The sequence below is a fragment of the Pararge aegeria genome, chromosome 3, assembly GCF_905163445.1.
Source record: "Pararge aegeria chromosome 3, ilParAegt1.1, whole genome shotgun sequence".
Lineage (NCBI taxonomy): Eukaryota > Metazoa > Arthropoda > Insecta > Lepidoptera > Nymphalidae > Pararge > Pararge aegeria.
In genome coordinates this window covers 5768521-5981424 of record NC_053182.1, presented here as the reverse complement: position 1 = coordinate 5981424, position 212904 = coordinate 5768521, and the positions used below count along the sequence as shown (strand labels likewise).

The following is a 212904-nucleotide window of genomic DNA, read 5'->3' as shown; positions in this document are numbered from 1 at the left end:
ATGTGAGATTGCAGTCAAGGGCTAACTTGTACGTAATACTCTTGCGTACAAACATACAGACTTGACGTGTCAAAAGAGCCTTTAGAGTAAGCCTATTTAATAGAAATGAATTTCGTTTATTTTTAATTTTATAAAAAAAACCAGTGATGTTGACAAGATAAAAAAAGTTTATTTATTTGCCTTAGTTGGAGGCTTACTACTAATACGGAATATATATTTACTCTTAAATAAATGTAAAAGTAGTCAGGATGCAGCCGACACGCTAAGTTGAGGGCTAGAAGGCTAAGATAATAGTGTCAATTCTGTTTACACCAATCTTCATATTTGCCTAAATTGATCTTGGATTGCCTGATTGGTCTAAGAATAGTTTAAGAGAAGGAGAGTTAGGTTTCTCGGGGAACATTAAGAGTAGGAGTGTTACATCTAAGTACAAAGATCTATCAATTTAGTTAAGTATAGAGATTCGTGTACAACAGAATTAACACCAATGTCAATATTGGTCATGTTTAAACAGTTAGTATCTATTATTAGTAGTTATTCAATATCTCTTTACAAAAAGGGAAACATAGCCGGAAACAGATTTTTTTTTCGAGTTTCAGGTAATTCTTTTGATATAAGGTACTAGCATAGTAAAAGCCGAGTAAACAGCACCTACTAATTTTAGAAAACCCAAATAGATAGTTATAAGAATCTAGTCAAATAACTCTTTTTAAAACTATAATATTTGATTTTAAATTAGCTCCTACTTTTAAATATAATAGAAGTAGTTTGCTTGAAACGTTGGTGCCTATTTTTATATTTACTTGTAAGTCAAATGTTTTAATCTAAAAATAAGCGGCCATTTTTATGTTGTAAAATTGTCACACAATAGTAATAACGAAGAAAATTTTAATATGTAGAGATACTTTAGCTTCCAAGTATAAGTTTAATATGCAATAACGTATAAATGTAGACTAAAGGTGAATTCAAATAAAAATAATCATTCTTGCAATGCATCGTTATGGTATGATTCATAAAATATAACTAATTTGAATGCACCTCATAAGTCAATATCCTAGATGACTATAGTATAATATGTGCGATAAATAGCTTTGTTGTTATTTTTTTTAATATAACAGAGCCTGTGTTTATCGAGATTAATTGAATAATTGAGTTTGAGAGTGAATTAATTTAATTTAGTATGTTTATCGAGATTAATGAATTAATTAGTTAAAGCATTGTTTCGATGGAATCTTAACTAAGCTTATTAAGTTTTGGCTCTTATACCGAGCAAGTTGTTTCGTTATTTTGGAAGCATCAATAGAATGTCAATGGAGCTACTGTATAGATGTCTAACTTCAATTTAGAGCACATTTATATTTTGGCATTTTTGTGGTCCTTCGATCTGGATAATAATAATGATAAAATAAAACAGCTTGTTTAAACTAGATTGTCTCAACCAGTATACAATGTACCTATTATAATGAAAGATCTATCTTTTTATATTAAATAATCCCAGAATTTAATAATATTAAATTGATGAAAGTGGATTAAAATTCGGTATTTTGTAAAACGTAATTTGGTACCCATAATGTGAATTTCCATATTCCTACAAAATAATTGCTAAAGGCTACAGTTACATTATGTACAAAAAGAAGATGTGCTCGAATAAATTGAAAATGTTGTTAACTCAGTTAAATTGTCAGATCTAAAAATACTGCAATCCTTTTCCAAAGTGAAGTGTTGTGAGATGGAGGGCACTACCTTTATATTTGTCAATTTAGGTAGTCTACAGATTATTGTATGACAGAGTTGGTATAACATATTTCATTATAGAATTATTTGTTTTAAGGTCAATGCTTTGACCATTCCTATTCTGTATATTTCCAATTTATATCCCGTCCGAGAGCTGTATACTGGTTTTTAAAAATTCGATTATGTATAAAAGGATTTCTTTTATTTGAAGCAAAAATACTTCTACAGCCGATATTTTAATAATAAACATATCAAAAAACTTGATACTGGTATCCATAAATCCAAAACAGCAGCGTCAGGTGGAACAAATATAAAAAAGGAATCGAGTTAAAACGATTTTCAGAGTATAAAACTCATATTGATACTCGGGCACTCGTTAAAAGAAATAATTCAATGTGAGCAATTCCATTAAGTTGGAAAGTAGTTTAAAAATAATAGATGCACAATTATTAAAATTAACACAATTATCTTACCTCGAGCCATAGTTAATTAAAATAAAGCAAATCGCGTGAATTTTTTTATCGCGTAGTTTTAGTACCAGTGTCAACTTTTTTTAAATCAACTAATTATGACTTTTATAAATTAACTTTATGAAAATAATCGCTTGGGAAAAATTATGGCTTTCGCCCTTTATAAGTTATTATTCTTGTATACATTTTTTCACAACTTTCATTCTAAAACAAACATAAGTGAACAATATTACAGAATAGGGCCAAGGAAATTAAATTATTAAGAGTAGGTTTAACCATTAATTGTTGCACAAATTTTACGACCTTTAATTCTATTTAGTATCTTACATTTTGAAATGTAATTAAGTATACCTACCTATGTACCTAATGGCAAAAAGGGACGAATTATAGTAGATAATAGAAGTCAAGTGTGTAAGTGCTATGCAACGAAAAACCTATCATAAAAATAAAAATAAGATTACCCAGTAGTTACCATTTATGCTTCATTTATTGAATTGTAAGCATCTAAACCCACGAGCTGGGTTAATTACAAAGCCCCGAGGGCAGTCCGGGGCTTTAGAAAAAAATACGTTCGTTCGTTTTTCTGACCGATCCTTGTAATTTTTTTTATGCACTATGACTTATTTTGGACCGTTCGTTTTTAGTTGAAGACGTGAGGTACATAATGGTCTATTTTTCTTTTTTTTTTTTCTAATCCTTTTATTTATTGATTATTTTTAAGGGATTTTTTTTACTTATAATCTTTAATTAAAATTTTGTTCCCATGTATTTCTTTACGATCCGGAAAGGACAATGTCCATAGGGCAACTAGTACTATAAAGAATAATGGGTTCTGTGATGTTTATTGTTTTATACGAAAATACGTTTTAAAAAAAATCCTGCAATGCACCTTGGACTGCCACCGTTACTTGGACACCAGTACTTCAAATCTATAAAATAAGGGTGGTTTTCATAAATGCTTCAATGAGACTGAAGTAACTCAGTTAGATTAGTGCTTATATATAGCATAGCTTAGTATTTATATTTTTTAACTCACAAAATACGATATTCAAGCGCACTGTTAATTATTTTGTTTATTTAAAAATTAGATTTAAGGAAGTTTGTTAAAATAAAGCTCCGTAAATGTTTCAATGTTTTTCATTTATTACTGATTCTATCCGTGGGTATAAAAGCGGCAGTCTTTATACTTAAAACTAATTAATAACTTTACATTAAAATCAAAATATTACTATAAATCGTTCTTACAATATTTAAGATCACATTTTAAATTCAAGCTATAAAAGCGACAGAGTTCATTTTAAAAATCCAGATTCATTTCAACAATTGTTTTCTTCTGTCTTGTCTTAAACGTATTTTACACCTTTCCACAGCGAGTTTCCTTCTATGATACATTTACATCCACATCCAGCAGGACACGTGTCATGTTCGGCGAACCTGAAATATTTTTTTTACTATCACTATCATCTCAGCATATTAAATTCCTACTGCTGGTCACACGCGTTCTTTCTTATCGAAGAGGGAATAATAGCTTATTCTACGGCGTTACTTATGACACGTTGATGATTAAACCGGGACCGGGGTAGTCTGTACATCAATTGCAGGCATCGAAAGACAGGGTGTTCTACGCTTAAACTTTTATTATTTAAAATACTAGTTGTGTCTTAATTATTTAGATGCTGTTTTCCCAGAAAAAAATAATTTAAATCCACATTGTCTAACTAAATAAAATCTAAAACTTCTTCGAAACCACCGCAGCGAGGTAGAGTTCCTAAGATGCTGGCAGAATTGCCCCTATGGATGGCCAATCTAATTCTTTGGCCAAGGTAACTGCCGGCTTTAGCTAAGATCACCGGTAGACTCTTTAACCCTTTTTGTTTACATAGGTTATTTTAGGTTGTTTTTGTAGATATTGGTGGGTACAACTACATTCTTGTTTGAAATAACCACCATCATTATTTTCAATCAATTACCGACCCACTGCAGGGCACGGTCTCCTCTCGGAATGAGAATGGTTTAGGCCGTAGACCTTTACGCTGGCCAATTGCGGATTTGTACACACGCTTTTAAGAATACATGTGGAGATCGCTTAGGCATGAAGTTTTCCTCACGATATTTTTGCCATTAAAATAAAGAGATATTTAATTAATCTTAAAATGCACATAACTCTAAACAGATAGACAAGTTATGTCAGACTCTTTACTTTTGAAGCAGTTAGGCTGTGGAACGAGTTGGAGTGGTAGTGGTGGTAGACCGCCTTTAAAGTGGAAACCTGCCTGATCTAGGAGTTTTATGTAAGTAGTTATTTCGTTTCTTTGCTACACGCTTTTTTTTTAATTTTTTTATAGAGGTTTTAGGTGAGGAAGTATAATTTATATTACTTTTAAGCTATCTATTCATACATATATTTTTTGGCCACACTCTCACTCGTTTTTCTAGCACGTAAGAAGGTTAGCTGGTAGAAAATGCTTTAACATTAAATCCGCCGTTTGTAGGCCGATTTATGGTTGGTGGGAAACCAAAGAGAAAAAACAAAGATAGAAGTGCGCCTGCTCGAACTCAGTTCCCCTTTAATTGAAGCTGAATACCCACTAGGCAACCACTGCTTCTGTCAAACTGTAAACTATCATATTTCAGACCTTAAAGTACTTACCACGCGAGCATATGTTGCGCGTGCGCAGCGTGTGAACAGAGTGCGCAGGCCACGGCGAGTCCGCGCACTCCGCGCCCACACACCGCGCAGCGCAGCGCGAGCCGTCGGCAAGAAGCGCACGCCGCGCCGCGCACTGTGCGCCCGCACCACGCGCACTCCCAAGCCGCCTCACCCACGCCGTCGCCCGCTGGAATCGCGTCGAACTTGCATCGAACTAGTTTCATTACCTATTGCGATAAAAATGTCATATGTTTAATTCATCATCATCAAAAAGATCTTAATTCCTCTCTCGTATCGTATCGTGACAATGGAGGCGCTGTGACCGTTATAAAGATTTAAGTCAAAGTCAAAAATATATATATAATATTGAATATATATATACAAATAATATATATATATATTCAAGTGGCACATAGGTGGAACTTTTCATGCGTACATTACATGGGTAGTGAGATGATGGCGATAACTATATTCGTAAACTTAAAACTAAAGCTACGAGGGCTCCAAACGCGTCCGGGTCTAAAGAAGAAGCCCACAACAAACGAGATATACATAAGCGAGAGGTGATGCGAAGCGGTGATGCCTAGAGGGTAAAGATCCGGCTTCCCTTTCGCGGAGACCGAGTTCGAGCCCAAAATCTATGATCTTTAGCTATGAAACAAGGAATGACTACAGCTCCAATTTGCCATATTGCCGTCACGAGTGCGTCCTTGATACCCGGCTAGCGTTTTCGCTAGAAATAATTTTTTTAAATATAATTTGCAATTTATATCGACAAAGCCTTTAATTTCTGCAAAAATAAGATATTTTTTGGATACTACCGAACATAACAGGACAGTTTTTCAAAATCAGTCATCGTGCCTATTAAAATAAAACCTATATAATGGCTTAGGCGTGTCAATAACGTTATATAATATGAGTATACAAAATGCCTAAGGGCTTACCTCAGTTCTTTTGTATAAAAGTTGCCATCTGTGCAACACGTCCGCGTAAGCTCGTTTGAAGCAGTGGTAAAGGTGGACAGTCGCTTCGTCTATAGCACAAGCGGAGGACGGCTCGGACTTGGTCGCACTGTATTCAGTATTTAAGTTTTCCGCCTCGGAGCAAGAGTTGCTACGGAGTATGACGGGCAGGGTCCAACCGTCGGCACTGATTTCGCTGTACTGGGTTATTGTGTTGTACGGTGAAGTGTTATTGCCATTTCCCTGTAAATCAATCATCATCACTTTTCTGTAACACTGTTGGACTAAAGGCCTCTTCTTACGGGAGTGTGGCCATAATCACTACGCTGTGCAGACGGGTTGGCGATCGCAGCAGATGGTCATAGTAACACAAAATATTCCCTTAGACGCATCGTACGACACTTGAGGTAGGGTGGTGTCTACCGTCACCACACGGCACATCAATAATCTATACTAATATTATAAAGAGGAAATATTTTTTTGTTTGTTTATTTAAGCCTATTGGATAAAAGACTCCGAAAGTTTGGACAGATTTTAAGCCAAAAGAAAGCTAAACTGTCACGAAGTGACATAGGCTATAATAATTTATTTCTAATAAAATTGGAGATCCTTAAAATTGCAATAATGTAACCCGAAGTAGCAAACTTTTGCCGATGAAATTCATTAAAATACTATTGATAACTAGCTGCCTAAAAACAAAAACAAACACGGACAAAGTCACGGGCAACCAGTAATATTAGAAATGCGAAAATGTTTATGCTTAGTTTACACCATTACTAAGCAATCATATTATTATTCGTGTTACAGAGCGCTCAAAAGTTAGGATTCCAGTTGACTTACTGTTTCCCAGTAATGTAACTAGATGTCGTTCTTTCGATTCCATACAAATAGTAATTAACTTTCACGCGGACTTATATGTAATCGTAGGTAGAACTTCCACCCTCCCGCGGTAGGCGTGTAGAAAATCATAACATTATACCGTAAACGAAAAAAAATTACTAGAAACAAAGTAACTTTTCTGTATGATTTTTCAGTTTCGGTTTAAAATCAATTTTCTAACTAGTTCTAAACGTTCAAGAGATGTTTTGACATGCTGCGAGGCCTAATTAAATGTTCGAGAGAAAGTAATTCAAATCAAGGTCAGCCAAGGCTAACTTTATGTTCTGTGCTGGTAGTAGTAACGTAAGAATATTAAGCATATACATTATTCTTGAGTAAATATATTTCACTTACATAACTGGATGTACTAATGATAGATTGAGAACCGGAATTGCTTGTATCATTGAAGACTGAAAACGCGCAGGTTAACATGGCCGCCATTTGCAGATCCGATGATTTTGCATAGTGTGATATTCTGAAACCAACAAAATAAAATAAACTCAGCTTGCACAAAAGGCCTGCAAGATAGGTGGCGGTGCTTCAATCACGTCGGTGTCACCAATGTAATTTTTTGTGATGCACTAGATTTTAACAATGGTAAGATCTTCCTCCAGCTGGCGTTGTGTGCTCGAGGCCCAATCATTCATTGGGAGTTATCGTCGTCATTTGGAAAAAAATCGATAGCGCGATATAGGATCCAGTGGCGCCATCTAGCCAGCTAACGTGAAAACCACCAGAACGTTAAGAAATACTCACAAAGCTTGTACAAGGTTGCAGCAGAGCGGGTGGCTGGTCCAAGCCATGCTCTCTTCACTGGATATGAAGTGGTCAACTGGCCGCGCGGCCAGCGACTTAGCCACTAACGCAGCCAGCCCCCACGCGTGGGATAGCTCTCCTTCGCCTTCCTCTGACGACACCTTCGCATTTCTCTCGCACATATCTATCGAAAAAAATTCACGAATGCTTGATTAGCAATGTATTTTTCTATAAAAAAAAGGCCAGCGCCATCTTGTAAAAATACTGTTTCCCAGTATTGCAACTAGATGGCGCTTTTTCGATTCCATACAAATTGTAGATAACTTTCACACGACCGAATAGATAGAAAATCTTACAAAGCACTCAGATAAAGAAAAATTTAACGTTTTTGTCCAAGAGAAAAGTCTTTTTCTCCTTTACACAATTAGTGCCAGAGTTAACATTCTTCAACTCTTCTCACTGGCTTTGCCTAAGATGATTTGCTCTTTCGGTGCCAATTATGTCCAAGCCAAACTTAACTGGATTAGCAGGGGCATCTATAATGGAAGTATGCCTATAGTATATAGTATTTTGTAAACTGCCAAAATATTGCTAGACAGGAGCAACGAGACAGTATTTTTTGAACAGCTAGAAATTAAAAATGAATATGCTGTGACGTTGTGTAACCACCTGCCTGACCTCTAAGGAGTAACTACATCCTCCGGTTCGTTACAATGGGAATCAAAAACCATAAAGTTTAAACCATTAAGCCATGGTGTTTGTAGGAAAATGAGCTAAATTATGAAAAGCGCTGTAGCTTTAATAATTAAGACGTTCTATATTGCCGAAAATCAAACATGATTCTAGTCATGGAGCAGTGTGTAAACACTTCACTATTCCAGATCTTGCCATAGCTATGTTTCTGACTGAATGTGAATGAGGTATATTATAGCAAGTTATGAAAGGTAGAATTTGGCTGCCTCACGGTATTTTAATAATGCATAAATACAAACTATTTATATAAACTATTTTCTTAGGCTAAGTTTACTAACAGTTAAATTTGTATTATACTGACCATTTATGATCCAAGTCGGTCGAAATAAATGAATTTTATTTATAAATAATTTTTATTAGTAAACTTACCGACAGGGGTTTCAGCGTTGATATAGTACTTCTCGGCCAGAGTTCTATTGAGCGGGAAGAGACTTGAAGCGGCATACAATACTACGCGAGGTGGCGTGCAACCTGATATGCTTCCGCGGCTACGCATACTGCCCGCTCGGCGACTTTGCGCTTTCTATACCAACAACAATTTGGGCACTCATACAAATAAACCTGGAATAATGTCGGTATAGTTATTCAGTGTTTTGGCACGCTCTGTTAATTGAGGTGTGGCAAAACTCTTAAATAACTATTTCGTCGCTATTCCACCTGTATTTCTAAGGCCGTTAAACTTTCAAGATTGTGGAATAATTAATGAATACATTTCAGTTGTGAATTACACAAAAGTACAGATTTTTTTGTTGAAGCGATGACAATCCAGTTAATAGGAGCTCAACTTCACTTTTGGGGGGGAGTTCGAATCCCAGCCTGCACCTCTAACTTCTTTAAGTTATGTGCGTTTTAAGCAATTAAATATCACTTGCTTCAACGGTGAAGGAAAACATCGTGAGAAAACCTGCATGCCTCAGAGTTCTCAATAATGTTCTCAAAGGCGTGTGGAGTCTACCAATCCGGACTGAGCCAACGTAGTGGACTACGACCTTAGCCCCTTCTCATTGCGGGAGGAGACTCGTGGCCTGTATTAAGCAAGTGATATAAAATAATTACAAACGCACATAACTCCCAAAGAAGTCACGAAAAGGAGGCAGAAGTCCTTTATATTCCATTAGAATTTAGCCCTTGACTGCAATCTCACCTGGTAGTAAGTGATGATGCAGTCTAAGATGGTAGCGGGCTAACCTGTTAGGGAGGTATGGTAGTCCCTAATCGGTTTCAACGCGACATCGTACGGGAACACTAAATCGCTGGGGTGGTAACTAGCCACGGCCAAAGTTCCTACCAGACCTGACCAGAGAAAAATCAGAAATTATAAATTCCCACATTGGCCCTGCCGGGAATCAAACCCGGGACCTCCTCAAATTTACAGCGCTCACCGCAGAGCCAGGGAGGTTGTCAAAGTTGAGCATTGCTTAAAATAACAGGAAGGAGGTTCGCCTCTTTTGTATTGTGGCCGACGACCAGATTTGACTCTGACAAGAATGTTACAAGGCAAGCATATAATTTATTAAATTATCTAAACTAGTTTAACAAGTCCACTCACCCATCGATCCTGAAAGTAGAAAGTCGTGATGGAATTCGAAGCGTGCCTGTGGTGTAGTTGAGGGAACCCAGAAGCGTTTGTAGGCGATGGCGTAGTGGTAGCGTGAGGTGATACGGAAGTGTAGCCCGTTCCAAACAAAGCCGGCGTCAAAGATAAAGAAGACATTGATCGCGGAGTTCCTGTCTCGTGTTTCAGGGATAACCGTCTAGCGTTTGAGGGTCGATTGAAAACTACCAATGTACTAACTCCACACCACTTCGCACCGCAAGTTCTTGGGAATGGTATGCACGAATCGCCAGCATTTTCGCTCTCTGACTGACTTCGTTGGCTTGACTTCATCGAATCTGAGTCTTCACTGGATTTTACTGGAATCTAAAAAAAATTGTTGACCTGAGGTCTAATGGCCTATTTACCTGTGTTAGCTATAGAGGTATTTGTAATTGTGATTTATAGGAGAAAGAATTTTTTTATAGTAGGGGAATACGATTATCAATTAGTATAATAGGTAAGTATATGGATTCCCTTAGTCGTCACGTACGACACCCGCAGGAAGTGGAGGGGTGGTGACAACTATATTCTGTTCCTAACTCATGTTAACTCATCGTTACATCGTTATTTCATTAGACAATAGTGTTCAGTGCTGTTTAATAGTGCTATATTAATTTTAAACATTCCCATTATATACATATTACATAAATAAACGACGACAATGCACACATCGCCATCTAGCCCCAATGTAAACGTAGCTTGTGTTAGGGGTACTTAGATGACTGTTTAATATTTTTTTAATGAATAATATACATAAATACTTATAATATACAGATAAACACCCAGACACTGACAAACATTCATGTTCAACACACAAACATTTTCCAGTTGTGAGAATCGAACCCACGGCCTTGTACTCAGAAAGCAGGGTCGCTGCCCACTGCGCCACTCGGCCGTCTCCACTCGATTATATACCCTGACAAGGGATATAATTAACGTGCCCACCTGCTATATCACTGGAACATGGAGTAGGAGAAGTTTAGCCCCTTATTATTTGGATATTATTTCCACTTTTGCGCCAGTGCTCTGAGAGTTGATAAAGCTGTGGGAGAAGATAAATTTATAACCTTTCCCCGGGGATATAATTGTCAGCAGACAATTGCCCATGTTAGCCGTGCTGTTAGTTTTAACCAAGCTATTTTCTCTAAGTAATTAAAATTGTTTAGAAAATACCTCATCTATAGATGTCGCCAACGTTTTCAAGCAATGTAACAAACATCTATGACCTTCTTTTTTCTTGCGATTGGCTGTTCTATTTATTGCTTGTAAAATTTTGATGGTTGTAGCACCATCTACATTAGTCCCGGACAACCAAGAAAACTTAGGTATAGTTTGTTCAGTAACATTTCTCGGAAAGGTCACTTGAAGGTTGGCAGTGTAACCATTGCGTTCTGAATGTATCTGACACGTCCTGGTCTCAATATTCATATCAGTCACTTCTATGTTTGCCATCTCGCGTATAGATTCGAACTCTTCATCTATTGAGGTAGTTGTTTTGTGGACAATTTTATTCTGGAAGTTAGTTAATTTTTTATCAATGAATTGTTTTTTTATATCAATAATTATAATTATGAGTAATATTATAATAATGCAGGTATACAGAAAAATACCATACCATTTGAATTTCATGCCCTTTTGAATCACATACTGAAAGGTCATTCATTGAGCTTACAGTTGATGCGTAACTAGCTGTGAAAATAATAAACATTGATTCAAGACGGGATTGGCGTCCCCTTTTGTTAGGGACTGGCATGTTCGCAATGTAGACTTTTTCTCGAATTTGCGCTCGCTTGGCGATGATTTCAGTCTATAACGTTGTAGGGTTATATTTGGTAAGAAATTACAGATACTTTGTTTTTTTTTAATATTTTATCTGTCTATCAATTCCTGTACCGCGGCCGCAAAATCCTGAAAAAGTCCAAATGGCGGACAATACTTATGCTACTTTTGCACCATGCCCTGCATACATTTAATTTATTAAGATTTATTACTTTAGTTAAATTAAACATAAAATTACTTTTGACTGTGGTGAATGTTTGAGTGGTTACACTTTAGGTTTTTTTAAGTATGTTTCAATAAAAAGAGGTTTCCACTGCTTCGTCTCCTAAGTTTCCCATACAAACTTTCATCATCTATTCACAAAATATCCAAACCCACCATGTCGCGTTGGTGAGCAAGCTGAAGTAATAGCAGGCTCTATCACTCCAGCTTGCTCACCTCAAAAGGATTGTAGTGTGATGTAAATTGCCTATAAACCGTTCACAAGAATTATTGCACTTTCAAATGAAAAAAGATTTTTAAAATCAGTCTGGTTAGTGCCAATGTACACTGAACCCAATGAACACTCTTTTGCTTTATCTTTAATTTACATAGATAAAAGTTTCAATATCTTTTAACTTACTATCACTGTTATTGTCATCATTTTCTATGTCATCGGGTAGATAGTGTGAACACATTTTAAGTAACGACGGATGCATTGTCCATAGCCTGAGTGTTTGATCCCGTCCCCACGTCACCAGCTGGTAATTTGAAGGCAACGTGTTTGGTCTCCATACCATTGTTTGGACTGTATCCGTGTGCCCCACTAATCTGTGGGTTAATGTGCCACCAATCCAAATACCTATTACACCAGCTTGTTCTACTCTAGGCAATCCTCCCCAACCTACTCCAATAGTAAGAAGTCCACTGCCAAAAGGAGTATAGATTGCCCTCCACACAGGGAAATTTGTCATTATTACATTCTCAGGTTTTCTAGCACTGTGGATATCAAAATACTTAATACTCCCATCATGACTAGATGTTACCAGCTGATATTCATGGTGTGGACTCCAGTCAACACCATGTATCTTACAAAGGTGGGCAGAAATATAGTGGAGAGGGGCAGAATTTTTGCGGTAGTCCCAAATCTTTATATCACCATCATGTGCTGTTGCCACTAAATGGGATGCTACTTTGTTCCACTGTACCTGAGACGCCCCAGCTGGAAATGAATTACAAATTATTCAACAGATTCATCATTCTTCACAATGTAAAGTGTAATCCTGGCAACTATATACTTTGCCAATGAACAGTTTTTTGTTTTCCATTTTTATTTAAAATTCAGTCAATACTTACTAATTTGTTTCAATTAAGTCACATTTATTCTATTAAAGTATTAAAGGGGAAATCCTGAGGTTTGACTTATTTTTTGCAGTGAAACTAATTTCTCTGCATTAACTACTAACATCTATTATCTTCTAAAATAAGCCTTACCTACAGCTGATAGGGAGACCACTGGTTTTCTTGTATCTCTCAGATCCCACAAGTATGTAAATGTGTCTATGGAGCATGTGGCTATTAAGTTGTGGTCCTGTCGATGGAAGTGTGTGTCACTCACTACTCTGGTATGACCACGCAGGGAACAAATACACATCAAGTCATTGCCTGCTCTCCACTCATAAACGTCCACATGTTGATTGCTCTGTAAAGAAGAGAGAGTTATGTTTATGCAATATTTATACTCTTTTTTTACATTGTTGATTAATTTTATAACAGGACTAGTACATGTGATACTTAAACAGTTATTTTTTTAGTGTATTATGGTACTATGGTTTTGATTATTACAATTATTTTCATTTAGCACAATTTTACTTCTCCAGCCAGTTGGAGATGCATGCAACATGTACAATTCCTACAGTGAATTTGTAAACACTATATTTATGTGCCCCTAGTGACTTTATGCCACTATAATATAATTATTTACAGCTGTAAATTATATAATTACATGTCATTGTCATGAAAGTCAAACACTGTTTATGTAATTTCTAAATTTAACTAAATTTAGGGGTAACAGTGATATCTAGCCCTCTTTGTGGGCAGAGTTTGCTTCTATAACTTATCGTAGTTATTAGCGCTGTAAGTAGTGAAATATTGCTGTTTAGGAAAACAACTTTGAGCAAACCTACATGGCTGAAGTTTACAGTCTAAATCCTTCACATTCTGAATCATCAGTGCAGGGAAGTGGGTCGGAATTTTGTTAATAAAGGTGATGATGAAATTATTCATAATGCTCATTCATTTGACATGTAGTGTTTAAGGATAAGATAATTTATTAAAGACCTAAAGCCTAATATCTTACGGCAATCGCACATAGCTTTTGGCCCGGATAAGTTTGACACCATTCTGCACCAGCGGCGTCGTATTTACTGTGCCGCGGGTACTTTTTCACGATTTCTGTGGGAACGTCGTCGACGCCAATGTGTTTTATTGCGAGCCATCTACGACCTGCTAGTAGTACGTTGTTGCCGGAGTAATCCACGGACATAGCAGTGGCCTGCAACTCCCTATACTCCCATTTCATAATCTCCGAACTCCAGTGAACGGTCATCTTGGAAATGTAACTTTAAACTGACATTACACAAAAGGATTTTAATTTTAGATTAATTTATTGTGCAACTTATTATTAAAAAAAACTAAAACGACACATTAATCATCTAGATCTAGGTACTAATGTGGGGATCAAACAATAAACAAAACAAATTTAAGGTTGACACTTGGGATGACTCAGGCTGTCGTGAGTCTTCTGTCACTTGATTTGCTAGATGACAGAAACGTCAAGAATGTGTAAGGGCTGTGCGAAAAGATATCGATCTATTTTTATTTCATAATTTGAAGGTTACTATGAAAACTTAAAAAAACTTAAAGTAGGAAAAAGCCAATAATGTCAATCATTGATTAATTATTGCACCTGAACGCTCGATAAAATTTTGAGCGTATGAGACAGTATTATTACGCGATGTTATGCAAGAACTTGTAATATTGATCGCTAATTTTGTGGTTTATGGAATGTTATTTAATTATTAATAAGTGGCTACGAAAAATTTCTTTCCGTAAATGATGTAAATTCTGTTCTTAGAACAATTTCCTATTGGCATCGCTTTTTTCGATTAATTTGAAAAAAATAAGATTGGTAGATTATTCACCGTCGCTTCGTCTCAACCAATGGATGCCACCAGCTGACTCTTATTTAAAACAATGCCTTGACCTTGTGCTATCTCATTAATGAAATTATCGCGAATCGCTTCGTGAAAAATTTAAACAAATAGGTATTCTTACAGTAGCTTCGCAATACATTTATATTAATATAGTCTTTGTGAGGCAAAATATTTCTCTTTATAAATCAAAAGCTGAAATTAACAATCGACTTACCAGAAACGGTCATAAATTAGTGATATCTGCATATCGTCTGCGAAAGGTGCAGAACTCCTTTGTGGGGTTGAGTATACGCTTTTACAACATGATTCCTAAGGAAATTCTTGACCTACCAATGCATACATTTAAAAAATGTGTAAAAACGCATCTAGTACAGCGAGGTTACTATACATTTGATGAATTCCTCAATGACAAGGTAGAATGGAAGCAGCCAGCCTCGCTCTCATCTCCCGCAAGATAGCAAAATGATTGTAAATGTTGATGTTGGAAAAGAGCAACTACTGAGTTTTTTGCCGGCTCTTCTCGGTAGAATCTGCTTTCCGAACCGGTGATAGAGTCACACAAACATGCATACTTGACGTTTCAAAAGTGCTTATAAAGTAGGCCTACTTGAAAAAAAAAAAATTTGAATTTGAATTTGAATGACTGCTAGAAAGCTGTCATGGCCAGGCGTAATAATCGGTCCATACGAAATGTTACGGTAGCGCGACGTAGCGCCTGGGCAGTGTCGCTGCAGCATATATGGTATGCCACGCGGCACTGCAGCCAACGATTGTTACCTACGTTCGAGACGAGTGGGAATGGTCTAAGGGTTGCGACAATGGCCTGCTCTAACGTTAATTTTACAAGATAATATAACTTGCTAGAAGTTGCTAATAAGAGAATCATGTGGCTCCGCAACGAGCCATGTGCAGCACTGTCATTGAAATTCATAAAAACACTTTGTATTAATCGCGATTAGATATTCTCACCTTAATTTGTTATTTAATATCTACTTTCGCTATCTTTTACCTTTACATTAGTTTCCTTTAGTTACATGTATTATTTCAATTAAGGTTTTTCAATTCAGTAATTACATTTTTAAGTTATATATATGCTTATAAAAAGCATTTAATGTTTTTGTGTAAGTTGCCATTGGTAAAAAATAATGATTTTGAAATCCTCGAAGATCATTGGTCTCCAGATGAGTGCCCAGTCTAGTGTCAAGTATTATAAATGCGAAAATGTGTCAGTTTAAGTTTTTTTCTTGCCGCTGCACAAATCTTAATTATTTTGGCACAGAGTTAGCAAGCATCCCGGGGAGGGACTGAACTTTTTTAACTCAAAAATCGGAAAGTTTCGCAAAGGATTTGTTAAACTAACTTTCGTTACTTATGGACGGCGTAGCAGCTCAACCAATCTTGACATAATATTGTGTAGGGAACGCTTAACCGTCATAGGATACATTTTTGTCTGGGAGAAACATAGGCATTTGCAGTATTTAAAAAAAGACAGAATGTTTTTGTCGCAGGTTCGGGCTATTCGTACGGGATTTTTATGCCTGCTTTCTTGACTTTAAAAAGGCTTTTGATCTGGTAAGTTACGATACACTGTTCCAGAAAATGAAAAATACAAGAAAGAACTTGCCGGGATCCTCTAATATTGGAATCGAATTGAGGTTAATGTCGTGCGATGGGCTTTAACTTATTTACAATCATAAAGTCTTGTTTGGGGTACAATAAGGCGGATTGACTTCCCCTAAGCTTTTCGACCTTTATGTAAATGCATTAATTAGAATCACTCATTCTCACTCATGTCGGTTAATTGAACGAATGAAAACTGTTATTGAATGGAGAAAATTTTGCAAAAAAGCAAATACAATCGAGTGATAAGGAAGAAGGTACAATTAGGCGGTCATAGAGATTGTATTCGGTCGGATTGTTATATTGACGGAATATGTTTCAACAACATTAGTTACGATGACATAGTGTTACTGTTATTTTTAACATAATAATCTAGAGAGCGTGCCTAATAGCGGATCAAGAAAGTACGTACCAAATCTTGGCCTGATATTGGCCGAGTATATTGATAAATTGGACCCAGGATCTCACGATCCTTTGTTGAACATGCCAACTACTAGACCAACGAGGGAATTGAGTTGACTTGTTTTATCTATAAGTAGGTAATATCACAATTAATTACAACTAGGTACATAAAAATATATTATTCGGGTATACCCATCTACTTACTAAGTAGATAACTCGCAGTCTTTTGTTTTCAAACTTCACGTCGATGGATCATAATAAGAGACTTTCATTATCTTATTATAACGTATCTTGGTAACAAACTTTCAAAATGAGAGTTGCTAAGCAGATAAATTATCAAGTGAGTTGTTTTTAAAATTGTGTGATTTAAAGACGATACCTATTTGGTGATGTGTTTTTGTTTTTTATTCTGTCGGTAGTAGATAGGTACCATCTTAGTAGCACCTATTTTTTTCACAGAATTTTTATTGTTTTTTTTTATAACGATGTTATTAAATAGGTGCCATATGAATAAGAGGCAGCATGCAAAAAATGTCCGAAGGGTACCTACTTATAAGTATACTATTTATGTCCGATATAATATTTATTTTAGGTAGGCACCCGCGACATTATCCGCGTTACATTTACACATAAAAACTTTATCCTTCGTTCTTGCAGGTTGTTTTAAAACACTTTAACTATCCGCTTGATTAATTGAAGAACGATGTCTAAGGAAAGAGCTAGATCATATTACACAGATTACACAGATCGATCACAGAAGTCAACAAATATTTTTTTTATCATCATCATCATCATCAATTTACTAATGGCCCACTTCAGGGAATGGGCCTAGGCCGTTTTCCACTACCCTGGCCATGTGCTGATTGCTAAACTTCACACGCCCTTGAGAACATTATAGAGAACTCTCAGGCATATAGGTGTGATCGAGAGACTGAGTGATTTTCAAATGCTTATATTATAAACCCACATAACTTTAAAAAGTTAGGTATGCCAAGACGTGCCAAGGACTGAACTCGGTCGCCACGAAAGTAAAGCCGAAGCCTTCCTCACTAGGCTATCGCCAAATTAGTGGTCACTAAACCCATAAAGTGCCCCAATTCGCAGCCCAGCGGGTCATCAAACCATGTGTGCAAATCTGGTACGCAAAGAATCCGTTAGCGACTATCCGCTAGTCATACAATGTTGGTGATCTCGCGAGTTTTATCAAGTAAAAGTTCACACTAATAACAACAAAATAAAGATTACCTTAACTTATCGAACCGACGTCTTACACGTGTCGGTGTTATTAAAATACAAAATTTTGCCGAAGACTATGTCTGTCTCTAATCGGTTTATACGCGACATACGATGTCGCATATAAACCGATTGGGCGCTCAACCGCTTAGCTGTACGTCTCTTTTGGTATAATGTTAACTATCCACGGCCGAGACGTACCACAAGACAACCGGAGGTGTCAGAAAGTAACGGTGATAGCCCAGTAAGAGCTCAATCCTCCCTTCCGGACTGACCAAATTAGATGCCCGGTACGAAACACTAACTTTTTGGGGTTATGTTTTAATTTATAAAATTAAATATCACTTGCTTTAATAAGGGTAAAGGAAAAACATCGTCAGAAAACCTGCATGCCTGTGAGTTGTCCACAATGTTCTCAAAAGCGTGTGAAGTGTACAAATCTGCACTTGGCCATCGTGGTGGACTACAGCCTAAACCCTTTTCATTGTGAGAACAGACCTGTGCCCTGTAGTGGGGTCTGTTGTACAATGGCGACGAAGGAACAAGATTGTGAAGTTCGTGAGCACACCTATCGAAGTATATCGTGTAAAACCGATAAACAGACAGCGTTTCGGCGACCAAACTTCCAAATACGAAAGTCGCTGCGTGCGTGTGTCGACGCGTTGACCACGCGGTGTCCATGCGTCTTCAATTCAAAAAATACTCCATGCAAAGAGTTCACTTGAAATCTTTAATTTAAATGGTTTTAAATGGTTTTGGGTTATAACAGACAACAAGGTTATATGTATTCGGATTTAACCTGGGTGGTCTGTTGCGTTTTCTAGTAAATACTAGACTAGTAATAATTAGCGATATTCAATATACCATGACAAACTTAATGAACTATTTATATTCAGCAGATGAATTCGACATATGAGTACCTACTATTTAGTTTACGTATTTTCCAAATATTCTGCACCGTGCTCTAAACAAAGTTGCATTCGTTTAAATCAAATTTGAAAACACTTGCAATTCATGTCTTTATCATCATCATCGGTGTTCATCCTTGGTGCGCAGGGTTCGGGCTAGTTCCAGCGGCCTTCTCAGGGCACTCGCCGGCACTTGATTGTCAGTACCTGTGCCGCGGGTGTCATATAAACTATTTCCTTAGGCTAAGTTTACTAATATTTAACTTTGTATTTCACTAACCATTTATGATCCAAGTCAGTCCAAATAAATGACTTTTATTTTTATTTATTTAGACTTAAAAGCCATCTCTTTTTCGGCACTAGAAAATCTTTCCTTATATTTTTTGATTCACTAATGGGAAAAAAAACATAGTTTCCTATGTTTTTAACATTGTTTCCTATTTCATATTGGTAACTACTAACTGTCCTGAGTAGACCCATGTCTTTTATTTTTGATGATTCTATTGAAAGATCCATGTTTTGTCCCAAGTTTGATCCATGATTCGAAGTGGATCAAACTTGGGACAAAATTAGTAATGATTACTGAAATATGTCTTGATTACCGCTTTTAAAGAGTAGATGAATTTCGGACATTACAGGGTTAGTAAGTATGTCAGCTACCTTGGCCGCCTCATTTTCTTTGAGCCTGTACTGATAAGGAAAGTTTTAGAAGAACAAAAAGTACTTGGAACAAGTTTCCTTGATTCATTTGTTGCATTGGGCAATGGAACAAATGAATCAAGGAAACCTTAGAATCATTGGTCAGGGGACAAGAACGGAGCATGTTGAATATAAGAGTAAAATGCTGCTATACCTAAGGAAGAAAACAAAGAAATAAGGAGGCTGCGTAGCTATAAGGACGAGTCCTCTTTAACTGTATCTGAGATAGAGCCGGCTGACAGACATTTTTTTTTATTCCACTACATTTAATGATACAGTCCAAGATGGTAGTTGGGTAACCTGTTTGAAGTCTGGCACTCCTATCGGTTTGAACGCGGCATCGTACCGGACCGCTTAATCGCTTAGCGGCACGTCCAGACCAGACCAGAGAAGTCGGAAATAGCGATTTCTTAAATTGCCCCGGGAATCGAACCCGGGAACCCCGCCTCAAAGACCATCGCTCAACACTTGCGCCAGGGAGGTGTTTGAAAAGGACCGACAGACATAGAGGCTAAGTAATCGGGTCCCGTGGGCACTCTTCGGGTCCCGTTGGAACCCTTCGTACCTACCCTAAAAAGTAATAATAAAGCAAATCTTTTAAAATTATTTTTTTATTTAATATAAAAATAGGAACTTCTCGTACACATTATACTTAATCATAGGCACAAGTGTATACAGCTACATAATGCACAAATTTAATGATTAAGACAAGACAAAACAAAACTAATGGTAAGATAAATCTAAATCGCCCATTAACACATAACCAGTAATACTGTTTACATCAAACTGATTTGTATTAACAACAAATCCAATATAAATAAATGCGTAATTTATAACATAAGCTAATTAAAAAAATGGGTATGTACCCGGTAATACTAGTCAAAAATCTTCCGACCTGACGACAGTTGAAAGCTATCTGTTTTGCTACACTGCCCTCTTAGGTCAATCTTATAATATAAACAAGTATTTAATTTACAACAAACAAATTAATGTGAAAGTTAAAAGAGATATCTCGCCTAGCAACCATATAATAATTAAGTATTGGACATATTTATCTTTAGGTGGTCCGCAAAGCAAAATGTGCATGGAAAATATATTTTCAACAAATCTTGCCGTCTAGAACACATAAACCTAGTATATGCACTGGCGTTCGTTTATATAAATAAAAATAAAAATACGTACCACAGTAACAATATTTTTGTTTAAAAAAAACTAATTTCATTTCCATGAAAATGCAAAGTTTGCGTTCAAACGACTTAGTACATATTGCTGGTCATTAAACCCTGGTATTTAAACTTAATCAAAAATATATTGAATTTTTATAGAATAAAATTTACGTTTCCTGACTGACTAAAAACTAAAAATAAATAGTGTTTTTATGACTTTTTGCAAGTGCGTAAAATATGTTTGTCTCAAAAACACGCTGTTCTGGTATCAATTATAAATATTTTTTGATTGAAGAAATTCTTCTTTATCTTCGATAGTTATCGGTTCAATATTAACCGTAGAATCAAGGAAAAGTCTTAACAGAGTAAAAACCATACAGCATCCACAACAATTACCTACTATCAACATTGTAAAGGTAATTTATTATATGATATTACGGATTACCTTATTTAGATATGAAAAGCGTATTTAATTAAAGTTGGAATTAAATATTCCCTCCCTAGTTTCAAGGACTTAGTTACAAATCCTTTGAAGTAAGAATGAGGAATGGCTGTTTGTTCCAAAAATTGGGTTAAAATTGTGCTCATTCCGGGATATCGCTGAGGCGTATTCCACCAGGCCTTCGGTACATGCGTTCGTGCATGGGCAGTTCCCCCACTAGGAAACGCTCGAGGGCTTTGGTAGCCGAACTGGAGTGACCCGAGCTGCGAAAAGCGGTGCTGGCGTCGCGACCCGCGTACTCCAGCATTATTTCATCACCACCTGGGTGCTGTGAAAGAAATACTTTATTAGACGTTGAAGGAAAGATTTGTCAGAAAAGCTTATTGCCTGGGCATTGAGAATGTATGGAATCATTGATCGCAATTGTTCTTATTGAGTGAATTTATGACACCCTGGTAGTATAGTTTTTGCAACAACTACTGTTGTTGAACATGGATAGATTAAACTAAGATTCTATTTTAGGGGGTTTGACTAATTGTTCCCAGCAGGTCGTATAGCCTGAAGATTATGATAATCAATGCGATAATGATGGCATCAATGTTTAATTCTTTGGTCTTGGGGGTGTTTGGAAACTTAAAGATAAGTTTATATCTAGTTACCAACTGAATATTATTGACCGTAGAGTTCGAAGACACCATTTCAGCTTAGTAAACAGTAGGTAAGTATAACGTTATTTGCAAAATATATTGATAACTATTTAAAAGCGGTCAAGGTTCAATATTGGCTTCGTTTCGTTATTACATTAAGAACATAATGGGTTAATTGCTTTATGACCTACCTCATCTAGGAATGTAGTAAAGTCGTAAACGCGGTCGTAGATGACTGCCCAACAGTCGTTGCGGGTGTCATGCAGGGAGACTTCCGCTAAGGTTATCACGCGATTCTTCGCTTCTGGAGTTCCTGGTTCAATCCTTGTAGACCAAGTATTCTTAGTGTCCACTGACCAGGGGTTCACAAAACGTAACGCGGCCATGGTCAGTGCCACCAGGTCTATGTCATTAGTATCCTGGTTCACCGGCAGTGTCGCCGGCAGGCTTCTTTCAGGCGGTGTCTGAACTGTAGCCATCTTTAATGTTAGCTTCTTTCCAATAGCTTTTTATCAAGTAATTGAAATCACTGGGAAGTGAGCTCTATCAAATTGAGGGATGCCAAAAACTGTAAATAAAGAAAATATTTTGTTACTGATTGTGATGCGATATATTAAGCTTATTAATTATGAGAATTAAGACTTCATACTCTTTGACTCGTTTTAACCAACCAAAATCATCTGAAGCATAGATTGCTGACACTTGAGATCCCGTTCTAAACTTGATGCTAGTTTATTAATACGAGCCTTAGTGTAATTACGTCCCACTTTCAAATATGAGATGGAATGTTAAACATTTTTGACTACATTGATTCGAATATTTCTTGCCTACTTGATTAACTAGGGAAGAAACACCGAGTGGTAAATTATTAGTGGAGTTACTTCTTTAAGATTATTGAATAATAACAGTAATAATTAACAAAGTTGAAAATTTCAGGATATAAATGTGTAAGATGATTTATTACTTATCTTTATTTATGGGAGTCTATACTCATCTCATTAACTCATTCTGTCATATTATGATCTTTATGAGTAGGCATGAGAACTTGAGAACTTTATCAAGACCACACCAGAGCTTATCACATCCCATTGACGTATATGTGTTACCGAAATGATAATTTGGTCACAAGTAACTGACCTTTCCGTTTGGCTTTTACAACGTGGTGTAATAATTAATAGATAAGGAAATTTGAAAAATCAATTTTTTTTGAATAGTTAACCAATAATATAAGGCCCCGGTGATGCAGTGATTTTTGTGACAAATTTGAAAGGAACTTTATTAAGATTATTAGATCATCATCATCATCATCATCTCAACCAATTGACGTCCACTGCTGGACATAGGTCTTTTGTAGGGAGTTCCACAATGCACGGTCCTGGGCCGCTTGCCTCCAACGGCTCCCAGCTACTCGCCTGATGTCATCTGTCCACCTCGTTTGGGGCCGACCTACGCTGCGTTTACCGGTGCGGGGTCGCCATTCCAGCACCTTAAGACCCCAACGTCCATCGGTTCTCCGAGCTATGTGCCCCGCCCATTGCCACTTCAGCTTCGCAACTCGCTGAGCTATGTCGGTAACTCTAGTTCTTCTACGAATCTCCTCATTTCTGATTTGATCACGTAGAGACACTCCTAACATAGCTCTCTCCATCGCCCGCTGAGTGACTCTGAGCCTTCTTATGAGGCCCATAGTTAGCGACCATGTCTCTGATCCGTAAGTCATCACTGGCAACACGCACTGTTCGAAGACTTTAGTCTTCAGGCACTGAGGGATTTTGGACGAGAAGATGTCACGAAGTTTCCCGAACGCTGCCCATCCGAGTTGGATTCGGCGGTTTACCTCTTTCTCGAAATTGGACCTACCTAACTGGATCGTGTGTCCTAGGTATATATACTCGTCTACAATTTCGAGTGCAGAGCTCCCAACAATTATTGGGTGGAGCGGAACATGAGCGTTAGACATAATTTTCGTCTTGCTCATGTTCATACGAAGGCCCACCTGTTGAGAAACTCTGCTGAGGTCATTGAGCATCGCATTAAGGTCTTCCAGAGTCTCTGCCATTATGACTACATCGTCGGCAAACCGAAGTTGAGTGATGTACTCGCCGTTAATGTTGATGCCAAGCCCGTTCCAATCCAGAAGCTTAAAAACGTCCTCCAACGCAGCGGTAAACAGCTTCGGGGAGATAACATCTCCCTGTCGCACTCCTCGCTGCAGTTGGATCGGTTTCGTAGTCTGGTCCTGTATACGGACTGACATAGTGGCGTTTTTGTACAAACACTTCAAAACTTCGATGTACCGGTAGTCAATTCGGCATCTCTGCAGTGACCTTAACACAGCCCAGGTTTCCACCGAATCAAAGGCTTTCTCATAGTCCACAAACGCTAAGCAAAGTGGCCGGTTATACTCTTGAGTCTTCTGTATAACCTGCCGCAGCGTATGTATGTGGTCTATGGTACTGAAGCCCTTTCGGAAACCGGCTTGTTCAGGAGGCTGGAAGTCGTCGAACCTATTCGCGAGACGATTCGTAATGACTCTTGAGAACAACTTGTAGACATGGCTCAACAGCGAGATAGGTCTGTAGTTCTTCAGCAAGGTATTATCACCTTTTTTGAAGAACAGAACAACCACGCTCCTGTGCCATGCCTCTGGCGTTGTGCCTTGATGAATGACGGAATTGAACAACCGCTGAAGGACTTTAAGTATCGGTTTTCCACCCGCTTTCAGGAGTTCTGCTGTGATTCCGTCATCACCCGGTGCCTTGTTGTTCTTAAGTTGTTTGAGAGCCATACTAATCTCGTAAAGGCTGACGTCCGGGATATCTTCAGTGAAGTGTCGGGTCAATTTGGCTCTAGGGTCTTTAGCCAAACTTTCAACAGGCTTTTGTGTTGAGGTGTATAACTGTCCATAGAATTTCTCAACCTCACTCAGGATCTCTGGTTTAGAAGAAATGAGACTACCATTGTCAGTCTTCAGGCGAGTCAACAGGCTCTGTCCGATAGACAGATCTCTTGCGAACACTTTCGAGCCTTTGTTGCGCTCAATGGCGACTTTAATTTTCTCAGTGTTAAAGTGTCGCAAGTCTTTCGTCTGCAACTTCGAGATCTGTCTATTAATACGCCGATATTCAGACGCATCTTTTGAAGACTGTAGTCTCATTTCTTGTCTCTTCTCCATAAGCCCGAGTGTATGGGCTGAGAACTTTTTGGTTCTATGTTTACGGTGGGTCTTAAAGAACTTGGACCCAACCGTATGGACAGTTTCCACAAGCCTGTTGTTAAGATCGTCCACAGAATCGCAGTCCAGGCAATCAAACCGGTTTTGCAGCTCCAGTTGAAAGCTCTCGGGGTTTTTGATATGAGCACGAGTAGGCCGGAGCGTAGACTTTACCAGTCTGACCCTTTCCAGCTTTACATTTATATTCAATGTGCCTCTTACCATACGGTGATCGCTCCCGGTTTTCACCCTGTTGATCACAGAGACATCATTGAATATATGCCGTTTGGTCGACATGATAAAGTCGATCTCATTTCTCGTCGAACCATCGGGGCTCAGCCAGGTCCATTTCCTGTGCGGCCGCTTTTCGAAGAAGGAGTTCATCATAAAGAGGCCCTCCTTCTCCATAAATTCGGCCAGCATTTGGCCCCGTTCGTTCCGTTGCCCATATCCAAATTGCCCCACTCTCAGCTCTGCACCGCTTCGCTTGCCCAGCCTCGCGTTGAAATCCCCCATCACAACACTGTAGTAGGTTTTCGAGGCATGTATGGCTTTCGAAATATCCTCATACAATGCCTCTACTTCCTCGTCGGAGTGCGCAGTTGTGGGAGCGTAGACCTGTATAACCTTCAGGGAATACCGTTTGGTTATTCTGAGTACAAGGTACGCTACCCTGCTCGACACGCTTTCGACTCGAACAATGTTGTTGACAAGGGATTTGTGGACGATGAATCCGACACCACCTTGGGACTGTTGTTCGCCCTCCCGGTAGTAGAACAAGTTGCCGGATTTTAGGATTATCGTGTCCTCCCCCTCTCTACGGACTTCAGATAAACCCATGATACTCCAGCGCAACTTGCTCACTGCTTCTTCCAGCTCGACTAACTTCTCATCGGTCCTCAACGTGCGTGCGTTATACGTTGCCAGGTCCAGTCGTCGGGTTTGGCAGCGGAATCTCTTCCGGAGATTCTTGACACCCCTTGCCCCGCCGTTACCATAACCGCTGCCAGAGCCAGGAATAGCGGGGCTGCCGGGGACTAGGGGCTGTGGCTTTCTTTTCTCCATTCATACAAAGATTTGCCCGGTAATGACCACGCTGGGCAGGCGGGTTGGTCATCGCAGGGCTAGACTGATCGCACCGGCGTCGCTGCTGCCCGGCACCGGTCTGTGCCATTTATTCAGTCTAGCCAATTTGAAGTAGTTATACCGCCACTTGTCGGTCGCCAGAGCCTCGTCGGTTAGTCGGCAGGGTGCACCACGTGCAGGTGAGGTTGGCATTTTGGGAGGCTGACTGGTACTAGCCTCCCCCTTACACCCCCTTGAGATTATTAGATAAAGTGCATTAATAAGGAAAACAATTTGATTAATAAGCTTCTTTTCCGGAAAGGTGATAATTTTATAATTTAAAATCCACAATAGCCAATTATATATTATCATGTTTATTAGGATGTATATAAGAGAGGCACATAGATATCAACTAAATATGAAAACAATAATATTTACCTTCTCGTAATTTCAAAAGGTCCGGAAAGCTCGGGTTATCTTTGCTGGTGCTCGAAACGCGGGGAATGACTGTCACACCAATTGTCACTGTGCCACCACTGTTCGTATTTGAGATTAGTATTCACGTCAACAAAATGCATGGGATCGTAGATCATTGCCACGAACTATTACAGACTATTCATTTATCAGGTGTAATTTGTGAATGAGGCAATGTGCTACCGCGCGGGTGTTATATACTGGGTGCGCACGCGTCCGTCGCGGCTTGCCGCTTGATTTAGGGCTGTCAACGACTCCTATTGTTTTATTACTTTAAACCATCGGTTATTGTTTGTTTAGCTGAGGGTGTAAAGTACATACAAACTATATCAATTTCTAGGTGATTTTTCGAGTCCCCAACGACGGAGCAACAGATACCCTTTTGTACTTAATACAAGTAGAATTAGTTTTAAAATAAATTTGTTGTTGTTCTTTGTAAAGAACATACACTTAGCTGTATTATTATAGAATTCTTCAACAAAAAAATAGCCTCGTCGAATGGTGATCAAGATTCTGGGCAAATTTAATTTTTAGCAGATTCATTACATGATGACGGTGAGACCAGCTGCAACGCAGTTTTCAACATCTACTAACATTTCATGCAGATTTCCTTCGGTAATTTAAACTTGGCACCTACTGTCAAATTTCACAGCGTTTACTCAAATGCATGTCTATTTTTTATTTTACGTTTCTTTCTAAATACAGTAAGTATTGGAATGTGTTATAGCAAAAAACATGAATTAAATAAATTAGTTTAAAAATTGTTGAATTTTATTATCTCTAAAGAGCTATTAAATCAATTACTTCATAAATGATATTAATATTTTACGGTAAATGATAATGATCAATTACCTAATAATCTTTTCTTATAAAATATCTGTTATATGAAACATGAGTTATCAAAATACACCATATTGATTTTCCAACATAAAATGTTACTACTGTAACTATTTCAAGTGGTGTGACAACCCTAATTCAGTCTGATGTAACACGGTCTTATCTTGCGCTCGTGCGCCCGCGCTTCCGAAAGGCTGACACGCGGTGGTGTTTGGTGGTGTTCTATGAACATTCCGATGGCTTTTTCGCAGTTTTAGTGGAAATTGTCATCATTGTCATGCCAGGTATTTAGTAACATTTCTGACAGTTGCAAACCGATGGCGACTGGTCATCTCTATACAAATTACGATTAGGTACAACTGTCATTGACAAATTAAGCGATTTGTACGAAGACGACCGGTTAGTTCAGTTATGAAATCACTAAAATTATTAGCCATAGTGCTGGGCATAGGAAAGATGAGAGTTAAAGAGCATAGGCCCACTAAGTAGTTCCAACGCAGGTTGGAGAGCTTTTAAATAATTTTTTTGGCTTTTGTTTTTAAGCCAGTGATTAGGTACATAGTTCTTATATATACTATTATGCTATACTTTTCTTTTTTAGATAAATTTCAGTAAATTGTATAGAAACGACAAACCTTTCCTTCGGCAGGGATCCACATCGATGTTTATTTAGTATTTTTCGGAGGAATGTGCGTTTTAAACAATTTTAACAAATATTTATTAAGCTGCTAACTGTTCTAAGTTAAGGAAAACATCGTGAGGAAACCTGCATGTGATGGGAGTTTTCCATCATCTCAAAGACAAACGCATTTCTACCAAAGTCTACCAATCCAGTAATCTTGGCCAGCGGGGTGGACATTCAGAAGTCTACCAATCCACACTTGGCCAGCGAGGTGGACTATGACGAAACCAATTCTCATTCAGAGTCACGCACTCTATAGTGGGGCTGTAATGGTTTGATCCACAAACGACATCGAATGAAATGGAGCAGTGGATCAAACTATGAATAGGAGTTGGAATGTGAAGGAAATCATGAGTACGAAATATACGAGCGTGGAATTAAAACGGTTAAAAAATGTACTCCGTTCAGCTATGGATAAGAAAACCGTCTCCGAGCTTTAGTTAAGCATACGACAAACAAGATCGATAAATGCGAATTTTGCTTCGCCCTTTCCCCCTAAATTCTCCATTATCAGCTTATTTATCAGTAAACTTACGCAAGGCTGTTATTTTGTTGTTGGTCGTATCGTAACAAATAAAGCGAATGTTTTGTTCGTTGGGAACAATCGAGCATCATACGAGGCGACGATGACGCAGGGCGGTGAATAAACTCACTGATCTCGGTGATACCATGTGACATTTATTTACTACAATTTCGTTTGGAGGCGTGTATCGTTACATTTTAATATGCCTCTTCTTCAAAGGGTTCTTGCATACTTGAGGGTGGTGATACTTGATGGTTGAAACCCCCTTTAACATAAAATATATTTCGTTGGCTAAATTCGGCGGTTTTATTTAAAATAACTGGGACCGAACGCGTAGCGTGCTCTTTGAGGCACGGGCAATTAGATAACTTAAGCCTAGCTACTGAAATCCTTTTGCCTGAAAACACAATATTTATTGGCTCAATCCCAGGACCTTGCAATCCTTAGAAACATGGAAGCTATAAAATAACATGTGACGTGAACAATGAATTAAATCGGCCATAACATACATTTTATACTTAACGACTTGAGTCGGTTTTTAATAGCGTTACCTCAATTTAATCGGTTTTGTATTTTTTTTTACTCAAATCTTATTAATCAAAGATTTTAATTATTAGGGAGCTGACGAAAGATGTTTTGGCAGTTGCGTTTTTTTTTCTATAGGTAAATACGCAATTCACTATTGTTTTTCGTAGAAAAATATTTTGCGACAAGAATGATGCAACATTCCCATAGGTTTACCTACGCGCTCAATTTGTTATCGATACATCGTGTTTTGTAGGAATTTTCTGTATTATATATCATCATTATGATCATCATGCTGTGTGGTGACGCCAGATCAGAATATATTTGTCACCTACCCTTCTCTTTCCGCAGGTGTTTTGTATTGGGCAACTAAGAAAATATAACGGAGAAATGTCAGCAGCAGGACTGTGGTTTTTCAACAATCTATTGCGATCACTAACATATCAGCACAGTTGTAATTATTGGCAAACCCTCACTGTGTGGGTCACTTAGTCTAGCAGTGGGCTCCAATAGGTTTTTTTTTTTATCCTTTATTTATTTGGGACTTTTATCCAACACGGATATGCCAGCCCCATCATCCTTTAAGTAACTAGGTAACAAAAAAACTTAATTAGTGGTAGGTGGTAGAATCACTACAAACAGACAGACTTGACGTTTCAAAAGTGCTTATATTAGGCCTACTTGAAATAAATGAATTTTGAATTTGAATTTGAATTTGAATTTGAATTATTATATTAATACCTACTATAAGAGAAATGTAACAGATACAATCTGGTATTGCTGCCTACGCAAAAATATCTCAACAACAGACTCCAATAGGTTGTTAATGAATGAATATCATCTTAACCAGCCCCAGCAGGGCACGGACATGCTACTAATGCCCATTTTCACTTAACCTAGGTATTGCCTAAATCGGATGATTTAGGCTATGTCTACAGAAAAGGCGTTTAACCAATTCTCACTCTACCTTGTTTGTCGTTAGAAAACAGGAATATGTAGACTGACTAAGCAGTTTTAAAAGACTATAGTGTTATCTCAGTAACGGAGTAGAACCTTCACATAGGCACATAAATATATTATTATGAATGAATGAATGAATAAATACACTTTTATTGTACACCAAAGAAAAAAAAGTAGTTACAAAGATATAAATACATATCAAGAGAGTACAATTTGGTGGCCTTATCGCTACATAGCGATTTCTTCCAGGCAACCTTAACCTTACTTATTATTACTGCAAAGTGCAGTAAGATTATTAAGTGACATTTCAAAACAACTTTATTGATATCGTCAACTACGCGAATAGATTTAATGTGATCTCTTGATATCAAAATATTATTTATTGGTTGCTATTTGCTACGTCAAATATTCGTGACATCTTGGAAAACATGCTTATGGAATAATTATTGCCGTCAGAATTGTTTTTATGATGATAATCAAGCGATAATATATTTTGTTTTATTCTACGTCATCATATGGCATGAGTAGGTAGATAGGAATCGTCAATGAAATTTTCCCCAAAATCGGACGTTAACCTTGATCTTGACCCTTGGCAATTTGATTCATGACGATGTAATGATAAAGGTATAGTACCTAGACGAAATACCAACAGTTATGTTTACTTATGATAAACTAGCTGTGACCCTCGACGTGTTTCGCGTTCGCTTCGGCTTTTTTAATCCGTTTATTTTCCCGTGGCAATAGTTTCTTTCTCTAGTATTCCAACTGGCTCTTTGCAAAATTAGGCATCGTCTTTCTTTAATGGCACGCCTTGTATATGTTATAAAGGCTATATTTTAATACCTACCGCAATTTTCCGTGTTAGAAAGTATCGTCACTCCACATTCTACAGAATGAAGCTACTTATATTTTGAGTACTGGATAGAAGCATAACTTTAGAGTTACAAAACATTGTAAAGCTTTGTAAAGCTTTAATTCAGATGTTTATAGCTTTTTTGCCCTGGGTAGGCATTTGACCGATTTTTTATAGAAATAATTGACACACTGTCACAAAAAGCAATACTACCGTTCATTAACCCAGGGATGGCAGTTTTTTACACGCTTTATATTAGCTTCACTTGTATGTTTGTATGTTTGTAAACGACTTCTTTGGACGCTGGTCAGATTTCGTTCAAACTTTGTAGACATATCGAGGACCGATGACAATACACTAATTTGATAAGATTATTCCATTTTTTAATTTGTAAAATAAGATTTTTGTTCATTTATATAATTTTCAGCTATAGTCACTAAGGCAGGTATGATGTGCAGGTACGCTTTTATAAATAAACTAAACTAAAAGGTAGAAATTAGTTTAGTTTTTATAAACCAAGCGTGTTTTTTAGTTTGTTTGAACTATTATATTTTATTTCAACAATTTTTTTGCATAATAAAGGAAACACACACAGGAACACTTACATTAATATAAATTATATGCAAAAGGCGGCCTTATCACTAAAAGTTATCTCTTCAAGGCTACCCTAACTATTGGAACAAGGCAATGAGAGACGGGAAATCGCAATTCTATAGAAAAAAAATATATATTAAATACATAAATAATAAAATAAAATAATAAATGTAATAAAATAATATATTTATTAATATTTATATAAATATAGTATATATCCATAAATACACATACATATACATATAATATTGACATGTTTATAGTGACAAATAGTGCCTCCTTACACGACTTTTAAAAATCGCAAGGGATTAATATTTATAGTTAATTATAGTCCATAGAATATATGGACCAAGCGGATACTCCACCCGATGGATAAGTGGAAAAACATCGTCTCATTTGAGAGGAGACCCGTGTCCTGTAGTGCAAATTCATCGTGGATGATGGTGCAAATTCTGTTCCACACACACATCTCTACACAAACTAAACTAAACACATGACATGCCTTTAAAAAATAGTGCTATCCTTGTCCTTGGCATACCGTGTGAAAGGGAAGCCACCCAATTTTAAAACTATGGTACCTACGCACACGTTCGCACGCATACATATATATGATATACGTTAAAATCAAGTCAAGTCAATGCGAATGGGGTTGTCAATTTTTTCTGGATAACATTTACGTGAAAACTAAAAAAATGTTGATGGAAATTATAATTATATCTTAAAGTCTAATAGTTTGTCGAATGATCAAAGGTATCACACCTTTTATAAGAATCGTCCTAGTGAATCCAGATTATTGTAGATACTACTCCGCTTATATTATATATAAAATAATACTTATATAATGACGTCATGCAAATGTAGTCCATTTTTTCTTATAAGTTTTTTTAAAGAAAACAATCTTTTCATTACTATTTAGTCAAAAATATGTTTAAAAAAAAAAATTAAGTCGTCATTCGTATACGGTTAAAATATTTTTATTTTTTGTTCCTTTCTCGAAAGAAGGACAAACCTACAACCAGACTTTCGCATTTTTATAACAACAAGTTCATGTTTCTTATTTTAAAGACTTTATTTTAGATTATTTCATTAATGATTAAGGTGATTCCTAGAGAAAACGACGATTGATGTCTAGCGACGTGAGGCGCCGTCTAAAGTTACGACACTGACACTTTACTTCGCACTGTAAAGTTCAGTTGATTCGTAAACTGACAGTTGACAGATGAAAAAAACATAAATTTGGTTTTTTTAATAACCTTAAATCTATACGAAACATCAAAACCACCAACCAATATTGATAGACAAGAAAGGTTATACGAGTTGCCTAGTTTAAATTGATTGGGGAAAGGTAAATTTATACCTAGGAATCTTCTTTGATTAGGCATTACTTACTTAGGCATTGGCTTATCCGTCGTTAGCGAAAACAGGTATTAGATTCATAAGTTAAAAATTTGATGATTGATATTTGAATTAGGACGCAGTGTGAAAGCGGTGGTTTGGCTTAGCCTTAATTTCCAATATATTCGAATTTGAAACATAAATATTCATAAATTGAAAATCTAAGAATATGTATATATTTCAGATTTCTTATATATTTGAATTTGAGGCAAAAATATTATGAGGAAAATGTGTGATATGTTAAGCGTGTTATATAGCTAGGTATATTGCAGATGATAAGAGGCGTAATTGTGTGATTGATATTACATAATATATTATTAATTAATGCAGGTCGGCCTTCGGACGGATGGCTTATCTACAAGTATCTCCTTAATGTTGGTAATTATTTTGAAATGTTTACTTGTATTGTATTTATGAAGAACATAAAGTTATTACCGCTTGATCAATGTAAATATACCTTCACCCGTGGGCCATGACTCTCACCAGAGCTTGCCAAATATATTAAGCTAGCGCTTCATAGATAAATAAATAAATATAGGTACTACGACAATACATACATCGCCATCTAGCCCCAAAATAGGCGTAGCTTGTGCTATGGGTACTAAGATGACTGATGAATATTTTTTATGAATAATATACATTAATACTTATAATATAAAGATAAGCACCCAGCACTGAGAAACATTAATGTTCATCATACAAACTTTTTCCAGTTGTGGGAATCGAGCCCGTAGGCTTGGACTCAGAAAGCACTGTCGCTGCCCACTGCGCCAATCGGCCGTCCACAATAGATGCAATGGCGAAGATATTATGTAATCTTGCACTCCACAGACTCCACCCCATGACTTTGCCTCTTTTGGTCTTCTTGTTAGTACATTAACTACGGATCACGAGGGCCTAGACGGGCTTTTGCTATGGATAGCACGTTTAGCTTTCGACCACAATGGATATACTCACGCTTTATAAATTTCAACCTCCTTTAGGGTTACCTATTATGTACAGCTCGCCGACAGACGGATGAACGTACGGACAGCGGAGTCATAGAGAGCCGTTGGTACCCTTTGGGTACGTTTGAAGTATACCTTCAGGTCATTCATCTAGGTTTGAAGGTTCAAGGGTACCATTCTGAATACTAATAATTTTAATAATTTAAGGTCATTGCCAAATATTCCTGGCGAAATGTTCAGTACCTTAGTTTAAAAAAATATTTTATCGATATATCCAATATAACTTCCAAGACACAGTAATAAAATGAGAAATATTAAAAAAAATATTATAGTAGGTATCATATTTTTTTTCATATTTCTCAATAAAATAAAAATAATATTATAAAGTCTCAAAGAAGGTTGATTTTGAACTGTATAGGTGTGTGGGTGAGGGACGTGCATAAGAAGTACGTAAACGTTTACCTAAGTGCGTTTCGACACCTATACATTTCGGAAACGCGTCCTTAATATAAACACTATTCATCATACCTCACACATATTTTATCATCAACTCTTTATCGGCCCATTTCAGGGCGCATGGGCTCGGAGGCAATGAGCGTTAAGCCCTTAGTCGACCACGCTGACCTAGTGCGGATTGGTGGACTTCAGTGGAATCTGCAATCTGGACCGGTGGAACAAACACAAAAAAACATAGTCTTTTTAAAAGAGCCAGTTAAGGCCTTTTTTATTCCTCGAAAAGTTTGCACTTGACCTCAATCTTACCAGTTGGTAAGTAATCATCAGTCTAAGATGGTAACCGGCTCATTTTTTAGTGACATGGCAGTTATATTAAATTCATACCCGATAAATCGCTTGACGTCAGTCGTCACGCCTTCACGGTATGGTGGTAGCAAACTAAGCTTTACACTAGAACAGACCAGAGGAAAATCAGAAATAAAAAAATCCAAAGCCCTTGCTGGGTATTAAACCCGGGACAGGACATAAAAAAAATTGGGGTAAAACGAATAGGCCATAGATCGCACCTGCAATGCACTATTGCACTTCATAGTAATTAATGAATGAGTGAATGAATAAACTTTTATTGTACACCAAATAAAAACCTAGTTACAGATATATAAACACATTAAAGCAAGAGGGTACAAATTGGCGGCCTTATACACATCCGCTACATAGCAATCTCTTCCAGGCAACCAAAGGCGGCAAAGAAAACAACCATAGATGTGAGGTAATAAGACAAATAGATATCTAAATATAATATCAAAAAAGATACATAAATATAAACTATAAATAAATATTTAAAATGCTCATATTGAACAAATAAAAGAACATCATTAACAATGCTTGACCTACAGTGGGTAAAGTAATGAATGTAAGTGGCAGTTTTTTTTTAATATAATAAATTATTAATTTTATTATTATTTTACTATATGAAAAACTCATCCATCTTGTTTTGTATCTATAATATTTGATATATGTGTAATTTGGCATCAGCAGCGATTCTATCAAAGTTCTACGACCCGCGCAACGTGATAACTGAATAACTTGACCCTATCGAGATATTAAGCTTGCCGTTCCACTTCCACTCCGATCGCACGCGATCGCTATCGAAAACTGGATGACAAACAAAATTCTCATTAAGAATTGCGTATTATAGTAATGAACGAAACGATAATATTGTTTAACTAGCTGCCGGCTGCGATTTCGTCTTAGTTTTATTCGGTTTTCCAAAAGTCCGATACGGTAAGATTGTTTTTCCCGTTATTAGTCCCGTTATCATAATATGTCCATCTTGAGGATGAAAGTCATGCAAAATTTTAGCAATATCTCGTTTCATACTCGTTTATTTACCATGCTACTACCAGCTTTATATCTCTATCTATCTATCTTGTAGTAGGGCCCTCTTCGGCAGATGCACTTCGACGCTCCAGGATCTTTTGTACTCGCCCTTGAATTCCCCGTACCCTAAATAGCATCAAATACCCACTCTAAGAGTTTGATTGAAGCACAATAATCCTCTGGTTGTCGATAGGCCACTCCCAAAAGGTCTAATTACTTTCTAGCCAATCTGTCGCATTCACAATGCAAATTCTCCATAGACTCAACGTCCTCGTTGCAGGCACTCACTACATGTAGGGTCATCGATAATGCTCATTTTGAACAGCATGGACCCTATGCCAAAGTGTCCTGTTACGGCCGCTACGGCGTATCCTGCCTGTCTCCTACTCAGTTTGCTAACCTTATTTGGAAAACCAGCTTCAATTGCCCCCAAGAATTTCTTGGATTGCCTTACCTTCTATTTTGTCCCATTCTGTCGCAGATTTTTTGTTGGCATTTGTTGATAGCGCCAGCCCTTGCGAGTTAGGTCGTCAGTTAGCTTATTGCCCTGTATTCCTGCATGGCCTGTTATCCAGATAAGCCTGATTATGTTCCATTTTTCGAGACTATTCCTATAAAACGCCGTAACGCGACCACGCCACGCTACGAGAGCGGAACACAGCATTGCCACAATGCTGCTTAGCGGCACGGTACGATGGGAAGTTCTTTTAACCCGTTATAGTACTGGAAGTAAAACCGCTTAATAATACTTTCTATACTTCGGGTAAGCGGAGTTCGAAGTTATGTGCGTTTTAAGCAATTAAAATATAACTTGCTTTAATGAAGAAGGAAACATCGTGAGGAAACCTGCATGCCTGAGAGTTCTCCATAATATTCTCAAAGGTGTGTGAAGTCCATCAATCCGCACTGGACCAGCGTGGTAGACTACGGTTTTCACCCCTTAGGGAGGAGATCCGTGCTCTGTATGTAGTGGGCCGGTAATGGGTTGATACCGGTAATGCAGGTAATGGTATGATGAAGGTACCAATAATGATTTGGGGTTTTACTTAACTTACACCATCTTAACCAAACTTTCACATAGGACATTATGTTAACCGAATAAAGATGGCAGTTCGGAGTAGTTAATGAAATGACCATAAGGTTAAAGCGTGACTAAATAACTTTTACTAAAGACTAGATACATCCTGTATTGTGGGCACACAATGTGATAATAACTGAATCAAACTGGCTAGAACCTGATAAGACGATCTTATTAATTGGTTACTCCGGCATAATTTAATGAACCAACTTATAGTTTTTATATTTGTTTATAGCATTATTATTGATAATTTAGGTTCTCATGTAATAAAACTAGAGTGCATTGCCAAATTGCAAAATAAAACTAAATAAAACAGTTGATTAATAGATAGATTACAAAAGCACAAGTAAAACTTACTACAAGTGCTCTAACTAAGAAAACGTTGTATTATTTATTTTGTTAAAATATTCAACCGATCAATGAAAAATACTAGGTATAGGGATGCCTATATGAAAGGAATTTTTGCATTTATTATAGCCGATAGACTGCTGGACATAAGTTATTGTAAAGATTTCCCCATTCTTGTAGGTATTCCACTCAGATCTTGTGCCGCACGTGCCCGCCGAAACCCTGCAACTTACCTGACGCCTGTAAACCTAGTTGTTTTTTTTTTTATATAAAATTTTTTCACTTGTGTAAAATTAAATTAACATGGATACTGGAGAGACAGTGACAGAGACAGGAACATTTATTACGAGAAGGGTTGGAAGGCTACAGTACTTTTTCTTTACAAGAAACTTAAATTTTATACTACTCTACGAACTATTAACTGTTTCCAAATATACAAAAATTGAATACAAGATATCGCTCGGTTCGGTCAGTAGGTCGGTCCGTAAAGCAATCAGAAGGATTTAAAGCAATAAGAGGAGATCGCTTTTGCTCATATAAACTATTTTTTCTTTTTGTATTTTAGTTTCGTGAATACAATAAAGAATTTTAGAAAACAAAGAAACAAGTTTCCTTGGACATCGTTGATACAGGATGTCAACAAAGTATTAAATGGCTCAATTGCTAAGCAACTCGCTTACCGACTCTATTTACATTGTTACATTGTGTTACTAAATCACATCTCAGTAGTTGGTATAAACCGGTTAATCCAGAGGTTCGCAGAACAAAATCATTATCGACAGTAATAATTCTAGTTTTGAGAAACTCTTATGTAGTTAGGTAACGTTAAAGTTGATAGAGATCGATAAATCATTAGCATACACTTCGTTCCATATACTCGTATATACCAGTCAATAATAAACAAACAATTACAGAAACTAGGCTGATGCAACCTTGAGCATCTATCGCGTGTAGCGATCTAGCAGTATATGTAGCTCGTAGATCTCATATTATATCTTGTTAATAAACCGGCATGCATCGGGGTTTGCCTGTTTAACACGTGAGCGGTTTATAACGTTCAACGTTGCGAGGCGTGCCGAGCGTGCACCGACCTTTAGGCTATATAATATGTCGCTCATTCATGATCAGCCATAAATACAAAAATTGCATCTTCCCAACTTCCTCGTTCTTTTTATACGAAAACCGCCTTGTTGGTCTGGTCTATTGGTTGTATGTTTGAAGGCTTTGCTTCGTCGTCGAGAGCCTTTTAAATAAACGTGGAAGATCGTCGAAATAGTTGCACAGTGTTTTGTTACGCTTTGGCATCTGAAGTATATAGGAACAGTGTGTATAATTTTCCTTACTTAAAATTATACATTGACGGCGATAGAGACATCCCAAATGTTTTGTAAGACGACGAATTGCAAAGCATTAGCGGGGAAAATATTTTGGCTGACTGTGTGGTTAGTAACAATATGCTCAACCCAGCACGTTTGATGGAAAACTAGGCCCTGTATGAAAGAAACTTGGCTGATGCAAGAATTCGCATTTATAACTGATACCCTGTAGAGAGCCCAGCGTAATGGACTATTGTGAAATGCATTAAAAACCGTTTTTATATGATGAGGATAGAGTACTTCACAGGTACTGCTCACTTACAAGATTTATGCTGACTGCTGTTATCCTATACAAACAATTATTATTAGTATATAAAGCAAAAGAGTTTTGTTTTTTTGTTTACTTGAATGCGATGATCTCAAGAACTACTGGTCCGATTTGAAAAATTATTTCGGCGTTGGATAACCCATTTTTCTAGTAAGGCTATAAGCGATATATCATTACGCTAAGAACAATAAGAACATAGACCCAAAGACGAATGTTTCATAATCGAAGCTTTTTTTTCTTTTGAGAGCTTCCTCTGCGTGCACTGCGTAAATGGTTAAAGTTTCGATAACATCATATATGAGGTAGTTGTTTCCCTTTTAAAGTTCTAAAAAATGTTATACAGCATATGTATATCTTTTAAGGCTGACTTATACGCGGAGGAAGTCGCGGGGGACCGCTAGTAAATAAATAAAATCATATATATATTAACTCTACATACAATTTGGTAATATAAATTATATGTGTAAATAATCACTGTTACTTAAACTATGTAAAGACTTAACAATATAACGTACGCGTGGTGTTTGTATGTGTGTTCGTTTCAATAATTTCTATTAAACTCGTTTGGTAAGAAATTAGGCGTGTGAAATAGAAATTTGGCTGATGCAAGAACTCGCGTTTATAACTTATACCGTGTAGTATAGAGGCATGGGTGTCGAATGTGAATAACGGCGCGCGCAAGCTACTAACCGACATGTATGTAGACATGTAAACATTTCTAATAGTGCTAGTGGCCTTCTAATTTACATTTTAATTATATATTTCATTATTTATATCCAGTACGTCCAAATTTCTACTTCAATTGTATTTTAATTATCACCTACAACTAGTAAGATTGCAGTCAAGGGCTAACTTGTAAGAGAATAAGTAAAAAAAATTAATTCAGGCATTTCCAAATTTTACGTCTATACATACTTTACAGGGGAACTGGTACGTACTGTAACTTGATGTCTATTCAGTAATGATAAACATAGACCGTACTATGCCCTCATGTGATCTTTTTTTAGAATATATTTTAATAGTATTTTATTTATTTTATTATTTTTATTTTGTTGTGTATACCTGTAACTTACAGGCTGTAAGTGATAACTGTACTCGGACAATATACTATAATCTAAAATGATTAATGATAATACAGTGTATCGTTGGTATATCTAATGAAATAAATAAATAAATAATAGAATTTAGAAAATTCATTCAATTAAATAAAAATGTTTATATTATATTTTTATTTAATTGAATAAATTTTAAAGGCGACTCCAATCGACGGTATGGCCATAATTAACATCTTGGTCTGATGGTTGGTGATCGCAGTTCAGTTTTGGAGTAGTAGCATAGAAGCCGCTGCTGCCTATCCTCCGTTATATAACCTGAGTCGCCTCGTACGACACGCGCGGAAAGAGAATTGCTTAGGTAGATACAGCTGTACTCACTACTCTGCTATTTTGCTTAAACCTAGAAAATACGCTTACTCGGCTTTCTTGGCGTGTGAAATAGAAACGAGGCTGATGCAACCGCGAGCATCTATAACATGCCCATAAGCCACCTGCGCGGTATGTGAGCGCGTGCCAATACAATAATAGGGTTTTCAATACGCAGCTCTGTTCTTGCTCTTATAGTTTTTTTCTATCTTGCCATTTTACTTAGCCTGGTCCGTATACAGGGTTAATCGATTCAAAATTTCATGAATCAATTATTAAAAAGTGTAAAAGAACTACATATAATAAAAACCAAATCCTTATACCGTGTTGTGGCGGCAGATCAGAATACAGTTGTCATTTCCCGCTGGTATCGTACGAGACTACTAATGGATCGGAGAACGGGCTTCTTTGTGCTACTACTACCGCGATCACCAGCCCGATGTTGTAGGAAGAGGCCTTTAGTCTAGCAGTGGGCGGCTAATAATGTAAATGTCCGTTTGTTTGCATATTACCTTATTAGGTAGCATTAATTGTAGTAATAAAATAATAAGTAATGTGATTCTATTTCTCTAAAGTTTATAATAATTTAAATTCAAATTCAAAACGTTGGTAAAACTAAGTTGCCAACCCTAGCCACCTAGCGTGGTTTTCTGGACTTTAATCGTCTGCGGGGGTCTTCATTCATACCTTACTTGCTTTGTTAGATGACATCCGTTAGGAAACTGTTGCGTCAGACAGTTTGTTTAACATTCATTAAGCGCATGTTACATAATTTATACGGTACTATTATAATATAATAAGGTTTTTTTCAAATGCACTTTTATTTACTAAACACAATAGGCTGTTTGTTCATAGATCTTTGCCTGTCCCGTAAATCAAAGAACAACATTAATTAGGATATTAGAATTTGTTATTCTTACCTTTCTCACGATATTGCTGATTGGGTCACCACGCCATGTTATAATAAAACTAAAAGACCGCCATGTTTGTTTTTGTTTTGACAATTTCTATCACGCCCTATTTTCAACCCTATTCGGGGATATGGAATAATGGCATTATAGAGACGATTTACACTAAGAAGTTTACACAAGTTACATGTTACTTCTTGGATAAGGCGTGTGGAAGCGGGCCGTGGAGTCGCTCATCAAAAGGAAAGAGCTATGTTGGGAGTATCTCTAAGTTATCGAATCAGAAATGAGGAGATCCGTAGAATAACCAGAGTTAGCGACATTTCTCAGTGGAAATGGGCGGGGCACATAGCTCGGAGAACCAAGGTGCTGGAATAGCGACCCTGCACTGGTAAACGCAGCGTGGGTCGGCCAACGAGGTCGGTCCCCAACGAGGTGGACTGACTACATCAAACGAGTCGCTGGGAACCGCTGGAAACAAGCTGCCCGGACCGTGGATTTTGGAACTCCCTACAAAAGACCTATGTAGTGGACTTCAATCGGTTGAAGTGATTATGATGACGAAACACCTGCATTGCATTTGCAATTCGGCAGATTAGTTTAAATGAATTACGTCTTGTAGACCTCTTGTAAGATGAGCAAAAGTATAGGTAGGTACTTACGCGTAATTTAACTATCTTAAGTTTCTTGTCCAGTATGTACGGAAAGTTACATTACTAATTATCTACATTGTACAGGAAACTCAAAAGAGTTAAATGCATAATATACATATTCTTACATAAGGGCGACTCTAGGGTCAGGGCATCGTAAATTGACTTATTAATAATTATTTATAACAGTAGTAGTACATTTCCAAGTTCTGGTATCCATTCTCATGGTGCCCATATTATTTGTTTTTACTTATATCTGTATATAAGTAAAAACAAATAATATGGGCTAAAAATAAAAATACGTATAGGTATTTTTAGCGGTTTGAAAATTACTACGTGACCGTGGTTCGGACCTACATTCATGCTATAAATAAATTTGACTTTATTCGATTCCTTTACAGTAAGTGAATTAAAAATAGACTTTTGGTATTGAAAGGGCTAAACACGAAGGTTGTTGATTATTTAAAAATATAACTTCATTATGGTAGATTTCGATTCATAAACACCTAGGTTTTGAGGTTTGATAACCAAACGCAAATAAAAAGAATTTTTCGTCAAAATTTGGATCCCAAATTGTATCCACATCATATGTTATTTCAACTTATTTAGTATCTACTGTTATCGTGTGTTATATTGCCTTAAGTGTAAATACCAGCATAGCCCACTAGTATCATAATGTACTATACACTTGATTTATTAAAGTTTAGGTGTGTAACCCTTCTAGGATCAGTGCACCGTAAATATTATTTACTTAATAGGTAAGTACGGCCTATTTTCATCGTATTTTCTCGTAACTATAAGCAAAAATCTATTATCGCATTATGTATAAGTATTATTATTTATTAAATATATGTGTGGAGAATAAAAATATTAAACCGGCTATAAAATCACTACTTGGCCGTGGTTTGTATTTACACGCGTAGTACTATAAATAAACAATACCTACATAACATTGCATTTAATTAAAATAAGTACGAGAATTTAAAATAAACTGTTGAAAGGGCACTGACAGCCTTTTTTGGATTATCTAAAAATAAACTTCTGTATAAAGGTAGATTTTGATTAACGCTACGAATACGTTGAATAGTTTCTTCTGCTCAAACTATATTATTGAAAGTACGTGTCCTGTTTGATACTTAAACATCTCAACAGATAATTTAATACCTATCACCATCCGCAGCCTATGGGAGAGTACTTCGGGGAGATAACGTCCTCATAACAACAGTATTCGCTGCAATTGGCTTCGTAGTCGGGTTCTGTAAACGGACTGACATTGTGGCACCGGTAGTGAATTTGCCATGACTTCAGTGATCTCAACACAGCCCAGGTTTCCACCCAATCTAAAGGTTTATCATAGTCCACAAACGCTAAGCAAAGTGGCCGGTTAAACTCTTCGGTCTTCTGTATAACCGGCCGCAGCATTTTTATGTGGTCCATTGTACTAAAGCCCTTTAGGAAACAGGCTTGTTTGGGATTCTGTAATTCGTCGAACCTATTAGCGAGACAAGCGAGACACTCGTAACATGGCTCAGCAGCGAGAAGGGATCAGCAGTTTCATGGATATAGCTTGTTAAATGGCAGACTTTCATACAATCTTTAAAACCCTATTTAAGCCCATTAGGGTTAAATTTTCAAAGAATCCTTTCTTAGTGCGCGGTTACGTCATTATAGAAACTTACTGTCGAAATTTAAAATTTCTAACTCCGGTGTAGGTTGTATGTTGATGTCAGGAATTTAAGTCGATCTCTGAATGAATACCCATTCAATGCCTGAGAATCTTCCGATATCAATCGCTGGTATGAATATAGATTCGCGTTTTACTCTGAAGCACATAAAAAATACCAGCAACAATAATATTTTGATCCCATACATACATTTTTGTAAGGCTATCGCCGCGATTCGATTCTCTTCGTCATCCATTCCACTACTTATCACTAAAATATTTACGGGACGGGAATGAATAAATTAAATATTCATTTGCAATGACAGGTTACAAATTCCACTGTAATATTTTAACTATTGTTTTGTTTTATTATATTATACTAGCTGTTGCCCGCGACTTCGTCTGCGTTTGTTTTTGTTTTTCGAAAGACATGTGGCATTCGATTTAGGTGTAATTCTACTGAAATTTTTAAGACTTTAAAAAAAACAATTCACATAATAAACAATATTTAAAAAGAACTGTCTAATCAATCTCAGCTCCTCCTAACACTTACAAAGAATAGTAATCGTTAAAGGAAAAATTCAAATCGCATTATGTATTAGTTGATTCATATGCTAAAGGTAACAAGAACATTTCTGACAGCTTTTATTTAGTCCTAGCACTGAGGGCCTCATAAATGTGACAGCACTTTATGTATTTAGGATAGCTAAGCCTTAAATGACGGGTTGGCTGCCGTCCGCTGAGGAGTACTGTCCTCTATCTCCAATCATATTCATTAGATCTACTCGAAATTTGGGCGAAATTAAACAGACATTATAACATCTAAAGTACAAAAGTAATTATTTAAATCGGTTATTATTTGACGGCGTTATGGTGTAAAATCGTCAAACTCGTCCCCTCTCCCAAAAGACCTGAGCTTAATTCTGGGATAAAAAGCATCCTATATACATTCACATTTATAATATTAGTAGGGTAGGGATAGGGATAGGCATAATTTTAATTTGTAAAATAATAATTAACACCCAAGTATTGTGGTTGCTGAATATAATTTTTTCTACTTACAACATTTTGATTAGGCTTTGAAAACCGCATCAGATATACAGACATGAGGACAGCGGAAAGCAACTTTTTAGTCGCTTTCCGGCCCGCTGTCTGTTCTATGAAGAGAAGAGATTTTTAATATCAGCTTTTATTAGGTATGTCGTTGGTTTTCTTACCAATTGTGTTTATTCTATATGTCCATTTTCGTTCAGTCAAAGTTAAACATGCGATGTTGGCAATGCAGCACAGCGATCAAGGAGTAAACAAACATAATAGTAATATTATGTTTGTATCTTGTACTAGGGACGGTAGTTTGTACACCCGAATTTTAAAGCAACCCTGGAAATTTGATAATAATTTTAATTAAGTACCTAAGTAAAACAAGTAAAAAAATTTGCAGAGTAATGACACTTTTGGACAATTCTTAGAAAAAACAGATAACTTTCATGTTTATTGTGCCGTTATCAAAACAATCACTATCATCGTAGCGAGTAATTTATTTTTTAATAAAAATATGAACGGCTTATCACATTTTATATGCTCGGTTTATTGTCAAAATATCTTCAACAGCGATATTTGAATAAATTAGCTTTTGATTTTAAACAGAAATCTGAAAGTTGTTGATTGGCTTGTGCCGGGGTTATTCTTTGCTTCTTTCTAATAGTTTGACGGACTAAGCAGATGGCCCACCTGATGGTAAGTGTAACTGGAAAAGTATTTCCTAAAAACGTGTCACGAACAACTATTCATTTTCTATACGACATTTTTAAGATTATTTTTCTCTCATACTTATGATGAAAAATAAAACGAATGTTTCATTAAAACCTTACTTTTAAAATTTATTTGCAAACAGCCAAGAGATTGCGGTAGAAACTGTGCGGTGATTCTGTTAGTGGTCCTGTACGAAGGGCAAAAATCTCTCGAGTGCTTCCTGGCCAAAACAAGTAAAGAATAAAAAAGATCTTGCGCATGATATATTTTTGAAACCACATATATTGCGCAAGAAAAAAAATCATGAACAAGGGGCGAATCATTGCTAAGCGTTCTCTGCCAGTTAACCTTGGATCATGCATAAAATTCATAGTAAGCGCAAAAAATACAAGAAAAAACAATTAAAATAACTTACATATAAAATAAATTGTATTTTGATATTTTTTTGAGTTGTAAAAGGAAAATCGCAGCTTACATCTACCTGTTCAATATTAAGGAGGACTTAGGAGAGGTAAGGAACGTCATGTAAGATGGCGCCGCAGCGATCATGGCGCCGAGCCCTAACGTTCCCTCTGACGCAGATACTGAACGGACATGTTTGTTTTTGGTATCTATAGATCGCGTTGCATAGGTCTAGAACAATCAAATTACCACATCTACAAGGACTGACTCGAGGACACAGTGCAGCAACCTTGGGGGAGTGCCTAGACTGAAGGGGGCATGATCTGACTAATGCAGAAGTTGGTAGCTTCCCGTACCTATAACAGGATTCAATAGTTCGGAGCGAGAATGCATGGAATGTCTGTCTTATTTTGCGAAATGGAAACAATACCTAATTTGGTAGTTGAGCTGGTTGACCCAGAACTGGTCCGGGTAAGTACTGCCACCATGCTTATTTTCGCCGCCAAGCAGCATTGCTGTTATAACGGTTTTACAGGCACACGAGGCTTAAATCCCCCTCTATATGTGTTGTTCTGTCTTCTGAGTTTAAAATTTCAATTTTCATATAAAAATACGTTAAAAGAATACGCAACCCTATTTAACAGCAGTGACTTGAAATCACATTTTCACGTGCATGTGTGTGCGTGTGAGCGTCAATACGATTTGTTGGTTTATTATGTATAATCGTTTTACAAGCTTTTAATTAGCTTGCCAAGTGGGGTTCAAATCTTACAAATGAAATTTCTATTCTAAATACAATATGTCGAATCTATTATTTTTTATGCCGGGTGCATAATTATTTGCTGAGAAGAATATGAAAAGCTTGTTTTATTATAAAATTTATTTATTTATTTTTAATCGTTTTATGTCTATTTCTGTTGCCAATTCTGCTTCCTTAAGGTTTGCTTAAAAACGCTTTTAGATGTATTTTATGAATACCGTCACCCCTAACCATTGGATTTTCATCCAATCTTTCAATCATCGTTTCATCCTTTTAGGGGTAGATTATGTAAAAACCTTTAGCGGTTAACAGTATCTTAAAAGGAACCTTCAAAATGTTTTGTCTGAACTTTGAAAAACATCGGACTCGCATGCATACTTCCAACCGCCATTTGATCACATTACTGGAGGATATATGTGTGTGTGTGAACTGCTTTACCCACTTACCTAAAAATATGTTATATTTACTGTAGTGTATGCTAAACTACAGCTCGTGAAAACTCTGAAATAATTGGGATATAAGATAAAAAACAAAAGAATTACATTATCTAGATAACAATATATTTTGTTGTCAACTGCAAACTTAACAATAGACTACAACAGAGATGTTACAACGTAATATCAGCACGAAGTATAAGTAAGTAATTATAGGATTTAAATTATTGTAAATTGTACCAACCAACGATAAGTGCACATAATGGTAGTATGTATTATCGAATCATGGGCGAATTCACACAGATATGACGTCAGTTGCTGACATAGCGCGGACGGCTGTCGTTCCATTTAAATTACATCCACATTTTTAATAAATAAGATATTTTAAAACCCATCAATTCATATTGTTAGCCCGCTTCACATTGAAACGTACAATTGAAGATTTTAAAATGTGTCTTGTTACATGATTGCGTTAATAAGAGTGTAATGTTTTCAGGGAACATATACTTGGTTATGTATATACCTAATTTTATTTATTCCACCATAGCTTCTTAATGTCTTTACCGATTTCTTACATCATCCCAAGTGATACAGCTGTTATAATGCTAAAATAGGTGTTCGGAAATCATGTTTTTTTCTAAGTACGTACTTGTTGATATTTATTTTGTATGAAATGCGAATAGGACGTAAAGACATCCGTGCCATGTCCACGACGGACGTATGGCTTGCGCCTTACTTTACCAATATTATTATGAAACTAGCTAAAATTAGGATCACACCGTCGCGCAATGAAGGCAAAATTAAAACAAATAAAAATGGACGGCATAGAACATTTAGGAATATCACATTACGTATAAAAAATGCAACTATTTCAAAAATCTCAATGTACATGCTATCACAAAAATGTCTTCTATAATATTGCAGATTTAGTAGAGAGCACTTATTAGATAAATAACTTTATCTAATAAGTGTTGTAAGCTGGTTATCACGGTGTCGGTGCTTTATATATTTTTCGTCCTGACTTTAATTATTGTACTAACGCATACACTTGAATCATACTAAGTTTTCAATACATTTGTAAATAAAACTTAGCCAAATTTGAATGCGATTTTGTTATACTACGGATTGGTACGCTGAAAAGAAAAATATCACCGCATAGTCTTTGTAGGCAGAGTGAGAGTCAAATACAGTCTGAATGAAAGACGTGTGCATCGTTCATTACACCGACTCTTTTATCGCACTCGCTTGTGGCTTGCGTACATTATACAGACTCCAGTGTATCGTAATGCATCCATAATATCGATTAGTACAGTTATGCGTAGACTAACGTAATAGTGTAGTTTTAATGTTTACACGAGTGATACAGAAGCCAAATTCCTAGCAAATGTTTTGAAAGAGTTAGTATGTTACACATTATAATCGATTAAGTTATTCTATCATAACTAACTCGCGTGTGCTTTTAATTACATTACACAATTGATTATAAGATGTATAAGTGCGAAACCGAATTTTGACGAGGGAGCAACAATAACATCACAATTAAATTATTTCTTGAATACATATAAAGTTTATATTTAAGATGTTAAACAATAAACAGATTTTGATTTTACAACAGTTAATAAACAAGAATAAGGGTATTTAACACAAAATAAACCAGTAAAATACCTAAGTATGAAATGTCTAACCAACCTCAAGTGGCCTAGAAATGAAAGAAGGAAGAAAGATACTAACACTAGTTGAATGATAAGAAATGATGCCATTTGCCTTCTATCAAATTAACTTTATTTCTTAGATTACCATCAGTTGTTGTGTGATTCTTTTTATTATCAAATATATCAAATGGCCCACTGGTGATTGGCTAGACCATTTCAAATATGAAACATTATCCATTTTAGTTCAAATTAGTACCATATAGTTATAGCTAGATATAAAATATGAAGTGAAATAACAATAGTTTTGTGTTATAACAAAGCTTACAAAGCTGTCTATATAAGTTGAAACAATTTATAAAGTCCTATGAATTAGCTAATCAGTTGTTAGATAATGTATGACAAATAGGTTTTTTCACTTAATCGAATTCACTTTGGACAAGGTTGCCTTGCCTTCTGCTCTGTTGTATGTCATTACAATAGAGCAGTAAACATTTTTGTAGTTTTGTGCTTAATAGTCTTTCGTTTATTAATTAATTTATTTTTGTATTGATTTAATTGATTAAAGCAAATTATATATTAATTAGCATTATTATATTATATATTATGTAGCAATGTTCGGTTTTAATACATCGGCTGTTAACTATCCATGTTTTTGTTTCCAAATTGAAGCATCGTTTTAAATAATTACAATGTTCATTGTTGTAAGTTATAAACTATTATTAAACAAAAATAGAAGAGGTCCTGAGACGCTGCTTTACCGGACTCTATATATTATTTCCACTATCACTTATGACAATTGACAAAATAGATATAGACCTGATAAAATGTAAATAGAGAAGTAGGTAGGTACTGATTTCTCAAAATCCTAATGGGGATTGTGTACATTCCAATTATATAAGCGTATTTAATATTTTATGTAAGATGAACTTAGAAAACTGTTAGGCATGTTACAGATAAATTAACGACTTACGAGAGCACCGTTTATGTATTCATGACAATCTGCCTAAACCGTGATTGTCTATTTAAGGCATGAAAAAAACCACGTGCATGCAATGCACCTATAAAACTATTTTTTAACTTATAAAATAAATAATTTAACTCACATAACGTATCTACTTCTAAATTAAGGCCCGGATTCCCTGTGGGATTCAAATCTAATAATTGGATATTATTGCATTTTGTCTACGACACAAATTAATGTGATAAAGAAACAAGGCCTCAGATAGATTTGTAAGCTGTATGGATTTTTTGACTGTTCTGATTTATGAACCTGTCAGGAAATATCCACAGGTTGCTATTTGAACTGTTCCGCTGCGCAGCGAGAATGCGCATCGTAACACATGGTAGAGAAAAAACCAGTTTACTCCTCTTTTGGCAAATATACCTGGAGCATTGAAATCTCACATATAACTGTACATATAAATAGGTACCTATACCTGATGCGCAGCAAAATCGGAACAATTTCATCAGCATCTTTAATACGTTATTATAATGTGCACGCATTGGCATTATACTGTTTTTAATATATTAAAAAAAAATTATAAATAATGTAGGTCATGTTAATTATACTACAAACGGTACTAATATTCATTAATTTAACTATAACGAACCTTCACTGTAAATTACCTGAGGGACTGTACGCTTTGGCACTAACTTCATGAAATATAATATCTTTTTACAATACATTCAAATATATTTACAACTTAAGGTTACATTATATTATGTATTTAATATTTACAATACTTTAAATGCATTTCAGATAAAACAATTTTTAAAAGGTTCGGTTATAATATATTACACGATAAGTATTAATTTGTGAACGTATAAGTAACGGTGAATATATCTACAGAGCCGATGCGCTGTAGGTACAGATTCAAAAGCATTAGCAAACACTGACATCTATCTATAGGTACGTCACCAATATATTTAAAATCACTTTTAATATCCAAGTAAATATTCATAAAAGAAAATTTCCAATCCATACACTACAACTAGAAAATTTATAATTTTGTAGGTATTCGTAGTTATTATCTTTCCATAGAATGAAATTCACAGCAGTGCAATATTACTGGGACAGGTCCGTCGGGAATAATTTGTAGCCGTTAAAAGTCGTGATATCTCTCGCTTTGGTCATAAATAATATATTTAAAAAATTGTATATGTTTATTTCTTATAACAAAAAGGCAACCACAGACATTCTTTTCGTAAATTCCAAAGCAGTTTTAAATGATAACAATCCTCACAGGTAAGGAAAGATTCTAAAGGCAGGTCTACGTATTTTATATCGGAAAATGGCCAAAAAATATAATTAATTCTTAACTATTGTATTAAATGAATATCTCCGGTACAATATTTGTGGTAGTGAGTGGATTGGGAATGTCTTGTCGGTTAATACATTTCTTTTGATTACGTTTAGGTATATGAAAAGCATCTAAAGATCACTTTTTGAATTGCGTTTTCATTTGTGACGATCTACTATAATATAAAAGTCAATTTAATTTGTAACTAACATCTAACATAAAATTGATTACAATGCACACATTCACTTAATTCTACGTATCCCGTTAATAAGAGTGGGCTAAAATCCCTCTCCGCCACAATTTTCTTAACTCACCGCTTAACTACCAATGGAATGAGATGTTTAACGCACTTTTACTCGTATGTGCAACTCTTTAAGCAAGCTGCACAAAACTGATAGACATTCGAGACTCGAGTGTTTCTTTAAAATTCCTCAAAAAAAAAGTAACCAACTTACGTTGATAATGACTGTACAAATGTAAGTAGTATTAAATTCCCGTAAATAAATGTTGATAGGTTTTTCAAATGCTGTTTATCTAAAATCGCATGTAAGTAAGGACAGCTTGCTTAAGAGTGCGTTGCGTGCTGCAAGCTCTGCTCTACTGATGACAAGGATGATGGGCCCCTAGGGCGTTCCTCTAGTGAGTACCTTCGGTACAACGACCTGTGATGAGATGAACCGAATGCTTACCGCGAGGCTGAACCAACTATCTTACCCAAGGCTGAACCAAATGATTCGTCTCCAGAACCGAGGCTGGATCGATTGCAACGTTGATGGCACATGGATGACGCAAGTGACATGAAAATGCGCCAATTGTAAGCTCTAGACGAACTCTACTGAAACTACTAGATGGAAATACGATTCAAGAACCGATGTGTTGTGAAACGTTGTGCCCATAGCATCAATGCCAATCTATACGAAATTAGCACTGTGTATGATATACTCTTCTGTTATAATTCGTTCTATTTAGTTTGTAGTACTGTATCAAATGTGCTTATTTGTAATTTTTTTACTTGTGACTTATTCGAAATTGAAATTATTTTTAGTATTTTAATTATAATCTTTAAAAGTTAGGAGATTTCTTATAAAATTCAGTCACAGACTACCGGTAAAATTGGTAACTCTACATTCTAGAAAAGAATTTCAAAAATTTTGATACTATTCATAAAATCCCGGTGAAAAAAAGTGGGACTTTTTATTACGAGAACCGTTAATTTTCTTGGGCAGTGTACTTGGGATAAATTTTTCAAGTTTCTGCGTTTCTTGTTTATATTATTGTTGCAAGATTTTAATATTATTAAAATATGCCTCCCCTGTGCCATTAATTTCGTATAGCCTACTTAAGGATACCTGCGTTTTTTTCTCATTTCAGTCCGTTGCAACGTCAGGACAGGAATAGTTGAATGTTTTAAAGTACATCATCTATTTTATTGACGTTTTATCTCTGTAGAGCGTACGTTTCATCGACTGTTTCGCAAGACGCGCGAAACCGTTTAGCAACAAAGCTGGACACTGTTGCTTGTGTTTTAGCGATCCGCGAAAAGCTTTTAGCGCCGATTGGACGTTCAGAAGAGCATGTGACAGCGCAGGTTGGAGTTGGCTATTCCGTGGTGTGCGCGGTGAGGTCGACCTCCGACATCGCGTTGCCCAGCGCGGTCGGAGGGTCGCTGGCGGGGAGGGAAAGTAGATGTTAGGCCTCCAAGAAAATAAGGGCCGTCGGCTTTGGCTCCAGGTTGGACTTCTTTGCTTCGACGACTAAAAATTCTATCTCCTGCAATGAAAAATAATGTCTTTGTTTTAAATATTCATTTATACTTAATACTTATATTTATAAACTTCTTAAAGCTTCTTTTTGCTAATCTATAGGACCCTTTTCAGGTTTTGATTTATCCTGCATTTGATAGCCCGATTCAGAGTACGGCTCTTTTCTAAGAATGAGAAGGCTCTAGGTTGTAGTCCACCACACTAGCCCAGTGCGGATTGTTAGACTTCACGTGTCCTTGAAAACATTGTGGACAACTCGCAGATACGCAGATTGCATCACGATGTCTGCCTTCACCGCTGAAGCGATTGATATTTAAATGATTCAAAAAAGGAGGCTAAATAAGGAGTACATATAACATATCACCACAATCCTAAATCAACATTTTTTATTGTTTGTAATAGTCCGAAAAAAGTTATGAGGAAGTAAAAGTTGAAAAAGTTTCCTTGGGAATTGGAAAATACGGGAAAAACTGGAAGTGATTTACTAGCTCACGACCATAACTCACGACTCGAACGATCGGTATGCGTAATTCTTTTTGTTTGGTTCGTTATGCTCCCGGGGTGGAAATAAATCGATTGAAAGTTTGAGCAGATATATCGTAAAAAAATTGAGAAATTCTGATGAAAAATCTGGAATAATTAATTGGGATTTGGGACCAATTCTGTTAGGTCTGAGTGTGTAATTATAAAAGTAATTTTAAAAGTTACGGAGTATTAGGAATTGACATTTTAGATTTAGTGATTAAATATCACTTGCTTTATCGGCAAAGGAAAGCATCGTGAGCAAACCTTCATGCCTGATAGTTCTCCATACTGTTCTCAAAGGCGTGTACAGTCTACAAATCTGCACTTTGTCAACGCAATGGACTACGGCCTTAACTCTTCTTATTTTAAGACCTGAGCATTGTAGTGGGCCCGGTTATAGTTTGACGAAGATAATGATTAATTTTCATAGCACAGTAGTGAACCGCCTGTAAATAATTGCTGAGCAATCACGACTTTGAACAGTTTCAACATACGTACCGGTTTATCTCTTTGCGCAAAGGATTCTGCAATAAGCCGAGCGACTTCTTGATGTTGCATCCCTTCTACTCGATTTCCATCCACCGCCAAAATTAGTTGGCCTACTTCTAAACCCCCTGCTTCAAACGCTGACCCATGTTCCTGAAAAAAAAATATGTAATAACTATAATGATTACCTTCTTTAACTTAATTAAAACAAACATACAGTTTAGCCTCTGGTTAATCGTCAGTGCAAACCCTATTTGTAACTACCCTGATCAAAAATCCTACACATTGTAATACTCATATTACAGATTAAAAAAAATTGTTGGGATCGGTAGGAACCTATTGCCTTTTGACATAAGATGTGAACGCCACTGTAAGAACAACCCGGGATATTTAGTAATTTTTCTGACAATTGGTATACCGTGGCGACCTATCAGTTCAGTTATAGTCGTTGCCAAATGATTTATTATGTATGAAGATGAACCGGTTGTTAAGTCTTTAAAAAATAACTGAATTATTCCGCAAGTCGCAAATATGTTTAAGATATTTTGAAATATTAATTTTGAATTTCAACCAAAGCAAGTATTTTCTATGTAAAGTTTAGCAATCGCTGCACACATTTTTCAACAAACACAATTAAAAATCAGGCATAAGGAATGTTTCCCACACATCGATTAAATGCATAACTTACGTGGATGTTAATAATTCTTGGCAAGGGGTGTTTAGTATTGGCGCCGCCTTCTATCGCGATGCCAAGGATAGGCTTGGTCTTCTTCACCGTAATATGCAGGTTGCCATGATGATCGGGCACGACTCTCGCTGCTCTGCCTTCGTCCATCTGCGCTTCGCCATGTTGTAGTCGCTGCATGGACTGGTGCCTGCGGATCCCACCTCGATCCTCAAGTAATGCACCACCTTCTTCTTTCATGTCGAAGCTACGCGATAACTTGTGGGCCATGTCCTGTCGATATGACTGTACTTAAAACGTTCCTAAACTGACAACCGAATGGCAAATAATAATTGGATTTGATCTTTGTAAACTATCTTATCCAAAGGTAAAAATTTCAAGCTTTTTCTATTATAAAATTAAGTAAGTATAGCATTATTAATTATTAATTCTATTGCCCCAATGCTAGGCATAGGTCTTCTCTATCGTAGGGGGAGAGGTTTGCGAGTTCAGAGCTTAGATCCACCTGGCTGCTTCAATGGGGGTTGGCGGACTTAAGTAACGAACTCAAACTCAAATGTAACAATTAGTATCAGGGATAAATGACAACAACCGACGCCGAACGTGCGTCCTAGGCAAGACAAAATCCAAATTCTGATCATCAGAGTCATTCATCCTGTTACCATGATGTTACTGATTTGGGTCTAAGATGCTTAAGAGTAATTGGCTGATTTTTGCTGTCCAAACTAGGCCTTAACATCTATATAATCCCTTAGGGCTTATTAATGAAAATAAAGGCCTAGTGTCTATATACCACATCCACACTAATATTGAATACAGTATACTACGCTAACAACAGCAAGTTTGGATCAGCCTCTACAGTTGAGTGCTCTAATTGAGGACAAGTGTAGCTGGGCGGCAAAGGGGAGTTCGCGACAACAGAGTTAATAGCAGATACTTGGCATAAATCAGGACTCACATGAGTACATCCTTGTGCCTCTCAGTTACTATGTCTGTGATCTGTACGTCAAATGTATCAAGAAGCTGTAAGTGACATGTGAGCTGGAGGCTTGGAAACATGCGTTTCGATCACTCGGTGGCGTGGTACAAAGGTATATTTTACAAGTGTATGTTCGTAATGAGAAGTTATTAACCCAATTGGTGGACCTACGCAGCGAATCCAGAACATTAAAATTATATACTTATAAACTTAGATAAGAAATATAAATAAAAATACGAAGCTCGCTTATATGCGACATTTCAAAATTAATCGTTATGAAACATGTATATAATTTTTTCTGCCACCATGCACCATGTTTAACCGACTTCAAAAAAGGAGGAGGGTTGTGAACTCGCCATTTAATTTTTTTCGTTATCTCCCCGGCTGTTGATAATTATTGTACTGTTTTAATTTGCAAGAGTGTAAAGTCTATTTCTATTTATTAAGTATTTTCTCTCAACGGACAAAGTAATCATCACAGTTTAAAATTTCACACTTTACTTTTACTTAAAAACACTTTCTGCAATAATATAACATTGAAGTCGGTTTCGAAAATAACATATGTTCAAAATAATAAAATTCGAACTGCAAACATACCGTCATCGTTATCAGATTTATAATGTTACTTGCATCTAAAAAAAAATCTATTTCCTATCAATCGCACTCTAATAATGAACTTTTTCTAAATTATTCATGCAGCATGTTAGCTTTACCCATTCAAGACATTATAGGTATAGGACTCTACAGGCGAATGAAATAACCGAATCAATTAAAATGTGCGTCACTACTCTGAGTTTTTGATGAACAAACAAACAAAACAAAACTTGACACAAATTGTAAATTAAACATTGAAATGGAGTGCAACGATAAAAAAAGTGAAAACATATAAGGTAATATTAAACTTTCTAACACCAAGCATCGTTCCGTTTGAAGCGAGAATTTTGAATAGAAGAACTTTAATTTTGAACATCGTGCAAAAGAAAGAGTTGTCATTGTGCTAGGACAGTTTGCCGATTGTCGTCGGCGGGAGGCCGGGCAACTTACTAGAGGTCGTCCCCAGTACCATGATTTTACTTTCTGCGTCCAGCCACCGAGTGATGAGCGCAGACCGTCGAGATAGCCGCACTGAAACATCACACTCACTCAGCGCTTGAACCTCACTCCGTCAGAGATCCAGAGCGCAACACTTACGCCTGATTCGACCCAACCCACGCCTAGTACTTGCGTATTCAATGCCCACATTGACGGAGACTGCTAAAACTATCCATCAACTAGATACAACAAGTTCACCTCCTAATTAAATGCAGGATCGAAAAAGGGGGACTAGCAAATATTGACTAAATTGTAATGTTTCTGTATGAGATTACCATTCATGAAATATTTTTACTTATTAGGTAATTATTAACACACGCATACAACCCAAGATTATGCACACTTAGCAAGAACTACTTCTAAATTAGATTATCAAACTGCTGGCCAAGCTTATAGATAGGATAATGTAAATTAGTTATATAATATTAAATCTAAGAATATATATAGAATTAATAAGTATTTTAACTGAACGTATTTGTTGTCGTGTTACATACCTGATCCTGTGATTTAGAAGATGCATGAAACAAATAACAAACAATAGGTTACCTCTATGTCATCTTGGACAATATGGGATGTGTTATTAGGTCTCAAGCATTACTGCTATAGTATATAAACAGTATTTTAGAAGCAAGTAATAAAATAAAATACAAAATCACAGAAATAATTTTTTCCGCACCGCCCTCGATATAAGATCAACAAGCGTATAAGATCAACTCGTTTTATCATATCTTAGAAAGAACTCAGTAGGTGATACCCAATTTTCTGCGTCGATGTTTAATACATATAAACTCTTTACCGTTGTATAGGTATGTGTTCTTAATGTTTTGGATTTAACGAACTACCTATTTTATTTCGATTTAGGTGGGAATTTGTCATAAGCACGGTGGTAAAAAAAGTATAAATTACATTTATGGGTACTTATTCGTTTTCATACCTATTTTAAATAGTTTTGTTTTTGTATGCATTAACAACGACTATATTATCAAGGATTTGCTACACTAAATTCGATAAAATTCGAGTATTTTTTTCAGTTGCACAAAATATTTCATTAGTCGCCTCTTTAGGGACCTATAAGTCGAAACAGATTGTTATTTTTTTAATGCTTTTTGCAATGTTGCCTACTGACATAAGATATATTTCTACATAGGTATAATTTTAAATCCGTCATAGCATTTGCTAACATCTTGGTGCAACAATTTTTAGCCTATTGTGTTTTGCCGTCGCCGGATTTTCACCAACTGCGCCCGTTTCATTTGTGATAATTCTTAAGACAATGTATTTTTATATTATGTGTAATAGCCTAGTTATCATAAAATATACACAGTGAAAACTATAGCATGAGCTGTTATAGAATATTTAACATTTAATGGGGTCACGGATTTCTGTATGATATAAAAATACAAAAGTTTCTTTAAAAAATAGCAAGAAACCATATCTGTTTCATAGAAGTTTATTTTTAACCTCTTCAATTGTACTATGAAAATTAGCAATCCTGTTGCTATGAGCTTCGAGTTGAAAAGAGGATCATCAGTATCAACAATAATTAACGACTGTACATTTTCGTGTTCGCACAATTACGAAGACTTTCGATGTGAAGAGATACGAGGATTTTTTTCTTGCGATATCGGCAGATGAATTACAGGTAATTTTATACTAAGTACCTACATGTTTATAAGAAGTACCTACATGTTTATAAGTACTAGGTATTCTACTGTTCTGTGTTACTTATCAGAGTGTTCTGTTATATATATATCTTCCTTTAAAACAAAACCGTGACTAGGGCAGCAGATGGATGTGTCTGCGATAAAGTGTATCCATACTATTATTACGAATGTGGAAGTGAGCCTGTTTGTTTATTTGTTTGTTACGTATAATGCTAATTAGGCACCAATCTTGATGAAATTTGGCACTTGCAGCTTTTCATTCTAGAGGTGGTCATTTCTATCCCGGGAAATGCAAAGTTTGCCGCAAGATTGCGAAAAATCCAAAAAAAAAACAAGATTCAAGTCGCGGGCTAGTTTTGAGTTGGGATTAAGAAACGATATTTTGATGTTCATTCCTAAAGATAATTTTTGAATTGAAAGTTTGTATTTAGATTCGATTCTTTTTTTAACGCATAACCATTAATTAGCATTTAGTTCAAACACAATGCGTTCCAGATTTTTTTTTTAAATCAATCCTTGCATTAGCTGAATGTAATGTAAAGGAGATTAGCCCATAGAAATTTCACGCGATGAGCTATCAATAAAATCGCCCAGTAAAAACTAAAAGGATGAAAATACAAAATAAGACAATTACTCTTCAGGATTGGCTCAATATCTCGCTTATCCATTATTTATCGTTATAGACCTATTACGTTAAGATTTATCTAATTAGCAACACTTACTGAAAATCCAAAACTTTAGTTTCTAATGTTATTTCCTTTTATTAAAAATCGCACTTTGCGATAGGAAAAACAACGCTTGGACATTTGCAATATAGCGCCCAGCTGCAACTGTGAGGCTTTTGCGTTGAGTTTTTTAGTTGAGTCTCAAACTATATGAATTTAACAGTTTATTTATAGAAAACGATCCCGATAGCTGAATCACAATGGCACCGCTGGCTATCGTAGCCTGTATCCTCGCAGGACAAGGCGTGCCTCGTTAGAGCCTCTATAAACAAGGTGATCCTATCGGCTGAAGACATGGCGCGATACGGTGTCGCTCTGCCATAGTGCTAGCTGTAATTCCTATTTTATTTCCACAGAACAGTACGTTATCTCAGAGGTAACTTACGAACTGATAGGTTTTTATTTCTATACATAAATTATTTAATAATGATCGGCAGGGTTATTACGTATCTTATGTGGTTAATATTCCGACAACAACTACGAAGCGTTTTCAATCCACGTTTCAGATCTATTGTACCATTAAGATGTCGAACACTCATTGGCATTATTTAGCATTTACGTGCAACCTTAGAGCCTTCAAAGCAAGAGTGAAAAGGCATTTTTAAGCAACCGTGGCCCTAAACCTCGTAACTGATTGTATCAGACAGTCCTCAAGCGCGAACCTATTAAGTATTAAAACAGGATTTATCCACCTCTACACTATCCACATACATGCTAAACACGAAAGACGATTCCAAGTACTACTTTAGTTTAGTACCCGAGCTACTATGGGCTTGCGCCATCCAGATCTCCATACCATATAGAAATGACTCTTGTCGAATGCCAATAATATCTTCGTATTCATATATATTCGTTGAAAGCAAATAATATTTAAAGTTGTACAACTCATAAATTACTGTCTGTGAGTTTGTAACTTGTAACTTTTTTACGTAGGAAGAGTTGAATCGACATTGATAATTGATACTTAGACAGTTTTTATATTGGATACGGTGATGGGCCTTTTATCGATCGCGGGAGAGTATTTTACTTCTTGAATAAGAACTGAACACATGCCAGTCGCTATGGGTAAGAAAATTAAATATATATATATATATATATTTGTGTATTTGTGCATTACCAATAATTAGGTCGTCTTATCCAACATATGTTGGAGACTTTCCATCAAGTAAATCACCATCATTATTAAACCAGTAATGGCCCACTATAGGGCAAAATGTCACTTGCTTCAACGGTGAAGGAAAACATCGTGAGGAAACCTTCACGTCTGACAGTTCTCCACAATATTCTCACGGGTCTCCTCCTTATGATGAGTTTCGGCCGTAGTCCACGCTGGCAAAGTGCGGATTGCTAGTGTTCACACTCCTTTGAGAACATTGGAGGACTTTCAGGCGAGCAGTTCTCACGATGTTTTCCTTCACCGTTAAAACAAGTGATATTTAATTGCTTAAAAGTGAAATGAAGCCTGAAGAATTGCTGAAAGGTGAGAGGTTCGTGCCGGATATGGAACTCGGTTCCCCCGAATGGAAAGCCGAAGTCCTTACCATAAGGGCATCACCGCTATTTTACTAGGCTATCCCCGCCTCAAGTACAGTCGGGTAGACATTTGAAATTCATAAAACTTGTACGGCTTGTGCAACCATTTAATTCTGTATTCTGACACACTTCCCAGGGTCCTTTCGAAGTTCAAGTTGCGCTTAATAAGGAGAGCGCTAACTCGGGATGTAACGGTTATTCGCAACCATTTTGCCAGATGTGCCTTTAAGGATGTGGTGGAAGTGCTAAAAAGTATCGATATATGTATCGTTTGGATATTTTATAATTCTATCGACATTAAACACAACACACACAAAGCAATCTAAATATATATATCGTTTTATCGGTAATTTAAAGGAAAATTGTGTATTTTAGTGTAAGCAAACTAGAAGACAAGTGGCACACGTATGTCGAATTTTTTTTTACTCCTCAGAATACTAATTAATGTAGCGGTGATTACGTGTTCCTCTTAGGATAATATTGTTTTTGATATTTTTTTAAGAAGCCCTGTCAGAAGGGTGTAGTATTTTTGTTTTGTTCTATACTTTGTCTTATTTAGTTCAGACATATGCGAACGAACTAATGGTTTTTTTACATTACAAAGTTATTTAGTTAGTAATATAACGAAAAAAAATGCAGGTTTTAAAGCGGCTACCACACAGAAACACATATATGAACGCCTACTTAATGCTCATAGTCTTTTGTATTTTGTAGAAGGTATAGATAATAGAGCTGTTGAGGATAATGGACACTTTTGGCAAGCAATGCATACTTAATTGTTCATAACACTATGTAATTGCTTCCTATGGCTAACGGCGGACTAAAATAATGAGCGGCAAAGTTATATCTACGCGCTATACTGGTGTGAAAAGCTGCAATGCATTTATGAAGATACATAGATTGCTAGTATCTTTTAGCACGTTTTAGAAAATATAGTTAGAAAGATACTTAATTTTTTTGTAATGCGTAAGTAACGCATGATTTTTAATTAATTAAAAATAGTTATCGGGCTATAAAAAATATATGACTTTGCATAGACTTAGGCATAGAATAAACAAAGTGGCACCGAATCGGTGGTGCTAAGCGTTAAAAGAGCACCAAGCGTGTTCACGAGTTAACCTTGTACTGCTGCCTGCTGCTTATTACAGTAGCCTATGTACAAGATTTGCCCGCTCGCAATCGAGGAGTCGTTTTCGAGTACGGAAATACATGAACATCGGAGTAAGATGTTTCTTATTTGCACAAAGTTAAAGCTGAAATTCTCTACCTCTGGACACGGAACGTTGTTCCGCATGACAGTTCATTTTATATCGATGCTAGCAGGCAGGCTACTACGCGTAGATGTAATACGCGTAATTTGACTTTACAATTAATTAATGTTAATTAGTAATAGAACAATAATTATTTATTGTAAAGTCAACTTCTTCTGAGAAGGCTCCGGTTTCGGAGCGAAACGTGCGTAGAGGGTGCATTGTCGAAGATCTGTTTGGTTTGGAAAATAAAGATTGAAGAAATTATAAATATATAACACCATACAGATTCTCCTACTTTTCGCGGAGTAAATTAAGATTAATTTTCATAATTAGTTCAAATTTTGAATTGAAAGGAACTTATAATAAAAAGGTGGAAGGTGGAATAGGTGATAGAACTTATTACTTATTATTAATAATGCCTTCAGTATTCTAAGGACTCTAGCGTGCAAGACAATTGGAATTGTCTAGAAGTCAAACGGATTACTTTTGGATTGCGTAGGATCTGGTCAAATGGAAGTAGCTGATACTGGGCATCGAGCTAGAGGAGGGAGAGGTTTCACTTTAAGTAAGCCAAGAATAGGTGATTTATAAAATGCAGAAGTTTTTAACCAATAGGCTTGGACATAAAGATGAGATGAATGGATCGGGATGCACTTCGATGTATAAAAGAGTGCGCCTAAGAAACAGCCTAAGTTAAAAACACTGAACATTTCGGTCAAAAGACTTCCATAAACTTTTGCCTGAAGTGAGAAAGGATGGAAAGAAAAACCAATACCGGAAAGAGATTCTTTTCTTATCAGTGCGTAGTTGTAATGAGGAAATGAAATGCTATATAGTTCTTACGAACTGATACAATGTCTCGATTATGCAAGGCAATAATGAATACTGAATAAAACCAAGTATAGTTTTTAGTTCAAATGTGATATGATATAATGGATATGAAACATGTTTAAACTGTTGTATCAGATTCGGTAGGTGTAGCAATATAACTTTAATTACAGTCAATAGAATAAGAACAAGAGAGATCAATATCCAAAGTAATGCATTGAAAGTAGACTTTTTCTGCTATAAGCTCTTGCGAAACATCAAGCCTGTGTTTGTAGCAATACTACCAATAAATTTAATAAGGTATAGTAATGACCCAGAACCGTTTGAAACAATACATGTAACTAAAGTACATATAAAATATTGATTCAGAACATTTTGAATTAATGTCGCGTAAGTGATTGATGTCTGTGAAATAAATTCCAGTACCAATTATTAGTAAAAGGAAACAAAAATTCAGTCTTTAACATAAAAAAAGTCACCTGAATAGAATTTTGTATAGAATTTTATGTGATTCGAGTTTAATATTCCGCGTAACTAACTAACGTTTCGCTGTATGTAACTATAAACGACAACAATATAACCTATTATTTTTAGATATCGATGAAAATAATGACATATTTTAAAAAGGACGTGCTTTCCTAATCCTAAGGTTGCATGGCAAGGATCGCTACTAAGCGACAAGGCCGCCTTTTGTAGCGTACTTATATCCCTTTACTTCTAATATTCATTTGGTACATAATGTGTTAATTATAATATTGTGTAGAAACAATATATTCAAAGAATTGTTGGGAACAGTGTGCCACAAAGGACCATCTTTTTTTTAGTAAAATCTGCCCTATGAATATCTAAATATACAAATATCTAAATATATTGAAGCCAAAAGTTTCAATTACAGGCTTTTCAAGATTTCATTTCCCTTTATAAGTGTATCTCACACAAAATGTACCCAATGTGTAGTAAAAGTGTATTTGGTCGCGTGGTAAGTATTTGAATTGGAAACCGAAAACCATAATGGAAAAAGGAAAGCATTCAATAAAATGAGATTGAAGAATACCTTCAAATAAAAGGAACTAAATGTTGTTGGCACGACTGCTTCTATTTTTATATTGCAGAAGTTTGTTAGCGTATCGAAAAAGCATTAGTGCGAGGAAGAACGTTAGTGTATTAAAAAGATGATTTTTATATTGGCAGATGTTGAGTCGACGATTTCAGGTAGTTTAGTAAAACTAAACTATTCCTATTCGAACTTAATATTAAAAAGTCAATCAATAGTTTTTTTTTACAAAATCTTTCGGCTGGTCATTAAAAATCCTTCTTTTTAACCGACTTATATAAAAAGAGTTTCTCAATTTGGGTGTATTTTAAATTATAATTTTTTTAATGTTTGTTAGCTCAGAACTCCGTCATTTATAAAGCTTTTTGACAAAATAGTTTTCTGTTTGAGACGGTATACTTCCAATGTGGTCTTATTTTTATCAGCTTAAGATCTGTGGAAGGGATCCTGGAGAAATTAAGAATATTATAGGGACGCCTATAGCTATTTGAGTATTTTTTAAAGTAACTTGAGCATTTTCTATTGAAAAGCGTCATTTGGCACCACCACACTATGTGAAAGTGATGGTAAACACCACGGATGGCCACCGGAACTACACAATAAAAAGTATTACACTGGTTGCGTTTCCATTATGGTATAAATATGGTAAGCAATTTATGCTCGTCACAATAAAGGAGCTGATTGTGAAGTGTCGAGAGAGCTCCTTAAGCATTACCGCTCTGTCTTCGGAAAAAAAAAATATAGAAGGTTATAAGCAGTCGACATTCGACTATTATAACTTAGATGTGAATGAAAACCTTCCTAGTAAAAAGCGTAGTTTTTTTTTTTAAAGTACTTACTTTGTTATACAACTAAAAATTATGAAATAAATATTTTCTACAACATTTTAAAGTCGGTGCCAACTAAAATATTTTCTTTTACGCGTTCACTAATATCGGACATTTATACAGTAAAACAAGAATTAAATATTTAGGTTAATTTTATCCGTGGGGCTCATGAAAAACGTTAAACATAAATAAAAATAGTGTTTATAATATTTAAGGTTAATAATATCTAAGGTTTTAGGCCACATTCCACCACGCTGGCCCATTATAGCCTTTGAGAACAGCGTAGGTATAATATACGAGATCTTAAATAAGCGTAGTCTAAAACTATGAAGTAAACATAAAAGTTCATAGTCGTATACTTGGATGGTTTTACCAAACAATAATAAAAGCATTATCGTTGCCTATCGTAATATCACAACTTGTTAAACCGTTATTCGAGAGATAACCTCCGAACAGAAGATACGTGAGTTGGCTCTGTTCAAATACACGTTATCAAACCACAATTCGTAGTCAATTATGATGATATTACAATATTTTATCTTTGTGCTGAATCACAATCTGACATTCCCGTTATATTCTACAAAGTCAGTCAAACTTTGCTGTAGCTACTTAAATATTACTCGCACTTAAGTAGGACCTATAAACATTTTTACTTAACTTTAGATTTTTATTTTTCGGTTCGCTTTAGAATTTAAGTGTATGTATTATTATGTAGTTATTCGTATGTATGTATTTTAAAATTTGTACCACCAGCAGTCTATTCTCCTTTTCTTTTTTCCTAATTCAAAGGTGGGCAGAGATCGCTATAAAGCGATAAAGCCGCCTCTTGTATTCTACTTCTTTCTTTATGTTTCTGTTTTTATTATATTTTTGTATATATTAATGTTGTGGTTATATTTTGTATTATTTTTTGATTTCATATAGGTACAACAGTTATGTAAGCAGTGAAGGAGAAAATAGCTTACCTTTGGGGACTGGTTGCGTGCTTTTTACCTAATTTTACCTTTAGATTACTTTTATTACATTTTTCTCGTTTATCTAGAAGTTAGCATTTTCGACTACGGATCACACGAGGTCCTAAGTTCGATTCCTGAGTCGGGCTACAGACGATATTAGAATATCCAATCAATAGAAAAGTAAAGTATGACATGGATTGATTTCGAATGTTTCGTTTATTAATAAATACTAATAAAACATTAATAAAAAAAACCTCTTCTTATCTTTGAAACTTTGCACGCGTTCTTTACGTTGCTTTTAAAGTACGTTTAAATCCCCAAGTGTAAAATGTTTTATTCATGTCACTTAAAAGAGTCCACTGAGTGGCTTTGGATGGGCAATCTCTACATATTTCAAAAGCTTGGTGATACCTCCGTGCTACCTGCTTTATTTTATAAGGATATAAATGTAGGCTCTTTACTGAGTTCATAAAACAGGACGCTATTTATTACTGGCCTGTTATTTCAGTGCATTAATTTAAGGTGACATATCTCTATCTTCATTAAATAGAAGGTACAACAAACTAATTCGATAAGTGTGTTTTCTTTGAAAAGGTAAAGGGTTCCAATAGTCGTGCTTAGTCTCATTTAAATTTGGTGAGAATCTGATGAAGATCTTTGCAGACGGAGGATAAGTACTGTCGACGGCAGCAAATCAATAACAATTAGTTTAATTTTTATCATTTAACTAATTGTGATTGAGGAAAATGGCTAAATGGTTTTCTATTTAATTAAAATGCTTTGGTCAGTTTATATAAAAACTGGCTATTGGTGATTTAAATTTTCAGGAGGTCTATAAGCACTTTTAAAAATGTCAAGTCTGTCTCTCTGTATTAAAACACATAACTTTTCTAAGTTATGTGGGTTTTAAGCAATTAAAATATCACTTGCTTGACAATGAAAATATCGCAGGCGTTCGCGATCGAAAAACATCGGTGCGTGCCGTGCGGCGTGGCGTGTGAAGTTCACCAATCTGTAGTGGGACGGTACCTAATGGGTTGATATGATACCCTGGTATGATTGAATTAGAAAAACCCATGCAAACTTTCGCATTTATAATATTAGTATGATTCAGATCATATTATTTATTTATTTATTAGAATAGAACAGAATTTATTCGCGAACGCCTTTATCTTTATGTAGCCACTAGAAACATGTAGAGCATATTGCGCAAATAGGCAATTACCACAGATTAATTTAGATTAACCACATGCCTAACAGAGATTTAGAAATATAGCACATATATATATATTTCGAACGCCTCGTTGGGCTAGGTAGGCAGCATATTCAAGTGTGGATATATATTCAAATCGATTCACAGATCACGCGATAAATTGTGAGGTAAGTATTAGATTTTCTGACAAGATATTCTCAGTGCTAGTGACCCCACCCCTTCAATCACTAAAGAAATTGGTCAAGGAATGATATTATAAGCATATTGAAGTTATACTTCTTTAGCGGCGTTAGGAAAAAATCAATGGAGTGAAATTATACGATGTAACGAAATGCGCGCTCACATGGTTACACGATTTTAACTGGATGAGGGGAATACATCGTCTGCCAGCTGTCTATTTAGTTTTTCGAATATAAACGTTATGAAAGCTAAATCTATATATATCTATATATATATATAGATAAAAAAGGTAGAAATATCAATCAAGAGCGTAAAATTTGTCGGGATAAAAATAAATTGCTGAGAGATAAAATATAAATTGAACTAGAATGGCTATTGTTCTTTATCAAAGTGAAAACTGCTATTGGTTGAAAAATAATAATGACATAGGTACTTAAAGGTAGAGGCTATAATTCAGATTCACTTTTACTCACCACCGAACTACCTACGCTTCACTAACCCATATAAATAGCGACTATAAATGGACCACTTTCTTTTAAGTGAAATCGTTAGGTACTTATAATTAATTATTGATCAAGTTAAATATTACGAAAACCATTACATTGTAAAGTTATATGCATTTTAAGCTAAAAAATACTTTAACTGTGATGTTTTCAAAAGGCGTTTGACGTCACTAATCATGTAAAGCAGACACCTTTTTTGTTGGTAGAACTACATCGAAGATATTAATAGTTTAAGTTCTTTCAACCTCATTTAGCAGCACCTGACACAGATAACAATTACTAATAAAAAGACACAGTTGAAACTGTTTGAACTGTGCTTTTTGGTTAGTTTATGTGTCATTTTATCATATTAGGTAGGATGGATTCATGTCAAAAACGCTGCCCAATAAATGTGCTTAAGACACATCAAGTGCTTGTTATCAAGTTACACATTTCCGGTTTATCGAGTTTTCGACAGATGTGTCCGTGGGAAAAGTCGGTCCACCTTAAAGATTTAAGAGTGCTCACAGACCCGCTAGTAATTGGGAGAAGTCTTTCTACTTTGTTTTATTACCTACTCATCAAAGAATACCGTAACACCGAAATATGTTTAAGCGTATAACGGTTACCGTAAATGATATTTAAGACAAGCACTGGCGCGTGGTACTTTTATGAAATTTAATCTAAATTCAACACAAGTCCTTCATGCTCATGAATTGGTTATCTTCTTTTGTATAGTATAGATAACATAATTATATTAAACACTAGCTTTATCCCGCGTTTGCACCGGTTTTCAATAAATGAAAAAACTATAAAGCCTAAGGATGCAAGCTTGACATACACCCCAATGGTGAAATTTTATTTTTTCTCAATATTATAGGAATTAAAAAAATATCGATAAAAAATAACCGACATTGTAAAACAACTATAAAACAAGATATATAATATTTTCTACAATATTTTTTATTCGGTGCCAAGTAAAATGCCTTTTAAAAAATAGAAAGTATCTTGTAATTTTCTACATTTTACTTGGCAAAATGTAGAAAATGAGACTTCCTCTGAAGTATGACGTACCAAACAAAAAAAGAATCATTAAAATCGGTGTATAATTGGTAGAGTAATCGCAAAAAAACAGATAGTCGAATTGAGAACTCCTCCATTTTCTTAAGTCGGTTGAAAATACATTGAGGCACTTTAGAATTCGGTATCGATATGAATCCGAAAATATGAGCACTCCATGTAATGACATTCCTAGCTGGACAACATCAAGTTGGTGCAAGGATAATGTAAACCTATAAAAAAAGATAGAGATACAAACTTAATAACTCTCACTCTTCACTTCTTCGTTCATTTATGTAAACGCAATATAATATCCTTGTTGCTAAAGTTCACTCAATATTATGCGGCTTGCTGAGTGACATACTGCGTGAAAGTTAGGTTATGTAAACAGTGCAGCCGCAGTAACTAAATATCAACGTATTACTAAGTAGCTATATCTGGGCTAAACAGCTAGGTTTCGTAAAGCTCGCTGACTCACACCTCCGGCGTATTGGCCCCAGATTTACATTTTATTATTGACAACTAGCAGGATCAGCCTTATTACAAATCACAACTGATGGCTGATGGAAAAAGATGCACAGAACTTACTAACATGTAATAAATTGGAACGCTTTATTGCTTGGTAGTATGAGTTTGATTGTACATTATATAAAATATAATTTATTTCTAGCTTCTGATCACGCATAGTACCCAACGCAGCTAACTATTTATATACGCAGTCATTGTTTGTTTCATACATATAAAACTTTTTTTTTGTTAAGAACGCTACTTATTCGCCACTTTTTTTTTATTTATATCTTTAATTTAAATTAAAGATTAATTTTGTTGAAAATTAAATATTTGCTATATATACTTATATACTATTTATAAATATATACTTTTCAATTAACTGAACAAGGCAGAGATGATCTAATCTCTATGGGAAAGTAAATGGGCTTATGTGACCCGCTATTTTTAAAAAATAATAAAAAAATCTTCCTAATTCAGAACGGGGTTTAGAAATTTTTGTTTGTTCGATTTAGCAGAGAATAGTTCTGATCTGAATATAAACAATGGTGTTAATACGGTTGTTCGCTTTCGAAATAAAATTGAGAGATGATAAAAGAGTGATACTCTTTTGAGCACAAAAAAAAATTGGAATAGCAAAGCACGATTGACGAAATAGTCAATTTATTTTTCATTTTGAAGATTATTTCGTGTACAATCAAATAAGTATTAAATCTATAAAGTTATTCGTGGTGTGTTGGCATTTGTGAAGAAATATGGGCAATCACATAGTGCATGTAAGTACGCACCCGGAAACCATGGCTAAACATCATAAACATACTTTTACAACAATAAACGCGAATTTATTGACTTCCTCTTTCTGATAAAGTTTACCTACTTACTCCTTTGTGTTTGTCAGTTTCCTATTTACCTTATAAACTTTTTTGGAACTATGTCCTTGTTGTCATATTATGTTAAAATGATAACTTTGTACCAACTACATTTTGTGACGTAAATTTTTAACTATCTTCAAATAACTGTGGTTAAGATTGTTTTAAGATAAGAATGGACCCAAGAGAGAGATTTAACGTCTACGATAAACTGTTTTCGAGCCAGGGCTTTGTTTATTATCAAGAAATTGATATTATAGCTAATTGTGTACGAAATCCATTTCTTGACGTTTTGATACAGCTATTCGTGCGACTACTGCCAATTTTTGCGTTAAAAATTATGGATAAGAGTGTGTTACGATAAGAATGTGCCTAAGGGATAATAAGGACAAAATATAAACTGCTTTTGAACCAGAGCCTTGAATATTATCTATAGCATAGAAATTATACATTTCGTATCTTAAATGTTGACACCTCTTTACACAACTATACGTTTACTTTACCAAAATAGAGGTTAAACAGAAAGAAATTAGTAGGTAGGTACACAGCTGAGCATTTGTCAAAATTATTACGATACGATTTTGTCCCAAGCCCAAAAAAGATTAACCATAAACAGGTGAAAGTATAAACGCAATGATGACTGTTGAACAACCTATAGCCATTATTTATACGTTAAAGGTTTCATTGAACTTAAGAAGGATACATAAAAAGGTTATGGTGTAGTGTGTAAGTGGGTGGTCATAATTTTACACATGACTTACATCTGTTGTGTGTAGCGTACATTCACAGGCAACGCTTGGTTAGTCAGGAGAGAGGCCAGGTAAACTTGATTCGCACAGTCAGCCTCGTTCCGTTGAAGTTGATGATGCTAAGTTAAACTAGTCAGTAGTCTTGCATCGGTCAGCGCACGGTACGCACGTATCTCAATCACGTGCAACAACCAACTTGTTTACAAATAAAAGCCAGTGTAAACTCTAAGGAGTATAGCTGAGACAGGTGAGTGAGGCATATTGAGGTTAAGGTTTTGTCCATTGTTTATCCGCTCCTGAACAATCAGCGTTAGGTAGGATGTAAACAGTGTCAACTTTTGTTTTTTAATACCTGCACGTTGTATGGATCTATGCTAAATTAAACGTGTTTTTATTGTTAAAGGTGTTAATATACGTGTTTTATATCTGTATAATGCCATCTGTACTTGTTTTAGTTGTATTTGAGTTCTTTCGTTCCTTTTAACTTTGTGGTAACATTACGTTAATGAGATTCATCCCATATAAGCGATCAGAACCATGTTTGTTGGTGGCCGGTTTTTTGTGGTCCGTGAACAAAAAACTAATGTCGGTACGCTAAAATATCTCGTTAAACTAGTCTTCATTCCCGCAAAATTATGATTGCATGATATTAATTAATTAATTTCTCTTGGTGTCTCGCCATACATCACTCATGAGTCAAGCAACCGCCTTGAAGCATTTTAATGAAGGGGTATTTCTTTCTGATTGTAAACGTAAATTGTCGTGTACGTTAATTAGCCTATTTACCTGCTTTACACGCTTGATTGTATTTTGAGCTTAAGTGTAGGTCAATTTTAAATCACGACAATCGTGTTGAGTTTTATTAAATGTTTACCTACTTATGAAGGCTACTTAACCGTCAATTCGAAGGTTTTTACTTTTATATTAAAATAATGGTTATCTGCCGGTCCTGCCAAATATAATTTTGAATTTCATACAAGATACCTAGGTACTTTATTTTTAAGGACTATACAAGACAATTTAAATGACTCCTACTCCAAAAATATCGGTTTATCATGCAACTTTTTTCACTCTATTTCATCCAATTAGTCTTCAATGGTTTTCTGGGATTAAATTGGCCTCGAACATCCTTGTATATTTTTCTACTCTCCTGTACATGCCCCGTTGGTTCAGCTATTTCAAACATAGTTTAAAAAGATAATCATAAAAAGATAATCAAACAAAGAATTAGGTTTCGTTTTTGTTATCGCTCCCGTAATCATATGAGCTTATTATTAGGCAGTTATCTCGAAATCACAGACAGCCATTTCAATTGTACCTTTTTATTTTTATAGATATAACCTTTTCTACTAATTCGCATGTGTTTTTTCATAAACACTTTTTGAGTTAAGTAAAAAGCGACAAAATGAAAAATCATCGTAGATAATACAAACATGTCAATTACATTATTACACAGCGTTACAATTGTAATCACCTAGCTGATAATATCTCAAGTTCTGTTTCGTGGTGCATTAACGACAACAGCATGGTCATGATCTGGCTTGATGACGGTCTCACGTGCATTGAGGTTAATGTTACATTGTAAATTATTCCTTATGTAGGCAAGTCTTGGCTGACAAGCTTCAGCATGTTGGCCCTTCGGAGAAAGTGCCGTTTTACCATTCATTTCTTTATTTTGTTATCAGCTTGTTAAACCTAAAATTACTTTAGAAAAAACGTGATTTTTATCAAATGTTGTTATGTAAAATAATACGTTTTACTTGTCTTACCACTTCTTTCAACTTATATTGATTTTCCATGTCGTAGGTTAAATGCTTAACGTAAACCTCCTTTGCGTGGGCTAAATGGAAGACAATGTATTCGGCAAATAACTAATTTTCTCCTGCGTTCAATGCTTTTAACAACAAATATTGTTCGAAGGATATTTTTCACGCCAAATTTATCACTTTTAGGCAAATAATTATGGCTAAATAAGTATTAAAGTTTTTTAAAGTTTGTATTTTTTTATTTTGATTTTGTTGAGTAATTTTCGCTTGGTAGTTAATCCCTAAGAAATTTGTGGTTAATGTTACCGTTTTTGTATAAGTAAGTTGTGGGAACTTCATTGGTTTATGCGATAACAAAAATACGATATTACTCTTACGTGTACCTAATGTTTGTTTCCCTTGAAAAACTAATAAATAAAAAGCTAATGAATGCTCTTATAATGTGTCTTGATCGTCTTAGATCGCCTCTTCTAACGAAGTTTGGCCTGGCAACCTGAACTTTGAAACTGAAAAGTGTCAGTGTTTTTTTTGAACTACTGGCCCAGGTTCTTTAGCCAGGATGAAATTCTCCTTCCCACTCCCCTTTTTCGCTAGAAAATCAGTTGCAGAAGACCACACTAGTGCCATGGAGGATATAACCTGGATAGTCCAACTTTCTTTTCTTGGCAGTAAACAGAATCTCCCGTTTTTCCAAACGCGCTGCAATCCTGACATTTTTAACTTTGTCTCTCCATAATAATTCTTAGATTTCAGTTACCAAAATATTAGAAACGACCGAAAGATGCTATATTGTTGTGCGTATGTCACAAGTTTTAAATAGTTAAACGATTTATTATCTACATTAAAGTCGGCTTCATCAGCAACATTATCATAGTAGTTCTACTACACTGGGGCAAGGCTTGGTGATTCAAATGTCTTTATCGGACACAAAGCTATTCAGTCGCCACAGTTCAGAAATTTTTCCCCAATGTTGTGTTGTCCTCGATACCAAACTCGTCAAATCAAGCTTTGTATCGTTCCGTGTTGTGACGGCAGCCGGCGACTAAGAGAATATAACGGAGAATGGGCCTCCTTTACTACCCTTACTCCTGTGTCGAAGCATCAAAAGCCACTCCACTATAGTCTAGTTTCTCGAACAGGCGGTTAGTCACTTCACTCCATTTAGCAGCTGACAGTAATTATTTTACCTCTAAATTCCTAAACGTTTACCATCAAATTGAGAAAATGGGAAAAGTTTGTGAACTAGCAACATTCCACGGGTGTAAAGTGAGACGTGCGCAGGGCGTTTTTACTGTTTTTGAACACAATACACTGCATGCAATAATGGCTGAATGCACTGGCGTGCACTGGGTTTCTTACCAGGGTATGCATACAGCCGGAAAATTGCATAAAATGGCCAATATCGTCCTCCTGTACCAGTTATATATAAACTTTAGGGTAGGCAGTGCTTTTGTGCAAGTATGAAGTGCACGCCACTGGCTGAATGATGGTTCTGTATGTTCTTAATTCTGCACTACCATCTAACTGCGATCTGCCCAGCGTGATGATTATTGGGAAACTGGTGATGAAAATTGCAGAGGCTTTAATGCAGCAATTGACTATAATAAGCCTTTTAATATTATGTATGAGTAAGATCTGGTTAGAAAAGTTACTAAGGCTGATTCAGGCAGCACATTAGTCTGGTCTCGAAAATGATCTTACATTCTCATCATCATCAGAATAATGCCCCACTGTCACCGATCTTTCACCACCATCACCTATCTGTCTCTTAGTATGAAGATTAAATACTAGACACATTGCTTTTTAACAATTTGGCCGGCCTAAGAAAAGAGCTCCGACTTTAAGGTAAAAGGGTTATTTATTATTCTCTCTCTCGAATTGCGCTTCTTAGCCAAAATAAATTACTGAACTGAATACTACAAAAGTGATTACTGATTAGTATAAATGTATAGCAAATTGTGGAATAGTTTAAGCCAATCAGATAACATCGTGATAGTCACGTTGTCTCTAATCGTAGTAGCCTTAAAAGCTTAGCGTGCCCTCTTAGGTACGGATGAATCTAATCTCTAAATATCGCCTTTAGCTGTTTTTGACTAGCTCGTTGGTATATTCGACTAAGGAACACGAGGTTCTGGGTTCCATTCCTAGATCCAAAATGTTTGGTATTGAGACGGCTTATTGTGATAGGGGGTTAAAGGCCATATCATGACTTTTTTATAAATTCATTAATTGAAAGGAGATGTATTTTGGGGCTAACTTGTAGTGGAATAAATAAATGAAAAAAAAATTTTTTTTATTTACCCCATCTCCTTTGGGTTTTTGAGTTGGTAGAAATCAAACATGAGTATTGATGGGATGAAGCAACAATTCATTTTTGACATAATGACCACGCCTGAGTAACGCAATACCCATTGTATAAGCCAATCGATATTGTTACATCCGTAAACCTATACAGCCTGTCAAAATGTTGAGGAAAGGTAGGTACTATCAGAGGTAATCGAAACCAGTTTTTACGCGACTTCCATCTGATAATCTTCATCGTTCGAGTTCCCCGCTCATTAATGTCCCACAGCTGGGCACGCCGCAAGAGCCTCTTCTCATGTAGATTAGAGATTTGAGCCCAACAATCCATTTGTGAACCATCAAGCTGCTCACATTTGGGTTGACGGGCTTTTTATACTATCACATAGTGATCAGGGACAAACAGTAGGTACCTATTATATGTGTTATTTTCTACGAGGAACTAAACGTTAATTTTGTTGATCTAACTTTTCTTGTTCTAAGTTAGGAGTTAAGTTAAAATACTCGTAGATAGATTCGCAGATATTTCACAATAGATCCATGAACCAAGATTAAATCCTATATAGTAACTCTACAATGTAAACAAAGAGCTTTTAGATCGCAACCTGTAATAGCGGGAATCAAAAAAAATTACAAAGTATCACAAGGTGGTACGTGTTTTTATGTTCACGTTGAACTTTTTGCATGTTTTTTACGCTAAAACCTCACCACATACTATTATCCTGAAAATCTGCTAAAATTTATGGATGGATCTGAACAACCCGCTAACCTTTTTAATATAGGCACCTAAAAATCGTTTAAGGACTTAAAAAGCTATTTTTAAAGTGTGTGACATGCGGCTCAAATTAACTGAAAGTAGATAATTGCTTAATACCTCATTTATTGGTTGTAGGTCTAGCTAACCGCCTATGTTCCTAACATTGCTTTTAATAAAAATGTTAAAATCGACCTGATGGTTGTCAACGGCATTATATCGGAAGGAAGCGACGTCAGACTATACAACAGTGTGCTTTTAACAGGCTTACAAACATGATCTATAAATTAAACAATCTTTTTGTTTAAGAAATTGCTGTAGGTACTTTCCGTAAGTTTATGCAGGAGTTAGGTAGATAGGTAGGTACTTATTTGGCTTAAAATTAATCTTGACTTTAAACAAGGCAAATTTCATTAAAATAACTATGGCAAACAGAAACTTAACTGTAACTAAAATCAGACAATAAATTTCGAAGTTACAAAATTTATGTTTAGATATAAAAGGCATTAAAATATTTCTGAAGTTTGATGTAACCTACTCAGGATACGTTTTCCTTTAAACCAATTCTTATTGTTACCTACTAATTGGTTGGTCGTTTTTCCATACGAATCATTGGCGCCGATTTTGATATATTATACACATGTTTAAACAAAACTATTTTGACAACACTATAAATAGTGCTATCCTTTTCCATCCGAAAAATTGTGAAAAGGACAGCAGTGCATTCAAAACCCTCTATTTAGTTAAGTTCCGAAAATTGTGTACAGAGTGATACCATAAAAAAACCGATGTAACACTTTACAGACCGTTTAGAGTTTTGCATCTATGTAACGAACACAATTAATATAGAACTATGATATGTTAACATAACTATAATAGTATAATATCTGAATTGGTAGCTACGTATATTATAAAGTAAATTATTATGGTCGCCTACCAATACTGACGCAACTGTGCATTTGTCTATATTGTGTTACGAGGCAATTTAGTTCGGTGTACTCTATCGGCGGTTAAGAAACCTCGAACGTGTTTTATATCCACTCGTACCACAGCGATTAGCCAAAGTGCTGAGAAAAGTGAACTAATGCCCGCGATGTATCAAAGATATCGTGCAAAATCAATTTGTGAACGGGTTCCTTTCGGAAGATCTCAGAATTAGCATAGGTGCTTTACAGTTAGGATTCGCATTACGCAATAGGTATATTGATGATTTACAACCGACTAACTGACGAATTTATTTTATTCGTGCGAAATTAAGACTCAAAAGTATCCTGCTACCAGATTAAGATTAAGATATCTAAATATCATGTTTCATTAAAAAAAAAAATTCTATAGCGGAAATGTAAGCCGAAGGATGGAGTAATAGTATCTCGGTCAAGATCTAGACCGAAATACTATTACTCCATTTTCATATTTATATGAAACTCTCCAACCCAAAAAACTAAACGTAAAAATGATTGCACTGTTGTTGCATAAAATATGGAACAAACAGCTACACACTTTTATCAAGTAAAGGTTTGTTTTATTATCGTCCAAGCATCAGATTATAATACCTATCCTCTTTTAAGCTATTTACTACTCATTACTATTGAGATACAGTTTGTGCATCATAACTCTCATCACAGTATTTATATAAGCTATAGTAAACTGTGCTCTCAGGGTCTATAAGTTAGTACCTACAAAGGCACCTCTCTCTCTCTCTTTTTCTTTCTTAAAAAAGAGGTTTAGTCTTCAACTGATCCACTTTTTTTACTTATACAGTCCTTGTCACGAAAATTACAAGGTATGCGAGTGATTTGCTTATTCGTTATAGTTAAAATAATAACAAAAAATAAACGTCAAACAAGAAGAACTCTAGTTTATAACCACACAGACTTAAGTAAGGGGTCAACGCTCAGCGGTAATTTTTATAAGAATATTAATTAGTAAACGTCTTAATTTAACTAATTATTTCCCCCTTACAAAAGTAACTGGGCCGTCGGTTATTGGAGTTTATACGACAATTTCCAAACTCCCAGTCGTTCAATTTTTTTCACTTTTTTGTTTATTGCGGAAAATTCGATATTACAGATGCTGCTGAGATATTATTAGGATACACCCAATTTCTTATAATTATTTTTTTCATTGGTAAGAATGAACATTTATACCTAGATCTGTAATTAGTTGATCTTTAAACTGTTAAAGCTTAAATTAAGAGACTTATTCCAACGGTGGTAATGTATTATTTGATATATTATACAATGTAAAGACAGTACTAAGAAAAAAAACTTACTATGGCGATTACTATACAAATATTATAAAGAGGAAAGATTTTATGGTTTTTTGTTCGTTCGGCTCCAAAAGTACTGAACTGATTTTAACCATTTCTTTGTCAGAAGAAAGCTGAACTATAATAGTGGAACATAGGCTATAATTTGTTTTCAATAGAATTAGAGATCCTTAAGCAAAATTTTGCTTATAAAATTCATTACTTGGTGTTCGCTGAGAAAACTATTGATGATACATAAAAGTATGTTCTAAATAATTAAAGTTATTATTATAATCTAAATAAAAGGAGGGAGTATATATAACTATCATAGTTAAGTCGCAATAGCAGCTTTTGTGTTCTTAGGTTTTATTAAATCGCCGGTGGAAACAAAAGTGGATTACATTAGTATCTACTGCGATACTAATGTAATCCACTTTTGTTTCCATTCCATCTATTTATTTTATTTTTATTAAAATAAATAGTTTTGTCATCCAAGGTATTTATTTAGCAGTTATCGGGAGTTTAAAAGTTAAAGAACCTAAAAATATTTTTCTACGGCTTAATTATATGCCACTCATCTCCCAAATAAACTGTTCCTGTTGATTTAAAAACAAAAACAAACGCGGACGAAGTCGCGGGCAACAGCTAATTCTAAATAAAACCACTGGATAAAGTCAATATAAAAACAGAGTTAGGCAAAATGTCAATTAAACAGAAACACGACACTATAGGTAGACTGGCAAATACTAAGGCCGTGCTCCAATAGAGACGATATTGACCGCGATATTAGATCCTCGGGCGACATAAGCGTAACAAGATATTGGGATATTTGAATCTTTAGTTATAATTTACTACAACATAATACTACATTTAATTTTTAATAACACAAATATTATCACATGTAGGATATTGCTCCGTGATTTAAATTTAAGATTCGTAATTTTACGGTTAAAATCTTTTGAGGGATAATAAATAATTAAGTATTTTTTCCAAAGATGAACATGAACAACTTATACTTCTTTGATGATTTAGGTCGCAATTTTTAATAGTGGTATCCCTAACGCTTAGCTTGGAGTCTAGACAGATGGTTGGTATTACACAAATTGCAGTTTTGGTGTGGTATTCACAACTGCATCGAAAGTTTGAAACGGCAAACAATTCGGTAACGTGGGTTTAATAAGAATGCCAAATTAATATGTTTTCATTTATGACTACAGATACTCGTAAATGAGTTGTAAGACTTTACGACTCACTTTTCTATTACTTATTACAATTTTTAGGTAAATTAGCTATACAAATAACGGGCAAGCATGAAAAAAAAAGTACTGCGTCGGAATATGGTATCGATTAGAATCTATTTGTGAACGATTTTCTGTGGATCTTTCCAATTTGAGTAGGAACTTGTCTCTCGTATATGGCTAAGGCTTAGTTGTAGTCAAAGCGATGCTGTATGATTTAGATAAGTTACTTCAAAGCTTCGAACATGGCATGGTGTCCATGTCCATGTCCAACTAAACGAAATCGTATAAGATTTAGTTCTATCTTCCAATAGACCGCGAAGCATCGAAGAGGTCTGTTACGTATTTCATATACCTTTGGCATGTACGTTCTGCTTTTTCATGTCTATTGATGAACCGAAAATTCTGTAATATGGATAGTCACCGTCGGCAAAATTCGCACTTCAGTTAATGGCCACGAGGATCATTTGTATGTACGTTTTACAAGATACGTTATGGGTCGCTGTATGACTAGGGCCAACTAGCGAAACCTAAACAAGCTAGTTTAAGCGTTCGTTATCATGATGATCCTTGTAACCACCATCGCCATTTAGTGTCATAATACCATGCCACAAAATACCGATTAGAGAGTAAACTGCTGTAAGTCATTTAGCACACTGCCATCTTAAGAAAATCGTAGTTAAACAGCAGCCACTGAATGCAGTAACTAGTACTTACTAATCCGTTTTTTTACTTTTTTTAATTCTAATACAAATTGACTGCAATCTCACCTGGTGGCAGCACGTCTTTGTCAGTATGGTGTTATCTAGCCACGTTCAAAGCCTCCGAACAGACCAGACCAGAGAAAATTCAGAAGTTATAAATTCCCAAATTGCCCCTGCTTGGAATCGAACCCGTGACCTCCTACTTAAATTCACAGCTCTCACCGTTGCGTCAGGGAGGTCGTCGAAAATTCATACAAAATTAGCGATGAATATACCTACTACAAGTTTAAAAACAAGCAACGTTGGCAATCTTTCTGAAAAGTTAACGAATAAGGATGAAGAATCGCTGTCAAACTTTAACTTTTATTAGAAAAAATATATATATCCTCATTCTTCACGTGGCGAAGATGCTTTATATCGCACACGACGTGTCATCTGCGATACCGCTAGCCAAACAGAGCGGCCGTTCACTGTCACAGCTGTATGTATGTTTATGCTATCCTAAGTTCACAATATAATGATATGTAAACCAAACAACCATTATTGCGGGACTATGAATCGAATCTCATCGGTGAAAGTCATATTGTAGCTATTCTAGGCTTTTTACAACACTATAAATACTTGAAACTCGTCATAAATATTGCGGTTTAAATTTACGATACCAATATTTACAATGTATTACAATTACCCAGATAAAACACAAATATAATATTATTATAATATAATATACATAATTTAAAAATGGTAGATGAAAAAAGTTAAATAAGAAGGTAACTCTTAGTATAGATAATTTGATCATGTACAATCCACTTGTATCTTCTGGTACATCTTTAAATGTAAGTTAGAATAAGAAAGACTAGTAGAAAAGTAGTTCTGGAATTTCTACTGTAAAACTTCTTCGGATTGTTTTCATATATAACCTCCGCTTGTAATCGTATATTATATCAAAACCAGCGATATTTCCAGCATATTTCTTTCCTATGCTTCTCTATCACGCCTTAGAGGTTACACCTAAAAAAATTGTTTTATTCTTTTCATACTATATCCCCTTCCACATAATTAGCCCTTTATATTTATGAGGTCAAAAGTTTAATTGGACAGCTCGAGTAGAAAGCGTCTAAAAAGTGCCGTAAGTGGCGTAAGCGCGAAAAATGCATAATCAGGAAATATAAGGCTACAGCGGGGGGATTACATAGCAAACGAACAGTAGCAGAAGCGATCTATTTGTAGATACTCGAGTTACAAATAGATCGCTTTAAGAAAGCTTGACACTCCCTCTCCCGTGACGGGATCTGAGTGTGAGCGTGACATTGTTTCTGCCATTCAACGACAATAGGCCCCTGTTATTTTTTTCTGACAAAATTCTTGTCAAAATTATGTTCTTCAAATAACCCTTGTTAAAGTAACTTTTGAAAAAATATAATAGAATATACCTACAGTATTATAAAAACAATAAATTACCCCTTTAGATTTTCATAAAAATAGTTAGTATTTAAATAGTTTTCCATCCAGACATTTTCAATATCCCCTGGAGATAGGAAATTGGTGTAGTTCACTCCTTAGGAGAACATGTTAAGGCATGATAGGTCGATGTTCCAATTCCCACGCTCGCATAGTCCAGCTGATGCTGAATAGGTAAATGTAAAATAAAAATGTGAACTGTGTAATACAATTTAAATATATTTATTTGGCATGATACCCTCGAATTGGTAAACCTTTTTCGTTTAGCAAAAAAGTGTGTGTGCATAGCAAGTTTGTGACAAATAAGTATTTTGAATTTATGTTTTAAATCAAAAAATAAAAATAAGAAAAATTTCAAATTTAATCCTTTAGATTAAATTTGTTTACAAACGTGGTAGACGTGATAAGAATTTAATAAAAAAAATACCATCATTTTATGATATTTACAACGCAAGGAAAAAAATATGCTGTGCGTCTACGTAGAGACTGCATCTTTGGCCTCTGTAGGCTCGTGTTAAACTGGAGAGCGTTCATTATCACAGGAACGACGCAATTATCGCGACAAGTGGCCCCTTCGTGTTATTTTGTTTAAGTCTTAGTGCTCTTAGGGCACAACGACTAATAATCGGCGAGTAAAAGTCAAGCAAAAATTATTTTGCGCACGAAATATGAATAAGTATAGTCTTTATTGCTGATAAGTAAGAAAACGTTTATTAATGCGCATTTTTTTTTGTGAACTTCTATGCAACTGTAAATATTTATAATATTAAAAATAACGAATATATTTGTATAATTTATATATAATTAACTATTGAAATATAATAAAAACGTCGAATATAATGTTATGTGAATAAAGGAGATGGTTATTTATCTCTAGATGAGGAGGTCCAATTTATTTACACAAGGAAGTGTGTGAAACTCTTTTTTGTTTCTATATAAAAATATGTAATATACGGATAGATTATATAGAATACTTTGTCTAAATACCATACGTTTGTCCGTCACTAAAATATATATATCTTGTAGTGAGGTTCAAACTTAACTCAATCGCAGTACTTATCATAACAAACAAGTCTGGTAGTGTGCAATGAAATAGCGTATCTTATATATCTTGGATTTTGAGCCTTAAAACGCTGAAATAAGATTCAAATTAAGAGCAAGTGTGAAGACAAAAAAAAGGTAATTTTCCGTAATTCAGTTTATCTCCGCACTCACTTAATGCAGGATCGGTGCTGGAAAATTTATGCAATTAACTACATTGCCGGCGCATCTGTTTTGAGAATTTCAGGCGAGTGATTGTTGCAAAAGGAAATAATAAAAACAAAATCAATTTATCAGGATTTATAAATAGAAACAAACGTGCATGGGCACTTGGATTACGGCGATCGTGAAAACATCGTTAAAGCTTAAACAATAACTATAAAACTTAAAAGAAACGCGATTTTTGATTGTTATTAATTAATCATGTAGCTTATTATAATTTTAATCTATATTTCGTAACACGGCAACCTCGGAACACAATTGAGGTCCTGGGAATGACAATAAAATTAAATGCCAAGGTTAAATTAAAAAAAAAACAATTCAACCGGTTTTTGATTAAAATTTTAATCGCAGCAATAGTTTATGATGGTTTACCTCGCAGTGCGGTGACCCCGGAACAGTTAGGGCCCTGGGAACGACGATCAAGCTTTTAGTAGGTCTATCGTGAGTGTGCCCGTGTTGACCAATCAAATTATTCTTGGTATTGGTTTAATTCTTCCATTAATGTTTGTTTGAAAGCTTTTTATTAAACATTGAATTATTTATGTCACCTTGTGGTTATTTTCCGGTAAAACTTATTAAATAATATAATTGATTTTTTAATAGTGTGACACAAGAGCGATGTAAAATACCTTAACTAAATTAGGGTATTTATCATTTTACAAAAACAATATTTTATTACACAGCGAAACAATATGACTTTATGGTGAAAATAATACTACTATTGCTACTGCAGTTTTCTTAAAGGGGGTAAAAAGATAAGACTTTTGATAACTATTTATGAAATTAATAAGTATTTTTAATAAGTTTAAGTTTTCAAGATATAATCTGTCGTTCTTAACAAAACAAAAAAAAAAACTACTTGACTATATTTTGTACTAAATCTTTAACCGCTGTATATGATTCAGTAATACTGATGACCTGTAAATAAGATTAATAGTTTTTCTAAAGAAATCCTAGAAAAATTTAAAAATGCTAAAATCAATTGAAATCGAATTCGGTCATATCACGCTATTAAATCGTTTTACTATTAAGATTAATGTTAACCGTTTCTCTTAGTAGTGAAAATTTCAGAAAATTGTCACATTACTCTATGCGTGCACTGATAGCGATTAAATAAAACTCAATAATTATATTACAATGAAACAGCAGTAGAAGCAATTAAACAAACCTCATTTATTATTATTTTTAAAATGAAACTGCAGTAGAACTTGACGTATAAATATTATACTTAAATTCAGATTATTTAACTGCGCCACTTGCAACAGTAGCGTGTTACGTTCCACGAAAACATATTATTATGCGACAGCGACATTGCAATTACAAATTCTAGTTTTCTTTCTAACAAGTGACGGCCGAGAAAACGAGATACATAGTAGGTATTACGTGACGTAAAATATCTGTACTGAATAGCATTCAGTATATTCTGTATCTAATACCTATTGCTCGCGTACTTTGTCCGCGTTTATCAAGATTTTTTACAAATCCCGTGGGAACCGTTTGTTATCCTGGAATAGAAAGTAGCCTATGTTACTCCGTCCTTTCAACTAAATCTATACCCAAAATCAAGTTTATTGGTTGCTTAGTTGGGCCGTGAATAAACAAACACATTTTCGCATTTATAATATCAGTTGGATTAAAATGTAAGAGTTAGGTATAAAAGAAGAATAATACGAAAGCTTGTGATCTGTATCTTTTTTTTTTTTTTTGCTCTTATCCTTAATATATCATATTGGGACAGCACAATATGTTTTTTTGTCACTATTATGTTAGGTCACTATTTCCTTTTACCCTACAATATTATTAAGTAACTAGCTGATGTCCGCGACTTCGTCCGTTTTTGCTTTGAAAGTATCCCGTAGGAAAAATTCATTTGAGATATAATTTACGTATAGATAAGAAAAGTTTATTTTATTATGAAACATATATTGACAACATAACAAAAGGACAATGGAGAAGCACCTACTCTTATGACAAAATATAATATACAATATTAAATTTTTTATGATGTGTACTGTATAATATTCCCGAGAGTAAGCCGTGAGCTTACGGGCCATTATATCGGGGGAGTTATGGCAATAGAGACAAGAATCTATATGATAAAGCGATATTCGGGATCGAGCAGCCATTTTTCAATTACTTAGGTATAGAATAAAAACACTGCTTTTGCAACGAAGATCCAATTTGTTTGGTCGCACGGCTTGGCACGGGCCTTCTTCCTATAGATTAAACAATTCATTGCATGAATTAATTTAAGATATAATGAATAATAAATATTTAAAAAAAGTTAAAATTGTTGTGAAATAAATTGGCTTCTGCGATTCGATAAATCGGCAAGGCTGTTCTTCCTATATACGTAATTATACTAAAACTATTATACGAATACTTACGTATACGTATTTAAGTTATGAAATATTGGAAATCAGAAATCATAATTACAATATCTTCTATGAAACAAAACTTTTTATGAATTAATGCCTTCGGTTAATGGAGTATCTTTGTTGCTCGTTAAAAATAATAAATCCACGAGAATTTGTAATCTCTGTTCTTTCCCAGGCTGCTCAAACAGTTGGGTGAAAGTTGAAAGGAGCTTTAATTGGAAGGAACTCGTAATGTCACGTAGCAGCAATGAACGCCATTAGAAAGGTCCTGCCGAAGTATAGGTACCTAATATAGAATATACTTATTGTTATCCGATAATTTTGTAACTCATTTACGTATGGGAAGGTAGGTAAGAAAGGTTAAGTTATGTTACATTTTTCTATTATTTCGAGGTCCATCTAACATCATAGGAGTAGTTAGAATTTTGGGGCTCAGTCTTATGTTAGAATTGGGGTTTAGGATTTAGGTTTTTTATGGTTTTAAATAACATTTATTACTCAAGTTCCGCTCGAATGGACCTTTCGCAGGCACAAAGCGTTCTAATTTTATTTTACATTATTGTTAGGCGATGGTGACCATCTGAATTAAAACAAGCGAGGGTTTCAAACGTGTCGTCAACAAGAAGCTTACCCACAAACTTAAGCGGGTATTCCTTATGTTATCACCATCTCGCAGTATCACTTTTAAAACGAATTCGATGGTATAAGCTAGTCATACGTAAGCTTTTTTCATTTTATTATAATAATTTATGTTATAATGGGTCTATTCAAACAATATCTTATGAAAAATTTGGACTTCATTGCTGAAATATACGATATTTAAACTTTATTATGTTAGTAACTGGTTATTTCCTGAAAGTGTTCTGGGTGAGATTACATTATACTAATAACTGAAGGGCGAAATGTGCAAGTCATGGGTTTAATCAGATATAAGTCGTGTCACATAAAACAACGCGGGCGTTCTTAGGCATCAGCGATAACTATTTAGGTTTTTTTTTTACAATTAAATGTGAATTATTGTGCTATAGCTTTTTATTATCGTGGCTTATTTTATTAATTTTTCACTTTGGGGCCTCCATCTCTTCTCGTTTGAGAGAGATGGCTTGATTTAGAGTGTAGACCCGCACCACCACGCTGCCCTGAAAGGAGTTGGCGATTTGACGATTTTTGATTTAAAACGGCAATCGAACCCTGAATATTTCATCCCTAGGGAGGCCTATACTAATATATTGTTCTATTAATAATATAAATAAAATTATATTTATAATTAAAGAATTATATGTAAAAGATACATCAGTTTAATTTTTATTGCACTAAATAAATATTTGTTTCAACACTATCAACATATTACCAACCCTATAGATACGAACACGGTTCTTCTCTGAGAGTGAAAAGGGCTAAGGTCAGCAAGCAGGATATATGTGGGTGGTGTAATTCTCACGGCTTTGAGATCATATAGAATTCTGAGACATGCCGGTTTACTTACGATGCATTCATTCACCATTAAAGAAAGTGATTAAAACGCACATAACTTTGAAAATTTAGAGGATCGTGCCTGGGATCGACCTCGGTACTCCCAAAATTGAGGCCGAAGTCAACACTTTAGTTGGACTCCTCTCTGTGTATACGTTTAAATTGTACACTACCCCGATTGACGCTTATTTTACGTGACACTGCTTATAACAGTTTGTAATTTCTATTGCATTACATTAGGTACACCCTGTGCCATGCCTTTGTAACGTTACGAATTATAACAGCCTACATGGATATCAAAGATCAACTGCATACCTTACTCGTGTAAGATTTTTTGGGAGCAGTTTTAAACATTTTGAGTGACAGAGTAATTTCTGTTTTAATGATTTTATTATTCACAAAATGATAATTTCGTTTAGTAAAAGAAACTTCATTTATACACATTTACGTCAGAATCGATTCAACTTTTTTTATGCTTAACCGAAATCCTGTATGAAAACCGATCGTTCCACACAACAGTTGACAGTAGATCAATTAATTAATGAGAACACTCGAAAAGTAACAGGAATCAATAGGTGCCATAAACGTAGACTAAATAGATTTTCTTTCTTATGTTAGCATATTTCTTTACTATGATGGAAATGTGGACGAAGAACACGCTACAACTTCCGGTGGGTATACCTATGCTCATCTCAGCGAGAAATCCCGGACTAACATTTTGTAAAAACAAAAGGAAATGCGGTGAGGCCTGTGTTTCTGGCTTCTGCCAAATATAAAGAGCATGGTCTAATTATAACATAAACTGCTCCCATACTATTCCGTTATGCCGATTAAGACTTAAGTCGGTTTAAGACAGAATGTTGTAATTGGAGGAAAACGACTCAAAGTAAAGTCTGTTGTCTTGTTTTTTGCCTGTCTTATAATTGAAACAATATTTTCTTTACATTTAGGTAATAGGTTTATTTTAAATTTTCAAAAGAAAATAATAAAAACACCCAAAGAAACTCTCATTTTATTTTTATTTATCTACCTAATATTATATAAAAAAATATAAAAGAATGATTACTTTATAAGACAAGGTAGAAAAAATGGAATGTACACCAACGTAAACTGAACAAGTTTGGCCTTACCTTTGACATAACATTCAAACCAATTCAATTTGTGTCCAGAACTTGTACATATTTGGTGTCACGAAAAAACACTACCGTCATAAACAAGTTGAAACAAATGCTCGTTGTTGTAATACCAATTATTTTTCATTATTTACATTTTTTTTTTTATCTATAATAAATAATAATAATAAATATACTACGACAATACTCATATATAATTTCACTCAAATAATCGCCTGCGCGTTGCGCTGAAGTAAAAATGGACAGCAGCTTTCTCTGTGCTACTACTACCACGCTACGACCCGTCTGACCAGGGTGGTGATTATGGGCAAACCCTTCCCTTGGGAGAGGCCTTTAGTCCAGCAGTCGACTATTATAGGCTTTTGATGATGACGAATCGCCTGCGAATTATACATAATATTGTTTCTTTTAATTTAATTTCGTTTCGGTTAATAAAGTGGCAGTTCGTGCTATAATTTTCTACTCTTTGGCGATGTAGTACCAATATCTCTTTGAGAAAATGATCGCCTGCGTACACTGCACTCACAATCTGTATCTGTTTAAAGTTGAATTAAATTACGCCTCTTTGGAATCTCTTTGGTTTCCTCAATGGTAAACCAGCGGAGGAAATCGTTTTCAAGTGCAAACTCTTCATCGTAAACAAAGTCATCACGTAATTCCAAGTATTCATAGCTTTCTTATACAGGAATCTATAGATTTGACAAAAGGTCTAATCTTCACATAGCTCAACTTCCCGATCATATAATTGGATCGTGTGAAGCACATTACAATGCTGAAGTGATGGTGGATGATATGCTTGTCATTTCCATATTTGATGATACATAATACATATCGTATTTAGCTCGTGCTTTCACAAAACCATGGGAAATATATGCATGATTTTAACTTGATAATGAAACTTAATAATTAAAGGTATCAATAATTCTATAATCAACACCCTGGAACTAAAAACTTTGAAGATTTAGACTTTATTTTATGTGAAACTTTAAAAATAAAGGAAAGAAAGGCTAAGTTTCATTTGTAGGTCATGAGCAGTTCAACAAATAAATATCGATATGCAAACAAATTGTCTAAATCAAATTACTACTACCTAATCAAGGGAATTTTGGGAATAAATATTGATCTCGCTTGCACAAAGCCATATTAGCCATTATAGATCCAGTTCTTAAATCTACTCTACTTTAATTCCTTTATATGTTACTAGCTGTTGCCCGCGACTTCGTCTGCGTCTGATTTTGTTTTTTAAAGTTTTCGGTATCGCTAAGCCTTAAATGTGGGGTTTGCTGCTGTCCGCTGAGGAGTTCTGTCCTCTATCTCCAACCAGCTTAATGTCGGGATAAAAAATATCCTATAATACTTCTAACACTACCAAGATATGTGTACAAAGTTTCATGAGAATCGGTTAAGTGATTTTTGCGTGAAAGCGTGAAAGGTTAACAAACAAACTTACATTGACATTTATAATATTAGTAGGGATACGGATAGGGATAGGGATAAGGATAGGGATATACATGTACCTAATTTGTATTTTTTTTATATTTTATGTAATATGTGTATTTTAACTTTGTATCATAAATTTATTATATGGAAACATGTGTATATAAATATGCATGCATTTACTTTTTATGCCTTCATTTGCCTGGAACAGATCGCTATGTAGCAATAAGGCCGCTAATAGAGCAAATTTTAGCAAAAGGTAGAAACTTGATACCTGTAACTCCATATTTGAATCCGTATTTGAATTTTTAGTATATTTCTTAATGGATTTCGTATTATTAACTCGTATATGTTGTTGTACACAATCTGGCGACATATTTAGTATTTTTAGTCTTACAACGGAATTCTATGGTTACACCATAGTCGTTACCTACATACCAAGGCCTACAATTTTATTAATATAAAAGAATTTTAATGTAAAGAGTTAACGATATGCCCCCATTATTCTTAGTTTGCACAAAAAAACAATGGGAAAATGTGTAACAAAAGCTATTTAATTCACACAGGCCATTGATGAATGTCAATTTTATGCAATAAAATAATGTCGTACCATAATAATTATTATCATTTAAACGTGAGTTTTATTATTATTTGTATGTTTGATAAACAAGCTCCATATTTGATTATGTATTTAAATATTACCTTTAAAATTATTAATTAGTAAGAAAATCGTTGTAGAGCTTTTTGGCCCAGATATTACCTAATCCCGTATTGAGAAATATCGCACTCGACGGGGCAAGACAGCTCCAGCGCGAGGGCAGTTTTTTAAATACCTATTCATCAAATTTGTCAAACCATCGTCTTAATATTTCAGGCATAATGTTATTCTTCTTGACTTACTTTGTTTAATTTTTATCATATAATTCACGACCCTATCAATATTAAACATTTGTTTGCATTGGGCTAATTATAAAGTCATCAGCCATACTGAGTGATCAGTGTAATCAAACACATTTACATGATGAAACATCGTCCGCAGTCAGCTGGATTGGACTCAATACAAGAATAAGGAGGTTATTTGTGACCCTGAGTCACGCACGGCCGCTAGAGCTAGAGTCCACTATTTTTTTCTTTTTATCAGACGCTCCTGATACATACGAGTACTAGTTATAACCTGCTCGAAATCGGCCAATTAATTTTATATTTCGAATGCGGATCACGTGTGATAACGACTAAGACACCGGGAGGTATCTTAGCATCGTTCGAGTCCATGTAGTAGACTGAAGTAAAGCAGCCGTATTTATATCAAAATACCCACCAATTCAATGTTTTAACTAAATATTAATTATTAGCGTATTTGTAAAAAACATTATCAATTTTATAAAATATCTGGCAAATATGAATTTATAGTTATCTAAAGATTAATTATTTACCCACTTTATAAATTCACTGTACCTAACACGGGGTTCTGGGTTTCCCGAATCAAACCAAAAAGTTATTTTAATAATTTATTTGCCAAGAAATTGACCCAGAGGTTGTATCCAGCAGTCACATTACGCATATTAACGTATCTTGATCCGTAGTCGAACTTGCTGGGAACTAGCCCCACTTCATAGCACAAGTCAAACTAATTACATAAGAAATGGGTATACAATTTTATAAATCCTATTAATGACATTTTATATCCATTAAGTATATCTGGACTTTTTAATTATAATTAAATCACAGAGTTGAGAGAATAAAATAAATTAAGCTATATTATTAAAAATCTGAAATAATTTTTAGAGTGAAGTCTTGAAAGAGAAAAAAATCACTCGTTGATGACATTCTTGTTTTTAAAGTGAGGGCTGGTATGACACGTCAAACAGATCCCAAAACATTCAGTAGCATGGTAACCGAAGCGTCCGGAAACAACAAAACCAGTACGTATCGTTGCACTCTCCCACAAACAACCCGCTTTCTCGCGATTACGACATTATCTCCTAACCAGAATAATTTTAACTTCACATCCTGTACGCCATGCAACTTGAAACATAAAATTTTATTGTATAGCCACTTAGCGAACTGTTCCTACAGATAGAGGCGTTATGCATATATTTCATATACAAATAAGTAATGTTAATTTAGTTATTTCGGTATTCGGTTGTATTTCTTAAACCATCCCCTAGCCCCAGCTTTCTAGATTTCGCTGCTATAATATCTTGTTTTATTTTAGGTGTGCAAAATCAGCACTTTACCCTTTTCCAATTCTCTTATTAAAATTTAAGGATGAAAAGTGATGCAAATCGTCTTATTAGTATACCTATATGTATTTTTGTCCTGGATACTTTTTTTTCAGTTCACACACTTCTCTTTTCTAATCACTCTTTTTACGGTAATGTCTTCTCCTTTAGCCTACTAAAGTGTAAGAAGTTAAATGTAGGTGTTTACTTTAACTGTTTATTTATACAAGGAGTATTTTACTAAGTATTTTAGGCAGAAAAATGCTTAAACAAAATAGTAGAAATACAAAGTTAATTTTCACTATTTCCTAGAATTTCTGAGACATCATAATATTGCTATCTAACTACATACTTGATTTAACTTAGTGTTAAAGTTTGAATGATTCAAACCACGTACAATTCATACGACAACTGCTTACCGGTCCGGAAATAAAACAATGAACATAAACCATTGTAAGAAGTTTAATAATAGTCGTTCATTTTAATTCATACAACTGCAACTAGAAGTCTTATTAATATTTTATTACCCGCAGCATAAAATCGTAAAACTTGTGAACATGCCAATTTCACAGTTGTTCTTTTAGTTTGAGAAGTGGGTAAATCTTATTTAGCGGTTTTTTTGTATAATGGTGAACAGGACTTTTATGAAAAATGTCTATTTTTATGATAAAACATTTCTGTGTGACAAACATGAATATTTTTCAGTGTACGGGTATTTATCTATATATATTATAGCTATTTATGTGCATTATTCATAAAAATATTCATCATATATTTTACTTTGGAGCATATTTATTTATTTAAAACACTGACGAGTCGAGATAACTGTCCTTATTAATATTTAAAATGAACGCTTCATTAGCCTGTGATAGTAATTGCGTACATTTCTTCATAGAAGAAACTACTATTTTAATAACACATATTTTAACAAAGCTGAAATAAGGATTTGGTATATTTCTTAAACAAGAGCGACATAACAATAATGATTGAATGAATAAATGAATAAAAATGGTAGTTAAAGCCCCTAATTGACGGCCGACTGGCGCAGTGGGCAGCGACCCTGCTTTCTGAGCCCAAGGCCGTGGGTACTATTCCCACAACTGGAAAATGTTTTTCAGGGTCTGGGTGTTCATCTGTATATTATAAGTATTTATGTTTATTATAATTATAAATCTTCATCAGCTATCTTAGTACCCACAACACAAGCTACGCTTACATTGGGGCTAGATGGCGATGTGTATATTGTCGAAGTATATAAATAAATAAATAAATAAATAATGGATTTATCACGAAGTCATACAGTTATACCTTGCGGCTTGCTGGCAGATTAGTACAAGGTTCTATATCTGAACAGTATTTTCTTTGTCTTTTATTTCACTACAATTAAGTCCTTGACAGCAATCTCAAGTAACTACCACCATGTTCATTTCTGCCGCTCAGCAGCATTGTTGCAATGGTGTGTCCCGGTCTGAACGGCGTGGGTGCCGGTGTAAATACAGGCACATGAGGCTTAGCATGATGGACACAGGGTGGCTCCTTGTGAGGGCACCTTGAAGGTGCAGGATGTGTTCCTTGCATGCTCTGCGAAGTGTTGCGCGGTTTACAGTCAATGGTATTTTACTTACTTTCACTTGGTCCTTCAATTATTACTATAAAAACACCAAGAAATACTTAAATAAAAATACACCTGAAATCAATAGGTAGCATAAGAGTCTAAGTAATATCGATGCCAAAATTGCCAAATTGCGTATTTCGAAAGCGTCAAATGGAATAATGGCTGTACGTTTAGCCACACTTTCGCCGGAGAAAGTCAATCGTGCATTAAACATCTTTGTTTTAGCGCTTCAGATGCCAGAGCGGTGATAAATTAAGTACTATTAATCTCTTACTGCTTACACATAATACTGGAAATGTAGGCAGATTATCAACACGCGATAACACCAACTAAGTATTCATTACAAGAACAGGCAACATCATAATTTATTATGACTGTTTTAATGATCATTTATTTCTAAGTTTATTTACCTAAAGTATTTTGAACATAAAGCTATTTGCTTATTTTTTTTATAATCAAATATCTAACATCGTTGTACGGTTGCAAACAATTGTTATTTGTAAGTTTAGTTCTGGGAGGGAGACTTCGCATTTCAAAGTCGGTTAGTGGCCCATAGACAAAAAGGTGCCGTCAAGAGATTTAGATGTACGATGCTGCGTAGAAATGGATTAGGGTTTGTTTCTTTTTACAGGAATATTAAAACCCCAAATTTAAAATCCAACGTCGCAATTAGATTTGTCTGCATGTCATAATATCCTGGAAATTGCTTAAGACAATAAATTACAATTGTATTAATTTAACGTTTTGTTTAACCTAAATAAAGCGACAAGATCTTTAAAACATTGGCGTCGACATTCGCCCATGTTTCATTGTTGAGCCAATAAACCGATTTGTTGCAGTGGCATTGGTGCCCACGCTTGTTTTGTCGGAGCAGGCGCCTGCGTTACGGAACTGACTTTTATATAGACAAGTACTTAATCGGTATGTCGCAACTTTTCGCTGACCATCATTGTGCCTTACTCAACAGATTGCTTATACAAATTAAGCCTGTTGCATTAGAACTGTATAATCAGATACAATAAAAAACTCTCAATTGGTATCGCTTTATAAGATTGCACACACATTACCTATGTAATGTGCAATGTATAAAACGTAATATCCGCCTACTTTATAAACAAACGTGAATACTAAAATTTTAAATTCTAAGGCCAAGTTAAATATATAAAATAATCAAAAGGAAAGAGTGGAACTTCCCATCGGTCATTATATTAAAAAAAAAATAAAAATATCTCTTTCTTTGCAGATTTTGTGATCAGTCTGTACTTCCGAAGAAAACGAGAATGGAGAGCTGGTTGGACGATGTCAAACGAGTGCGCATTCCTCGGCCAAAATTCGAACGCAAGTACCCTGCAGAACCACCGAAAGACTATCTCGAGGACTGCGCTGATCTCAGTGGCAAAGGAAGGCACCATCATGATAATAAGGATCTGGCAAAGGCTACTGAGGATCTCAGACGAACATTACAGGAGAAACTATGACCGCAAAACCGCCTTATACTTTAGTTTTACTTCGCCTTATTTATCTTTATCTAAGATAAGGTATGACTAACCTGGAAGAGAATCAAATAATTTTATTAATAAGAAAAGCGTATTTATTAAATGCTTGGTATCTTTAAACCAAATCTCAAGGTATACGCAATGACTTGCGATAAAAATGTAGTCTCGTTATTTGGTCATCTTCAATTCGGTTTATTGTCTTGTAATTTTATTTTATTGGTCAAATAACGAAATCGTTGGAGTTAAAATGGTCAGTTAAGTTTAATTTTAAAATTTTCGATAGCCAGACTGTAGTTTAATTCGTTGTACATCCCGTTTTGAATGGTGAAAAAGAAAGGAATGATGAAACCTTAGTGATAAGTCTTTACCTAATATTTACCATTAAGTATTGTTAGACTTAGGTGAGAACTAATACGTAATTATAGCATAAGCAGTCAAGGCTAATTTAGCGCTGATACAGTAATAAAAAACTCAAAATAAACAAACTGAATGTTGTCAAAATATTGTTTTTGCAAATAAATGTTTGACAATCTATTAAGTTCTGCCTCTTCGAATTGTATTTCAATGTGATATTTGTAATGTTTATTAAATAGAATTACTTAAACTGTCGTTTATTTTTGATGAACATCTATAAAGATGAGTTAAACATGTATAGATAACTTAACAGGAAAGAGGGGTGAATTTCCGGGTGAGTTTAACTATTCAAATTAAATGTAAATGTCCATTGTTCATTTATCTACTACTCAAACCTTTAGGTACGTATGTTTATATTTGGTTTTATATTTTGTTCCGTTAAACAATACGTACTACATAGTACCTACTTAGTATAGCGCTAAACTGGCCTTCGTTATTAAATTATAATTAGTGTGTAAGACTGATTTATTAGGTGAATTATAGGAACTAATTTAATAAACGTCTTTCATTAAAAGGAAGTGTTCTCCGGTTTTTATTTTAATTCTTTCTTTCCTTCCCCTTTGTACGTGTCTCTTGTGTCGAGGCCTTTGTCTTGAGGAAAAGGTCCGCAATATAGATGTTTCCGGATGATAATTCAGCGAACAAAGATTTACCAGTTGGGTGGAGTTCATCTGCAGAATTAGGAATTCTAACGGCGAACAAATATTAAGTGAGCATCCAATTAGGTATTAAGCGAATAATGGGATCAACCAAGATCAAACAAAGTTAATGGAATGGAAAACAGGGATGAACATAAAAAGAAAACATTTATCTTTAAATGTTTTATTAGTAACCCTGTGTGTTTATGTTGCAATACCAAGCTCGCAGACTCATTGACCGATTTGAATGCGATTTTGACTTCTATCGTTATCATCCCACAGATCTCTTCTGTTATAGGAAAAGTGTTTTAGACCCAGACCCACATTTAGGCAAATTGCCTTATTGACGCTTGTTTTTTTTTTCAAAAAAGCTTTTAATGTGGCTGTCATATTTTATAATTACAGTCCATTCAGTTATTAAACAACGAATACCTTAGTGCATTAGTCAATGGTCTTTTATAGGGTAAAAGAATTTGAAAACAAGAAACGCTAGCTCAGTCATTTTATTTTCTTCTATTCCATTTCAATGTATCTTCTTGAATGCAATCTATCCCGTGAAGTGAGTGAATTTTTAGTTTAAAATAACAGCTGGCTAAACTGTTCAATTATAGTTTTGTTAAAAAAATTGATAAGCGGTGATAGCCTAGTGGTTAAGGCTTCGGCTTCCCTTTTGATCGTAACGAGATCGATCCCCGGCGCAAACCTTTAACGGTGTAAGAAAACATCGTGAGGAAACCTGAAAGCCTGGGGAGCCTCTTCATAACATTCTCAAAGACGTGTGAGGTCTACCAATCCACACTTGGCCAGCGTGGTCGACTACGGCCTAAACCCTTCTCGTTCTCAGAGGAGACCCGTACACTATAGTGAGTTGTTATGGGTTCATAACTATGATAATAACGAAAATATTTATAGTACGAGTTGTGAAGAAGAGCTCACGGAGTATCGAAGGGTGTGACTGACTGAGGGTATGCATACAGCGGGAAAATTGCATAAAACGGCAAAAATCCTCCTATATAAAATGCTATACGAGCTTAATCTAATTTTAGGGTAGGCAGTGATTTTGTACGTGTATGAAGTGCACGCCACTAACTGACAGAATTGGTGTGACGATCCGCACTGGAATGAGCAGCGTTGGTACTTAGTATAACCCATCATTACAACCCAGGTGACAGATGACATTAAACGAGTCTCAGGAAGTCGCTGGACATATGTCTTTTGTTTAGAATTGGACACCATCGGTTCAATTGATGATGATTATGATAAAAATATTTATGAAATCAAAAATCGCAGATCAGTATTGGAACTCACCGCCAAAACCTCTTAACTCTAATTACCGTATTTGGTGCGGTTAAAATATTGGTCTGAATCACTGCACAGCGAAATACGTAATCCCTTTTTTATTTCAAGGTCTGATGTTGGTCAGTTTACAGAAAAGTGAACGTTTGACATCTGAACCTACCTACACTCTGTTCCATTACGGAATGAGAAAAATACAAAATGGCGAAGACATTTCTGTACGTACAAACGTTTGATAAATCCGAGAGGGATATAGAGCAGAGATTATTGCCCACCACAAACAGCTATTTAGGTTTTTTCTCGTCTTCTTCTTGTGCTTTTGTTCCTCATTTTATTTGACCTTTTGTTTCGAAAACAGCGATAATGACAATAACCAATTTGGTTAGCACTTCATTTGTCTGTAGGGTGGCTAATAAACTGTTGCACGTACCCACACTAGAATAATCTCAAGAAGGTATTTTTTTTTAAATCAAAATATTTAAATGATGGATCAAAGAGTAACAGGAAACGGAAAGGACATCAAATACGTAACTTTATTTTATCACCATCGTCATCCTTATTCCTTAGCCCATAAACGTCTCTCATAGCTGGTTAAATGCTTGTCGGTGGGATTTTACAATTATTATCACATCGTGTTAGTGATAATAACTGCATCAGAATCAACCTAGCTGTTGTAGAAAAATGATCTATTGCAGCGCCTCCAAGCGGTCCATTACCGTGAGTACATATGTCTAAATATTTGCTATGAAGCGATATTTACGTTCCTATGTAATGCAAAAATCAATAACGTCGATATAATAAAAACTTTTGTCAGTTACAGTAATCGTATATACGTAACTCGCACGTAAACCGTACGTAAACGCATATTTGAAATATACGGTATAGGTACGGTATATTGGTTTTTTTTTAATCAAATTCTGATGCTGATAGGAAGATGAATTAGGTAATAGTCATTTACAAAAACTGGAGCTCGCGAAACGAGAGTGAATGTGTTAGACAGTTGGCTTTCCGCCAACGTATTCAGTTATGTGTGCTCCACCGCACGAAAATTATTAAATGGTGAATTATATTCTCTACGTCTCTTGCAATAAGAACTATATTTAAACTAAATCCACGAAAAACGTCGAACCTACATAGAGAAATGTCCAAGAGATCGCGCTCAATTCAATCTCGCATCATATTTTTCTCTTGATGGTTTTAAGACGTGACATTCGGTAACCTAGATATTCGTATTCCTGGTGGGATACTGTGCCAACAAGCATCAAAAAAGCGGATTCACATGATGATTATAAAGACACTGATAAAATCCATGCGAAAGTCTGTCTGCCTGTTTATTTGTTTGTTTGTATGTTCAGCTGAATCACTGCATCGATCTTGATAACGCATAGCTTGTATCCTGGAGATGGACACAGGATACTTTTGGATTAGTCTTTTGTTACCTATATGCATGGCTTCACAGTTGGCCATTTTTGGCATCCTTTATATATATATAAACTTATACTTTTTATAAACTTATACTTTTTATATAAACTTATACTTATTACTTTTTATAGTGGGACATCCGAAGATTTAAAAAAATGGAATAGAAAGTGTAGACGAAATTGCGGTGAATTTGTATAAAGAAGCAATATTTATTTATTTATTTATTTATTATAAAACATATATAACTAAATATGTATTTAAATATGATTAGATATAAATTTACCAATCAATTTGTTAATCATTAAGTTGTCTATAATAGTTTAAATCTACTTAGATTAACAATTTGTTAGCAATACCATTTTATACTAGGTTATAACAGTGAGATGAAACTTTCTCTACAAAACCTGGAATAGTGGGACAGAATATTTACAAAACAATGAAAACACTCTTTCAAGCAGACTTCGCTGTAATATTTCCTATCCACGTAGTTCACTTTGATAACGCGAGCGTCCTTCCTACCAATTATAATTATTAGTGTTATAATAATACCAATAGGCCTACTTAAATACCGACAAGGAACTTTTAATTTGATCCTAGATTGGTGGACTACGGCGTTAACCCTTTCTCATTGTGGGCGGGAGGAGACTCGTGCCCTGTAATGAGCCGGTAATGGGTGATGATGATGATGTAGAATTTTTATTCTTAGTGGAATTTCCGCCATGTTGATTTAGTATTATTTTTATGACTTGAACCTTCTTCGACTGGACAAAGTTCAGTTATTTAAAGCCAGATAGAGATACGAAAAATAAAAATAAGACAGTTAAAACTATAACTCCCGCGTAGTTTCGGTAAGTATGAAATCAGTTTACATAATTCAATATAATGTAAATCAATTTGTTATCCAGCGACAACTAACATCTCCCGTGGCCTTTGCAGTGTTTTGTCATACTTCAACTAATAACAAGCACTTTTCAAATATCAGTGGAAAAACACGGCTCAAACTATTCTGACGTTATGCCCTCAATGTATAAAACAAGCAAGGATAGTATGCATTATTGTTAAAATTGCATTGTATGCGACCCTAAACCTGATATGAGATAGACGGGGCCACATTTCTGTGCTTCCGAAATATTTTATGCATACATTATGAAATGAATGCGGAAAATATTTTAGGGTAAGCGACAGGAATCACTGTGTATTTTAATACTAAATGTATACCCACAACTGTAAAATAAAACTTAAGAGTCGTTTTTATTACTTTATAATTCACCATCGCGCAACGGGTTGAAAAAATATTTTGGCCTCATTTTAATTTTCTAGGGTTGACAAAGTACTTTGTTTAAAATGATATCTCCACTGTCTTGGTCAAAAGCCAAAAAACAATCGAACAAACAAAAAAAACAAACGTTTTTTTACTCACATAACTCACTTTACAACTGAACTTACTTTTCACGTTAATTAAATAAATACAAACAATCTGAAAACCGTACGTAACGTAACGTAGTGATTTCAAAGTTTACCTTTAATATATGACAAAGTTTGTCGTCGTTGTAGCCATGCGCATAAGAATAGTAGTCAGGGGCATCAATGTTCTATAAGGGAGAGCGAAAAATAGCTCCATACAAATTGTATGTATTTACGAAACTAAACTACGTGATTCAGTACTGTCTGATTTTTGTGACGCCACTCGGCCAACTAATCATAGTAGTGGTGCCGATTTCCTTGGTATGAGTAAATACAGGTAGCTGACCGGCTTTATCCTACTACTACTCGTTCTAAGAAGGGCATTAATAATTTTCCTTATTACTACCGAAACACTGAAGTAAAACGTTCCTGTCAGGATTTACGTGACTAGGAGACCGCAAAACCCTGACCCTAATTTATATGGAAACAATCTCATAAAATAAAACTAAATTAGAGTATCAACATCAATTTCAACATCAGACACAATAAAATATTTTCCATTTCTAAAAAAAAAAAGGATCGAAATCTGAAAATTAAGTTATTTCTTTTTATTCGTTGACAATTAAACGCTTGACTGAAATCAAACCTGAGCTCGTTTCCCTTCCACCGTTTTAGTACACCAGAGCAAAACACCGAGCGGGTTTCCACCCCTATATTTTCGCCTATCCAACGAACTGGCACAAAGCACATTTTGTCTTTTTCCTTATACGAATTGGGGTTTCAGAGCACCCTTCCGAGGCTGGTTTTCCCGTTCGTCTTACAAACTGGGTATTTAATGTCGTAACTATAAACATATATACCTATATTCACTTTTGTAAAGTCTAATGACACCCGCATTCACAGTAAATGCGTCCCAAATTCGGCGACAATATTGTTTTTATGAGGTGAGATTGTAATTGACTTGCGAGACTATGATTAATAAAGGAAGGTACTTACAGCGTCGTCGTAATGCTGTGTGTGTAGTGCGGTTGTGCTGCCCTCTCTCGAGTTACATGGCGATGAATGCCTTCTGGAGCGGCCTTCCTCCTCGTACTCCTAGTTACAGAAGAAACAATCAACAAACATATAATAACATCTCGAAGAATATATTGTTCCTGCGGCTGCCTAAGAATATAAGTTTCAACAATATTTTTAATCCCTATAGATACAAAAGTAATTCGTCAGTTTGCGAGCATTTAACGAAACACAATAAATTATGATAAAATCAAAAAAATATTACGATTAATGCTTGTAAACAGATATCGGTTGTTACCTTTATGAAAAAAAAGACGATATTTACTATTAAATTACAAAATATTAGGCGTTTTAATAGAGCAATTGCTAAGTTCATTCTCGGTTTCACAAAAATATATTCTTTACCATATTGGTTCTAGAACTACAATAAACAAACAGACTTAAATTGTCAAAAAACCGAAAAATAGGCTTACGTTATATAAAAGATACCTATTTGTATTGGGTAAATTGTAACCTTAACATCATACTAAGAAATGAAAATAATGACACGTAAGTTTCTTATATTATTTAAAATTATTTTGTTGAATAATTACTTATTTCAATATTACAAATACTTAACAGTCATCATTCATGCAGACAAACACAAAGAAAATTGATCACATGCGAGTAAAGAATAAGCACTAAACAATAAACCAGTTTTCTTACTAACTAATCCCTGAATACTAAAAGACAGCCTAGAAGTACATAAACCTACGTTTTATTTGAAGCGTTTGTAACACTGAGCTCTATTACCATAAATAATAAAGGTCCACGGTAAATAATAACAAATCGTCGTATTAAAAACATTAAAAAGGTAGGTACGTTGTAGAATCACAAAAAGACACGTTGTATTTGACGTGTTAAATAGCATAGGAAGGAGTATAAGTGGAAATATCAATTGTTATTACTTTAGTGGGTAGTTGATACTATAAAACACTAACAACTTTTTCTACTACTAGCCCTTGACAGTAATCACAACAGATGTGGGCGAAAGTGATTATGCAGTCGTAGAAGCATAGGCGTGCATAGAGGGTATGCACAGGGTATGAAGATGATATGAAATGAAAAAAATCTCCAGTATGTGTTATAAATACATAAGGGTAGGCTTTTAATTACTCTTTCAATGCCTATCCTTAAGTTTTTTACAACCCGCACTGAAAATTTTCTTCATTTTATATCTCTGCATACTCTGTGCATACCCTCTATGCACGCCACTGCGTAGAAGATATAAAGCACACCAGCTAAGGTTATGATTAGTTATATTGGACCAATAGGCTAAGCTCGGTGTCTACGCGACTTCGTACCGCAACGCTAAATCAATTTGAGGCGCGGCTTGTCCTTAGATGACTTAGCAATGGCCTAAGCCACCAGACCAGACCGGAGAAACTTCAGAAAATAATTAATTAACTTACCTATTCTTAAAAATAATAATTAGTACTTACTTACGATTTTAGTACCTAAATAAAAACACTAAATATGTATTTTAGTATAACCACACTTTGTAATTTTAAACATTTATCCATTGTAATTTCAGACAATTATCAAGAATCTCTACAATTTAACTTCAAAGAATTAACGTTTAAAAATAACCATAGACTCATTCTGACTAAATTTTCTTACATTATATTTTGCAAAGCTACATTTCTGGGCGTAGGTTCAAACTCCAATGGTTATTTTCTAGAACAAAGATGTAGTTACGGTATGTCTAAGATAGCTTTACAAAGCCACAAATCTTGTGCAAGGTTGATTCCAAAGGTACACAAAGGTGTGAAGTTGCGAGGGACCGCGATCAGACTGAACAGAGGGGGATGATCAAGTCTCGGTGGTGCAATTGATTTTTGCATCTATTTTTGAACGGCTTGTTTTAAGCTAGCTTCAAAGATTGTCATGCTAATTTCAGCCGATACTTTTACATATCTTAACTTATATCTTTAAACGAGCAATTCTTGTATATATATAATTGGAATCTCGGAATCGGCTCCAACGATTTTCATAAAATTTAGTATACAGCGGGTTTCGGGGGCGATAAATCGATCTAGCTAGGATCATTTTTAGAAAATGTCATTTTATTTGTGTTTTCCGCTAATAGATTTGGTGCAGACGAAGTTGGGTCAGCTAGTTTATATAGTTTTAACAGTTAAGTCATTAGCGTATGAATAGGCAAGTACAAATCCCTCCGGAGTGCAATTGATTTTGTTTCTATTAATTTGAACAGCTTGGTTCGTCTAGTTTCAAATATTCGTCTGTACTTTCGGCGTGCCTGGAGGTGATTAATTGTCAGGCCATTTTAGTACAAATCAGAGAAGGGTCTGCCACGGCGGGCGCTGCTAGCTGGGTCGCAGATGTGTGAGAAAGCGTTCTTTTTGCCCATCCACCGACTGGTTTGGACGCAGTGGGGTATATATGGTATTCATGAGGGTTTCTCCAAGAAAAAAAGGGTCTTGTCACATTCTGACATCTAAAAGACTTACTTCCTTCCAACTTTAAAAACGATAATAAATCAAAAGTTTATAAGTAAGGGGGTAACAGTATAGCTGTTATTAGTGTACGAAGTACAAATCGCGGGTCTCATGGAAACGGGCTAACATCCTCTAAATGTTCCAATGCTGGGCACAAAAGACTAGAATTTCGAGCTTTTTTTTTTTTTTTTTTTTCGGATTGTGTGTAGCTGATTAACCCTAATGATTTTAACAGCGTAACGCGGGCTTGTTGGCGAGCCTCGGAATGGGGCTCTGCCAGGAAGAGTTTGAACCCTAGGGCTCGAAGAAGCGAAGGGATCGTCGGCCTGAGGGCGCCTCATGTGAGGCCGAACCTCGGCTCAGGCGACGATTGGAGTGGGGGTTACGGACGGTGATTAATCCGCACGCTTCCGAGAACGTGGTGCGAGCCCACGTCCGGTTGACGTTAGAAGTCGGGGACCTCGTCTTCGCCGGCGAAGACGCTGTGCATAGGTTGATTGTGTGTTCTGATAGGGAGCATTGTCAGTAGTAATCTGATCGTCAGGGTCGTGAAGGATATGTTTAGGCCTCCTCTTGTTGAGAGTGGCGCTAAGGTTGGGTGAGTAAAAAGAAGCCGCAACTATGAGAGGGTTGGGATGTCGGATAGACTTCTCAAAGTAGATTTTCGAGAGTTTTTTAAAGTATTGAGCAATAGTGGGGAGTTTGAGATCTCTATGGAGATCGACGTTGCGTACGAACCAGGGGCACCCAGTAGCGTTGCGCATGAAGCGGTTTTGGAGAGTCTGGAATCTCTTATATGCGGAGGGAGGGCGAAACGCGAAGGCGACGCTCGCATATGACATGATGGGGCGGACACAGGTTTTATAGAGTGTCACTTTATGACGAAGTGACAACTTGCTACGTCTGTTTAACATGGGGTAGAGTCTACCGAGAACGAAGGCAGCCTTGTTACGGGCTGCGCTAATGTGATCTGCGAAGTTAAAGCGACTGTCAAAAGTTACACCCAAGTACTTGGCTGTCTTTTGCCACGGTATAGGACGGTTGAATAAGTTAAGGTCCCTTTTGTCCCTGAGGTCAGGGCGGGCTCGTCCAGTGAAAAGCACTGCTGTGCTTTTATCCGGATTCACCTCTATCCTCCATTGGCGAAACCAAGCGCCTAAGCGCTCGATGGCCTTTTGGAGGCGGGATATGATGCGAGGTATGGTTCGGTATGTTGTATAGAGGGCGGTGTCATCCGCAAATTGGGCTAGCTCTACGTAGGGGCTCTTTGGTATGTCGCTAGTGTAAAGCGCGTATAGGAGGGGTGATAGAACAGAGCCCTGAGGGACTCCGGCTCGTATGGGTCTGGTAGATGACAGAGTGCCATCTATCCGGTAACGGAAGGTGCGATCGCTCAGGTAGTCTCTTAGCAGTTGCAAGATTCTGTCTGGGATGCCCTGGTCGTGAAGCTTATATATTAAGCCCGCATGCCAAACCTTGTCGAAAGCTTTGGCTACGTCGAAGAATACTGCTCCTGTGAGCAGCGGGTATCTTTTTTCAAAGAGACCTCTGGATATGTGCTCCGTCAGGCGGTGCACTTGGTGGATGCTAGAGTGTTTGGCCCGAAAGCCGAATTGCTCGTCGTTGAGAAGCTTTTTTGCTTCTACGATGGCTTTGAGTCGGGCCAGTATAATTCTCTCATAAACCTTTGCTAAGGAGTTGAGTAGACTAATCGGGCGGTAGCTGGTAGGGAGATTGGCGGGTTTGCCAGGTTTGCGTATACCTATAACTATTGCCTCTTTCCACTCCTTGGGGAAAGAGCATCCTGCCAGAAGGGCGTTGAATATTAGTACCAGTAGGTAAAATAGTTGTGGGGGGAGGCATTTTAATGCTTTATTGGTGATGTTGTCGGGACCGGGTGCTTTCTTTGAGTGCAGCTTGTTGACAATCGCTTGGACCTCGTCGACGGAGGTGGGAGCTATAGGGTCGCTGTCGGGAGACGGGATACCAAGGCTACCAAGTTTACTATTGACTAGCCTAACATGGTCGGGATCTATAGACACATTGCTCGGAGTGCATTGGGATTCTATTGTGTCTGCGAGGCATTCGGCCTTATCCGAATCTTCGAAGGCGGGTGGGAGATTTGGGCGTAAGAGCGGAGGGGTGGCTGAGATTTGGTCGGCTTTGAGAGCTCTCGCTAGGCCATAGAATTTCGAGCGTAGACGTTTCACGTTATTCCATGTTGGTTGTCGTGCTTATCCAATTGATCGTAGTTTCACACACCTTACCCATTTAACCACACCCTAAAAAAAACGTGTACCCACCTAGTAATAAAAATGGTATTTTAAAAACATAATAAAAAACGCTTCCTGGTGGCTAAATATATTAAATCAGCTATAAAAACTATGCCCAAAAATATGCCGTTTTTAAGCTATTGTTTTTTTATGTTTATTGACGAGCGCTTGGCTGCAATCACACCTGATGGTAAGCGATGATGCAGCCTAAGGTGGAGCGCGCATGCCTAGAAGATGCATATTCACTCTTGATTTGCATTCTTGTACTCATATTGTAGGCACTGGGGAAAACGGAAGCTGGAAGGGCATTCCAGATCCTAGCGCGCGATCCTAGGTGGAGCGCTTCGTACGCGTCCGCGGGATGCAGATCCCTACGTATATCGACCACGTAGGGATCTGCATCCCTACGTGGTCGATATACGGTGTATTACGGTGCCTCGCGGTTCGATGGTAAAAGGCGAGGGGGGAAGTACGCAGGTTAAGTTAAGTTAAGTTAAGTTTGACCAGAAGGGTCAAACTTAATGTACCATCGCTAAAGTGGGTTTGACAAATAGAAGTATTTATATAAATAACAGATGTACGCACAGAATACAGAACCAACTCTGTATTCTTAGATTGTATAACTGAATTTCCTACATCAGCGCCCATTTCAGCTTAGACACTATTGAAAAAAATTGTATTGCAACGTTATTAGTATTCCAATCCGTCCATTCATTTGACTGTGTTGTCTACAGACAGACGGACAAAACGGTCAAACTGCAAATTGCTGCAATGGCTGTCTGAGGAATATAATTATTATGAGTTGGAGCTAGGTTTCCATACAATTATATCCCCATCTATTCCCTGCCCTAAGATTTGAAACAATATTAATAATATTATTACAAACATCTTGATTACGTACATCTATACTTATAATAATCTTGGAATAAAATATCATAGAATATCATATATATGAGTTTTATATTCACATTTTATAATAACATAGAGCCAGGGCGTTTTACCATGTGGATTTTCTATTTGAAAAACAAAGAAATTTAAGATTCTCTAAAAGAGACTTCTATCCACCCTGTCTCGAGGTCAATTAACTTGCATATTAACCAGCGCCTGGCATTGGATCCATTCATGCATAATGTTCAAAAAAACATGAATGGTTTTTAGCTTGTCCGACACATAAAAGCAACATCAATGCAACTGTAGGGTGAAATACGATTTGTCATTTTTGTCAACATCGAATCGAATTTAACTGGATCGTTTTAGTAATGTAGGTTCGCATCGAGAGTTAAAAGATATAATAGGAAAGATGACTAATTTTGATAAAATGGCGTGTTTTGTTGGGAAGTGTCTAGTAATATCCTGCCAACAATTGTAGTGGCATAAAAAAAAATTAAAATGTACTTTATCACAGACCCATTTAATATTGGACCTAATCCATTCTATATGGTCTAATTGTACTTATTGTTTTCGTCATATTGTGTATGTATTTGGCGATGACAACGAAACGCACGTTCCCACAGGTATAATTCCAGGATGATTAATTTCAATAAGCAAATATTATTTGCATAGTAAAATATAAATTGTATATTTGTTACTACAATTAATGAATGCATAGTATTTATTGAACGAAGTTTATTTTATTGCTATAATAAAACGTTGAATAAAAGTTTCCGAAGCTCATAAAAATGTTACCGTAAAAAAATATTACGGACTTGATGTTTCCCGCTTATTTTTAGGGTTTTTTTTTATTGCACGGAACCGTTTGTTTTTTAAAGCAAAGCTAAATAATGTAAGCAAGCAATCTATCTAGATTCAAAATATACAACAATCAACATTTTGTATAGGTATGAAATGTGTATAAACGATTCATTTAGTGCCAATGATATAGCCAGCCTAGTCTTACATGAATAAAGAATTGTGGAATTTTTTTTTTTTTCTCATGAAAATGGATCCCATTTGCAATACCGGGATAATAAATCTCTTAAAAATGTCTCATGATAACTTCTATGCAAGATATCTTCATGCCAAATTTTATCAAGATCGGTTGGACCAAACAAAGATAACAAATAAACAAACAGACTCACTTTTGCATCTATAATATAATAGGATCCTTACTAATATTATAAATGCGAAAGTGTGTTTGTATGTTTGTCCTTCCTTCACGCCCTAACTGAGCAACCAATAAACTTGATTTTCGGCTAAAACTTAGTTGAAGGTACGGAGAGTAATGGAAAGTAAAGTTTGTTTCCCTGAAATAATAGGCTTCTTATTATTTCAGGGAAACAAACAGTGCCCAAGGATTTTGTAAAAAACCGTAATTAACGCTATATAAGAACGCGGGCAACAGCTAGTTACATATGTATAGTATAATACATACAGCTATCTTAGCTATAGCTATAAACTAAATATTACAGTTCTGAGACGCGCCTGACAACTTTTATTTTATAAAATCGAGGTACATATCCTCACTGAAAATCTACGGAATATGTTCACCGTGCACTCTTCAAACTACCGTAAAATCAACTTATTTTTTTCATTTTATATTTTAGAAACGGAAAAGCAGTCATAAGCGAGCTACTGTAGCTCCAGCTGAGTACGTAGGTACTCAGCTACAGAGTAGCTCGATAGCGCTTAGTTCATAATTATTCAATAATTATACTTTTGTTTAATTTTTATGAAATACTAATTTGTTTGAAAGAATATGATTTAATATATTTAAAAGGAATTAAGCACACGTAAAAACAGATATATAAAAGGCAAAAACCAGGAAAATCTAGGAAACTATATCTAAAAAGTTAAATTTTACTAAAGTATAACAGTTAAGTTTTTAGATAATACTAAAGAATTTATACCTAATAAATTGCGCGCCGCGATAGGTGTAGGCTTAAGAAAAAAAATCGTTCAGTTTACGATTTGAGATTTACATTTTCAACCAATGTTTGTTATAACAAAATTCCTTTTTCGCATAAAAAGGATATTGTTTCTGATACAGGTGTAGTACTACTACACAGCATCTAAAAGAAGGTTCCAAACTTACAATCTTGTTAAAAATATAAAAATTTAAAAATAAACTTATATTTTTATTTTTAATATGTATTGATGATGTCCACGATCGTTGGGCTAAGATTAATATCAAAACTTTTTATATCCACAGAACATGGAAGTACCTCCGCAGTTATATAATAAAGACGCGACGGAACAGTGACACACTCCCTTATCCCCTCGTGTGTATTTTTTCATTTCGCGCCGTCGTGTAAAATATATCACTCGGGATTAATCTGTAGGGCGTTTGTTTCAGTTTGTTACGGGACGTTAAAATATACAATTGGTCACGAACATGAACATTGGTTAAAGGTAAATCGTACTTATTGTGTTCAATTGTTCTTTCAACGAAGACTAAAAATAGCCAATGGTTTTTAGAACAAAACTAAAGGAATTTTTCTGAGCAACTTATTAACTTTAAGTACAAATAAAGAATACAGATATCGAACTGCTCCTTCATCGTCCTCGCTTATGCGTAAGACAAGTAAGAACCTCAGAGACGAAAAACAGTTGTAAGCTGACATATCAAAAGATTGCTAATTATTAATTTTATCGAGACTCCCATACAGTATTCGTAAGCACTAATTTTGCGTATTCACTGTGTATTCACATGATCTGGTTATTGTAATTTCTACGATTTAAACTAGTTCGTGTCCTCACTCCTCACTAATAAATATATCTGGACAAATGTTTTCAAATTTGAAAATCAAACAAACACATGAAAAAGTAAACACAATATAGTACAGAATGCAGATAAAGTCTATAAGTAGCAATAGTAAATAATTAATTTAATATCACTGCAATTAAGCAACTAAATTACATTATTACTAATCCCGATACCTACGTACGTATGACAAACTTTCTAAATATCAATTAAAACCTCCTCGTAGTTAATTACTTTACAAGATAAACTTCATGCGTAAGTACGAGTATGATAAAAAAGACTTTAATAAACTTTGGATTACAAGAGCAAATATAATGATGATTATGTGATTCAATAAGTGCCGACGCAATCGACTTCAAAACAACAATAAGATCCAACAAAAGTACTCTGTAATTTATTATTGCTAATAACTTTCTTCAGGGGCTGTAAGTTAATTTGATGTTTTTAATTGTTTAGTCAACAAGTTGGCCGTGGTTTAATCAATAAATATATTTTAATTAAACGAAAGTTAAACGATCAGTTCATTCAAAGTTTTTCATAAAACTAAAACAAAGCTGAATGACAATGAGAAAGAGCAATCAACGCGATACACTTGTGGTACACCAAGTGCCGACGCAATCAACTTCAAAACAATAAGAACTAACACAATTCCTACTGCGGAAGGTAGAATTGCTAATTATTTTTATAAGGAGTTGTAAATATTTTCATGAATCCCTAATTTGATAAGTAAATAAAGAGAGGCACTGGCAGTGAAAATTAGGTACCTTAGCCATGGCATGAATGTCCAAGGGTATGTAGTCGTGAAAAACAACGCGCCGCCTACGTCGCGACATCACGTCCAACCGGCCGACCGGCGTCTCGTAAACTGACTTCGCTCCCCCTATACACGCGAACTTTGGCGCACCCTTTTTCCCGCGCACATTTCATTTCACTTTACAGTGGAATAGGAGAAAACTGTAGCATTATCACCAATGGTTTTGATTTCCCCATTTCCTGTAATATTGCGTCGGAAATCTATTACCGGATACAATTTGAAAAATGCATTTCGGTCGTAGCAAATCACAGGAAATTGCAGCATGCTATTGGCCCGGATTTAATCGGAAGCGTAATTGAAATTAATGAAACGTTTTACGTTGTGTTTTAAGGCATCTCATCGTCAACGTATAAAGGTCCGACAGCTGGGCATATGCCTCTTCTCTCATTGGAGATAATGTTCTAGAGCTTTTCAGTTACCAAACTGCTCCAGTGTGGATTACCGGGTTAGTAGTTGGTGTTTCTCAATATAACCATTAAAATAAGATGAATATGAAACAAATGTACCCATCTACGAGTATGTTTAAAGATCAAATGACCGTTGACTGGTCTTTCGTTAAATATAATTTTTAATTTAGTTTTTAACCAGACACTGACTTTAACCTAAATGTAAGTGTAAACCAAATTATAGAAGAACGATTGATCAATTCAAACGTTGGTAACTCTTTCATATACCAGGAAAAAACTTTTAAAAGATATTAAATTAACTGTGAAATAAATGTAAATACCTCGGAATGGATAAAGTTTTATCAACTCTCCGAGCATTAAAGCAAATAATATACGTGTAATAATAAACGAGGGTAAACTTCTTCTATACCCGGTTGGCATGCTTTGGCAGGTAGAGACGTATATTTTATCGCAGGCGATATAATCGGGGTATTTATATTTTTTTCTCTCTTGCCTATGATAGCAGGCCGTATTTAATTCTCTATCGAAACCAGGCTAGGTCAAAGAGTAACATTTTAAATATGCGGTTATAATAAAGGCTTGAACAAATAATAGAGTCTTTACAGTTCCTCTAAATGTGGTCTAAAATAACTTCAAGGCAAGAGTGAACGGGCGCATTCAATCATATTAACTTCATAACCTACATAAGAACTTTCCAACAGCTCATTCAAACGCTTACGAATACTATGAAATCTCCCAGGGAATTCCTTGTGTAGCTTTAAAAGATAATTGAAAGCAGCTTTCATGTTCACGGTTGACCGTGATCTCATCAAGCCAAGCCAGAGAAAATCTCTCTTAGTTGACGTTATATAAATTATAACAATTATGATAATAAACATAACAACAAAAGCTGATTAGTTATAGCAGCAAGTTCATTATACTTGATTGAGCTAACAATGTAGGTATGTTCATTGATTCTAACAAATAAATACGTTGTTTCTATTATTATTTACTTCTTTGTATGATTAGATCATTTTTAATTATTTAGCTTAAACAAGTACGTAAATTGAATCAGTTAAGAATATGCCTTAGTTAAGTAACAATAATAGGAGCAATACAGTTGCCCAGTCCATTGAATTATGATAAACAATCATTATCATCTTATTTGATGTATCTATGTTCTTGTTAGGCTCGTATGGAATCAAGATGCTTGATCACAACAATCACTATCTTTTTAGGAATAACCAATTTTTGTGTAGTAACATTGCAAAAGTCAAAACATCACAATAAGTACGGTAGGAAGCAGGTAACAGACTAACATACACTATGTTGAAGATTTTAAAAACCCAGGTTTTTTAAATTTTAAATTTTAATAGGTTACCGGCTTCCGCAGTTTACAATATTCTACTAGTCAAGCCCTTACATTTGATACCCATAGTAAGAGAGTTGTGAAAAATATGTAATTTGCCATTTCGCGGCGGCTGCCATCTAGGACCGTAATCCATTAGCTAAGAACACTCCCGAGTATTTGAAACACACACACACACAAACTCACAACATCCATAAGTACCGGCCCACTACAGTAGACTAATAAATATACTATTTTATATCTCCTCCCAATATGAGAAGATATAAAATAATATACTTATTAGTCTGTAATAGCTGCAGTATTTTTTTGGCTATTACCGCTTTGATAACTACAGCTTTATATAATAATATGTGGGTAAAAAAATACGGGAGCATTAGCAATAAAAACACTCCAGTCATGTCGAGAGTCTTAAATACCTACTAATTTGTTGTTATATTTTTCAGTCTGCATTGTTCTAATATTTTAATTTCAGCCTCCACCATGGTTGTTTAGAAAGCTGCTTTTCAAATATGAAAACAATGAATTTACCTATTCAAATATTCGATCGCTCAAAACACGCCCTTCCTTTATCTGTTATCCGGATAACCGTTAAATAAGAGAGAGAGGTACGCCCGTATACATCTTAATGATATCAAGGCTAACGTCGCGTAATACGACTCTCTTGGAGTTCTTGGACTAATAATATAAGTTTTAATACTACCAGTACGTAAAGTTAGTAAGTAACTTTGCTCAATCCCCGAGGCTAAAAGGCAATTACATAATAGTAATGGAAAAATTACGATGTTTCACTATAGTGCAGATATTGTGAATAAATTCATGTTTTTATATTTTTTTTTGAACGCAACTTATTCTATTTTTCTCCATACGTGGATGAGAATGAGAAAAATGAGAAATTGTGATTTTTTAAAGCTTCCAATTCTATTTAATATGTAGCTTATCAGAAACATCATCATCATTTGAGTACTTTTTTTCTAGTTACACATGGTATTGATCAAACTCGAAGTGTGCTGTTGTAGAATAATATAGAGTGTGTCTTTTAACATGCTTCAAATTTAGGATAATGTCTGAAAATGTGAGCATCAAGCAGCAAATTTACTCCAATGTTTCGTTTGATATATTAATTATCTTCAATCAAGTGGAAAATGGATTTTGCTTGGAATTCAAGAAATGCCGAAACATAAATAATTTATAAATATTTTTTTAAATGCAGGGTGCATTTAAAAAAATGTATAATTGAAATAGACTCATTAATAATGGCTGCGATGGAAGCCTTCATGAGGGCATGAGAAAAGTAAACGAGGGAGCCGGTCCCCTTCTGTGAATTAATAATAGAAGGCAGAAGGAAGAAGAAGAAAGAAGGCAGCTGAGCGGGTTCGAGAGCGTGCCGATCCTGTCCTTTGTGAGAAAGAATCCTACATAACCCAAGATTTCCCCCCCGTAACCAAAACTAAAATGCCCTCTGCCCAATGCACTCTGCCATTACTGATACAGAAGTAATAATGCTACTTAGAAGAAAAATATTCTTATAATTATTGTTCATTGCCCTTTTACCTATATAAATATTATTAATGAAACGTATACCTAATTAAAACTTACAGCCTTCCAGGCAAGAAAGGCGTGGGAGTTAAGTTCGTTGACTCTAAACGCGAAGGGCGTAGCTGTCTAAATGAACACTTAACTAAATTAAATTACCTATTTAATAATGTTATACGTATAAAATATATTTTAAGCAACGGGCCTTCGCAGTATTAAAGCAAATACTAATAAGGAATAATATCATTGTAAATGCCTTTCGCACAGTGGGATTTAAATGTGCGACAAGGGCGGTTTTAACAGACGTATTCTTGAAGGCTCGTTTACCCTTAAATAAGGGAGTAACCCTGCTTATCTTAATGGTAAATCAAGGTTTGCGGTAAGAATTTTGTTACCCGTCTGAGTTCTTTGACTTGTAAACGGCCATATTACGATGATTTACTCGATATAAGATCGTAAGATATTGATGAAAACTCGCCTTTGTTGAACATAAATGTATGTCGTCAGTTTTTTTTAATAACTGTCTCATATCAGGCTTATTTCATTATATTTGAACTGAAAAGTGTCTTTTTTAAAGTGGCGATAGCCAGTAGTAGCCTTGTGGTTAGAAGGTAGGCCTCACTTTTGCGTAAATTGATGTAAATCTCTCAAACTTCTAGCTTTTTAGGGTTATGTGCTTTTTAAGCAATTAAATATCACTTGCTATGGCGGGGGCAAAGGAAATTGGGCATTGACAGTTCTCCATAATGTTCTCAAGGGGTTGTGAAGTCTACCAATCCGCACTGCTAGCGTGGCTACGGCCTAACCCCTTCATAATCTGGCAGTTTAAAAGACCCGTAAAGTTATAAACTAGTGGCTCGTAAAGCAACACTATTTGACTTTAATAAAAGGATATTATTAACATTGGAGTCGGACGGAAATAAAATTCCGGAATAAATTCCAATTAATTTTAGTATAAAACTATTTATCTATTAATTCATACTGTTCCAAGATAACATAGCGTTCTAGTTCATTAGCCACTTAAAGGTTAACCACAAAATTAGGAATATAAAAATGAAATAAAAAAGACGGCGATTACAGAATTACAAAGGCATTCAAATGACCTAATCTCGTGCTAAATTGAGGGTGTATGAGTTTCAAAAACAATTTCGAGAAGACCTTTGATTCTATTGTGCTCCTATTATACAGGCGTCTTCAAAAGGATGTTGAAGAATAAGGGATGAATTAGGCTCTTATCCTGATATAAGGCACGCACCAGTATTGAATACGAGTAGAAGTGGAATAGGTATTAAGCTTTGTATGCTAAATTGGGTAGGTTGCTTTTTTTATATTAGAAATGGTTTGAAAAGAAATGGATTCTTTTACACGTGTCTTATATTGCTACTCATATGTTTGTGGTACTATAAAAAACAGGCCACGTGTAAGGCAAGACTCGCGTGCCAAGGTCTACGTACGTTCGGGTTACAATGAATTGGTAAAAATAAGTAATTTCACGGTTAAATAATAATGATTTGACAAACTTAATAATTCCTTTTGTTTTTTTTAATAGTTTGAATTGACGTACAAAGCAGATGGCCCACATGAAATATGGAATACTTAAAAATTGCTGCTTTATGTCCATCAACTTCTTTATGTGCCTGTAATTACACCGCCGACCACGCCTTTCACACTGGAACACAACAATTTGACGGCTGAAATATCTATCGTGGTAGTACTTCCCCGGACAACTTTGTCACTGTTAGGTTGTGGATTTATTGAAATAACTTATAGAGGCAAACTCACAATTCACAACCGTTTATTTTTAATTGTTACATCAAAATGATTTTTGCTATATATTACTTTTACGTTGCCGTAGACAAGGAGAAGAAAAAACACGGATAAAAACTAATAGGTAAAACGCCATAGATCTATACACCAAGTGGAATGATGATGAATAAAGATGTAATTAGTATTTGGATCGATACTTACATGTTTTATCGTTTTTTAAGTATTGAACAGTCACAATAAGCTCTACTACTTCTGAAACTGCATAGGTGAGTTTGTTCATAAAGGATTTATGCTGATTCTTAAATGAGTTTGTATTCCCTTGGGTACCTCATGACCCCACTTAACCTAACTAGGCTGCAATTTTAGCTCTTACAGCGCAGAAAATAAATGTTATACAGTATAATAACAACTACTCTAGATAACAAGCCAGCAAACCGCAATAGGGTTCTTTTTAGGGTCTGTTTCGTGAAGGGTGCTAACGGGATCTTATAACTTAGCCTCCGCTGTCAATCTTTCTGTCAGTCAGCAGGCTGTATCTCATGAATCTCAATAGGTAGAGAGTTGAAATTTTGTCAGTATGTATACGTATCGCTATTGCCTGTATAACAAACACTACTAGGGTTCTATACAGGAAACTTGTTTTGCTATTTTTTGCTCGGTCTTGATGTTAATAATGTGGTTTGTTTATGTATGTGGTTTTCATTTTGCACATTGGAACAGATCCCTTCGTATGTGAATACAAGTCGCGCTTAGCTGGTTGTTTTTACTATTTTGCTTTAAGGTTTACTGCTAACCTATCATTCCTTTTTGATTAGTAGGTATTTCTTATTGAAATATTTGAAAAGCTGTTTTATCTTAGTAAAGGTTAGTATAGGTAGATATGTCCAAGTAAAACGTACCTAGGACATTCACTGATACGATTTAAATTTTTAAACCAATTCTTTTATCTAAAATTGCAACCGAAATTTATGACCACCATTTGCATAATTAAATTCAGATTATACAATAAATATCTTAAACTTGGGAAGATTGTAAAGGAAAACAAAGGATATAATCTATGGCTATGAATATTTATTTTAATAAAAAGAGAAACACAAAGTAAGGTAGTTTAAAGTGTCTATTCAGAAGGAACCGAATTACGTAAGAAGCTTCCGTACAAGTGAACCAAGTAAGCGTTGTAGTTCCTGGCCGTGTGTATTCAATTATATTTGGTTTTTTTTTTAATGCATAATCAGTCTTATTTCGATCCTTTAGTATTTATCAATCTATGCCTAATTCTTCAAAGGGCAGATTCGTTTTCGCACATCGAAATAGTTGAAAATCAGAATAAAATGGATCTTTTTACTTTCTGCTAATTAAATCTCAAATTTGCCTACTATTCTTTAGCCTTTTGGACTTTTGGCAGAGCGTTTATAACATGATAATCAAAACTACAGGATATGCAATTCTAATACACTTGAATTTAGGCTCATTTTACTATGACGGCATAGAGTTTTATATGTAAAACGACTCCTCGATTGCGACCGAGAAAATCTTGTACTTATCCTACAAGAAGGCGTGAACCTTCCCGTAGAAATTCACGATCACGACAACCTAAGCAAATGAAAAACGTAGCGGTTTTGCGTCGGTTACGATCTCTGCTACGAAATAAAATGCCGAAAATTTTCAACAGCAAGATTTTATAAAATAGCTAGTATTCCCCGCGTTTTTCATCCATGTTTGTTACGGATTCTCACAATTTTGGGAAGGGAAGCGTTTGTTTCACTAGGATAAAAAGTGGCCTATGCTACTCTACGTCCTTTCAACTAACTAAAATCAAGTTGATTGATTGCTTAGTACTATTATATTCCAATATTATATTCCACATTTACTTTCTGTACCGATAACATTATTATATATAGTTTTAGTATTATTTATTTTACCATATAGTATTTTATTTTATTTTATATATGTACTGTTTTTGTAATTATTGTAATTATTAATATGTATGTATATTCTTAGAGTTTTGCGCACCGCTATAAGGATTTATATGTGAGCCAATTCCTCATAATGGTTGCCTGGAAGAAATCACTATAAGTGATAAGGCCGCCTTTGTTACACAAATTTAATTGTACCTTTGTTGTTTTTGTCTCTTTTATTATTTTTTCTTGTGTGCAATAAAGTATTTTTGATTGATTGATTGACAATAAACCAAACAAACAAATAAACAAACTAACTTTCGCATTAATTATATTAGTAACTATCTAAGGATAGGATTATTAAGACACTTAACTTATTCTTTTTTTTTTTAATAGATTTCGATAATCTATTTTCGCCTACTTTTGCAACAGGGAAGAGATAAAGCGTATCACGGTTAAATATTACACGTATATTAATTGGATATTATATCCACCCGTGCGTTCATGCTCGGAGCGTGGATAGAACGGATAAAAAGATAATCATTTTGTCCTTTACTATCAGGAAAAACGTCTCCCACGCAAACCGTGCAGCCCTAAATTTTATAGGGAACTGATTAAAAACCTACTGAAGTTATTCAACTAGCTATTAATTCATTGTTGTTGTGATTATTGTTATTATTACAATAATTATGGCCGCAGGTGTTTCAATACTTGGAATAAAAAATGGTAGCGTAGACACATAAGTAACGTGAGAATCTTGCTGAGTAATGTATACATTACTCAATTAATGTTAACCAATGCTCTAGATCCACATGTAAATCGTTGTCTAGATTACACTTAATATTTGCGTAAATCCCTTTTTAAGTAAATGTGTAACCTGTTATTTTCTAATTGCAGGCTTAGTTTAGCAGCGCAGCTTCTATATTTTAGGTTCAGCTTAAATGTTTAAAAGTTTAACTTTATTATACTTATTTAATCCACCAATTAAATATTCTATAATGAATATAACATATCGCCTAAAGCCCTGCAAACTCACAATTTACTTTACTATATTCTATAAAAGTAAAGATTTTAATATATTGTACCACAAACATTTAGCCATAGAAAAATAATATAAAAATATAAAATGCGTTTATTGAAAACAATTAATTAAAATAAATCTCGGGCTCGTCCGGGATTTGAACCCGGGACCTCTCGCACCCGAAGCGAGAATCATACCCCTAGACCAACGAGCCGATATTGCATGGGGTGAATCTAATAATGTGTAAAGAAGTTACGATATGCCAGTGCTCATTCAAATATAACGTTATAAAAGGAAAAATCAAAGCACATTTAATTTAATCTTTATTTTGTGACAAAAATGTTAGAGCTCCGAATTACTAGTAGTGTAGGTTGTAGGAAATATATCACAGCAATGAGGACTGTAAAGTTTTTAATTTTTAAGTAGTAGACGAAGAGGAGAGTAGAAGTAATCGAAAAATCATTGGCCGCTATTGCCGATTCTAGACGCTAATAACAGAGCCAATGTATTAGTAATGTTTATTAATTTTGCCAGATTTACCTCTTTTAGTCTCTCTGTAAATGGAAATAACGGCCACTATACTAAGTTCAGTGAAGTAGAGTACTACATCGAGCCGTTAAAGATACATGCAAAGAAAAGTGTATTACAGAAATTCAGTGGTAGTGCCGAGGTGCCACTCGTCTTAACTTAAACACTTAGTAGTTACAGAGTTCAGATGAGAAAATGTTCTTGTGCCACTTACCTACTGTAAATGGATATGATAGAAAAATATGCAAGAGCCGCTTTTGCAGAGCGTTGGTAATCTTCTTGCTTTTATTTATTACGTAAGAGCTTTTCTAATTCGAGCATCAAGCAAGTCAGGCGCGCCCTCGAGCAAATAATATTAAACATTCCGTCATTCCTATTACGCGCAATAGGGAATTCTCAAAAATATTTATATAATCGCGTACTTATGTTTTGAAAAAAAAAGCGAGAATAATGTTATTTTATCAATAATCAACTATTTTTTTTGTGTTTATTTCAAATTAATTTATTAGTTATTGCATATAATTGATTGAAAAAAATACGGAACGTTTACTTAATTAAAAGAAATATTGGTACCTAGCAACCATAAATATAAAGACAACATATTGCAAAATCGAATGTTTTTTCAATTTGTTATTTATTTTAATATAGCATGGAGATAATCTTACATAAAATGGCAAGCGTATAATAGCGTTATGCTCGCGGACGCACCTTTAAAGGTAAGTGTCCCTGCACACGGGCAACCACAACTACAAATCGCCGCCCCCGGCATATTTTCTGACCTTTTCATACATTTTATATGGATTAGCCGACCACGGTTGACACCGGTAGCCACCCACGCTACAAATCGTCGCTACTGCTCACTACAGAAAATATGCCGGTGGTGGCGTTTTGAGGTTGTGGCTAGTGGCCCATTGTGACACTTAAATGTTGCAAGTGACACCCAGGAAAGTAGATACAATACAGAGAGGTGAACGTGACACAGAATTCCTTAAAAATAGTTAAACCGGTTCATACCACGATAATATTTTGACATTTATCGATATTTCGACCCAGTGATTTCCAGGACACAGGGAATCCTAGTGTGGAAATCACAGACTTTATCTGTATTATTTGGTAAATTTTATGTGTTCGTTTGGACATGGATCGGTCACGAGATAACTGACGTCAAGCTGCACGTCACGGGCACCATTGTACCACCCACTTTCGTGTTCTTTTTGTTGGTATTTCACGAACTGTTCGATATACTTCACTGAAGTCACTTTCAAATTGAGAAGTTGTACGATGCTTTCTTGTTTTGCATAATTCTACCACTGGATTTCACACATTCACTAATTTAAAACGCGATCGGATTTTTCAAACTTCAAATTATTATAACGTGTCATTATCATCATCGTATAAACACATTACCACTACAGGGCACGGCAGGGTGATTAACTATCTCACGAAAGGCTTGCGACAGACGTAAATCTCGAAATATTTGCTGTCAAACGTCAGTGTTGTACTTTTTTGCATTTAAAAGGTGACGGTTGGCAGCAAATATTGTAAGATTTACGCCGGTCGCAAGCCCGTTGTGAGATACGTAATCTTCTGTGTATCTCCTCTCATAAAGACAAACATTTAGGTCATAACTGGCCAAGTTCAGATTGGTGGTTATCGTGGTATGTACCCGTTTAACTGTTTTTAAGAAATGTTGATTCGAAACGAAAATCTTAGTATAAAATCTTTAGTGACAAAGAATGTTAGGTGTACAAGGTAATTCTGGCAAAATCACCTCGGGCGGGGGATCCAGGTCCTCGTCAGGCGGATGCGGCTCTCCGGCGCGCCACGGTCGCCCGCTCCTGCCCCACACAACACTCTGTCATACACCTTATATCTATGTGCCTAAAATAACAATGGCGTGCACTTCATATTACGCGTCGTAGGGTTATTGTAAAAGCCGTGAAATTACAATTATTTCACTAGTAATATTTTCTACAGTTCATACAAAATTATAGGTAAATTTTAGTTACATTACAATTTCACTAAGCACGTTAAGTGGCATTGTGAATTTATGATATTTCCGGGATTAAAAGCATCGTTTATTGGTTATATAATGTCCGACTTAAAGGTTGAGCTGAACATAGGTTACAATGAAAACAAACAAGTAACCTAACAAACAGACACATTTTGTCCTCATTTCTACCTTTGAAAGAATGCGTTCCTGACAGGTTGTGATTAAATGGAACATGTGGATGATATTGAATTCATTGTAAAAATATATTTCTTTATTGTTTTGGCTTTTTAACGAATGATTATATCCATAAAACTATACAAATAGGTATCAACGCACAGAAAACTTATCATTTAGTGCTAAATTCAACAAAAAAACAATATTTCCTAAAATATATAAAGTTTAGTCAACTGTTTAACATTGTTTTATTTAACCGACTGACAGATATTAGGAAAGCATTCATTCAGCGGCCGGACTATTAATTTTGTAGTCGCACTGGAAAAGAACAATGGTTAAGTCCTTTTCACATGCTGTTTACGGGTACTAATTAGCCATTATATAAACAACAGTTTAACACGTTAAACCTTATAGTCTTTGTATGAAAAGGTGGTAACAGTTATAAAACGCACTTCGTGCGCAAAAAATGTCAATGCCAAAATGTCAGTACCCAAAGATGAGCTTGTCGGACGTCCTGTGCACGCCACTTAATAATAGGTTACTTAAAACTATTACACTAAAAGTTATTTATCTATTATGTTATGACGAATAGTCAAAACGTAATCTAAATGCTGCAATGCACCTAGTACAAAGTTAATTCTGCTGATTAAACAGAGTACCACTAATTTATGACGTAAGCAACGTTAACTACAATGTCTTTAGTAGATAGTTACTTCCATTACCTTTTAAGTGTAATTTTCTATTCTGCAATTTTATCAATTCAATTTCATTAAGGATTTTTACGAGAATTAACGTAAAACATTTAGACACGAGTGAAATACCCTTTTTATTTAAAAATCTAAAAAAGATTGCACTTTTAGTTTTAAAATCCACAGATATTTGAATTGCTTTATTTCAAATGCAGGTTTAAATTAGAACATTTTATTGTAAATTTAAAGGTTTTAAATTGTTTAGTAACAGTTTTATGATCGAAAGCGTGGAGCCAAAGGACTCAAAACGACTAAGAACAATGAAACGGTATTAGTGGTCCTATTGTGACATTTAATCGCCGATTGAGTAACGAGTTTACGGGCAGTTAATACAAAAGAACCCTTACGGATGCAGGATAACCGTATAAAACCGTCTGTGACAATAAACCTACACGTTTATGTTGCTATAAAACAATCTATTCCATTTCGGATGTTGAATACAACTAGAAGTACTGGTTTTAAGCCAATAAGTGTTCTACACGAGAAGTAAGCCAGTCAGTTTTAAATAAAAACGATATTTTTATTCAAAAGTGCGGATAAGAGGAAATGTTTGTCGAGGACTTATCCACTTTCTCGGGCACTTAGCCCCTACTTATATCCAATCTTAAATCACGTTCAAGTGCGATCACAAGATCCTCTATCCCTAAGCTTAAGTGCATCTCAAATAACCGTAGTGTAGTGTAGGAATCGAGTTTCCTGTTAAATTGGCTGTTTTTATTTCCAATTCTTCGTGAACTTAATTGTAGTTTTCCATGTTTTCAGTCACCTGTAAGCTTGGTCGAGGGGCGGAAGACCCAAGCCAGAGTCCTCAGAAGGCGAGCGATGGTCGACCACGAGAGGCACTTCTGCTGGCACCTCCTACAAAAACAATCTCTACCCTTTTTATAAAGTATATTTAATAATACGCAAAGTTTTCCGTAACATGAACAAATCACTTTCGCTCCTACTGCTGAAGTAATGAATAGTTGAAATCCGTAGAAATTCGGATACATAGCTCTTCGAAACCTGTAATAAATATCTAATTTCATAGAAACAGATATTTACTTTAAGAAGTAACCTAAATAGTTATAAACGCTATTAATGAAGAAAAATAACGAAGAATATGTACCTAATGTGTAATTAAGTAATACATCATAATTGGCACAGGAACTGATCTATAAAATAGTCTACAGCTTTAATTTTGTAAATACACCTACATCTTTTAAGTTCTACTCTGGAGGTAAACACTTGATCCATAAGGTCTATCGTCTGAACTCTAAAGCAAAAACAACGGTCAGTAATAACATCAAATATGCTTCATTAGCAACATAATTTAAACATCTAACATAATGCTGAAACAACACTTCAGTAACCCGATACGATGCAAAAACACTTTCATTTAATTGTTTTAATTCGAATTTTTGTTTTGGTTAAACAACCTACATACACACAGTTATGTGATAAATTTTATTTCTAAAATACAGGTCTGTCTCGTAAAAAACGTTATATTTAAAATCACTTAAAAATAATTTAAAAAATTATTTGTAATTGAAGACATTGTCGAAACCGCACTATCTTCTATGTATGTGAGAAATCGCCAGTATTTCAGATGACTAGGTTTTGATTCGCAAAGGGTCAGTTACCCTTAGTATAAGATTTGTAAGCTAAGTCAGTAAAATGGGATTTATACAGCTTGTTTTTAAGCTCAAACTCACCGCTTTGTAATATTATAAATAGAATTACATGATTTACGCCGCGAAAATGGGTGCCATTAAGTCCATTTTGCTTTGACGTTGCTGTAAATCGAAAACGTAGTCACGTTTGCGAACGCACAAATCCTTTACTAACGCACGTGTCTCGGACTGGTCGATGGTTACTTTGGTCTTTTTAATATGATTTTTTTTGCATGTTTCAACAATCGCCCTTTATTCGATACAGCTAAAATACAAGAAAGTGATCATTGCATAGTATCACGCTACGTCATCTGCATGCAACACCGTAACACACAAACAACCAATCAAAAAGCAGCACTCACCGGGTCGTGGAGTTCGTGCATTGTAGTTGAAGGCAGCATGTGACGCTCGCCGCGCTATAAAAATTCAAAGCCTCAGTGCTTTATGCCCGCATGTGCAACACCGACACGACGCTAAATCGTGTCGGACGTGTTTGTGGTTCTAATCATAGAAAATACAACCTCTTGACGTCTTGATGGGTGTTATAAGTGTGCCTGGATCTTTTGTGTCTACTGTAGAGTGAATTGTAAGCCTTGAGTGTGTACTCTTGTACTTTAGTCTCAGTCTATACTAGGAGTCTAAATAAATCTGTTCTTTTTGTGTTGCGAAATAGTCTAAAGGCATGTTTAAAACTACATGCCCAGCAGACGACCGCTGACATATGCGAGTTTTTGTCGTACTTGCTAACAATCCCAAGACTTGCTTAAACTAATGCGTCTTGGTATAGATCGTAAATATGTCACCACTGCGGACGCTGCCTTGGATTTTGACTAAGTATACAAAATTATTAGCTGTTAAACTTATTTGGGATAAGGATGATAATATTAGATTGTGTGACATGGGATAATGCAATGTATTACGCTAATCTCAAGCGTAAGGATAGATTATGGATTAATTCCCGAACATAGCGAGAGAGGTGCATCTAGAATAAATTGTACTGATGTGTTTAGGAACGCCCGAGACGATGTTAGCATTACTTCTATTTGAATAGTTTCTCGGGTTAAGTAACAGTTGCTATCGGCTTCACTGACGCAGTTTACCTAAGATTACACGTCTTGTAATAAGAAATTGTCGAGCGGGTGGCGCGAAAAACCCGTTGTATGCACTGAGAACTACAAGCAGCAACTCTACTTACCCGCTCAAAGGTTTAGAATTTGATAACTCCCACTCAAGATTCCGTTTATAAATAAATGACAACGGACTCGATAGTCAAACTCAATACGCTCAATTTGAGATTCACTTCTCCGAGATTAAACATTTAATAATACCCGTACTGATGATATCAATTTAGTATTAAATTATCGATGTATGTAATGATGCAGTTAATGCCCGATTACAATATTAATTATGTCATCTGGGATCTCAGTTAAAGCCAGCGTCACTAGAGACAGTGTAATGGAAAAAACGTGATAAATGAGATACATCAATTTAATTGTACAGAGTTACATTTTATCGTTTATCTTGCCGCGGCAATTTCATTGTTTACCAATTCAATTAATTACTGGCGCACCTCTTTGTTCTTACAGATCTTCTGTTTTCTTCGCAATGTAAAGAAGTCCAGAACATTAATTAGAAAGCCTTCTATTTGCATGTGAAAATCCCGTCGAAATCGATTCAGCTGTTCCGGAAATCAGCCGTGACAAAATCACAGGCAAAGATTTCAGAAGATTTCTGAAATCTTTGTGTTTGGGTTTTGACATTTTTATGATGATTTGAGCTAGTTTTATAAAAAATTTGAATGGACTGTCACTTTAGTTACATTCATTTGTATAAATAGGTTTGTTTTAAGTGTAAGCCTAATTAAAAAATAATAATAATAATTTATGAATTTAAAAAATTTGAAAATAAACTGCAACGGTGTTAACATTTAGTCAGAAACAAAATGAAGGTCTTTGATTAAATTTATTAAACTGTTTAAAATTAAAACATATTTTGCTGAATAGAGTAAGCATTAAAGTATCAAATGAAAATATTTATTACAATTTAGATACGCATAGCCTTCCCATTTTCCGCTTGAAAAAATAAGACATTTTCTGCGTGGTGTGGTTGTAAAGATATGAGAGAACTTTAACAATGTTGCGGGGCTCTTGCGTTTAATTAAAGCGAGTTGAATGTTGATTTTTCTACGTGCAAGATTTATCACAATAGCAGTAGGTACTAAAAGTGGGAAAATAAAAGGTGCAGAAAATCTCAGCTGCATTTATGTAAATTTCTATGAGTCCACAGTTATAATTAGAGCCGCAGGCAGAAGGTAGATTTGGCTTAACGAACAGGTCTAATTAAACTCTTTTAAGAAAAAAGAAATCTCTGAAAACTTATATTTTCATAATAAACATTGGCAGATTTTTTTTTATCTTTTATATAAATTTCGAGGATGGATATAACAGAATTTGTAAATTTGAATAATAATAATTATCTTGTGGTAGTCAAAATGGACAGATTAAAAGGAAAATAAAATCGGAGATTGTGTACTCCACGAAACCTGTTATAATTGTTTTCACACAATAATGAATTATTATGTACACTCGACGTAGAAGTGTATGACACAAGAACAATCTGCTTTAATAATATAAAGTGTTAAAATAAGATTAACATTGCGTATATAATTTGCTTTTTCGTCAATAACAGTCCAATAATATTTTATTTTTCCTTTGTGCGTGTTCTGTCTACGTACGTATGCATTTTATCGTTCGACTCATTGCTTATTTAAGTGTTGTTTTCGTTAATTTTGGTAAAAAGTATCCTTGGTGGGCATAATATGTTCACTCCGACAGTCGAGTCATTTGTGAGTATCAGAACACTTGAAAGCCTGAGTAAAATTTACCTAGTTTAACTCGTTTAGTTTCTCAAATTCTATACTTGTTACTAATTTTTAATTTTTAAAACGATCTGCCAAATACGTTGGCTGTGGAATCGTGCAAAAATATTGAGCTTTATAAAAATAAAAATATATTCCTTTGCTATGACGTCACAAAGTTTGATACTCAAAAATGACTGTCCGATTGCGAGTGAACTGATCTTTTATAAAGGATTTTTTTTATTTTCGCCGCACTGAGGCGGAGGCGGTTGCCGTCGCAGTCAGTTGTGAACGGAGGTACACGGAGAAGTAGGCCGAGCGACAGGCGGCGACTACTTTTTAAGTCCACTGCCCAACAGCGTTTGTTAATTATTTTTAACTAATTTATTATCAGCTTCACATAAAGGTAGCAGAATCAAGGCCTCGCTTTCTAAATAAAAACATAATTTCAAGAGTAGTTAGATTTAAAACGACACCAGTCAATGATAGACCTGTGCAAGTAGACCGCGACAAGCCACGGCAACAATGTAAGTCACTTCGTAGGGACCGTCTAAGTGTGGGAAAAGCTTAAGGGTACAGGTAAGCGGGTAAACCACTCGTCCTATTGTTTGAAAACTCTTGAATAATAAAGCCCTTCCTTGTTTCAACTAAGTAAAATAATATATATGTACCTTTATATTATGATGTTCCGCTCCCTCCTCCGGGCGGCGGTAGACAAGTTCGTCGAAGCGCGGCCGGTCCTCCGGAAGCATGAACTCTCGGATTTCCGTTAAAAGCGAATACTGCGAACAAACATACATATTTAAACAAGGTACGCTAACTTTTATTTGGGTTTATTATTAAGTTAATCGTATTTAAGCGCATTACAGCAGTGATAGCCTAGTGGGTGGGACTTCGGCTTTACATTCAGGAGGGCGAGCTAGAACCCCACCTCTAACTTTTGAAATCATGTCCGTTTTAGAAATTCAATATCACTTGCTTTAATGGTGAAGGAAAAACATCGTGAGGGAACCTACATGCCTGAGAGTTCTCCATAATATTCTCAAAGACGTGTGCCGTCCTCTAATCCGCACTTGGCCAGCGTGATGAGCGGCCTAAGCCTTTTTCTGAGAGGTGACCCGTGGGTAGTGGACTGATAATTCGTTAATGATGATGACGATGAATAATATTTAATCATAACCCCTGCCGTGCAGTTCTAGGCGTGTACTTAGGCATTTACTAGGCCTCCCCGAGTAACTAATATATTTCTTATTCCCTTCTTATGTGACTGACTCATCTTTATTGCAAACTAACTACCTATTATGCATGCATATATTTTAAAAATGTGTAAAAACGCATCTAGTACAGCGTGGTTACTATATATTTGATGAATTCCTCAATGACAAGGTAGAATGGAAGCAGCCAGCCTCGCTCTCATCTCCCGCAAGATAGCAAAATGATTGTAAATGTTGATGTTGGAAAAGAGTAACTACTGAGTTTCTTGCCGGCTCTTCTCGGTAGAATCTGCATTCCGAACCGGTGGTAGAGTCACACAAACATACACTTGACGTTTCAAAAGTGCTTATAAAGTAGGCCTACTTGAAATAAATGAATTTGAATTTCGAATTTCCCGAAAACGAGTAAAAATTAAAAAACACATCCTGTCAAGTCGCTAATTTTGTGGAGTTATGTGGATTTGAAACAATTTAATATAACTTGCGTTATAAGCGAAGGTAACCATTGCCAGGAAACATGCATGCCTGAAATTTCTCCATAATGCTCTCAAAGGAAGGTAAAGTATATAAATCCGCACCTTGCAAGCGTGGTGGGAGAACAGCGTGGGGAACCTTAGCCCTTCTCATTCTGAGAGGAGAACCGTGCCCTATAGACGCTATAGTAGAGGACCGTTAACGGGTAGATAATGATAAAATAAACTTACAAAATACAAATACCCTGAAAACCATATATTCCTATTTTGGGTAAACGTATTATGAGTTCGAAAATTAAACAATTTAAAATATTACGAGGATTTTTGCGGTTAGTCTTTTCTGTATTAAACGTCACTTTTTACCGCTCAAATTGCATAGTCAATCCAATTCTCTCCGTGTAACTATTACAAATCAGAACCTACCCAAAACCAAAGGCTTTTTGCTCTTATACCTTAAATCGAACATATTTTTATTATTTTCTTTATACTTTTTATACCATTTTTTTTTTTACTCCTAGTGGATATTTGACACATTAACTTTATCGCCGTAGTGAGGCAAAAGGAACCAATGACTTGGGGTAATGGGTTATTGGAACCACTGCTAACTTGTCACGATAAATTAATAACATTAACAACTCAAAACCACCTGCGAGTAGTACTGTTTATGACTCAGTCTCACAGTAATGGCTCAATTGTGGGCGTAATTATTTTAATCGCGAATACAGAATGTTTATGATGCCAAATAGCCGTAATTGGGGATAAATGGGGTTCACTTACAATTCATAAATGAGATTAATGTAATACCGGGGCACTTGAATAGCATTAGCATATTTTACTAATTTTTTAAGACGTTATTTCGTTTGCTTATTTCTGTTGATGTAACAGGATGGTCATATTTATTTTTCTACTAGTATCAGATTTTGGTTAACATCTAGATACTTGAATGCACAAGAGCATAAAAGAAGAGTTACCACGTTTCTGATACGTACCGCTAAGATGTGGAACGCCATCCCGGCAACTGTGTTTCCTGCCACGTATAATTTGAGTACCTTCAAGGCTAGAGTGAATAGGCTTTTTCTAAGCGAGCGTGCTCCAACCTAGACCTCATCATTGCTTTCTAACGGGCATGATTGTCGTCAAGCGCTGGCCTATCGTTAATAAAAAAAAAACACGTAGCACAAACAAGAACTTCAAGAGCTACAGTGAAAATAATGCTTACTTTCTGTTGGGTATCTAGTAGATCGCGCAGTACGGTGAGAAAGGCATCAGGAGTGAGCCTTCTCGCCGCATATTCCTCCATATAGTAAGCGAGAGCTGGTATGTCGCTCTGCGGCAGCAACGATTTGGCTTTCTGCTCAACGGCCGTCGCTGCCGCACCTCTTCTTTTCCCCCAGCCGCTTACCCTGTGAACAATTAAATCCAATGAACTGTGTGTTTTATTATCTAAAATTAAGTAAAATGCTTCTCGAAAAATGTTATTATGATGTTAAAGAATATTTATTATAAACTGAAAAATTTTAAATGTAAATTGTGTAACATTTTATTCGATTGGTTATTCATTTATTTATTCACTGTCACTTTTAATTTTTTAATATCCATGAACCAAATTTGCACACCATTAACTTAGTAGAATGTTATGCTCTCTAAACTGTATAGTCAGTTTACCAACATCTTGATATTGTACAAACGTTCTTGCAAATAAATATTATTATTATTATTATTAAAGGTAAGTGTTGGCTAACAATGGCACATGTGACAAGAATGCTGATTCGGTGGTAACACTGAAAGATAGGTACCTAAAACACTACGGTACAGTAATTTTATGACAGATCTACAGGTACATGGCATCTACGCGCAGATGGCATTAACGCCGTTCAAATAGGATTTAGTTGCTAGCCGCAACTAAATCTCATTTGAACGGCGGTAAATCTGCAGACGTCCATAATTGCTGTTATAATAACAAATAATATATTATTATTGATGGTATTGCAATTTTGGACATCCAAACCTAATCAGAAATTATAACTTCCCCGGCTGCGCAATTTTATGATAGTCTTAGTGTAGCGGTGTCACGGCTTGTCCAGAAAAAATGTGTGGATCACCAGGCTCAGCCATCCCATTGTCGCATGTTGGGATAGTTTTATTTTTCTTAATTCTTTGTTAATGTTTATTATTTAATACGGTTTTATTAGTTTCATTATGAGAATCTTTTATAAATATACTACACACATCACCATCTAACCCCAAAGTAAGCGTAGCTTGTGTTATGGGTACTAATTGATGAATATTTTTATGAATAACATACATAAATACTTATCATATACATATAAATACCCAGACACTGAAAAACATTCATGTTCATCACACAAATTTTTTTTCCAGTTGTGGGAATCGAACCCACGGCCTTGGACTCATAAAGCAGGGTCGCTGCCCACTGCGCCAATCGGCAGTCGCAATTATTTATTATTATTTAGGATTATTTATTTGTTGCGCCTATCTGCCTAACTAACAAGTACCTATTTTAGCTAGCTAGGTTAGGGTGCGGGCGCCATGACAAATTTCTTAATTCGTAAGTGCGACATTAAATATGTTAAAGAAGATACTGACTCAGACATTAGAGACTACTTTTATAGTTAAACTTTTTCCGTACATTATCCTAATTCACAAACTCAGTTGGCTGCACATTAAATATATTTACTGAGCCACTCATATAAAACAGAGTAATCATTTTCTGTGTTCTTAATTGGTGCCTAATAAAATAAGACTGATAGTAATAAAAATCAAATCAAACATCGTCATAAAAAATAATACATAGTGGTATCAAGAAGCTGAATGTTGGTAGGAAAAGGAAAGGATTCACAGCTTAGATTCCGAAGAAAAGCTAAACGTTGGGATTCCAAGATGCTGGAGTGGCCACACTACCAGAATACGATGCGTCACCTCACTAAGTGTACAGACGACATCAAAAGAGGCCGGTGACCAGACGGTTTGATGTCGAAATTCCAAAGTCGTCCAGGAGTGATCGTCCATCGGTTGGTATGACGATAGTGAGTAACCGAAAAGAAAAAATCCACACTAAGTTACTCTCAGCGATGATCATCATCATTTCAACCGATGGACTGTCACTCCTGGACGTCTTTGGTAAGAATTTCGAAATCAAACAGTCTGGTGCCTCTTTACAGAATATTTTGACTTCCAGTTTGAGTTCGTATACGTAACAAGTGGTTGCTTACGTACGGTCTTTACGTCCAACATTATGTAAAGTGATTCCGCCAGTACGATACCGGGTGGAACATCAAAGCCTTTAAGGTAACGTCCGAGGCCGAATAAACGTCATGTATAACATTCGAGACTTATGAGCTTATGAGCCCGCTTATGACTCTAGTAAATATAACTCTTATAACATAACACTATGTTAATATTTGGTAGGTATATTGATTAGTCTACTCGCATGATTTATCTATCCACCTATCTATACTTGTAAAAAAGTCAGCTGTATTTTTAGTATAGACTAGTCGATCCTCGCGTCTTCATCCGCGTATGAGTCAATCGGGAAGCTAACATAATAATCATCGGGGCTAGCTTTGTACCTACGAGTAGTACGAGAGATAGTACGTTACGTACGGTAGTACGTTGTGTACGATATTTACTGAGGTAGTAAGTTGTCATTATTTTCGTTGATACGTACATACATACATCCTCACAAACTTTCGCATTTTTAATATTAGTAGGATGGTACGCATGCATTCGATCGTTGTCTCATATGCCTTGCGACTTGCTTATTTGTGAAGAGTTATGTCCTTTATCTCCGACAATATTCATCAGATCTTCATTAAAATAAGACAAAACATGCTTGATACTATTCACTTTGAAATAAAAAAAGAATGTTTAAAATTGGTTCAAATTTAAAGGAGCTATGAAGTAAAATTGATAAAAAATTTCATCCCATTTCCCGGAGGAAACTTATTGTTTATCGGGATAAAAAGTATCCTATATGTTGACCCGGAATATCAGCTACCACTATACCAAATTCTATTTAAATCCGTTTAGTAGTTTTCACGTGATGCCCGGACAGACAGACAGACAGAGAGACAAAAAATATAAATAAAAATCGGTTTTGAACTCGGTATCGATTATAAAGCATCCCCCGGTCAAAATTTTCGAAATATATTAAATATACAGAAATCTTCCAGTTACAGTTTTATTATAAGTATAGATAATATCGTTTACTTTACCAGTGAAGTAAAATATCGTGAGGTAACCTGCATCCCTGAGAGTACTCTATAATTTGCTCAAAGGAGTGTAAAGTCTATCAATCCGCACTTATCCGGCTTAGTGGATTGGCTGGTAACCCTAACTAATATAATAAATACGAAATTTTGTTTCATTGTTTTATTTCCTCCACGCTTTTACTTATCAACAAATCAACCGATTTTGACACATAAACACACAAACTAACAAACACATGTTTCAATCCATACCCGTAAAACGCTATCTCATTTCCGTTATGGGTAAAGAAATAGAGGTCTAGGGATTATCTTGGGATCCTGATATCCTGATTTCGTCAGCAACGTACCTGTCGCAAAAAACTTTCCGTAAAATTTAGATACCGTAATAAATTTGATGAAACCATTCGGTTTCATAAAATTTATTTTTTAGAAATCGCCAGACACTCTTGAAACGACGTCGGAAGATACGCAAAGGCAATCACCAGCGCCCGAAATTAACTGAGCGGGCAACCCAATTTTTTCCTGAAATACCTTATTTTTTTTACTATAATTCTTAGGGATAACCGCAAATTGCATGTTCTTCAATCATTACAGATTATAACTGCTATTCTGAGGTATATATTCGTTTTGTATACGTAGGTATATGTCAGAGAAAATTCAGTTCACTGAATTTAGTGCCAAGTATGTTACAGGGGGTGTAAGGGGGGGACTAGTTCCAGTCAGCCTCCCAAATTGCCAACTTCACCTGCCCATAGTGCATCCTGCCGTCTAACCAACGACACTCTGGCAACCGACAAGTGGCGGTATCATCATTTCAACCAATTGACGTCCACTGCTGGACATACTCGTAGGTCTTATGTTGGAAGTTCCACAATCCACGGTCCTGGGCCGCTTGCCGGTCTTCAGACACTGATGAAAAGATGTCACGGAGTTTCCCAGTTGGTTAACCTATTTATCGAAATTGGACATACCTAACTTACATAATCTTTCTAATGAACGAATCATACTATATTTACCTTGGTATAGCTTCACGTTCCCCATACGCCGTACACGCATGGGGCACTTTGCCGACGTCTCTCACGAGGAGTGACATCCTTTTGTGATATTTGAGCTGCGCAACTGCCTCGTCGTGTGTCACGTCTACGAACGACTGTCCATTCACTTCCAGGATTTGATCGCCCACCTGACAACAAATTAAACATATCACTACTGAATTAAAGCAGGTGACGAGAAAGTTTAAAAGTTGACTCTGCACCGCACCTCTCTTCAACAATATCTATGGTGCTGATTGCTGACTATGCCAAAAGTCGGAATTTCCAAAGCATTCAAGAAATCCCAATTAGTAAAAAACACAGACATACACAGAACTGTTGACTATTTGAAATCGTTTTCAGAATTCTATTTAAAACATATTCTCAGTACTTTTACACAATCTAAGGATACTTAAGCTTACATTGTTTTATACAAGCCCACTATGTAAGTTATTATGAGTAAAAGTAATAATTTATTCATCGATTACCCCATCAGAGAGAGCTATGTAAAGCCATAAAAGTAGAGCATTATTTTGTGATTTATTCATTAAAACTACAGTGCATTTTACAAATGAAGTGAATACAAATTACTCAAAAGTCTCTTTTACAAATTATAATAGCTACAATAGAGAACTAAATAAAGACCGCGCCTTAGAACAATTTGATACCTCGTTAGTTAATTCTGCAAGCGAAAAATATAAACGAAAAATGTTGAGTCAGTCTAAATTTCTAAAAGGAGCAATAAATTTTAAACGTGCACGGCCAGTGGAGCGAGTCTTGAATCCAAACACATAAATCTTCCCTTACACCTCTTTCCTGGCATACAAGTACGTAACGGTATACGAAGGAAAAGATCGAATGTATTGATACGTGTATACAAGTAGGTAGATACTTTTGCGATTTTCTTCGTATGCAATTGTGGCCATACTATGATTTTGTATCCATTCGTTAGTAATGCGGCAGTTTTATAATCTAATTATGTCGTGTTATGGCTCTGCTACATAGAAATTATAGACAGGGGCGTATCGTTGAGTCGGCGCATTCAATTTTTTCAATTAAGGGTTATTCGTAATGCCTCTAGCTTGAATACGGTAAGTGTCCTAAAATAACGAACTTGTTAATGAATTGGTTAGTGTTCGGTTTAGTTATATCATCCCTGACAGCCCTGCATTATTTTTACGATGTAGTAAAGTAGTGTGATGTTTCTTGGTTAGGTATGTCTTTTGTAATTCAATAGTACTGATCATATAACTGATTTCTGATCTTATATATTACGTAAGATCCGACAGCATAATGTTGGTTTACATACCCGAGCCAATGAGAAACTAATAAATATATAAATTCATCGATACTAAACATTTTCATTGCTACATCATGATATTCGAGATACTATGTGAGAAATAAAAGAAAATTTCAGCTTATTTTGCAGCTATCGAACTCTCAATGACCTTTACTGTCTCACTGACCCAGTTTAAGATGAGGGATGAAGGAAACTCTATCCCTTTCTAACGAGCTCCAAGATCCAAGCTGTGTTTCGATGTTCATTTTGTTTTAGGGTTCCTCTTGGGTCGCACTACAAAATGTTATAAAACTACCTTTCTACCCACTGTATTTACCTATTAATTATTTCTGTATAAATTATATCTTTCACACACATTATATAAAAATAAAAAACAAATGTGTATATTTACATCGGTTTGTGAAAAATAATCATTTATTTATAACAATGTTTGTACAATATCAAGATCTTAATAAACAATACAGTCAGTTAAGAGCGCATCACTACATTCTACTAAATTAATAGTGTGCAAGTTTAGTTATAGATTATGCGCAGTATCCAGGCCAGATTACTTATTCTTTATTCCATTTGAATATACTCTCGAAAAGGTCCTTTAAAATATCTTTACCCTTGGTGAGTAGAATATTAAAAAAAGTTTCAATTATCCAAACATTTTTGAAAAAAATAATATGACAAGATAGGCCTACAATAATAGGATTCCTCCCCCTTTTTTGTATTTTTTTTTAATATCGGAACATACAAAAGCTACCGTTGCTTTTACCGCATCTCTAGTTCGAACTAATAATATTATAAATGCATCCTAACTAAGCTACCAATCAACTTGATTTTGGGCATAGAGTTAGTTGAAAGGACGAAGAGTACCACGGTCATTTATCCCCAAACCAACGGTTCCGGATTTGTGAAAAAATCTAAATAAGCGCAGACGAAGTGCCTATGAACTGTTGCCTTATAATTAATCACTCAGAAGTCACGAAACTTTTTACAAATTCTCGCATTCCGTAATTTTAAAGATAAACCAATTTTACACTTCGTTCAGAAGAATAACATTTCTGAGTAAAGCTTTTATAAAACTCTAGACTGCTACAAAGATGTGACAATTGGTTTTTATGTAAAGAGGCGTAATTTAATTTATTCGTGCACTTCACAATGCGTACTCATGACAATGAATAATGGTCAAGAAAGTTAATTAATTATTAAAAAGCTTAAGTTACTTTTATACTACTTAACTTGTTTTTAAAGTTTTCCGTTCCTGCTCTTGCAGATCTATTTTAGAGAGGTTTTAACAAAGAGTTTTTTCTTGTTCTCATCTTTTCTTGATTATGATTACGTCACACTTTTAATTGTCGTTTGATATTTAATAGTTTACGTGTATTGCACAAATCGCGCGAAAAGTAAGACTATAAACATTATATATCAATTACATATAGAATTAATAAAATATGTTCATAATGTTAAAGGACGGTGGTGCCGTTACATTTTTCACTACCCCTTCTTTTCGCGCGGCAGTCGTACGAGGCGACTATGGGAATACAACTGCGACCTCTGTGCTACTGTGGTCACCAACCCATCCCGAGCCAATAAGCCTATTTGTGGTGATTATGGATAAACTGTTGGTAGAGGCCTTTAATCCAGCAGTAGACTGTTAATTGTTATACGCTATTGGTAACGGTACAGGAGACAAAGGAAATTGTGATTTATTCGCGGTATATTAAAAGTTGGAACATCTGAAAAAAAAGAATGAACGAAAACAAATGAACGTACCATAAGTCCTGCTCGATCCGCAACTGAATCCTTATCCACGCCAGTTATGTAGATACCAAGGTTGTATTCCAGGCCTCCGCGTATCATCAACCCCAACGACTGTCCCGGTTCTATGCAAAGATCCACCTGCGTAAATAAAAGGAATTATGTAAAGGCTCACAAAATTTAATGAATTTACGAGGTAGCTCGTAACTTTCGGACATCGTTGCAACTAAGATAGGGTCTTGGTTGATAATTATAATTTCGGATCTACTATATATATATATATATACAATCTTTTACGATCCGATTAAACCTCTTTTATTACACAAAAGAACACTGAAAACATATTATGTACCTACCAAATAAAATACTATAGGCATGCAAATTTAAGTACCTACCGATATATAACTGCCAACTTATTCGCGTCAGAGAATAAAATATTTTGATTAGTTTATTTCACACTAAAGAATTTAAACCAATAAATTGACTTCCGTTTTTTTTATAAATCTAACACAATTTGAAAGAGAGACATAAACAGTTGGTATATAATGCACATATTAATTCATTTACAACTAATTGACGCCTGTAGCATCAGAAAACAGTTATAAGTAAATTGTGCCACATATTATCTTGGAGTACGATTAAACTATGATAATAAATACTAAGCAATGGGAGCGCTAAAACAAATTAGCGACATTATGGCCGCCAAATGTTATCTACTGTCTAACTTCTCTGTAATTTATTAAATGAACCAGGTGTTTCTACTCCTATAAACATAATACTTAAAACATTACTCAGAAACCCTTCAATTTATTAGTAAGTAATATAACAACAACAATACCAGCTTCAGCCGACTCAAAGCTCAAAAACAGCACTTTCATACCCAGTTTGCGTGACCAAAACCCAGACATGAATCAGTGCCCTTAGCAAGGTGGTATGACGTCACGGATCGATGACAGCGCGGTTGTTTCATAACCCCAAAACGACGCGTTTAGTGAATACCAGTTTAGAAATAGCATACCTACTAACACCCTAAATAATTTTAGTGTTTTCTTCTTATTTGCCTTTCTACATTTCGTATCTAATTAGAACAGTTCCTCCGCTCTAAGTGTTTGCTTTACACACACGGTATTTTGGAAACTATATGAAATAAAAAAATATAATTAAATCATTAAGTAGTTCGTTTAGTTTAGTTCGTTAGTTTTATTAAATTTAATTACTATAATGAAAAAACCGCTAAATCCTTATAAGTTATACTCATCTGGATCCGAAACATGACAGGTCAATAAACACTGTGGGTGTAGACTCCGTGCCGAGCTTTTGAAGTAGCCGATAGCCGTTTTAAAGTGCACCAATTTTTGAGTACTATAATACCTTTTACCTTTTAGACGACTATATAGGGTATATAGGGTTTATCAAATAAACAAGTAGATCAGTTTAAGAATAATTATTTGGAACATTATATGCTAATAAAAAGATATGCTGATTATTAAATTATGGTCAGCTTAACTTTGCTGTTCGAGGCACAAAAATAAACGGCCAAACTAGGACGTCGAGGTCAGGTAACACATCTCAACTGGTCATAATAATGTATAAAGCGCTATATTTCTAGGCTATCGTAATACGCCTGCCCTCAACATTTAAAATCATTGAAGCCCTTAATAAAAATATGACGGTCTGAAACGGCAGTTAAACTGCAGGTTTAGTGTGCTTACTTATGACAGTTCCTTGCCATGCGTGAGCGTAATTTTCTCAATTTCTCCATTTCTAGCTCAACCCTGCTCACTTTATTTTTATGAGGCCTAGCCCTTTGCCTTGACCGGTCGGTTAAGAGATCGTTGTTTAGCGATAAAGCCAATTGTACTCCACCTGCTCAATTGTTTCACCGGTTACTTTATTCGTTGGTTACATGCAGATACCTATTTTTATTTTATTCTGTTACCCTCGAGAGCTTTGTTCATAGAATATAAGGCCTTTATCATATATTCTCCCATCTCTTTGTCGTATCCATTTATATTTGGACGGTGAGGCCGAAATGAAACGTAACCGAAGACAATTCACCCCTTGTGTATAAAAGTACTAGCAATTACTAAAGATATATTGGGGAAAACTTATTTAGCGTTAAGTATGCCTTTGTTGTTTTTACTTGTTCCCTTAAAATATGTAGGTAGGATGACAACAAAGCATATTTTCGTTCCATTATAAGCGTATACAAATAGAATCATAAGTTTATTGGGTAATGGCGCGGGCATGACAAAGTAATCCTTTCAACCGCAATTGCTTTCACCCGCCCTAAATATATCACATACGAGTACGTAATAAAACCTGACGTGATACGTGGGAAGGATTTTTATGGTGCGGAGTAATTAATATGATTAAACATCCGCGTAAATTTTGAGAAAATTCTGGAAAATTACTTGGTTAAGAAAATACACATACAAGAGGTAAAGGGTTAAATTCGAAGGTCTGCCTGACAGAGCCCTGTTACATGTATTCAGAAATAAGGATAACCTAAATTCCATCTAAATTGTGTCTACAGCTCTCAATCAGGAGCTTTTTGTGATTTCTCGTAAATCTGCACTCAAAGCAAACTCAATAGCTCAAAGGTTAAGGATGTGGACTGTACATAACTCGAATAGTTGAAGGTCAAATTTCGCCCGATGGACTATCCATTCGTAGTACAAGCTTTGTTGAAGACACGAAAATAATAGCTATATTTAACTTTGATATTGTTTTAAGTCAAGTATGTTTGTAAAAATTAGTAATATTTAAATCTGTAGACCGAAACGAAAAGTAATAAAAACTTTAGTGAAGAGTGTTTGTACCGGGCTATTCTAAAGGTCTAGTTGTTATTTTAAAACAAGGCATTATATCAAAAGTATAAAGTAAGCATGCGGGGATAGGCGTAGAAGTGCTGTAGACGGTAGACGTGCGATCTACGAACAAACATTCATCTATTAAGTGTACGGTAAGTATTATTTTTACTTGACTACAAAGACGCGAAAAGGAAGGTTTGAATTTTGTCTGGTATGTATATAGGTAGGTATGAATAAATGTTCAACTCCTCTCTCATAACCTCTCAATTATTTATCACAATTTGATAAATTGCAACTCAAAAACCCCTTAGAATAGACAAGCCATATTAACGGAGCATTTGATATCCGTATTGCGAGAGTTGTGAAAATATAATAATATGTGATCCGCCATTTTGCAGCGGCGGCCATCTTGAACTGCTTTTGATCAAATATAGCTAAGAACACTCCCGACTTATTCACGTTTCAAACCAAAAAAAAGGGAAACGGTTTATCTGTTCGGGAGCTATGATGCCACTGAGAGACACGCACAGACACAGACAAGTCATACTTATAACACCCCTCGCTTCGCGTCGGGCATACTGACCCAAATATTACGTCGAGGGTTAAAAACACCCTGAGTTAAAAACGTTATTAAAAAAATCGAAAGTGTTAGAAAAGTCTACTTAGCCTACTGACTAATTGGGCAGTTTACAATTTTTATTCCAGAATTATCTGCATTCGTTAATTATCTTTGTTCTCTTTTAAATGAAAAAATACCTATATTATTTCTACTGTCTACGAATTTAATTTAAACAATTTGGATCTCTTCCATCGTATTGTATATATTGTATAGAAGCAGGCGTTACTTTGCGGAAATCCATGATATATTATCAAAATTAAGCTTAATTTGCTATACTCCGCGAAAAGCAGGAGAATCTGTGTGGTGTAATTTATAATTTCTTCAATCCTTATACTCCACACCAAACAGATCCTCGGCAATACACCCTCTACGCACGTTTAATACATCTCTTCCATCCTTACGCAAAATGATCCCAAATACCTATTTTTTGTTTGTATCTCTATCGCAACAAAAAAGGGTTTGAGCAAAACAATTAACAAGGTCACGCTTCATGAAATATTCGCAAAATAAAAGCGGAGCACAAGAGACGCAATCAAGAATTCTGAATAACTCAAGACATAACAAGTTCCTGGGTCTTATGACCTAGTTGTCATCTAATGAAGCATCAAAAATGTGACTTCATCTTCTTGCTGTAGTACTGGCCACATACCTTCTTAATCAGTTATAACACACATCACAATAATACAGCATGCACCGATTATTAAGGTGCCCTGGTGAGGTACAAAAGGTATCGGCATATCTTTTTACTACTAAATATTCCATAACAATTTATAGCAAAATAATTCCACAATAAATAGGTATAGCTTTATATATCTTATATCTGTCTATACTCTATACATAAAATAAAAAGATAGACTCGCTGTGGCTGTAGATTAAAGATTAAAAAAATTATAATACTGAGACGCGTTAGAAATAAGTGATATAAATAAGTGAATAAGTAATAGAACAAAGAAGGCGAATTTCAAAAAATTTGGTCTAGTTGCCCGTGTATCTGTTTGCTTGTGCGCGCGGCGCCAAAAGCCTTTGTACATTTATAGCTATTACTCCGGATTGAACACTATGAATAAAGGACACTTTTCATCCCGTACAAAAATAGGGTTTGTTCGGGATAGATCATGGAAGTTTTTGTCGACTTTACTCCGTAACTCTGCTACGCCTTAACCAATTTTAATAAAAGTAATTAACCAAGAAGCTTTTATTACTTTGATTATGTCCCCATTTTGTGAAAATTTGATTAATACTGTTGGAGATAGAGACCCCTCAGCGATCAGAAAGCAAACAATGGGTTTCATATCATTGTACCAGATATATAAACATTATGTAGATACTTTTTCAAAACCAAAAAGTTAATAAGAGACGATCTAAAACAATACACAAAAATGTGTCTGTTATTTATTGTCAAATTTATTTACATCTGTCCATCGTATACAGGTATATTGCAGCTATTTTGGAATTCCCATCTTTTTCGTACATTGTTTTCATTATTATTTTTCTTTAGTAGGACTGAACACGATATCCCATATCAGCATAACAGATTTTCATAGTGATGGCCATCTTTGAGTTCGCCATATTAGTTTCTATTATTTGTTGTTCTAATGACAGTTAAAATTAAAACTGTTATGTTATGTTTAAAGTATGACAAGACGGACGGATAGCGACTACTTATTATTAAGTTAAGGCTTTAATACTCTTTAATTAAATTTGTTTGTAATATTTACATTTCAGTTTTTAGTAAAAATTAAGGTAAGCTTACCAAGGTTATATATTTTTGTATATTGTTTAAAATGTAAGTGCTAGTGTATGCAGTGAAGATATTTTAGAGATAATGCGATATCTATCCTTGTATGAGATTTAGAAAAAATAATACTGCAATAATCTGCCGATAAATTTTGTACGGAGATGTGATCGGCAGTCACCTTAAGATTTAATTTACTAGTAGTTGAGCAATTAAATTAGAACTGCAATAAAATTTATCTTCAGTTTGGTACGTAAATAGTAAAGGCGTGAGAAAATGGCACTATCCCGTTTTATTTTATTCATCGTTCTGAAAGGCGAAAAATGAGAAAAATGAGAGCTCGTCGTCGCTTTTCAATTGCTTTTAAAATGACCATAAAGCTTGAAATATCTAAAAGCTCTTTTTATATTAATATTCAACACGGATAAACTTTTGAATTTGCAGTAACCGTCATAAAGTATTAAGATACACGGATTTATTAGAGGCATTTTAGCGGGCACGAATACTTTGAAACGGAAATGGAAAGTTTATTTTTTTATTTCTTATTCCACTACAAGTTAGCCCTTGACTGCTATCTCACCTGGTGGTAAGTGATGATGCAGTCCTAAGATGGTAGCGGGCTTACCTGTTAGGGAGTATGGGAGTCATACCACCAATCGGTGTCTACGTACATCGCACCGGAACACTAAATTGCTTAGCGGCACATCTTTGTCGGTAGGGTGGTAACTAGCCACGGCCGAAGCCTCCCACCATACAACTTTCTACCATAGGAACGATATTCAGGGATTTACCTATGCTCGTTTTCACTAACGACGGCAATGCCTCAATAGGTAACGCCTAATGTAATATATTCTGGCCTAATGTAATGGATATTCCTATGCATACATCTACCTTTGACTAACAGTTATTACCTAAGAGTTGGCGAAGCGTTTTTATTCTACTAGCGGACCTGCGCGACTTCGCCCGCGAATGAGTCGACTTAAAAAAATAGTCGTATGTCCAATATAAATTATTCCGAGATTCCAATATAATTATATCGATAAATAAATATATATATATATATATATATATATATTTATATATATTTAACACGAATAAAATGACATTTTCTAAAAATGAATCCTAGCTAGATCGATTTATTGCCCCCGAAACCCCCGTAGTATATTTATTTATTATTTATTATATTTATTATTTATATATATACAAGAATTGCTCGTTTAAAGATATAATATATAGGTACCTCCTCTAAATCATTAGGCATTCGATTCAGGAGATTCCTAGGTCTAATCATTTCGGGCATTAGTCCAAGATGTTCTATGCTGATTATGTTATGTTCAGTCTTGGTAGAAAATGAAAAATATAATATTTCTTCCAAGTTCGAAATATAATAGATTGGGATTAGTTGACTTGAGCCACGATAGCCACTAATGAGAAATGGTAAGTACTTAAAAAATTTCAAAAATAGTATGTAAACGGCATGTAAGTAAACGACAAACATTGAAAACAATTTATCTAACTACTTGTATTTTAAATCCGTTTATATACCCAAGATAGGTCTAGACTTTCCTCAGTCAAGGAGATTCTTGCGTTCGAGTGCGTAGAGCTGAATCGCGAATGGCAAATCCTTAACCGCCGACGATTTTACCTAGCGTCCTATCAGGCCAATTTGACTATAACACAAACAATAATCATAACTTGCAACTTTGGCAACATGACATCATTACCGATAACCGATATTGATAACAATAAATAATAAATATCGTACAAAAATACACACAAACGAAGCGTAGCTTGTGTTACGGTTACTAAGATAGCTGGTGAATATTTTTATAAATATAATACACATAAATACTAATACAGATAAACACACAGACACTGAAAAACATTCATGTTCATCACACAACAATTTTTTCAGTTGTGGGAATCGAACCCTCAGTCTTGGACGCAGAAAGCAGGGTCGCTTCCCATTGCGCCAACCGGCTGTCTGACATAAAAACAATATTTCTTACCCTTCGTATTGAACGATCTTTTGAGGCAGACCGTAGCGGCCGCTGAGGTGGAGGTGATGCTGGCCTTCCATACCGGTCCATCCACGAGCAAGATGCTCGGCCTACGAGGGCGCCAGCTGTCCGCACAACCATGGTCAGCTGCCGGCAGGATTTTAGCATCTGTGGACAAAATCTAATTTATAATAATAATGCTTGAAATGTAACTTAGAAGTTATCTCTGGTTGTCTATTTTCCTTTTACGTCTAAACCATTGATCAGCTTTTTATATTAGGTAAAACTCCTAAAACAAGCCCGATGAAGTTGCGAGAAACAGTAGGTACAGTACAGTATAATCAATCTTAGAAATCTAGTATCCCTACTAATATTATAAATGTGAATGTAAATTTGTTTATTAGGCTTTCACGTGAAAACTACCGGACCGATCTTCATGAAACTTTTTATACATATTCTTGGAGGTATTAGAAATAACATCGTATACTTCTCATTAAAAAAAAAATAACGTAAGATAAAAAAAAAATTGTGAAAAAAATCTCAAAATCTTATATGTGACTACAGGTGTAGACTATGTAGCAGTACGCTACCTCCCAAAATTACGCAGGCGAAGCTGCAGCGCACATCTAGTAAGTAATATATCTTTTAATCAAAACTAAGATAGGAATATATCGTTTATATCTATACTTAAAATATTACAGAACGAAGGAGTTTATGTGAAGTTCACGTGAAGTTTTGGAAGTTAAAGAGACAAAAGTTTTAACAGGAACTATTCCAGATGATATGTATCTTTAATGTATCTAGTCAACTTGATATGTTAGACAAGCTTGTATGAAGATAATTTAAGCTTTAAGCTGTATTGTAGACCGTAGCGTGAGTATTTTGCTGTGCTACGAAACCAATTTTTGCATTTCAGAGGCAGATAAACATTCCTGAAATTCAGATCACAAATCCAAAACTAAAATCTTAAATTCCCCTAATCTAGTTAGAGGACGGAATTTCTAATGGCATTCCAATATCATGATATCCAGGACTATCAATTATTGGATCTTAATTCCGACTATATGGGATGGAATTCATATTAGCCCGAGTATCTTATCATATGCCCGTGGTCTGACCTAGTTCAGCAGGTATATGAAATATTATTGAAATAAGTTTGTAAAAGGTAATACACGTAAAAACCCATTAAAGCTTAGTATCACGCCAAACTTATAGAACATGTTATTAAATTCATCTTTGTTTTTTATTATCTTAAGTTCAACTTTTTATCTCTCTCAAATGTGATATAAAACGCCCAGTGTGGGGCATTAATAGGCTAAGTACTTCTTTTATAACAACTACTACGTATATACCTGTGTTTTATGAACATTAAAAAGTCTCTAGTACTTGTAGCTTAAGCTTAAACTCACTTCACTCTCGCATGATTAAAGGCGAGTAGACAATGCTTTACAGATCCACTATTCCATCAACAAAGGAAAGGCTTATACATTGTACTACACAATTTTAACATACTTAACATAGAGACTAAACTTCATTTTTTATAGGAACGGGGGCCGGAGGATTAGTCGCTTGCGAAAAACAATTTTGAAACACAATAGAATTTCAAATCGTATCATAATAAAGATAAAAAATTCGTTGTTTTTTTTAAAAATATCCTTCCGATTCGTTTTCCCCGCTTTTGTATTAATTTTTCAACGCTAAAATATTGCCCTGAAAAGCAAATATGAATGGTAATTCGCGAACAAAAAGAGCTTTGTTTCGGATAATATTGAATATGGATACAGTATTTCAGGACATTTATCTATAGGAATATAAGATACCCTCTTGATTGCAGCTTTTCGTGGGAGATCTCGGATTCTAACCCGCAGGGAGAGTATGGGAATTCACAATTTCTGAATTTTCGCTGGACTGGTTTAGGCTCGGCCGTGGTGTGGTAATCACTCTACCGACAAAGACGAGCCGCTAAGCGTTTTGGTTAAATGTTTTTTATATGTAATTAACTTATTTGCCCCATCAAAATGCCTACACTAAATTTGCAGTACAAATCGTAGTCTGTTGATTATTATTATTTCAGCAATGGTAAAGCTTTTTGTGACAGATCTCGTTCGGGGAAGTACTATTTCAATTCTTATTTCTGCCGCCATGTTACAATGCTTTGTTCCGGTCTGAAGGGTGAGGTTGCCGGTGTAATTACAGGCACATAAGGCTTAACACCTACCCTATAAATGTAAGGTCACACATTCATATTAAATATCCAAAAATCCAAAAGGGACTTGAAAGTGCATAAGATCTAGGCAAGTATTAACTCAATATTCTAAATTCTTTCAACAAGGTTTATCAAAACTTGTGTATACTGCACTTATTGTTATTTAAGTGCGCCTTTAATATACACATACTTTATCTTAGAATATGAAGGAATGTTATATTGGAATAACACCCTACGAAAGTTCATGTTCAGCGAATTTTTTCTTGTCAAGTTTCGACTTATTTTACGCTTATTTTTACACAAAAATAAGCGTAAAATAAGTCGAAACTTGACAAGTTGACTTGAAGTCGAAGCAAAGAACAACAGGGATTAAGGTATATACACATATACCTTAATCCCTGTTGTTCTTGCAATAGGTTGAAACAGTCAAACGAAGGACGCGAATCCCGTAGCCGTGATTCAGCGGTGGAAGCGCGACCACATTGTACTAACCATGATGACGGTTCCACGATAGCGGTTATAGTTTCGCTCCTGCAGCGCTCCTTACTCCGAGTGCGATCGCTTCCTTCATCTAAACCGAGTGGCCCGCAATCATCAACGACAGGTGATAGGAAATTTTAAATCACTACCCTTATTTTTAATTATAATGATAATCTTACAGGGCGGCACCTAATGAAGTTTAACTTGAAAAAAACTCAAAACCTAAGACACCTGCGCCCTACGGTATAGTTTTAAAAACTTATATTAAAAGATTTGGGCTACTATTTTTTAGATTAACGCGAACAAATACCAATTACTTCTTACTGCTCTTATGTCATGTCTTCTTAAAACTTAGAAACAGATGATTTGTTTGAGCTTCATCATATTTTTTGCGACCTACTTTGTATTTTTGGAGAAACATTTCTCTTCATAGGAATGTTTCTGCTGACGAATTAACCACTGACTTTTGGTTCAAAGGGCTTACCTCTTTGAACCAAAAAGGTTATTTATAGTACCTACCCCTTTAATTGTAAAGGCAGTCGGTCTCTCTGAGCATCCACATGATATATTTTATCCCATATCCGTCACTATAAAGAAAGTTATATCTGTGCAAAATTTCGTAAAGAAGAGAGTTTTAAATGTGAAGCCGTAACAAAGGGTTTTTTTTAAATCCTCCGGGAACGTTACCCATGTCCATCTCCAGGATGCGAGTCTTATTCGTGCCAAATTTCATGAATATCGGTGCTGTGGTTGATTTGATCATAGGAGTAACAATCAAATACACAATTTTGCATTTAAAAAGATAATAATAGACATGGCAGGGATGCCTTATTCATCTTCATAACAAACTGTACCTATGAACCAGGCAAAATAGTGCTCTACTTCAACTTTGAATTGAGACAGCAAAAATGCTACGGTTGTATGGTTAAGTTAGTAGTATTGTATGTAGTTTCTTGACTACGGACGGTTTTATCTCAATTTAAATATCAGAACCTGTTCTCTTAAGAATAAATTCAAATTTCAAAAACTCCCGATTTTCAGTACCTATAGTTTAAATAGACATGGCAGGCATGTCTTAGATATGATACACGAGGATGCAGAATGAAACAAAAGAAACAAACGCCTACAATACTTGACCGACGCGACGGCTATAGTTTATCTTCATTTGTCACTTTAACAATGCAAAGGGTATCTCCTTGCGTTCACCTCTCTGCTAGAATCCAGTTAAATCGGTACAACTGTTTGACCTTACTAACTGTCTCATTGCATATGTGACTATGGAATAGGTACGGATCTAGAGCAGTGGCATAGCTGCTGTAAGGCTAGTTGGTGTATTGCCTCGGGATCCCTTAACTCTAGGTTTCCCCTCAACAACTAATAACGCTCAAAAAAGTTATTAATAAAGATATCCTCGTTGAATAAAGATTTTTTTCCCGAAATCATAAAACTTAAAGTAGTAATCCACCTTGAAAGTATTTCATCATCATCATCATATTAGCCATAAGTCTCACTTTTGCGCATAGGGGTCAACGTGCTCTCTGGGGCAAGTTGTTAGTCTCCTACAATTTTCTAAGTCTTTTAGCTCGTTCTAAAAAATAAAGTTTTATTCTTTATTTAACTTTTTTTAGATAGAACTTTTGGAATACCGAATAACTAATATTTTTACCATTTTAATTGTCAACCTGAATATCAATTTTCAGCTATATTCCTTGGAAAATGACCATTCATTCCCCGTATAAACGCCCTAGAGGTATAATATTAAAATCTTATATTATAACAAAAATAAATATATTACCTATATATCAACTCCAAAAAAATATCGGATTTTTTAGATTAACGCAAACAAATTAAAAAAAAGACGAATTTTGTGAGTTTCTAAGCCACAGACAATTTTATTAATGCGTAGGTATACACAAGTCTTAAACAGAAAATATATTTCAGACTCGGCTCACTCAAATATGTTCATTCGCTCCGGTTCCAATAAGAGACAATTCGTTGAATAAGAAGATTGAATGCTGGCGAAATTTTCAGATGGCAGTCACATTCATAAATTACCATGCTCGTGAGAGAGAAGCGCACGTAGATAACATGAATATTTAAAGTTCAATATCGATGAGTTTCCATTCGCATGAATAATAAGCACTCCTTTCGACATTACAATCCGTACTAATATTATAAATGCCTGTATTTATATTTGTGTGTTTGTTATCTATATTTGGTTCCACCGCTGCACAGATTTTAAAGAAATTTTGCACAAAGATAGCTACCTTTTTTGTCCTGGGAAAATAAAGGGTTCCTAAGAGTTCCATAATACTCGTAACATGTATTATGTAGTAGGTATATGTTAGCTATGTTTGTCTATGCACGGAGATAGAATTCTTTAAAACGAATCAAAACATTAAAAAAATATATATTTATATACACATTAAGATATAAGATACAAGCGCACAGCTACAAGTAAGCCCTGGACTGCAATCTCCCCTATTTTTGCGAATCCCGTTGGAATCGTTTGTTTTCTTAGCATATACTCTGCGTCCTCTATACTAACTCTATGCCAAAAATTTGGTTAATTAGTAGCTAAGTTAGTGTAAAGGAAGGACAAGCAAATAAATTTCTGTATGTAACGTTTTGAGAAAATGACGTTTTGAGCACATGACCAACAAGATAGTGTCTGCAAAATATTAGTTTTAGTATTATACACGGACAAAGAACCCGGGCAACAAGTAGTAAATATGTATACTAATTAAAAAGCACAATCCCTTTATCTTTATCTTTTTACTTATGGTTTAAAAGGGGAATTTGTCGGCGTAAAAAAAATATAGTTTTCTGTCAAACGAACAGTATTTATTTACCATGCAGGAAATCACATCGATCCGTACAACCTTTGTTGCGTGAAAGAAAGCAAAGCATTTTTAATGCCAACTGTTTCATTCGTGTTTAATTTAATGTTAGCTTCTATAAAAAAATCTGAGACGGAAATGAGCGCGTTCGAGTGTTAAACTCTTCATTTTAAGATAGGGTAGCCGAAGCCGAAATAATCTAAGAAACTTATTGTTTTTCTTTTGTTTGTGTATTGGAGTGAAAAATTAATGTGTAGGCGGACTTATACCAACTTTAGCTATTAGTCGAATAGAACAAAAACAATCTGCATCGATGGACAATAAAGACAGACTATCTTATTCAATTAGCAAGTATACGTTTATTGTATGGTCCTAGAGGTTATATTTATATCGGCTACACTGGCGTATAGATATTCAACATAGGTACTTAGTTAAAGATGTAATCTTAGTGTTCTTTATTATCAGACTGCGGTTACTATAATATTTTCTTAAGGACTAAGACTAAGAGAGTCTATTTATTGGTATTTACGGCTCAGTCAAACTATTTAATTTTAATATTTAGTTACGTGGTTATTATGTGTAGTTTTCACAAATCAGATTTATGAAAAGTAATTGAAATATTTAATACACACAACATCAAATACACGCGCAAACACACACACAATGTATACACACAGCCATATACATGAATATACATAAATGAACACCCACGTCACAATGGAACATTTGTATTGGTGTCATAAGGCTCAGATATGGGCAGTGTTATAACGTTGTAACTTTTCTAAATAAAAGCTTTAATTTATGATACAATTTTAATAAATATCTTAAGAGATTTATTAGAAAAAATATAGTAAAGTAGTCTCCAAACTTTTGGGCCGCACAGGAATTGAACTTGGGCCTACTTCAGGGCGGCCATAAAGGTTGGAGACTATTGTTATGTTTGTGAATCAAAATATAAAAATGTTTATTTGATAAATTAATGAGAGCAGCATTGCCCGTAATGTTTAGAAATATTTAAGCATAAACTTCTAATAAAATGTTTCAAATAGCACTTTTAAACGAAGTAAAAACAAAGAACTTGGGAAACCGTCTCTGCTACAAATAAACTTAACGGAGCTTGGTCACGAAATACTTGCTATTTCGGTAACATTTGCCATTGTTTAGTTCCGTTTAAAACTACTACTTATATAATTATAAGCTATTATTTATGTTGTGGCAATTCAAAAACCGGATGTTCAAAGTTAGTATTAAACAACTAGTGACTTTTACATTTATATTTCACGAACACTTCAATACATCGATGCTTCACAAGATTTTTTTGAATTATTTGATTGATTGAATAAAGCGAATATGAGATCAATTTGCAACTTTTGCAACTTTCTGAGCATCCTCAGGAGATGTTGACTTCCCAATGAACTGTAAGAAAGGTTTTTATACCTTTTGGTGAATTTTGCACTAAACAATGAGAATGCTCCTGTTTCGAAGCGAAACGTGAGTAGAGGGTACATTGCCAAATATCTGTTTGGTGCGGAGTATAAGGATTGAAGTAATAATAAATTACATCATACAGATTCTCCTGCTTTTCGCAGAATTTAGCAAATTAATCCTAAATTTCATAACAATAAAATTCCTACGAATTATTAGCGAATTCCTAAAATATCAAATGAATTTTACAAAGAAGCTGACGACAGTTAGTGGTATGGCAGTCATATTAAGCCCATACCCTAATCGGTTTCTTGGTGACCGGAACACGCCCGTTTTCACTAACGCCTAATCAAAGTGGATTCCTAGGCATACATTTACCTTGCACAAATCGATTTCCACTAGGCAACTCTATGGTTCTTGCCTCAAGGTGTGGTATTTTGTGTTTTGTGTAATCATCTTTTTTAATTTTTCATATGTATAATCAAAAATCGGTGGCAGCGGTGATAGCTCAGTGGTTAGGAATTAGGTTCCACTTTCGGTGATACATGCTGGGATTCGAACTCTTGACACTCTAACTTATCTAAGTTATATGCATATTAAGCAATTAAAATATCACTTGCTTCAATGCTGCATGCCTGAGAGTTATCCATAATGTTCTCAAAGGCGTGTGGAGTCTACCAATCTGCACTGGACCAGCGTGGTGAACTACAGCCTAAAAAATAAAAAAATAAATCCTTCTCATTGTGGGAGGAGACCTGTGCCAGTTACGGATTGATATGATGATGTTGATGTAATTAAAAAAAAACCAAATGTATATTTTACATCTGTTAAGTATCAGTCTACGAGTATCCTAAACTTTATGATCCGCCGATATCTTTCCGAAACTAAAACCTTACGCTGCCTAGACATTAGACATCACATAAGAGTTCTTAAAACGTTTTTTTTCTGTAAGAATCACTTAAATAACTAGGCATCCGATTATAGCGATTCCTAGGTTTAGTGAAAACGACCAATTATCGCTTGGCGTAAAAGCTTTATCGGTAGGGTGGTATTGAACAACGGCCGAAGCCTTTTATACTCTCTCGCTTGATTAAAAGCGCGTAGACAATGCATCATAGTTCAGCTATGTTTTCCTAACAACGGCAGGCACAATTGTAGAGTATTTTTCATAACAAACATGTATGCACCAGGCAAAAAAGTGCTCTACTTCAACTTTGAATTGAGACAGCAAAAATGCTACAGTCGTATGGTTAAGTTAGTAGTTTTTTTATGTACTTTCTTGACTACGCACGGTTTTATCTCAATTTAAACATCAGAACCTGTTCTTTTAAGAATAAATTCAAAATTCAGAAACCCCCGACTTTTTTAGTTTAATTATTCTACAAGTAAAGCACTTTCATTTCTCACTCATATTAATGGAGTTATGAAAAAAAAATTGTAATTCGCCATTCTGGCGACCATCTTGGATTTGGAATTGATCATAGTCTATAGTAGCTATGTATAATCTGTGATATAGGACATGGATAGGGAACAGAAGGTTAAACATTTATGTGGCAAAAAATAACGCAGTGATATTTAGAGTATAAAGTAAGGCGGAAAGGGTTTTTTCTCAAACATGCGCGGAAATCCATTTTTGTCTTCTACGTTTTTATTTCAAGTATCAGATTAATTTTTAAATCCTGATATTCTTTATTGAACTGTCGCTAGGTAACATAATGTTTGTATACTCTTGGTGGTGTCTTCGTCGAGATGTGTGTATGAAACAAGGCCAAACAAAATATATACGATGGGCGGATAAACCAAATGAATATTATAAAGCTGTTAACATTTAAGAAATTTAAGAAAATAAAAATTGGCTATAGCTTGATTAAATCCTTTTAGATTATATTATCAAAATTAAGCTTAATTTGCTATACTCCGCGAAAAGCAGGAGAATCTGTGTGGTGTAATTTATAATTTCTTCAATCCTTATACTCCACACCAAACAGATCCCCGGTAATATACCCTCTACGCACGTTTCGCTCCGAAACTGGAGCATCCTCAGGAGATGTTGACTTTACAATTAATAATTGTTAATTCAACAATTTTGTACTTAACAATTATTCATTGTAAAGTCAACATCTCCTGAGGATGCTCCGGTTTCGGAGCGAATTAAGCTTAGTTTTGATAATTTATCATGGATTTCCGCAAAGTAACGCCTGCTTCTATCCAATGTCCCTTTTAGATTAGATTATTTTACAGAAACCATTGCGGAAATAGCAATTTTGACTGACTCGTATTGTTGTTGTTAATGTTCCTGATTGTGACATTACTGTACAATTACAACCTCTAAAATGTTATAAATAAGGAATAGCATTTTAGACAATATATTCATCCAAAGGCTGCACCGTAAATCAGGTGATATCGTAAGGAATTGCGGAAGGAAGGGCTCACGCCTAACCCTCCTATATTACGTTTCATGGGTCTCACGTATTCGCACTGAGTCTAATATAGAAAGTCCCTAATATGGAAATAGCCAAACATAATAAAACATGCATAAGGAAACGGTAGGTAAAATACATGCTGTTTTCAACTTGTATGAAAGGAAAATGTCAAGTGTACTTAAGAATTTTCTGAATAATAGAAATATAAGTAGAAACTACCTATAATTCACTGAAAATTTGCTTAAAATTATACGCTTTAATAATGATATCTATTCATTGAAGTTCAACCACAAAATAAACATACTCTGTATTATTAAATAAAACAATTTTATAATTTATATACAGACTAGCTGAACCGCGCAACTTCGTCTGCAGCTAGAAAAAACCTAGAAACTAATGCAGCGCCTACCAGGTGGGCCTGTTTTATTTCCAAACTATGTTATTCGCGGCCGTACGTGTTATTCTATACCCGTCGCAACTACTAAGCGATAGGTTCAATTTGAATATTTTAAAACTGAATTTACAGGCATATAATAAAACTTAATATTATATTACTTAATTTCTTTCGCATTTATAATATTATTATTTAGCAGGATGATACGCATGCATTCGTTCGTTGTCCCATATGCCTCGCGACTTGCAGTTATCTGTGAAGAGTTATGTCCTATATCTCCGATAATATTTATCAAATCTACATTAAAATTTGTCAGAGCGTGCTTAGTATACACTTTCAAATAAAAAAAGAATTATAAAAATTGGTCAAAATTTAACGAAGCTATGAAGTAAAATTGATAAAAAATTTCATCCCATTTCCCGGAGGAAACTTATTGTTTATCGGGATAAAAAGTATCCTATATGTTGACCCGGTATATCAGCTACCACTATACGAAATTTTATTTAAATCCGTTCAGTAATTTGATGTGATGCTCGGACAGACAGACAGACACACAGATAAAAATTAAATAAAAATCTGTTTTGGACTCAGTGTCGATTATAAAGCATCCCCCGTTCAAAATGTTTAAAATATATTAAATGTACAGAAATCTTCCAGTTACAGTTTTATTATAAGTAAAGATTTGATGAAAAAATTGTCATCTCTTGAAATGGTACTTTTTCATTCCAGTACAGACTTGGAATCGACGCGCGACGTACGGAAATTAAAAGCGTCAATCTCGTGTCCAGATTTCATTTCCCGCAGTACCAGCCTAATTTGCTTGATTAAAAAATGAATGAAAATGAAAATAATAGCTGACGTTAATTCATATTAATTTATAACATAATAGTTTAGTAGCTTAATAATCTTTCAGTTGATTGTTCATTCCCGTTGAAAATATTTGTGAATTTCAAATAAAATTTGCGTGAGAACTAAAATATTTTGAACAGAAATGGCTTGGCAATGAAAATAAGACCAATTAAAGATGGAATCAAACATATTGGTTGGTGGAAATTTATTTAAAATCCTGTCTTTTTTGAAGAACGATAATTTTTTTTTAACAAAAATAAATATATATAAATTCATTATAAAAACTATTACAGTCCAGCCTTAACTAGCTGTGCGGTACTAGCTGTTCCCGCGGTCTTAGTCCGCGTTTATTACGGTTTTTTACTTATCCCTTAAGAACCATTTTTTGTCATGGGATAAAAAGTAGCCTATGTTACTCTCCAACCTTTTAAGTAACTCTATGCAAAAAAATCAAGTTGATAGGTTGCTATCTTGGAGCGCGAAGGATGGACAAATAAACTTTCGCATTTATAATACTATACATATTATATATATAAATATATATATTATCACATATGGCGCCATCTACTATAATATTAGACTTGAGCATACTTTTCAAAAAGAGCAACTACTGAGTTTCTTGCCGGCTCTTCTCGGTAGAATCTGCTTACCGAACCGGTGGTAGAGTCACACAAACATGCATACTTGACGTTTCAAAAGTGCTTATAAAGTAGGCCTACTTGAAATAAATGAATTTGAATTTGAATTTGAATTTGAATTTCCATTTTTATTTCATGTAATTCTTGCCACAAGTGCATTCGCTAGAAATGCCTTTGCATTACTATCTATTCTTTATAATTTTAGGTAGTAAATCAGGCAGTCTAAATGTTTTCGTATATTTGATTTTATCAGCGGACGATGGAGATAGCAATGTTGGGAGTATCTCTACGTGATTAAATCAGAAATGAGGAGATCCTTAAAAGAACCAGAGTTACTGACGTAGCTCAGCGAGTCGCAAAGCTGAAGTGGAAATGGGCAGGGCACAAAGCTCGGAGAACCGATGGACGTTGGGGTTCCGAGGAGCTGGAATGACGACACCACACATGTAAACGCAGCGTTGGTCGGCCCCCAACGAGATGGACAGACTTCATAGAACGAGTCGCTGGGAGCCGCTGGAAACAAGCGTCCCAGGACTGTGGATTTTGAAACTCCTTAAAAGACCTATGTCCAGCAGTGGACTTCAATCGGTTGAAGTGTTGATGATGATGATGATGATGATTTGATTTTGTTGCATTATTATTATATTGTATATCATTGGCATCGAGAGTACGGTTGTAAAATAGTAGTATTCGATTACAAAATAGTAGATATTTGGATATTTTAGTGCAATTTTTTTTGTAGTCATCCAATGTCATTGTTTTTTACAATGATACACGCTTTTTATTAGCTTCACCTGTATGTTTGTATGTTTGTTTGTAACCGACTTCTTTGAGCGCGATTTTGACCCACTTTGAACGATCAGATTTGATTCAAACTTTGTAGACATATCGAGGATCGATGACAATACACTAATTACAATTACTACAGCGCCATCTAGACCCAAATGTAAAAAACCCTAGACCCAAATGTAAAAAACCTATTGCGTTTCCAACAGATGGCGTTCGCGTACCTAACAAATACCACAGAAAACATTAAGCTACTAGATGGTAGAGGGCGTTAGCTGTTTCTTTTTAATGGACTGTTTTAAACAAGTTATCACGGAATTGATAGTAGATTAGATCAAATAACAGTTTAAAATAAACCAAACTAAAAAGTAGAAAATAAATAATAGTTTAAAAAAAACTAAAAAACACGCTTTTTATAGAAAACCGAACTAAAAAATAGAAAATAAATTTTAATAAATTTAAATTAAGAATAGTGTTAAAAATTTCTATAAATATAAATTAATAATAGTGTGAATAAAAATATATTTTATTTAAAAAAAAGCGTGGGGTGCTTTTAAGATATTATCAAAATAATAATCACTCTACTCATATCTGTCAATAAAATATTTATAACTATTGACACCATGCACCAAAAACTAAAAATAGAAAATAATATTTTCAATTTTTTAGTTCGGTTTTCTATAAAAAGCGTGTTTTTTATTTATTTTTTAAACTATTATTTATTTTAATATGTGTCTCGGGGAGAACAATAATCCGTCGGTACCGGTTATTATCATGACGTGATAATAATCGTTAAAGCTAGCCAACCCGCATTGAAGCAGTGCTGTGGGTCGAAGCTCTAAAACCGTATCTCCAATAAGAGACGAGGCCCAACAGTGGGACGTTAAAAGGCTTCTGATGATAAGGCTGTAAAAGTTTTGTCTTCGTAATTCCGCCATGTCATTCTATCCTTAGGCAAACATTTAATAATAATATTTTTTTAATTCTTTCAGTAATTCGTTCTTATCGTTATCATTAAAGTACGGTCATTATTTGGTGCATCACAATAGCTATACAATTATAAACGACGCGGGTAAATTACAAATGTCAACCTGAACGACAGTCTCGGATATTTATTGAAAGGCACTGAAAGGTGAATCGCACGCGAATCAAAATGTTAAACCAAAATTGAATTTAGCGTTCTGACAATATCGTAAACTCGTGAAATACCTACCAAGCTAAAACTAGGTTACAGTGGATGTTTATTAAAATGAATAGTATCTATAAATACACAGTTTAAAACTCTTTAAAATATTATAGATCAGGCACGGTTGGATACCCTTGTAGTTTTAGTTATAAGTTTAACAAGAAATGTGCCATATATGGCCTATTTGAATTAAAAATATTTCGAACGTGTAAGTATGTACTAAATAAAGATTGTGCGTCCTCATCATCATGCATAGCCCATTAGTGTCCCACAGTTGGGACTCTTATCTTAAAGGAGAGAGGGAAATAGAGCTCAAACTCTTCACGCTGGTACAAAGCGGCTTGTCATACTCAAACGATTATTATCACATGATAATATAAAGGGGCCAACGGATTAATGTTCTCTCCGAGGCACAGATGTGGGAATGGTCCAATTTACTAAATTCAGGCTGGTAACGAGAACTTCTTGAACCAATACATAATACCTTTTTGGCCGATAATTAATCGAACTCAGGATATCGTGTTTCTTAGTAGAACGTGCTAACTAACCGACGAGGTAAGCAAACAGTCTACTTTATTATATTAGGGCTGCCTTGCAAAATTAAACCTTGCGAAACTCAGTTTAAGTAGGTTATTTAAGTAGTATCTGTGTAATTAGATAGAAATGGGGTAAAGGATAAAGTTTCAACTCGGTGTTTATGTTTTATCTAACAGATTTAGTCTTGGTTACTATATTTAATGATTCTTCGGATTTATTTATTTATTTATTTATTTATTATTTATGTACCATAAATTGTGATTGTGAACATAAGATACATGAAGTGTACAAAGGAAAGCTTATTTACATTTTTCAAGGCGCAGTAGATTGAAACTCTCGCAAAATCTGCTGAAATAGATGTAATATCTGCGTTATTTTTGCAGCAGCCATTATTGTAATAGTTTCGTTTGCTTGAAGTGGTTAAGTATATCTTCCTGTCGTTTTAGCCGAAGCGCTCTCGAATAGATCCATAGAGATAAATATAAATAAAATTAAAGTCTGTTTGTTTTTTACTAAATGAATCAAACAAAATCTATTTCATGGAAGGCCAGAACATTTTCTTCTAATCTTTGTTTCTTGTATGTTTTTCCAAATTCAACGGTCTTGTGCCGATTATGACTAGTGAATTGCTGCGACCACTTGACTTATTGCACAAAAACGGACAGGCAGACTAACTGTTAGGAATATTATAATAGTAATGTTAGAGTCACTAGAAACATACATACTTGACGTTCCAAAAGTGCTTATAAGCGTTAGTAGGCTGACTTGAAATAAATGAATTTAACCTAAAAATAATATACTAAAAGTACACTTAACACCTACCTTCAGGGCATCCTCGTGAGAAATGCCTGAGAATGGTGTCCCGTTGACTTGCAGGATGGAGTCGCCTGGACGGAGCCCTGCCCGCTCCGCCACCGAACCCTCTTCCACCCGCGATATGTACACACCCACTCCTGTTATACAAAACAAATAAATTAAACATTTGTAAGTAATAAACGTTATTTTTTTAACAGTGCAATATAAAAAAATAATGCAAATGTTCTTTGTACTTGTAACAAGTAGTTCATTGTACATGTAGTCATGTCAATCAACCAAAGTATCTCGATACAACGATCAAATACTTTGGTATTTGAGTAGGGATCGCACTTTATCAAACATATACATTTTAAATCCCTACTAATTTGAACCAGCATCTTTTCGGTCACGGTCTGTGCTTTGGGAATTAAGCTAGGATTATCGTAGCATCGATGCAGGTGAAATTAATATTATATGCCTTTTTATTACGCTTTTTTCCGCGGTCCTAGCAGATGGACTACCTGATGGTACGAGTAAGTTGAAACCATCGCCTATAAAAGATCAACACTTCGCAAGGCATGCAAGGAATACGTCCTGTAACGTGCCACCCTGTGTCCATCGAGACGGACGAGATCTGTTAATATTTAACTAATATTTATAAAACTACATCCTAGTCTATAACGACTACGGCTATAGCGTTCACAAAAATATATTTAAATTTAAGAGAAAATGTGACTGCAATAATTTGAACATTAGAAGCAAAAATAAACTAGCAGTGCAATATACTAGACTACATAAAATAAGTAATTCATTTAAACGAAATTGTAAACAATTTTTCAATAAACTACCACTTGATATCTTGGAGAAGTCCTATTATAGTAATAAGGCCTACGTCAACGATAAAAATGCTTGGGTGTAAAGTGACAATGTGAGATGGTGATAAAAAAAACAACCGGCTAAGTTTGTTGTTCTTTTCAGACCAGGACGCGTTTGGAACCCTCGTAGCTTTAGTTTTAAGTTGACGAATTTAGTTATCAACCCTATGTTATATTTTACATGTAATGTACGCATCAAAAGTGCCATATATGTGCCTATTTAAATAAAGAAAAAAACAAAAAATGCAATTATTTATATATTTCTATACCCTCAAAATAGATGTAGGAACATCATCACATCAATAACCTATAACAGTCGACAGATGGCCCAAAGGCCTCTCCCAAAAGGAGGGTTTGCCCATATCTGCCATGCTGGTCAGACGAGCTTTTGATCGCAATAGATTTTAGTAGTACAACAGAGTAGGTACTACTGCCTGTTCTCCGTTTTAAACGCCTTGAATTGGTCAAAACACTTTAATGAAAATAAAAAAATAATAGTTTTCATTATTAGAGTAAAATAATTCTCCATTCTGAGCCTAAATGTGCCACGACTGGGCAGAAACCTGCTACGAGACGTTAAAATGCTCAGGTATATTGTAAATGTCTTGTAAAATGCGATATTCAGAGTACTAGTCGGTTCTTGAACGCAATCCTTATCTCATAATCCGCAGTTGCAACTAGAATGTGGTTTCCGAAGACCGAACTCTTTGCATTGATAAAAATGCAGCTGGCTTTTTTGTCCATATTTCCTTGCACCTATTTCAATTCTTCTATTTGTTAAGTATCAAGTAGAATACCATATTCTAATAATAATAGCGATATTTACTACAGCACCACAACTAATTTTCATTCTATATATTAAATTTAAGCGTTCTAGTGTTAAATATTACGTGACTTCACTTCACTATAAGAATAAGAAGATGATTTACATCCTCATATTCTTGTAGTGAAGTGAAGTTAATTCGTCGTCTTTCTCTGATCTAGCTTTGGGTACGGGGCTATACAATAACTTTTTACGATACAGGTAAGCCCGCTACAATCTTAGACTGCATAATCAAACATAGTATTCATAGTATTATTTGTCGTATAATAAGAAAATACTAAAATTTTAAAAAGTTACATAAAATGAACAAATAGCGTCAACTCTAAACCTACGATACATTCGTATAACAATTTTAAAGAGAACACTAAATTCTTATCTTTTACACTTATCACGATTCAATGTTAAAACTTAAAATAAATAGCTCGTACGTGATAGAAAACGTATTGAAACTTTTAACAATTGTAATTCCTGCTCGTTTAGAAGTTTCAGACAGACTTCCTTTTGTGCACGGTTTAATCACTCTTAAATTAACCTTTATCTTGTCTTTTGTGAAATAAGGTTATTTAGGAAATTTTGTGTGTGTTGATACAGGATTATAGACTTTATCTTGCGTTTGCGTAATAAAAAGTGTAAACTTTTGTGTACGCATTGAATTTCCTATTATTTATGGAATATACTTAGTCGGTAATTTTCACCCTTGTATTACGAACGGGCGGTTTCAAACAACTTCGTCCACGTACATCTTCTGATAAGTTTCCCTTACAAACTTTCATCCACTATTTCAGGCCCGCCTGCCCATGCTATTTGTTTTCGCTAGGCGTTATTTCTGACTTGTTTTTTTGTTGCTCGACTTCTATCGTACTTTTAAGTTAAATAGCCTATATACTTTCTTGAAAATTGGGCTAGTACAAAAAGTTTTATTAAATTCGATCAAAAATCTTACTAAACTAATAACTAGTCGGTAACTCTAGTTCTTCTACAGATCTCCCCATTTCTGGTCTAATCACGTAGAGATACTCCTAACATCGCTCTATCCGGTGAATAACACTGAACTTCCTATGGGCCTCACAAGCCTTCTTGTGAGGCCCATAGGAAGTTTCCACGTTTCAGATCCTTGAGTCATTACTACGGGATACATTTGCTAGGCAATAATAAAATCATCATATCAAACCATTACTGGCACTACAGTACACGGGACTCCACCCACAGTGAGAAGGGTTAAAGCTGTAGTCCACCACGCTGGCCCAGTGCTGATTAGTGGACAAGCCTCTGAGAACATTTTGGAGAACTCTCAGGTCTACTATCGGTCACACATCACTGAGCTACCACCGCTTGCAATGATTTAGTCCAAAAGATTGCTAATCCACGGTGAGCCTTCATCAGTGAAATTCAGTGATCAGTCGATTCCTATTTATACAGCTCGTGTGGGGGCAATCAATAAGCTAAGTAGCCTAGTACTATAACAACGCGAATGTCAATCATATTATAAACTATTAATACAGAGTATACCTGCTAATAAAGGTTAGGTACCTTCTCAATACGGAACGAGACCCGTGTCCTGTAGTGGGCCGCTAATGGGTTGATTTTATTATGATTACCTTTATCAAAGGCTTTTGAGACGGGCATTGTATATTAGCTATATTTGATTAATATGCATTTAAGAATTTTCGCACTACTCACTTGCCGATGCATTATTACATAGCCTAAATATGGAAAGGTAAATAAAGTACATCATTACCTTCAAAATGCTAAGCGGAGTTGTAATGTACTGCAATTCATTACACCCTTGTCACCCAAATCGATACAATGTCCAAACACCCTTCAATATTGTAAGATTGGAAACCGACAAGTTGATAGGAACAAAAGATTTTAATTTCTTTATCTTGATACTAATCAACAACGCCGTCCTAAAAACTCATTCTGTTAATTTATGAAATACATACCTACGTCACTTAAGCTACGTTTAGTATTAATCAAAATTCATCTGAGATATGTAATAACTAAATATTAAATGTTTATAACGTATATGTTAATTTCTACCAATAATCTCTTAAGTTACATAACACGTTCCTTGAACTCTTTTTACCAACGCATAAATAAACAAGATATTTTTTGCCGACCATTCACAACCTCAAGGATAAGAGCCGAAGATAATACTGGCTTAACGTAATAATACAATTCCTACGTAGCTCTAAGTAGTATCCGAATAGCAAAAACGTATTACAGATGTTCTATACTAAAACCAACCTTCCACTCCTAATTCTTATTCATATAAGACTTTAAAAAGCACAGCAATGGAGCCTAAAATAGCAATACATATAAAGTATTTGCAAATTGTTTTATATGCATTCACTAAAAACTTGGACGACATAAACGACCTTTTTATTTTCAATACAAATAATTAAAATTTAAGTGTTTTGTCTGTAATCTGTTTGTAATGTCTCATAGAAACAAATGCTACAGAAAAAACATTTAAAGGATTTGGAAGATCGATCTCTCTGTTACCTCCGGCTAGTATCCAAAATGGCTGGACAGGTTTTGACAGGATTTTCGCTTTTATTTCGGAAGTCTTTCCTGCCACGGGTGAAATGGGAGCGGAACACTGTATGATAGGTCCAGGTTTTAAAGTTAGAGTCATTAAAATATAGACGGTAGGTTCCTTTTAAGGTTTTTGTATCCACTAAGAAACAAATTTTCTAACTCCCTAAACTAAAGGAATGAAACGGGAGTAAAAAAATGTTATAGAAAAAGGTATGTTATAAGGTAAGTTTATAAAGGAAATTGTACATATAACAAATTTTATTTCGACAAAAATGCAGAAAACACATAGTTTTAAATGTATATTCTGACGCTTAACTGCAGTCACACCTGATGACTCACCTAAGCAACGATGCAGCCTACAAACGAAAGAGCCTATAAGATGCCTATTCACTCTTGATTGGTATGTTCACTGGAGTCAGTACAGTTATGTACATGTAGTGTACGCATCAAAATCCTAATAATTTGAAACTTTGATAAATACATCACTGAAGATCGTGGTCCTGATGAGATCTCAACATCGCGTTGGTAAACTATCTCCATCGGCTTCTGTTGGAGGCCATTTTGGCGATTTGATAGAAGCGGTCCGAATTTGATTTTTTCAACTGGTCTACCCATCTTGTTGGGGACCGGCCTCTAGGTCTTTTGCCTTCGGTGTTGCCCGTAACTATAATTTTTTCCAGGCTATCATTCCCCCGCCGTTGATCTGTTTACATGCGCCAAATTTGACGAATGTATTATGGACTTAACATTGTTATTTTCATGTGCCATAAAAAAACAAATCGTTTCGTTTGAATTCGTTTTTGATGATGGGCATGTTTCAAAGTTGACTAATATTAAGTAGATTTATATAATATTGAGCCATAAATTTCAATAAGTACCGTACCGTGTGGTTACGGTAAATCAAAATAAATTTGTCAGCATGCCTCATCCTATTGGATAGAAGCAGGCGTTACTTTGCGGAATTCCATGATATATTACGAAAATTAAGCTTGATTTGCTATAGGTACTCCGTGAAAAGCAGGAGAATCTGTATGGTGTTATTTATAATTTCTTCAATCTTTCTTCGAATCGTTGAAAGTCAACATCTTCTGAGGACGCTCCGGTTTCAGAGCGTAACGTGCGTGGAGGGTAAATTGCCGTTGATCGGTTTGGTATCGAGTATAAAGATTGAAGAAATAATAAATTACAGTTTAGGGGGCAATGCGTTGGTGAGTTATGATCTTCCGATGATGTTTAGGTTTGCTTTAAATGTTAAACACACTTGTAATTCGGTACACTTTACTACAATATTTATAACATTGTTTAGAGCCGATAAGAAATACAATAACATTCGTTTTACATTGAGCAACACGACTGGTGCACGAATCCAATAGCGAACTGCCGGTAGGCGGTTAGTGTACCGACTACAAGTGAACGACGATTTCATAAAACCAGTCGAGACTTTGTGTGTTTCAACTGCAAGATCAGTTTGGACTAAGGTTGAACTACACCGGTAGGTACGATCGTAAATGTAAGTTCGTGAATGTTGATATGTATGTTTGTGTGAATGTTTGTATGTTCAAATTGTTATTAGTAAATTAGAATAAGGTGTTAAGTTATATATGTATGTAAAATATTTAGGTTAATTATTATTATAGTATAAGTATTTTGTTTATATATTGTTATCAGACCCTACAACACCACACACTCCTGCTTTTAGCGGAGTACTTCCCATAAATTTTGAAACTAAAAAATCGTGTGGTTACTGGTAGTTTTTTAATTGTGGCTACACCGTGGTTACGTGACACTCACCTGCTTCCTTCCCGCCTTTGACGCAGATGCCGAAGCCATGCGAATCAGCGGGGTCCCTGCTCATGGTGACGGTACGCGTGGCCGGCTCCACCGGCGGTGGCGGCGCTCCCCCCGAAGAATACGGCCGTTCCCTCTCCCGCTCGCCTCGATATATCGCCTACGAACAACGATATCCTATTAAATCATACATTCCTAGTAGAAACTTAGCATACTGGAACGCTTAAATGATTGGCGGCATGTTATTGTTAGGTTAGTAAGTCCCGAAAACCTATAAAACATACTAAAAATAAACTTATATAACACCGGAAAAAGATTTGATTCAGAATACCGGATACAATTGTGAACTGACGCATAGTTTAAAAAAAAATGTAAACGCATTTAAATGAAAATCGTAAACATATGATACTAAAATATTTTCAAACAACCAGCAGCAGACAATTTAATTTCTCTTTTCTAAAGAAATCTTCAATTGAAAAATAATATCGACAACCTAAAAACAGTATTGCATCTTTATTTTTGTATAAACGAGCCATTTTATAAGGAATGCACTGTCGCCTAAAACACAGGTTTATACCTATCTTAGTGACAGTTGATTTCTGTATACCCAAGTAAATTATAAGAATAATATAAGTTATACCTATTGTGCAGAGGTAATGTATCTTGTACCTCTGTTTTATTGAACAATAAACAATTATTATCGTTTTTTGCAGAGATATTTTCAACGTTCTACATCTAACAATTTAACTATGTCTTCGTCCGCACTGTATTCAAATTTTTATATTTAAACCGATTGCTTTAATATTTACGTTTGTAAAAGCAAATTCTATCTATCTATATGTATGTACAAAAATGAATTGCAGTTCGTTAGTATCACGAAACTCGAGAACGGCTGAATCGATTTGGCTAATTTAGGTCCCTTAATATTCGTAGAAGTCTCGGTTTAAACGGTGAAAAAAATACTAATAATTATTATTTTTCTGTACGTGTGTTTGACAACTAGCTCCTCCGAAACAGCTGGACAGATATTGATAAAAATTTGTGTGTATATTTCAATGAGATACTGGTTAGTTTGGAAACACAATTGGACCCGGTAGGAGGAACATTTTACCGGGCAGGACGACGTCTGCCGGGCCCGCTAGTATAATATATGAAAGCGAAATATCAATGTCCTTGTAACTAATAACAGGCTACCTATTCGATGACCAATCCTGCCAAACAGGAACTGACCAATAGGTCGTGCCATGAAAGAACAAAGCCAGTGAAAAATTGAACGAAGATTGATTGACGTACGGTGATTATATATTTATACTACAGAAAAGAGCTGGGCGATCAATATATAAATTTAGATCACGCGTAACAATTCGCTTCGCAATATATTTAAGATAAAACATTAGTAATTCTCTTATTTGTCGCAAGATATAACAATTCTAAAGATTTTTAAACTATGAAATGATGTTGGAAAAAAGCAATCTGCTGAGTTTCTTGCCGGCTCTATGCGGTAGAATCTGCCTTCCGAACCGGTGGTAGAGTCACTAAAACAGGCTGACTTTCAAAAGTGCTTATAAACTAGGCCTGCTTGAAATAAATAAGTTTTAAATTTTGTTTTATTTAAATATGTGAAGCAAAATCTTTGTACTTTATTTTCTTACGAAAATTCAGCGGACGTAAGAGTATGAAAGTTTCCAGACACACAGTTACCACAGTTTATATAGAGAAGGAATGCTATATTTTTTTAATTATTCTTAATGATTAAAAACAACATTACACACTCTCCCATGTACTTGACACACGCGCATGCTATGTACTCTAGTTTAGTATGGACATAAGACAAATTATGTGGGGGAAATTTAGGATTCAAGAAGTATATAGTCTTTGACAACAGAATCAATAATGTTCAAACTTATAATTCGATGGAAGCAGGCGTTACTTTGCGGAAATCTATGATGTATAATGTATTATAAAAATTAAAGACAGTTGACTTAACAATTATTCATTGTAAAGTCAACATCTCTTGAGGATCCTGCCGTACGGAGCGAAACGTGCGTATAAGGTACATTGCCGAAGATCTGTTTGGTGTGGAGTATGAGGATTGAAGAAATTATAAATTACACCATACAGATTCTCCTGCTCTTCGAGGAGTATAGCAAATTAAGCTTAATTTTCATAACAAACTTATAATTTAAATTAATTATGGTTGAATTTCGCCCCTAGGCGACCACTAATTATTATTATTATTCCCGCTGAAATATCCTTCGCTATCACTTTTAAATAAATTTCTAATCTTAATAAACTACCACCTAATTCGGACCTAAACACCACACCACTCGCTCTTAAACTAGAAACAAACAAACAAAAAAGTATTTTTCTTGCAAACTAACAAAACCTTCCATACAAGTGAATAGCACTTGAGAAGCAAACGTGCTCCGGAAAACGAGTTCAAGCACTTTTAAATCCATTTACCAAAGGAAACAATATTGAAGAATGGAAATTGCTGTTGGCACCTGTGTCTAAAACAGTGCATTTTGAAATTGAAAATATATTTTTCGAAATACCTATCAAATAGCTTGTAACATAATTAAACGAATACAATTTCTATATATATAGCCCTGCCTGTAGCCAGGTGGCATTAACCGGTTGATTTTTTATGTATAAGAAGTGTTAAAACGTGTATAAAATCTGTTACATTTCATGAAAAGAGCTTTGAGAAACGACAGGCGCAGAACAGAATATAATATTTGCGTTTTGTGAAATTTTGTGTACCTAATAGTCATTGAATGTTTATTTTTAATGCAAATCATGAAACATACGTATAATAATGAATCAATAACAATCTTGTTTTCGTATGATCGTGCTTTTTTTAACTTGTACAAACAAAATGTATTTGCATATTCATGAATTGCTCCTTTAATATATTTTTGATATTATATAAGTATAAAATATACACTGTTGAATCTTTTTAAATATATAAAAAACAAAATAAATGATGTGTAGTAAAATTATTAACGTATAATATAATCAAAATAGGACGCTGATTCATTATTTAATTTGATGCGATCCATAAGTCAAATTACACAAAGAATCCAAGTCCTATTATAAATTTAGAGTAAACGATTTTCTTCCATAAAAAACTAAATTCATTTCCAATATAACTGTAGGAAACCCCAATTGCTTCAAAAAGAGCCTTTAGGAAGCAGTTGAAGCTCTCATAAATTTATTTTCAAAGAAAATAGCAAACAATATCGGGGTGAGAAAATTGCTATCTGGCACCGACCGACGTCGTCTAAAACGGCGCAATAAGTTCCGGATTTTAAAGGCTATTTACAAAAATGTTTTTAGCCTTAATTTGAAATTCATGAAAGTCGTGCAGTAATTTGTTTGACTTGAAGAACATTCCATGCAATAACAATCGGATCAGACAATTAGGTTATTTAATAGAAGTTAAAGCAATGACAGTCTACATTGTACTTTAAAGCAAAAATTATAACAAAAGCAAAACATTATTTCGTTATCATCTTAGACACATGTCAATATAAAATTTCTTTATCCCTTAAATAAAGAAGAAATAATATAAATATAACTAATAATAAAGATAAAGAAATTTTATATTTATTGAGTACATATTTGGTATTATTGAATAACTATTTAATATATATTTTTAAAATGAAATTCACAACAATTTTAACCATCCATCGTCATCATATAAGTGTATTATTATGTTACTATCTCATATAGTAACATAATAATATATTATGAAATAGCCTACTATTCTTATTTTAATTTTATATTCTTACTAGTATTATATATGCGAAAGTGTGTCTATTTCTTTGTTTGTTTGTATGTCCTCCTTTCACACCCTAATCAAGCAAGCAATCAACTTAATTTTTGGCGGACGGAACGGGATATTTCTATACAAATCTCGTTCCGTCCACCAAACAAAAATGTAAAAATCCAAAAGAGTGTTTGTTTGTTTTTTCTTCCTTCACGCCCTAACTACGCAACCAATGAACCTGATTTTTAGCTTAGAGTTAGTTAAAAAGACGAAGATTAACATAGGCTACTTTTTATCCCAGGAAAGCAAAGGATTATCACGGAATTTTTAAAATACCGTAATAAAAGCGGACGCTGAACGCTGGCAAGAGCTAGTTCTAAATAATAATAAGCCTTGCAATAACAATGAACAGGAATCCGTGGCCTAAAAAGGTATGGCAATAAGATTTAAACACTACTACGTTTCCCGGAAATTAATTTGGCACATTCCAATAGAAGCTTTAAAACATCTTCAGCTCATTGAAAATAATTGCAAAATGGATGTCCTTCAAGCGATTCTGAAGAAATTTTTACGACGATTACATTGAAATACAGAAAAGTAAATACAATGAAAAGTCTTTTACCAATCATTTTAAAAGTAAGATACCTAAAAAGCCCTTGACTGCTATCTCACGCGGTGATAAGAGATGATGTACACTAAGATGTTAGCAGGCTAAACTATTTGGGGCATGAATATACATACGTCTAATCGGTTTCTACGCATCTTACCGAAACGCTACACCGCTTGTCAGCACGTCTTTGACGGTAGGATGACGGCCAAGGCCCGCAGACAAACTTACTACTACGTCTGAGTTTCATATGAAACACCAGACTCAATGATTTGGCAGCCCCATACAAATTAGACTATGTTCTTTTTAAAGTAATAATTGTCGGACCAAGCAAATGGCCCACCTGAGAAATCCAACGTTTATAAACAGAGCAACACTTCGCAGTGCATGTAAGGAACACGTAGGTTGGGCACAGGGCACCTGTAATTACATCGGCACCCACGCCATTCCGCAGGGTGATTACATATCTCGCGCCAGGCTTGCGACAAGCGTAAATCTTACAATCACTGCTGTCAAAGGTCACTTTTCCATACAATAGATAAACAAAAGTGACGTTTGACAGCAGTGATTGCAAGATTTACGCCTGTCGCTAGACTGTCGCGAGATACGTAATACCCCTGCCGACTGGAGCACAGCATTGCAACAACGCTGCGGAAGCAGAATATTTAAACATGGTGTACTTCCCCGGACGAGCTCTGTCATAAAAAGCTCTACTACTACTACTAAAAAACGTATCTCCAGCGTTGCAGTTGTCTTCGTGGTAGTTTTCACTTTGGAACTATACCTCGAACGTGGTCAGTTGAATAAAAGCGTGAGACTAAATTTCAGTAGGTACACATAGTGACTTACATAAACAGGTATTTTAGTGTGAAATACAATAATACTAGCGATAACACGACTAATATCAATCATGAACCTAACCTAGCTAATACGGATTAACTTCACAACACTTAGATCAACAAGTAAACTCACAGCTACGAGTAACTTCATCAATCATCGAGAATTGCGGCCTGACGCGTGACGCCTGACGACTCATAAGAACCTCACGGCCTTTATAAAATCCAGTACTTAGCCCTAGTACAAGATTTGTTCGCTCGCAATCGAGGAGTCATTTTCGAGTTCTTGAACATCGGAGTAAATGGATCTTATTTGCATTGCGTTAAAAGTCAAATTTGACTACAATTCTTTAGCTAGGGGTGTTGACAAAACGTTTTGAAACAAAAACCAGGAGTACAGGATTTACCACTCTGAAACGAGTAACATTGGGCCCATTATACTTTGACGATACAGAGTTTAATACTGGAAAACGACTCATCGATTGCGAGCGCATCAATTAATAAGATTTAATGGATAGCGCTTTTGAGTTTTGGCACACGATTTTCTTTCTTGTTAAGGTGACCAGAATTTTTGGTGATTAAAAATTTTAGACAAACGTACATTTAAAAAAATGGGATGTGCCACCAACCTGGTCTCAATCTAACCACCATTCGGCCCCCGGCCTACCGTGTTGTATCGCCCTCTAAGCAGTTTACTTTTCGGGGTCTTTCCCTTTTTATCTTTTTTGCTCTTGTTGTGGTTACCTTCTACCTTTCTCAAGGATTGAGCTATAAAATAAAAAAACGATTTCGTTCCAGAGTTTAGCGCATTCAAACAATAAACCAAGAATCTGTCTGGTTTATTTTAGTATAGACAATGTTATTTTAAACTTTATTAATAAATATAAAGTTTCAAAACAATTCTATTAATTATCAGACCCTGATGAAAACATGTGAATTGTAGCGATGATCCTATGAAAACTCTAGACTAGATAATGATATCACAGTTCTACATAGTTATGTAACATTCCGTTAAACAGTTGAAGAATGGCCGCAAGTGTTTGAAAAATGGATCACGAATTTTTAACCGGAGACATACGAACGAAATAAGTTAAATAAAAGCTTGTAAAAAGTTTTCCATTTAAAAATGGGAAACGTACGTTCATTTTCAGAGTAATTATAAAAGCTTGAAAGAAATTAATTTCAAAAGGAAATATTTCAGCGTAAAATTCGTGTCAGAATAAAATAATTTATTACCTCATAACGTTCATTAGAATCCAATTTGAAAACAGAACCGGGAACAAAACTTCACAAAAACGCCCAATACTTAGGCACATCACGCACGTTCTTGTAATTCTGATAACTCTATTATTTCACTGTTTAAATATCGTGCTATAAAGAAAACTTCTGTGATTTTAAATAAAGCCGAAATACACAGATTAAATAACCATCGAAACTGAACGCGACGCTTCTATGATTTTAAGCTTTATCCATAAATTCTTAATATCGCGTTTTGTAGCAAAACTGTTCCTGAATTATTTATGTTTGAAAAATATTACGCGATATTGGTAGCAGTTGGTTCTACAGTAGTTGGCCAACAACTGGCGTTTGTTTTTGCGGTGCGACTATAGCACATGGCATGACAAGCCTGTGATAGACACGCCCCCGTATTTTATCGTCATGCAGCCATAAATTTATGTATTTAAGTACTGGATCGTTATTAATTTACTTGTTCTCTTCATAGCGTGTTCATTTACAGACAACTTTAGTTGACGATTACTATTGATGGCCTGACATCCTGCATTGGATATATTATATATTCTCTCCAATGACAGAAACATTTTGTCTGTTGGGAGGTTTCAGTCCTGGCTAGTACCATCCTACTTTTCAACTTCTGCAATGGTTAGTATACCCTACCGACGATGAGTGCTGCTAAGCTATTTAGCGTCGCAGAACGATTCCGCCTAGACACCGATTACAGGTATGGGCACTGACGTATTTCATATTACGTCAGTCGGTATGGGTTAAATATAACTGCCATACACCCTTTATCACCAGGTAAGATTGCAGTGAAAAGCTAACTTGTAGATGAATAAAATATAAATATGAAACCGACAATCAAATCTAATCTATCCATCCAACCATCAAGTATTTTTTCTGGATCTTCGGAATAATATGTACTGCTTCATATTGTACTTTGGTACAGAGCCATTTCAGCGCAATTCCAACTTGTCTTTATCCAATATTTTTACCTATCATCTTCATTATCCTCATATCGACCCATTACCGGCCCACTACAAAGCACGGGTCTCCTCCCAGTATAGGGAGGGGACTATACTGGGACTACCACTAAGGTCCACCACGCTGGCCCAGTGCGGATTGGTGAACTCCACATAACTTAGAGAATATTATGTAGAACTCTCAAGCATGCAGGTTTCCTGACGATGTTCTCCTTCACCGCTGAAGCAAGTGCTATTTTTAATTACTTAAAACGCACATAACTTAGAAAAGCTAGAGGTGCGTGATGGGATTCGAACTCGGCCCCCCGAAGGTGAAGTCGCCTACCCACTGTGCTATCACAGATTCGTTATTTCCGTTTTAGAAGTTTTATGCAGCTAATCGAATAAAGTACGTATTCGAATATTTCACGAATATGGATGCGTCCACCGCACGGTTTGGTTCACGTTGCACATACGACTTATACCCGGGAATAAATAATAGTAATATTAGAAGTAGAAAATAAATGTTACTTTTTTGACCTCGCATTGTGCATTCCGCAAAACATTTTTCCGATACACTTGGGTCAACAAGATCTCAGAAAATAAGAACCCAAAGACCGCAGCCTGAAACGCAGTCAGAACATTGGCAACTGTCAAAATAGGTGTTCTAAATGTGAAATAGAGATCACTAAGGTGTTTTCAGCTTACACATATATATTAAAATTAAAGTAAATATTTCTTAATACGTGCATTGTATTATATATCTGTTGAGACCTTGGAAAACATTAGTTAATCATACTAAGTAAAATATTAAAATCATAATCAGCATCTTTCTTGCCTTTATTAAAACTTTTTAAAGTAAAACTTCTTTAGGCGCGACTAGGGAGTAACTTAGAATTTTTTCTGACGGAAGTAACGCTTACGTCTGACGTCTGTGTAGTTTCCACTATTTAAAAATAATAATTTGGATTGGTCGTAAGTATATGTCACATAATCCACGCTTCTCGACTTTTACGCCAGCTAGTGGCAAACTTCATAATAGCAAAATGAATAAAAATTTAACATACAAAAAAAAAATCAGTTTCAAAGTTTTTCGAAAATCTCTATAATTAATAAATTTTATGACGATTGCGACATTCTATAATATTCAATGACAAGGTTATATATAGTGACATGAGCTGATCTAACCCTCAACCTTTTTTTAACTGATTTTACCTTGGGTTTGCGTTAATACGTTCTTTTGACATATTCCCACAGTCGAAGAGTGCTCGTATTATTTATAACCAGCCCATGGGAAAGGAACACTTAACTCTTAATTCCAGAAAATGATTTCCTAAAAACACAGTTATTAGTAGATGAGTAGCATTCACGTACATCTCTCGTAAGTGCTGGTCGCAGTGGTCGTGAATAAGTTAGTGATATCGACTGAGGCAGGTCGCCACAAATTATTTACACATGACGGCCCCTACAGAACCACTGTACTGTTCGCACGTCCAACTATTTTTAGAAAGCCATTACCGTCGCTACAAAGAAATGGAATGTTTTTTAACCATAAAAAATGAGGTTCGGGTGTTAACTTTTTTTATTATGTATGTTAATTTCATTTAAAAGCGGAATTGCAGGCTTCTTTTTTATTTCTAAAAAGCTTACCGAAGTAGTCCCTGTTAAATTTTATATACCAAGACCTCGTGAAGAACTTCGGAGATTCAACCGCTGTTGCTGCAGTCGGTAAAGTATGCATTGTTTACGCAATCACACCACATAGTCAGTGGCGTGCATAGAGGGTATGCACATGGTATGCAGATGATATAAAATGAAGAAAATCTCCAGTGCGAGTTATAAAAAACTTAAGAATAGACATTGTAAGAGTTATATAAAGCCTACCCTTAAGTATTTATAACTCGTACTGAAGATTTTCTTAATTTTTTATCATCCTTTGGTTGCTTGGAAGAGATATAGGGATAAGGCCACCCAATAATACATTCTTCCTTAACGCTGTATTTGTATTTTTGTAAATACTGTGTTGTACAATAAAAAATGTATTCCTTTATTGATTCATTCATAACATCAAGCCTGTACGTTCGAAAGGGTAACGCAGATGTATTCAGTGTATTAGGGTAAACGCAAATTTTGTATCAAAGTTAGTAGTAGTTACAATTTTTTTCGCGACTGAAAGCTGGTTGAAGCAAATAGTATTCAAGCTTGATTTATACAAAAATGTACATAGGTACTTATAAGTTGATGAAACATTGATTATCGAAGGCGGTAATTTTTTATTTACAAAAAATCTCTTATATAGTAATCGATATTAATGGGATTGGCATATTATTAACTAGCTTTTGTCCACAGCTTGGCTCGCGTTAATGAAGGTTTTGAATTTGTAGGTAAGTGTGTGAAAACCTGTGCAATTTCGCACAGCAGAAGTGACACTTCCTAAAAATAGCTTACGATAGATTCAAATTGGTTTAGCGTATTAGCATATAAGGTTAATTATTTTTGTACCAAGCTTAAAAAAAATATTTAATACTTTAATATAAATTATATTACTTAAGTTACATATTATTCAGTTTCCACGGTAACTGAAACCATGTAGTGTATGCTATCTCCGTCTCTCGCGAAATTAATCTTGTACATTTATGTGTTTGTTTCTTTGTTGTAACGCAGTTTCGTTTAATCGAGTTTCAAATCACAAAGATTCTAAAGAAGTTTCTCTTCAAAAAAAATTTGTCGCCTTGCTGAAACTCTTTAATTGATTATATACTTTTAAATTTTTAAGATTTAATTTAAAATGTTTAGATTCAGATTTTTTTGTATGTTTGCAGAATAAGATAATGTTACATGCCAAATTTTACAGTTCTAGTACCCTATTAGTATCCTTGAGAGACTCGAAATATACCAACGTTTTTTGTACCCTTTTCCTTTTTTTCCTTTTGAGGTACGGAACCCTAAACAGATAAATCCCCATTTATGATCCTCCCTTCCGTAATTCAGGAGTGGTGCCCGGAAAAATATTTTCCGATCAACGATTTTATTGGAAGTTACGGAAGAATGAATATTTTTTATTGTGAGCCTGGAACATAAAATAAATATGTATCTACGTAAATGTAGTAGTAATACTACTTAGTTTCTTTTTAGTAGTAATACTACTTAGATTTTTCAGCAAGGCTTGACACGTGAAAACCACTGTACTACTTAATAATGAGGAACTGAAACTGGAGGATACGACAGTTTTTCTAGGAATAACGTTAGATTCTCAACTTCAATGGGGCCCTCATGTAAATAGTTTATCGAACAGGCTTAGTTCTGCTGTCTATGCGGTAAAGAAGATACGCCATATGACCGACGTAGAAACTGCTAGACTGGTATATTTTAGTTACTTTCACAGCATTATGTCATATGGAATTTTACTTTGGGGTAATGCTGCTGATATTAGCACTATTTTCGTGCTGCAGAAGAGGGCTTTTCGTTCTATCTACAAAATGGTTCCGAGAGAGTCATTGAGAGATAAATTTAAAGATTTTAAAATAATGACAGTGTAAAGTCAGTACATATTTGAAAATTTAATGTACGTTCATAAAAACATTTCTAAATTTAAGAAAAAATTTGACTGCAATAATTTAAACATTAGAAGTAAGAATAAACTTGCAGTGCAATATACTAGGTGACATAAAATTTATAATTCGTTTAAAGGAAATTGCATACAAATCTACAATAAACTACCAATTGACATCTTGGAGATGTCTCTTAAAAAGTTTGTATTAAACGTAAGCTTATAGAAAAGTCCTATTATAGTATAAAGGGCTACGTAAACGATAAAAAAGCTTGGGTGTAAATTATTGCTCTAACCAGGTTGCGTTGACATTGTGAGATGGTAATAACAAAAAAAAAACACCCGGCTAAGTTTCTTGTGGGCTTCTTCTTAGACCAGGACGCGTTTAGAACCCTCGTAGCTTTAGTTTTAAGTTTACGAATGTGGTTATCGCCATCATCTCACTACCGTGTAATTCATATGTACGCACCAAAAGGGCCTACTTGAATAAAGATATTTTTGACTTTGACTTTGACTTTGCTTTGAATATTTTATTTTCGAGCCTCGCTTATCTACATTTAGCACATTTAACTTTTTCACTTCTCATGCTCTTAAAGTCGCACTGCTATGTGTGAGCGGAGTACAACTCCGCCGTCACTTCGCCCACACCTTAGAAAAAGATTTGCTCGCTTGCAATCGAGAAGTCATTTTCACACTTGAACATCGGCGTAAAATGAATCTTATGTGCTAATTGACCTTAAGCTCAAATTTGCCTACAAATCTATAGCTCGGGCTTTTGACATGACACGTTTGTAAAATAAAAATCGGAAAGTACCAGTTTTGCGACTCTAAATCAAGTGATATAAGGTCCATTTTAACTCGACGTTGAGTTTGATGTGCGAAAGCGACTCTTCGATTGCGAGCGAGAAAATCTAGAGCTGAAAAGCTACAGCTTAGCCAGTGTGATGAATCTTAACCGATAAAACTTACATGATGAGTCGTACTGCTCGGGCTGCTAGCTGGGGAGTGCCGCCTAGCGGGGAGAGGAGCTGGTAGTGGTGCTGGCAGGGGTGCTGGCGGGTGTGACGGAGGCAGAGCCTTTCCTAGCGCCGCCGCTCCCCCTTGGCCGAACAACCGGAGGACTTGCTCTGGCGATATAGGCCTCTTCTTGCCATTTGCGCTCAGGTGGTTTGTACTGTTGCGCAGACTGGTTGCACCTGTTCAAATGCATTCTTTATTATCTGTATCTTTTTTTACACCTATAATAGTTGGCGCGATTTGAAAGCGACTGCGGCACATACCGGAAGGCAGGTGTCGGGTATTTTAAAGACTCGGCAAGTATTACACACCCGCATTGTATATTGATGCGTCGCTATTTTTAGAATTCTAATGACTAATAATTAGCACTTCGTTATTAAATAATATATACCTATCTATATTTTCACATAGTTGTTCAAATAATGCAAATTATTTGAACAATGAAACGATAAACTGAGATTTCAAAATAACTGCCTTAATCTCATATGATGATTAGATCTACAGCATACCCATTCCCCCTTTTTTTTCATATTTGTCTGTTTGTTTGTCCAAGGATTACCTGGTTATATGAGCATCCTCATACAACCTGAAGGCTATATCTATTAAAATATACAGTTCGATTAACAGTTTGCTTCTCCTTTACGCATTTTTCAAGAAAAACTTACTGTAGATTTTCCTCGAAGTAATTTAATAACCAAAATTTGAAATAAATGAAAGTACTTATTATTTAGGCAGTAAATATGAAACGCCTACACGGAAGAAAGAAATAAAAATACCGCACGTAAAACGGTCATATAAACATACCCAATTTACTCGTAATATTTTTCCACGAACCTTAACCCCATTCGGCCCCGTATTTATCTAATAAAACTCGTGTTTCCTTTATTCAGGAGAAAAAGTTTTTACAGCATACGTACGAAGCACAAATACGAGTCTAGAAAAGTGTATAATGTGTTCCTCTTTTTGTAGAGGCGACGTTTTGTTAACACCGTAACGTTCCTACACTCTTTTTTCCTTTAAAGATTTTCCTGTTCCATTTTAAGCGAATGTTTAACAACGCTACATCTTTATTTACTATTCCCCACAATTTGTAGTTCTGTTCAACTTCAAATTAAGACTTAGTTGTAGAATAACTTAACAGGACTTCTAGTAACATTTAAAAAACACCGTCGAGCAAACAATGTGGCTCCCGGGAACTACACCGAAAGTACGAATAAATGTCCATCTTACACTACTAAAAACTGTATCTGTGCAAACATCAAGCGATTTATTGTATGGTGCCTTCAAGAAACTGATGAAATACCTAATCCGGCCTGAAAGGCGTGGTTGCCAGTGTAATTACAGGCTCATGAGGCTTAACACCTTTACCCCTAATAGGTTATCCCGCTTAGATTTAGACTGCATCATCACTTACTACGAGATGAGATTGAAGTCTGGAGCTAACTACTAGTTGAAAAATATACTAAAAAAATAACTACTGTTGACGCCCGATTGGTGCAGTGGGTGACTTGTGACCCTGCTATCTGAATCCATAGGCTGTGGGTTCGATTCCTACAACTGGCTAAAGTTTCTGTGTAAAACATGAATATTTTTCCGTGTCTGGATGATTCTCTGTTTATTTTATTTATTTATATATGCATAAAAATATTCATTAGTTATCTTAGTACGCATAGCTTGTATTATACAAGCTACGCTTACTTTGGGGCTGGATGGCGATGTGGTGTATATTTTTAATATTTATTTAATTTTTAAATACTCTTGCTTTAATTCCGTCCGGCCAACTTATATATCACGCGTACTATAAAAGCTTTTCTACGAACCTGCACTGTTAGCTATAGTAGAAGAACCAAGGTAAGGAGCTCGGGAGAGTTTTCCCGGGTAGTGGTGCTGCGAATAAGGCGCGTGGTGGCCATGAGAGGATGCCGGCCTTTCCACTATGGTGTAAGAAGTTCCGGGCGGCGAGTAATATACACCGCCCCGCGCTCTCGCCCGCGCATCCTCCGCCTCGTAGCTGGTGTGGCGGTTGTCCTGCAACCACTGGTCGTATCCAACATACTTTTAAAATAATTTCTTTCCCCTTAGGGAAAGAGACTTCATTTTATTATGATCAATAATAATTACACCCTCCTTAAGAGCGGGTCATCGTCATATCCAATACAGGGCACGGGTCTTCCCACAATGAGTAGCGGTTAAGGCAGTAGTCTACTACGCTGGCCCAGTGCGGATTGGTGACTCCGCACATCTTTGAGAACATTATTTAGAACTCTCAGGCATGCAGGTTTCCTCACGATGTTTTCCTTCACCGTTGAAGCAAGTGATATTTTAATTACATTTAATATAAAGAAAACAAAAGTAAGATCGGGTAATCGCTCGTAATTTGGTTCACAGTGATACGCCTAGTGGCTTTGGCTTCCCTTCCGGGCCCGAGATCGATCCTCGTCACGCATCTATAATTTTTTTGAGTTAATATCTCTTGCTTCAACAGTGAAGAACACATCTGCATGTCTGAGAATTGTCCATATCGTGCTCAAAGGCGAATGAAAATACAAGTCGGCCCTTCGTGTTAGACCATGGCCTAAACTCTTCTCATTCAGGGAGGAGTCGCGTGCAATTTTGTGAGCTGGTAATGGGTTCATAATATGATGATGACGTAACTTTGCCAGAGGGAAGTTTATGTGTCCACAGAGAATTTGACACTGATCTCTATTATTAACACACTGGCTGTTGACAGTTTCAAAACACGCCTTTAAGACTGGAACACAGCATTGCAACAATGCTGTGTTCCAGTCTTAAAGGCGCGGTTGTCATTGTCATTGCAGGAATGAAGCTTTACACCTACGCCGCAAATTGGTGGACACAGGGCGGCATGTTGCAGGACGTGCTCCTTGCATGCCCTGCGAAGTGTTACTCTTTTTATAGGCCCTGGTACCGTCTGGTGAAGAATTTTCTTCTTCCGTCAATTATTAATATAAAAAAAAACAGCCCGGATATTACATAAGATAACAATATTATCAAAATTAAGCTTAATTTGCTATACTCCGCGAAAAGCAGGAGAATCTGTGTGGTGTAATTTATAATTTCTTCAATCCTTAAACTCTTTCTGGAGCTCTTTCTCCGGAGCATCCTCAGGAGATGTTGACTTTACATTTGGCGAATTTTTCACTTCGCCAAATGTAAAGCATATATATAGCAGCAAATTAAGCTTAATTTTGATAATATATCATGGATTTCTGCAAAGTAACGCCTGCTTCTATCCAATATAAGACAACAATACTAAAAAAAAAAACTTATTCTAAAGCTATCGATATAATTTATAAACATTATTTATTTTTTTAATTTATAGGGCTTGGTGAGCAAAAAAACTCGAATTTAATTTATTGCACACCTATTCTGTATGGTATATAACATTGGTATTTAATAACATACTTTAAACTGTGTTATCAATTTTGTTGATACACTTTGCTTCTTTAGACGCTTAAGTTTATTTTTAAGGGAATTATCATTGGGAAAATCAAAGTGCCGTCGACGATACTTGTCAAGATAATGTTGTAATCGTGGGCTCACCTGCTGCGAGCGCGAGTGTCTCGCGAGGTGGTGCGCGGGCGGATGCTGCGGCGTGGCGGAGCGCCAGCCGTAGCCCTGCGAGTAGGGCGGCGGCCAGCGCGCGCCAAACTCCGCCAGTTCCGAGCCCTCGCCCTCCCCCGACCTCATGCCGGGGGTCACCTAATACGCTGTAACAAAAATATTTATTTTTTAACTTTTCCAGGGAGACAAACAATACTTTTACACATAAAATAATTTCGTTTTTTTACCACAAAAACCAATGAAGTTTCCACAACTTAGTTACAAATACATAAATAAAAACATTAACCACAAAATTTTAAGAGATCCAATATCAAGCGAGAATTAAATAAGAAAAATAATACTTTTAAAGAGCTTATAATATATTGTGCAATAATCATTTTCCTAAAAGTACCAATTTGAATATATTTTTTTCTTTCTTCTAAAGTGTTTGTGAATAATGTGATCGCACTCGATTGGTTTTACATTTTTTTTTATAATTATTTTATAGTTCGTACGTATTTAGGTTGTTAAGTATATGTCATACGCGGATCTCATTAGGTTGTCCAGATAATAAAAAACTATTTTTTTGATAATTTTTTGTATGAATTTATTTTTTGGATTTGGCTTCAAAATAACCTAATAACTCATTAGACCAGGTAGGTAGTGCTGCTGCTAGTTATGTTTATTGAAATCTCAGTTAAACTGTAAAAGGTTTAGTTTGACTAACTGATAGACTAACTAAAGTCCAAGTAGTTGAATTTTATAATATTTGCGAATATTTCTTGAGCACTTGAGCACTATACTCTAAATTACTTTTTAGTTAAATATGAGTCTTTACGAAAGTTTGTTATTCTTCAATTTTGTTGGTATTTAGGCTTTACGTTAAAAATAAAGAAACATCTATTTTAAAGTTTTTATAAAACTACCTCCATTGATTTCAACAGCTACTAATATATACAATACACGGTATGCCCATGCAGGTACCAAACTCAAACAAACGATCTGCATAAAAGTGTATGGAAGCATTTGTTTTCGCTATATGTACATTGTACAATCTGAAATTTCGGTAGAACGATGAAAATATTGGTTTTATGCTCTGAAATTGTAAGGATAACAAGTCTTTTTCCTCCATTGTGCTGAAAAAGCTTTTATTATTTTAACCAGATTAATGCTGGTTGGTTATGTTACGTTGCTTTAATTAAAATCAAGAACTTGATTAAAAAATCACAGAATAAAAACCAAATAGTATTTGTGGCTTAACTACTATACATACTATATAAAAATTATAGCTTTTTAGATAAAGCCATTTTAGAATCAGGGAGAGTTCATTCTGTGGCTAAAGATACAGAATAATCTACATATTTAAAAATAAATAACCAAACAGCAATTTAAGGAGACACGTTGAACCTGGGCGTGTTCCAATTAATGAATACTACGACTTTACAGCACTTTGGCACTGTCACGCAATCAGGAAGTTTATGGAATTAAAAAATGTAGATAATTTTCTTAAAAAATAACAATTATTTTGGTTCTTAAAAGCGTTTATCTCAAGATTAGGAATATCGTAGTTTTTGTATGACTTATAGTGTTAACGAACGTTCGGTCTAAGCGCTTTGTGGCTGTAGCTCGATAAATCCGTTTTGATCCTATCGCCGACGGAATATTTTTTAACACCTTTTGGAAATTGTATTTTGATGTTTTATTTATTGAGCAATCAACACATATGTTTAGTTGAAATAACCACAAACATTTGATAGTGATAACAACACTAATAAATAATTGATAAACATTAAAAGACCGTCAACTGGAGCACATCCTAGAATAACTATTTTACACCACCTGTTCGTTCTCGCTCATGTCTTATCCCAAGGTTACCTGGCAGAGATCGCTAGCAAACGATGAGACCGCCTTTTGTATTACTTCCATCTTTGTATTTATATTCTTCTTTTATTTCCCTAACCTTATAATGGTGTACAAATAAAGAGTTCTTCTTCTTTAGATGCCTGTGAAGTTGGCCTTCAGTTTTGATAATTTTCCTTTTCACTCGCGAGGCTAAACAGCTGGGCTGCACTCGCGATCCCAGTCCACTCTCTAATGTTGCGAAACCAAGACTTCCTCTTGCGACCGATGCGTCTCTTTCCAGCAACTTTGCCCATCTTTATCAGTTGCAGTAGCATGTATCTGTTATACAGCAGCACATGCCCTAGATAAGCAACTTTTTTCTTTTTGAGGGTCTTCCAAAGTTCGCGCTGACATCCAAGACTTCCTCATATGTAACGACATTCGTCGATAGGCCCAAGCCTATATCGTCATCTCGAATGCTTCAAGAAGTTTCCTGAGATCCTCTTTGAAATAAAGAGTTAAATAATAATAATATTGATAATAGAATATTAATATTTTAAATTCTTTTAACCCCATTTAGCAACTGTAAATTTTCTGTAACTTACAGTTACAGTACAGCAAGGTGTACACAAAAATACAATAAATACCAAATTTTCTCAATGTTCTGGTTAGCCCTAAGGGCGTAGTGTATAATGTAAACTTTAACAAGAACAAGTTCGCCCCAACACGGTACAATGGCCACCACTGTTGTTTCCGCTCGTTTGCTTAATGAGTTCAAGCTCTAAGGTGCTCCAAGTTTACCAACTTTCCTTGACATGCTAACGAAACCACCGCCCCTATTACATGCCATATTTCTTTTAGTAATTTATAATGTTATACACTAAGGGAAAATCACTGAATATACTTTTAAACACATTGCAGTGTTTATGTTTTTGTATGTAGAGCCTTAAATCCGTCGAGATGGTGATAACAAAAAAGCTAAAAACCCGGCTAAGTTTGCTGTGGACTTCTTCTTACACCAGGACGTTACGTTTGAAACCTCGTAGCTTTAGTTTTAAGTTTACGAATATGTTTTTCGCCACCATCTCACTACCGTGTACACATTTATCATGTAAATACACATCAAAAGTGCCATCTATTGGCCTACTTGAATAAAGATATTTTCGACGTTGACTTTGACTTTGACCACGAGGTCTTGAGTACTCGGATCGGGTAAAAATTTCGTTTTTATGGTTAAAAGTCTCCTTATAACAATCGCTGAATCGGAGCCGAGGTGAATCTCGGTTATAAACCCGTTTCTATGAGAGTGTAGGCCTGTGCCCAGAATTTGTTTTTGCCCGGCATTAATAGGCCCTCCTTAGCTCTCTGTTGTGAAAGGACCAGCGAAGTACTTAGCAAGTCCGAGGATGGCGATAATGAAGAGCCTTTTCTCTACTTTTACAAAAATGTAATAGCGCAGAACCAGTTTCGTTAAACCGTTTCTGATATTGAAATTGTGTATTATAAAACAACAACGTATTCGATTACGAACCTACTCAGTTTTAATATTATAGTTTTTATTTAAATTTTTTTTTTTTTTTGCCAGTTCGATCAATATTGCTTAAAGCTTTAGTCGCTTATTAAACAAAAACAATATCACCCTTATTGCCATAGCTTAAGGGGCTTTATATTAAAATGAATATGACACCTTTTTCAGTGGTCATACTAATTAGAATTATATAACAACAGTGTTAACATTATCAAAAGTGTTAATGTTAAATGGTGATAAGAAAAAAAAACCTGGCTAAGATTGTTGTGGACTCTTCTTAGTCCAGGGCGCATTTGGAACCCTCCTAGCTTTAGTTTTAAGTTAACGAATGCAGTTATCACCATCACCTAACAGTAGTGTTAACAAGTTAAATGTTTGAACGCTTCATAAGTGCCTGTGATAAGGTCTACATGAATAAAACATTTTTGAATTTTAATCTGAAAATAATACTGTTTTTAAGCGATGGTATCTCACAGGTTACAAAAAGTAAAATATTTGAAGTGTGCACCGCATTTAAAATTCGTCGATATTATTATACGTGTTACTAATAGCGGTAAGAAACGGAAATGGGCTGTTTTTCCCTCGCCAGAAACTCCCGGAAGTTTTGGCCATTCCACGGAAATATATTTCACCGTCAAACCCTAATTACTTGAAGAAAACGATGACTTTAAAAAGCTTTTAGCAAAACCTGCGCCGCTTGCTTTCGTGTAACTTTTGATTTAGTAAGGTCCTACACCTTAAAATTTCAAAATTAAATAATACGTACGTATGATAACAGTTTATGGGTAGGTACGAAAATAATATATTACTTAATACAACGACTTCAATTTTAAAATAGCTTTCTCGTTGGCATTGTGGTCAGTACGTTGGAGAAAAAAGTGGTAATAGCCTAGTTTACCCCCTAGTTAGACTTCGACCCCCCTTTTGGTGGACCAAAGCTTGATCGCCGGCACGCACCTCTCTCCACGCTTCACACACACATCACACTCCTCAACTTTTCGGAGATATTACCTGCATTTTTTTAGAAACCAGTTCTAAATAACGTTCTCAAAGGTGCTCTTTATAATGTTCTCAAAGGCGATGTCTACCAAACCGCAGCGTTGTAGACAAACGCCAAAATTTTTCTCATTTTGAGAGGAGGAGTACTTGGCCGGTAATAGATGAATTTTCTTTATACCCGCCCGGTGATGAGAACCATGCTAAGCCATTGGTCCTGATTTTTTCAATGTTGTTTGATGTGTTCTAATATGATAATAATCGTTAAAGCCAGCCAACCCGCATTGGAGCAGTATGTTGCCGAGTTCGCATTAAAAATGGGTTTTTTAAATTCTGTCTTTAGCATAATCTATGCTTAAGACAGAATGCTTATTAAAACCCATTCAAAATTCAATATACGTTTATTAATAGGTGCCGAATTCCATCCCTTCTATAAGCGAGAAGCATTTCCCTAGCAGCAGAAAATTCATACGCTGATAATGATGATATGATGATGATGATGATGATGATGGAAAGATAGAAGTAATCATTGCATGATTTAAATGAGACACTAGGAGTGTCACGACTTCGTCCGTGTTTATGTGTTAAGTTAATTTCACTTCACTTTCGGGGGGCCGACTTCGAATCCCAGCACGCACCTCTAACTTTTCTAAGTTATGTGCGTTTAAAGTAGTTAAAATATCACTTGCGTCAACGATGAAGGAAACCGTCGTGAGGAAACCAGCATGCCTGAGAGTTCTGGATAATGTTCACAGAGGTGTGTGGAGTCCACCACTCCACACTAGGCCAGCGTGTTGGTCTACAGCCTTAACCCATTATCTTTGTGGGAGAGAACTCGTGCCCTTTAGTGGAGTGGTTGATATGATGATGATCGCGTCGCATCGCCCGCTTTCAGTTTCCAATTTTAAATTCAAGTGTGATGCTAAATAGCATATAACCTTTTTCAAAACTTGGGCTAAAGATCTTCTTCTTTATTTTATAGTACCTAATAAGTGACGGACAAAACTAATAGCCAACTCGTTGTCGTATCTGAAAACCCATCGCCTTTAACAGAGCTAAATTTCGCAGGATTTGTCAGCGGCATGTGCTGCAAAGTGCTACTCTGTGATTCTGATTCTGAGGAGTAGGAAAAGCCTCATGTGCCTGAAAATACACCGGAACCAAGCCCTTCAGATACTGTGATCCGGACACAGCAATGCAACTTGGCGATTTGGTGACAGCAATAAGTACTGCTTTGTAGCAGTAATAAGCATGGCAGTAATACTTCCTAACACCAAACAAACTCAAATTAATTATTAGTATAGGTACATGAACGGTAATAATAAATTAATTTTAATATTTGCGTAATTTTAAATTGTTATGCACATACCACATCGCTTACCAGACAGCACAGCCGCATTCGGATGTGGAACAGATGAAAAGAATTGAAAGCGAAACTAACCGAGGAATTAAATGCGATTCGTTGGAATAATATAAATCTCACGGTGATTTGTTTTGATTAATTAACGTAGATGCAGCGCGATTTATAGAGACATTCATTTATAAAATCAAGCTTTCATATGCGCTGTGCTCGTAAGGCAACATAAGTAACTCTTTTTTTCAATTTAAGATAAAAGTGTCAGTGTTAGACCCCCTTTTTGTGGCGTGGTGGAAAGCTTATGTAAACATCCCAAACTCTTCTGCACTCTTAAGGTGGATATACTCTAACAACCACTAACACAACGGTATGTCCCTTTTCTTGGCTGTGCTAGAAGCCCGGGGAACTTCCTAAAAATCTACACACTACCAGGGATCGGAACATTCTCAGACAGTAGGGAATAAATTTATTAAAAAGAGAATAGAAAGAGGGTAGACACACACTAAAATTAAAATAAAAGTTATAGTCTATTGCAGGAGTGAAGACCATGTTTGCTGTGTCTGTTAAGACCCAGCGCTGATCTTCCGTGAAGCTTGGACGTGACGTTTGGACGGTAGGACCTGACAGAGCAACGCTTAATAACTATGGATATGCTATAAAATATTCTAATTTAAAACAGTTAAATAATTAAAAAAAAAAAAAAAAGATATGTGTAATCATTAATAATATAATACAATAAAAAAAGTTTATTTATATATGTATTATTTTGTTAAAGCGATCAAACCGAAAAAAAAGTAAACAGGGACCCTTGTTTGGCGGAGGCAGTCAAGTGTTTCACATATTCTTAAAATAAAGCGGCATTTTAAGAATATGTGAAACATTTGAAAATCTATACTTATAATAAAACTGTAACTGGAAGATTTCTGTACATTTAATATATTTTGAAAATTTTGACAGGGGGATGCTTTGTAATCGATGCTGAGTCCAAAACAGATTTTTATTTAATTTTTGTCTGTCTGTCTGTCTGTCTGTCCGGGCATCACGTGAAAAGTACTGAACGGATTTAGATACAATTTAGTATAGTAGAGGCTGACATTCCGGGTCAACATATTCCGGGTCGGCTACTTTTTATCCCGATAAACAATAAGTTTCCTTCGGGAAAAGGGATGGAAGTTTTTATCAATTTTACTTCATTTCCGTTAAATTTTTAACGATTTTAATAATTCTTTTTTCATTTGAAAGTGCTATCAAGCATATTCTGTCTAATTTTAATGTAGATCTAATAAATATTATCGGAGATATTGGACATAACTCTTCACAGATAACAGCAAGTCCCGAGGCATATGGGACAACGATCGAATGCATGTGCTAAAAAAATATAGATAATGGAAGGGCCAAGGTATTCAGATATTCACTTCAATACCCACAATGTTCAGGATGGCACTTAGATCTTTCATTAATTAACAGTATTATTGAAGCTAAATACCTAGTTTCTTATATTAAAGTATTCATTTTATAAAAGACATCATTAAAGCCCACCAACCTGCTTTAGAGCAGTGTTGTGGGTCTGTACTCTATAAACCTGACTTCCCAAGGAGTGAAATAAAACAACTGGACTGACTCTAATACTGTATATTAAGCTTCTCTATAATTCATATTACTTGTTACCTTCAAATGACTCTACTACCAGTTCGGAATGCTGTCTTCGGCAGAGAAGACCACTGGCAAGAAACTCTACCGTTGCTCTTTTATTCAATCAATTAAAACAACTTATAAACACAATTACAACATCATCATTACAACGTCATATGTAATAACGCTAGGCCCTTTGATACAAGACATATTTTAAGACAGGTCAAACATAACTACTATTATCACTTATAACATCAAGACTTTTGGAACAAGTTGTTTGTATAGAGCAACCTCTGCTACATAAACTGTCGGTATAAAGTTATGCTAGGGCTCCATATATGATACCTAAATAAACCAAGGGATGAGATATACTTATCTGATGCAACATCAGGTACAACCATAGTACTAACAACTTTTAACGACTCCATCACCAGTACATACGACTTGTTTCGCCACAACAAGATTTCGTTAAGTGTATCGTTTCCATTATAAATCATCTCAACCCAATTTGTAACGTTCTATCCACAATACTTTACTTAATCTCCTTTTTTCAATTCATTACTTTAAATCCGTCCTAACTTTTTCTTTGCCGCCAATCTAACTTGTCAAACTCGCGTCTCCCGCCATAGATCCTATACTTTTATTTGACAGTCTACTAAAGTCCATTATTCTATTTTCAATACATTATCAATGAGTATACAAACTATTATTTGTTGATATATTTAATATAATCATCGGGTTTATCATAGATAAAGTGCTGTAATTCCTTATTTCCTAACACATGCGTATCATCCTACTAAATACTAATATTATAAATGCGAAAGAAATAAAGTAACATAAATATTAAGTTTCATTATATACCTGCAAATTCAGTTTTAAAATATTCAAATTGAACCTATCGCGGCTATCGCTTAGAAGTTGCGACGGGTATAGAAATAAAACAGGCCCACCTGGTAGGTAGAGCTGCAATTAGTTTCTAGGTTTTTTTTTCTAGATGAAGACGAAGTTGCGCGGGTCAGCTATTAATTAAAAAGAGCAATAAAAAAATGGAGTAAAATAATAAAAAGAACAGAGTTTAGACAATCGCATGACGGCTTGAGAGAAGCGTCATACCGTTTGCTGAGACGGCATAAGGGTCGATAACTGTTTCACATTTAAAAAACGACTAAGATTCATTTGCCGAATTTTATGATAATAGTTCAACGGAAGTAAATACTTTTTGGTTTGTTTGCCTTGCTAAAATATGCTCCATAAACGGCCGTATCTTTAGATGGATTTTGAAGTAAAATAGATTACATTGCATTTCAACTTGCTTCCTCTACATGTTCCTGAGAAAAAGTATCTTAACCGACAGACAGGCAAACAATGAAGTGATAGAAAACAGTGCATGATTCTCGGAAATTAAAACCGATATAAATATGAAATGGCATAATAGGATAATTTAAATAAATGTTGAAAAAACTGGTTAAAAAAAATATTACTGTGGCTGTATGTATTTTTTCCGATTAGGTATTCGGTAACGCAAAAATAATTATTCTTTAAATAAAAAGAAACGGAATTCAAAGTCTCTTTCATTAGGACAAAAATTTGCTATAATTCATGTTTTAGTGAGAAGGAATGTAGCTACATAAAAAGGTTTTACAAAAAATCACAGAGGTTTATCACTCGTAGGGTATATAGCCGTCCAGCGATCTCCATTCACCGTACCTACTAGTCATTTTCTGTTTCCGTTCGATCTATTGGATACGAATTAGGGTCCATAGTGAGTGAAATCAAAGCTTCATTTAATACGCTTACACGTACATTGTATTGATCTTAACTTTGAATTTATTTATATATCATGGTTTACATACAAAATCTTAATAATTTTCTTGAACATCTTCAATTCCACAAAAGTGATACATATTCTGAGTTCTAAAGTGCGTACTTAGACTATGCTCAGGCAAGGTTAGTGTTAAGAAGAAACAGATTCATACCCGTTTGTCTCATTTCATTTTATTTATTTATTTGAACAACTAGAAACACTTTAAATACATAAATAACAAAAATCTAACGGTTTTAGTCATTTAAAAATGTTAAGATACTATAACAGAATATAAATATAAGTAGATCTAAGAAGAGATTTTTGTTCTCGCTTCCTGAAAGCAACGGTAGACTATGCCCCCGGGCAAAAAGTCCACACTAATGAACACGACATCGCACCAGGCCGAAACTTTGAGTACACCATTATCAGCAAATTAAAGGCCCTCTTTGGGGCACGGCTCTCCTCTCAGAAAGAAAAGGATGTAGGCTATAGTCCAGCACGCTGGCCCAGTGCTGATTCGAAGGCAATTTACCTGTGACGAATGGAGGTTCTGTCCAGGAGGCACATCCGCTTGGAATCTCCCAAAATAAAAATCCGATGTCCTGTCCTCTCCTGCCTAATAGAATTGCATAATGCTCTAACAATGGTTGCCCGTTGATATTGCTTTATGTCTGATAATCGAGAGACTCAGGCAGTCTTAGGCAGTGTAACCAATCTATGTATAGATCAAATATATTATAACTGATAGTTAGCTCTTTATGTGCATCATTCGTTGCCTTATGTTTATTTATCGATAATTATATGTTTATAATAGTCCACCAATCCAGCCAGTGTTCTGGACTGCGGCCTTAACCCCTTCTTATTGTAGGAAAAGTTTCGTGCCCTGTGGGCTGGCAAAGGGTTGATATATGATGATGATATGCTTGCACCAAAATATTTTGTATACCAATTTTAATGTTTATTAATATTCTTAATGTTAATTTAAATTTATGATAATTGTTTCAGGTGATGCACAATTATAACAGACCTTTTTAGAGGTCGAAAACATTTTTAAGAAAACAAATATTGAAATTACATTATAATTAACTACAGCTCCAGAGACTCTAAAAACCACTTCCTAATCTAGCTCCTTAAAAAAATATGATTAAAACTGTCTAAAAAAATCACCCCTTTAACACACCGCCGATGCCGATTGACGCAATGGGCAGCGACCCCGCTTTCCGAGTTCGATTTCCAAAAGTGGAAAATGTTTAAGTGATGAAAATTAATGTTTTTCATAATCTGGGTGTTTATTTCTATTTTATAAGTTTTTATGTATATTATTCATAAAAATATTTATCAGTCATCTTAGAAGCCATTAACACAACTAGCCTACGCTTACTTTGGGCTAGGTGGCAATGTGTTAATTGTCGTAGAATATTCATTTATTTATTATTTATTTACTTACACTAATGCTGAAATTAAACCATTAGGTAACAAATAATATAATAAATATTCGTACACAATACTCATTCATCACGAAGGCAATTATGGGCTATGAATATTGAGGGAGGGGAATCAGGAGGAAATATTATTGACAACGATTTGTTGTATTCCTCCGCGACGGCGGCAGAACGTCCGCAGTGCGGTCCGTGTAACTTTACGTAAACATATTATGTTACAGGTTTATAAATAAATAATGATTCAATACAGCTATCAGACCAAGATACGGTGAGACATATAACAAGAACCGCTGAATAAGCTGTGCTGTGACGTGCAGTAGGTCCTAATTGTAATATTTATCTCTAATCTACTTCACCTTCAAGCTAACTACTCGGTTATCATTCTCATCATGTCAATCAATGAGGTCCACTTCTGGACATAGTACTTTTGTAGGGAGCTCGAAATACCTACCACGGTTTTGTGCTGTTTGATTCCAGCGACTCTTTGTGACTCGCTTGATGTCATCCGTTCACCTCGTGAAGGGTTCACCAACGCTTCGTTTACCGGTGCGAAACCGCCATTCCAGTACCTTGGGACCCTAACGTCCATCGGTTCTCTGAGGTATGTGCGCCGCCCACTGCCACTTTAGCTTCGCGACTTTGAACTATTTCGGTAACAATTTTTGTTAATAGGGTCCCGTTGATATATTTTAAAACAATATCACTTTAAGACGTGATGGTAGTAATAAGTAAGTCCCCAATGATTTTGGATAAAATTGATTACGAACTTCGGGCGTTAACAACGCTACGATTGGTGTGAAAATCTTATACTACTAACTAAAATAAAAGATCACAACGCAAGTGGCGTGCGCTAAGCATCAGGATATAAATAAAGAGACATAAATAAAATATAAATGCAAATGAATAAAATTTTTTTTTCTCATATTTATATAGTACCGCGTTGGTGACGGTTTTTCTACAAATCCGCGATAAACGTTTGTTTTTCTGATGTTACTATCCGTCCAGTCAACCTACACTATAACCAAAATCAAGTTAATTCGTCGTATTGTTAGGGCGTAAAAACAAACAAAATTGCGCATTTAAATTATTAGATGTACAATCAATATAAGAAAATCATTGATATGTAACTGATACTTCTGTCTGGAAAGTAAAAAAATAGTAATGTTTTATTGCGGGAAATATTTCACCATGATAAGCTGGAGAATAGACGAATAGTCTGGCGAGGCGCCAATCAGGCTCGATTCCTTGCTGGTAGCTGTTATGTCACTATACACATAGTGAGATAAGAATTTAATATTGAAAAAGTCAATAGTGAATCTACGTTGGTTAAAAAAAAGAAATAACGAAAAATTATATTAATTTAAATGTTCCTTTCCATCCATCGCCCTCCAACTATGGTATTTTCTTGTTATGGGATTCCTGATAAATACGGGGAGATAATTATAAATTAATTGAAAGGACTTTTCTTAATGCAAAAGGCTTAAAATTACAAACACCTTAATAAAAAGAAAGCAGTTAAGAGTTCTCTTAAACTTTTTTGGTGTGGTAATAATCTAAATCTATATGCTCATGTGTCAGAGACGATGTGATTATTTTGTTTACCTTTTAATGTCAAACCAAACAATCACACTGGCATTGGCTTCCCTTTTCTTAGCACAGATGGAATTAGAGCGAAGACCCACCCAATGCTTCAATGCGGATTAGTAGGCTTACATAAAATTATTATCGATAGTAATTATTTATTAATTAATTATCCACAATCCATGATCATTTCAGGAATTTGATTATTTGGCAAGTTTATATATCACATTGATAAGCTAAGAATAGATGGATAGTCTGGCACGGCGCCAAACAGGCTTCTCGCATCCTTGCTAAGCTTCTACGTTATGTTGCGCCATGCGTTGCGTACGTCTAAAGGGGATACCCAAATGAATTTACCTTCTATGTTAGCAGCATATACTGTTTTAGATTATGTATATATCCTTATCCTAATATTCAAACCAGATAGGTATGTACTTACTTAGATTAATTTTGCAACTACTCGTATAGCATCTTAATTTACAGTATATGAATTTACCATCCCATATATATTTATCTTCGGTATTATCAGTTAATAGTGTTATTTAATGTATATAGTTCATTCCTCATGCCCAAACCGGTTAATTACCCTTTAGATAAATTTTTCTACTAAAACATTTTAATTTTCAATGTGCTCAACAATATTAAAACGAACGCGAACGGCGAAATAATAGTAATTTTATGAAAAATATAAAATTTATGGATATACTTAAAATAAAAGATAATAATAATAATTCTGTATTCAATTAGGTAGTAATTGAATACAGAATTATTATTATTATCTTTTATTTAATTTTACCTTAAACCACTTTATGAATCCTTTATGCATTAAGTTTATTTTTGGACTAGCGTCTGCGTGGAAGTCGATTATAGTTAACAACTTTTTAAATATCCGAGATAAAAAGCAACCAATTCAGTGAAATGATTTGGTTAAAAAAAATAATGAAGATATTAATGGAAATGGGATGTTTTCTGAAGCAGTAAGAAAACTTCCAAATATATAGGTAATCATAGGATAATGTGCTAAACCAATCGTACAATTTGGACAATATTATTAGGCCGGGTGAAGTAAGCTCTTCGAAACGTTTCGGAGATATTTAAAATTGCTTACGTCTGTTTTGAACATCGGCATACAAGTTTAGTGTTCACGCGAAATTAAGTGACTTGAAAACACCAATAACCGTGTGTCTAGCACCTAAACAAGTAAGTAAAATATGACGATAAACTTTACAAAGTAACGTATAAAGGTGATCAGATGAATGTGTAAATATTGTTAAGCCTGACTAGTCATCGATGGAGCGAGTCAGTGAATCGGAAAGCAAATTTGCACTACAGATACGCGAACTTCGATGGAAAAATTATTCTCTCGTCGAATACCTAACGTTCCGGGGCAATGATCAAATTATAACTTTTATTTTTATATTGTAATTTTTGGTGGTTTGTAATTTTGTTACCGGAACACTAATGGCACAGGCACGAGCCCGTACGGCATATTAAGCATACGACGTTATGTTTATTTTAGTAGATGCGATTGCCAAGTATCTGTTCATAGTATAAAACACAGTCTTTTTCGGTGTTTCGGAGAGAAAAGCAAAGAAATTCAAAGATTTGTAACGTCAAACATATTTTTAGGCTCAAGTTACAATAAACGAGATGGAAAAATAATATGCCAGTGAGAAGCCGGAGCAGGTCGCTGGAGACAATAAAACGAGAAATAACTTAGACAATAGTTGATGGTTATACTTTAAAGTAAGTACTTAATATAAATAAAAGTATAACGAAATAACCTACTACACAGTTGTTCTTTGAAAATAGATTCATTATTATGTCTGTAAATATATAAGTAAACTCTAACAAATACAGTTAATATAAATAAGTTACAGATTTTTACTATATTTTTTTCACTGAAAAATTAATACTGCTTAGTTATTTTTATAATGTTTTATTTATACTCTATGCACTAAAAACCAGACCCTTTTTTCTAAGTCATATTCGCTGCTTACTTTGATCTTGTTTCTTAGACTTTAAACACAAGCAATGCCTGACTTTATGAGTAAAATCTAGCCTTGTTAGTTTGTATACCTAGAAAAACAGCAGACAAGACGTTTAAGAAAAAAGTACGGCTGATGATGACGGGCATTGTTTTTGCCCTGTATAAGTTAAAGCATCGAGTCACGGTGAATATCAGAATCATACGCCAAAACGTCAAGTACAGTTAAAATGTAATTATAGGGATTCCGGAAAGAGGGTAATTTTTTTCAATATAAATTCCGATACGGCTTCCCGTATATCCTATAACCCAGACATTATTTTATCTGGCAATGTTGTTTAATTATATGAAAGCCGAATAAATTTATTTCTATCCAACGCTAAACGGAAAAAACTTTATGTATAACTAAGTCACTTTAAATTCAGTATTCAGTTCATCTTGAATAAGTAAATATAAAATATGTTTTGCAGTATTAAGATTCCAAACATTTGGATGCTTAATAATTTAAAATGTAAATAAAATCTACTATTAACTCTATGTAAGCCTTTTTATAATTATGACAGAACGTCAGACAAAAATAAGGTCGTTTGAAAAGACCATTTTAAACATTGTATTCTTTTCTAGATGAAAAGGAGGATAAGAATCAGATTTTTCTAGTATAAAAGCGTTCAAAACGTCTTTACATTCCGTTTAAAATGTTCTTGGAACAATTGAACCATTCGAAAATAAATAACAAACTTAGTAACGTTGATGCAAATTTTTTTCCAAATAATTTTCCTTTAGATTCTCTTTAATACAAACACAAAGAAATAACACCGACAACAAAGTCGCGGATAAGAATAATTATATTTTTGTGATAATCATTTTGATGACACCAAAAGATCTCATTACTAAAGCTGTACTAATGAACGTGACAGCTACATTCAAAACAGTCGGCCACTGGCGAAGTAGTTAAAATGACATCTATGAAGTTGTGACGTCACGGGAGCCCGGGGCAGGGGTTCAAGGCCGGAGAACTAGGTCAATGGGGCACGGACGGAGCAGGGCTACGACGGTACTACGGAGCTACACTGCTACAAATATTAATGTACCTACTCTGTCTCTTTGTAACCTTAAAGGGCTTTGCACACAGGCCGGCAGGGCAAAGCATTTTTATCTTTAAAATAAATTAAAAATAAAAAGCCTTTTATTTTCCTTAATATATATATACAAAAATAGTTTAATTGCACGAATTTATATTTTACGTGTCGTACTGTATCTATTAATTCTATGTATAGTCTCGTATTCAATAAATAATGGGACTTGAAAAATATAAATAAATATGGAATTATATTTTCATAAATTCAAAAAAATGTTGTATGCTATATCAAAATCAGAAAGAGGCCATTAAACAATTGGCCTCGTGCAGATTTTTCCAAATCTTCCTCTACGAAGCCTTAGTTTTCCAGTTTTTTCCAGAAATTTCATTAATTTCGCCGTTTAAACTTTCCTCTCTTTCGTTTTACAATTGGACCGCACCGTTATGCTATCTTTGTCAATCAGATATATCTTTATACTGGGTTAATTGGTTTTTTCCATCAGTGTTTCACTTCATAGAGTGTTTGCATTTAAAGCGTTTGTTTTTTCCTTATGGCAGCTGTAACAAGGTTACAATGTCTAGAGATAGACCCGGGAAATCTGCTTTGACACCTTGGAGTCGATTTCTATACCGTCTGAATTTACCTTGGGTAATGATACAATTCTTTGCACTGCCATCCCCAGTGTGCGCTGACCATATATACTAGTTGTAGAGCAGTTTATTATCTAGCATATAAAAGTTACCATAATCTTCCACAAGTTCTTATTATATTTGAATTATTTTGTTCTCTACCATTCCTTGGAATATAACATTGCGGCTTAGTGGCTCTATGTACATAAAGCTAAACAGATCGTAAAAAAGACATCGTAACGCATTTTTATTGCATTTAAACTTTTAGGCGGCCCTTTGACAATAATTTCGAATAAAATCAAGTACTAAGTTAAAAGCAACAGTTACTACTGTATGTTTTGTAAACATACTTTGGGAACCTTTTTGGATGCTTTTTAAATTTATTAAAATGGACAATTCCTCCAAATGTAGGAAAAAAACACTTATAAAAATTACAAAATTATACTTTGGGAACATATAAGAGATTCACCTATTTCTACCATCCTCTACCTCCTTAATGTTCCACTACTGCCCACAAGCCTTCTTATACGTGGGACTCAGGCTTAGACCCACCCAGCTGCTTAATGCGCTGCAGTAAAGGTTGGTGGGCTAAAGCAATTGCAGTTCTTATCTAAGTAACCATTAATATAAAGAGGTATTTTTTAGCTTTTTTTCAAAGTTTATATAAAACGCTTACAGAAAAATCCTATTATAATATCAAGGATTACTTAAACGATAAAAAAGCTTGGGTGTGAATTGCTCTAGCTTCATAGCTAAATCAATTTACTGTGAGACGGTGAAAACAAAAAAAAAATTTACCCGGCTAAGTTTGTTGTGGGCTCTTCTTAGACCAGGGCGCGTTTGGAACCCTTCTAGCTTTAGATTTAAGTTGGCGAACGAAGTTATCACCATCCCCTTACAATTATGTAAACATGTATGTATGAACGCTTCATAAGTGCCTGTGATAGGCCTACATGAATAATGAAATTTTGAATTTGAATTCTGAATTTGCTTGTTAGATTACAGGTGACGATGTTGTATCAAAATAAAATTCAAAGAAATGGCTTGGAACCATTTGACTTGCAACATGCGATAAATAATCGTGAAAAGCCCGCCAACTCGCATTGGAGTAGCATAGCGAGTATAGGCTGCAATGGGAGATTAATGTCAGGCGTCGGTACCAGTCCTCGTCAAGGAAAAGTTAAAATTAAGACAGGGTGCCGACAAACATCGCTTTGAGCAGTATTATTCAAAAACTCCATGACAACCTTGAAGTCCCTAAATAAAGGATTATAATAGTGTTACAATAATGTTTAGTGATGGTATAAACTTCCAAACCTCCACTGTATATAGAAGTAGAGCTTTTGTGTAAATGCTCGACCGGGGAAGTACTACCGTTGTACTTATTTCTGCCGCTAAGGAGCATTGTTACAATGCTGTGTTCCTGTCTGTGAGACGTGTTAGCCAGTGTAATAAATACACAGCCACATCATGGCTAGCACCTACACCTCAGGTTGGTCACAGGGCTGCACTTTGAAGGAAGTATTCCTTGTTTCCCCTTTTTTCTTTCTTTGGAGGATAAAAATCCTCTAAATACCATCGCCTGGCATGGCCGACTTCACTAGTGACCAACGGACTAAAACAGCGCTTCCACTTTACCTTCACTATAGATAGTCTTTAGGCGGTGAAAGCCTTGCATACCCTTAAGTGTTGCTCCGGTTATATAAGATAATTTTCTACTTCCCATGAGTATACCAGCTGCTTCGTACCCCTTTTTTTGGTTTTTTCGTGAATCCTGCGGGGACCGTACATTTTCCTGGGATGAAACGCATACTATGTGTTAGTCCAGGGTATCATCTATCTCCATTCCAAAATTTAGTCAAATTGGTTCAGTAGTTTTTGCATGAAAGAGTAAATATACTATATACTACGACAATACACACATCGCCACCTAGCCCCAAAGTAAGCGTAGCTTGTGTTATGGGTACTATGATAGCTGTTGAATATTTTTATGAATATAATACATAAATACTTATAATATACATATAAACACCCAGACACTGAAAAACATTCATGCTCATCACACAAACATTTTCCAGTTGTGGGAATCGAACCCACGGCCTTGGACTCAGAAAGCAGGGTCGCTGCAAACTGCGCCAATCGGCCGTAGAAAAGAGTAAAAAACATCCATTCATCCAATCTTACAAACTTTCGCCTTTATAATATCAGTAGGAAAAAAGCAATCACTTTATTCATTTGTCGACTTGGCAACGTTGTTTAACCATCGCATTCGTATCTGAGCCACATATCCCTCTAATACAAACGGGGAAAATGCTGTATTAACAATGTATGTATTTAAGTTGAACCGAATAAAAGACATGTTCACAATACGAAAGTGAGGAAAAATCAATCGAACGTGAACGATTAAGGTGCTCGTCGAGAGCTGATCAAAGAATATCTTCCGCGCGGCCAAGCGCGCTCTCGCAGACAGCATCAAAGAATTTCCATTATTTACGCTCAAGGAGTTTTACAAGTAGTTTTTGATGTACAGAGGCTGCCATTTTTGAATTATTTTTCTTTCAATCATATTTATTTTTTAACCGACTTTCAAAAAAAGAGGAGGTTCTCAATTCGTTAGTTTTTTTTTATGTTTGTTAGCTTAGAACTCTGTCTATACTCTCTAATATTTATAAACCGATTTGAAAAATCCAGTCCATTTTTCAAGACCTGTTGAAGGGATCCTGCAGAAATTGAGGAAACTCTTCAAATATAGCAATTTGAGTATTTTTTAAAGTAACTTTAGGCATTTGCTATCGGAAAGCACCATATTTTAGTCATTTGAACTGACCACGGATGGATACCAGAACTACACAATAATATATAAATGTATCATATATATAAATTGAAATAAAAATGTGTTTTGTAATGGAAGAGCGAGATCTTCTAACCCAGGTTTTAAACTTAACAGAAGTTCTCCGCCTTATCTGCTATTGTTTTATGTGAACAAATAAATTTCATTTTCATTTTTTTTTTTTTTTTTTTCATAACTAAGACTTGATTGCAAACCTACGAACTAAAAATTGTGAAAAAAAAATGTACAAAAAAGAACCGACTTTGTTTTACAACTAAAAAACAAGAAATATTAAATGTTTACTTTAAACTGAAACTTTACTCGCTACTGTATAAAAAGTGTATGATCTATACCTAGTAACTTTCTACATTTTACATGGCACCGATTTAAAAATTTAGAAAATATTTCTTTCTTGCTTTTAGATGCAACAAAGTCGATTCATTTTTGTCAATTCTTTTTTTATTTCTATTTATTATTCATTTTTAAGTTTACATGGTTCTGCACCTCTAACATACTGTCTAACAGTCATAAATACACACAAGCGCTTTTTGTGATTTCTTTGAATTTTGACTTTCAGGCTGACCAATCCTCCTGAAAAGTTATGTAACGGTCTTTTCATGAAACTGCTGGAACTAAAAATATTCATATTCATATATTATGTAATTTGGGGAACCGAAGAAAAATATAATGAACAAACAAGTCACTTTATTACCATTTTTTGTGACTTGTAGTTTGGAACTACAAGTACCCATTTAAGGTGCAGAATTAATTTCGTTAAATCGTTTTTTTTTTTCATAGAAAACGAGAACGATCTGGTTTTAGAATTTTTAAGTTTTTGGAATTCATTAGCCGTATATGTGGAGGGATATCGTTTCTGCATTTCATGGCAATGAAAAAAATAATAATAACTAAGGTCAGGAGACCTGTGACGGGTTAACAACCTAGGTATTTGTACACCCATATTTAAGTGAGTGATCCATATATAATGACTTATATACCGGTCTATATACGGTTACCGGTCCAGATTTATAGATTAGCTATGAAATGTTCACGATAGCAGTTGTAAATGTCTCCTTTACTAAAATCCGGATGCGACGTAATAAACAACCACCAATACATTCTTTAATATTGCTAAAAATGGGTGTGAAATTTTATAACGAGTGAAGTTTTACTTTTACATCCGTGCTTAAATAAAAACACATCGAGTGAACTCATATCTTTATCAAATAACAGTGATTATTCGAGCGAGCACCGACAAAATAATCTGATAACTCAATTTCATGTTCCGAAAAGGAAATCAAACAGCGAGAGTTAACTTTGATTAATTAAACAACTATCTTGATTGAAGCACCGTTTAAACAATTTCGTTGTAACAAAATGATATGCATAGGTATGTAAAAAAGACAGAATTCTTTTGGACACTTCATATTCTACGACGGCAATTCTCCTTAAATTTAACAGACCTTTAAGAAGCTCTTAATAAAACCTTTAAACACATGCACATTTGATTTACCACAGCTAAACTTAGTTGGTTCTAAGCTCTTATAACCCGATTATAAGAAATGTAATGTAATAAAGCTTAATGAGAGATAAATAGAGTCGCCGCCATGCCCACATTGTTTACCTAATCGGATTATATCTATGTCAAGCGCAGAAAGAAAATATAGCATAAAACGAACGAACTTTATATGAAGGATAAGCTACTATTTTTCCTCAATTTTATTAAAACGGAAGAAAAATTTAAAGAAATAGTTATAGAGATATGACTTTTAGTACCATCAAAATATAAAATGGATACAAACAATCACTTATTTTTGGGAATGAGTTTTAGCTATTTTGGAGGTAGACGGTTGCTAGAGATAGTAATAGTTATTTCCTTCATCATTAGAGCAACCTAAGCAATCGTAAACACCTAAATAGACAGTCAAAGACGATTTCTATATTACTTCATTAATAATTTTTTAATCAAAAATTTGGTCTTATAGATAACAAGAATAAGAAGAATTTGGTCTTATAGATTTAACTCACTCAGAGATCAATCATCAAAGGAGGCTTAGTTTGTCTAAGAAAAACATCCTTAGTGAAGAATTTAATAAGAATACAAATTATCGACGTAATTCAAAAGTTAACTTAAAGGATTATTAATAGGATTACTGACGAAAACCTAATGGCGGCTGGAACGCGGTGTTTCATAATGGATACTGAACAGCAAGCAAGCTGAGAAAAGAAAGCTATCTATTATTAAAAGCTATTTATATTAGCTATATACTATCTATTGGTAAGGCCAAATGTGACTGTACTAGGAAGGCAGATGTCTGTCATGCGAGGTATGTGCTCAGAAAAGCCTTTAGCAGAGAATTTGCACTTGTAGATAAAATAGAGTAAATCAATCACCCTCATCGTTCTACGTCTTTGTCGCAGTTCTGGTCACGGGCCTCTCCCCACTAAGGGAGAGGAAATTAGAGCATAGTTACACCACGCTGCTTTAATGTGATTGGGCATTTACAATTATTATTGTCAAATGTAAATTATTGTAACCTTTACAATCGTTCTGGTGCAACGGTGAGCGCTGTTAATTTAAGTAGGAGGTCCCGGGTTCGATTCCCGGCAGGGGCATATCGGGAATTTATAATTTCTGAATTTCCTCTGGTCTGGTCTAGCGGGAGTCTTTGGCCGTGGCTAGTTACTACCCTACCGGTAATTCCGGTGCGATGTCGCCTAGAAACTGATTAGGGGTATGACTAAAAGACTCCCAAACAGGTTAGCCCGCTACCATCTTAGATTGCATCATCATTTACCACCAGGAGAGATTGCATTGTAGGGATAACTTCTAGTGGAATAAAAAAAACCTTAACTTTAGGCAAAAGCGGTACAGAGATTGCTTCCAATTTACGACAGTTAACATGGAGATTATGGATATGGCATATGAAATAAATAATAGTTTACATAAGTTTCATAGCTGAAAATCGACGGCACGGCCCCTACATGTAGTAGCACCCTAACTTCCCAACGACCAACTAATAAGCAATGAACAGAATTACGAGCAGGTAGGGACACAGTAAAAATAAAAGTCGGCATCAGTAGTAAATGCATAGAGCGGTCGTAACTGACTTTATAGAAAATGGCATCGCGCGCAGGTAAACCAATTTCGTGTCCGGGTAACGAGGCCAACGGATACATTAAGTACGGCATCTTGCTTTAAACAGCTTTCATTTAATCAGTGGGGAATTAATAGGAACCAAGAATCTACCTATTTTTGTTTAAGTCTAATTCAGAATTCATTTATTTTAACCAGACCTACTTCATAAGCACTTTTGGAACGTCAAGTTTGTCTGTTTGTAGTGATTCTACCACCGATTCAGAAGGCAGATTCTAGCGAGAAGAAGCTGCAAAAAACTTAGCAGGTCGCACATCATTTTACGTTTCGGCGATTTTTGTTTTTTAGTGAGTGATAAAAGCACAGTAGCATGCTTGCAACCTGGCTTTACCAATTGTTTTCGTATATTAAACCAACCATGATTTTTAATGGAATGCAAAGGTAAATCTAATATTTAAATTATCAAGTTAAAAAAATAAATTTTCAACAACACGAAAAATATCTATACATTTCTCGAAGAATATGTAGAAAATATCGCTAATTTCTAGCTAATTTTTTGTTAACTAAAGAGTTAAATTGGCATGGTTTCATACCTTTTTTTGTTTGTGTCCAAAAACAATTTTATACTCTTCTATCGTTAATATATATCGTTTATCAAGTTAAAAAAATAAATTTTCAACAACACGAAAAATATCTATACATTTCTCGAAGAATATGTAGAAAATATCGCTAATTTCTAGCTAATTTTTTGTTTACTAAAGAGTTAAATTGGCATGGTTTCATACCTTTTTTTGTTTGTGTCCAAAAACAATTTTATACTCTTCTATCGTTAATATATATCGTTTATAAGTTTTGTATAGATTTATAATTGTAAATATACGAACCGTCAGGGGTGAAGTAAAGCGGTGATAGCCCAATGGGAGGGAGCTCTTCTCGTTCGGGGGCCGAGTTGCAATCCCAGCACGTACCACTATCTTTTTAAGCTATGTACGTTCTTAAGTAATTAAAATATCACTTGCTTCAACGGTGAAGGAAAACATCGCGAGGAAACCTGCATGCTTGAGAGTTCTCCATAAAGTTCTCAAAGGTGTGCCACCAATCCGCACTGGGCTAGCATGGTGGACTACGGCCTTAACCCCTTCTCATTAAGGGGGTGTGACCCGTGCCCTGAAGAGGGCATATTATTATTTATTTATTTATTCCTACTCCCTAGGAAAGAGGAGAGAGTATGTAAGCCGTCAGAAATAACAATCGCTTGTTTGAACAGTAGAGCTAAGCAAGTGTCTCCACTCAAACAGCAACTGTCAATAATACAAACATCACTGTTTGTCCGTTGTAACAAATGGTAACCACTAAGCCTCTGATTAATGATCGCATCCCGCCAGCAAATCAAAACGTTTGTTTATTATGCGCGAATATACCCGTTTCAATTCATTTACCAGTTTAGACATAAGTGATAACATGCTGCCCCATATTGGGTGTTTATAATATACTAGCAGTCCCAGCCGTGCGTTGCTGTGTTTTTCTTAGGTACTAAACAAATAATTCGCAATAAAATAATTTTGCTTTATTTATAAATTGAGATATATATTATATATTATCTCAAAAGTTGGTACAAAACACACATAAAAAAAAGCAAAAATCGGTTCAGTAGTTTCGGAGTTCATCCCAGTTATATTGCGTTTTTTTACCTCATTGCCTGAGATACGCGGATTCGAATCCCTACAGTTCTGACCTTTATATTTGTCTATTAAATATAAAAAATATATAAAAACTTGGATTAAAAATTACCTATTTAGACACAATTTAAACAAGTATGTAAGGTTTTACATACTTGTTTAAATTTTTTTTTAAATATTTATTTATTTCTAATTCAATAGTAAAATAAAATTATTGCATTCGTATTCGGTGAATTTTAATAATGGAAAATAAACTTTATTACTTTTGGTTAAAGAAATGACACAATTTTTGTTTTTTGAGTTCGTGTGCAGTTTCTCTGACATCGTTATGAATACCTAACTTCCTTTTATAGAAACAAATGTAAGACTTAACTCAAAGTTTGCGTGTTACGAGAACTTTATACGCAACCTCTACCCTTTTCCGTCGTAGGTTTATTCATTTACAAGGATACGAAACCCGCCGTAAATTACTAACTATATTTTCAAGTTTTAATGACTTGCGAAAAGCAAGAAATTCCAGTCAGTAAATGCGGCTTCTACGGTTCTTTCTTGTACATTGGGATATATTAAATCCCGCACTATTGTCATATTATATCTTATTCCATAGAATAGATAATAATAGTACCTATAGGTGGAGTATTTTCACATTTTCTGTCTAATGTCTAATTCAGCTTACACAATTATTTTTTTCATAATTAATTAACACAAATAAAAATTTCAAAGTAATACCTATACCGTGCAAGTAAATAGTACCTATTTCTATTTCCTTTTAAACTACTGAAAGGTAAAGACATTATTACCATACAGTTAAATCCAAATTGAAAGCTTTTGTATTCATTATTAACATATTGTAGCTTATGACACTCACAAACAATGTTGCTTTATATTGGTAAAATAGTTTGGAAAATCTGTTTGGAGATTGCCCACAAAAATCTTAGAAACCTCTTTATAATTATAATATAACTATAGATGATAGTAGATCAGCTTCAGATGATGGTGGCTTAAATGGTATGGATGTGCATCGACCTTTGCCTTAGTTTATGAATATTCGCATTCCGATTCAGTGTCATTTAGAGAATGCTGTCAAATCCATAATTGGAACATTTCAATACCGAAATAAATACAAATCTTTTGAATATAATATCCAATATCTTACTTTTCTCTTAACCTTGTAACAATAAGTAGTTCGTAGCTGAAGCCGTACAATACTATTGAGAGTAAACATGCTAAGTGGATACAATTAATTTTAAGGACATTATGGTTATGTATTAAATATATTTCTTTTATTGGTATGCTAATCTTATATATATTTTTCATAAACCTAAATAGTGATCTACGAGAAAGAAGGTCTGTGACCAGCCGTGGTACAGTGCTAGGCTGAGAATTATAATGATGTAATGCTAAGTGTTCACATCGTCTGCAGTTCTATAAAACAGGCCCTATGGTATTGTCGACATTAACACAAAGAATGAATTTGAGTGTTTTGTAGTCAAATTCCTTCTCGTGCAGAATGGTTTTGCTACGGAATGGAGATATATATTTCAGTTAGCGAACATGTAGGTATAAGTTTTGCAGTAAAAGATTTCACTTCGCCCTTTATGGCTTTGTTTACGACATCTCCCCTGTTTAGTAGCCTAATTTCTATTCGCAAATTGTAGTCGTAAAACATAAATAAATACTAGGGTACAACCTACTGGGTTTTTTTGCCAATAGCTTTATTTTAATTATATGAATCAGTCTTTAGTTCATTAAAAATTAGTACGTATAAATAACTCTACCGTAACTACACTGTGATTTAGAGGCAGGGAGATGTTTAGACTTGTCGAAATCTTAACCGAAAAAGTGGTTATTCTTAAATGCTGTTACGACCATGCCAGATTAAATCGTTGGTTCCGGGTTGGTCATCTTTCATGATTTACGTTATCACTTAAAGGTGACTGATTGAATCAAACCACTGGACGGACCTGAAATTTGGTATACGGATAGCTCTAGCGTAGGCATCCGCTAAGAAAGGGTTTTTGAAAATTCTTCTAAGGAGAAAAATTTGTACGATATTTAAAATTACCAATCAAAGGCGAACTTAATGTGAGCGAAACTGCGGGCAAAAGCTAGTCACGTAGAAGTGGTAATAGCTGGGAATAAAGTGTGCTCTCCGAGGAACGGTGGTAGACAGGGTTTTTCTTACATGTCATATCAACAACAATCTTTCAATGAATTTTTAGGGTTAAATTCGTTTTAAAAGTATAAAAAAATAATAAAAGCATAAATTTATAAGGAATATCTCTTTCTCTGTTATTCGTTTTTATTTATTTCAACACAATTATTTAGCCACTGGAAAATGTGGCCCTAACTTCAGACATGCCAATTTAGTTTAGTTTAAAGATTTATGTTCAACAGAATTGGCACCAATGCCAATTTAATTTCAATTTCAATTCTAACTCCAGGCTAAAAAAGAAAAGCCTAACAGTTTTTCAACCGAACATACGGACCACTTTATGCATTTTATACGTACATATATAAATAACATGCTTTCTTACGTATTCACAGGTTACTATGTCGATAGGGTTATATTATGGTAACTAAATTATTGGATTATTATGGTCGTTGCGTGCACCAAGCTGTAACGTCACGCGATTCGCCCCGACCTCACATTTCACTGTTATAAACGCAGAATTACTTAAACGCTCCTATTTAGTAAAAATTCATTTTAAATCAGGTAAAACCTGGTAGGTAACTTCCTGAAATCGGTCCTTATTAGGTACAAACTGAAACATCACGATCATGTTGAGGTTATCGTTGACGCGAACCCGAACGTAAATTTTTCCCCTACCAAATATCGCCTGATGCGGCTAAAGAAGTTTTTACTCTAAAAATAATCAAAAGCAGACGAAGTCGCGAGAAACCGCCGGTAGACTATATAAGTGGTTCCTCAATAAAGTCAGTTTTAAATAGGACTGGTAGTCCCTAAGATTTCATGACTTTTTCGTTGTTTACAAAGTATTTGCAGTAAAGTTTTTTGGCAAATACTTTGTAACACCGGCGACCATTTCGAACAAAGTCTAGTGATAGACTTTGTCCAAATTGTTGAACAAAAGTATTTATTATTATGATCGGTTATCGCTCGTGTTTTTTTTTACCCTGGATACTTTTGACTTTAACTTTGACTTTGACTATTCTAAATTCCAGGCAAATTGGTTCAGTAGTTTGCAAATATCTATCCATCCATCCTAACCAACTATCGAATTTATAGCACCTATTAGTAGAAACCTTAATTTGTAAAAGTATGAATTTTATTATTCTATCATTTATTATTTTTTGTTGTTGGGGGTGTTGCTATTTATCTTCGTAGTCATATCCCCTTTACGATTCTGAATTCTTCTCCTTCACAATATTCTGAGTCAGCTGAGCATATTTTTATTGAGGTGTTATTTGGCCGTCTTAAACTCTTACTCGGTGTGTTTTATAGTCCGTCGCTCTCTATAAATTATTTTGATAGCTTTGAAAATCTTCTTGAACAATATGTCGTGACTGTTGATCACACTATCATTATGGGAGACTTTAACACATGTATTATTAAGGATGACATACGTGCAAGGCGGCTCATGAACATAATAAATAGTGTTAACCTTTGTTTACTTCCAACGCAGGCCACACACTTCTTTCCAAATTGTACTCCCTCTAAATTGGACTTAATGATTACCTCGTCTGCAGAACACGTTGTCACTCACGGTCAATTTTCAGCAGATGCGTTCTCTTACCATGATCTTATATATTTGTCGTACAAAATCCGCCCTCCAAAAGTTAAGCCCACTGTTGTCATGAGACGTAGTTTTAAGAATTTCAATAATGATTGTTTCATGTCTGATCTTAATAACATTGATTGGGACTCTATTCTTGGTGCTAATACTGCTGACGACAAGATCTCCATTTTTAACTCAATCCTGACCGAACTCTTTGATAAGCACGCTCCCCTTCGTCCAATTAAACTGAAGCATCTCCCTGCGCCATGGTTGACACAAGATATCCGGGCACTGATGGCGAAGCGTAATGCTGCCAAAGCCAAGTACAAACGCAACCCAACTGACAGCTATCTCAATAAATATAAGCATCTGCGTAACCGTTGTAATAAAATCTGCAGGGACGCACAGCGGAGCTATATTTTCTCCTCCGTTGAAAACTGTGGCAGTACTGGGATTTGGAGATTCTTGGAGACACTCGGTTTTGGCCGGCAACGCTTGAGCGCCCCATGTGACCTGGATATTGATGCTCTTAATCGCCATTTCACTTCAATTTCGCCTATGGATCCACAGAATAAATGCAGCACCTTAAGTCATCTTAAGACTCTTTCTCCTTTAAACTGCGCTCCATTTCATTTCTGTCCTATAACTCCGGCTGAGGTAAAAAAACATGTCCTGGCAATTAAGTCCAATGCTACTGGGTGTGACGGAATTAACCGCAAAATGATTTTTCTTCTCCTAGATACTGTGGCGCCAGTACTTTCGCATATTTTTAATTTCTCTTTATCTTCTGGAGAGTTTCCTAAATCTTGGCGTAAAGCTCACATTATTCCTATACCTAAGGCTAAAAATCCAATTTTTTTCTCTCAGTATCGCCCTATCTCCATTCTTCCCTTTTTATCTAAAGTATTGGAGCGCATCGTGCATTTCCAGCTTAACTCTTTCCTGGTCAATAACAATATCCTCAGTCCGTATCAGTCCGGTTTTAGACGCGGCCATAGTACTGTAACTGCTCTTGTTAAAGTTTGTGACGATATACGTGCTAATATGGACAATCAGCTTATTACAATCCTTGCTTTATTAGATTTCAGCAATGCCTTCAACACTGTGGATTTTGATATCCTCCTTGCTATTCTCAAATCCATTAACATCTCAGAGGCAGCTATTGATTGGTTCCATAGCTACTTAAATGGACGTCAGCAATGTGTTTATAGTCAAAATAAATTCTCCTCCTATTCTTCTCTCACTGCTGGTGTTCCTCAAGGTGGCGTCCTCTCCCCTCTTCTATTTGCTATTTTTATAAACACTGTTTCAAAACAACTTTCTTCCAGCTTTCATCTCTATGCCGATGACTTACAAGTTTATATTGGATCCCCCTCACACAGTATTTGTGAGGGCATTGCTGAGGTTAACAATGAACTACTCAGTATCTACACATGGAGTAATTCATATGGGCTATGTGTTAATCCCAATAAGTCACAAGTAATTATTATTGGCAGCCGTCAGCAATTAGCAAAAGTTAATTTTAGCACTCTTCCTTCTGTTCGCTTTAACTCTACTGATTTGCTTCTTAGCACTACAGTAAAGAATCTCGGCCTGCTTATGGATACCACCCTATCCTGGTCACCTCAAGTAGCTGAGGTGAGTCGTAAAGTTTTTGCTTCGATCGGTTATTTAAAACGTTGGAAAAATTTCCTTCCAGTTAAAACGAAAATTTCTCTTGCACAATCTCTTCTTCTACCGTTACTTGACTACGCTGACTCATGCTATCCTGATCTTACCGAAGAACTGCTGAACAAACTCGAGCGCCTACAAAATTTATGTATCCGGTTTGTTTTTGGACTGCGTAAATTTGACCACATTTCGGAGTACCGGGTTAGACTTAAATGGCTGCCGATCAGATTGCGTCGTGAACTTCATCTCCTCTCATCCAGTTACACCCTCGTACCTTAAATACCGTTTTCGCTATATTTCTGATTCTGCCTCACATACTGACCTCCGATCTCGGCACGATAACCGCCTGGTACTCCCATTTTGCAAAACCAAGTTCTTCGGTAACTCTTCCACTTTTAAGGCTGTTGTTCTTTGGAATAATTTGCCTGCTGACATCCGTAAAAGTCAATCCCTTCCCATATTTAAATGTCGTCTTAAAGACTACTATCTGTCTTTGAGTGAAGTAATTTGAACAAATATCGTAATTAATGTGTTTTTTTTTTGTATTTTTCTTTTTTCATTATTTAATTATGTATGTATTTATATATATATTTATTTTATATGTATTTATATATTTATTTATATTATATGTATGTCTATTTATTGCCGAATATATACGTATATTATATGTAGTATAATTGCACTATCCCGCTCTCTTGCAGCTTTTCCTTCTGTCAGAGGTTGCCTGTAAGAGATTGCTTGCAGCAATAAGGCCGCCTTTGCATGCCTACAATTCTTGTTGTTGTTTATTCTATATTTTATGTATATTCTGATGTTTGTGTGCAATAAAGTATTTCTTCTTCTTCTTCTATTTTTCTTTTTTTTTTTTAATTATTAACAATGCTTAAGAATAAAATTTATAAAAAAAAAACTTCCACCCTCCGCTTGCGGGGCTTTTGAATGCCCAAGCAACCGGTGGTCAGGGCTCCAGAGTGAGAAACCTCCTCACAATACGCGCCGTTTCAAGGACTACTGCCTTCTGTATCCGACCCTTGATCCAACAACCAAGCGAAAGCTTCTTGAGATGTTGGTCGAAACTTTTCAAGAGAAGACCATTGACTGAAACGACTATCGGAACAACAACGGTCGACTCAACATTCCACATGGCGGTAATCTCGTGAGCAAGGTCCAAGTATTTAAAGTATGAATTATTATTATGTGTCTTCTTATTGGAATTGTATGAAGTGGAATTAAATATAACAATCCAAAACTGATCTATTGTACAAAACACAAATGCATTGAGATACCGCCTATCTAATTCGCAATCAATAAAATACACTAAAAATAGAAGTGGCTGTAGAGATTGGTGTTGAATATTATCTTTGCCGCTATTTTCAGAAATGTGGGGCAAATTTCCAATGGTCAAACTTATTGATAGTTGTAACTGAATATTCTATCTCTAAGTGAGAAATTTGTGCATATTATATTGAATATTTAATTGGTTTCTAAACGGCTGAATCAGATTTATATTGTTTATGATCAAAGATGAGGTTTGCTTTCTAAAAGTACTTAATATGATAACATAAAGTGAGAACAAGTCTTGTGGTCAGCATGTTCAAGCACAAATCTAGAAATCCTGGGTTCGATTCCCGTGTCGAGACTATAAAGATATTAAAATTTTCTATTAAAAATTTGCGGTGCGGATTGGTAGACTACACACGCCTTTGAAAACGTTATGGAGAACTCTCAGGGAGAACTCTGAGGTTTCTTGACCGCTAGGAAATTGGTGGCCTCGACTACCATACCTCGTAAAGCACGTTAAGCAGCCGTTCTTGCTTATTATCAATAAAATGTGATAACAATCTTTAAAGTCCACTTACCCGCATTGGAGCAGCATGGTGGGTATATACCCACCATGCTGCTCCAATGCGGGTAAGTGGACTCCAATACTTTTAAACCCTCTCTCCTAAGAGAGGAAGCTTATGCCCAGCTGATGATGATTATGATGATGATGATAAATAATTAATCTTGGTTTGGTACATGTATGAATTGATATAATCACCAAAAACAATATAATTACAGTTCCGTTGTAATTTACTAATTATATAAATCTTCTGGGAATGAAGTAATTTTTTTTAAGAAAAGAAGGTGAGTACGGACATCTTTAGGATGATAAATAACAAGAAGAATATAAAAATCTTCGATCAAACTCCATCTAATACCGGATACAAAAGCAAACGGTTCTAGTAATGGACAATACCTTATTGACTTGCACTATAGAGTCCCTAGAACACCGAGAGACTACGCGGCGGCTCTCTTTGTATGTTATATCGACTGTATGAACGGGCATAACGCGTTATACAGCGTACAATAGACAAAGTCTCAGAGAAATTATGAATATTCTGTTATATGAAAATAAATACCGATGCATTGTGAATGGTTTGAGGATGAAGATATTGATAAATCTATTTTTCTGGGTGTTGGCAAAAGTAGATAAGATTTGGGATTATTAAAAAATATCTATTTTCAAGAATATTAAAAAAAAACCTCATAAAGATTGTCAGTTATAATAATTCATACAGTAAAATAGTTATTACTTTATTATAAAACAACTCTATGTACAATAACTTGACGAAAAGGAAAAACCCATCAGATAACTCGTGTTTTTCATCCGACTTGTACAGAAAAACATATGACATATCTCAAAATATTTTGCCCGACTCGGACTTTTTGATCTGTAGTCAAAAATTTTGCTTTTAGCTACTAGATACACAAATCAGTGAAACTTAGTGATAAACATTGGGAATGATTTGCTTTTGTTTGTAACCTATTTAATGAACGGTAAATTTAATTAACTATATATGGTACAGAAGTTAAACGTGGGGAGTAATGTGAATGTGTGTTGCATGTAAAAAAGAAAAATACACATAACAGATTAGCGTGATGATTGTGCCAAATTACGGTTAACATTCCATGTACATCACGGAATTCCGCAAAGCGACCTGCTTGCTGCTTCTATATAACAACGCCTATTTGTAACTATCTGTAACTGTAGCATTGCGAGCTTCTTTTTTTCATATCGGTTAATAACAAATATACCTTTCCTACGCAATCGCTACCTAAGCTACTTAAATCTAAAATATCATTATATATTAACCCATAGCTAAATTAATGGCTACTCATTTACATTCCATCCATGTAATCACTTCCTTCCTTAATAATGACATCAAAAGATTAGTTTGACCGCGTCTTATATAGCAGTGGGTGTGCCATAATCAGATTGCGGCACTCGTAGAGCTTCGTCGTAGACATCGGCCGCTCCCAGAGAGACACCACGTAACCATACATAATACCTATGAATGAAGGACTATTTGTAAAAGTTAACCTTCAAACTAAACGCTATTTAAATGCGTTTTCATCACTTACAAAAGTATGTTACTCAGAGGTGTTTTACAAAATCAGCTGGACTGTGCATGAAAATTTAAGAATTCAGTAAAAATTCGGGGGATCTGAAGTGAACTTACCTTATTATTTCATTTTGCGCGCTACGCGATGACGCGCCATAGCTCCAGCGGGAGCAGACACAAAGACTGATTCACATATCGGCCCGACGACGGGCTCACGTGGTGGCACTGCACACGCAACCGGCACTGAGGTGAGAGGTCGGAGCGGGGCGGCGGTTCGCGCGCGGCTTGTTGTTGTGAGGGCAGGCCTCCGAGCGAGTGGCGACGAGGCGAGCGGAAGGCTCGTCGCGGCTGCGCTGTAGGCCACCCGCCGCCCGCCCGCCCGCGCTCGATATACCGGCCATGAAAATTTCAGCCGCTGTCAACCGAAGCCGGTCGGCTGCACGCAGGTGCGCGTCACCTGCCTAAAAGCCTGACATAATTATACAAAGGGGCACCTTAATGGATGACTCTAGTCCTTTAGTAATTACCAGCAGTGCCCAATTTTACTGTATTCCTACTTCCTTATTTCTGTAATGCGAAAGTTGCTGCATGAAGAAACGGCGAACCAATTAACCTACTAATTGTTGGAATGCCCGTGGTGTAACCTGCACTGGAAACCTGCTAAAAATCGCAAAACTGCATGTTTTCTGGGGCATGCAGCTTTATAATGAACTTCAACCTCAATGTGTCACAGCCTTTATTAAGATAAAAAAGGTTTTTCGTGATAAAAATTTCTTGTTTATTGTTTGAATGCCTAGATCGATACAATTAATCTTAACACCATAATCCGTTCAGCCAGTAATTAAAAACGTTTATTTAAGATCCATCCCACAGGAACCGAGCATTTCTCTGGGCCAAAAAGGAACCTCTATCACTCTCCCACTCGGGGACCTGTCCGGCCTGCTTAGCTTCTTGAGTGAGTTCGGCTGGCTGGAGTGATCTAGCCGGGAGCCGCACCGGCAGCCACATGTGATGATTCAGGCCAAACATGTACGGAGACAAACCCATGAACAAAAGAAGACTCACCCTCCAGTCGATAAATTAAACAAAAAAACATGTCCAACCAACACACTCACACTCTCACCTAATGTTAGTGGGTTTTTCTGGGCCGTCATTCCACTAAAAATCAGGTCTGCATGCTCTCATGTTTATTAGGGCATGGAGCACAACGCTAACATGGAGCATTTTATTAGGTTGTGCCACATATTTCAAATGTTATCTTGGCTCTTGTATTATTTCAGCATATAAGTTAAGTGCTCAAGTAGTGAATGGTTTACACCTAAAGTTAATGTTTTGCAACATAAAAATTTTACAACTCTTTTGCGGCTTGGAGACTGGCACCTTTTGCACCAAGAAAAGGCTATGTACGTAGTTACTAAGGTTGGCCACTTTGCCCTCCTAGTACCTACTCGTTGGGCCCAGTATAGCATTCCCGTGTCCAGGATTACCCTCGGAACTTGCCTACCCGATCTGGAAGCGATCGCATCAAAGTTGCCAAACTGAATTGGTTTAAGTTTGGGTATTAAATGATTTTGTAATATAAATATAAAAATCTGTTATTAGTTTTAAGTCAACCAATTTGTTAACTATTTAGTACCTACAACTGTTGGTTTTCCAATTAAAGAAAAAATAAAATAAAATAAATAAATAAAATTACAAAACCTGAATTGTTTATAAAAAGTTCATGTCCATGTTCATGAACAGACTGTTAAATATTATTGTTACTTCGAAAAATTGTCGACAACCCTGGCATGGGGTTTTTGGGAATTTATTTCTCGGCAGTGGCAAGCTACCACCCTATAAACAAAGAAAACCTTATTTAAATACGAAACTTCATCCAAATCGTTAGAGCTGAGACCGACTTATATTTTTTTTTTATATTATACAAGATCGCTTGTATTATATATAAATTTGAATAAAAGTTCTCGTTAGAGAGTAGTTTTTTATATTCAAGTTAATAAGTTGGCTTAAATAGCAACAGTTCAACATAATACGAGTATGTCTGAAACCATTGATTATCAATACATCCACAAAGTTTGTTCATGTTTATTTGCTCACCTTCCCAGCTTACATTGTGATTAGTTTCAACGTCGGTTTTATCGTTAACGACTATCCCGCCGTGCTTAACGTCAGCACTCTATATGCAGATAAGTCTCGCTCTGAAACAGA

General features: G+C 35.3%; 3 protein-coding genes, 1 long non-coding RNA gene and 1 other non-coding gene across 5 annotated transcripts; 1 reads left to right on the top strand and 4 right to left on the bottom strand.

Annotated features, from left to right (window-relative positions):
* Positions 1–3331: 3331 nt before the first annotated feature.
* LOC120637272 (GATOR complex protein WDR59) lies at positions 3332–14332 on the bottom strand. The gene is made up of 12 exons (XM_039909028.1): positions 13919–14332; positions 13054–13261; positions 12203–12781; positions 11417–11490; positions 10975–11313; positions 9754–10125; positions 8574–8727; positions 7452–7635; positions 7050–7170; positions 5799–6059; positions 4855–5081; positions 3332–3638 (listed from the first exon to the last, which is right to left on the bottom strand). The coding sequence occupies exons 1-12, from the start codon at positions 14165–14167 to the stop codon at positions 3548–3550; spliced, it is 2859 nt and encodes a 952-aa protein (XP_039764962.1). The 5' UTR covers positions 14168–14332; the 3' UTR covers positions 3332–3547.
* Positions 14333–21094: 6762 nt separating this feature from the next.
* On the bottom strand, positions 21095–26793 carry LOC120637449 (cytochrome b5-like). Its single transcript, XM_039909298.1, has 3 exons — positions 26609–26793; positions 22083–22459; positions 21095–21572 (listed from the first exon to the last, which is right to left on the bottom strand). The coding sequence occupies exons 2-3, from the start codon at positions 22368–22370 to the stop codon at positions 21387–21389; spliced, it is 474 nt and encodes a 157-aa protein (XP_039765232.1). The 5' UTR covers positions 22371–22459; positions 26609–26793; the 3' UTR covers positions 21095–21386.
* Positions 26794–51217: 24424 nt separating this feature from the next.
* LOC120636972 (whirlin) lies at positions 51218–210986 on the bottom strand. Its single transcript, XM_039908551.1, has 20 exons — positions 210814–210986; positions 178417–178583; positions 176673–176880; positions 174805–175031; positions 162876–163032; positions 156873–157003; positions 142296–142454; positions 135135–135260; positions 132059–132225; positions 128033–128216; positions 125798–125908; positions 122632–122685; positions 121384–121475; positions 119473–119539; positions 99897–99995; positions 56833–56838; positions 56291–56371; positions 54271–54540; positions 53595–53735; positions 51218–52578 (listed from the first exon to the last, which is right to left on the bottom strand). Exons 2-20 carry the CDS (start codon positions 178561–178563, stop codon positions 52498–52500), a joined length of 2508 nt encoding a protein of 835 aa, XP_039764485.1. The 5' UTR covers positions 178564–178583; positions 210814–210986; the 3' UTR covers positions 51218–52497.
* LOC120636973 lies at positions 70143–93502 on the top strand. Its single transcript, XR_005659416.1, has 3 exons — positions 70143–70484; positions 93070–93151; positions 93474–93502. It is a non-coding gene; the product is annotated as an uncharacterized LOC120636973 (long non-coding RNA).
* On the bottom strand, positions 117316–117387 carry Trnap-cgg. Its single transcript has one exon. It is a non-coding gene; the product is annotated as a tRNA-Pro (tRNA).
* Positions 210987–212904: the final 1918 nt, after the last annotated feature.

Bases quoted from the DNA above. Each gene is read 5' to 3' on its own strand.
- LOC120637272 (XM_039909028.1), bottom strand. From the start codon at position 14,167: ATGACCGTTCACTGGAGTTCGGAGATTATGAAATGGGAGTATAGGGAG. The intron at 7,636-8,573 runs GTAAGTTTACTA...TTTTTTCGATAG, and splicing joins CAACGCTGAAACCCCTGTCG to ATATGTGCGAGAGAAATGCG. The intron at 3,639-4,854 runs GTAAGTACTTTA...AAAATATTTCAG, and splicing joins GCGCAACATATGCTCGCGTG to GTTCGCCGAACATGACACGT.
- LOC120636972 (XM_039908551.1), bottom strand. From the start codon at position 178,563: ATGAGGTCGGGGGAGGGCGAGGGCTCGGAACTGGCGGAGTTTGGCGCG. The intron at 132,226-135,134 runs GTACGTTCATTT...ATTTGTTGTCAG, and splicing joins CGGATCGAGCAGGACTTATG to GTGGGCGATCAAATCCTGGA. The intron at 128,217-132,058 runs GTAAATATAGTA...AATTGTTCACAG, and splicing joins GAACGTGAAGCTATACCAAG to GGTAAGCGGCTGGGGGAAAA.
- LOC120637449 (XM_039909298.1), bottom strand. From the start codon at position 22,370: ATGGCTACAGTTCAGACACCGCCTGAAAGAAGCCTGCCGGCGACACTG. The intron at 21,573-22,082 runs GTAGGTCATAAA...TTTCTTTCACAG, and splicing joins TTACTACATTCCTAGATGAG to CACCCAGGTGGTGATGAAAT.